At 33.9% G+C, this 267,130-nt stretch overlaps 1 protein-coding gene across 8 annotated transcripts; it reads right to left on the bottom strand.

Annotated features, from left to right (window-relative positions):
- Positions 1–40,049: 40,049 nt before the first annotated feature.
- UBE3A (ubiquitin protein ligase E3A) lies at positions 40,050–152,196 on the bottom strand. 8 transcript variants are annotated; one of them, XM_051984654.1, is made up of 11 exons: positions 152,162–152,196; positions 113,661–113,705; positions 94,841–95,151; positions 67,124–68,373; positions 58,414–58,558; positions 53,934–54,139; positions 53,359–53,523; positions 51,849–52,004; positions 51,674–51,747; positions 46,881–47,024; positions 40,050–46,081 (listed from the first exon to the last, which is right to left on the bottom strand). In XM_051984654.1, coding segments are annotated over exons 2-11 (2,574 nt in total). In that variant the 5' UTR covers positions 113,663–113,705; positions 152,162–152,196; the 3' UTR covers positions 40,050–45,960. The 8 variants fall into 8 exon arrangements, with proteins under 8 accessions (XP_051840614.1, XP_051840615.1, XP_051840612.1 ...); XM_051984655.1 differs by lacking the exon at positions 152,162–152,196 and adding an exon at positions 119,915–119,947; XM_051984652.1 differs by lacking the exon at positions 152,162–152,196 and adding an exon at positions 116,952–117,065.
- Between the last annotated feature and the right edge of the window lie 114,934 nt (positions 152,197–267,130).

Genomic DNA, 267,130 nt, shown 5'->3' with positions numbered 1-267,130 from the left:
CCGAACATGTGGGCTTTGCACTGTGCATGCACTAACACTGACAGTAACACCTCAGCTCAGATTTAAGATGGGGATCATAAAAAAGGGTCACAAGTGGAAAAAGTTTAAGAAACCGGGGTTAGATGATGTCTAAGATCCTTTCCAACACTAACATCGTATAATTCTGTAATTCTAAAAGTCTATGTCATTCATGGGGAGCAAAAATGGGTTAAATTTCAATTACTTGATGCAGAAATGATTATTTCTGCAATAAAATATAGCAAAATTTGAAATTTATATGGTCTGACATACTAACTCTACAGATCACTTAATGTTAGTCCTTAACATGGGTTTTACCAGGCAATAGTGTCTATGAAGAGCCAATATTTGGAGTGGTGGGAAATGTTTGGGGATTATATGGACCTCATATCTGGGCATGCTATTGATAATTTGGACATGTGTGACTTCATTTTATTCTTTCCCTGCCCCCAATATTAAAAGGTCTGCAAAAAGTAGCAAAAATGGAAGCCACTCTATTTTCTCAGAAATGTACATTTAAAAAACCTTGAAATGTTAGTTCTGCCTGAGCTAATATTTGTTTAATAAAAATATGGACTGAAAAATAAAATAAGGAGTAATTCTTTTCCCTAGATGTTATTCTGTGTGAAGGTTCAGGCACCAAATATGTTTCTATGGCAACGAGCTTGACTTTCCTAGAAAGAACAGGTGCTGAGTTACAGAGAATACAGACAGGGCCTCAGCCTCAGATAAACCACACATGCATGCACACACACACACACACACACACACACACACAAACACACACAATCTGAGAACATATGCTAATACAGAGGAAGCTGGAGTTTTTATTTTTTTAAGCAAGTGAGAAAAGTAATAAATGTGGCAAAAATTTTCAATGTAAATAATTTAAAGCATCCAAATGTGTTAGGAAAAAGTCTAGTAACTCTAAAAAGAGGGGGTTTCACTGAGTACTCAAAATATGGCCTAGTTTTTCTGAATCCCTTTCTTCCCAGAGGTGAGTGAAAATTCCTGCTTTTTATGATGGGGCTCTTCAAAAGTAACCAAAGAGGGGAGAGGAATTGGGGTGCATTGGGGTAAGCCCTATATAAAAAAATATTGGTTTCCTGGTTATTTTAATTTTTAAAACTATTATTGCATTGGGCAATCAATTTCTACCAATGAGGAGAGCCATGTGCAAAAGGCCTTTATACTAATCAAACCAATCTCATTTACTTTAAGATTTACAAAATACTTTCTCTTACAACAACAGCTCTATGAGATCAGTACTACAAGTGTTGTGTTTTGTTGTGTGTTTTGAATGGGAAGCAGTCTAGATCTGCCATTTCATTATGTAAGGAACTTATGGTGTGGGAAATTTACTCCATAATGTCAATCAGTAGCTCTTCAATAACTTGCAATGTTAGAGAGTTACAGCTAATAATACCCTTTATCAAGATAAGGTCTAAATGGGCTCATGATTTAGACATAAAGAGTGATACTGTAAATCAATTAGGAAAACAAGGGATAGTCTACCTCTGTGAAGAAAGGAGGAATTTATGGCCAATGAAGAATTAAAGAACATTATGAAATGCAAAATGGGTCATTTAAATTATGTTAAATTAAAAAGGTTTGTGCATACAAAATCAATACAGCCAAAATTAGAAGGGAAGCAGAAAGTTGGGAAGGAATTTTTATATCCAATATTTCTGACAAAAGCCACATTTCTAAAATGGTGGGATTTGTGCTAAATCTTGAAGGAAGCTGGGGAAACCTGAGGTAGATATGAGAGAGGAGATGATCTTAAGCATGTCAATAGGTGTCAAAAGGAAATAAGGAATGTGGTGGATGAGGACCATAGCTAGATCAGTGTGGCTGTATTGTTTCATAAAGAGTTCTAGCTACCATCATTAGGAGTATTTGCACCTGGATAAGGAGTGCAGCCTAAACTTAGGGCAAATAACAATAAAAGTATTGTCATTTGGGGGTGGAGTTGTTTGGTAGGAAGACAGAGACCCTTGGACACTGGGCATATGGTCACTACTTAGGAAAGAAGAGAGAAATAATGGGGGAGAAGAGGCAGCCTTAGCATGGTATCTGATAGCATCCTATTTTAATTTTTTTTTCTTTTTAATTCTAGGGAAGCTGATGGTATAGCTAGACATGGAGCCAGGAAGATCTAAGTCTAATCTGGCCTCAGATACTTACTAGTTGTGAGACTCCAGACTATGTGACCCCAATTTATCTGCTTTAGTTTTCTTACTTATAAAATGGAGATAATAATCATACTTAACTCCTAGAGTTATTATGAGATGAAATAATGTAACATGTTAAAAAAACATTTGCCACAATTTTTGGTATATAGTAAGTGCTTAATAAATGCTTATTCCCTTCCCCCTTGCTAAATTAGTGTTAAACTCTATTTTGTGCTGTGAAAGAACCACAAATGTTGTCAGTTCTTTTTAAATTGGGCAGACTACAGAAGGCCTCAGTTATACTTCCCATACTTGGATTATGCTCTCTTAGATCAATCAAAGTAACACAGCTTATTGGGAAAAATCTTAGATCGATTCAGAGGACTTGTGTCAAATACATGGCTCTGTCACCTATTATCTGGGTCCCTTCAGCTAAGTCACTGAGTTTCTGCTTCTTAAGGGTTCTGTCTTCTCATCTGTAAGAAATGGGGGTGGGTTTTTAAGGTCTCTTCTAGCTCTAAATCCTAGCTGTATTAGTGTTGAAAAATCACTTATCAAATTTTTTGCAAAGATATCAGCATCACTAGGGTAATAGTTGTTGGGGTTGTTCAGTCGTGTCTGATTGTGTCTGACCTCATTTGGGGTTTTATTGGCAAAAAATATTGCAGTGGTTTGTTGTTTTCTTCTCCAGCTCATTTTACAGATGAGATAAAGTATTGTAATAGTAAGTATTGAGACTGTATTTCAAATCATGCAGATGAGCCTCCCTCATTCCAATCTGGGTACTCACTGTGTCACCTAGCTGTCCCGAGGATGAATAGGGTGGACAGCTAGCTGAGTATGGATGAGTTTGTTCTTTTAAATGTGGAAACAAATGGAAAACCTGAAGATATTAAGATATAAAAAAGGTTTGGAGTTGGAAAATAACACTGAAAAGGGATCATTAGAGACTGGATTTGAGATTTTAATTAAGAATTTTTCACTTGTAATACTATTGTACTATAAGAAATGATGAAAAGGAGAATTATAGAAAACCTGGGAAGACTTAAATGAGTTGATGCAGAGTAAAATGAGCAGAAAAACAATGACAACAACATTGTACATAGAAATAACTTTAAAAGACTTCTGACACAATGACTAATCATAATTCCAGAAAGCTCATGATGAAACATGATACCTCCTGACAGAAAGGGGATAGATAAATAGACAGATAAGTAGGTAGGTAGGTAGATAGACAGACAGACAGACAGATAGATAGATAGATAAATATAGTTATAGATACACACATGTGGGAACCTGATTATGTACATTTGTTAAAAGGGTTTCTTTTTCAATGAAGCTGAGGGAAAGTAGGAAGGAGAGAAGGTTGCTTTCAAATACTGAGACTTCTCTCAAGATCAGTGTTCCGTCACCACTCAGAAAAGGAAATTCAAAGTAAAAAAAGAAAAGTTCAGCCTTGAAATTGCTTAATTGGATCTCCTTGATTCAACTCCCTCTGAGGAGAGTGAAGGAAGGGGAGAACCAGGGTCCAAGTCACTCCCTTTTTAAAAACACTTAGCAGCTCTTCCTGTTAAGTGGCCAATAAAGTGTCTCAGTGATGAGCTGGCACATAGGGATTATTTGGAATCTGGAAAGGTGGTTTTGTGCCTGTGATATTCAACCCCCAATTATGGAAAAAAAAAAACAAATGACGAACAAACAAACCAAAAACAAAAAACAAACAACAACAACAAAAAAAAAAAAACACCACCAGTTCTAAGAAATAAAATGGATATGTGATCTTGGTGTGAGAATTCCTCTTATCAATACAGATAGCAATCCCTTCATGCTCCTTTATCTTGGGCAGTTCTTGGCCATAGCTTTTTGCAAAATATCTACAGAGTATCTACCAATGTCTTAAAGGTTTTTCTCTGGTTCTTTCAAGAGCTCTTTCCACACAAAAAAAGGTTACCTTCCTTCATCTGGGGCTGATGGGGTAAAATTACCTAGATCACTCGTAATTCCTGACTTTGTCCCCTAGGTGATGCTATTGCCCAGAAACAGTTAATGCAGATAGCCTAACTTGTTGCGAGGGCTTTGCTGGGGTCCTGTAGGGATGCCTGGGAAGGCTGAAGGCTGCGGGGCTCTGTTTCTGGCAGCCAATTCAGGAGGTCCTGCTGTCAAAACCATCCAGCCATCTGCTGGCATTTAGCTTCCTACAAAGCAGACCTGTTGGGATGTCATTCTTGTTCTGCACAGTTGAGCCTGGGAGTTTCTACAGCAATTAAACCATTACAGCTTTTCCACCCCCGAGGGAAATGCAGTGAAACTTCACTATTCTCATCTGCATTATTTGGACAGAACCTGGAATAAAATTCTGAGCCACTGCAAAATATCCAGGGAAACGAGTATTGGGGGGAAAAAATTCATAGCACTTAAAATAGATTTTCTAATTATTTACATATAAATGAGAGATTCTAAAACGATGTCATTTTTTTTTTCCAAGTTAAGCAGCAAAACCATGGATGGAAGGGATCATTCAGATTACCTGGTCCAGTCTGTGAATTTTAGAGCTGAGGAGAGAGGAAGCAAGCATTTAATAAATGCCTATTATGTGCTAGACATTGTGATAAGCAATTTGAAAATATTATCTCATGTGATTTTTAAAACAAAACTAAGGAGATAAGAGCTATTTTTAATTCCTATTTTATACAACTAGTCACACAAATAGCAACTTGAGTCTAGTTTTCAACTCAAGTCTTTCTGATTGCAGACCCAGGACCCCTTACTGCCTAGTTATCTCAAATGAAGTTAAACAACTTGGGCAAAGTCACAGAGTGGTCAGGCCTTCACAAGAGCTAAGGCCTTTTGGATCACTGTCTTCCTTAAGGGACAAGTCATCTTTCTGTTTCTTCTTTTTTTATAATATCTTTTTTTTTTCAAAATATATACAAAGACGAGTGTTTGTGGCAGCCCTGTTTGTAGTGGCCAGAAACTGGAAACTGAGTGGATGTCCATCAATTGGAGAATGGCTGAATAAATTGTGGTATATGAACGTTATGGAATATTATTGTTCTGTAAGAAATGACCAACAGGAGGATTTCAGAAAGGCCTGGAGAGACTTACATGAACTGATGCTGAGTGAAATGAACAGGGCCAGGAGATCCTTATATACTTCAACAATAATACTATATGATGGTCAATTCTGATGGACCTGGCCATCTTCATCAATGAGATGAACAAAATCAGTTTAAATGGAGCAGTAATGAACTGAACCAGCTACGCCCAGCAAAAGAATTCTGGGAGATGACTAAGAACCATTACATAGAATTCCCAATTCCTATATTTTTGCATACCTGCATTTTGGATTTCCTTCATAGTCTAATTGTACAATATTTCAGAGTCTGATTCTTTTTGTACAGCAAAATAATGGTTTGGTCTTGATACTTGATACTTTGATACTTGATACTTATTGTGTATCTAATTTATATTTTTAATATATTTAACATCTACTGGTCATCCTGCCATCTAGGGGAGGGGGTGGGGGAAAGAGGGGGAAAATTGGAATAAGAGGTTTGGCAATTGTCAATGCTGTAAAGTTACCCATACATATAACCTATAAATAAAAGACTATTTTAAAAATATGCAAAGATAATTTTTAACTTCACCCTTGCAAAATCTTGTATTCCAAATTTTTCTCCCCACCTCCTCACATTCCACTTCCTCTAGATAGCAAGTAATCCAATATAGGTTAAACAGGTGAAATTCTTCTATACATATTTTCACATTTATCATGCTGCATGAGAAAAATCAAATTAAAAAGAAAAAAAATAAGGAAAAAAAAAGCAAGCAAACAACTACAAAAAAAGGTGAAAATACTATGTTGTGATCCACATTCGGTCCCGACGGCACTTTTTCTGGATGCAGATGGCTCTCTCCATCACAAGTCTTTTAGAATTAGCCTGAATCACTTCATTTCTGTTTTAAAAGAACCACGTCCATCAGAATTGATCCTTATATAATCTTGTTGTTACCGTTTACAATGATTTCCTGGTTCTGCTCATTTCACTTAGCATCAGTTCATGGTAAGTCTCTCCAGGTCTTTCTGAAATCATCCCAGTACAATGTCTTTCTGCTTCTGAATGGAATCTTCTATTTGACGTTCCTCTTTCTTACCTTTCTTATTGAATGTTAACCAAGTGCTGGTGATATCTCCTCCATTTTAGCCCTCATTATCTATTCTTTTCTCTCTTCTGCCACTGTCACCAGCCCAGTATAGAGCCTCTTTCCCTCCCACCAGGACTATAGCCTTTTAACACATCCTAGAGTCCTCACTTTATTCTCTCCTATTCATTCTTCATATTTATAATCAAGAAAATCTTTCTTATGCATAAATATGATCATATCATTCTTCTGTTGAATTATTTTCCAGGGTTCTCCATTGTCTACAAAGCAAAACTCCTTTACTTGCCATTCAAGACCTACATAACTTGAGAACTCCCTTACTAGTTTTAGCTCATAGTTCCTCTCTTTTTGGTCTAATCATCCCTAAATTAGACTTCCCTCTGTCCCCCCAAAAACATCGCTAGTTTTCCTAGCTCTGGGTTTGGGGGAGGCAGAGCTCAGGTACACAATTAATAAGCCTTTGAGATTAGATTTGAACTCAGATACTCCTGACTTCGACTGGCACTCTATCCACAGCACCACCTATCTGCCTTCCCCAACCCCTCTGGTTCTGTTGATGTTATTTTCTATGCTATTCCTCCTTTGCTTCTTCATCTGTTGAATTCCTGTCTAACGCTTCAAATGGCACTTCCTTTATGAGGTTTTCTCTGATCTGTCTTGGCTATAATTACATACTGCCTCAGTCTTGTTTTGCTGAAATATATTTATTATTTCCTAACAAGAACAGCCCTTCCTAGGATTCTCGTTTTAAACAAGAAACATAATACTCTCACTCACTCTTACATGCATGTGCACTCACAGGCCCCATCTCCATGCCTTTGGACTACTATCCCCTATTCACTCCTTCTTAATGCCTCTTGGATTTCCTTCTAGACTCAGCTCAGCTTTCTGTAAGAAGTCTTTCATGATCTCAACTCCATCCCTGTTGCCCTTCCTCTCAAAACTACTTTATATTCAACTAGATGGCACAACAGATAGAATGCTAAACTTGGAGAAGTAGGAATATCTTCAGAATTCAAATCTAACCTTAAGCTTTCTGTGGACAAGTCTACAACCTCTGTCTGCCTCAGTTTCCTCATCTGTAAAATGGGGATAATAATAGCACCTACTTTCCAAGATTTTCGTGGGAATAAAATAAGGTAATATTCATAAAGCACTTTGCAAACCTTAAGGTAAATTCTACTATACATTTGAGTATGTATAATCATATACATATATACACACATACACATATGTAAAATATATATTACACACATACACATACATTCGCATCTTGTATTTTCTCATAGAATGTAAATTTTTACAGAGCTGGGATCATTTCATGTTTGCCCTGTATCTTCAGCATTTGACTTAGTGCACATTCTTAATAAGTATTTGATGATTGATTGATTGATAGTGCTCCAAAATTATTTTCCTAAAAGAAAATATTAGATGTAGAATTGCAACTTTAAAATTTTCTTTGACCTTGTTTAGGTGAGCAGGTTATGATTTAAAAAAAAACAAATATTTGCAGATCAAATTCACTAGCTGAATTGTAAGTGAGGGTTTCAGGTGAAACTTTCTCCCTTAGGAATGGAGAGCTCATTTAATCATCATTTATCTATGGCTTGCCATGTAAGGTTTACCTTTCTCTGGTTTTTAAAAGCTCCTGAAGGTTGTAAGGCAGATTTTCTTTCATCTTCACAAGAGTGTTGCCAGGATACATAAAAGTACACATATGCTCTGTTGACCTAAATCCAAGCACCTGTCCTGAATCAAACCTGCCACTCAAGCCTGGGCTTGAAGGGCATGGGCAGGTGGGGGCAGGATCACTGATCACTTTCAGCCTGATTTTGCATGGGCTGAATCTGGATCAACCTGAAGTAATTAGAGTCTTTCCTCTTTGGTCAAGGACTACCACTGGACAGAAAGAAGGAAGAGCTAATGGGCATTGGCAGCAGCCCAGAAATTGAGAATCATTCACAAAAGTGGCAAATCCCCAAAATCCCTCAGCTAGTCCCTTATTTGTCCTTGCCTAGCTATGTGACCTTGGCTATATCACTTAACCCAAGTCTCATCTTCCTCATGTCTAAAATGGCAGGGTCAGAGTATAGACCTCTGACTTCTAGCTCTAACGACTTATAATGGGAGATAAGATCAATGAAAATCTTAGCAATTTTTTGTGTCTTTATAATGTCAACTTACTTTATTTGTTTTTTAGAAATCTCCTTTTTTTGATTGTACCCTGATATTTTGGTTTGTTTTTTTTCTTGAAGGGAAAGGTTACCAGACTACATCCAAAAAAAGATTTCAATAAATTAGTTGTCAGTCTGAGCAAAATTTTGGAAACCCTACCTAGCATCCTTTTCTCTTCTTAAAGTGGCAGTGAGATGATGCAGTGCATGGAGTATTAGTCTTGGAGGCTAGAAGATCTGAATTCAAAATTGCTTTCAGACATGACTAGCTTTCAGACAAAATGGGGATTCTGGACAAACAATTTAACTTCTAATTGCCTCAATTTCCTCTTCTGTAAAAAGGAGATCCTATTAGTGGTAGCAAAGAATTGGAAAATAAGTAGATACCCATCAATTGAAGAATGATTGAATAAGTTGTATATGAAAGTAATAGAATATTATTGTTCTATGAAAAATTATGAACAAGCAGATTAAAAGGCTTGGAAAGATTTACATGAATTGATGCTGAGCAAAACAAGCAGAACCAAGAATACATTGGATACAGCAAGAATGTGCAATGATCAGCTATGACAGGCTTGCTTCTTCTCAGCAGTTCAATAATTCGAGGCAATCCCAATAAACTTTGGAAGGAAAAAGCTATGTACATCCAAAGAGAGAACTATGGAGATTTAATGAAAATCAGCACATACTATGTTCACTTTTTTTTTCTTTTTCTTCTGTCTTATTTTTCTCTCATGGTTTTTCCCTTTTGTTCTGATTTTTCTTCCTCAACATAATTCATAAGGAAATATATTTTTTAAAAAGAGAATATACATATATAACCAAAAAATTCATTTTTTACATGTAACTGGGGAAATAAAAATAAATTTTATAAAAAGAATACAGGACTTGGGGGAAAAAGTGGGGGAGAAGGAAGCCCAAGCTGCTTGTGAGAATCTATTGAGATAATAACTATAAGTGCTTAACACAGTACCTGTAAGAGCTATATAAATGTTGGCTATTATTATTATTAAATTCAGCCTCAGGCATTTATTAGCTATATGATCCTTGATAAGTCACTTACCCACTATAAGTTTCAGCATCTATAAAATTGGAAAAATAATAGCACCTACTTCCCAGAGTTGTCATAAGAATCAAATGAGATTATGTTTATAATGCTTACCACAGTGTCTGGCAAGTAATTAGTTCTTGTTTCCTTCTTCCTTTTAGAAAGGTAGCCAAAATTTCCACTTTTGCCTTATACAATATGTTTCCCAGTCTTTTTTAGTCCCCATCCCATTCTGAATCTCAGTAAAACCTTCTTGTATTCTATGTAAAGTATAAAAGAAAATAAATGTTAAATTCATTCAATATAAAATATAAATTAAAATAAATTCTAGAATTTATTTTGCATATAGAAAATAAAATCAAGAAATTATTTTTTCATAAAAAATGTATTTGCCATATAACATTTTTTCAATAGCATTATACATTCATACATAACATATGTACTATTCAAGAATATTATACATATATAGTTTTCAACATTCCCTTTTGCAAAACTTTGTTTTCCAAATTTTTCTCCTTCTCTCCCTCACTTTCCCTTCTCCTTAAGACAGCAAATAATCCAATATAGGTTAAACATGTACAATTCTTCTAAACCTATTTCCATATTCCTCATGCTGTGATGCTCAAAAGCTCAAAAGCTCAAAAGAAAAAATAAGAAAAAAAAACAAAAATGAAAATATTATGCTTTGATCCACATTCAGTCTCCATAGTTCTCTCTCTGAATGCAGGCAGCATTTTCTATCTGAGTTTATTGGAATTTCCTTGAATCACCACATTGTATAACAATTTTAGTTATCACAAAATTATTAGATATAATTCTTTTCACTAACACTACTATTTTGAGATTATTTCAGTAAGATGATAGAATCATTTATAAAATTTCCCCCATACTCCCTTAACAAAATCCTCATACTATCCAGTGATACATGTACTCTGAGTTGGGAATCCCTGTTTCATAGAATTGGTTTGAGAGAAACTTTACATACTATTTGATCTCACTTCTTTTTCTTATGGATGGTAGGCTTAAGATATACTGGTGGTCTAATCAGCAGAGCTATGACTACCGTAATAGCAGATAAGATCAATAAGATCTACTCACTGCCCCTCATCTTGCTCTCTGGTATATCTAGGCTTCCATACAGAAGGCAGGAGTCTCATGGTCAGAGAAGATATTTTTCTTCTCCCCAGTCTTCCCTACTCTTACAAATGTCAAGGACAAGGCTGGGTACACAGCAGGCTCACACAGCTTATTGAATTGAACTGCAAGTACATCTAAAACCGATGTACTATTCTGAATCCTGAAGCAGGTCTCCTAAAGAATTCTATTTAAGAAATATTTTGTTGCCCTAATTGGAATTATCTCATATAAGCAATAAAACTATATTTTATGGATTTCTATTAGCTGCCTCCACAACCGTTCTGATTTAGTAAAGGTTTATTGTATCAAACTGATCCTGAATGTTCAAGAGTGACACTGATAAGCCAGAATTTTGTACTAGATTTATCCATATTGGCTATATTTAAGAGTGACATAAGGTCTGGTGCTGGGGGTAGGGAGAAGGAAGAAGAGTCAATGAATCTTGTTAAAATGAATACAATATTCCCTCCTTTTTTTTTTGCTGACTTAAGGGACTGTGAATATGGGATATTTCTCTTTCTTTTTTAATCTTTATTACAAAGGAAGGCTCATTGTTTAGGGAAAATAGAAGAACTATATTAAAAATCAAATGATAAAGAAAATATCAGCAAAAACTAGTTAAAGAAACATACAAAAAAAGATTCATACAAAATCAAGAAAGAAGAAAAAAAAACAAATGGAAAAAAATCATGTAAAATAGCTGAAATAAAATCCTGATATCCAAGATATATGGGAATTTGATACAAATATGTAAAACAGACTGAAAATTCCTCAAAAGATAAAAGGTCAAACAATATAAACAGCTTTCAAAAGAAGTAGTACAAAATCATCTACACCCATATATAGTGTAGATTACAAGTCAGTAATTACAAATGAGATGCAAATTAAAACAATTTTGAGTATCCACCTCACATCTGACAAATTGGTAAAATTATTAAAAGATAGAAATAAGAAATGTAGGTAGTACTATGGAAAGAAAGGCCCAATAATATATTACTGATGGAGCTGTCAACAGATTCACCATTGTGGAGACCACTTTAGAATTTTGAGAAAAGTAATTCGGTTATTCCTACCTTTTCACTGTTGTGCCATAGTTCCCTTTTATTATCCTGATTCAGTTTCCCCTAATTTTCCTGACCCAGTTTACCTAAATTGTTCTGCCTCATTTCCCTCTTAATCATCAGAATGTTTGACAGAATAAAGATTTTCTATCTTAGAAATCATTAGAATATCAGGTGCCTGCCCCCATTATGTCACCATTCTTGTTACCCTATAAAAGAATCTTTGTATCCAACATTCAACGTTCGCTGCTGGATTCTTGAAGACGATAGTCTCATTCAATCCTGGGACCAAACCATGAATCCATTTGGTCCCAGTAAATCTCTCCCTTTCAAATAAAATATTAAAACTCTCTAATCTCTATCTTGCCTCAGTTTCTCCGGCATTACACTCATTCTAAAGATCTCTCTCCTGGATATATGCACCCAAAGGAGATCCAAGATATAAGAAATGGTCTTATATTTACCAAAATATTCATAGTATCACTTTTAATGGTTGCAAAACAAAACAAAACAAAACAATAAAACTAAGAACAAAATGGTTTCCTATTTATTTAGGAAAAGCTAAACAAAATATGGCAGGTAAATATAACGGAATATTATTGCACTCTAAGATACAATGAACATGAAGAATTTAGAGAATCATGAGATAATTGCTATGATCTGTTAGTAGAAAAGAAGAACACTATTAATGATGATTTCTTTTGTTATTGTTTACTTACATCTGACTCTTCATGATCCTATTTAGGGATTTTCTTGACAGAGATACTGGAGTGATTTGCCATTTCCTTTTTCTAATCATTTTACAGTAGAGGAAACTGAGGCAAACCAGAAAGTCACTTACTTGCCCTACCCTACCCTTGTGTAACCTTACACAGCTAAAAAGTATCTAAGGACAGATTTGAATTTAGAAAAATGAGTCTTCCTGACTTCAGGTCTGGCACTCTATCCATTGTACCATATAGCTACCCATTAAATGATGACTGTAATAGTGTAAATGAAAAGAATGTTAAAACAGAGCTGAATCGCTTCTGAGCCAATGACATGCCTAATCTTGACCTAATACTATAGATCAAAACTTCTTAAACTGTGGGTTGTAGTCCCATATATGGCAATACAATTGAATGCAATAGTTACAAAATTATGATTTATTATCAATAAATGTTTGATTTGTATGCCTATTTTATATACCTAATATCAGACCCAGGATCATGTAAAAAAAAAAATTTTGAGTGAAAAGGGGTTGTAAGTGGAAAAAGAAAAAGTTTATATAAACCCTGGGCTAGATGATGAAATGGCTCATCTTTTAGTAGAGACATGGGGGGCTTTGGGTATAGAAGCTTACATTTGCTATCAGATGTGGGATCACTGTGTCTTTAAATTGTTTTGAAGGTCTTTTTTTTGGTTTGTTTTTATAAGATGAGGACTTTGAATGTTTGGAGGTGGGAAGAGTAGGACTATGACCAAAAATGATTATAATTTAAAAACAAAAGATAACAATAAAACTTATTTTGAGTTGACTTCCGGTTAAGATGGCGGAGAGGAGGCTCACAGTTGCATAAGCTCCGCGCTTTCTCTCACTATCCACTTCATTACAAGCCTCTGAATCAATGCTTGACTGAAAAAAACCCACAAATAGTTACCAAGAGAAGCCATCCTTGAGATCCGCCAAGAAAGGTCTGTCTTTACTGGAGGGCTGGGGCGGTTTTAGATCGGGCGCAGGCTGAGGGCAGCGGCAGTGAGAGCACGGGAGCAGAGCTGAGAGGGGGTGGGGAGTGATCGTAGCCGTCTCTGCGGGGAGAGCTTCGCTACAGGTTTGGAACCTGCAGCAAGTCAACAGCCCAGCAGAGAAGCTAAAAACACCGGGGCTGAAGAACACAACCCCAAACAGCTGGAGTCTCTCAGGACCTGGCCCCCCCCCCTTCCCCCCCCTCAGTGACTCAGCACGCTTTGGGATCTCAGAGCGCAGGCGCAGCACAGTCCTGCTAGTGCCTCACTACTGCCACCTGCAGTCTGTAGAGGAAGCTCGATAACACACCCAGCCCCCCCCCCAAAGAAAGACTCCAGTTTTTTCTGTTTTTCTTTGGTAGGTTATCTCTGATTAATAGACAGAATGAGCAAGAAGCTGAAGAGGACTTTAACCCTTGACAGCTTCTATACAGATAGAGAGCAGACTCTAAATCCTGAGGAGACTAAAAACAGGCAGTCCCCAGGTGATTCCCCAAAGGAGGAAATCATCTGTTCCTCAGCACAGATGAACCTCATAGAAGTGATTAAAAAGGCTCTCACAAGGGAGCTAGAAGAAAAATGGGAAAAGAGTCTGGAGAAAGTTAAAGAGAGAGTGGATAAAGAAGTAAAATCCTTGAAAAATAGGATTAGTGAACTGGAAACAGAAAACAGCTCTCTAAAAAACAAAATTGGCGAAATGGAAAAAAATTCCACAGAACAAAAGAACTCAATTGGACAATTAGAGAAAGATTTTAAAAAAGTGAGTGAAGAGAATACTTCACTGAAAATCAGAATTGAACAAGTGGAATTGAATGACTCGAGGAGACAAGAAGAATCAGTCAAGCAAATCCAAAAAAATCAAACAATGGAGAAAAATGTGAAATACCTTCTGGGGAAGACAACAGACCTGGAAAACAGATCCAGGAGAGACAATCTGAGAATCATTGGACTCCCAGAAAAACATGATGAAAAAAAAAGCCTGGACACTGTCTTCCAGGAAATCATCAAAGAGAACTGCCCAGAAGTCATAGGAACAGAGGAAAAAATAAACATTGAAAGGATTCATCGATCACCCACTGAAAGGGATCCTAAAATCAAAACACCAAGGAATATAGTGGCCAAATGCCAGAACCCTCAGGTGAAAGAAAAAATATTGCAAGCGGCTAGAAAAACCCAATTCAAGTATCAAGGAGCCACAATAAGGATCACCCAGGATCTGGCAGCATCCACATTAAAAGATCGAAGGGCCTGGAATATGATATTCCGAAAGGCTAAGGAACTTGGTATGCAACCAAAAATAACTTACCCAGCGAGAATGAGCATCTTTTTCCAGGGAAGAAGATGGACATTCAACGAAGTAAGCGAATTTCATCTATTTCTGATGAAAAAACCAGAACTTAACAAAAAGTTTGATCTACAAATATAGAACTCAAGAGAAATCTAAAAAGGTAAAGATTAATCTTGGGAACTATATTTTGACTATATAGATGTATAAAGAATACATGTATACCTTGTTCTAGAAATTGATGTGGAAAGGACATTGTACCAGAAAAAGGGTAAAGTGGGGGTAGTACATCTCATGAAGAGGCATAGGAAACCTATTATATCTGAGAGAAAGAATGGAGGGGGATGAATATAGTGGGTATCTTACTGCCTTCAGAATTGGCTTTAAGTGAAAAATCTTAAGACATATTCAATCTATGGTGAAACTTCTCCCATCTCATTGAAAAGTGAGAAGGGAAAAGTGGAAAGGGAAGGAATAAGCTAAGCGGAAGGGAATACGGGAACTGGGAGGGAAAGGGGTAAGATAGGGGGAGGAACTCTAAGGCGGGGGGAGGGACACTAAAAAGGGAGGGCTGTGAGAAGCAAGGGGTGCTCACAAGCTTAATACTTGGAAGGGGGGGAAAGGGGAAAGAAGGGAGGAAAGCATAAACCGGGGTTAACAAGATGGCAAGTAATACAGAATTGGTCATTCTAACCATAAACGTGAACGGGGTAAACTCCCCCATAAAGAGGAAGCGGTTAGCAGAATGGATTAAAAGCCAGAATCTTACAATATGTTGTTTACAGGAAACACACCTGAAGCGGGGAGATACATGCAGGTTAAAGGTAAAAGGTTGGAGCAAAATCTACTATGCTTCAGGTGAAGTCAAAAAAGCAGGGGTAGCCATCCTGATCTCAGATCAAGCTAAAGCAAAAATTGACCTAATTAAAAGAGATAAGGAAGGACACTATATCTTGCTAAAGGGTAGCATGGATAATGAAGCACTATCTATATTAAACATATATGCACCAAGTGGGGTAGCATCTAAATTCTTAAAAGAGAAACTAAGAGAGCTGCAAGAAGAAATAGACAGTAAAACTATAATAGTGGGAGATCTTAACCTTGCACTCTCAGAATTAGATAAATCAAACCAGAAAATAAATAAGAAAGAAGTCAAAGAGGTAAACAGAATACTAGAAAAGCTAGATATGATAGATCTCTGGAGAAAATGTAATGGAGACAGAAAGGAATACACTTTCTTTTCAGCAGTTCATGGAACCTATACAAAAATTGACCATATATTAGGACATAAAAACCTCAAACTCAAATGTAGTAAGGCAGAAATAGTAAATGCATCCTTTTCAGACCACGATGCAATGAAAATTACATTCAACAAAAAAGCAGGGGGAAGTAGACCAAAAAATAATTGGAAACTAAATAATCTCATACTAAAGAATGATTGGGTAAAACAGCAAATCATAGACATAATTAATAACTTCACCCAAGAAAACGATAATAATGAGACATCATACCAAAATGTATGGGATGCAGCCAAAGCGGTAATAAGGGGAAATTTCATATCTCTAGAGGCCTATTTGTATAAAATAGAGAAAGAGAAGGTCAATGAATTGGGTTTGCAATTAAAAATGCTAGAAAAGGAACAAATTAAAAACCCCCAGTCAAATACTAAACTTGAAATTCTAAAAGTAAAAGGTGAGATCAATAAAATTGAAAGTAAAAAAACTATTGAATTGATTAATAAAACTAAGAGTTGGTTCTATGAAAAAACCAACAAAATAGACAAACCCTTAGTAAATCTGATTAAAAAAAGGAAAGAGGAAAATCAAATTGTTAGTCTTAAAAATGAAAAGGGAGAACTCACTACTAACGAAGAGGAAATTAGAGCAATAATTAGGAGTTACTTTGCCCAACTTTATGCCAATAAATTCGACAACTTAAATGAAATAGAAAAATACCTCCAAAAATACAGCTTGCCCAAACTAACAGAGGAAGAAGTAAATATCCTAAACAGTCCCATCTCAGAAAAAGAAATAGAACAAACTATCAATCAACTCCCTAAGAAAAAATCCCCAGGACCAGATGGATTTACATGTGAATTCTACCAAACATTTAAAGAACAATTAACTCCAATGTTATATAAACTATTTGAAAAAATAGGGATTGAAGGAGTCCTACCAAACTCCTTTTATGACACAGATATGGTACTGATACCTAAACCAGGTAGGCTGAAAACAGAGAAAGAAAATTATAGACCAATCTCCCTAATGAATATTGATGCTAAAATCTTAAATAAAATATTAGCAAAAAGATTACAGAAAATTGTCACCAGGATAATACACTATGACCAAGTAGGATTTATACCAGGAATGCAGGGCTGGTTCAATATTAGGAAAACTATTAACATAATTGACTATATCAATAACCAAACAAACAAAAACCACATGATCATCTCAATAGATGCAGAAAAAGCATTTGATAAAATCCAACATCCATTCCTAATAAAAACACTTGAGAGCATAGGAATAAATGGACTTTTCCTTAAAATAGTCAGGAGCATATATTTAAAACCATCAGTAAGCATCATATGCAATGGGGAAAAACTGGAACCTTTCCCAGTAAGATCTGGAGTGAAGCAAGGTTGCCCACTATCACCATTATTATTTAATATCGTATTAGAAACACTAGCCTCGGCAATAAGAGTCGAGAAAGATATAAAAGGAATTAGAGTAGGCAATGAGGAAACCAAACTATCACTCTTTGCAGATGATATGATGGTATACCTAGAGAACCCCAGAGATTCTACCAAAAAGCTATTGGAAATAATTCATAATTTTAGCAAAGTAGCTGGCTACAAAATAAATCCCCATAAATCCTCAGCATTCTTATACATCACCAACAAAACCCAACAGCAAGAGATACAAAGAGAAATTCCATTCAGAATAACTGTTGATACCATAAAATATTTGGGAATCTATCTACCAAAGGAAAGTCAGGAATTATATGAGCAAAATTATAAAAAAGTCTCCACACAAATAAAGTCAGACTTAAATAATTGGAAAAATATTAAGTGCTCTTGGATCGGCCGAGCGAACATAATAAAGATGACAATACTCCCTAAACTAATCTATTTATTTAGTGCTATACCAATCAGACTTCCAAGAAAATATTTTATTGATCTAGAAAAAATAACAACAAAATTCATATGGAACAATAAAAAGTCGAGAATCTCAAGGGAATTAATGAAAAAAAAATCAAATGAAGGTGGCCTAGCTGTACCTGATCTAAAATTATATTATAAAGCAGCAGTCACCAAAACCATTTGGTATTGGCTAAGAAATAGATTAGTGGATCAGTGGAAAAGGCTAGGCTCACAAGACAGAATAGTCAACTATAGCAATCTAGTGTTTGACAAACCCAAAGCCCCTAACTTCTGGGAAAAGAATTCAATATTTGATAAAAACTGCTGGGATAATTGGAAATTAGTATGGCAGAAATTAGGCATGGACCCACACTTAACACCATATACCAAGATAAGATCAAAATGGGTCTATGACCTAGGCATAAAGAACGAGACTATAAATAAATTAGAGGAACATAGAATAGTTTATCTCTCAGACTTGTGGAGGAGAAAGAAATTTGTGACCAAAGATGAACTAGAGACCATTACTGACCACAGAATAGAAAATTTCGATTACATCAAATTAAAAAGCCTTTGTACAAATAAAACTAATGCAAACAAGATTAGAAGGGAAGCAACAAACTGGGAAAACATTTTCACAGTTAAAGGTTCTGATAAAGGCCTCATTTCCAAAATATATAGAGAACTGACTCAAATTTATAAGAAATCAAGCCATTCTCCAATTGATAAATGGTCAAAGGATATGAACAGACAATTTTCAGAGGATGAGATTGAAACTATTACCACTCATATGAAAGAGTGTTCCAAATCATTATTGATCAGAGAAATGCAAATTAAGACAACTCTGAGATACCACTACACACCTGTCAGATTGGCTAAGATGACAGGAAAAAATAATGATGAATGTTGGAGGGGATGCGGGAAAACTGGGACACTAATGCATTGTTGGTGGAGTTGTGAACGAATCCAACCATTCTGGAGAGCAATCTGGAATTATGCCCAAAAAATTATCAAAATGTGCATATCCTTTGATCCAGCAGTGTTTCTATTGGGCTTATATCCCAAAGAAATACTAAAGAAGGGAAAGGGACCTGTATGTGCCAAAATGTTTGTAGCAGCCCTGTTTGTAGTGGCTAGAAACTGGAAAATGAATGGATGCCCATCAATTGGAGAATGGCTGGGTAAATTGTGGTATATGAATGTTATGGAATATTATTGTTCTGTAAGAAATGACCAGCAGGATGAATACAGAGAGGCTTGGAGAGACCTACATGAACTGATGCTAAGTGAAATGAGCAGAACCAGGAGATCATTATACACTTCGACAACGATATTGTATGAGGACATATTTTGATGGAAGTGGATTTCTTTGACAAAGAGACCTGAGTTTCAATTGATAAATGACGGACAAAAGCAGCTACACCCAAAGAAAGAACACTGGGAAACGAATGTGAACTATCTGCATTTTTGTTTCTCTTCCCGGATTATTTATACCTTCTGAATCCAATTCTCCCTACGCAACAAGAGAACTGTTCGGTTCTGCAAACATATATTGTATCTAGGATATACTGCAACATATCCAACATATAAAGGACTGCTTGCCATCTAGGGGAGGGGGTGGAGGGAGGGAGGGGAAAAAAAATCGGAACAGAAATGAGTGTAAATATAATGTAATTATTAAATAAAAAAATTAAAAATAAAAAAAAAAAAAAAAAAAAAAAACTTATTTTGAAAAAATAAATTAGGTATAAACCTCTATTTCAGAGCTTTTATTTCCCTTCTCAATATCATTATGATACACACAACAGATGCTGATGAAATATTGAGGTGGTCAATAATGTTTCTATTCTTTTCCAGATCTCAAAATGGTCCCTGGACCACAGTCTAAAATAACCCTGTCCTGGGGATATGGAATATAAAGCAGGTCTAAGACCACTGGTATCAGTTTATGAAATGCTAATGGCTTATCCAGCCAGGTTTACCACCTTTTGCTTGAGGCAATTTGGGAGCATTAAGCATCCATAGCCAGAAGCTTTAAATAGTACAGTATCAAATATTTACATGTGAAAGGATCTGTGTAGAAGACTGAGATAAAATTTCATTATCTGTTGAAAACTCACTCTCTTAAAATAGCTGATTCTCCACTTTTTTTTTTTTTTGCTCTAAAGGAGGATGAGTCAAAATGGCAAATCAATCAATCAAATAATCAGTAAATGTTTATTAAGTATTTATTATGTGCCAAGCACTGTGCTAAACACTGGGGACATAAAAAAAAGTAGAAGACAGGCCCTACCCTATTGAACTCAGAATTTTCTTTTGAGATAGTTTTCTCAGTGACTGTGACAAGTAAAAGCATTGAGCCTTCAGGTTCTGTTATGTTATGAATAAGAATCATTCATAATTCTATAGCCATGTATTTCTATAATATGATGTAAATTAATATTTTTAAATAATGTAAACTATTCCTGCTTAGTAATATGATATTATTATTATTATGGTTATTCACAAAATGACATTATAGATTTTTGTTGCTTTTCAGTCATTTCAATCATGTCCAATTCTTCCTTTCCTTATTTGGGGTTTTCTTGGCAAAAATAAGGGAGTGTCTTGCCATTTCCTTCTCCATATCATTTAACAGATAAGGAAATTGAGACAGAGTAAAATGACTAATAAATATCAGAGGCCAGAGTTGGACGCATGAGGATGAATCTTCCTGATTTCAAGTTCAGTGCTGTATCCACTGTGCCACCTAGGATGGTGGAGTGATGAAATTGAAGTAACAGGAAACATGATTTAATAGAGATGATACTAGCCCTGAAATCAGCAAAAATTGGGGTCAAATCTTACTTCTGACAATCATAAAGCTTTTCAGCAATGAATAAAGTCACTTATCAAGTTTTTGTTTCTTTTTTTTTTAAATGGGTATAATAATATTTATATAGTCATAGCCTCACAGGACTAATTCCAAGGTTCAAAAAAATTAATAACATTTGTAATATGTTCTGTTAATGTTAGTTTTTTTCACTGCTTTCAGTTTCTTCAACTCCAAAAGCCCATTCTTATATTAAGTTGAATGCATGTAAGGATGTGACTGCATTAACATATAACATGCTTGCTAGTTCCCAACCCTCAGACAGGAAACCCTGTGACTCAACACTTGTGGCTGGCAGTCACACAACACAATCTCTGTGACCACTGGAGACTTTCCCTTTTGTTTTCAGCACCTAGGATAGTGTTGGACACATAGTAGGCACTTGTTTGCTTCCTTAATTGGTTTGTTACATTGCATGAAGATGTGGTTGCATGTGTTGTTCTAGTCGTCCACAACTATTTACATGACAATTTTAACTCAGGAGAAGCTAAAAATCTATCCAGCTTTCCAGTCTTTAGCACATCCACCTCCACTCCAACATATACCCCTAAACTCTTCATCTTTTCTGCATTTTAGATAGCATCACTTCTCCCATTGGTGCATAGGTCAACCTGAATTCTCCCCTCTTTATATTTAATGCACTGGGGGGGGGGGGGTTCACATCTTCCCTGTAGTTAAGGAGAAAATGAAAATACAAAATTGAAGCACTTAGAAGGTATAGTGGATAGAGTACTGAGCTTGGAATCAGGAAAACTTGACTTCAAATTTAGCTTTAGAATCTAACTAGCTGTGTAATTCTAGGCAAGTCACCCACTGATGGTCTCAGTTTCACCATCTATAAAATGGAAATAATAAAAGCACCTACCTCCCAGATGATTGTGTGAATCAAATGAGGTAACATATGGAAAAACTTAGCAAACTCTACAACACTCAATAAAAGCCATTATCATTATCTATTCTGGTTTAAAAGGACATCTTTTAGGCTATATGTTGAAGTAAAAGTAAAGAGATAGTGAATACTATCTTGATTGATAAAATTGATTTAAAAAATTGATAAAACAACTTAATTCTTATCACTAGCCATAAATCTTCTCCCTTCTTCAGGCTAATAGATTTGTCAAAGCATTAACATTTGATCAAATCAACATTTACAGTTGAAAAAAATAAATAAATACAAGCATTTCTTTGGAGCAAAAAACTAGATGTGGCTTTTTTTTTTCTTTTTGCTTCTTTTCCTTTGGTTAAACCAAGGCCATTCTTCTGTCTGCTTTTAGGAATTTTTAAAATATTTTGGCTTTTACAATATGGTATCATGGTTTTTGTATATATATATATATATATATATATATATATATATATATATATATATATATATATATATCTGTTTGAATCTGCTCCTGTTTTTTCTTCCTCCCACAGAAGGTACAGTGAAGGCTTCCCCCCACCCCCAACATGCTGTGTATGTTTTTTTTTCCCTCACTCTTCCTCTGAATACTACAAGATCTTATATCTCCTTAGGTCATTTAATATTTTAGGTGCCCCTGCAAGCCCCAATTTCATACTTCTGGCATTTTGATGCATTTAAATTTACAGAACATCTAGACAGAAAATTGTTACTACCAAATATATTACTTGCCACTCCTTTAGATGATCTTTGCAATGTCAGAATTTCAATACTTTACCTTCCTGCTCTTAAGATATTTACTCTTGATTAGACTGACCTGGACCACATCCTAGGTCCCCACACACAGGGAATTTACCTTTTGGGAAGCCCAGTTCAAATGAGATCTCAGTTCTAGTGTCCTTGGTCCTTTCCTCTGGGATTCATGGCAAGAAGGGTAAAATGGACAGAATGAAAGAGCTTTCTTTGCCCAGATTGTCAAGAGTCTCTGGGATCTCCTGATCAATTCTTGCTATCTCATACTGCTTCTTCCCCCTCTCTTCCTGAAACTACAAAAAACTTTTCCATGGGTCAATTTGGTTGGAAAAACCAGGGTAGTAGGTTTCTTATCTCAGTTAGAAATGTTTTATTCCTAAACTCATAGTCTTGATTTATTTCAGGACCTGATTATCTCCACCCAGGGTCATTCTTTAGGAGTCCACTAACTAACTAACTGCCTACTAACAATTTCTACACCATATGACTGGAGTGAAGAGATTGGTATTCAAGAGCTGGCTCTGGCTCAGACAAATCATTGAATTATGAGCCTTGGTTACCTCATCTATAAAATATTGTGAGGAAAATGATGGTTGCTCAACTATAAAGCAACATATTAATTGATAACTAAGTTTGGCCCAGAGATGAGTTGAGAACATGCATGATCCTTTATGATAAAAAATGCTGTCTACTTCTACAGAAAGAACTAGTGGAGTCTAAATACAAATTGAAGCAATTTTTTAAAATTTTCTTTATTTTTCTTGTTTTTTTTTTCCCTAGGTCTGTGTTTTCTTTCATAACATGGCTAATGTGGAAATATGTTTTGTTTGACAGCATATATATAATCTATATCAAATTGCTTGTCTTTTCAAGGAAAGGAGAGAGGAAAAAAATTTGGAACTCAAAATTTTAAAATACAAATGTTAAAAATTATCTTTATATGTAATTAAGAATTTAAAAAAATACACATTCTTAACTTTTTTACAGAGGTGGAGGACTATAGTGTGTAATGTTACATATTCTGTCAGACTTGGTTAGTGTGTTTTATAATTTTGTTCAATTTTTTTCTTCTCTTTCTATTACATACTTTGTTATAAAGGATAGCTTTCTTCGTAGAGGAGGAAAAAAGATATCTGGAAATAGAGGTGATATGAAAAACAAAGGAAAGCAATAATATTTTCAAAAAAGAAAAAAAAAGCACTATATTGTCTATTATTTTTATGGAAGGAAAGAAATGTAGTCTTTCTGTGGTCATAGTTGGTCATGGTTTGTGTAATGTTAAGTGTCCTGACTGAATGAGCTTTAAGTCTATTTTAATATCTTTAGAAAAACAAGCTCCACCTTCCCCAGGCACTGCCCTGCTGTTTGCCAATGTTCAGGGCCAGGTCAGTTGTCAGAATTGGCCCTAAGGTAGAGATGGCTCTGTTTCTAGAACATCATATTTTTTTAAATAACTTTTTATTGATAGAACGCATGCCAGGGTAATTTTTTACCGTATTATCCCTTGCATTCACTTCTGTTGAACATCATATATTTTTAAAGAAACTTACTTTAACATGTTGATGCTCTAAAGATGTGTGATATCATTGACATCAGTGGAGATATTCCCTCCACTGATGGATACTGGCATCTACTGACCATTACCAGTTAAGACAAATGAGTCAACCTAACTGAAGCAATTAAATAAACTTATCAGGAAGTGACCTGAACCAGGAAAGTCTAATAACTTGTACCAACTTAACCATTATCTCCCTTCCAAACCCAGTGGAGATAGCCTAGGAGCCGGAGCCTGAGAGTCCTGGGAATAGCAATGACCTCTAGACTACTAATCCTGCTTGCAGCCCTGCCTCCCACAGTTTTCATACAGAGGATGTCTTCCTGGGCATTTATAGACATGTGAACCAAGAAATGTCCCTGAAGGTGCTCTAGTCACTGCATTGCCTAGGTGCCCCTGAGCTGTGTCCCTCCCCTCCATATGTGTTTATCTCCTCCTAACATCAATCTATTGCTTCCATAATGGAACACTATTGTGTTGTTAAAAATGATGAAGGGGATAGTTTCAGAAAAATCTAGGAAAACTTATATAAATTGATACAAAATGAAGTGAGCAGAACAAGGAGAACTCTGATCAACACACTGACCCATCATAGTTCCAAAGGATTTAAGATGAAAAATTCTATCTACCTTTAGATACAGAACTGATGATATCAGGCACAAAATGAAACATTTTTCCAACTTTCTTTTTCTTTCTTCCTTCTTCAACATTACAAATGAGGAAAATGATTTTACATGACTTCATATTTGTAATAGGTTTTGCATTTTTTGCTTTCTCAAGGAAAGAGGAGGAGTAAGCTGGAGAGAAAGTAAAACTAAAAACAAAATAAAATAGAATTAAAAAAAAAGTTTTTCTAAAAGTTCTTTAATTGTTCATCTTTTTGTCTGTAGAATTGATAGTAGTTGAGTGAGATTATGGTCTCTCAAGGACACAAAAAAAGAGATTATCTTTCTAATGGCTGGAATTACCATCTAAGGAGCCAACAGGAACCCAAGAGATTTATGGATACATATTATAGCTTTACTAAAGAAACCCATCCTTCCCCATTCACCAGAGATCAAAGAAAGGAAAAGGTGAAGTCAAAAAGGAGCAGGAAGAGAGTAGCTCTCTGCTATAGAGAAAGTAGTTAATGCTTTTTTTTTTTTTTTTTTTTCAGTCAGTTTGCAGTGTATCACCATTATTAAAGGGGTAGCTGGATGGCTCAGTAAATAGAGTACCAGCCCTGCAATGAGGAAGTTCTGAGTACAGATCTGTCCATAGACACAAGCTGTGTGGCCCTAGACAAGTCACTTAGCCCTATTTGCCTCAGTTTCCTTATCTGTAGAAAACTATAGAAGAAAATGGCAAAGTACTTCAGTATCTTCACCAAGAAAACCCAAATAGGAGCTAGAAGAGTAGGCACAACTTCTGCCTAAAATCTTAATATTCCTTAAGGATCAATGCTATCTCCTCAGTACATAAATCTAGACCTGGACCAGAAGTCATTTAGTATAAATCTCTTACTTTATAGAGTAGAACTAAGGAGATGACCCAAGGTCGCACAGGTGATAAGGATCAGAGATAGGATTTGAATTCAAGTCCCTTGTTCTAGATAAAGTATTCCTTCAATATTGCCATGCTTTGTCCTACACGAGGGTACCTGATTTCCCCAGCTCCTAAGGCTTTCTTTCCCCTCTTCAGCAGAACAAACCTTTTATTAATTCTGCATATAAATATTTGTGAATATATTACTTCCTCCTACAGAAATGTAAAGTTTATTAAGGGCAGATTTTTATTTTATTTTATATTTTTATTTTTCCTTTGTATCCCCAGCTTCAGTACATTGATTAAGCAACCATTACACCCTATTTGGGGTTTTTATTTGTTGTTTTTTTGGTTTTGTTTTTTGCTGAGGCAATTGGGGTTAAATGACTTGCCAGGGGTCACACAGATAGTAAATGTTAAATGTCTGAACTTGGGTCCTCCTGATTTCAGGGCCTGTACTTTATCCCCTATACTGCTCCATTTGAGTTTTCTTGGCAAACCACTTGACAACCACTGAAGTGATTGGTCATTTCCTTCTCTAGCACACTTTACAGATGAGAAAACTGAGGCAAATAGTGATAAGTGATTTTCCTAGTCACATAGTGTCTGAAGCCATATTTGAATTCTAGGCCCAGCTACCTAGTTGCTCTGATATACTAGGCAACTGTGTAAAAAGCACTGCATAAAAGCTTTCTCAACACAAAGATACTTTGCATGTGTGTGGTCAGTCAACAAGTCTTTATTAAGCACCTACATACCAAGTACAGTGTTAAGCACTGGGGATATAAAGATAAAAGATGTTCCCTGCCCTCAAGTAGCTTACAGTCTGTGGGGATGGAGATGGGGGTGGGGGTGAGGGTGGAAAGCAAGCAAACAACTATATACAAAAAAATAGAAAGAAGATAAATTAGTTGGTAGGCAGCTAGTGGAAGAACCAATGAAAGGAAATTCTATTCCAAATCTGATTCTCATATAGAGAGGACTTGATTGCTGGATGGAAGTGATGACAACTTTGGAAGCAAGTCCTTTCTCTTCAATGGAATGTAAGCTTCTAGAAGGCAGGGGCTGTTTTCAGTTTTTGTCTTGGAATTTCTAGTGTCTAAAACAAATGCTTGTTGAATGAATTTTAGATTCTCTCTTCTGGGCAAAAGGAAGGCTGGTCTTATGGGCCTGCACCCAAATCCTCTCCCTATCTAGCTGGTGGTCAGTCTGAAGATATAACTAGTGGTGGGAGAGCGGTTCTGAATGTGAAGAATTCACATCAGACATTATTGTCACAAGGACCCTTTATTGATGTGAAAAGGCTCATGGGTAAAATAAAAAAAATGATTTAGTAGTGGGCTTTTCAAAGATCAGAGGGTGAGAGAAAGTAAGGTAGGATCTTGATTGGTTGTTGTCACCCCTCCCCAAAGAAATCCCATTACAATATATCTGTCAAAAGATCTCAAATGAGAAGTAACTAACCCAATTCCTCTAAAAGAATTCATTCCACTTTGGAATAGTTCTGATCATTGCTCAAAAATTTTCCTGATATGAGCCCAAATTTGCCTCTTTTTACCTTCACCCATTGCCACTGTTTCTTCTGAGATCAACAGAGACCAACAGAATAGGTCAAATTTCTTTTCCAAATGATATCCTTTAAAATAATTAAACATAGATATTCTATCCTTCCTGAGCTTTCTCCTCTCTATTCTAAAGATCTTTAGTTTCATGTTGGCTACATGGAATGTTTAATTTTCCTCCAGGGTGAAAGTGTTTTTCTTGTTCAAATTAAATCAGATAAAATTATGTTCCACTCAGTGGAAATAATTTGTTCCAAAGGCACTAACCCCCTTAGCTCTAATCATAAACGGGGTTCACTCTAAAAGGGACACTTGGGGGTACCTTGGGGAGGAAGACATCATTGTCAGAGTGAGCAGTCAGTTGCCATGTCAAAATTCTCAGTGTGTGACCTCTCTATCTGTATTCTAAAATCAATAAATCATTGGCTTGAGCCTCCTAACATAGTCCCCTGTCTAGCAACCCCACAAAGTACTCCATGGTAAGTCTCAACAACAAACCCTGGGTTGCTTGAATAGAATGAACTGGGTGGTAGTATTGGCTACACAGGCAACTAACCACAATCACATGCATACTGCCAAGATCTGGACTGCCTTACTCTGTTTTGAGCAGAATTCTGCCAGGTATCTGGGAATAGAGCAGCAGAGCTTGAGGGATACTCAGCTACATGGAGAGACCCCCTAGGGTGGGGTTCTTTGGATATCTCCCACATAGAACCATCCAGATCTAGAGAGAACAAGTGTGATTTCTGAGCCAGGGCAAAAATGAAAATCAAATATTTGGAAAAATCGTATTCAACTCTTACTTTCAACTGGAAGGAAGAAAATCTGCTCAAGAAAAAACTCAGTCTTTTGGAATCCCTGAAAAAACATGAAGCCAGAACCTGGCTAGTGGAACAGAAAGCTTTATATGATCAATTCTGCAAGAAGCTTTGGAGGTCAGAATTGGCTTATGCCAGGTTGCTGGGCAACAAGGACTTGATCAGACAGCTCACCAAGAATGAGTTCTCTAGCTCCATGATGGCAGATGGTGAGCCAGCACTGCTGGCTTTAGTGCAGAACAGAAGAGAAATGAGGAGGACTCCAGGACCAGGCTATTGTGGTTCCACTAGGGATGACTTCTCACCTGCTACAAATAGTAGTTTGGTGAAGGAGAAGGAAAGCAAGAAAGACTTAAATGAGTTTTTGGAAGCTTCTAAGAGAAAGCTAAATCCATATCCAAAGCAAAACAGCTTGAAAATGAATTTGGAAAGGAGAAATTTATCAGCCCATCAGGAATGGGATAGTTTGGATAAGCAGGTCCAGTTTTATCTCCAGAGATCCCACAATGGTAAAGAACAGGAGAGACAGAAAAGAAAATCCATCTCTGCCAACTATAGATCTTATTTTAATCAAAAGCTTCCCAGTTCTCCAAATCAGCAGCACCCAGCTACTACCCACTCTGGGCGGGATGTGCGGGTAGATGACCAAGACCCAACCAGTGGCAGACCAAATGACAAGTTTCTAGGATGTCTACATTACAGTAATAGCAGAGAAAGCAGCTACTTAGCCAAATCAAGACCCAGCCCCAAAAGGGTCTTTTTGGGGGAGGAAGAAGCAACATCATTCATGCTCTTGAGGGCTGAAATTCAGTCCATGATGAGTCAAAAACCACATTTTAAAGAAAAAATCAAGCAGTATCTTCGGAAAGTGGCAATTCCACCACTAAGTGCTCCTCTTCCAAGAGATTATTATGCTAAAGGTGTCCAAGAGAGGGGTGGGCAAGACCTCTGTTATAGCTGGGATTCAGAAGCAGATACAGAGAAAGAGTGGATGAAATGGCTCCCAGTGGGACCAGAATCCAGTTCACGAAGTGTTACCTTAAAAAAGTTAGATTGGTGCTTTGTTCAAAAGACCATTTCCCCAGAGGTTCTTTTCCTGGAGAGTTACAATGCAATCCTCACCAAAGAAAACCAGGTGAAGAGAAATTGGTTACTGCTCAACCATTAAACTGCCCTAAAATTTCCCTAACTTGGTCATTTCCGTCTTTGGATGAAGAAATGGCTAGGAAGCTGGGCCCAATCATTTCTGAAAATTGGATCCCATAAACAGGCTATTTTCTTTCAGATTTGTGAGAAGCCACGACTACTCAGACCCAGGGAAGAGAAACTTTCTACCTTCAAAGGCATCACTTTGATAGGCTCTGGTTGTGAATGCTTTGCATTATCCAGACCTATCTTCATCTATGGATCCTGCAGCTCACTATAGTAAAATATTTTTATTAGGAAGGATTTCTGGGAATCCAATGATCTTGAGAAACTTTATTCTAGTAAACCAAAATGAAAAACAACAGCTTGTATAAAGTGAAGAAGTTTCAAGATTGAGTGTTAACTTGGGAAGGGAAAATGAACTATAGGAAGAGAAGCTAAGCCTTATTTCTAAACCTTTTTACAATGTACTAAACTGAACAATTGAACAAGGACTTTTGCTTAAAGTGCTGGAAGGAATGCAATGGAATGTCAAAGCTCTAATTAGTTCCTGAACAGAATTTCACTTTTCAAGAGAAATGTTTGAAGAAAAGAGTCAATACAGGTCACAGCCATCCCTCCCCACCCCTCCCTCTGCTTCCCACAATATTTACCTAGCTTTACTAGAGCCAGGGCCCTCATCTAGTAGATGTCTGTTCCCTTTACCCCTTACTTCATTCTCAATTGCACCCTATATCTAGATGCTCTGTTTCTTATATCATTAGCTTTTGGTTCACAGATTCAGAAGTCTTCTTGACTTTCTATAAACAGAATAAAAACATCTTCAAAGATCCAGGTGCTACAATAGAATGAGCACTGTAGCTAGAGTTGGAGGGCCTGGGTCTTTATTTCCTCATCTATGAAATGTGGGCTGAGGGGCAGGAGAAAATTGAAATTGATTGCTAGTCCCTGTAAGCTCTCTCTAATTCTCATCAGTCAAGCAAAATTAAAACTTTTTTTTTTCATTGTGGAATGAGGTTAGTAAAATCTCTTTGCTTCAGTGGTATATTATGTTATAGGAGAAAGATCATTAGACTTGGAACCAGAAGAAAAGTGGATCTGAGTTCTAGTTCTAAAACCAATAGAGAAATCATTTAATCTTAGGTTTTTCATCTGAAATATGGGGATAATAATGCAGGTACTAGATAAGAAAATATGTCTCTGCTTGTTACAATGTGTATAACATTAAATGAGACCTTTAACCTTTCCTGGTCTCAGTTTCTTTTTTTCTATAAAATAAAGGAGTTGAATTAAATGACTTCCATAATCCAAAATTCTCTAATTTCACAGACGAGAGATTTTCTTGACCATTATGTCACAAGTAGTGCGGTACAGCTAAGATTCATGATCAGGTCTCCTGACTCACTTTTCAGGAGTCTTTTTATTACATCTTACTGGTGCATGTGGCAACAACCAGTTTTGACATGTTTAAATGATAAGACAGGTTATTCCTGTCCTCTGAAACCAAAGATCCCTACATATCTGAGGTTGTCACAGGACTGGAAAGATCTTGTGGTCTGTTGATTTAATTGACTTCTTGGATGAATTATTTAGGAGGATTATATACATGTATGTTATATATTAAATAGAAAATATTCCATTAACAGATGTTGGGTCTCTTAAGTGTGATTGGTCTGTGTTGGGGGGAAGGAATAGGAAGGGTTGGCTGGATATTTAGGTTTGAGGGCCAACTTTTTTTTTTTTAAGGAACATACCACTGAAATATTAATGCCAATAGAAACAGGGTGATTCAATATACAATATTAAAATATATAATTCTATTTAATGCTATGCCATCATAATTGTGTTATGTCCATTATACATATATTTATTTAAAATAAATTTAATTTTAAATTTATTTAAATTTAAAATAAATAATGATCAAAACCTAAATTAAGTAGTTGCCCTTCCCTGTGTCATTGAGAAGATATACCTCCAAAGGCTATCCCTCATCCAAAAACCATCACTTTGTAAGTCCAATAAAAACAATCACAGAGGGCATAAATAATGATTTTTGAGATACAATATTCAATCTAGTTGTTGCATTTTCAGTTGCCAAGAAGCCTTTTTTCATAGATCTACCTCTTTGTTTGTAGGAGCAGCTAGGTGGCTCAGTGGATTGAACATCTGGACTCAGGAAGCCTCATCTCCCTGAGTTCAAATCTGGCTTCTGACACTTACTAGCTGCGTAACCTTGTGCAAGTCAAGTATCCCAGTTTGCCTCAGTTTCCTCATTTGTAAAATGAGCTGGAGAAGGAAATAGCAACCCACTTCAGTATCTTTGCCAAGACAATTCCAAATGTCATTGTGAATAGTTGGACACAACTGGACCACAATTTTGTGGTTTTGTAAGAATGGATACATTGTAAACTTCAGAAGCAGCACATCTCCTGCCCTAGTGTTTCTTTGATTACAGAGTCTTTGTGGAGTTTCTGGGACAAGATCAAATCTTTTGGAGGAATCACAAAATGTTTTTACTTGTAACTATTGATAGCTTTGGGAAGATAGTGTCTTCCTAAGGAAAGGAGAATTGGGTTATGTTCAGAAGACTTCAGTTTTAATCTAGGGTTTGCCCACTTGTTTAATCTCAGCAAATCATTTAATTTCTCTGGGACTCACCTCCCTCATCCATTAAAATTAAATTTAGGGTTTTAAATTAAAGGATTTAGACCAAATGATCTTTAATGGCCTTTGCAAATGGAAAGCTGATTGTGATCCTAGGAATTCCCCTTTGATTGGGCCCTATTTCTGATAACATCCTAAATCCAGAATTGGGATATTACTGTCCTTGGAAGACCCTCTTTCTATATTTTTATTTCTCCATAGACTGATTAGATAATGGATCACAAGCTTCTCAGTGAAGGAACTATATTTTGGAATTGAGCCTTCTAGGTGAAGGAGGAATCCTACAGCCTTAAAAATCGTCTGCATTTATTCATGGCATCTTTAGACAGAGGATTTACGATCATGATCAGTGTTTTCAGAAAAAACAATATTCATGAATTCTTGGATTCATGATAAATAAACGCAAGTCTTCTATGTACCTTACAAACTGTTTTCTTGGTTCTCTCATTCTTGAACTTAATTTTCCAAGATATTTTTCAGCATCCTTCCATAAGCTCATTTTTATCCTGAAGTCATTGAATATTAATGTATGTGTTAACCTAGTTGGGAGGATTTTATTGTATCCTTGCTAGGAGTTTCCTCCCTCTACAAGAGATTTTGGTGCACAAGTACAATTGTCTTCATGATGGTCTCTTCTAAGTTCCTTATGCGCATTCTAGGATGAGGTGGCCAAGTGTCATATTAAAGATTGTTTACTATTGCTTTTGAAATGCATGATGAAACCAATTCTGCTGAACTTTTGTTGAATTTCCAGAGAAATTTCATTTAGCTACAGCTTTCTTATATCTTTTGGTCTCTGTTATAGCAAGAATGTCCCTGTCTCTGGAATTCTTAGTGTACTACAAATTACTTGGGACAAAAGGTAATTTGTATAGGAGATAAAAGGTTTTACATGGGCTATATTGTATATATTCTACTGCCCCTATATTAAAATGACTTGGGGTAGAAGGAGGTAAGAGAGCTGAGGCAGCAGTGGGTTAATTTGATTCAGAACATCTGACCTTGACCAGATGAAACCAAATTGAGCTAGTTTCTCTACTTGTACTCAGTTCTGTAAGATGAGTGTTGGATTCCATGCCATTTGTGCATGGTTCATTGCTCTCTTGATGGTGTTTTTAATTGTGTGGTTTGTAAGGATGGATATTATTTCAAGGAATTGTGCAAAAGTAGTAACTCTTAAAGAGCACACTTCAATGACTATAAGAAATACTGCAGTGATTTTTTTGCTGTGGGGAAATCAAATTTTTCAAAGATCATTGAAGCTCACAATTTAATAAGATCAGATAAACAAAAGCACAATGGAGAATAGTTGAAAACTAAAAAAAAGGACTGAATAACTACTTTTACCAAACAGACTAATTTCAGAAAAAAGGCAAAAACTTGAGAAACCTAGGATTTGGAGTTTTTCTTGATTCTTCTATAATGCAATTTAGGTTTATCGACATTGAAAGAACAAGAGATAAACAAAAACAAAAATAAGACACAGTGACTAACTCTTGTTATTAAGTAAATAAAACCACATGGAAGAAACTACATGAAAACCACTGACAGCAGAGCTTTAAATGACCTAGTAAGATGAGTATCTTATCATACTATAAAACATCCACATAAAAATGTTTGGGGGATTTAAAAAAAATTCTTAGAAATCTTAATCCCATTAAGAGAATAATAAACATATTATTACTGTTTAGGAAATTTGTCAAAAAGATGAACATGCATATTTTCTCTTTCTTTTGTTTTTTTTTTTTTCACATTTGATGTGATTTTTCTTGTGTAGCATGACAAATATAGGAAATATATTTAGAAGAATTATATGTTTAACCTGCAGAAGATTGCTTGCTGTCTTGGAGGTGAGGAGAAAGAGAGAATAAATTTGAATAGGTTTTTACAAAAATCAATGTTGAAAACTATCTTGTTTGTATTTAGAAAAACAAAATGCTATTTAAAAAATAATAAGCTGGAAAAACAAACAAAAGATGAACATAAACTGGCCTGGGTGGTCTCGGACTTTGATTGATTTAAGCCATATTAAAAACCTATGTGCTACAATAAAATCTAGAATTGAAAAAAAAAAAACAGGCAGTTCGTCAAATCTCCATTTAACATCCAAATATTGTACAAGTTGTGTATATTAATATAATGGGATGGGATATGTCTTTTTTTTCCAGTTGTGTCCAACTTTTCCTGACTTCTTTTTAGATTTTCTTGACAAAGAAGCTGGAGTTGTTCACCATTTCTTTCTCCCACTCATTTTACAGATGCTACTGAGACACACAGGGTTAAGTGACTTGTCCAGGATTACACAGCTAGTAGATAAGTCTTCCTGACTCCTAATGATGCTCTACCTATTATGTCACTTATTATGTCTATGTAATAGGATACTATTATGCTATAAGAAATAATGAAAGGAATAATTTCAGAAAATTATAGAATTCCTTATGAACTAATATGAAATAAAAGAATCAGAACAATGGATACTATTAACATCATACAAATGAATGCTTTTGAAACATTCAAGGATCTCTAATCAACAGTGATAAACTATTATTCCAAAGGATAGATGATGAGACATGCTACCTGTTTTTTGACAGAGAGGCAATAATCTAAAAATGCAGAGTAAGAGGCATTTTTAGACATGATATCGACAATATGAGAATCTTTTTGCTTGATTATATTTGCAACAAAGGTTTTGTATTTTTCCTTTCAGATGTGGGGGAGTTGTAAGGTAAAGACGTTGAATTGATTATTGGAAAAAAATGTTGACTCCAGACACTATAGCTGTAAAATGAAGTTAATTGGCCACATTCAGTATGTATAATTGTTATTATGTGGAATGCTAATATATATATATATGTCTCATTATTCAGTAAGAATTTATTAAGCTGTATCTTCCATTATACTAAGCCTTGGGGAAAGAGAGAAAGGCAAAAGTAGGATCCTCAAGTAACTCACATTCTAACAGGGCAGACAGCATACAAATAACTATGCATATGCAGCCAGGCCAAGAGCTTCTGGGTTCAGCTAGGAGTAGGAAGATATGATCATCTTTCCATCTCTCCTTCAAGGGGCTGGGAATCACACATTTTCCACTGTCTTTCCAATCCCCAATCCCCATCCATCCTCTACTCTAAATCCTTTCTTCCCCACAAGCTAGGGTCTGATCTACAAGGTGGAATGTTCTGCAGGATCATAAGCCAAGGTACCCCTGGAATCCTGCTTCTAGAGATCCACTTTATTTTAAATTTAAAACTAAATACAAAATTAAGGGAAAAAATAGAAAAGGAAAGAAAAGGAAAATAAAAACAAAAAAATGCCTTATATATTTATTAGCTGTGTAATGCTGGGCAAATCACTTAGTTTGTTTGTTTTAATCCACCGTAGAAGGAAATGATAAAGTATTCCAGTATCTTTACAAAGGAAAATTGGACACGACTGGACAACTGAACCACAATGTACTAAAAACTGTGCTAAGTATTGGGGATAAAAAGAAAGACAAAAACATGGTCCCAGACCTCATGGATCTCGTATTCTTGCTGGGGAGAAAACATGCAAATGTGCAATGTCCATGCATATGTAACACATATACAGGGAAAATGGAAAATAATCTCAGAGAAAAGGTCCTGGCTGTGTGGAGGTGAGTGTGAAGAGGAGGGAGAAAACTGAGAAAAGTCTTCTAGAAGGTAGGATTTGATTTGAATCTTGGGGGAAAGTCAGATGGGAGTACTGTGTGAGAGTAATAGTAAAAAAGTCACCATAGCTAGATTGTAAAGTATGTGGAATATAGGAAGATTGGAAAAGTAAGAAATAGGATAGACTGCAAAATACTTTAAATGACAGAGCATACTATATTTGATTTTGCAAATCTAACAGGGAGCCACTGGAGTTTTTTAGAATAGGGATCAGCTTTGGATTTTAATAGTTTTGGCAGCTGAGGAGAGGATGGATTCGAGTGGGAACATACTTTTTAGTAGAAGATACTAGAAATCAACGATAAAACCATTTCAATAGTCCAGGATGGTAGTTATCTATGTGTGTTGAGAAAAGGGGAAATTTTATTGGGGGGGGGTGACGTTGTGTAGAGATGACAAATCTTGGCAACACATGATTGGATATGCACATGTGAGGAGTTAAAGATGACACCATAGTTACCAGCTAGAATAACCAGGGGAATGGTAGTACTTAGTCATAGGAAAGTTGGAAAGGGGAGGTTTAGGAGGAAATTATTTCTGTCCTGAATATGTTGAGTTTGAGATGCTTATGGAACATCCAACTTGAGATGTCCAGAAATCAATTCACAATGGAAGAGGTTCAGGAGATTTGTACTAGTTATACAGAGAACATTTTAAAAATGCACATTAAATTTGAGATTTTTTCCCTCTACCTGGAAATCTGGTTGTTAAATATTTACTATTTTATCACTTGTTATAAAAATTAACAAGACAAATTGAAAAAACAATCTACATCTGAGAATCTGAGTAGAAAGAGAAGAATTAAAGTTAGGGAATGAGGGAAGGAATCCAATCTGTTCAGGCATTAAAGATTTTGATTTCCTGTATTGCTCTCATATTCCTATCTCCTTCAATGCAATTTAATTTCCCCTTAATGTCACACTTCAGATCTACTCATTCCTCCAATGTGTCAATCACTTGCATAAAAATTATAATTGAATTTATGACAGCTGATGAGATTGACAAGCAATATGATAGAGAAAGAAGAGAAAATAGGGTAGGTCTAGAAGTACACCCATGGTTAGTGGATTAAGATCCAGCAAAGGACACATTGCAGAACTGTCATGAATAAATAATGAAGGAAGAGAGAATCACACCATAACCTAAGAGTATGAATATTGAGTAAGAGAATGATCCACAGTGAAAAGAAACAACAGAAAAGGTCAAGAAGATTGAGGATTGAGAAAAGCCCATTAAATTTGCAATTGAGAGGACTGATAACTTTACAAAAAATTGTTGAAGGATAAAATTGGAAGCCTTGTTGAAGAAGTTTTAGAAGTGTATGAAAGGAAAGAAAATGGAGGCACTTTCTCTGGGGCATTTTCCGAGGAGAGTAGGAAAGATAAAGTTTGCTAGCTGGGACAATATGATCAAATGTTGGCTTTTTTTTTTTTTTTTTTTTTTTTTTTTTTTGCCGTTAAGATAGGCATGTAGATCTCAGTGTTTCTGTATGTCTGTTAGATAAAAGAGATTAAAGATTAGAAAGTGTGGATAAGAATGGCAGCAATCTGCTAAAGAAGTCAGGAGAGGATGAAAAAAAGGCTGCACTTGAAAGACATAGGCAGTGAAGGTATTGGAGATCATGAAGAGAAAGAACAGGGGTAGGGGATCATAAGCATAGAAGATATAATAACAAAAGATGAAAGAAATTTTCAGGTTCATTAACAATGGGATACTTGGTTAAAAAAAAATCAAAGGGTTGATGACAACCTCAAAAGCTAGCTGAAGTGGGGAGGAAGAGGTGATCATGGAGGTTGAGACCAGAAAAATTTGGGTATTTAAGGTAGTGTAAATATGTTTAAATCCCTTATGAGAGGAGTTGAGGATGGAGATTGAGAGCCAGATGAGTATATTGAGGAAGGAGAATATGAGGGGCATCTACTTTAGTCAATAGATATCCTCAAAGGAAAGATTGCTGATTTATGATGAAAAAACCTGAAATTCAAAATGGAAGGTAAAGTATTCCGATCCCTCCATAATGGATGGGTATGCACGAACATGAAACCAGGTCTTGAAAAAGTAGCAGGGCATGCATTATTGTCAGGAAAGAATAAGGTCTTAAGTGAGTGTCAGAATGTGGAAGGTGTGAGAAAGAAAAAGATTTAAGACAACTATGGGGTAGGCATTCAATGGCATAGAATGGAAGAAATAGTAGACTTTTAAATGTGATATATGGGGAATATTAAAATTGGGTTGAAGGAAACAATAGTATGGAAACAACATAGGAAATAAGATTTTTCTATTTAACGCCTAAACACAGATTGGATCTCTTCCCTCATTTTCTAACTTTAATTCTTCCCCTCCCTGTACTCAGCTTCTGAGATGTAGGTTGTTTTCTCAACTTGTCCTGTTAATTTTTATAGCATAACCAATGCTATGATGACAAATATTAATAATCATCTGTACAGGAGGGAAAAAAAACTTTAATCTGCATTATTAAAATTTTCTCTAGTATCATTGAGATGGTCAACAAAAGAATGAATCAAATACAGATTTGTAGCATTTGCCCACTTCCAAGATGTAAATGCTCACACTGAACATAACAATTGGTTCTCCACTATGAATTGGCTCCAGCTCAAACATTCTGAAATGCATGCCTATGATGCTTCACTTCAGTTCTGGAATTGATATTCAATATATCCTCCACTTCTGTGCCCTGTTTGGGAGTCAAAGACTGCAGAACCTGTTCCAGTTTCAGAATTTTGGTCCTGTGCCCTCTCAAGAAATGATCTCTAAGATTTGAAACAATCACGTTCCTATAATAACACTTGTATTGCCCTGCTCTCATAGGCTTGTCCTGAGAAACCACTCAGGGCTTGGAAGTGATTGTGTTGTAATCCACCTTCTCACCCATGATTTATGTACATAAACTTTGCCTTCATTCTCCTCAAGAGAACTTCAAAGACTGGCAGGTAGATTACCCTTTCAGAACATAAAATAGTTGTTTCTCGGCACTCCTCTCTGGCCTGCTTTGTCTAGCTTTATTTCCTGGTTAGAGTCCTGTCAGGACATTTAAAATTCTGTTAACAGCATATTATTTATTGAGACAGCTAGTTTCATATGTACATTTTAGAGATATTTCCATAATGAAGTTTCAGACTTTGGTATGTATGGCTTTAAATATTTGGAAAACTCTTATGTAGAGTAACTTCTATGATGGAGGATAAATGAGATGGATATCCAGGTTCTTTGCAGATAATAATTTCAGAATTCTTGTTGCATTCTTCACTGCTCTCATTTTCCATTCACCAATGGTAAAACTCATAAATTTCAAAGGATGATTATGTAGGAAAATGCTGACATAATCTCAACCCACACCAAGGCTGCCTTTTCAGCATGTATCTGGAAATAGGCACCATTCAAAAATGAATTCTCTCCAACTAATCTCATTGATTTTTTTGCTCTTGAGGACAGTTTAGGATATAATGTAATGTTTAGAAAATATTGGGGAACATCAACATCTTATGAAGATTACACATACCAAGAATATAGTAACTGTTTTGAAATAAAAAATTATCAAAATAGGAATGAACCAGGGGAATCTATTCCAAGCACGATTTTTAACCGGAATACTTCAAGTAATGGGCCATCCCATTCTAATCTCAGACAGCTCTAATTGTCAACATGTTTCTCAAATTTATTTATAACTAATTTCAACGCAATTACTCTATAACTTACAATAAATTTAATTGTCCTTGTTGCCAGCTCCTGGTCTCTAGGCTAAATAGTCCAACTTCAACAGATTTGCACAGCATAAATTATAGTCTTGTGGTCACCCAAAATCACATATGTTAAAGATGCAAGGCAGCTTACAAAGTGTCCTCTTATCTTAGTTCACCTTCAGAAAAGATACTTATTTGGATTTTTATCAGAGCTCTTGTAAACCCCTTTGTCCAATTTTGCCTATCAAATATTCTCATAGTTTTAGGTACAGCCCTAAAATAGTTTTAATTCCAAAATGAAGATACCATATTCAACATGCTGTAATTCTTTCTTAAATTATACCCAATTGTTAAAGGAGCAAAGTACGCACAATTATATCCTATTCTACATAGGTTCATAAACCTAGAAAGGATTTTGAAGATCTTTTAGTCCAAACATATTGTGGAAAGGATTTTTAATGAGAAACTGGCCCAAATAGATTGTATTTTGCCCAAGGCACCTCAGCTACTAAGTAACAGGGTGCAGATTTGAATTCAGGTCCTTTATCTAAACATTTTCTATTGAGCCAAACTATTGTCAGTCCTTTCTAAAGCAATCTTGAAAAAACAGATCAGTTCTGGGGCATTCAAGTTCACCATAATATAGGTTTGAGAGTTTACTTGGGCATTCTAGGAACAACTTAAGAGTTGAACTGGCTTTTATATATGACATGATAAGAATAGGAAGATTTGGGACTATGCAAAGAGACTCTATGCCATGCAGGGAAGAAAATAGCATTTCCTTAGGCTGGCACAGAATTAAATTGAGTTTTAGTATAAGATGTGATCCAGATTAGGGAATTTGTCTCCAGAGAAATCAGCAGCTTTAATTCCAAATATCTTAAACTTATCAAAAGTTAGTAGTCATGAAAATCTCATACATACACACACACAGAGTCAGAGTGCCTCAGATATTTATTAGCTGTGTGACCCTAAGTGGTCACTTAAGCAGTTTGCCTTCGTTTCTTCACCTGTAAAATGGAGATAATAGCAACTATTCCCAGGGTTGGTGTGAGGATAACATGAAATATTTATAAAGTGCTTTGCAAACCTTAAAGTGCTACATATAAATTCTGTTATACATATATATATATACACCAAACATCAGATCATAATCCCCATAGAGAAAAATCCAACAGATGCGCCCACGTCCATCCATTGAGAGTGGATGGGTTTCAGATGTCATCTTGCACTGTGGACTTCAAGCTGTTTTCAAGGCTACTTCCGTGAAAATAATGCTGGGGTGAAGGGAGAACTTGCACTAAAAGCAAAAAAACAAATGAATAATCTACCTTGTACTAAAATGTATTTATGATTTCACCAGAGTGGATATTTTTTTACATGATGCAGACCACAAGCTAGCCACGTGTGCTTAGCTTGTGTGGGTCTTATTCATATCCTCCCATAAGATGGCCACCACAGGGAGTAAAAGAACAATTTTGCCCAGAACTGGCAGCCTTCCTTGCTTTCATGTGATATCACAAGGGTAACAATGGATTTTGCTATGCAGTTATTTCTTAATTTTACCATTAGACCAGCTTTTCTAAAACGACTATCCCTCTTTAGCAGATTCTTCTAAGGTATTGGGGATGAATATACCCACTGTTGCCCTTTGGATCATCCCCCTAAGGATCCATCCAAGACACGTGTCCAATATAAGAAATGGAACCTATAAGAAAATCTGTATGATGGCACCCCCAGATTCATGAGCAGCTCTGAAGATTGGACTAATCATACAAGACCATGCTGTAAGAGCTGAGCTCTCTCCTAAGAGATATGAAGAGTCAACATGTCACTGAGTTTAACATAACACACATCCTTCTCCAAAGAATCACATAGGAGCTGTATAAAAGTTCAAAAAAATTTCAACCTTATTGGCTATAATTTTTTTCATGCTTCTTGGAGAATGTACTTAATAAACATTAATTTCTGAGGCAAACATGATAGTGTTCCTTAGGAATTTCAGAGCCATTTCTTTTTGCTTAAAATAAGAATCTCCCACTTACTTTCTACAATATAAAATAGAATTGGTCAGGCCTCAGTGAGTAAACTACTCTAGGTCTTTTAAGTATAACTAATAATTGACTGACTTAAAGTACTTTAGGAGAAAACACTATCTCATTTGATCTTCCTTGTAAGATATCAAATGAAATTATCCATATCCCCTTTACAGATACAGAAATTGAAGCTCTACAAAAATCAAGGGCCTCGTCTAGGGTTACACAGCTAGTAACAGGGATAGAATGCAAACCCAGAACATCTTTAAACGTCAATTCCAGGGCTTCTGTAACTAAACCTCTGCTCTTGCCTTTCTTCCAATTCAACCCTCTTATCACTACAAGAATAATGTTCTTAGACATAGAACTTGATCATGTTGTTTAATTTTTTAAAAACCTCCGTTGTTCCCTATTGCACATTCAAATGTCCCTAGTATCACTCCTAGTCCCACAACCCTGTGCACAACTCGGGTCCTTCATCCCACACAACATTCATCTCTAAGGTTTTTCTTGAGTCGTCCCCCAGTCCTAGAATCATCTTCCTCTCCCTTTGTCAATAAATTCCTACCTGCTCTTTAAATCTCAAATCCGTACAATCTCTTCTTGAAAGCCTTTCTAGACTTCTCCAAAATTCATCTTAAACTTTCCAAGGCATCAATTAGATCAGATTGTAGACTGTTGCTATTGACCTTTATATCTTATTCTTCTATCAGACTCTACTCTTTGAAGGCAGATTTCTTAAATTTAGTTCTCCCCTAGCATAGTTCTTAATAGAGGCTTAATAGATGGCTTATTATATATTAATATTCTCTTGTACAGATTGTATTTATTTGAGATACTAGACATACTTTATGTAAATCGACTTTTTTTTCCAGTCCTAAAATTCTCTTTCAGTGGGTGACGAGTGTATTCCTTATAGAATGATTTCTTATGACAAGCCAAGTCTGAATGATGCTTTTTAAAGGTGACTCATCTAGCTCTAACAAGGGCATAAAGAAGAGAGGTAATGTACAACTAATTTACAGTTTAAAACATACTGTATAATCTGTCATTTTATTGGTGGGTTTTTTTTTCTTTCAACTGACCAAGTATCAACTTCTAGATTTAAAAAAGACTTTATTTTAAAATATGATTGCAAAGACAGAGAGGTCTTTGCATTGCATGGACAGTCTTAGATCTTTAAATTAATTTAAAAAGAGTAGTCTTTGTGAAAAAAAAAAATCTGTTAGTATACAAAAGTTACTAAAGCACAGTTCAATTCAACAGAAATTCTTGGGTGTTTCAATATCAGATTGTTCCATATCATACTTGTTTGAAACTAATGAAAGTATTATCAAAGTGATTGAAAACAAGGGATTCCTTCATATAAGGGAACGTATATCTGTCAATTATAAAATAGTTCTTTACCATTATGGGGGGAGGGGGAGGGGCAGAGAAGAGTGAAAATAAAATTTTCCAATCATGTTGTAAGGTGGGGGGAAGCATACTGTTGCATATTAAGCTGCTACAGTTTATAAGGAAGAGTTTAGTAAGTATATATATTTTTTTCACCTTTTTTGGGGAGCTAATATAAGAAATTATAATATTGAGTAAATAGAATAATAAAAATAAAACATTAACTTTTTTATTTAAAATTAATTTGTTACTTTTACTAAAAGGTGATAAAAATGTCATTATGGCATAGTGTCTGGACATATTTAAAACCCATTCTTAAAGATATACATGTCATTTATCTTGCATTGTCAGTGTAGTTATCAGCAGCTCCTGTATGAATTCTAAATCTGTCTCTCAAAAAACCCAGAAGTATAAAAATGGAAAAAAAAAATGTTGTCTAACATCTCAATTTCCAGATGAGGAAAGTGAAGCCAAGAGAAGTTAAATGAACTGCCCCAAAGAAAGACACCTAATTAATGAAATTACAGAAATTATAACCAAAATTTAAAAGGTCTGGATATAGTCTTACAAGAAGCAAACCACCTTTTTAGAATAGAAGACAAAAATTTCTAATTATATTGAAGCAAAAGCCTTCTTTCCTAAGGTTACTATGTAATACTAAGCCACTTTAAAAAATAACAGACATAAAACAATGATGAACTACTAAGAAATTAGTATTAGAGAACAAAAATCTCAAGTAATATCCCCTTCAAAATGAGAAATTCTAAATTCAATTTAGGAAAAAAATATTTTTTTAAGGTAAGTTAATCTGTGGCTTCATAAAGTAATAAACTTTGGAAAATAAAAAATGCTAAAATCAGAATTGGGCATTTTTTTTGTTATCTTCATTTCATTTAAGAAGCCAATTCCTTCTGTCAGTATTACAATTAGAAATGTTAAATTCTGGGAAGAAAGTTTCGAATGAAGATATTTTCTTCCTGAGCTTTACTGATGCCACAACCTAGTTTTTCAGACTGAGATACAAAAACTATTTTTGAGGAAAACTAAATTTAAGTAAGACCACCAGTTTTTAAGAAAGAATATTTCAGCCTTTTTTTTTTTTTTTTTTTAAGGACATGTCAAGAAACAGAGGCTAAGAATTCAGGGAAATATAGTCCCAATTAAATCATTGCTTTCACCCAAGCCCTTGAGAACCAAACCAAGAGCTAATATATAGAGAGCAAATAACTTTTGAATTTTATTCCATTATGAACTGTCTGGTCTTTACTAATAACTGCCAATACTAATTAGCAATGGAAAATCACAGGCATGCAGAAAGAAGTTATAACACAAATGAAAATAAACTCCTGAAGAGATCATCTGACATACCTTTTTTCTTTCCTTAATATAGATTTTTTCTTTTTAAATTTCTAATATTCTAAAATAGTACACCTATTTTAAATCTTTAAATCTGCTCAATTCATAAATCAAAAATTTGTCAGAGAAACATATCATTAAAATGGCAGGATTTCAGTAGTGGAGTGATCATAGAATTTAAGAGAATAACTGAATATTCAGCTTCAAATTATATCACCCATTTATTATAAGATGCCTAATGGCATTTGGGGTTTCCTTTGCTCTCACTTTTTACTGTACATGAAGAAAAAAAAAAAAAAGATGGGTATGTCCTTTAGAAAAATGTATGATCTTGAATGTTCATTGTCATGCAGTATATATACCTTAACAATGTTCTAAAAATGGGTAAGCCCAATTACACCCAATTTAACTTATCAAAGGAAGTAAATCACTGTCTTATTTTTCCACTAGATCATGGTGAAAAAGGTCACTGTTTTATTCGGCATTATAGTTACATAACAGTTCTGTTTCTATTACTAGAAAGAATTTATTAAAATAATCCTGAAAGACATTTTTCCCCCCTCCAATGATTTCAAGACTTGTCCTTTTCCTTCCAATTTCACACAAATCATTAAGCTGATTTGACTTGTATAAGTCAGTTAAAACAATTGTCAAGGCACAAGCTCAGCTCTGTACAACAGCTATAGCTTGTTTTTGAAAAATTTACCAATTATGTCCCCTTAGTTAAAAATATACAATCCCTTTATTGTATATTGCAATGGGAGAAATTAACATTACAGACATAGACGACTAGGAAATGGGAAAACTATTTCTGAACTGTCAAAAGTTGAAAACCTACTGTTTATTTTCTGTAACACAAAGTAATTTTTAGCATTTACTTTTTTAAATAATTAAAATAATATTGAATAGTTGGGGACATACAATAGAAATGGGTTTTAAGATCAATAGTTTCATTCATTTCCAGGTTTGCTTAATGTTAGATTCTATAAACAAGGAATAGTAGCCATCTTTTTTGATTATGTCGCAACACTGATCATGTGCCTTGATAAGGAGGAACAATTCATTAAATAGGATGATGACATCATGTAGGGAAGACTTTGGATTGTCTATTTTAAAATCAATGTAATAGGCAATTAATAAAACTTAATTTTAAGTGCACTTCCACATGCTTTGTCTATAATATAACAAATTTCCCAGCTTTCTTGCAATACACTTGACTCACTATCATTTGGCTGAATATGCACTTCCCCCCAAGTAAATATTTAGTTCAAAACAAAACAAAACAAACTCAGAAAAACAAAAACAAAAAATTCCCACCAACCTAAAATCTCTACCCTTTCATATACTGACAAACAGGATTGGCTACTGAAACAGTATATTGCAAGACACGTGAAGACAACATACAGTGGCATGAGTTTTGTTTTTTAATTTGTTGTGCTGTGACTAAAGTAAAGTTCTCAGGGCTGCAGTTAAAACATTCCAAGTTCTCCCTTCCATCTTTATTGATTCTCAAGATTTTGCACAGAAAACTCTTTGGGGGCTAGAACAGCAGTAATTGCATCACACTGTTTCCAGGACTTCAAGTTTTAAAAGCAAACTGTTCAAAAAAGTACAGTTCCTGATTTGAGTAGATACAGGGACAAAAAAAAGCACATACTTGAAGGTTACACGGGCTACAAATGATGGCAATATTTTTCCTTGGGAAAGTACAGTTTGTTGGTATTTTTTTTTAAATACTCAAAAAGGCTCAACTTCAAGCAGTAATAAACACAAGCAAAAGTGATTTAACCCTTAAAATAAATATTCAGGAAAACCTCTCTGTACATATAAGTGAAAGAATATGTAACACTTTCACGTGAAAAGAAAAAAAAATAAAGAATTTGTTCATACAAGCAGCTGAAATCTGCTGTTCCAGCCCTAATGTCCCCAGGAAAGAAGGGAGGCACAAACACGGATGACTACTGTAGCTCACTATCTTATGGCCTTTTTTGTATAGGGACATCATCACCACCAATTGTTATCCCTTTTGTTATATTTATTAATTATTATTATTTTTTTTTTTACAGCATGCCAAATCCTTTGGCATATGTGATGGCCTTCAACAATCTTTCTTTAAGTTTTTCTTTGCTGGAGTATTCCGGAAGCAAAAGGACATTAAAGCAAGTGTGAGATGTAGGCAACCTAAATGAGAAAAAAAGGGAAAAAATGGAAAAGTAGTAAGTCATGGGAAAATATAGTGTATAAACTTGTTAAAAACCTGTGAAAGATGTATATTACATCAAGTTGATTTACCAGCAATAATGTCACATTAAATCAAAACTTACCAATAAATTTCTGCTTTTGGATTTAAATTATAAACATGAAATCTTCTGGCCTGAAAATAGGCAATCTTGAAAGGAAATTTTTTTGTGTGTTCAATTACTTGTAAATTATACAATGCTATAATCTTAATACCAATTTTAAATGAAGCATACAATAGTATATTTGGAAAGAAATGTTATTTAGAGGCCAATAATCACATATGAGAGCATAGTAATTCCATTTCCCTATTAGAAACTTAAGATGTAATGACAAATGGCCAATCTCTATGCCTGTGTTTAACTATTTCTGAAACAATTATTACCTAACCAGTGATTTGAACAGAACTAAGGTATATATTAAAAAAAAAAAAAAAAAAGTGAATGAACCACAATAATTTGCTGAGGCAAAAAGTTAATATTTTACTGAGCTGAAAGATGAACCAAAATTTTAATGAATAACAATAATGAAGCTATACACTTATTATAAACTGGTACAAATTATAACTTAAAAATATTTTTTGAAAAATACTTAAACTGAACCAAAATCATAATTGGTTCAAACAAATCCTTGAATAAAAATAAAAAGTACAACTGTTCTGGCACATTATGTTTATACTTGAATAGGATAAATTTTTGGAACATGATAAAAGGTACTATATATTCATGAATTCCATAATTACCTTTCTGTGTCTGGGCCATTTTTGGCTATAATCATCTTTAATTTTCCCAGTCCTCCCACGGGTGCTCTGTCTGTACCTGTTGTAAACTGCAAGAAGAGTCTTTTCTGCTCATCTGTAAACGAATGGACGATTTCCCAGAACTCTCTAAGTAGGGAGAAAATGTAACGGTAAATTCAATTTTTAAATTGTGTCAATGACTATAGCACTACATTTATGAGCTTAGCATTATATGAGTTTTCTATTAAAAAAAAACTATTGCATTAAAAAAAAACCTATACATTGAACATACTCTACCTGCCAAGAGATAGGGGATATGGAGTTATGAGTCAAGCTAGTTTAGAAAAAACTAATTTGTAAAAACTTACAGAAGATAGTGAGAAGTTATAAGCAATAATGTCTTATAAAACAATTATGTAACAGCAAATTTATGAAATGCTTTCTAGGCAGAAGCAAAATCATTCTCAGGGTATTTAAGGATGAGGCAGGAAGGAGAATGGAAAAAAAAAAAAAGAAGAAGAAAAGAAAAGAAAAGATTTGTCCAAAATTTTATGATAAACTCTTCTTTAGTAATGACAGTGTAGGTACCACATTTATATTTGAGCACCACAATCTAGGGTTCTGGAGAAGGAAGCTGAAACAATATTAAAGAAAACAAAAATGGGATTATCAGCTGGCTTAGATCAACTAGACATAGCAAAATCCAATTGAAATTGACAATTTTTTAAGGGACTGATGAATAGAGAAGAATGAACAAAATTCAGATCATCCTTTTGCCAGATAAAAGCCATGTTTCTACAAAATTTTTATGACAATAATATTCACATCCATTGAAAACACTTCCAAAGAATAAACAGAGGAGAGGACTTCTACAGCAGCACAAACAGAAAATACAACTGTGCCCTGTTTACTGACTATATATATTTTAAAAGCATTTACCATGATATAATTGAATACCACCTTAAAAGCCAAATTGTCTCATGTGTATGGTGATATATATATATTTGTTAAAGGAGAAAGTCACCTTCATAAAATAGAGTTTAAATAAAATGAGGTCAAGTTCTCCAGATATTCCTACATATAGTTGACAATGTGCTGAATATTTAAGCCTCAGAATACTAAACAATTTTTAAAATGAAATTGATAATCACTCAAAGGAATTCAGTTTAGATATTCAAAATGAAAAAACAAAAACAAACCTATTGTCCACACTATTTGCATGAAAAATCCACAGATGGATGAATGCTCCAACAGTATAAGTTGAAAAGTATATAAATATAACTTGAACAGAAACTGTATATGGAAAATGAACCTGATCAAGAATTGAATAGGAGGATAAAACTGAATTCTCTTTGAAAAACTACTGTATTTAGAAGATCTAAAATTTTTATTTGAAACAAAGGTCTACCTTGTTAACATCAATATTTTTCTGATGCTTGAGCAAGTTCATTCCAGGCACAGAGCATGGCCAGTACAAAGACATGGAAGATGGAGGGTCATGTGAAAAGTACAGATGTACAGAAGTACAGATCTTCAAAGAGTAGGGAGAGAAAGCAATATATAATGAGATGGGAAAGACAGACCAGACTAGGGTGAGGAGTGGGAGAAGGGAAGAAGGGATAAATAGTAAAGAGCTTTAAAAACTAAAGAGTTTTTATTTTATTCTGGAGGCAACATGGAATCACTGAATACTGAGTATAAGTGACATGGAAATATCTGTACTTAAAGAAAAGTACTTCAGCAGCAAAATGGACTACAATGGTGAACTTAGGGTGGGGAGAACAATAAGAAAGCTGCTATAATAATATAGGTGAAAGATAATAAGTGCTTGAATTAAGGTATATAACTATATGAACAGAGAGTAAGGGAAATATATACAAAAGAAATTGTGGAGGTGAAAATAGCAAGATTTGGCAAATGATTCGATGTACGGGGTAAAGAACAAAGTGAATTTGAGGATAATGCCAAGATTATAAGATTGAATGATAGTGCCTTCAAGAGATACGAGAAAGTCTGAAAGTGTGGGTGCGAGTGAAAGTGAGTTCAGTTTTGTACATCCTATATTTGAGATGTTTCTAAAACTCCCTCTTTGAAATATCTAATAGGTAAGTCTTGATGTGAGACAAGCTGAGAAAGAAGATTGCTGCAATATAACATATCTGTAAGTTGTTTCCATAGAGATGAAAGTGAAACACCTAAAGGATAGTATGAGGTAAAGTGGGATGAAAGGAGAAGTGGGATGGGGGTGACAAAGAGATGAGACAAGTAAGGAGGAACAGGGGAAAGGAAAGAAAGCAGGGAAAGAGGAAGAGAATGGAATCTTGGAGCATATCCCTATTTTTTAAAAAATATTTTTTCAATTATTTTATTTTTCTATTAATTACTTTTATTTTTCCAAATATATAGTTTTCAGCATTCATTTTTATAAAACTTTGTGTTCTAAATTTTTCTTCCACCCTTCCTTACTTTTCCTTCCCCAGGCAGCAAACAATTTGATATAGGTTAAATATGTGCTATCCTTTTAAACATTATTTCCATATTTGCCAGAAAAAAATCTATATTTAGGGTCATGAATATGTTGAATCAATAAAGGAGATTGCAACACAACAAAACCAAGAAAGGAATACTTATTTAAGAAGAAAGGGTCGTCAACACTGTAAAATAAAATGGGAAGAAGGAAGATCATCAGATGTGGCAATTAAGATTACTGGTAACTTCAGAGATCGGTTTCCAAAGGGTTGAGGAATGAAAAGAGAGGAAATGAAGGAGTTTTCCAAGGAGTTTCACTGAAGACTAGAAGGAGGTGGGAAGGTGATCACATGATGAGACTGAAGGATGACTCATGAACTAACCGCCTGTATTTTCTAATGGTATCCATAGAACATCAAGATATACAGAACAAAGTCCGATACCCTCTATGGAAAATTTCTGGGACAACATGGAAAAGAACTGCACAGGATGACAAGGTACATAGGCTCCAATCACTGTTGATGATGATGTACATCAATGAGATCACAAATCTAAGGATCAATGTATCAAGACAAAATGCAAATATAGCACACTGTAAAAACATTCTTGAAAAAGTTTCATGCATAAAATGTCCTCAAAATAAAGATATTAAAATTGTAAATAGAGTAGAATCCCCTTTATGATGTTGGTATTGGCTTGAGGAGAAAAGTGCAACTTGTTTCAGACTTGTGAAATTTGTATTAGTTATATTTGAAAGGTATTATTTGAATGATAATATATTTGAGTCCTTGTAATAAGAAAGTCAATATATAAGGCGAATACAACATATCAAAGTAACTTTCCATTACCCATGCAAGAATAAGTAAGCAGCGGTAATGTTTGAGTAAAATGATGATATTTCAGGAGAGAAAAATCGTTTTTAGTTGACTTTGGGATATACATATATACAGATGTATGTATGTATGTCTATATGCTTATCTTCTATGAAAATTCATACTATTTAAATACCAAATTATGATAGACAGGATGATATAACAGAAAGAGCACTGGATTTGGAATTAAGACAGGTTTCCTGACTGCTCTTCATTGCCTGTGTGACCTAGTTACTTAATCTCTCAGTTTCAGTTTCCTTAATTTAAAATAAGGAGGCTGAAGCACAAGATGTCTATGATTACTCTAAGCAAGAGGTCACACTGAATGCTAGTTAGGATGGCAGTAGAATGTTCCATACTCGACTCCCCAAATCTGTTTCTTATCTGCTCTTTTTTGTTTGAAAAGCTCTTACTGAGAACCCTCAGTCATATTCCTCTACTCTGTGCTATACTGCTATGAAACAAAAGCAACTAATAGAGATTGAGATCCCTATTTGGCAGTATCTGCTGGAAATAAGGCCCAGACACTGAATTCTCTTGGATGAATGAAATCTCAAATGGATGAGTTCTATCCTAGAGAAAGTATTTACACAGCAGATTTAGTTACTTGAATAAAAGCAAAATCTAAATTAAGTAGTGAAAATAGTATCTCATTTACTTATAAGAAAGTAGACTATCCTGTTAATGAGCAACAAAACAAAAACAACCCAACTCCAAACTTATAGTCTCTTGAAAACATGAGGACTCTTAAGTTTCCAAATTCTTTCTGTTAAGAAACTTTGTCCTTGAGAATCCTGTGATGAGTGAAAAAGCAGAGATGCTGATTGGAAAATTTTCCTAGAGAGTAAGCAGGAACGGGGATCACACTAAAAACTATTGATAACTTTAAGTCATCTGATCATGGCTTCATATCCTCACTAACATGCTCATTTGGCAGAGAGAGGACGCTAATAATTTTTTAACTTCATTGCATTCCTTGAAATTTGTATTACCTATAATTTCTGATGGTACTGGGCAGCAATGATAGGGAAATGGCCTGAGGCCATGGTCCTAGAAATTAGCCAAATTGGAGGCCATGGATCTACTAGTGATAACAACTGAATAATCAATTACCATGGCCTTAAGTCAAGTTTTGCTAACTTCTCAGCATGGAAACAAATTATAGAACTAATGTCAAAACTTTTTCCACTCTCAGTTGGCAGTGTCACTAAAAATAGTAGAAAATGCATGCTCTAAACATAGACAAAAATAGTCAGCTTACACATGATGTATTTGACATAATAAATCAAAGCCCTGACTTTTTTGGTTTTATGAAAAATAAATTTTCATGACTAATTTTAAAGGTTAGATCATTTACTATTTAAGAATACATAAAGGGACCTAAAACATGAAATAATACCTCTCAAGCTCCCACTGAATGGACAAAATGGTACCATTCTACACAGAGCATCTTACCTAATAATAAGAGAGTCCCTGGTATAGCCACCATCATATTCTGTGGTTTCTTCTAATGCTTGGAAGTCTAGATTCTGAAAACAAAAGAGTATCTCTTAGCATCTTCTGGCCCACCTTCTTTGGAATAAATAAATGAGTTTTATTAAAAAAAAAAAATAAGTGCCTATTTTCTTACCCGACTTCCACAGATAAGCAATTCAATTTCCTCTGGTCTGAATAAGTACTTCAAGGGAGACTCATTGGTTACCATATGAAAACCTCTCCGAAAGGCTTTGAACTGCTTTTCTACTGATTTGTTGAGAATATAGTCAGCATAGAGACTGACAAATTCCTGAAGGAAAACATTAATCAGAGGAATTTATTGTGGCAGTGAATATAAAAGGCAAAACATTTGGTTGGGTAATATAAGTTTTTCGAAAGATTATCAGGTTCAAGAATATTTTAAAAACCCAATACAATGTTCGTAGATATAAAAAGAAATAAATTTCATAATTCACAGATGTTTCTGAAAGATAGTGATAAATGCTATCCATACCACCTCATTACCTCATAGAAATTCAACATACAGAATTTAAAACAATTTACAAATCTGGAAGCTAACAATTTAAAGCACTTGAAAGTCTTGGTTTACAAAATATTGAAGTCTCTTCAGCTGTCTGTTAACATGCTAAACCACTGTCCCTATCTTATCTTCAAATCAGAATATTTACTTTAAAAAATTAGTGACTTCCACAAAATGATATTCATAGGTTCTAAGCAATCAGAAAATTATATTCTCTTTCCTGTAAAGTACTTAGGAAACTAGTGCATTTTTTTTTAATACTCTCATATTTATAGGATTATATGTATCCAAAAGTGGAAGAGATCTCTAAGGCCATCTAGTCTAATCTTCTTAATTTTATTCCTGAAGAAACTGAGGTACCCAGAGGTTAACTGACCTGCCCAAGGTCATCTAGGTCTTCTGATTCCAGAGCCAGTGCTCTCTTTACTATATACCATACCACCTCCTTGTCATGAGTTCTTCTATAAGATTATATAAGATGGTACTAAAATATCAAATTAACTAGACAAAATTTATTATCATATGATTTATTTTGGATGTTGATATTCCATTACAAATATATTTTCTGTCTATGTTCTTGAAAAAATACTGAACTGTGATTTTTATTCCATTTTGGTAGATTTACCCCAACAGAACAGCTTTCTTTTGATGGAAATCGGATTTACAGAAAACTTTACATAAATTAATTACTCTATAAAAGAGACATGTATGAAGATAAAGTACACAGGTTGCTGATGTGAACATGCAGTAAATAAAGCTTCACAACACCTCTTTCAGAAATCGTCTCTCTCTCTCTCTCTTTCTCTCTCTCACACACACACATACACAATATAAGGATATATAAAATTCTGAAGTGTTTTTGTAAATCTAAAAATGGTGATTCACTGTTCATAAAGAAACAGACCATGTTGCTTATTATAAAGTTCTTTGAAAGATGGTATTACAAATTCCTTTGAATTACTCAAAGGATTAGAAAATGTTGACTTTAAGATTTAAATGAAATTATGTGATCACTTAGCTTTTAAATGTAGTATTTAGACAGTAATCTAAACCTATTCATGATACATAACACTTTGCAATGCACAGAAATGGAGAGCAATGAAGAACTCAAAACATGGATTACCTTCCTGTTTTCATTTGTAATGGGAATCTTATCGCCATTTTCCTTTAGATCATACATCATTGGATTACCAAAGAGATCTGTCTGAGATATTTGAAAAGTGATCATCATGTCATCTTCCACACTTCCCTCATACTCCAGCAAATCTTTTAAACTCTGATAGAGAACCTACAAATTTAAGAAGGAAGAAAAAAAAAACCAAACTGACAAATGAACCTACTGGTAAATTTTAAAACGTAACAAAGAGCAAAACTATTTCTCTTGAAAATAGTATTATACCAAGTCATAATGAGCAGTAAAGGTCAATATTGCACACCTGCTCTGAAGAAGCAGGAAGAGGGCTATCACTACAGGAAAGTATCACTGTCTTGTTTCCTTTTGTCATCTTTCAGCTACTCTAAAAGTTTCAAGCAACTAAAACAATTTTACAAAATCAATAACACTACCATTGCAATTATTTAAATAAGCAGCCAATACTTTAGAAATGTTAAGCACAAATATTTAAATATCAAGTGAATTCTTATATTTGTACATCAAATATAAGGGATAAAAATAGAAAAACAAAACAAAATACTTACTGGGTGAGAGTCTGCCAGATCACGGAAAGTTCCTTTTTTCCCCATTAGTTTCCTGTAGACAACCATGGGAAAATGCACATCCAGTATACAGTTATTGTAAATAGCCAGACCCAGTACTATGCCAATCAGGGTAAACTGACCCTCAGTTTCAAAAGAGGATGGATTAAACCAAAACAGTTTTGTAGATTCATCATATGTGAACATACCTATAAGAAATGATTTTAAACAAAAAATATTTTCTTTAAGATCATGACTGAAAAAAGTATAAATGTAATTATTTACTTTATATCAAACTGATTTGTACATGAGTAGGAAAATTCATGTTTACATATTTTAAAAATCAGCATTTAAAAAACCAAAGGGCAAATTTTAGATTATATTGCAAACATACAATTAAAAAAGTGGAAGCATATAATTTCAGGAAGCTAATGAAACATGCAAGAATAAAGAGTACCCAGTGGACCTTGCTATGATTGTAGGTGGATTTTCCCCAAATTTGTAATTTATAATATTCCATTTATAGAGAGGTAAAGAGATCTCATATTCCTGCTATAGTGATTAAACATGAAAAATAACACATTTCCAGAAAAAAATGAAAATGCAAAATATTTTATTTTCTTAAAAATCTCACTAAAAATTCTAAGCAATATTTAGTTAGTGTTATTTTAAATCTCATAATTATAAAATAGAATTTGAGAGTTTCAATCTGTAATGTAAATACAAGCATAAATGCATCCTAAGCTAAAGCTCCTAAATGTATTCAAAATATAATGTATATAAATGTATTCTCCACCTAGGACAAGTAAGTGGAGAAGGGGATCTTGTCAGAAAGATCTAAATTCAATTTAGATTCTGACACTTAATAAATGTGTAGCCCTGAAGCAAACCCCTTAAACCTCTGTTGTCTCATTTGTAAAATGGGGATAATAATAATATATACTTGGCAGGGTTGTTATGTGGATCAAATGATATAATAATGATCACTATGATCATTATTATTAAATTTAGATAATTGATAAGTTTAGTTATACTATCTTTAATATAAGGATATTGTAAACTGAGTATGACTCAATAAGAGAAGCAAATATGAATCTATATAAGCCTATTTTTTTTTTGCTTCAACTATTTCTCTTCTCTTAACTCTTGTAGAACTACAAGAGAATTTGTAGAACTCTATTAGATCTTACAAACTAACCATTTTCTACTTCATAGTATATTTGTTTGCATGTATTTCTTATCACCACCTATTATTTTAAGATCCATGATTTCTTTCTGTCAGAGCCTGTTCCCATGCCATATTCTCAATATATTTTGGCAAGATGATCAAATTTCCATTCTAAATTGTGTATGGTGTCTCCTATGAATATATTATTATTCGAAACTTCAAGAACAATTTCAAATTTAGAATTTTAGAACAATTTACAAGGATTACAAGTCTTTAGTTTTCAAATTTTATTATTACACTGAATACCACTCATGCCTTCCTTATAATATCTGAAAGTTAAACATTATTTAATTATATGGTAACTACATTGTAAAGGTTTTCAATTCACCAAAATGATTTTTTAAAAAAGGTTCTTACTAATGTGAAAGGGAACAAAAAATCAAAATTTTCAAAAAATCCAACATGATATACAAATAACTAATTTCAAAAATGCCTGTCATTGTTATTTATAATAGATATCAGAGAGATGAAGTCTAATATGAATTTTCAAGACTAAAATGATTCTTAATTCTTGTAGCCATTATGTAGAAAAAACTAGTAGATATTCTCCTATGTTTCTTCGTGTAAGGTAATGTAAAGTAATAAATAATAATCACTTAAATCACAAGTAATATAGTATATAATTTATGTTAAAATTAAACAGTTTGTATTTTAGAGGAAAAAATTTTGAAAGGATACTTCAGAGTAAATAAGAGAAGGAAAAAAGGCATCTACCTTGACAATCTAAGCTATTATCATCATTTGTTTTTTAATGAATTTTGTTAAATAACTTGGTTAGTTAGAGGGCTAAGATTCAGTCATTAAATTCAATCAGAAACAAAGTAAATGAAAGAACTCAATTCTAGAACCATATTTCAAACAAAAGCACTGCTTCTAGCCTGAAAGACAATAGAAGTATGTGCAAATCCCCTACTATTGAAAAAATAACTAAAAAAAAAAAAAAAAAAAGCTAATCTTATTGATAGTTGTCCAGCAGTGTGCTCTTTCTACATGGAAAGAAAAGAGGTTTTCAACATCCTTGGCATAATTTGTTTGTTATTTTAGGAATATCTTGTAATTTCACTTAAGAGATCTACTTTCACTATAAGATTTTCATGGCATTTAACATGATATTTCAATAATCAAATTTTAAGTAATTATTTATGTTAGCACACAAAATGCCAACTTAAATGCAAACTTCTACCATGATATAATTTCTAAAAGTACATATTTTCAATATGCAGTGTATGTATCCATATAGATGTTCACATTCAATAACAGCTGGTAACTTAAGAGGGTCTTTCAACTATCGGTAAACCAATATGATTGCAATCGAAATAAAAGGAAATCTCAAATTCAAAGAGCAAAAATACTTGGAATTGCCATGATTGTATCTTTCCTAAGTGATTATATAAAACACAATGCTGTTGCCTTAAAAGACAAGGAAGAACATTTAAAAATGTATGTTTGGTTTAAACTAGCATTCCACATAAACCAGAAACCACACTGACTGAATTCACTGCAGTCATTCTATCTTGGATCATCACTTTGCAGACTGGCTATTTTTTATTCATCATCTCTTAATGATTCTTTATTAATTCAGTGACTATTTCCAGACAAACTCTTGTCCCAAGAACTCAATTCCATTCTCCCTCACTCCCAATCTTTTATTAGAGAAGTCAGAAGCTTCCTTAACATCTTGTCATTCCCAATTTCCTTTTTTCCCAATTCCCCTTTGCCTAGTTAACCTTTTCACATATGTCTGGATACTATCCCCTTCTCTCTACTTTGGTATCCTGCTCCAGTGATCATTCTGGCTCTCCAACTGATCTTCAATAGCTCTTTCTACTTGTATCTCCCTCTCATCAAGGAAAATGCTTAACTCTCATTTAGTCTAAAAATAAAAACCTTCTCTTTGATCCTGTTACCCTTAAACTACTGTCTCATGTTTCTCCTTCCCTTAACTAATTTCTGGAAAGAATTGTCACTATCCCTTCACTTCTCAAAAACTCATCAAGCAGGTTACCAGACTACAACTTTATTGAAAATATCCTCGGCAGTAAAGTTTACTGATGAAATCAATCAAATGGCCCAATTCAATATCTTTTTCTTAATTCCCCAACCTTGTGGTAGTACTGAATACTACTGACTAACCTCTTCTTGATTCTCTTTTCTTTCTTGGCCTTCAGGAAATTGGAAGGGGCCTGAGAGACCTTCTACTGTACTCTATAATTGAACATTTATGACATACTCATACAGTGGTTGACCGGCCTCTGCTTAAAGAATCCCCAAAGAAGATGACACAATTTTCAAAGTTTTCATTTTGAAAAAATTCCTTTCCATAAACCTGGGGCACATCCCTTTTTATCTTCTATTCATTATTCTACTTTTACTTGTGTAATAATATGTCTTGTCTTATCTTCACACTGGATTCCAAAGTTCTTGAGGGAATTATGCTATGACATTTCTCATTTTTAAATTCCAGGTACAGAGCACGATATTTTATACACAATGTTGATGCAGAAGCAACTGTTTTGGAGTCAGAAAATCTAGTTTAAATCCCAGTTTTGATGTTTTAATATTATATTTGATCATGGATAAGTTGCTTTTCTTCTGAGCCTCAACCTACTGACATCACAGGAAAACTGAGATTTCTACAAGTTATTTAATATGGTTTTCTAATTGAATGTTCACTTTTTTTCTTTTCCTTATAATAAACTCAAAACTTGGCTACTTTTGAACTTAGTCCAAACTATTAAACCACACCAAATCAAAATTTAGTATGAAGTAATAAGAAAAGCTCTTTAGTTTTCAGATACAATATGGCATATACTAGTATCCTAAGAGGTTCAATGCAGTTTTAAGTCATTAAAGTGTGATTAAGAGTTATTTTAAATTGTTCAACCCTAAAACTTCATTAAGAATTTTGGGACTTGCCATATAATATATTATCTCCTCAACTCTCAAAATTAATGGAAAAATCTACTTTATTTTGGGTTACATAGCTAGTAAAATGCCCTTTCTATATTCACAGATCATCTAATCATTTAAAGATTTAAATATTTTACATCAATGCCTAGCTCACAATTAACAGATAAAATGTGTAAAATAAACACAGTTCTACTCAATTTTTCTGAATCAGGAATAAATTATAGGAATAAATTGCGGATCCTCAAGTTAAGTCAAACGATCAATTCTAAAGAAAGGATAAAATCGGGAAAAATCTAGCACATAAATAATGATCCAAGAAAATGAACATATTATCAAAATATATACCAATATCTGGATTGAAGATTTCTTCCACAACTAGCTGAAAAAATTCTTTGGAAACACCTCCTTCATCAACTCCTTGTTCTCCTTCAAATTCCACATATAACTGCTTCTTCAAGTCTGCAGGATTCTCCATGGCAATCATCTCTAGCTAGTAGTAGAAAAACATAAGGATATAACATAATTTTAACTGAAAGTATTAGGATAGAAATCAAGCAAAACAAAAGTAGAAGCAACAAGGGAAAAATAGGAATTGGGAGGAAAAAGAAGATACAAAAAAAGCAAATTTATAATGAACTTGCTAGATGCTACTGATGTATGACAGAGAAATCTGGTAATTAAGATACTTAAGATCTAAGTCATTTTTTCCAACATAAATACAGTCTACTTTGATTGCTTGTTTTTGCCTTCTAAAAGAAGGTTAAAAAAAAAAATGGAAAAAGAGTCCAAAACGGTGTCTAGAATAATACAATGATTAACTTTTTAAACTATGAAACTAACAAGTAATGGAAAGACAAAATTAGATTCTGTTAATCCTAAATTATGGATTGGATATTAGAGAAAAAAGAAAAGAAGACAGCAAAAAAGTGAATGTTAAAATCATGTATAATCTCGGTGCATGCAATGAAGTACAAACATATTTGCAAACTTTTTTTACAGACTATAAAACAAGTTAATTCCCAATAAGATAAATATGTCACATGAGAGCAGTTTATGCTCTCACATTAGCCTTTCAGTTCTTCAACTCCTTTATAACAAGTGAAACTGGTGAAATCCATTCCCTTGCTCTGAATTTATTCATAGACATCAGTTCGTAGTAGACTTGAGTGACCTGGTACTTAGCATCTGAGGCGATTCAATGGAGAGTGTGGTGGGATTGGAGTCACAAAGTCTAAGATCATATCATGCCTCAGAAACTTATTAGCTGAATGATTTGGAGCAAATCACAACTTCTTTCTTACCCTCAGTTTCCTCATCTATAAAAAGTGGGAGGTTGGACCCAATGACTTCTAATGTATCTTAAAGCTTTAAATCTATGATTTTATAATTCTCACATTTAGCACTCCTACAAACCTGAATACAAGAAAAATCAATACCCACAAGGATGACCCTTGTAAACTGAAAGACACTGAAACATTCCCTGCATTGTTGAAAGTATTGTGTTCATAATAGTTTTAATTAGGCCCATTATATAGCTGATTAATTAAAACTGGTAAACCATATAGTTCTTTACTAGACATATAACAATTTTCTCATATAACTTTTATCTCAGTAAAACATTTATGAATTTACAAGTCTTAAGTCCATTAAAATTGGCTTTACTCTAGAATTAAAAGATATAGTGGAGCTAATGCTTCTTATTTCTTATCTAAGCTGATAGCAAAGACATTGTTCAATGCTTTCAAACTCTTGTTACCACTATTTCAATATTAGAGATAATTTCATCCTTATAGGGCACTGAATAAATGCTTAATGACAGATTGAGTAAAGAGCCCATTAGTACTGACTATTCCTTCAAGTTACATGCAGCACAACTTCTTTTATTCTTCAGGTGCATGAAGATAACAGTGCATCTTTTCTCTGCATTTTGCATATCAGGTTATTACATAAAACAAATTCATGTTTTCCTTCTGAGTTACATATTCTGATAATTTTTTTTTACCAAGTTGCATGTGATTTATATCATGACAACTTTTATTTTTATAAAAGAGCTAATAAATTTTATAATAAAATGCACAGTAATACAATAATAGTTTTCTTTACTCAAAAGAACTCTGAATACATACTAGTCAGAAATGAGTATTTTGGAAAGTCTGGTCTCACTAAAATACACAAAATATGTCAAACAGATGTTGTTGCTTTGACTCTAATCTAAACACAGGATTCTGAGAAGTTTAAGTTCCTTTCTATGTCCCCTTTTAATAGTTATTTCTCTCTTATACACATATGTACATACATGTGTATATGTGCATACATTTATAGAAATATATTTCTTCCAATTAGGGGAAATTTTAAACAAAGAGTAAAGGTAAAATACTATGTGATATATTTAGAAACTGTCTAAAATAATATGTAATTATACAATATCATACTTTTCAGAAGACTTCAATGCAACCTTCAATTTAATTTTTTACATATACATGTATGTGATTTTTGCATGCAGTTAAATGTTTTTGAATCTTTGGAATTTTAATTATCCAGGAAATTCTAAAAAGAGCATTTTTTTTCTTCAAAAAACATATATGCAAATAAATTGTAATAACCCATATCACTTACGTGTTGAGTGACAGCCAAATCTTAAATCACAACTGTCACAAAGATGCCAGATTTACAGGTACCTAAAGAAAATGCTACAACAACTTAGAAATCTTTGGATTCTATAATAATTGTGTGCGTGTATCTGATATACTATTTATTCTTATCTGCCTATGACAGGTAATTTCTTTAGTCTGTGGGAGAACATGGATATTTATGAAGCTCCATGAAATATAAAATAGAATTTTTGAAATCTTAATTTATAACTATTCTCACACCAAAATACAAAGTATCTTTAAAGCTATGTGGCTGCTCTAATCATATTAAAGTTAACTTGTTAGGTAATAAGAAAAACATTTCTAATGAAGTGGCTGAAAAAGTTGTTCTGGGGTTATCTATGAACCTAGTCCTAGTCCTAGTGATTTTGCTATTCCAGTTTAATGAAATAATGGGAATGTATGACAAACCATTCAGTACTGACTAAATCTGAACACCACTAAATATAAACGAGAAGAGCAGCAACCAAAAATGGCACAATGAACAAGGTATTGGATTTGGAGGAAGGAAGATTCTGGGTTCAATTTCCCTTTTTGACATTTTAAAGGATAAGTAACTTTGCTAAAGTCTCTTCTGAGACAAACCTATCTTAAACTCCACTATAAAAAGGGACAATAATACTTGTAGTTCCTACCTCAAAATGATTATTTTGCCCTTTGCAAATTTTGAAGCACCATATAAATGCCAGAAATTAATACTGATGTTATTATGGTACCTAAGGCAAATTAATATACTTTTAAACATACACAGGATTTATAAAACATGTTCTGCTACAATTCACATATATGCAGATAAAGTTCCAAGTTTAAACTATAGTATAGGGCTCATATTGTCACATCTTTTCTAGGAAGAATCTCTAAAGAAAGGTGGGGTAAGAGATGGTGGTGTGGCAAGTGAGAAGGAAAACATGTGTCATTGCAGAAGGAATGATTATCAGGGAATTAGAGCTCCTGTTGCAGGTTTTCTTTAGAGACTGACAGCTGAATACTACCTTATTATCTCCATCTTATTTCATTTCTAGTTTATTTAGGCACTGCTAAACCAAATCTCACACTATGATTTCTCTCTATACTCTAAATATTTCTTCTTCATCCTCCTATACCTACCTGGCAGTTAGCCAAATCTAACATTTTTCTGTAAATAAGTATATAATTCTTCTCAACGTTCATCTATGCCTCATACTCCCTACTTGTGATTCAACTCCATAAAGACAAAAATATTTTCTATTACATGCTCTGTACCTAGAGTGCACTAAACATAGTTCAATACATTTTTTTAAAATGAAAGAACCATTATCTGCAACTAATAAATTGTCTCTACACTAAATGCTTATATTATAGAGAAAGATTTTTGATATGAATGTGGCAAGATTTGCCCATATTTTAAAAGGACAAAAAATTATGATAATAGAAATGAAGATAAATTAAGAAGTCAGGAAAATATAGTCAAGATTTATTTGGAACTCATGCTAGTTCAGATAGGCTGTGTCATCTTCAAAGGTGTGCTAGGCAAAAATAAAGATTATACATAACATCTAAATGTGAATAGTTTTCAATACTTTAAGAGACAACCTTTTTGATATACTAATTATGTTTATTCTTTCTACAACAATAAAGACAATATTCTTTATCTGCTAATAAACTAAGTTATGAAGATGATTTTTTTTTAAACCTAAAAGATATATCTATCTATATAAAAATATTCAGAACTGCTTTAATGTATTGGGCAAAAATAGGAAACAACTTAGAAAGCCAATAATTAGAAAATCAATTTGGGAAATCAATATAATAAAATACTCCTAAGATTAAAAAAATGATAAATGTGAATATAAATACAGAAACATCTACAAAAAGACTTGGGTATAAAATGAAGAAAGTAAATTTAGCATAGGACAAGAATACAAAAAAATGAACAAAAACAGTATCTTATATGTGTATCAAGAGAATAAATCAGATGGGGCCAGGGAACAAGTAATCTACTAACTACTTTGGTTAAAATTTCCTTTGAGTTAGACCTAAGTTATAATGTTAAAGTTCTATCTTTTAGCCTAGTAATTATACCTATTCCTACTAAAGCTATGGTAATTAGTCGTTCAGGATATTTTCAATGGCACAGAATTATCTGGTTCCTCAACCTTTTATCTTCAACTGTGACTTCAACACATGTTATATACTCTCAAAATCCAACTTCCAATCTTTTCCTCAGAATACACTGTAAGATTATAGATATTTCTATCATCCCTATTTACAATACCTGTATCTCAAAAGATTTTTGTGAGAAATAAATTTTAAAGTGCTGTAAAAATATTGTTATTATAATGTGACTATAACAACTCCTCTTCCCAAAAGTAATCAATTATCCATAACTGGAAGGTAGAATCCAGACAGTTTAACCTATCCCTAATAAAATGCAATATCCTGGACACAAGTGCTTTCCTAACTAACTCTGCCAATAACCAAAGCTCTGGCTTTATAATGTATAAAATAAAAATGTTTGATGAAATAATTTTTAAGGGTATTTCAAACTCTCAATATTTTTGATTCTGTGGCTTCCTTTTTCATTTAATATAAATATTATTTTCATTTTTTATAAATATTATTAATAGGCTACAAATTTGGCATCTTTATCTATTTCAAAGCAAAAATTTTCTAAAACTTTTTCTGAATTGTATATCCATTAAAAAATTAATTCCTAACTATTCCCAAAGGGTTTTAAAACTGTGCATACTCTGATTCAGCAATACTACTGCTAGTTCCGTATCCCAAAGAGATTGGGACAACAAGAAAAATGGGGCAAGGAGGAGTACAAAAATATTTATAGCAGCTCTTTTTGTGATGACTAAGAATCTGAAAGAAATTGAGGGGATGATCATTAATTGAGGAATGGCTGAAAAAGCTATGGCATATAATTGTGACAGAATACTATAATACTATAAGAAATGACTTACAGGATGATTTCAGAAAACCCAGGAAAGACTTATATGAACTGATGCAATGTGAAACAAGCAGATAGGAGAAAATTGTAATAGCAATATTTTATGGTAAAAAACTGTGAATGACTTAGCTATTATTAGCAACACAATGATACAAGACAATCTCAAAGGATTCATGACGAATCATGCTGTCTGACTGCAGAGAAAGAACTGATATCGTCTAAATAAAAACCAAAGCATTTTTTTAAAACTTTCTTTTTGTTCTGTTTGTTTCTTTTTCTACAAAATGACTGATGGAACTCAAAACTTAAAAAAAATATATTAAAATATTATTGTTTAAAAAATTTTAAGTAATTCCTAATATCCTATAATGTTTATATTTCTTTATACAAATGGAATCATTTTAATAGAGATTATAAAAACCTGCCTAAATATCTCACCTACAATTGTGCAAAGAAAGTGGTCATTTGAGAAGTGACTTTGAATACTATTCTCAAAAAATTTTAGATAACTGATTTATATGGGTAAATCTTAATTTATGGTCTTGTTTACAAATGCTTAGAAGTTATTTGTCAATATAGTTAACTCTCCTGTATTTAAATTCACTTTACTAATTTTAATTCTTTCTTGACTAAAATAATAAATCTTATTTCTCAAATCTCTGAAGGTATGAAAAACAAAGGGCAAAACCAACATGTTAAGCTTATCAGGAGTACGATCTTAAATAGGTTTTGACCTTGTTCCTCTAGAACTGAATGTAGATCAGAAAATGGAGGAGGATATGCTTTACATATATATCACTACCTGGGATCATGGCCAACTCTAATAATATAAGTAAGGTTGGAGGAACTGGTGATATTCAGTCTTGAGAGAGGACCTTCCAGGGGGCTGGCATTCAAACTCATGGCAGCAGTTTTCAAGTATCTAATGGCCCAAGATGGAATAGATCTAAGACTGCAGAGTTATAACTGGACTCTTCACTTTTCTGATGGGGAAGATATGAAAGAGATAAAGTGAGGACCTTGCCCAAGGACCTACAAGAAATTAATAACAAGGGGTCTAAGCTAAATCTTTCTGATTCTAAACACAATACTACTCTACTTAGCCCTGGGAGAGTGAAACAAGGTAGTGGCCCCAGAAAAATTTCAGCTTAATGTTTAAAAAAAAAAGTTCCAATTATTAGAAATATGTATAAGTGGGATTTTATGCTTTGGGAGGTATGTGACCCTCACTGGAAGATAGATTACCACTTGTAGAGTCTAAGTGTAAATTGTACTAGTTCTTTTCTCTAAATCTTTAGCCCTTTCTTATTTGAAGGACAGGCATAATCACCGCACAAAGACCAGCCTCCACAAAGCTCAAAGGAGTGAACCAAGAAGTCACAGTATTTAGTTTTGTGCTCTGGCACCTCCATATACCCTGAAAACCCCACAATACTACATGTATGTATAATATCTATACTTCGGCCAAAGTGGCTAAATTTGTAGAAGTCTGCAGATTAAGATTAGTTATTTAAATGATTAAGTATTAGTGGGCTTCTGAATCACACGGTTAAAATGAAAAAGACCAAGCAAGCCTTTGAAAGGGACATGTTACTGCCACCTGCCTCCTCTGGGGTTTTTTGTCACTAGTCAACAATTTTTGCATTCCAAGAAGGACTGGGGATCTTGGGTTTTGCAAAATTAAAAGTCCTTTAGTATTAAGACACTTGGTTATTTTGCTATCAGTAAGATGGAAAGATCTAAAACTAATTAACCTGTACACCCAGAGCTTAAATGCAGATTATCATGGTCTCAGAAATTATAAATATAGTCTATATGAGATTTAACTAGAGCACTAAGAAGTTGGGTAACTTAAATTGGGGTCCCAAAGTCACTAAGCATCAAGAAGCAGGTTTTCCTGGCTTCAAGCCAGTTATTTTTCCCACCAGGTCAAGCTACAAAAATTTGGTCTAATATAACTTTTAAGAATTAACTTTGCCACACCCCAATTCTACACCAGTGTAGAATACTGAAAGTTAATTATACTTTTATCCATGAGCAGATAAGCTATTTAATTTGTTCAAAATCAGAATAAAATCAGTATTTTTGTTTCCATATTGAAAATTAAAGATGAATAAGTTGTTTTTTATTACTCTAATAAATAACACAGGTTAAATATGGATTTTTAAATGTTATGATATGATATTACTTTTCAATTGTTCCAGATCTGGAGCTTTCCCCCCTCTTCTTCCTGATATTTATATTTATGTCACTTAAACTACTGTATCCATACTTCTATGTAAGGGTTTGTAGAAGATGGTAAAAGGCCTTTTTTCCCCCTTAGTTAATAGGGATAATTTGGCAATTATTTATACTTTTCATTCATCTTTATTAGCCCTGTCCTCCATTAGCATAAATAGTTGAAAGTAAAGCTATAAAAATTTGTAGAGATGTTTACAGGAATATGTAACTTTTATTTTAGGGATTCTAGTGTGGTGGAGAGAATACAATCGCTCAGTCAATAAGCATTTATTAAACACTAATTCTGTGCCAAGCCCTAGGTTAAATACTAGGGATACAAGGAAAGGCAAAAATATGGTCCCACTGTCAAGGAGCCCACAGTCTAATGAGAATAAACATGTAAACAATTCAGTATATACCACAAACACACACACAATAAATGGAAAACAATCTCAGAAAGCAGGGGCCAGCAGAGTAAGATGGAAGACAGGAGATGGCATTCTGTAGAAAAAGGAAGTTCAAGTTGCATAGTATGACATTGGATAGCAGAAAACTTGGGTTCAAATCCAAGCTTTTTATGTTTATTATTTTTATGACTTTGGGCAAGGATTATTCCGTCTGGGCCACAATTTCCTTAACTGTAAACTGAGTAAGTTTGACTAGGTCTGAGGTCTTCTTTCAGCTCTAATGCTTATGGCTCACAGGTCATATTTGAAAAAAATTACTAAAAATGCCACATAAGTGATGCCAACTAACTGCCTGTACTGAGGCTACTACTCTTTCTTCTCTTATATAAGTCTGTCTTTACATTTGTGGCCTTTGCTAGTGATCCCAATTTCCTCTGTGTTTTTTGTATCTTCTATGTCCTTAATTTATATTTAAAAAATAAACTTGCAGCTGGCTGGCAAATCATTTATTTTGCCCTTGCAGAAATGAAAAATCCTACTCTCTTCTAATCAAAGGGGCAACTATTAATATAATTGCATATATTTAATCTTTAGTTTATCAAGAATATTGAATTGATAATTCTGAATCTGATGGGCAAAAGTCACAATACTATCACATTATTCAAGAGAAGAAAATTCAACTGTGCTTATGGTTTCTACAAACACTCACCATAACTTCTAGATTACAAAATGCTGTCATCGTGTCATACAATTCCCCCCAAATAGTTAATGGCTTTTCCATCTTTCTTAAGGCTAAACTTGCTAATATTCTACTGTGTATTTCAAATTACCACATAACTTACCCGGACAAGTGCATCATCTATGATATGATCACGTCTGACTTTGAGTCGTAAGTATGGATTCAACTGTTGTCCTTGAACTAAGCTGTAGAGCACAGTTATGCGTCGTTCACTGTACATGCGGATTCTATTATCATAATACAATCCCAGGTTCTTGGTGACAGCATTCAATATAAAGGGACAAGTCATAAAAGAGAATTTGTTTTCTGTTTCTACCTTGAAAAAAGTGTAATCTTTGTCCATTTCTAGAACATCATTCAGTGGTTCATTAATAAACTCTTCAAAAGGGATAAGTGGTTTTCTGCAATCTATAGTTTTAACACCAAGTTCAGTTTCTAGTGGGTCTACTCGTGGACCCTTCTTGTTTCTTCTCTCCTCTCCCAAAAGCTCCTGAAGTGTCAATTCACTGGATTCTGGGATGGGCTCTTCATCCTCCTCTTCGTTATGATCTGTATCTACCTCTCCTCCTACTACATTTGCATAGTAAACCATTTTCAAGCACTTTGAAGCAGCAACAATGGCATCATCATCGTTCACTAGATTACGACTATTGAATTCATTGCTTATGACTTTGTAAGTAATAAGCTGTTGAAACGTTTCCATCATTCTCCGAATCTGATCTGCACTGTATTTAGACCACAGTCTGACCATTTTTGCTTGGGCTGCAAGGGGTAATTTGCTCATTGCTTTGCAAAACAATGGCAGAGCCATTTCCAGATATTCTGGGCTATGAAGATTACCATTCTCCATGACAATAATGAACAAATTCAGATAATTAGGATCCCGAGAGTACACATTGTGATAAGTCAAGTCACACTCCACATTAGGTGACAAGTACACAAGTGCATTAAGAAAGGCAGTTTCTATTTTTTCATTAGAAAGCAATCTGTTGTAGACTCTTCTGATTGCTTCAATATCTACAGATACTTCATCAGGACCTAATTTCTGTAAGTTGTTATCTCCTTGAGAGTTGCTATCACCTATCCTTGAGGATGATGCTTCCGAATCTTCCTCCATAGCAGCAGCAGAACATGCAGCTTTTTCCTTTTCATCTTCATCCTTGTCTTCATCCTTTCCTTGAAGAGATTTCAATTCTTCCTTCGTATGTTGTTTAGCTTTACGGAAACTCTGTACCAAGGCCTCAGCACTAGAAAATACTCTTCCAATAACTCGTATTAAAGGGGAATAATCCTCTTTCTCTCTACATAATTCAAGAATTTCGTATACCTTTTCTTCTGTTAAGTAAGTCACATCTATAAAGTTTAGGGAAGAAAAAGAAAGACATTTTTATAAGTCAAATAGATTTTTTTAAAGTTTAATAAAAAAAAAACAAGACAAACACTTTGCACTCAACACCATTACTGCTTAACAAATCTTTTAAAAGTAAATGGGTATTCCTAGGATATATTTTAGCCACTTGGAATATAGTTTACTCTATTTGCACTATGCAATGTTATAATTACGCAGAATTAGAACATTGGCTCCAGCCCAATGAAAATACTCAGTGTGATTGAGAATATGCGTTTACCTCATGGGGTTTAATAGTTCTACTAATTGGAATGTGGCTGTGTAATCAGAAATACAAATAAAATTTATGATTATTTGCTACTTTTACTCCTGCTTAATAAATAAATTAAATTATATCTGAATGAATGAATGAAGCTAGCTTGCTCTGAACATCCTTTCCACATCTTCTCATTGAAACCTAGACATTAGCCCTGAGAGTGACTCTACGGTTTCATATACTTACTACCATTTGTAGCTCACCTTTATGAATAGTCTTATGCCATTAGATTACATAAACTCCATAAATACACAGACTGTCTTATTTACTTGTATTTATGTTTCAGTGTCATTCATTCATTTCTTTAACAATATAGATAATGAAGAACTTGAAAGTATATTACCCAAAGTTGTTGTTTTTTTTAATATAGAGATAATAATTAGTGTGTTAGTATGCTCCAGTTTGTAATCAAATATATTAAGATAGTTTTATTTTTAATGAGTCAACATTTTATATTTATATTTTATTTTATACCCCAAATAGCCCAGTTCGTCAAGTCTTTTTTTTTTTTTTTTTGGGGGGGGAGGATCTCCTCTCTCCACCCCCAACATTTTCTTGAATCATTACCCATGTAAGGAGGAAGTAGAAAAAAGATCTAAAAGATACCTACTTCCCAACCTGGAAACAAGGCCCTATGTTTTATTACTCTTCCACATAAAAACACAATACTATATTTGGGTTTTTTCTAGTTTATTCCAGATCTTTTTCAAAAAAATGGTGCTTTAATAAACAGTCATTTGAAAAGGACCCTAACATAGAAAAGTCAAACACTTTCAGAAGCGTTATCTGGAAGTATGGTTAGTGCTCTTTCAACTATATCATGCTACTTCATGGGTCTTCAGTTTCAAGTCAAAAGATCACACTATCATAAGAGCATTAGATTTAGAGCTAGAAGGGAACAAATATCTCATTAAAATCCTTTTACAGTTGAGGGAACTGAAGTGAAAGGTTAAATGATTTGTCCAAGGCCACTCTGCTAAAAGTACAGAGCCTTGATGTAGAATTCACTTCCTATTGCACAATTAATGGGAGCAGGGATGGAAGGATTCTTAGCTTAGCCCAAGGTATAAAAATGGAAGATTAATAATTCTTTAGATGATTTTTTCAAATACAGTTGTTCTCACTGAAAGAATATCTTATGAATAATAGTCTGGGACTAGTATGGATTCTAAGCAAAGGGATAGGGAAGGAAAGAGCTGATCAAGTCTGAAAGATAGAAAGCAAGTAAAACATAATCAAGCTATAAGGTATGGCCTAAAGGTGGGTAAAAGTCATTGTAATGGGCCTTGAATGTCAGACAAAAGGCATTTTGATTTTATTCCAAAGACTACAGAGGAGAGCAGAGGAGTAAAACGATGAGAACTGTATATATAAAGAAGTTTAAATATATATTAGAAGGGAATACTGATTAGAGTGAAGACAGCAAGACTGAGCCACTTAGCAGTTATGTTACTTCAGATGAGTCACTTAATATCTCAAGACCTCAATTTACTCACCTGTGAAACGAGTTGATCTCTAAGGTTCCTTCTGCTTTTATATTTTTATTACTAGTTTGAAGGCTATTACAAGGTAGGCAAGTAGTATTGGGGCCTTATAGTAGTAGGTATAGTAGTAGTAGGAGTAGGAGTAGCAGTAGTAGTAGTGGTAGTGGTAGTGGTAGTGGTAGTAGTAGTAGTAGTAGTAGTGGTAGTAGTAGTAGTAGTAGTAGCAGCAGCAGCAGGAGCAGGTGCAGCAGGAACAGGAGCAGCAGGAGTAATTCACATTTACATCGCAAATCAAGATTTATAAATCTTTGCACATACATTTTTTCATTTGATAGGAGGATGAAGCCAACAAGAATACTAAAGAAGATGTAAGGAATATTGTTGTTCAGTCATGTCCAACTTTTTGTTGACCCCATTTGGGATAGACTATGTAGTTAAACTGACAAGTCCACTATTACTTCATACATAGATTAATTGAAATAAAGTGACAAGGGAAAAGATACTCTATAGCTTCCACCATCTCTGAAGTAAATAGAAGAGATCTCACCCTTTCTTCCTTCTCCAAACTTCTCCCAAAGTATCTGACAGATCAGAGAATGACAGGCCTGATGAACATCAAGTGTTCAGTAAAGAGATCTGTAGTGGCTGCTTTTAATAGCAAAAGTTCCCCAACAAAGACAGAATCTCATTCTCCCCATTCCAGCTCCAAATGCTACTGTGGTTTATCAGATATCTGGGCCCACATTTAGGAGAAATCGCAGTGATGTCCTGGTGTTAAGAGGCCGGGGATGGGATGAAGCACCCTAACTTGTTACTCATCCACTATGGAGTTCAAAAGTGTGCTGGGCAAAGTCAGCCTCTAGTTCCCATTTCTGACTAGGCTTTGTCTCTGGCTTCAGTATGGAGGAGGCACCAAATTATCTAAGAGGCAGAAGCCAAGCCTAGAAATAAACTTGGAAATGTTTATAAAAGAAAGATTAAATTCTCTCCCCTAAAAAAATCCATTTAAATATTTTAATATCCATATATTGAGTGTGGCAATAAGATATGCAATAATAGTAATTCCTATCAGGAATGGCTTATTGGGGATGTTCAGCCTGAAGAAGAGAAGCTAGGGGAAAAGAATGGATTCTGAGGGAATGTAGCTATTCCTAAGTATTTGAAAAACTGGCTTATAGAAGGATTATAGCTTTTCTGCTTGGTTCCAGAAGCCACTCTAAGATTCAAAATAAATAAATAAATTTATTATAAGAAAACGGCTTTATCCTTGATTTAGAGAAAAATTTCCTAATTACTGTAAACTGTCTCAAAATAAATATAAATTGCCTCTAGAAAATATTGAGTTCCCAGTCTCTAGAGGTCTTCAAAGACCAAAGAACAATTATGTCAGGAAAATTATAAATGGAATTCATAATTTAGATAAGAGCTGAACTGAATGAACTCTGAGGATCATTCAACATTTTAAAATCTTTAGTTCTAATACAATATTATAGTTAAAATAAAGCAATGTTTCCAACATTAAAATATATTTAAGAAAAAAACAATTATGTGAAATTTATCAGAAATTTATCATTTTATGATGAAAATACTGTGTGTATATGTGCATATTTATAACTTAAGAAAATATATAGTTCAAAACTGCTAAGATTGAGGGTGCCTGTTAGCAAACAAAACAGGAAAGGCACACTTAGAACTAGTTTAACATGACATTCATATTATTTACTCATATATTTGGGAACAATCTTTTTTTTAAATTTAAATTCTTAAGTCCCCAAAAAAATGGGAACTTAAAACATGTAAAGACATCAACTTTAGGATCATTTTCCTAGAAAGTTTAACTAAAGCAAAATAGTAACAAGGAAGTCTAGGAATTGACTAATAAAACAATTCCCTTGCCAAACAGGGACATGACAACAGTACTGCTACCCCATGAAACAGCAAGTATAGTGAACCAAAAGTTGCGAATAAATTTCATCAAAGCAAAATTCCTCCACAAGACTAGGAGGGGAAAGAGATGTGACCTTCATTTTAACCTATGTGGGCCTCAGTTTCCTTATGTGTAAAACTCAGGGGCTGCCCTAGATGATTTCCTTTTTGGACTTTTGGCTCAACATCCTAGGATTCTCTTTCACATGATGAGACCTCAAGCTGGAAGAATCCTTCAAGATCATCTCTATCCCTTACCCTTATTTTACTGATGAAGGAGCTGAAGCTCAAGGGGGTTAAATGCTTTGTCCAGGACTATGACAGGAAATAAGTATCAGAAGAAGGAGATGAATTCAGGTCTCCAGATTTGAGAATCCTTGCTCACTTTACATGAGTCACTCTTATTCTCTTTCCCTGATTTTGGCTTTCTTAGTCTTTTTCAGATTTATCTTTGATAGCATCAATTTTCATTTTAAAGATTTCAGAGATAAAATATGTAAAGTCTCATGATCTAATACTTTATTAATAAACAGCTCAAAAGTGACAGAGCATTTGTTTATTGTTAATAATAAAAAGAGTAGTGAAGGGATTGGAAGCAAGAGGATGAGTATAAAAGAGCAATTAAAATCCTACAAGAATAAGAATGCCAGTCCAAATCTGAAGTGAGGTTTTTTGAAAATTTCTGAACGTAAGAATGAGAGGCTTTTTTTTTTTTTTTTTTTTAAGTAATACTGGATTTAAGAAAAATTCTGGTGAAGGAGCTGATACCTGAAGGCAGAAAAATACTAGATCAATTTTTAAAAAGAAGGAAAAAGCAAATTCTTCAAATTTAACTTCAATTCCTAGAAAAATTGTAAAATAAATTATGAAAGGTATTGAGCACCACTTAAGAAAGGAATAGGTAAAGGAATTGTGAGAATTAGGATTGCAAGGAGTTGGCTGTGGGAAATGGGATAAACCATACTGATGCCATCTTGTTATTCAACTCTAGAGGTAGCTCAGCTATTCAATTATGGATCTAGTCAAATTTCTCTCCAGTAAGAAAACTTTATTCAATTATGGGAAGAAAGAAAACTTTTATTGCACTGTTTGAACCTTGCCCTCCATGGCTAGGAAAATGGACCACACCTCTACCTGCTGCTTAGATACCTTTAACCAAGGACCTAGGTTATGCTGGCTGGAAATCTGGTCAGATCCTAAGATTGAAGCAAGGAATTTTCTTATAACACGACATCTCAAGCAACCCTTGTTTCATCTGAAAACTGACCCCATACTGATCAATCATTTATTGTTTCCATGATTCATTGCATATTCACAGAACATTGATGAGAAGTGGGATACTTCTTTTTTTGATTTCAAAGAACTGAACCTGGCTCATTCATTTCCACTCCCACCCTCAAACCTGGAAAGTTCCAAATCTTTCCTCCAATTATATTGTATTGTTTCCTATTAATCAACTGGCTTTATTCAACTGTTTTTAACATATGTAGTTTATCAACTCTGTATTCAGTGTCCAAGTCTAAGGTCTGGAGTAGGTCTGGTCCTGGTTTGTTGAGCAATGGCCATGAACCACTTAACAAATCAATATGCTTGAAAGACTGAATCTTTCCTCAGACATTTCATCTTTTAACCTCCATATAGGTAATCATGACTCAGAACAGACTTTTTTAAAAATGGCAAAAGCACGTTCATTACACCTAGTTTTGTTCTTTAACATAGTAGACAGATTATAGTTGGTAACTGTGCATCAAGATTTCAACAAATCATTGAAAAAGCCTCTCATAATACTCTTGTGAACACTACTGAAAGATGTGAACCAGTAGGTTTGAAGAACTGGTTCATTGACTAGATTCAGAGTATTGATTAATAGGCTAAGTTCTAAGAAGGTAGGGACTTTTTTTTTTTAAATGTAAACTTTTTGAATCTTCCCAGGTTGGTTGATAAATTAAATTGACATTAAGCATTCTCTTATACAAGTTTGGTTAAGTCATTCAATAATGCCTGAAAGCTAAAGCTAAATAAAGCTCATAGTCATCTATTTTGCATTCAGGGCCCTTCACAAAATCTTACTATTTTACTTTTCCAGCTGTGCCTTTTTTTTTTCCTGGGGATTTGGATAGTAGGGGGAACTGATAAGTTTTTTTTAACAGTTCCCTGAAAAGAAATATGCATGCAATACACACTTTTAAATTTAATCTACATTACTAACATTTCCTTCATGACAAGCCTAAAAAAATCAACAAAACAATAAATCCAGCTCCAATATGTAGTTTGCTGTTTTCCAAGGGGTAAATAAATGCAGCTCACAGTAAAAATTTAACAACTTGCTCTTATTAGGCAGCTACTATGAGCTGACTCCACTGTACTATAACTTTGTTCCTATACTTCCTGATACAAATGCTATCAACATCATCATCTATTGAATTCGTACTTATTCTTTGAAACTCAATTAAAAAAAAAAAAATCATTTCCATGAAATTTTTCCTTATACTTCCTCCTATTAGTAATAACCTTCACTTTGAAATATTAACACTTAGATTTTGTTTTTGTTTTGTGGCACAATGGACAGAGCACCAGGCCTAGAGTTAGAAAGACTTGAGTTCAAATATGGTTTCAAACATTTACTAGTTTTATGACCTTTTATGAGTCACTTCACCTGTTTGCCTCCATTTCCTCATCTTCAACATGAACTCTAGAAGAAAATGGCAAAAGACTCCAATATCTTTGCCAACAAAACCTCAAATGGGGCCAGACTAAAATGGCTAAAAAAAATAAAAATGCATTTTTATGCAATTCAGGATATTTGGTGGTGGTTAGGTGGCACACACTAAATACAGGACTGTCTTTGTAATCAGGAAGACGAGTTCAAGTCTGGCTTCAGATTTTTCCTAGCTGTGTGACTTTGGACAAAGTGATTTAACATATGTTTGCCTCAATTTTCTCAACTGTAAAATAGGAATAATAATAGCATCTGCTTCCCAAAGTTGTATAATTATCAAATGAGATAATATTTGTAAAGTGCTTAGTATACATGAAGCTTGATATAAAATAGGCAAGATACTAGACAAATGCTATCAGTATTATCTTAATTCTCTATATATCTGCATTAACATTAGAAGGATTGCCCTATTTATTTTCCCCCTTTCATCTTTTTACCTAATAAAAGTGCTCTGCAGACAGAAGGAGCTTAATTGAATAAATGAACCTGAAAAAAGGTAGAGCGCCCTAAGGCTTTGTCCTTGGACCACTTCTGTACAACAGTTTTATCAATAAACTCCATAAAACAGAGATTATATATTTATTAATTTATAGATTATGTGAAACTAGGAAGCGCAGCTAATACATTGTTTAAAAATTTCTAATTACCAGAAAAAAATTAACAGGGATAAATATGAAGTCCTATACTTCGTTAAAAAAAAATCATTTGTACACGTGCATGAGTAGAATATGATTCTATGTGGATAGAAAAGTTTTTATGGAATAGTGGTCTTTAACTTGGCTCACTGAAAGTATAAGAAATCAGCACTGTATTGTGGCAAGTTAACAAAAATTAACATGTTCTCTGAGACAGCATTAATAAAAAATGTCCACAATATTGAAGTTAGCTGTATCACTATATTATCTTGTGAAGATTATATCTGGAATTCTATACCCACTTCTGAATATCCAATTTTAGAAGAGCTATTGATAAAATGAAGTACCTCCAAGAGGCAAGGACTAGCATAGTGAGAGAGGAACTAATACAAATTCAAGGAATATATTATTTTATGTAGCAAGAAGTTTTTTTTTTTTTTAACAGAAATCTTTATTAACAGAACAGATATAAGTTAAGAAATATTTAAATGAGGTCAGGTAAATCTATAAATTACAGGATCATAGTACTTTTTTTGAGAAGCCAGGACTTCTCCTTAATCTCATACATGGAAAATAAAGATGTTCTCCCACAAATACTGCCAGTGTTAAAAATAAAAAAATTCCAATGTAACAATCTTATATTCTTATTTACACAGAGCCTCATAAAAATACATTAGTATATTATTTTTTTCTAAAAGGCTTATTATGGTAATATTTTATAAATAATAAAAATGGACAATGAGATATTTTTCATTGCAAGTTCCTTATTTAATCAGCAAGACATAAGAAACAAAATCACTGAAGATACCAAGTCCATAATGACAATCTCTCAAAATTCCCCATATCTACCTAATCATAATACTACATAAAATTAATTCTTTGATATTGGTGAAATTATCACAGAAAGGTCAGTGGTCATATGTACCCCTAAAATATATCTCTATCAACAGGTTTCCAAGAATAGGAAGGTGAAGTGTGCTGAAAATGTAGTTTAAATTTCTTTTTGCTGGCGTAGACAGTTGCCCTCAGCACAAAATCAGAAAAGCTATGGAACTGAATTTATTGGTTTGGTGGACCATTTTAGGCCAGTTTTTTTAAATTTGAAAAATGGAAGTAGTACATGCCAACTATCTACCTCCAAGAATTGTATACAAAATAAATCTATTAAGCTGAAATGAAAAACAAAAACAAAAACAAAAAAACAAGAATTGTGAGGAAAACAATTTTAATCTTAAAGCATTATATAAATATATTCTAAGCTTGGTCAACCTCTGTCCCAAACAATAATTTAAGGACTTGCTATTTCAGTGACTTGCTATTACCTCCAGGATTGAATATAAAATTCTCAGACATTTTCTAGCCTTTTCTTCTTGTTCAGGCTGCTGATGTCTTCCTCCTTTTCATATATTTGAGGATTTAGTTCTGCTGGTCTCCCAGGTCCATGCTCCCCAAATGACCCAATGCAAAGGCCTTAGGGCTTCATCCTCTAGCTCATACACCTTCTGTAGCTTCCAAACCCAATTACATATAAACCTTGAAGCCTGACATCAGAGACTTTTCACATCTTGGCTTAGACCCTAATTACCTGTGAACATGAAGATCTTCTTCCCTTTAAACTGACGTAGCTCTTCACATGGCACTAACTTTCCCACATACTCAAAGCCTCTGTCTCAGTTTCAGAATGGACTTCCTTTTTTCAATCTTCTGCCTGTTTGTAACTTTTCCCTTTTAGGATCAATCCAGGTGCCAACTTTTTCATGACATTTTCACTACTCTCTATGACATTTCCCCCTACCTAAACCCAACCAAAATACAGTCCTCTTTGCCTTCTATTTCTCATATCGCTATTTGACCTTTTGTATGCACATAATTAGCATTATACTTATTTGTGGAAATATCTCATACCCGTAAATTTTGTTTTTTATTTTTGAATTCCCAGTTTCTGGTATAATAGGTACTTAATATTTCACTGAATTAATTTCCTTAAAATTTCAGTTTATTTTCTCTTGGAAAAAGCTGATTTTGCCTACCTCTTAGAAGGTACAGTACTTATAGTATGGGGCTTGTAATCAGAAGACCAGAGTTAAAACCTTTCCCCACAGAAAATTTATAGTTTTAAGATCCCTGGGCAGGTCAAGTAAAGGCTGCCAGCCTTAATTTCTTCATATGTAAAAGGCCATTAATTATAACCTCTTTCCTCAAAAGTTTGTAAGGATCAAATGAGATAACACATAAAGCACTTTATGAATCATAAAGTACTACATAAATGTCATTATTAGCTAATATTATTTAAGGATAAAATAACAAAATATATAAAAGTCTTTAGAAAACTATGAAATGCTACAAAGATTTATTTATAAATGCGAAAAAAATTTTTAAACTAATGGTTAAAAAGAGTCTATGACAAATTTTCTTTGAAAACAATGCCTATCCCAGAAACTGGAAACTGAGTCCCATCAACTGGAGAATGGTTGAATAAATTGTGGTATATGAATATTATGGAATATTATTTTTCGGTAAGAAATGACCAACAACAAGATGATTTCAGAAAGGTCTGGAGAGACTTACATGAACTGATGTTGAGTGAAATGAGCAGGACCAGGAGATCATTATATACTTCAACAACAACACTATATGATGATTAATTCTGATGAATCTGGCCATCTTCAGCAATGAGATGAACCAAATCAGTTCCAATGGAGCAATAATGAATTGAACCAGCTATACCTAGGTCAAAGAACTTTGGGAGATGACTAAGACTATTTTTGTCTGCCTGCATTTTTTATTTCCTTCACGAGCTAATTGTACACTATTTCAGAGTCCGATTCCTTTTGTACAGCAAAATAACTGTTTGGACATGTATACTTATTTTGTATTTAATTTATACTTTAACATATTTAACATGTATTGGTCAACCTGCCATTTAGGGGTAGGGGTGGAAGGAAGAAGGGGAAAAATTGGAACAAAAGGTTTGGCAATTGTCAATGCTGTAAAATTACCCATGCATATAATTTGTAAATAAAAAGCTATAATAAAAAAAAAAAAGAAAGAAAGAAAAAGAAAACAATGCCTATCAACCAAGACTTAACAAAGTCTTGATAGGACCTGAATAAAACATGTACATAAATAACTGCTTCTCCACAGTCCTCCATTCTTCTGTCACAATTACTGTGAAAAGGAGAAATCGCTTTGGGGAGTACAGAGACAGACACTTAAGCAGGTCTCTCTTATAATCCCTATTTTCCTAAAATGAATACCTTCCCCTATATTACTTAACTTTTTGTAATTCATTTCTTGTAAAATGTCAGCTACTTCAGAGGATAAGTCAACATGGATTCACAATAATGTTCCTTTACAGGTCCATCAACTTTTAAATTAATTTTTAAAGTAACTATGTTTCACTACAATTGATTAATTTTTAAATCCTTTGTGTTTGTTTTATGCATTTTAAAAACATTATTTTGAAAAAAAATGTCCAGGTATCACAAGGCTGTCAGTTGGGTTCATGACATTAAAAAAAAAAAAAAAAAAGTGTTCTAGTTGGATGAAAGGGGCTTTGATTCACCGCCTCATCAATGCAAGGAACTCCTTCAATGGGATTGTTTACTTAGCCTTCATTTCCTCATATATATAATGAGGGAGGACTAAATGACCTCTAAGTTCTCCCTTTAAGCTCTAGATTCATGTTGATATCAGTTTTGTATCCTTACAAATAACCCAAACTTAGCTAAGAAATAATTAGCTGAGAAAGTTGCCTACTATGAAAGGGTATTGGTAGGTAATTAATATTTCAATGTGGGAAATTTTTGGAGAATGAGGAGGATCACTGAGAAACAGACTTATAAACTTAGGTACCTAGTTCCCTCATGCCTAGAAAGAATGCTTAAAAAAAAATTCCTTATTTCAGAATTTCAACTAAGATTAGCCTTGCACAGACAAGATTAAGAAAAGATGCTTTTGTTCCCTCGTTTACTATATAAACCTTGGTTCTAGAACAAAAATTAATTATATACACAATTACACTGGAATGTAATCCATTACTAAATTGCAAACTATCTACATTTAAGAACATAACCTTATTTCATAAGAACTTTCATTGTCCATTTTCAGTCCAAAGCCTGACCTTTAATGACTATCAAGAAAGTGACAGCCAAAATACTCATCTTCAATATAAAGAAGAAACTAGAAAGAGAAAATAATATGTTCTTACATTGTTAATCCTGAGTGGACTTTTTACAGTATTAGTAACCACACAAGACAACTCTAAATAGAGTTAGAAGTTACTAATCCCACAAAAGTTTCTATTAAGAAAACCCAAGTCTTTGTTCAATTTCCTTTCTTTTAGACTGTACTCTTAAAATGAAATGTGAATGTGCCATGAAGGTTTTTTATTGGTGTCCTAACCATAAAGATATGCAAACTTCAATGTCTGGAAAATTTTGCTTTGAAACTATAGTTTCCCCTTATATACCTTGGCTCAGCCATGGTAGTTTAATACCAAAAAAGAGATGAAAGAGTAATTAAAAACAACTGAGCTAATAATTTATTGTTTGACTTGTTTTCTTATCTATACTGATTTTAACAGTGGTTTAAAAATAAGATGATATATATGAAAATGCCTTGAAAAAGTATATGTATAGCAAATAAAACCAAGATAATCAGACCATATTATTATTTTGCTCAATAATGGATTCCTTTCTTTAAAAAAAAAAAAAATAACATCTAATTCAAAGAGGGAGAAGTCTTCATTGGACTGTGTTATAAACACATCCATTTTAGACAAAATTGACATTTAAAATGGTACTAAACTTCATTTTCTTAAGATGTCTTTGGAAAATCCTTGCTCACATTCAACTACACTTCCAAGATTCATTTTCATGATGCTTTTATTGTAGAACAAGAATTCATGAAACTAGTTTCAAAATATGTTTCATATAACATGTAGCCTAAAATTTCCATTAAATCTTGGCTAATCAACATTCTAAAAGCATATTTACATTTCAATTTTCCATGAAAGACAACTTGCTGATTAAAAACTTCAAAACTATTAGCTGACTAGGAAAGACATTAAAAAAAAAAAGCAACACACACACACACACACACACACACACACACACACACACACACACACACACACAAACTACTTTTTAAGTCACCAGCTGATACTTAACTTTAAAGATTTCAATGAGGTTCATGTTTTCTGTTCAACAGTAATGCCCCCAAAATTCTAAATATATGAAACTAGATGGTATAGTGAATAGAGAATCAGCCCTTACATCAGAAGGACATGAATTTAAATCCAGCCTCAGACACTTAATATTTCTTACATGTGTGATTCTGAGCAAGTCACTTAACCTCAATTACCTTAGCAAACACACACACACACACACACACACACACACACACCCCTCTAAATGCATGGAATGGAAAAATATGGCTATGACATCCTTCAGTTCTTTCTATTACATTTAGAACATTTCATTTGCTAATTTCCTAACAAGAATATAAAAAAAAAAAAAAAACTCTTTTATTTTATTTTAGTAATGCTCAGCTCCACATCACAGGTTTATAGAGTAAAAAGAGCTATGAGAGATGATCTATTGCAATCTCTTCATTTTAAACATTTGACAATAAGAGATTCAGAAAGAATATGTAACTTGTGCAATGAATACTTAAGGTTGTGACAAAACTGAAGGTAAGAGTATGTGCTGTTCTGAGACCAAAAGTTCAAAATTTCTGAATCCACCTATCAAAGTTCTACTATTAAGTTATAAGGCAATCCCTTCAGTTTACTTGAGAATACATGTAGCTTTAGAAGAAAGGAAGCAAAGCATGCTAGAGCTAAACACACTTATACTGAGCAAAGATTAAGAAAAGATTTTTATATTACTCATTTCCTATATTTCTAAAGTCAGTATAAGGAAAATATGTTACTATGTTATAAAAGCCTTTCAATAAAAAAATTCAGATTTCTAAATCCATTTTTGAAAAGGTTTTTGACACAAATAAAAAAAAAATTAACTACTGTGGGGGAATGATGTTAAGTTTTCACCTGCTTGAAAAGAGGACTTGATCAGATGATCTTAAAGTCCCTTTCAGTTTTCTCCAAACTCAATACTTGCAGAGGTAGGTAGGAGTTTAAGTAATTGGGGTTTTCTGGTGGAGAACTAGGACTAGTTGCTCTTCCTAATGAGGAAGCACAATAATAAAGTATAGGACATGTTCGAAAATAACGGAGGGGCTATCGAGGCTTTTCAACTCTAAAATGATAAGACCTAAAAGGTTAAAATGAACTTTACAGATAATATTGTTTTTGATAAGGTACAAAGGGTTAAAAGCACTCAGTAATCTTTATAATTAGATATACTTAGCAAATATTTCCATCAATAACATCCTCAAATTACTAAATGAGAAACTTCAAATAACTACAGCTATGAAAACAAATTTAGACTTAACAATTTAAAACAATGTTCTAATATTTACCTATCTGAAACAGTGATTGTATATTCATTTAGAAACTCTTCCTCATGAAGGCTGTACACAGGGCAGTAGAAACATTTTTATTGAGGATGATGAATTTTGATTATAAACTTTTCAGGTCCATTTTTCTTTCTCCTGCAGCTTTTTTTTTTTTTTTTTTTTTTTTTTGAAGACAGCTCTCCATTAAACTATGACAAAGAGCTTAAAGTTCTTTTGGTTAAAGTGGAGTCTGCTTCTAGAATCACTTTTTCCAAGAATCTCTTGAGTCTTTTCTTGGAGGACTTGAAGAGGTCTTCATTAAGTGTTCACAGCTTATAAATCTATCTTCCAGGTTCATAGACACAGGTAGAAATTGAATAATGAGCCAATATTCTTTTTCTCTGTGATCATAAATATAACTTCATGATAAAAATAGGCTTCCTGTAAGAAATAGTACTTAATTGGACAAATCTTTTTTTCTATACACTATAGTAGTGAGAGAAGGTACCCTGGTCTGTTTATCTTATTATTAAACTTAGAAACTTGTCAAGTTTTAAAAGCACATGTATATACTTAAATGCTTTACAAATACGTGTTAATAATATTATAAAAATTTTACAATGAAGAGTTAAGATTATAAGAGTTTCACATCTAGTTCAGAATTTGACCATACACCCCACATTGCCATGCAAGAATAAGCTGTTATAAAAACAAGTTTTTATTTCTTTATCTTATATTCTTTCTGTGCAATCACTCTTTATGGTTTCCATTTCCTCTGCTTCCCTCCATTTCTCTTCACCATATATACTGTGGTGAAGACAGACAAATTCCTTTACAGACTCACTTGTTCCTCTTCAGGATACTGACTTTAAGATATGTGAAAAGATCCTCTGATTCCAGAGAATAGTTAGTTTGTACTTTAATTCCATGGGCTATAATGGGAAATGGAAGACTAAATACATTATAGAATCAGCCACTTTCCCTCCTAACTTCCTCTTCCATCCAAGCATAGAGGCCCAGAAATATGCCTGTGACAAAAATGAAAACAGTCATCAGACTTGTTATAGCACTCAATAGGATACAAGCAACTATTTTCTCCTTTATGCTGGTGAATCCTGGTTTTTCTACTATACTCACTACTCTTCCTACCTTTCTCTATTTTTGTCAAGAACACAATTATCCTTCCTAATTCCTAATTCTGAAATTAGACTCAACTCCTCATTCTTCCTTCCTTCCAATATCTATTACCAAGTCTTAACAATTTTACTTGCATATCATGTTTGTGATATTTCTTTCTTTTCTGTTTCTGCCCACTCACATGGCCAAGCACACTGGTTCAGGCTTTCATCACCTCACTCCTAGATTTTGATACTACCCTCCCCTCCTAGTGACAGTATCTCCCTGCATCCAAGTCTCTTTCCTTTCCAATCTATCTTGAAAACAGCTACAGTGATTCCTAAAACACAGCTGACCACATCAGTTCTTTACCAAGAACTTTTGATGTTTCGCTATAGCTCCTGGTTAGGATTTGAAATCTTTCACAATCTGCTCCCAATCTATCTTTCCAAACTTATTGCACATTACATACCTTCATTCACTCTATAGTTCCACTAAAGTGCTCTATTTGCTCTTTTCCCTATATAACTCTCTATCTCCAATCCCCATGCCTCCATACAACACGATGAATCCCAGGCTGAGACTGCATGTGTTTGCTAAGTCCCTACAAAGTTCATCTCATTCTATGAGATCTCTCTTGATCCCTCTAGTGATTAATTCCAACCTCTAGAAGTTACATTGCATATATTGAGATTGATTTGATTACAAAATAGTTGTTTTATTTTTATTTTTATTTTAAATTTGGTAGAATGTAAACTCCTTTGAGGACAGAAACATTTTTTTCTTGTTTTTGTATACCTAGTACATACTACAATGCTATGAACTGAGTTTCATTAATGTTTTATCATTGAGTAGTCTTTGCAGTATCAATGTTTTTTAAAATAAAGAATATTTCTTTATTGTTTTATGAAAACATGCCTTATCTTACCTATAAAGTAAGAAAGGAAGCAAGAAAAATCTGCTTCCTCTTTTCTTGTATATTGTTTTCCTTTTAGAAAAAATATTAATGACTTCTGGATTAAAGGAACAACTCATATTGTATGAAAGGAAAAAAGCTTTTTCAAGCTTTCTCTTGATATTCAAATATTCAATAAATGATATTCAAATTTTCAATAAAAAGTTAATAAAAAAGAGAGAGAACATAACAAAAGGAAAGATTTATTGAAATGTAAAACAAGTGTAAGATTAAACCTAATCATAAATGAAATGAGGCAACTAGGTAATACAGAGGACAGTGATTGTATCTACAGTCAGAACGACTCTTCTTCCTGAGTTCCTGAGCTGCAAACATTACTAATTGTGTGACCCTGGACAAGTCATTTAAATATGTGCTTCAGTTTCCTCATCTGTAAAATGAGCTGAAGAAGGAAATGGCAAACCTTTTCAGTTTCTTTGTCAAGGAAACTCCAAATAGCCATAAAGAGTTGGACAAGACTGAAAAAGGAGTAATAACAACAATCATAGATGAAAAAGTTATCCAAATTTTTTATCTCATGCTTGAACTTTCTTTGGTAGAGAAAAATAAATTAATAAAATACGTCAAGAACGAGAACTTCCAAGTCTCAAACACATCTTAAAGACTAGTAGCCATGGTTTGTGATTAAAACTGCTTTGAAATCAAAATATATCTGTTCCTGGGCTGTTATATTTTATAACAAAGAGTATGACTAAAGCAGCATGGCAGGGGCATCGTGAACTGAGTTTCATTAATGTTTTATCACTGAGTAGTTTTTGCAGTATCAATGTTTTTTAAAATAAAGAATATTTCTTGATATTATAATGCAAAATAAGTATTTTACTTTAAAAGAGAACAAATGGCATTTTAAGGATTTAGTTCAAGTTGTCTTCATTAACGATTATTAAGACTTAACTGCAAATTATACAAAAACAATAATTTTCCCAACAATAATGTGAGGATATTACAAAATGCTACTTAAAAGGAGCCAACCTGCTAATTTAATCTCCCTCACAACCTGATCATTACCAATACTGCTTAAGTATACTGAGAATGACAGAAGTGGTGAATAAATTTATATCATATATCAATGATTCCTAGTTGTTTTTTAGAATCCCTTAACAAGAGCCTAAAAAATTATTTAAAGTTACTTATTTTACCAACAAAATTGCCTGAATTTAGTATATTTGGCTTTAATGAAATTATATGTTCAAAGATAGGCTTAAAAAAAAAAAAAGGCAAGCAGTCCTTTAGACTTATCTCCTAAAACTTAATATAAAATATCAGAGTTTGTTTCAAATTTTAGACTTTCAAAGTATAGTAAAAAGAATCCAGAAATATCATCAGTCACAAGAGAATCAATAGGTTCAGAATTTAAAATGTAAATGTAAATACCTACATTAAACAAGCTTTACATGAGTTGGCTTTAAAATATGGCTAAACTTCTTTAATTTAGATCAACTAAAAAAAAGAAGGAATTTCAGAATATTTGAAATGCTTATCATCATGTGGAAGTGACTGGTTATCAGTGTAATCAATTAGATTCTCTAAGGCTAAGCTTGTGGAATGGAATACAAGTTCTAGCAGGTCTGACATGAAGCTGGAAAGATAAGGGAACTAAACAAAAGCTTGTGAATCTGTAGTCAGAGGACCAAAAGTGTCCTCTGGAAAGTGTGCATGGAAGATAGGGAAGGGAGGGGGAAATAATTACTAGAAGGTCAGTATGTGGGTATACTCAGCTAAATAGAATCCCATTCACTACGTTAAATAACTTCCAACACTTGAAAATTAAAAAAATAAAAATACCCAAGTGAAATTAAATACATAACTGAGGAACAGGGACATCCCTAGCTAACGTAGAGGTAATCCAGCTACTTGGGGCAAATTCGTCCTTGATTATGCAAAAATATGTAATTCTGATGTAGAATTATATTGGCTGACCTCGTAGTAAGGACAAGGCAATGTGAACCTCCCAAAAAATATTTTATTATATTCACTGACTTATCCAATACCATTCATTTCCAAAGACTTGTGATAGATACTGAAGTTGATGCAAATTTTAAATTAGACATAGTCCTTCATTAAGTCCCACTGGTGGAATTTACACTTCATCAGTGGAACAGGACTTATGTATATACATGAAGACAATATATGATATGAAAAGTTTAGAGAGTTATGTGAGGTTTGCTAGATTAGATGAATTAAAAGCTGGAATTAAGGTTGCAGGGAGAAATATCAACAATCTCAGACATGCAGATGATACCATTTTGACGATAGAAAGTAAAGAGGAATTAAGAAATTTCTTGATGAGGGTGTAAGCTTATAAAAGCTAGAGACAGCTTGAAATGACATCAAAATAAACAAACAAAAACACAACTAAGATTTTGGCAACTGATTCCATTATTTTCAGAGAAATAGAGGGATAAGAAATGGAAGCATCAGATTTTATATTCTTTGGCTCAAAAATCACTGCAGACAGCAACTGGAGCCATGAAATTATGACTCTTGTTCCTTGGAAGGAAAGCTTTGAGAAATTTGGATAACTTACTAAAATGCATCACCTTGTCAACAAAGAGGGCATGGCATGCTGGATGTCTCTTGTCAGTGTACCAGTGCATGGCTGTGAGAGTTGCTCTGAGGAAAGCAAAGAAAGCACTACAGAATTGACACTTTTAAATTGTGGTGTTGAAAATCCCTTCCTTGGACAGCAAGGAGATCAAATCAATCAATTTATTCAACCTATTTACTAAAATATCAAATACCATAACTATATATACTTTGGTCAAATGATGATAAAATGACTCATTGGCAAAAACCCTCTTGTTAAGAAAGACCGAAGATAAAATAAAAAGGGATGACAGAGGATCATGGAAACAATGAAGTGAATTTGTAAAACCCCCAAGAGATAGTGGAAGATAAAAGGTCCTGGTGTGCTATGGTCCATGGACTCACAAATAGTCAGGAATGACTGAATGACTGAACAACAAAAACATGTGGAAACGAGAAAGCGGGAAATATGAGAACTGTTTTCAAATATGTGAGGGCTGGAAGAGCCAACAGACTTGCTCTACTTGGCCTCAGGAGTTGATGCTGGAGGAAGCCGAGAGGAAAAAACCTCTCAACAATGAAAGCTTTCTAAATGTAGAATGCGCTTCACTTGGAGATTGAAGACGTTCTCTCTCATTGGAGGCCTTCAAGTAGACAAATATTATTGGGCATATTGTAGAGAGGATTGTAGAGAGGATTCTTATCTGGCTAAGGGTTACATGGACAAGATAGTCAATGAGTGATCTTTTTAAAGGAAGATAATATTCCAAAAGATAAACGTCAAGGATATATAACTTGGGAAACACCTACTTTAAGAAGATCAGGAAAGGAAAAGATGTCAATGAAAGAAAAAGAGAAGGAAATGTTAGAGAGGCAGCAAAACTAAGAAAGCAATTATCTCTGAAGCTAAGGAAAGCAAGGAAAGCATGATCAGTAATGTCAAAGGCTATTATTTAAAAAAAAAATCAGGATAAATATAAACAAAAACAAAAGCCTTGTTAATCTTTAGGACCTCAGCTTTAGAATGTAAACTCCTTAAGGAGAAGAGTAGTAAGTAGCTTTTTTCTTGTATTCTCAACATTTACAATTGCATAAAGAACAAAATCAGTGCCTAACATGCTAATTGCCTGCTTTAAAAGAGCAAAAGATCTGTAACAAGTTAAAAAGAAAGTAGGTTATGAAGAAATAGGACTTAGTGAAGCAGGCCACACAGAGAAACTTCCTCCATTCTCCCTGCCCCATGCCCAATCCTGCCAAGACACCACTGGGCCCCAAAGGGTCAAATGGAGCAAACTGTGGGAACACTTGCTTTTTGCCCCATTCTGGTTCCTACTCAAACCCACTGAGATTTCTTATTCCCCAACAATCTTTTTGACAATGCACTTTCCCCTTTTCTGCTTCAGGCTAACCAACTCCCAGACCTACTTACACCCTTATCAACATTTGTGAACTAGGCCCCACCAAAGCCATCCCCCAACCATGGATGTGAGATGAACATGATTGGTAACACTGATTCTATGTGCAGGAAGTCAACAATTATAATCTTCCCAGTAATAACTGTGTACCATCATGCTTTCCCATTTTTCCTATTGCTGTACACTATTAAACATCATGACCATCTTAGCTGGTTGGTTGCTGTCTGTTCCTGAAGATAACCAAAGGGACATCACTGTGGTAGAGTCAAGTTACTGTGGGTCTGACTGTGGCGAATCAGACCAATATGAGCTCAGAGTGCTCTGCCACTGGTCAAACACAAATAGTCTCTATGAACATCTGGGGTAACTTCTCTAACTGTGCATCTCTCATTTCTTCGAGGCTAATGCAATTCTGCTTTGCTCATAGAGCACAGCAACTTCTCTGAAGAAGGCATGGCATGCTGGATGTCTCTGTCAGTGTCCCCCATGTCATACAATCGATTCTAAAGTTCTTGAGAGACCATCTGCACTGTTACTATTTTCCTTCCTCTTTCCTCCCCTCCAAGAATCATAGGATCTTTCCATTCTCCCTGCAGCTGAACCCTCCTATGTGTTGTCTTCCTCAATTAAAATGTGAGCTCTTTGAAAAGAGGCCTTTTGGTTTTTCATTTGTATCCCCAGCAGGTAGCACAATGTTTGTCACATGGTAAGTACTTAATAAATGCTTTTAAAATTCATTTATTCATACCAGAAATAGAAAAAATTTCAAAAATCATTGGCATAAACCAAAAAGGAAAAACAACATATAGTTGTAAAAGATAAAGGTTAAAGGATGATATTAGGTTGATGGAGAGAGATAAGTAAATTATAGATACAAAAAAGAAAAGAAATGATTGACAGAGCAATATTCTGGAGAGTTCAGGCTCAAAAATACAAAAGAATTAATTTTAACAGGGAATAAACTTATCATTTAACTGAGCCAAAAGCAAAGGACAAAGGAATGAGTGAAAATACTGAAAAGTTTTGAGCAGTGAAGGAAAAAAATTGAGGGAAATCTCTTCTGTAAGACAATATTCTCAGTAAACTAGAAGGTTAATTGAGGAAGACCTATTAGTGAGTTTAGCATTTATACATAGTAAAATTTACCTTGAGTAGAAGAACTGCTGAAAAGTATCCAAAGCCTTCTCTCTCCATCAATGGAGAGATTTGTGGGTAACAAAATTTTTCCATCAGTGGAAATTAATATTAGAGTTACTTGTGACAATGACAGTTTAAATTACTTGTCTAGAATCACAAAGAGGTATCTGAGGCAAGATTATCCACTCTGACCTCAAGGAAAACTTTCTATCCATTAAGCTATATTGCTTCTCTTCTTCACCAAGTTATATTTATTAACATCTTTATTAACATCTTCTACTTTAAAAGATTTTACCTCCAGGATAGGAGGGAAAGGCAGAAAGACAGATAAGGAAAAAAGGATGAAAAATACAGGTTCATTTATTTACACTGCTAGTAATAAGATGAAACAAATTGTCTTCTTGCCAGTTCACATCTCTTTAAATATATCTCTTTTGAATTTTTTCTAAAAGCAAACATGAGAATTCTAATCCCTTCAATTACTCTAATCATTTCTTAACAAATCTAACCAATTACAAGCAAAGAAACAAACTGCTTCTAGGAAGCAATACAATGGAATTAAAATTAAACATTTTTCCTACTGCTACATAAAGTACAACTCCAATGTCTTGTGTTATAGAATGAAGATAATGTGGGATTCCTGAAGATTATGTCAGTAAAAGAAAAGTCCTAGAAGGTTCCAGGAAGTGCTTGCTGGGCAGGCTGGTCATTTGTTAATATATTGGTTGGTGATGGCACCTCATAAAATAAAAACAAATAGAGAATTCTATTTCTGTAATGACAGCAACAGTATAACAGAAATGAAGGAAGAGAATAATAAGAATCCCAATGTTTTAGTCCCTCTATAAATACCAACTTAGCTACTGGAACTTTACATATGAACTTCTCAACCAGTGGTCAAAAAGAAGACACACTTTGAAAAGAACTGAGCAGAATGAATCATGACATTCTTGCTATAGATAAAATCACCTAAAAGGAAGTTGAAACTAAGTGGAAGAATGCTCACAGATTCTCTCTGGAAGGGAAAATAATGAAGTTGGCAGAGTTGGTTCTATCCTAAGTTCAGAAGCAACTAGAAAGATCATTTCATGATGCATCTGGTCATCTCTTATCACAGGATTCCTAAGTGTTTGCCAAAAAACTACCAATTGCAGCTAATGTACAACATCTATTGAAGAAGCAATAAAGAAATTCGATAAAGTGTTTCATAAGATGCTCTAAATTAAATAAACATATGCTTCCAAGATTCAATAATTTCAATGTTATGGCACCAAAGTTAAGATAGTAAAATCAGACAAAAAGATAGTAAAGTCAGAACTAAGGAAAGAAAGAGACAGTAAAGTGATGATTACCCAGAATCCTAACAACTCTCTACCACACATACCGGGGGGAAAAAAAGGAGTTTTGAAGATCAGGAAGGCACTGGATATCATGAGTATCTAATTTTTAAAAAATGAAACTGATTTTAATGGGCATTGACTACCTCAAAACTGTCTTAAGAATCAAAGTCAGGAGTATCTGAAGAATCAAGATTACTGACTTACTTGGGGAAAAAAGTCAAAATGAATACAGAATTAGAAGGATAAAAGTGACCAAAAAAATATGGTATGCAATCAGAACTCTAACTTGATCAATGTAAATAAGCCATTGATCTGAGAGGAAAACAGTGGAGAACAGGAGAATGGCTAGAAGAAAATGACACTGAAATCAATTACATCAATTTCATATAAAAATTTAACTGATGTATATCAAATTCTATAAGTAAATAAAGAGCTTAAAAGCCACTTTACTCAATAACACTTGATCTACTTGTTAGGTAGAAAAAGAGAACAGAAAAACTCAGCTCATAAAACAACAAAAGAAGTGAAAGGAAAAACAAATCTGAAAGCTGGCAAGAGAACCATTTAAACAAAATCATTCTAAAGGTTTAATGATGAAATTGTAAGAGTAACAAAGAGAAAAATGATTTTAAAAACCCCACCTCTTTTTACTATAATGGTACATCCTATTATTTGCTAATTATATAAAAACATTATATTTGATGGAGGGAAATATGACTTTAAAGTTTTTTCTCTAACAAGTTGTCTCCCATGGACCCACCAAATTTATACAAGATTTCCTGAAAAACTTCTTCTTGTTCAAAACCCTGGCGATTATTAATACCAAGGAAGGCAAAAAACTAGAGACATATATTTGATATTGACATGTTTGCTATCCTAAGGCAAGAGATGTAGTCCTTAAGTTTAAATCCCACAGTTTAAGCTAAAGAGGTTTCCTCTTTATATGGTGAGGCCCCCCCCAATTTGAGAATGATAAAGTACTGATTATATCAAGTCCTAGAACAAATATGTAAAGTTTCTGGGATGGATCAAATTAAAATTTGAGAAATATTTAACAAAATACAGAGAAGTCCAATACAAAATAAATACTGCTAATTTGGAGTTTTCTAAGTCAAGATGTTGGAAAAGTGCTGGTAAAGGATGCCATTAAAGTGATATTTGGGAAAAGCTGGACAGTCAATGGACAGTCTGTGTGAGTACTGCTTGACCTATATACTTCCCCACTCCATACTTATATAGACAAGACATGAACAGATGGGCAAAAAATAAAAAAGTTATGTGTTTTTATTGGAAGGATTTGCCAAAATGTTAAGATCACAGATTCACTGGACTATTGTGGGGAAGGGGGGGGGGGCAAGGAAAGGAGGAGGAAAGGGGTAATAGGAGAGATAGAAAGGAAGAAGAGAGAGAAAATGAGTATAAAAGGAAAACTCAACTTGAACTAACTATATTAAAAGAGTAAATTGAGTAAAACCAGTATGAATTAGCAAAATTTTGCCTTGCACAAGCAACTCAAGTGCTTATACGAACAAAGCAACCAATAATATTTTTAGGAAGACCTTTTTCCACGATCAAAAAAAAAAAAAATGAAAATGAAAATGTTTTTACAGAAGCATTCTTATTTCTTCAACTTAAATAGTTAATATTTCAAAGCAAGTTTAGCACTTTGTAATCTTAAAACAGCAAATAAAGATGTTAGGAAACATCGCTATTCAATAGCACGGCTGAAGCATAATACATTTTGCCCTACTTTCCAGTAACTTCTTTCTCAAAACTGGCAAGCTAAGATGTTTAAAAATATTAACTAACTTAAAATACATAAACAGAACTAATGTGATAATTGTTCTTTCTACTGATCTGGAGAAATTTTGTGGACATCTACTCACAATCTACTAACTGAAAAACAAAACCCTTTTTTTTTAACCCAATTTGTCTTTTTAAATCAAGTATTAAAATTTTAAAAAATTTACAACATAATTTTTTAAAGAAATTATTTTTAAATGTCTTCTTATCTCTTGTTAAACTTTACCATTTATTATAAGCCTATCTTAGGAACTTCTGAGTATAGATTGATTTCTCCCCGGCATTATCATTATGATTTTAATGATTTTCTTATTTATTTAAGAGTTTACAGTTTAGCTTCATCTTAAGTACTTTCATATATCTAGATCATGATTAGATGATTATTTATTATAATCTATGAATCACAAGCATATAATTTCCCCCCACAGCATTCTCTGTCTTATTCTCACATTATCATGGACTATTTTATTTCATTAATATCACTGCTCCTTTTCCCTACTTTAGTGAAAAATGGGAAGCACAAAAACACTTTGAAGATCAAGGGGTTTAATGGACCTACATATACTTAATTGCTATATTACTATACAATAAGGAAACCCTTCTGTTAAATATGGAATGGAAAAAGAAAATTTTAACTTCAGTTGTTATATAGATCTGGGAAGAAAATTAACTGAAAAAATCTGAAAAAAAAACAAACAAAAAAAAAAATCAAGGAATAAAATAAAAATACAAACAACTCAATTCCAAAGGACAAAGACATCAAACTAGTCAAATGTCAAATTTCTCTGTCATTAAAGAAAATCTTTTAAACAGAATCCTAGTACAACACCGCCTGAATATAACACTGTTTTTAGGATTAAATGCAAGAATATTTAGATTTTTGTCTCATTGCACTCATAGGTGTTATACAATAAGCCTATATTAATAAAATTCCTGGAAATGATTTTGCAGCTTGACATCTAGCAAATTATTTTTTCAAAAATATTTTAAAACTGGAATTTGAAAGTTTAATCCTACAAACTAAACTTCATTTTTTAATAACCATGTGAAAATGGGACATAGCTTAAAAAGATTATCTTAGACTGCTCAAAATAGGTATTTAATATGGGGTTGTTGAACTGAAATAAGTTTTTTTCCTAGTTTAGAGAAATTGATAGCCAATTGAAATTTCTTGAAAATTTTTGTAATTATAGTGAACTGAATTCTAAAAGAAATGGCTATTCAACTTTGCATATGTTAGCATACATTTTTTCTAAGAGGTAAGTATTTAAATTTAACTTGATATTAAATTGAAAGAATTTAATCTCTTACCTGAAACCTAAAATTTTCTATTTTATCCTATCAATTTGAAATTCATTTATATTAGCAATTTAGCTAATGAGCTATGTGTTCTTTGGTAAATAATCTAAATTCTGTCTGTAAAATAAGAAGTCTGAACAAGACATTCCATGATACCAACTTTCAGCACTTTTCAAGCTTTTGTCAAGCCAGCAAATATTAATCCAAAGTAAAGTAGCAAGAATTCTTTGAGTAATTAGGGTAGAAAAAACCAGGGAGAAGAACAAAGGAGTTACAAAGTATTTGTGTTAAATTTGTGGAAAATGTTATATAAAATTTTCATTCTTTTTAAATCATGGAAATTCTCGGTGCTTCAACTATTACAAAGATTTGGATACATGAGGGGAAAAAATGACTGAACAAATATATAGTCATCTTATTAACACTATTATTATGAATTTTTTCTGCTTGAAAATGGTTTTAACTATCATAAGAACAATTATTTAAAAAAACTTGGACATAATAGATAATAATAAGTATTTTATAGATACAAAAGTCAAAAAGAAAAAGCAATGAAAATCAGGGATAAGTCAACTTCTAGGAAGGGATGATTTGCCTTTAGGAAAGACTACTCTACATGTTTGTTTGTTTGTTTTTTAATCTCTTACCTGAAACCTAAAATTTTCTATTTTATCCTATCAATTTGAAATTCATTTATATTAACAAGCATTCTTTAATGAAAATCAAATACTTCTAGGAGAATTAACTCTTTAAAATTGGCAAAAATTTTACCCAGAGGTAACCCAAAGTTTAGAGATTTGGGTATAAAATAGATAATTCTAGAGAAGAGAGCATTCTTGTGAAGTAGGATCTGTGCTCTTAGGAGAAAGTTCATAAAACTATGTGGGAAAAGGAGATATAGAAAGGCAAAGGGGAGAATGCTAAATTTCACTTCATTGAAATTTTGCTTAAGGGAACCCAAGGAAGGAGGAAGAATACATCTTCTTGTACCCATGTGGCCCTCTGCTCATAGGATTATAACTTCAAAATTTATGTACAATATGAGTTAAATAAATTCATGTGGACCTGTCTGGTAACCTACCATTTATAATATTGATTTCATGAGAAACGTGTTATTTATTGACAAATTCATGGAATAATAATAATATTAAAAGCTTGAAACAACACAGCTAGCTTGTACCATGGATGCTTGTGCTATCCATCAAAACCAAAATGTTATAAACCAAAAATGTTACAAAGAAGGGTTTACATTATGCCATAATTTCTTAATAATTTAACAACACATCAAAAAACAAATGTGAATTAAAATAAAAATTCTTACCTTTAAAGTCATCTCTAGGGCCTTGTACTTCCTTCTTGTTCATTTTCCTATCAGTGCAGGAGTTGTTATGGGCACCTTTAGAGTTGTTTTCAAGGTAAGCTGAGCTGGTTCCTTTCTTGGAGGGATGAGGATCACAGAGTTTTGCATTAATCTTATAAAGCTCGAGGGCCTTAATAGCTGCTGCATTGTTATCCATACGAAGAAAAGTTGGACAGGAAGCACAAAACTCATTCGTGCAGACCTCATTTCCACAGCCCTCAGTTAACTGGTGGTAGTAGCGTTCTATTAGATGCTTTGCAGCTGCTCGCTTCCTGTACCAAACATTCAAACAGTAAGCATAAAGATTAGTATGGCGTTCATATACAAAGCTCATTCAGATTTTCAGCAAAGCAATAATTAGTCAAGCACAATCTGTGTAATATTTTAAAAGAAATTAAGAATATGTAAGGTTTCTATTTTTAATCAAAATTTTGATTATCATTGACAAAACATTTGATCTGTCATCAGTAAGGTTAAATTAAAATTTAGTAGCTTTTAAGATATTTCATTTAAATAAAACATTTTATATTTTATTTCATTCTTATATAAAAAGGTTTGGAGAAATATAAATTGCTAAGAATAAGGAATATTTAATGAAAATTACATGGATCTTACCTTCCAAAGAATGCTTTCATATTTTAAAAATGGGTCTATAATTAAAATTGTTTAGATTGCACAATAACCACTTTCTAAAATTTTAAAAGTACAGTTCTGCTTTCCCTTTATCTAAAGACTATCTTTTGACTGCAACTGTGTGTAAATACCATATGTAACAGGCTAAAATTTTGTAAAATTTAAAAACAATTAAAAATAATTTTTAAAAATAAAATAAATTTAAATCTAAATTTAATTTTTCATATTTATTTACTACCCTATATACATGAAAATATCATGATACATAACTGTCTATACTAATTCTATTCTTAAAGAATTGGTTGAGTTTCAAAATCCAAACTATAAAATACAATTATGAAGCCTATTACTTAATAGTTTAATAAATTCATCTCATATTGTATTCAGAGTTTATGAATGTGTTATGATGAGCTGAAAAAAAAAAAGAGGGACTATATATTCTACATACTTCATAACCTTCAAAGGAAAGTAAGCATTTACCACTAGTGTTTGTAACAATAAAGATTGGATGGCCATCTAACCTAACCTAAAGGGTTATAGAAGAGATTCCTGAATGGGAGAGTTATTTGGTCTACATGAAGTCTAAATCTAAAAATCTAGATTTCTAAATCTAAAATTCTGTGATCATATGATCCTGGCAGAATAAGGCTGTAGAGACTACTGAATAAAGAAAAATATTTTATTATAGCCTACAGACTCTCCACATTTATGGGAAAAAACAGGGTACAACATCCTAGGAGGTATACAGAGACAAAACTAAATATAAAACATGTATAGTGGTGTGCTGGTCCTCCAAGATTCAGCTTTTTTTATTTGTTTTGGTTTCTTCCTCAGGAGGGGGCGAGAAGCAGTAAAGTTTCAATGTCTGAGCCCACACAAAACAGGAGAGGTATAACAATAGTGAATTATATATTAAATAAAAAATATATGAAGAAAACCATGCATTTCAAAGCAGGATTTTATTGTAAAGCTTACAAGACATCCTATCTCACAGATAGGTAATATAACATTCAAAATCAAATCAAATCAAATTTATTCTTCTGTTCTATCATGAAAGAAACATGCAGATTTGTAACCTATGACTCATGCCAAAACAGTTAACAAAAAACAAGGGCAATGCACAATAAAATGAGGTCAACAAATGCTCTTACTCTCTGCAGATAAAAAACCAGATGTATAGCCATACACATTTTACTGATGTCATTTTAATAAAAAATAAAAGTTAAATTGAAAAAAAAAATCCTATCTATATCTCTCCACTAACATTCATTATAAAAGTTGAAGGAGAAACACAATAATAACAATTTTTTCCCCTATGTTCACCAAAATATCCTTTGAATAAATAGTAGTACCAAATGTAATTTTATACAATATCAATCATTCCTAAATCAGTTAAATAGTGCCAAGAAAATTTTTTGAAAAACTCAAGAGCTATTTTCAAGTATTAATGGTTCCTCAGTGTCAGATTGGCTATGACGGACAAGGAAAAACAATGATAAATGTTGGGAAGGATGTGGGAAAACTAGGACACTAATGTATTGTTGGTAGAATTGTGAACTGATCCAGCCATTTTGGAGAGCAATCTGGAACCATGCTCAAGGGCCTATCAAACTGTGTATACCTTTTGACCCAGGAGTGTCATTACTGGGTCTGTATCCCAAGGAAATCATGAAGGAAAGAAAAGTACTCACATGTATAAAAATATTTGCAGAAGCTCTTTTTGTTGTAGCAAAGAATTGGGAAAATAAATAAATACCCTTCAATTGGGAAATCACTGAATAAGTTATGGTATAAGAAAGAAATGGAATATTAATATTCTATTAAAAATTACGAATAGTCTGATTTTAGAAAGGCTTGGAAAGATTTACATAAATATGCTAAGCAAAACAAGCAGAACAAAGAATACATTGTATACAATAACAGCAAAATTGTGCGATGATTAAGTATGAAGACTTGGTTCTTTCCAGTAGTTCAGTGATCCAAGGTAATCCCAATAAACTTTGTATAAGAAAAGACCATCTGCATCCAGAAAGAGAACTATGAAGACTGAATGTAAATCAACACATGCTAGGCTCACTTCTTTTTTTCTCTCTCTCATGGCTTTTCCCTTTTTGTTCTGATTTTTTTCTCCCAGCATAATTCGTAAAGAAATGTATATATTTTTTTTTAAATTAATGAGCGTGTAAAATAAAACAATAAAAAAGTAAATAAAATAGTCTTCCTCAGAAGACTTTTCAATTTTATACAGGCAAAATTTAATCAGATGCCATAGTGATCATTTTGGGAATCCTCTTTATGTAGAGCAGCACAAACAAATTAAGTATCTGATAGGTAGAATAGAACTCTCTGGAAAGCAAAGCTTTAGAGTATTTATGTAGATGTGTTATGTACCAATAATCTTTCAAAAGAAATCTAGAAATAATCTACCCTAGTAGTTCCTAAATCATGAACCAATATCATCTCATTAATACATTAGCTTTCAAGTATTGTGGAGCCAGTCAGGATAATACATAATAAGCTTTCTTTTTTTTTCCTTTCCAATAATAGTCCCTGATTTCATAAGCAGTGTGGCATAGTGGAAAGAAAAGTTAAATAAGGAGTGTGTGGTTCTGGGTCGATGATTAATCACTGAGTCTCAGCTTCCTCATCCTTAAAAAAGGAAAAAAAGCACCTGTAGTGCTGACCTCAGAGGATATCTCTAAAGAAAAAGGATAATGTATGAGAAGTACTTTGTAATCTTTAAACATTAATTTGAAGCTAATTTAAAATTTATAATAATTTGGATTGTGTAAAGAGTAAAACTAAAACCTGAGTTTCACTAATACTATATTGTATCCAATCTGCTTAATTAGCCAAAAACCTGTAAGACATTAAATTATTATTTTTCATTAAAATTTCAAGTATAAATCCTAGTATTCTTCTTGGACAAAATACATTTAAAATTACATAATATTTCTCAGCACTAAAGTATATTAAAAATTATAAAGTTCTCCAAAATGACTCTCAAACATTAATACAAAATTTCCTTTGTTAGAATCTTCTTTAATATAGTCATCTTATATGAAATTTTAAATAAAAGTTGCTTATGTAGAAGTTATTAAAAAATATAAAATCATTCAGTTTTGAGCATTCCTACATATTCTCCAAAATACACATGATTTTAATACAGAGTACCTGCTTTACTTTTAATAATTTATAATAAACAAAACTATCCATTTATGTACTTGGATACAATTGATATTGTAGCACCATGAAGAAGGAAAAATGAAAAAGAATTATGGGATCACAGAATCAGATCTGGGTAATATATGTATTCCCTTATTACGGTTTCACATAAGTTTGGTAGTGAAGTGATTTGTCTGTTGACAATCTTCAGGGCAGCTAAGTGGAGACGGCTAGATGTGCATAGAGTCTTTCTGAGTTCAAATCCAGCCTTATATGCTTACTTACTGTGTAACCTAGACAAGTCACTTAACACTGCTTCTTACTCTGAAAATGAATTGGAGAAGGGAATGGCAAACCAACCAGCACCTTTGCCAAAGTCAGACATCACTGAAATGACTGAACAATGACTACTAGGAAAATTTCTTTTTGAATGATTAGGGAAGTCACTGGCAAGTTTCCAAAGTATTCTACACCTTAACATAACCAGCATAAGATTATTTGCAAACAGGAGCATTCGAGAACTTTAAGTAGACAAAAGAAATCACATTTTTGTTTGAAAATTTCCCAATATGAAAGGGACCTGTATGTGCAAAATGTTTGTGGTAGCCCTGTTTGTAGTGGCTAGAAACTGGAAAATGAATGGATGCCCATCAATTGGAGAATGGCTAGGTAAATTGTGGTATATGAATATTATGGAATATTATTGTTCTGTAAGGAATGACCAGCAGGATGAATACAGAGAGGCTTGGAGAGACTTACATGAACTGATGCTAAGTGAAATGAGCAGAACCAGGAGATCATTATACACTTTGACAACGATATTATATGAGGATGTATTCTGATGGAAGTGGATTTCTTTGACAAAGAGACCTAACTGAGTTTCAATGGATAAATGATGGACACAAGCAGCTACACCCAAAGAAAGAACACTGGGAAACGAATATGAACTATTTGCATTTTTGATTTTCTTCCCGGGTTATTTTTACCTTCTGAATCCAATTCTCCCCTGTGCAACAAGAGAACTGTTCGGTTCTGCAAACATATATTGTATCTAGGATATACTGCAACGTAATCTAACATATATAGGATCTAGGGGAGGGGGTAGAGGGAGGGAGGGAGGGGAAAAATCGAAACAGAAGCGAATGCAAGGGATAATGTTATAAAAAAATTACCCTGGCATGGATTCTGTCAATATAAAGTTATTATAAAATAAAATAAAATTAAAAAAAAAAAGAAAAGAAAATTTCCCAATATAACTTCCATGAATACCTTCAGTAAATGTCTTTGTATTTTATGTTTTGTTTGATATTGATAATCAAAGGAATAATTGATTTTTTTTTTAATCTCTCCATTTATCAGGAATTCTTTCATGATCTCAATACCTTGTTAAAGTAAATCCTGAAATTTGCCAAGTCAGGTGCTTTTTATAATCAACAAACAATAAACAGTGGTATGCTGTGTCCTCTACCCATCAGTCAGCTGATGCTCCACAGAAAAGCATTTATAAGAAAGAAGGTAGGGAAAGGAAAAGGGAAAGGGAAAGGAAAAGGCATGTTACTAAGTGCTTACTATGTTCCAGTCACTTTAAGTATTTTACAAATATTATCTCATACAATACTTACAATGACCTTGTAAGGTAAGTACTATTATTATCCCTTTTTTACAGTTAAGGATAGTCAGAAGTTAGACAGTCAGTAATTAAGGAACTTGCCAAGGGTTTCACGGCTAGTTAAGTGTCTGAAGATAGATCTGAACCTAGATGTTCCTGATATGTAATCTAATATTCTATTTACTGTACTACCTAGATCCTCATTTATAAAAGCTAACAGTTCTCTCTGTTACCAATGACATCCTGAATATGTGCAGATAATTCTTATCAAGACATAACAATAATGATAATAGTAAGTGACATTTATATACAGCTTACTTTGTGCCAGGAATGTATTTAAGTGCTTTATAATTATTATCTCATTTAGGTCAGAATTTGGTGATAGTTCAGGATCACAAATCTGAAATATAAAACTGCATTAATCTTTCCCCTTCTTTTGGAATCTATTCCTTACTGAAATATTTTAAAATTGATTCTAAATGTCTTAAATAATATGTTGCTGCCAGCACAAATTGTTTTTCCTGTACTTTTGGTTAGATCTAAGTTCTCTTCTTGCCAATTGGTATTGGCAAACTACATTGGTGCTTGACAATTATTATTAGTATATGATAGATGGTAGCTTTATTATCATGGAGTGAAAAAAAGAAATCAAAATAGAATCAGTAGACAATCTATTTAATTTTGAACTCTGTTGCCCTCTTTCATTAAAGTCTCACTTTTTCCTCCTTTTTTCTTGAATGATACTGTAACTGATCTTCCAATATTCTAATACTTTTTATTTATTAATCAAGTACCTAGCACAGAAAACAGTGCTAAATGCTGAGGACAGGTCTTTGCCCTAAATAAAGGACATTATTTCCTAATGGGTTTATTGGCTAAATTTATTGCTGAGCTCTTCTGACATCATTATGAAGGTTACTTTTTTCATCGTTCCTCTAAGAAGTGGAGATGAATATAGCTGATACTATACATGCTGCTAAACATCAATGGAGAAAGCCACACAACCATTCTGTCTGGGTTCATTAAAAGTTTACAATAATTAATCTTAACTGAGCCTTCATTGCTTATTACTCTTCAGTGATTGATCTTCTATCTCACTTTCCAAAATATAAGTTCTAAATCTGCTTTTCTCTCCTCAAGGCACTGGCTTCACAAACCACAAAGTCTACCTTCATGCCTCCCTGAAAAAGTTGAAGTCATCCACTGAAGGAGGTGTATGTGTGATTGTTATTTACAGAGGATCCATCACCAGCTCCTTCTTCTTCCCAATTCTACACTTAGAACTACCTCCTCAACCTTACCATCCCACTTCAGTTCCATTCACAGAGGAAAAGGTGAACTTTTATTTTTCAAATATAATATCTGCTGGCCAATTTCCTGTCTCCTCTAGAAATTTCCCTTTCAATCATCATCCTTTTTTCTCTTTTATTTTCAGTTTCTCCTTTCTTTGACTTCTGTTCTGTTTCCAAAAGTGATTTAAAAATTTTCAACTGATTCTATAATATCCCCTTCCCTATACCTCTCTACTTCTCCCAGACAAACTCCTGGAAAAAGCTCTCTATGGATTGCATCAAAATCACTTAACAGAAACTGATTTCTCCAAGGTTAACAATGATTTCTTAATTGTTTAATACCAGCTGCCTTATTTTTTTTCCTTTCATTCTTCTTGAACCCTTTATAACATCTGATATTGTTCACTTTTCTAGACATCAGTGCCCTCCCTGGGTTTTAGTGATACTTTTATCCCTTGATTCTCTCCATAGCTTTCTGGGCATTCTTATTAATTTTCTTTGCTGGAAACAGCATAAATTTCTTTTCTATATTTTTGGTTAAGTCCAAGTACTTTTCTTGCCAACTAGCATTGGCAAACTCCATTATGACATCAGTTTATGATATCTAACTATCTAATTATGTATATGTATACAAATGCATTTGGAGGCATGAATATGCATAATGTGTTTAGTATCTGGAGAACTAAGGATAATTTTATATTTTTAGCTACAAAAGTTGCCACAAATGAAATTTTATGCAGTTGGCCCTTGCTGGCAATGAGATGCTCAGGATTTAAGTAGGCTAGGCCCTATATATTTTAGTTAGACTAGGACAGACTTTCTAATTTTATATAACCTACCAGAAAGCATTGCTGGGATAGCCTTCAAGAACCTAGGAGTTATGTCCAAGTCACAATGTGGCAAAAGAATTTGGGAAGAGAATTTAGTAACCATCAACTAATAAATGAATTCTTTATTGGACTACAATAATAATGCCAAAAATAGAGGACAAATGAAACATTTAAAGAATCACAGGAGAAAATTCAGAAGAGGATACAGACAAGCAAGGTTAGTACTAGACTGCCACATAAACTTAATATGTATGGTGTCCCAAAATCTTAGTGCAGTCTTAATCTTTAATAACTTAAAACAGTAGTAAGAACTGAGCGGAGATTCACAAGATAATCCAGCCCCAGCAAACTAGAATAGGCCTTGGGGCAAAGTGAATCAGTGACAGCAGTGGCAGGGGCTGTTTCCAGAGCTCTCGGCCCAAAGATAGTAAGCAGGTCACACAACTGGCCAGAAGGCACTGACAGGGGTACAGGGGTCTCTCCAACTAACACTGAGGCTGGCCTCTGTTGCTTTGCCCATCCTTGCACCCAGGCCTGGGCAAAAAGGAGCCTTAGCATACCAGAACGGTTACCCTCCTCATAGTTCCAGGGCAGAAGAGTGCTTGTGGTCACTCACAAACCAGGAGAGGACTAAATACACCTCTTCTTAGATCACATCATCTCAGAGGAACTGAAAATTTACAGATCCCTAAAAGTACCTCTAAAAAAAATAAAATGGTCTCAGGCTATAGAAGAGCACAAAAAAAAAAAAAAAAAATCGAAGAAAACTAATAACTTAAAAAAAAATAGACTAGGCTAAATGATAAAGAAAATACAAAAAAACAATTAGAAGAAGAAGACTTTAAAAAGTAGAATTGGCCAAAAGGAAAGAGAGGCACAAATGTTCCATGAAGGGGAAAAAAAAATCCTTAAAAAGTAGAATTATCAAATGGAAGCTAATGAACATAACGAGAATTCAAGAAACAATAAAACAAAATCAAAAGAATAAAAAAATAGAAGACATGAAATATGTCATGATCCCAGGGGAAAAACTGGCTTAAAAAATAGATCCAAGAGAGAGAAGGTAAAAATTGTTGGACTATACTGAAAGCCATGATCAAAAAGAGAGCCTGGATATAATCTTTCAGAAAATTATCAAGAAAAACTGCTCTGATATTCCAGAAAGAGAGGGTAAAATAGATATTGAAGGATATCCTCTCCTCTCAATCACCTCTCAAGAGAGATTCCAAAATGAAAATTTCCAAGATTATTATATCCAGAATCCCAGATGAAAGAAAGAATTCAAGTATTGTGGAGACAGGATAATGCAAGATTTAGCAGCTTCTATATTAAAAGATCAAAAGGTTTGGAATATGACATTCTAGAGAGCAAAGGAGTTAGATTACAACCAAAATCCTCTACCAACAAAACAGTATAATCCTTCAGGAGATAAAAATTGGCATTCAATGAATTAGAGGACTTTCAACTATTGTTGATGAAAAGATAAGAGCTGAAAAGAAAATTTGATTTTTAAATACAACACTCAAGAGAAACATAAAAAGGTAAACAAGAAAAAGAAATCATAAGGGACCTAAAGCTTAAACAGTTTTACACCCTACATGGGAAGATGATATTTGAAACACCTAAAAACTTTTTAGGGCAGTTAAAAAGAAAATATATAGAGTTAAAAATAAATTAGAGTTGAATATGAAGGGGTGGTATCAAAAAAAAAAAATTAAGGGATAGCAGAGGAATGTAATAGGAGAAAAGAAAAGGGAGAAGCAGTATGGGATAAATTATCTTAAATAAAAATGGCAAGAAAAAGCTTAGTGGAGGGGAAAAGAAGGAGGAGAGGAGAGTGAGTTGTTGTGCCACAGTTATTTCTCTTTTATTGTCCTGACTCAGTTTCCCTAATTGTTCTGCCTCAGTTTCCCTAAATTGTTTGTCTCGGTTTCCCTAAATTGTTCTGTCTCAGTTTCTAATTGTTCTGCTCAACCACCGCTCCCTCTCAATCATCAGAATATTTGATAAGGATAAAAGATCTTATATTTTAGAATATCAGCATGCTTCCCCCCATCCCAATCTATCAGAATATCAGATACTGTTTTATCAAGATACCTCTCCCCATGTCTGGTGCCTCCCCCCATTATGTTATCCCCATCTGCAGTGCCTCTCCCCACCCTGTCAGACTGCTCTTAGCACTCTGACTCTGTCCCTGCCTCTGTCTACCCACTGTATCTGAACCATGTGTATATATGTCATTGAGAACTCAAATTTTTTGCTGGATTCTTAGAGACTATAGTCTCATTTAGCCCTGGGACCAAACCATGGATCCATTTGGTCCCAGTAAATCTCTCCCTTTCAAATAGAATATTAAAAACTCTCTAATCTCTATCTTGCCTCAGTTTCTCCGGCATTACATAGTGAACCTTATTCTCATCAGAACTGGCTCAAAGAGAGAATAACATACATACTTAATTGGATACAAAAATCTACCTTACCATACAGGAAAAAAAAAAGGAGGGGAAGGGAATAAGAAAGGTATGGACCTGGGGGTGATAGAAGGGCAGTCAAATTGGGGAAGGGGTAGGTTTTCTTTCACAACATGACTATTATGGAAATGTTTTGTTTGACTAGACACGTATAAGCTATAACAAATTACTTGCCTTTTCAATAAGGGAGAATGGGGAGGGAAGAAAGGAGAGAATTTGGAACTCAAAAGTTTTAAAAGTAAATGTTTAAAATTGTTTTTGCATGTAACTGGGGAAAAATAAAACGATAAATAAATTTATTAAATATTTTTAAAAGGAGCAAAGTTGATCAATACAAGAGAAAGGTCAAACTGCAGAAGTAATCAAACATAATGGGTAAAGTATTTGAAAACAAAACAAAACAAAACAAAAGACACCAGTGGTATAAGGGATTTCTAATCAACAAAAACTTCTTGGAAAACAGGAAAAGTGGTCTGGCAGAATTTAAGTTTAGACCAACATGTTATACTGCACACTATAAAAAATCTTAAATGAATATATGATCTAACAATATCATATTATAAACTATTTAGAGGACAAGGATACCTTTTGTGACTATGGTTAGGGAAAATTCTTATCTTGTCAAGAAAGAGAGATATTCATCAAAGATAAAATGAATAATTTGGCTACAAAAAACTGAAAAGCTTCTGGTCATACTAAGTGAATGTAGTTAGAACCAAAAGGGATATAACCATGCAAACTTTTTGATCCAAAACTACCACAATTAGGTTTGTAACTCAAAGGGAGGAAAGCAAGAAGGAAGGGAGGGAGGGAGAGAGGGAGGAAGAGATAAGGGAGAAAAGGAAGTAGGAAGGGAGAGAAGAAAGAAGGGAAGGAGGGAGGGAGGAAAGGAGAGAGGAAGGAAGAAAGAAAGGGAGGGAGAGAGGAAGGGACAGAGGAAGGAAGAAACTACACAAAAATATTTATTTTTTGTGGTGACTATGAATTAGAAATTAGAGGGATGCCCATCAACTGGTGAATGGCTGAACAAACTTATGTAATTGTGATGGAATTCTATTGTGCTATAAAAAAATGGCAAGCAGGATGATTTCAGAAAAACCTGAAAAGACTTATGAAGTAAGCAAAACCAATAAGACATTATGCAAAGTAAGAATACTGGACTATCAACAACTGTGAATGATTTAATTATTCTTAGCAATACAATCTCAAAGGACTCATGATAAAAAATCACTTATGGAGAAAAAACTGATGCTGTCTGACCAAAGCATACTATTTTTCACTTTCCTTTTTGTTTGAGATTTTTTTGTAGAAAATGACTAATATGGAAATTTTTATAGGATTACACATGAATAATCTCTATCAGACTGCTTACCATTTCAGGGAAAAAGGGAAGAGGAAGGAGGGATAGAATTTAGAACTCAAATAAACAAGCAAAAAAACCAACAACTATTTTAAATTTGTTTTTACGTGTAGCTGGGGAAAATAATTTTTAAAAAATCTGAAGAAAAACAAATGGGGGAAAATATTGAGAGAAAACTTATTGGATTATGGTATACTAAGATATATGAAGAAATTTATACAAATATATGTATGTACCGTGCCTCTAGTAGATAAATGGTCTAAGTTAATAACACGCAATTTTCAAATGATGAAATACAAGCTATCAATTTTGAGGGGAGAAAATGGTTCAAGTCACAAATAAGGGAACTATAAATTTAAAAAAATTCAGAAGTTACACCTTATACCTCTCAGCTTGGCTAAAAATGACAAAAGAATAAATTAATAATAACTACTGGGGAGGTTGTGGATGGACAGGAATACTGCTTGTAGAACTGTGCATAAACTGGATTAACCAGTAAGGAAAACAATTTGGAATTTCAAAACCCATTACAATGTAAACACCCTATGAGCCAACAGTAATACCACTACTAGGCATTTTTTTTCCTTCTGTAGTGGCAAAGATCTGATCCACTTCATCATCACCTTCTGCCTCTTTGATTGAACCCATGAACTTAATACCTCCATTGAAGGAGTGTACTACTCAACTCGGATATCTTATTTCTCACCTAGCTGAACTACTATGAGACTTCTCTATCATGGACATGAATTAAATACTAGATTGCCTTAGTATATTTATCTTTCCCCATTAGACTGTAAGCTTAGGGCAGCTAGATAGTGTAGAGGATACAACACAGGTTTTAGAGTTCAAATCCAGTCTCAGATACTTAGTAGCTGTATGACCCTAGCAAGTCACTTAATACTGACTGCCTCAAATTGAAAAAAAAAAAAAAAATTGTAAGCTCCTTGATGGTACTGTCCATTTTTCTACATATGTATTATTCCTAGTGCTTAGCACAATGATAGCACACATTGGGAGCTTAACAAATATTTACTGACGAAAACTTAATTCGTTTATCTTGATCTATGAAATAAAACACCAATAGCCTATAATTTCTTATATAATGCTTTTTCTTGTTCTTTTATCTCAATTATTTGTATTTTAGTTGTTAAAAAAAGAAAATAAAAATTTTAAAGAAAGTCAACACAAGTTGATAGAAAAAAATTACTTCTCACTGTTCCCTTTATGTAATAATTAAACTACTAAACATGAAAAGATTTCATCAGGTAAAAAATCTTAAAACTGTATTATTTGCTATTAGTTTTGTTTAAAAGAAAACCATGCAAAATGACTAGGTATAAAATTATACCACACCTGCATATTCAAAACTCTGAATATGTTAATATCAGAAATCTCTTCCTGCTCACTTAGCATTGCTACAAATGTACACTTCTTCATATTTATCCCATCTTTTACTATTTATTCTTTAATTTAAACTTGTATTACCTGTTAGAAACATTAACATAAAAGTATTATAAGATGGGATTATAATTATTAAACCTTGCAAATATGGCATAACCTAAAGCTAATTATAATTTTATAGAAACTAACAACTTCTCTTTGTAATATGTCTCTACTATTCTCTATTGGAGAAGAAAGGTATCATTACTCCTGTTTTCTAGGACTTTTGCTTGGATCACTTTTGTATTTCTGTTACTTTCCTTTCTATATTCTGTTAAATGTAGAAAGCTTTTATAACATGGAGAGTCATATTGATAATTATGTTAATTAAGAATACTGACATTCATGCAACATGGAAAAACCACACATGTATGTCATTCTGCACAGGAATGTGTTTTTGTAGTGCGATCCAATCAATTTATAGGCATTTACTGTGTACTGTGGGCCAGGTATTGTACAAGGTGCCAGAAATTCAAAGAAAAAAATGGAATGGTCCCTGACTTCAAGAAACTTTCATTATATATAACCTCTTAGAAATGCTCAATACTTTAAACAAGCCAATGAAGCCATACTACTTACACTGATAAAGGATTAAAAACAATTAGGTTAATTTTCTTCCATATTATAGAAATCTTCCCCTTGGGCTACAGATATAATAAAAAAAGAAAATGTTATCAAAAAAGAATTTATGCAATACTATATCAATAAAAAGGTGGACCTTGTATTAGGTACCTTCTTGTCCACAAGCATTAACTTTTCCCTAGATTAAGGGAATTCCTTTCATGAAGCAAAATAAATATGCAGATTCTTATGTTACCAAAATACAGACAGTTATGAAACTCATTAAGCCAAGTTACTTTGGATTAACAACTCAAAAACTGAAGTTTAAAAAAATTTACCAGAAGCTTAAAAACAGCTCGATTGAAGTTCTTCTAGTCAGTCCCTCCTAACCCACTCTGCACTTCACGTTTAGAATGCCCTCCTTTGAATCTTCCCATCTTTAGCCAAGAGTCATATCTCTGTGAAGCCTTTATAGATCACCCTAGATGTTTATTTCTGCTGGGCCCTCTTCAAATCACCTTGTATTAATACACACACACACACACACACACACACACACACACACACACACACACACACACGTATTCTCCAGTGGCGCTAGGTGGCACAAGAATGTTTAATCTGAAGAGGAAGGCCTGAGCTCAATGTAGCATCAGATCCTACTAGATGTGACCCAGAACAAATCATTAAATTGCTTCCAACCTCCGTTTCCTCATCTGTAAAATGGCACTCATCTCCAAGGATGGTTGGAGGATAAATGAGATATTTGTAAAGCACACTCCAAACCTTAAAAGCTCTATGGATATTCTAGCTATGAGGACGATGATAATGACGAAAATCTCAGCTTTTTTGTCTTTGTAAATTTAGTACATATTTCCGAAGGATGTTGCAACAGCAGGTGCTCAATAATGTTTGTTGAGTTGAAATCAATTATTAAGCATGGGATACTTCTCACGCTTTTCATAAAAATGTTAGTTTTGGAGTGATAAAATATTTCAAAGAATCTTCAAATAACTAACAAAGTTATAAATTTAAATGTTCATATTTAGCAAAGTTATAAAAATGTTACGTATCAAGATTTCACAAAAGAGTAATATCTTAACATTTATTTCTTTTTAGCTAAAGGCATGACTCTTAATAGCTTGAGTTTTCTATGATATTTAGAAGAGAATCATTTACATAGCAAATATTAAGAAATCTCAATGTCTATTATAGCAAAAACCTGGTTTCCTTGATGCACTTTAAATCTGACACCTATATAATATATATATATATATGTATATATACACATATATATGTGTATATATACATATATATATATATATAGACACACACACACATGCATATACATACATATATATCTCATTTTTCCTAAGCTACATAAATGACATAAAGTAATGATGCACATGAATACCCTAGAGCAAGTAAATATTTGTGGGGAAGGTTACCTTTTAAAAACATATAGGGTCATCACTACATATCCATAATTATAGAAAGAAGAAATACTGTGATTTCATTGACTAAGACTGCTGAAATCTCTAATAAATGAAACTCTGAATGAATGACTCAGGGATTCTAAGTAGGAGTTTCTAAGTTATAGTCTAATAACAACTCTGACAGTGATGTGCTATATTATTCCCCACCATTACTAGACTTTGCTCTCACCTCCAATTTTAGAAATTGATTTAAGAAACTTGAAAAGTATGTATTTTGCCCACCAGCCCCACTGAACAGCTGTCTGAATCTCTCGAATATGCCCATCCCCTTCAATTTCAACATCACAATGGCAGAAACTTTCATTACCAAATTCCTGCTCTACTGAGATTCCTGAAAAGTCTGCCTCTTTCCAAGCTAAAGAGCATTACTGTCCATTTAACCTAAACTCACAGATTTCTATGAATTCAAATGAAACTTTAAAAATCAAATGTCCCCAGGTGACATATGCATTCCATTGAAAGCAGTCCTAGTAAGTAACCATTCAATTTGTTAGATTAATATTAGTTACACCAAGCCCTGATCATTTCATTTTTTTGATCAAAATACTTCAATAAATCCTTACTGACTGGTTAAGTTTCACTGCATATTAAGAATATCCTCTATATCACTTTAAGAATCTCATCCTGTTTTCCTTCATCCATCTTCATGTGTCAAGATTCTCCCTCGCTCCAATCTATCTTTGAATAACTGGCAGCATAATACTGCTAAAACACAAACTCAGACCATGTCATTCCATCACTCAAACCCAAGTAACTTACTAACATCTTTAGGATCAAATAAAAACTTCTCCACTTAGCATTTAATGCACTTCACTACTGGGCTCCAACTTCTTTTTTTCCACTCTCCTTTACATAATCTAAGATCTACTCATAGCACGCTTATTGGTGTTCTTCAAAATACTCTCATCTCCGTGACTTTTGGCATGATGCCCCTCCTCAAGGGTGCATTCTTTTTTATCTCTATCTCTGACTCTTTCCAAACTTAGGTCAACATCTCCTTTTCTGATCCTGATCCTTCCCTCTATTAACTAACTTGCAACTATGTATTTTTTTTTAATACATGTCATCTCCCATGATGAAAAGCAAGCTTTCTGAAGACAAAAATTTCTTTGGTCTTTTTATCTGTAGAACCTCACAGTAGCTATAATATTCTTGACATGGTGCCAAATATATAACTGAGTGATTGATATATGCTATAGTACAAACAAACCAGGGTACTTCTTATTCCTTTACAAATCCATCCTTCATGCTTTTGTTCATGTTAATCCCTACCTCTATTAAGATCATACCTATCTTTCAAATCCTTTCTTAAATGCCTTTTCCCTCATTAAACTTTCACTAATCACCCCAACAAGAAATATTTTCTTCAACCTCAAATCCATTTTACCTGCCTTATAGTATGTTTTATTATATATTACCATTATTACATAATATTATATATTTAAGTAAAATGCTATAACCCTCTTTCCAGATATAATGTTACATCAAAGCCAGAATCATGCTGTATTTCAATCTATCTCAGCACTTAGTCAATACCTTGTACAAAATAAACATGTAATAAATAAGATGCTTATTAAACATTTCCTCAGTTTTCAAAGTAAAGAGCTTTATTATAATTTAATTCTAGAATTACAGATTCCTAGAATTCAAATGGAATTTTAGAAATCAAATGGCTCAGGCCTCAGATGATGCAGACATCTCATTTAATATTTCCTGGCTGTGTGGCCAGGCCAAATCACTTAACCCCAATTGCCTAACCATCCCCCAATTTTTTTTTCAATTGTGATGTTAGCCAGTTTTTTTTTCTTCTTACTAAAACAAAATCTGCAATTTTATACATCATACACAATGATCCTAATTTTGCAAAGACCAAGCATGGGTTTCTCTTCTCTATTTAGATTAATAGATAATAGCAGCTAGAAATATCCTGAAATTATCTAGTTTATCATCTTCATTTTACAAATATGGTAACTGTATGTATCTCTCATCCTCTATTTGACACAAGATTAGTTTTTATTTTCACCTAAAAGGGTCAGCTAACCAGCTCTACTAGGAGGTGGCAACACTGATAGAAAGGATATGAAAAAAAACTAGCTAAAGTTCAGAATATGATATTAGGAAGCACTGGAAAGGTCTTAGAAAACATGTAGTACTCCTTTTTGTTTCAGGAAACTGGTAATCTAAGAATGTTCTTTGATTTATAATAACCACTGAATGTATGAGATAAAATCACAGATGAAAAATAATGGCACCCAAAACTTTATAATGCCTACATGGACCGAAGGGAGCAGCCTCCTAATTGCAAAACTATTTATGTTCACCCAGCACTTACATAATTTGATCTTGGAAATTTTTTCTTCCTACATTTTTTAATAGGATTGAAAATATGAGAGAGGCTAAAAAATGTTTTGAACAAATGTAATAACTAAGAAAAGCAATGTATGAGAAAAATAAAGCACATATTCAAATAGCCATGCTAAGCATTCAAATGAAACATTAAGTAAATTGCTTAATATCAAAATTGGAGGGACCTTAGAAATCATCTAGTCCAACACCTACCTGAAGCACGATTCTCCCAGTTTCAAGGCACATTTTACATGTGCTCATATAGTTTTCAGGATATATTTAAAGCTATGTTGCCAGAAGAAAGCTTGTTTAAGCTTATGAGGAAGAAAAGAATAAGCAAAAAACTCTTAAACTTACTGCAGACACCAAACAAAAAAATTTTATTTGACAAAGTTTTTTTTTAAAGTTAAACAATTTGATGACGTTTAGATTTTCCATACTTATTTTTTAAAAAATGTGTATCTCCTGCTGTGTTTAAAGCCAATTCTGTCATAAAGAAAATGAAAATGTATTGAACACAGGACCAGAAATCAGACAAGCTCAATTTTAGTCCCGGACTGAGTACTTCAGCAGCTGGGGCTTTATAGAAATTTTACTTAACTTTAGTAGACCTCATTTTTCTTGATGATAAAATGAGGAGGTATAGAAATGGGGGTTAAGGGGAAGAGGAGTTAGATTAAATGATCTCTAAGGTCCCATCTAGATTTCAAATTCTATATTCGATGGTTTTGACGATTTTCTCCTCCAAGAAATAAACAATATTACATACTACTATAACAGTAATTATCTCACTTTACACAGTAGTTGCGTTCCTAGAAAAGGGATATAAGTCAAATCATATTAGATATACTCAAGAAGCGCACTACTTGAAAGCTACGATATAAGTCAAAGTGCTTTGAGTACTATAAAACACTATTCAAATGCAAGATGGCACAATCACTGTTGTTAGTTATAATAATTGAACTCTGTGATAAATTATTTTATATAGTCAAGAATTTGTTTTCTGATATGATTATTCCCCCTTTAATTATTTATTTTATGAGTTTAGATTTTCATATACAGGTATTTGGTTCTGGTAGAACATAGTACACCTGTATTGAATAAAAAAAATTTGCCTCCCTACCCCACTGAATAGCTGTCAGATTCCAGTCTCTCCAATGGAAGTGGGCCTGAAAAGTTGGAAGAGAGATGTGACGAGCTAGAACTATATTTCCACATTTCTGCATCTCTCTCTTCCATCATAAACGTAGAAGGCAGAAGAGACAATGAAATGTTCAGGCCATAGAGGAATTAAATGTTATCAAACCTGCTACTATCTCTAAGTATGAAAAAGTGGAAAGCGCTAGGAATACGCTAACATCTAGAAGAAGACTTGAAGAAACTTAATGACTAGCAGTTGGAGCTAAGAAGTACAAGTAGGTAAGCATGTTTCTACTTATGGCTCTTTTAAGATCTCATTTAAAGTCAATTCTGAAAATATGAATTTTATTTCTGTTTTTAAAATCTGATAGTCATTTGATATGGTCTGTATAAAAATAATTATAAGTTTCCCAAATAATTTCCACCAATTTTACTTACATTCGGCTAGCTTCAATGTCGTCAGAGTGAGGTTCTCCTGGTGATCTATAAGATGTAAGTGAAAAACATTAAATAAAACATACTACTTTAGATAATAGCTACATGTTATTACATTGGAAGATATTTCTCTAAAATAAGTTTGATAATACATTAAATACTTTAGGGCACAACATATTACTAGCCAAAATTTTCAAATTTCTAATACATACTGAAAAAACTCAAGACATATGGGAAAAATAAATAAAAGGTTGCATCCTATAGATTTTGTAAAATGTACTTTACTTAATAAAAGCTAGTATATTATCTTCCTGAAAAGAGTATACAGACTCCTATGTTGGCAGTATAAGGAATCAAAATCTGAGTAAGAAATCAAGATTGTGCAGGAGGAATAAAAATTTTCACCAAAAAAATACTCAACTGCAGTTTGCTATGGTCAAACCTTCACTACTAACTCCTATAGAATGATTTACTTATGCATAATCCAAAAATGCAAATCAGTCTAAAAGGAATTCCAGCTAACATGGTAAGTTATCAGCCAATAACAGTTTGACCATTTTTATTTTTATTGACCATTCAATATTGACATTACTTTGGTTTCCTTGTACACATACTAACTAGTGGTACTGCAGATACTATTGGTCAGAAATAAACTTGAATGGGAAAGAAAAACTAAACCTTATATTAAACCTTTGCTGCAGAAAACTGAGAATTGCCCATTGATATAAAAATTGCCAACCAGTGGTTTTGTGGTATTTTGTTTATCCAATAGAAGCTATATATCTTTATTTTATATAAATATACTCAGAAAGTCAAGTCTACTAATCCAATCTTTTCTACTTCATTTCTGGGGTGCATGAATCTCTTACCCTATATGTGGCTGTTAGAAACCAGACTGAGTTACAGTAAGTGTATTCATTTTATTAGCAGTTTTAAACCATGTTATAATAGGTATAATCTAAACATTATTTTCAATACTTGCAAACTCAAAAAAATTTTTTTCTTAAAGACTAAGTTTTCAAAAGGACATCAAGTCTTGACCTAGGAATTAACCAGAAAATGAGGATTTGAACTTCAAAATTTTAAAGACATCAGAAGAATCTTAAAATCAGAGCCACCAGAAAAAAAAAGGATAATTCTGTTTTCCACTGTTCTTAAAACTACTTTAAAAATGTAAATCTTTAATGTAAAGATGTAAATCTTTAGTTGACTTTCAAAATTTTTGTTTTCCCTTGTTTGTTCATACCATTGCTAAGAGCAAGAACGCATAAATAAGGTCCCTGCTCACATTCCTGAATCTCTACATACAGCAATATTAAAATTGTAAGTTTCATTGAAAATCACTTTGAGAAATACACTGATAGCCTGCTGGAGGTGGCAGTGACTTAGCTGTGACACATATGAGAAAATTTCACTCCACCCTCTCCCCCAGGGAGCAAGCAAATCACCTTCGTGACACACCTGGTCTCCACCAGCCTTGTGGGTAAGAACCCCAAGATTGCTTCCAAACTTGTATCTCCCAGACAGAAGTGCTAAAAACTGATGATAACCCCATGTACCAGCTGACTCATTTTTGAAAGTGCGACCCTCCAGCATCAGATGTCATATTGTAAGGAGGCAGAGCAGGCTTGCAAAACAAAAAATAAACCTGCTGGCACTAAGGGAAGAGAGGCAGATTAGAAGCTTTCAAACACTTAGGCAGCAAAACTTTCAAAATTAACAGGAAAGATAAAGGAATAAAGGAAAAGGGGAGGACCCAGAGAGAACATAGAAAGGGGGAGGGAGGGAGACTGCAAAGGTATAAAGATAAGACACAAGCAAGGAGGGGAACAAATCCAAGTCTTAGAAGCAAAGATATATAAGTGCTGCAGAGATGTGAGACTCTTCCAGAAGAGGATGGAAGCTATGTCAATTACCATATAACAAAAACATTCCAATCTAGCTTTAATGTATAGCTTTTCCCATTTCTGTTGGCTCCACAGAGGAAAAGGGTGACTAATATTTAAATAAAACTACCAGGTTTAACTTGGTTTTGGAAACTGATCACTTGACTATAAAATCAAAGTCAATTACTCAAAACCATTTACAAGTGATGAATAATTTAAAATCAATCTGGACAGGGGAAATGATAAAAGATGACTAAGGATGAAGGACAGATTAATGAGTTTAATTTAAATCTTCAATCTAAATGGTTATCCTATATATCTTTCTAGTCAATTTTATTGATATGATTGTTTTTAACTAAAAGATAACAGTATCTATAGAACAAATACAAAAATTTTCCTTGTAGAAATTTAAACAAATGGTTTGAGTCAATTATGTATCAAGTTTCTAGTAGCCCTGCTTAAATTGCATTTTATAAATTACTTTTCTAACCCAATAGTGAGAGGACAGTAAACAAAACTAGCAAGATTCCAAGTCAGGTCCTTTCAACTTTCAAAAACTAGAGTATCAAGTACTTTGCAATGATATTAAATAATTTTCAATCATTTGTTCAATAGAAGCTAGTTATCCTTTCATGTCAAGTATTTATGATTTTTAAGGAGTACAACAAGGAAATTATTTGTTTAAGCAAACTTAGAAAACATAACTAAAGGAAAAAATTATTTTGGGGGCACTCTCATTAAGACTTTCATTTTTAAAATTTAACAAAAAGTAAATTATTTTAGAAATAAAAAAAATCTCAGAACAAATGCTCATATAACTTTCAGTCTTGATTTGGATTGCAGAAAATGTGATCATAAGACACTCATTAATCTGAAAACTGCAGCATGAGCTAGCAAATTCATATGGTGGCTCACTTCCAGTAGTACTGGGTACAGCTTCTCCATTCTGCAAACCACTCCTTTTCCCTCCACTGTAACTCTCTCTAGGACAGAAAAGTACACTGATTTTACTAAAGCTGTAAAATCTGCTAAGATAATGTTTTAATAAAAAGTTTACCAAGGAAAAGGCATATTTAAAGTTTAAACTTTTAATAAATCTTCTGATTATTTTCTATAAAGTTCAAAAATAAATGTTTACACAGACATAAACCTGGAATCATTTCCCTACCAAAATACTCTGCTCTGTCATTTATCCATATAGACTTACGGTAATGACTATTACTGACATTTTTAAAAGGGGAAAAAGGTAATGATAATTTTTGGAGAGACATGAAAAAGTATGCCCAACATTCTTGATTATATCTCTACCAATTTTACATTTTATTTGTATAACTACAATAGTCACTGCATAATCTTATTTCATAAGATGATAGCCCACCAAAGACCATGAAATAACATTCAAAGTTACCTTTTACAAGCTGTGGCCATTCGGTGACATCGAGGTGATCACAGCTTTGAGTCACTGATTAAAAACAGGTTGTCACACCAGTCTAGTTGCTAACTTGAGCTGAGCGTAGGCTTAATAACTCTAATAAAAACAAACTTTCAGTTAGAATTCCTCAAAGTTAGCATTTCAGTCCAATGTTCAGAGCACTCCTCTTTAAAACTTTTGTCAACTTCTAAATGTAAGAGCATACCATTATAATCTTCATTAAAAAAAAGAAAAAACAATGATTTATTACATCTCTATTAAGTAAGGCACTGTAATAGACACGAAGATAGAAGGTTGTTCTTAACAACAAAAATCCTTCTTTCAAAAACAATCCACTTGAGTGGAAGGGAGAAGGGAAGCCAAGGATATTGGTGTTAGGGTTAGGAGTTATGTTGGTAGAAGTAAATAAAAAACTATAAAAAAATCAGCATTGTAAGCTGACAAGTGGAAGGGAGAGAGGTTCAGGTAGAATATGTGAGGATAGAAAGAACATTTTCAGCTCAAGAAAATTGGAGATAAAATTTACTGGAAGAGTTAGCATCTGAGCAGGGCTTCAAAGAAAGGGAGATAGAATGCTTTTGAGGAGAGGGGGAATCCATTCTAGTGGGAAAAGCCATATGCATAGGTATACAGATCAGAGAAAGTAGGAACTGAATAGGAAACAGGAGAACAATTTAGTTTGTTTAAAATAATGTACATAAAGGAAGAATAATATAAGATATAGTTGGGAAAAGTGTACTGAAGCCATACTAACAGGTCTTGAATGTAAAGAAAGGAAGGTTCAAGTTCTCAATACTCAATGAAAGGTTTTTTTTTTTTTTTTTTTTTTTTAGTACAGAAATTGAAAAGAATAATATTATTAGATGAAGGACAGACAGAAGGGAAGGACTGCTGAGAGGGATAGATAATAGTTCAGGTAAGAAAAAATGAGGGCTTGAATTTACTTATCCTCAGTAGGATGGGAAATAAAGTAAAGAATGTGGGAGAGACTGCAGAAGTAGAACTGATAAGACTTAGCAACTAACTAGTATGGATATTCAGAGGTAAAAGAGAAGCAATGTTTAATAATGACTCCAGTGATTCTGGTTATTTGCCTATAACTAGAAGAACAATGGTACTGCCAACAAAAAGAGGCAAATTAGAAGAAATGGCAAGTTGTAGGGAAAAGATACCGAGTTAAGTTTGGAACATGTTGAGTGAAGTGGGGTGGGATATATATGAAAGGCAGTTGAAAATATGAGCCTAGAATTTTGGGGAGGTGAGAAATAGAGATAGATTCAGAAAATAAATGTATAAAGGTGATAATTCAAGCTATGGTTTTTAAAACTTTAAGTTTATACTTAGCTTATAACCCACATTTATGAATACGAACAGAGGTTAAGAGTTTGAGAGATAAGATATAAACAAAACTTATAATAGGAGCTTAATGAGACCATCATGAACATTGAAATTTTGAAAAAAGTCAATAATTGGGCACATATTTGATAGAACAGTATAAAAATATAAATGAATACTGAAGAAACACTCTGTAGGGCCATTAAAGACTATGTTGGATTACTTTACATGAGTTGAACAAACATTAGCAAAATTCCTTAGGAGGGCACAGCTAGATGGCAGAAGTCAAATCCAGCCTCAGAAATATAACACTTACTAGCTCTGTGACCCTGGGCAAATCATTTAACCCCAATTGATTCACAAAAACCAAACAAAAATTAAAAAAAAAAAGTTCCTTAAGATACTGCAAAAGGATACCTAATTCTTTATTAAACTATGAAACTTATTGTCCAAAAGCTAAAAAATTTTCCCAAAAGAGACATCAAGATAAACCTATATGTACACATACCCATGCCTAAAGACACATCTCCCAAAAGTGTTCACTGTTTCTACCACAGCTGGTCCTACTAGTAATCTTTCAGTGATGTCACATGAGAACTCACAACTACCAGGAATCCTCATACTAGTTCAGCCAGTATACGCAAGTCCAAAATAATAACGTTCCTTAACGGTTTTGCTAGTTTCACTTTGTCTACAATTACAGCAGGCCTATGAGAAATAGTTCTAGAAAGAGCCAACACTTCTAGCCAACTGGAACTGATACCTAGTAGTTTGACAGAAGTTTAAGGTATGGGCCTCAAGGTAAAATAACACAATACCTTGCTCACAAAATATAATGAAAAAAATGGTACCATTAATATTTCAAGAAAGTTCTGAATTCTGAATGTAAAACTTGTAGACTACAATTACCTAAGAAGACAAAAGATCATTCCTAGGCCTCCAAGAAATCTAAGAATTATTACAGATTTACAGCTAGAAGGAAATTTCCAATCAAATTTAATGTTATCTACTCAGGTGAAAAATAGATATTTATAAACAGAAAAAAGGTTTGTAAGTTTCTTATCATTGCTGGTCTCAAAGTTGCATTAGGGTTTTTAACAACAGCAGTTGAAGACTAAAGAAATTCTCTCAATCAAAACCATAAGGATTTTTAAGGACTCCTTGTAGTCTGACATTTTCTAGGGACATGAACACGTGAGTATTATACTCCTTTCTAGTCTTTACTCATGTACATATCAAGAGCTACTGAGTGGTACCAAAAAGACAACATTTTAGATTTATAAGTTTCAAGTATTACTCTGTCTGAATTATCTTATACATTAAAATGACAGATAAAAATAATTTGCTAAAGCGTAAATATTTGGACATTACTGACAATTACCTATTACATTTCCCTCCTCATATTATAGATATTTATGTTTTAATTAAGAAACAGCTTTCTTCCTATCCCTTATGGATTTGAGCACTATATCCAAATAGGTTTAATAAATATTATTCTATGTCCCATTATGATTGTGACAATATTCAAATTCTGATGCAAGTGCAGTCAAGAGCTGATATTAAGACATTATTTTTATGTGAATATATAAAAAATACAAACATACCATATTTCTCTAGTACTTCAGGTGATCTTGTGAACTCTAAAATCAGGCTTTTACAGAATCCTGACCTATAATACAAAAACATGCCTTATTTAAGTTTTTGAACCAATAAATCATGAACTTTATCTTCACTATATGTTTTAAAATAAAATTATCACTACACATTTATTGTACACAATATGCAGTAAGAGGAATACTATATGTCCTATTATTGCTTAAGTTGCCTAATCAGGACAGTAACAAAGCCGAAGTTGTAATTCTGGCTGTTGCTGCTACTGAATGAAAATCTACAAAGCCTTAAATATGCTACCTAAATCATCATTATGAATTATTTTTAAAATTTATGGTTAACAGGAGAACATTGTACACAGTAACAAAGCAAGATTATCTGATGATCAGCTGTAATGAACTTGTCTTATCAATGCAGTAATCTAAAATAATTCCAAAAGACATGGATTGAAAAATGCCATCCACATCTAGAGAATACTATGGAGACTAAATGTGGATTGAAGCATAGTATTTTTCACTTTGCTTTTTTCTTTTTCATGCTTTTTTCCCCTTTAGGTCTGATTTTTCTTGTACAACATAACAAAATGAAAATATATTTAAAAGACTGCACATGTTTTAACTTATATCAGAATACTTTCTATTTTGGGGAGAGAAGGAAGAAAAATCAGGAACACTAAGTCCTTATAAAAATGAAAGTTGAAAAAAATTATCTTTATAGGTATTTGGAAAAATAAAATACTATTGAGGGAAAAAATATGGTTAAACTATTCAAAGATTCCACAAATTCTAATAGTTCAAATTTGGTTGTTTCAAATATGTTCTAAATTTCCTCTATTCTCAATTTCTTATATTGGTTAGGATTCATAAAAAAATAAATAAATAAACTTGTCCATTTGCAATAGTTTATCTTTGTGGCCAGATGTACCACAAAAACAATTATTTATAGACATTAGCTTATGTGTCACTTGAAGAAAAAAAGTTCAGGTATGAATGGAAACTGTATTTCTTGCCTTTAAAAATGAATGCTATTGTTTCTTAAGTTCATTAAGGCAAAGTTCTCTGAATTTAAATATCTCACAAGTTCACTGATTGGGGTTAAGGTTTTTTCTTTCCTCGACATTTATTTTCATCACGGAGTATTTTATTCTTCTATGGTGACATTTTGCTTTTTGAATGCTAGTGGAGCAGGGATTATCTGGCCCTTAAGAAATAATTCTTGATGAAGAAATCACCTATAAATAGGGAATAATTCTTGACTAAACATTAGAAATTCACAGACGGTAAAATGGACAATGTTCATTATGTAAAATAAAAAGGTTTTGCATAAACAGTACCAAATGTAGCTAAAACTAGAAGAAAAACAGCTAACTTTTGAAAAAGTTTTTCTGTTAAATGTTTCATTTCCAAGATATAGATACAAAGTAATCAAATTTATAAGAATGAAAGTCACTTCCCAATTGAGAAATGATCAAAAGATATGAATTGGCATTTTTCAGAGAAAGAAATCCATGTTTTATTAATAGCAATAGAAATTTTCAATTCTTACAGAAATGTAAATTGAAACATTGACAAGTTACTATCTCAAACCCAAAAGAATGGCCAAAAAAAAAAAAAAAAGAAGAAGAAGAAGAAGAAAAAGGGCTGTGACACATTGATGATGGGGCTGTGAACTGATCCAGCCATCACATATACCCTTTGACCCAGCAATACTGCTAACTAGGTTTATACCCTTAAGATCAAAGAAAGAGAAAAAGGATCTAAATATAAAAAATATTTATAGCAGCTATTTGTGGTGTCAAAGAATTGCAATCTGAGAAGGTATCTATCAATTTGAGAATAGCTGAACAATTTATGAGACATGAATGTGATGGAATATGATCATGCTATAAAAGGTTTCAGAGAAATCTGGTAAGGACTTGTATGAACTGATATAATATGAATTAAGCAGAAACAGAAGAACAATTTATACAGTAACAGTAAGATTACAAAGACAACTCTGGAAGATTTAGGAACTTTAAGCAATATAATAACCAAACAGAATTCCAGAGGACATATGATGGAACATGCAATCCATCTTTAGAAAGAAAAATAATGGACAGTGCAGATTGAGACATTTTTGACATGTCTAATAGAGGAGTTTGCTTTCCCTGACTATATATTTGTAGTGGCTTTTCTTTTTCTTATCTTCTCAGTGGGTGTGGAAAATGAAGGTGAGAAAGGGAAAATACATATTTAAAAAAAAAATTTAAGGAGGATTCTTGGAAGGATACTGGGAAGTATGTTGGTAAATTTCAAGCTCTCCCCGTTGTCCTCAGGGAGAACACTGACTGTTGAAAAATCAAGACCTGAGGCAGAACAGGGTCCTCCTAATACAACCTGAGAAGATCAGAAGATAGACCTGAGCAGGGGATTAGCCAGGTTAGCTGGGCTGAAACACTAAGTGGGGACCTTTCTAATTAACTGGGTGTGGCTTCAGCCTCAGCAGGAACCAGGAACCTGGGCTGATTGGGAAGGCCAGACCCAGTGGTGCTGCTGAGACACAACGCCCAGCAAAAAGGAACCAGCACCCGAGTGAGTGCAGAAACAGTAGGACATTCACTGGCAGTAATTGTGGTCTGGGGTTCGGAAAGCTGAAAGAAAGCTTCAGGCACCATCTCCCTACCCCACAATTAGGGGAAAAAAAGCTTTTACCCCAAAGAGTAACATGAAATGGCTCCCTACTAAAAAATAAATAAATAAATAACCATTTAAGAAAAACAAGAGGATGGTTATAAAAACCAACTAGAAAAGGAGGTATACAGAATCTCAAAGATGAAAACATTTGAAAATTAGAATTGGGCAGGGGAAGCCAGTGAAGCTATGAGATTAAGAAATAACAAAACATTATAAAGAATGAGGAAACAGAACAGAATGAGAAGCATCTTATAAGAAAAATGATAGATCTGGAGCACTGATCAAGAAGAGAAAGTTACATGAACTGATGCTGAGTGAAATGAGCAGGACCAGGAGATCATTACATACTTCAACAACAATACTATATCATGATCAATTCTGATGGACATGGCCCTATTCAGCAATGAGATGAACCAAATCAGTTCTAATAGAGCAGTAATGAATTGAACCAGCTACACCCAGCGAAAAAACTGGGGGATGACTGAGAACCACTACATAGAATTCCCAATACCTCTATTTTTGTCCACCTGAATTTTTGATTTTGTTCACAGGTTAATTGTACTCTATTTCAAAGTCCGATTCTTTTTGTACAGCAAAATAACTGTTTGGACATGTATACTTATATTGTATTTAATGTATACTTTAATATATTTAACATGTATTGGTACCTGCCATCTGCGGGAGGGGGTGGGAACAAAAGGTTTGGCAATTGTCAATGCTGTAAAATTACCCAGGCATATAACTTGTAAATAAAAAGCAATTTTAAAAAAAAGTTTAAAAAAAAAAAAGATAAAGTATATTGGACCACCAGAAAGTTGTGACCAAAAAAGAGAACTTTTACAGTAATGCAGGAAATAATCTAAGAAAATTGTCCTGGACATGAGGAAAGTAGAAATAGAAAAAAATTCCACAATCACACCACCTCAAAAAGATCCTCTGTGGAAAACATACAGGAATATTATTGCCAAATTTTGAAACTCCCAGATTAAAGAGAAAAATTTGCAAGAAACGAGAAAATAAATTCAAATATGCTGGAGCTACACTTAAAATTATGCAAGATTTATCAGCAGTTACAAAAAAAGACTGCAGGTCCTGGAATCATATCTATTGACAATCAAAAGAACTAGCCTGAGGCAAAAAATATTATGTATAGCAAATTATATGTAATCCTGAATGAGAAAAAAAAGGAACTTCAATGAATTTACAGATTTTCAGGACTTTCTATCAACCAAATTAGAATTTTACAGAAAATGTACATTTACAGAAAATCAAAGATCAATTTTAAGGAAATCAACATGGACAAATTGGGTCTTTTTAAGGGAAGTGTACACTATATGCTTAAGATTCACATCAACAATAGATCTAGTAAGCTCAAAAGAAAGAGTGAGGGCAGAGAGTTAAGGTAAAAATAGTAATCATGTCATACAAATGAAGTGCAGAGGGACACAGAGGCATCAGAGCGGGGAAGAGAGCTCATAGTTCTGAAAACCTGCTCACATTGGGAATGGGTATTATAGGCAATGCTACATATATATCATGAAGGGTATTGCTCCCTCCAAAATCTATTAAAAAATGAAGAAGAAGCAATGGGCAGATGGGGAAGTAAAGAGTGAAGGAAGAAGACAAGGGAGGGATCTTTGGGTGGGGGAGATTAAGTAATAACAAGGTAAGTTATGGAGAAGAATTTAAGTGTCAGCAGGGATAGAAAAGATATGTGTGTATGTGGAATGTGTGTATATATATATGTATGTATGTATATATATATATCTATATATATATATATATCTATATATATCTATATATATATATATATATATATATATATATATATATATATCTTTTCTTAACTACTGCTTGCTTAGAGTGGGGAGGAGGAGGATGAAAGGGGGGAAAAATAAAGTAAATAAGGTGTGCAGCAGAGAACCAAAGAACAATTTACATGGAAGTAAAGAAAAAAAAAAAAAAATGAACATCCGTGAATATAATTTCTTCTACTGATATATATACTTTCTTGATCTGGTAATTTGTTGTTATATATTTTGAATCCTCCCTGATGTTCTGCTGGGCACATGACAATGTTCTCTTTTGTTTTGATTTATTTTTTTTAGTATTCCTTTTCTGTTTTTCCAAATAAAATAAAATTAAAAAAAATCTAACCAGAAATAATGCTTGTCTATTTGCAAACAGACATGATTTTAAAATAGGACTGTACTAATTGCAAATTAAAATAATGACAATTTGAAAAGTACAGAGTATACCTGGCCAGCAAAGACTTTCATTCAGAAAGAAAAAAACTGCACCTTATTTTGTAAGTAAAGTGATAGCTAATAGTAACAAATTAATGTAAATTTCATTTCATATAACTCCCAAAATAAAGTATTCAGAAGGGAGAAAGAAGCTTTAAATAAGTAAAAGGGTTGAAAAAAATCATCTAAGGAAAAGATAATTAGGAAGTTTCTTACAAACAAATCTTTTAACTTGCTCAACAAAATTTCTCAAAGCAGTAACTGTATAGAGAAAACACTAAAAATACAAAAGAATTTGTCTCTATCCTCATTTGTTGACTTCTTCCTCATATAACTAGTAAAATGTGGAAAGAGCAAGTCTTGATTCTGCAAAAACAAAATAATGCCTACCTTTCTGATCTTCTAATAAGAAAAGTAAAAGCTCTGAACCACAGAATTTAGCCTAACCCTTTATTTTGCAGATGGGTAAAATTAAGACTCAGAGAGGCTGCTAGTCACTTGTCTAAGGTAGGCTCTGTAGGGATTCTAGGAGAGGCCCTCAGACAAGAGACAACACCACAAATTAATTATACTGCATCATTCAAAGTATACTCAGTATAAATTAAAGTATCCTGCTTAAAGCAGGAAAAAATGCAAGAATAACTTAAATAATGAATGAAAACAATCAGGATTAAGGGAAAAGTTGGTATTTTGTTTTTTATCTAGCAGTTTTTCTCTTAAGACTATATATATCATTATCTAATAGATAATAAATTTTAAATAAAGTTTTAATCCTCATTTTTAAAATGCAAAATTGATTAGGAAAAATATTCCTAACATTCCTTTCAATTAACCACATCTACAGGAGATCTAAAGCCTAAGACTACAAACAATTCTTATTTGGTAAAGCTTAGCCAAACTACAGATAAAGTATATAATGGCTTCTGTGCTCTGCAAGCACAGATTTATGATATTCTATGATTTAATATATACACATCTGCAAAATGGCATATGCAAATGAGTGTTACCCACACCAAGCTATGCCAAAAAACACCTACTTTTTTCTGTGCCTCACAGTGCACAGTCCAAAATACTTTATAGTTTTATTATAAATAGATTTTTACTAATTAACATATGAAAGCAAATTGATGTTTTTTGCCACAATTTAAATTAATTTTATAACATAGATAGGCCTCATAAAACTATCTTACCCAGGAAATGGGATAAAAATACGGGAATTAGGTTTCTTTTTATATTCTAGTTAAGGGCACCCAGAAAAATGAGCACTCTGGTAAGATGGCAAGAGCAAGGGATGACTAATGGACAATCCCTAGTGGTTTCCCAATTTTTTTGTTCATACCCCGCCAGTAAAAAAAAAATTTAGGGTACACAACCCCCAACATACATATATTTACAATTATTTATAAATCACATAATGTAATACTATAGTAAATAATAATGTATGTTTTAAAGTTTATAACAAAACAAATTATAAAAGGATGAGACAAAGATTAAAGAACATTTTATCCTAGACTCAGCAGGAAACAACTAGACTTTACTGAGTTAGGGGAGTGGCATGATCAAAAAGACCATTTTAGAAAAATCATTTTGGTAATTAGGTAGAGGATGGACTGGAGAACTTTGAGGCAGGATGACAAATGAGGAAACTTCTAGTCCAAACCATAAATAAAATGGGAGGTTGTGGAAGCAGAAACCTCAAGATTTCCTAAGTGATTGTGTGGGATCAGGGAAAATATAAGATATTAGATTGCTGAGTTTGAGATACCATTAATGTGAGATCCAAATGTGAGGAGATTAAAGGTGGATATATATAAATCAAAGAATTCTCTACATAAGGATGAGATAAACTTTTGAGATAAGTTCAGAGAGGAAAGGACCCCAGATAGGACAGTATTCACATTGTTAAAAGGAAGGATTTGAATGATAAGCCAACAAAAAAGATTTGAAGAAAGACTATGTCAAAAGGCAGAAGGACTAAGAAGTATACCAGAAGAGTACCAAAAGTCTTACCCCCCCCCCCCCAAAAAAAAAGAGATTTTTTTTCCAGAAAATGAACGTGATCAAGAATGTCAAATACCTGAACATCAGATTTGGCAATAAAGAGATCATTAAGAACTTTGAAGAGTAATTCTTGTTGAGAAACAAGGCTACTGTAAAAGGAGAAAATATAAAAGACTGAAAAGGACAATAGTGCCCTAGGAAAATAAAGTTCAGAAGAGGGATGAGTTTTGAGAGAAAGAAAATGTAACCCCAACCTATTCATGCCTGTATATCTTGTGCTATATCATCAGAAAAAGACCACCACTTGGGGGGAAGTGAAGGGTAAAAAACTGCCAATTACTTACCAGTACAAATTCAAAATAATAAGCCCATAGATTGGACTTTGCATAGCCAGAGGAAGACAGGGAAATACAAAGGGTGTGGGTAGAATTTTGTTTGTAAGGTCAAGTGTTAATTGCCCTGAGGGCCCACACCTAAGACAACCACATAGGATAGACAGTAAGGGAGTAAAGGGAGGAGTAAAGAGGAATCTGCTAGTATCTACTTGTATAAAATAAGGTGGTACATTGGATAAAGAGGAATCAGGGCCTAGAGTAAAGAAGACATCTTCCTGAGTTCAAATTCAGCCTGAGACCTGTAACCCTGAGCAAGTCACTTAATCCTCATGCCTCAGTTTCCTTATCTGTAAAATGAACTAGAGAAGAAAATGGCAGACCATTCCAGTATCTTTGCCAAGAAAATTCCAAATGGGGTCATAAAGAAGAGTCAGATACAACTGAAAAATTTTACCATCAACCCTTTCATAGAAAAACCCCAGCTTCCCATTCAGATCGCATAGCTCTTGGAGGTTAAGCTATGGCACCCTTGAAATTATTCAACAACCCTCTGGAGCCCAGCTTCTTAATCCATGGGTCACAAGCCCACATGGGGCCTCATAACAATGTGAGAGTTGTAAAATTGAGATTTATTATCAGATAATGTTTGATTTGTAGATACTTATTTTATATACCTATATACAATGGTAGGTCATGTAAAACACTTTCCCAGGAAAAAAGGGGTTGTAAGTAGAAAAAGTTTAAGAAGTCCTACTCTAGGGGAACTGGTATCCACTATGGAGACTACTGACAGATACAATGTCAGAAGGCTCCAAGCACATTAGTAGGGCCCACCTTTCTCCTGAGAACTTGAAAATAGATAAACTATATAGGACAAAATAGTGGATTTGCAATCCAAAGAAATTTATAGCTAAAAGCCTGACAAAAAATTTAACGGCTTTTATCAGGATATGAAATGCTGTGACAGCAGGGCTTAAGTGGAAAAATTAATGAACTTGGAGTCAAAAGATAGTCAAATCTCTAACTGAGGTTAGGGACTCTTCTAACTGAACAGAACATTTGTGTTCTTAATCCTATCCTGATCATTTTCAGAATGTCCTTCTAAAAAGTTCTTTCCCTTCTCTAATAAAAGATCCCCTCCCTATCTTAGATAGTGTTTGGGGGAGGGAAATCTTCAATTTTACTCCCCTCCCCAGTCTTCTTTCACTATTATCTTATTTCTGCCGTCCTTATTTATTTTGCCCATTTTGCAAAGGAAGAAACTAAAATTCAGAAATTCTATAAAATATATTTATATGCTAGAATCACATAACTAATACTTTGGCAATATCCAAAGAGAGGCATGAAGACTATAGTATTCTGAAACATCAACTCTTCAGTCCAGTGTTACATCCACTATGCTAAATGCCTCTCAGTATCCAGCAACTGTACACTGGGGAGATTAAAAAAAAAAAAAAAAAAAAAATCAGAAGACTTTCCCATGTCTTCAAGGAGCTTATACTGTAAGAGTAGAAGACCAGATAAAACAACATAGAGAAATAGCATCCAAAGAAGAATTTGGTTCCAAGGATGACAAATTATTAACATACAGTTTCCACAAGTAATACTACTGACGAGATTATTATGCCTGAGCAAGAGGTTTGAAAAGGGGAAAAAGAACAGGTAGAGAGATGGTCAAGATAGAATAATAAATGGTATGTGAAGGTAAAGTATGGCTATGGCTAGAGTTCTTATTTTCCTTTTCTATTATGAATTTAACAACATCAATTAACCTTTCAGTATATGAGGAAAAACAAAAGAGAAATCTATGAAATTATTGCCATATGTTTATGTTGTGCAAAACATTTTTTAAAAAGTATATATTAAACTTAATTACTGTATTCCTTTCTGAATTTGCCTTCTGTATATTTCCAAAATATTTTAATATTCAACTCCCTTCCCCTTCTCCCTATCTTTAATCCTACAGTGCTGATCCCACTTAGCCCTCTAAGTCTCCCTTGACAAATAAGTATAGTCAAGCAAAACACATCAAAACATTATCTATTCTGAATTCCTAATGACTTGATGTGAAAATGGCATTTTAGGATAACTGATATAGCTGTACTGTGAAATATAGGTTGGAGTAAATAAAAATAAGGAAACCATGACTAAGTGATTACAGAAAACCAAAAACTAACTTCAATTTTTTAAATCTGGATGTGATCTCATTGGTGTGGGGAACTCAATGTACTTCCATCCACAAAACTGATCAGAAATTATCTGCCATTTGTAGTCTTACAGACTTAGTTTGGGCACAAGAAGTTAAGTGTACTGTCCAGTATATGTAAGAAGTAGGATTTGAATTCAAGTTGGTCTGACTCATAGGCCGGTTTTCTATTATCTTATGATGATTCATCAATAAGTACTTATAAATAAATAAAACCCTGAATGAGCTAGGCTAAGTCCTTTAACCACCTTGGCACTTGGTCTAATTTTTCAATATGAGGAAGTTAGACTATAAGTTTCTTCTTGCTCTTTGATTTAGGATTCTGTAACCTTCTGACCTATAGAAGTTCTCACTATTTTAATCCTTCTCCATTCAAAAATATGCTCATTTATAAGTTACTTTTTGTTTCCTTCCCATGACAAAACATCTGTCTGGTCAAGGCAATCCAAGAAAACAATTGGAAACTTGTCAAAGGTCTTCTGGAAGTATAAATAAATCAAATTCATGGATTTTTCCCCCCTTATTCACGCTTTCATTTATATCCTTCAAGGCATTTAGCAAATTGACATGACTACTATTCATGTTATAGTATATACTATATACTTCTTCATTATAACAAGGCTGCCTTATAGCCATAGGTTAATCCTGGTTTAAGTGTTTCGGGTTAGTCTTTATTATAAAAGCTTTTTTTATAGGGTAATATGCTTTGAGGTCTTAGGGGTTAAGTTTTTTCCCATCAGAAATGGGGATCATTTTGGTAATATGACAATTTTCTGGTACAGTGACAGTGTGCAATGACAAGTTATATGTTTTGGCCAGCAAGTTCTACAATTTCATCCTTCGGTGCTTTCAAAATTATTGTGTGAATGCCATCTGGTCACAATGATGAATGATTTTTTGAGAAAATCCTCTGGGCATTTTAGTGTTAGAATTCAAATTAGTTTAGGCTCTCTCTTTTTTTTTAACCAACCCTTATACCACAAAATATATAAAAATTAAATTTACTGCAAAATATCTGTGAAAATGTCTTCAATGAATAAAAAAGATCTTCTACAGCTACACCCAGAGAAGAAACACTGGAAAATGAATGTGGACTACTGGCATTTTTGTTTTTTTTCCCAGGTTATTTTTACCTTCTGAATCCAATTTTTCTTGTGCAACAAGAGAACTGTACAGATCTGCACACATATATTGTATCTAGAATATACTTTAACATGTTTAACATGTATGAGACTGCCTATCATCTAGGGGAGGGGGTGGAAGGAGGGAAGGAAAAAGTTGGAACATATATGAGTGCAAGAGACAATGTTGTAAAAATTACCCATGCATATTTTGTCAATAAAAAGCTCTAATAAAAAAAATAAAAGATCTTCTAGTGATCACAATCCATTTAAACTCTTCATCAAGCAGATTCCCTTTGAAAATATTATTTTGGAAAGTACATTTACTCATCAGTAACATCAATCTCCAAGACATTTAAGATAATGGTTTAAAATAAATAAGTGAATTTTTATTATTTCTGCTAAAAGATTAGAAAAAGTTTTATCAAAAAATTACAGGTATTTGTGAACATTTGGTTTTTTCCTAACATTTAGTTTTAGTTAATCTGTTAAGTGGTTATATGTGATTATACAAAAATGTTTTAAATTATTCGGATCACACTTATTCAATCCTTAATTTAAACAGAGATAATGCAAGGGAAAAAAAAAGAAAAAGGGTAAAGAATGCCACACAAGGAAAAATTTTCTAGAAATGTTCACATAGTGCTATTAATTCCTATTTTGTGGATTTTTATTTAATTCTTCACTCATTTTTCCAGAATCTTGCAAGTGTTTCATGTTCACGTCCTCAAACTCTACAGTTTCTGCTAGATCCTATATGAAATAAACTATGATACGTTTAGAACATAATTTTTAAGACTATTGTCTTCCTGCTCCAACTGGAAGCAATCACAAAAATAAAAATAAACAAACAAAACATTATTGTTGTTGCTATTGTTGTTAATATTATTATATCTAAGTTAAGTGGTGAGAAACAGTCTCCTTAATTAGGATAGCTTCAATACAACAAATGCAGTTAACCACCCAGCTTCCAATTTTAATAAATCTATTTTCTATCAATATTCTGGCATGTATTGATCTAAGTGTCATAGACTAGGTCAGCATGGATTAATTCAGCTGTACGAGCAGGCTGACCCTCTTATACCAAGATAAGATGAAATAAATCAAAATCTCACAGCCATCTCTACTTAACCTTTTATGTAACTAAACTTAATTTATCATTTATTACGTATGGTAACCTTTGGGAAAATACTTAACTTCACTAGGTCTCAATTTCATCATCTGTTAAATGAGGGACTTGAACAAAATGATCTGTAAATTCTGTCAATACAGCTAAAATTCTATGATCATTCCAATGAGTATTCATTTAGTCTTTTGAAACAAAACCTTGAGTAATGGAAAATCCAGCTACTCTTGAGGCAGTTCATTCCACTTTTGAATAGCTTTACTTATAAGGATTTTTTTTTGGGAGGGGGTCTTAAATGTTAAAATATTATGTGAACTATTACTATTATATTTGCCCTCAAATGCATGCTTGGTAAAACATCATATAAATACACATGGTTTAATTATTTAAGAAAAATACTTTTAAGCAATGAGTTTCTTATTCAGTTTTGTTAATGCTTTTCTTTTAACATTATCATCATTTCTGGAAGGACATTACATAAGTCTCCATCACCTCCACTCCTACACACATTCTGAAGAGCTTGAAGCCCCTAGTAAAAAGGAATTATTGTTAAGAAAAAACAACCACCTGGTGACAACTGACCATCATAGGCAACATGCTTCATGCACAGTCATCTGGCTTCTATACTGAAAAGAGACACATCATCATTGTTCTCAAAATAAAACATTATAAAGTGTTAAGCTTTAATAACATTTGATTTTATTTGACATTATGGTCAAATACATATCAATCTTCTTTGGGGAAGGGTAGGTCTCCTCCACAAAATTACCTTAATAAATACTAAAGCAAGATATGTATGCTGATTCAGTTTGGATGATTCTTTAAATTCTTCATAGAATTTCTATTTCTTTATTGTCTACAACAACTCTTCTAACTGAACAGAACATTTGTGTTCTCAATCCTATCCTGAGCACATTAAGATACAACTATCTTCAATGCCGATTGTCTCCTTGCCTGTGATCATTATTAACAATGCAATTAGAGATGATATTATTATGGAATTCTGTTTCTTGTTACCTTTAGAAATAAAATGAAATTTTATTTTTCTTTACCTTTTCTCTTTTTTTTGCAATTGTGAGAATATATGAGCCATTCTTCCATTTAGCTGTAACTTCTCTGATCTTTTTTCATGGTAGTAAGCTGGCACATAGTGGGTGCTTAATTGTTTTCCATCACATTAAGATGAGAAAAGCAGTAGTGAATCAACTTAATAGGGCACTAGACAAGGAGCTGATTATTTGATGTATCAGCAGTACTTTCAATGATGTAAATGTGTGTAATTCTTAGCATCCTATAAATCCTCTTCTACCTTATGTCACTGAAGAAGCAGAAGACTAGAAAGGGAACTAAATAGGATTTTCATGTTTCATAACATAGTACTACAGCTGAAGGACTCATTTTCTACTGGTCAATTTGTTGATGCTTAAGTCTTTCTATGCTAAGGTAGGCTGGTCCTTGGAGTTCAGACACAGTCTATTTCTGGGACTGTACTTAAAATGCCTTTCTAGCTAGGTACAACTTGCCAGAATTTGTAATCTGTTATTACAGCCTTTGAAAACTCGGGGTCATTTCAAGGCTATGATGAAGCATTAGAATAGGACTTTGCTAGAGGTTTACGTATACTTTCTGTGAAAAGTAAACTTACACATTACAAGATATGATCATTTTTACATGGCAATTTTACATGACAATATTTTATTGTCATATTCCTTACCAAATGAGGAAAAGAACGAATACGGTAGTTTTAATACACATATATGTTTTATTTTGGATCAAATATCCTAAGTACCCTTTTATATCACTTTGTGGTGCAGACTGTGGATAAGAAACTGAAGTTTAAAAAGTTTAAATAACTTAGCCAAGGTCACAAGACTACAAAGTGGCAAAACCAGCCCTAAAAATCAGGTCATGAGATTTCAGAGCCTTTTCTACCACAACATACTGGCCACCCTATTCTTACAGGAGTTAATAGCTTATATGCAAACTTAAGAAATATCTTAAGTCTGTAAAATAAATTGCATCTTTTTTTAGCTGACAGCAAAAAAAAAAAAAAAAAAAAAAAAAAAAGAACCATCATTTCAACTTTTCTTTTTTCTTTTTTTATCTCCTCAGTCTAATTACAAGGAACTATCAAATGAGTTAATATTTATAAAGCACCCAGCAGCACTTTATTTCCCTCATATTCCTTTATTTATCTGATAAGGGCATTTTCTTATGTTATTAAAAACAAAACAAAACACTGCAAGTTAAAAGTATATGCTACTTATGACACAGTTGAGATGTTTCATAAAAGTTGTATATAAATCAAGTATTTGTCAAATGAATTAAAAAACGATTATTACATAAAAAATTCATAGGGTAATCTCTTTGCAAAACAAAGAATTCATTAATAGTATGAATCACTCCCATTTTTTCAATATTATCATGGTTCCATAAATAGAAATTACTTATAACCCATGAATATTTTAATTTTAAATTATGAATTTCTAGGATTCATCATATTATGTTGCTACAAGCCTAAATTATTATCTGCTCTCTTCAGGGATTCAGAATAAAAGATTAAATGAATGGATTCTATGTGTGACAGTATTTATTATATATAAAAAGTAAAGATAGAGGCTAATGTATAAAAGGTAAATATTTAATTTATTTTTAGGCCCAGAGGAATCCTTAGAGATCATTTGTAGAACCTTTTCATTTTATAAAGAAACTGAGGCCTAAATAATGCATATGTTTCTATGTTTCTCTCTCTCTCTCTCTTTCAATCTCTGTCTTTCTCTCTTCTTCCTCCTCCTCTTCCTCCTCCTCCCCCCTCGGAAAAGTGGTAAATCATTTCCCCTAAAATTCCTATGGTATGATAAGTCATTCAGTAAAGTAAAAGTATACTTATTAATTTCCAAAAACTTGTTCCCAAAGAAATCTATACCCACAATTCTCACAAAATAAAATGATAATATCCTGGACTTCAGTTAAGTGCAAAAGCAAACTAATAACTTGTTTTCTCATATGGCTCGGAAACTAAATATTAAAGCTGCAGTTTCAAAAGAATTCCAACAAAATATTGAATATTGGCAGCACTGTGGTAAACCATGCTAGTATTTTGTTGATTTCAGAACAAGTTTTTGAACCTAGTTTTCAACTCAAGCATCTCAAATGGGAGAGACTTCAGCAGCCATCTAAATAATTTGTATTGAAATTAAAAGAAAACAAAACAAAAATACTAAACTATAACATAAGAAACAGCCTTTGTGAGAAATGTTTCAGTAACTCTAATCATTATGCTTTCCTCTACTATATTTTAGTTCACAGGATCCAACCTATCTCTATCTTTTTTCCTGTACCCTTTGAAAACCACATGTCAAGTTATGATCAACTTTCTTTTCTGCTACCACAAACTTTAAGATGGAGTGATTATTTCTACCCCAATGTTGCCGTCACTTCTACTTCAACAATCAATGATTGCTTGTACATAAAAATAAGAGCCAAAAAATGCAACTTGAATTGTTGGTTTTTCTACTTTTAGAAGGATGAAACTATCAGTAAGACAAACTAAGCCATTTTTAGTTCTTCTCTTTCTGACAAAGAGAGCTCTAGCAGATGTCCAGATAATTGAAATTTTAAAAATCCTGACTGTTATCATTCCTCAGGGTCAGGTCAGCAACCCATCTTGACTTTATCTCTCCATCCAAGGTGTCTACAGCACACACAAATAATGACACTGCTTGTTTGTACCACCATCATTTTCACCCAAATGGTCTTTCTTTCTGGTTTTCCTATCTCAGTATACATGATTATAGAAAGGAATTGTGACGTGTGTCAGCACAAAGAACTCCTGATCAATAAAACTATATATATACAAGTATAAACAACTATGGCTCGTATAAATAAATCCTAGGGAATTGCCTGAATTCCAAAAAGGTTATAAGGGTTGCTCAAAGTCATATACATCAAGTAAGTATCTGAGATAATTCCTAAACCCAAATCTTTCTAATATTAACCCCAGTACCCTGCTCATTATTACATCTTAGTACTTAAAAATAATTTTCCTAATTGTTTTTGTAATATATACAATATTGACTCATCCACTCTACCCCTATTTTACCTATTTGGTTCCTTTTGAATATTCTTTCTGAACAATACTAAAACCACAGGTCCCACCCCATTCCCCAAGTTTCAGTGATAGCTTTGAGGAAAAATTGGCCTTCTTACGCTACAATATAGAGTTCTTCAAGTATCATCAATCTTAAAAAAATTTTTTTGATTTAATTGTAAGGTGTCAGGTCTTGTACTAATCACTGGGGATATAAAGATACAAACAGTTCCCAAATTCAAGGAGTTGATATAACAAAATGTACATATACATATATATACAGATGCATACAAAATGACAGGGAATGGGGGGGAGGGGGAGGAGGGAGAGATAAGACACTTGGAGATTAGTAAAGGCTTTATTAAAAAAGCACTTTAGCACAATCTTGAAGGAAACCAAAAATTTTAACAACTTAAAATGAAGGGGGAATGCATTCTAGGCATAGACAAGGGTAAAGAAATGGGAAAGGGTACCATGTACAAGAAACAATAAGAAAGCCAGACTGAATGGGCTATAAATAATCTGACAGGGAGTGATGTACATGGCTGGAAACAGGTTGGAGGGTGCTAGTAAAGGGCTTCAAAACTTCCAAGTACACAAACCATAGACCTAGTCAGAAGGTCAAATCCATCTTAACCTGTTTCTGAAGGCTGTGCAAGCGAAAGATGGTTTTTACATCTTTTTAAAATAAAACTTTAAATAAAATGCAAACCTTTTAATTAAAACAAAATAGCAAACTTTTAAAAATTCTGTAAGATTTAGCAATAAGAAGTGCTAACTTAGAAAGCAATTAGCAAAAGATAAGCAGAAAGGTGATAAGACCAAAGGTTCTAGAATAAGATACTTTTTCAAACATGGCTTTTGTGTTGATTTTTTTGCTTACTTACCTATATGTTATGACATATTTATGTCTCCATAAATGACTCCCGGCGAGTCACACCCTTCTTCAGTCCCAATTTTCTTATTTCCAATAAAAGGAGGATAATAATACCATCATCTACCTTACAGGTTTGTTATGAGGATCAAGATTTTAAGATTTTCTGTCTGCGAACCTTAAAGCACTATAAAAACCTATAGCACAATAAAAATACTAAAATCAAGACAAAACTAGCTATTTAGGAAACTTTTTATGTTAAACTATGGACACCAGGAAGCCACTGAAGCATTTGTCAGAGGACCATTAATAAGAATTCTTAAATTTTTCAAAGTTGTTTTTTCTTTAAAAGTTGTCTTTGTGTAAACTACCCTCCTAGTTCAGCTCAATTCATTCTGAATGAATTACTAAGAATTCTGAAATTTCCTTTAATTTGGCATAACATACCATTACATTCATTAACACCACAATTTTTCAGCCATTCTCCAACCTAAAGCAATCTCTTAGATTAGACGAATGACTTTGAGTTTGTGTTTGAGTTTGTGTATGTGCTCGCGTGTGTGTATTTCAAGTCAAAAATAAGACTCTTCTGACAACCACTCCTCATATTCCTTCATGTTTGTATCCTCTTCTTATGAACCCCAATAATTAGAAAGATCAAGCTACAACCCCTTTCTCCCTCTTTTCTATATCAATATATCCTTTTACCAATTCATTCTCTTCCTTCACTTTCTAACTTCCCTCTTAATAAATACTCTTGGAACAGAAAAAAAACTGGGTGCTAAGATATGTTTCTTATTTAATGCCTTCAATTATAAAAATATTAAGGTTTTTGAAGAGACATTTATTTCTTCTTCCCCCATCAGAATGTTCATCATACAACCCTTCCAATGACCAGAATAAATTTACCTTTCTAGGTTTCTTCAGATTTTTATGTTTGCATTTCAAAGTCCCTATTCAGCTCACTTCTTTTCAAAATTTTGCTTTGAATGGGCCATGAGAGGGATGGAACTTTTCCTTTTGGGGTTTCTTTCAAGAGTTGATCAGTGTATTCTATCTTTACCTGGCCCTCAGATTTTAATAATTAGGGACTGTTTTCATTCGTGATTTCTAGAAATACAGTGTCTGTACTTTTTTATTATCATGGTTTGCAGAGGTTCCAAAGATTTTTTAAATTAAGTCTTATTAAGGTGGTTTCCACTTCAGTTTTTTATATCAGTTATCTTGCTTTTTAAAATCTATTTTTCAGTCTTTTAATTTTTCAGGGAATCCTTACTTGGGTAAGGTTTACTACTTTCTTTTCCAATTTATTTTCTTCTCAATCATTTCCTTCATTATTATTACTTTTTTTTTTTTTTAATCTCCTACTTCCTTTATTCTAAGAATTCATGAAGTTCTTATGGAAATTTTTTTCTCTTTGAGTCTTTCTACTTGCAATTGTTAATAGTTACTTTTCCCTCCTAGACATTATTTTGGGGACATCTCTAGTTCTACAATAACTTTTATGAATTATCTTCTTTGCTTTAAGCATCCCTCCAACTATAGTTCCTCAACATGGGCTTTGAGGTGGCAAGAGGTTTTACCACCTGCTGTGGTTTTAGATGGCTTAGCTTGAATTTCTGAACACTACTTCTTGAAGTTAGGACTCCCTCATCCCAGGAATCTTTGAAGTTCAGAAAACTGCATCTTCAGAGCCTTCTATTATGTCTTATTATTATGTATTTATGTTGTAAAGGACCTCTTCAATCCTAGGAACCTAGACTTTCCCAGTCTGAGTGCTGGGGCTTTCTGGAAGACTGTATTTTTGCTGCCTACAGAGACCTTTAGGATATATGCGTGTTTTTCACTGGCTACATGCTAGATAAAGCTACGGGCTTGCTTGCCTATGCTGGCACTAACTTTGCTGACCACCCCTCTTTTCTACTAATAGTTGAGTGACTTTGGGCCAATTCTGAGGTAGAAGTCATTTATTGGATTTACTATTCATTACTCAGTGTGGTTGACATTTTAAGTTTTGTTGGAGTTTGTATATGGGAACTGGGTGGTCTGTTCTTTTCCTAAAGACTATAGTCTTTAGTGCTAATAGTATCAATAGAAATAATTCTTAAAGTGTTATCTAATGAGCTAAGGGTGTTATATACTATGAGGGAATAGCAGGAGAAGGGGAGATTAACAAATAATATAGGTATTGCTGTGTGACCCCAGGCAAATCATTTAATTCTGACTGTCTCAATTTTTTTTTTTAAAGTATACATATTACTCTACTATGATATGACCTAGATTTACAAAGTTCATGTTAGTGGAATGTCTATCTTGAAAGACTTTTAAGTATAAGCCCAGTGAAATAATACATCTACCAGCCTTCCAAGTACAAACCTTGCCAAGTTCAAAGAAGTTTACTCGCCATTAGGTTGATAAAATCTTCAATCACAAAAACAAAAAAATTATGATAAAGGAAACAACTTAAATGAAAAAGAAACTAAATACTGTAATTATAACTATTAAGTTTGCCTCTGGAGAGATTGAGAAAATATGCTTTCCTCTTTTCACTGATATGGAATTTATAGATACAGAACTATATGTAGATATGGAACTTTAATTTTGCATATGCAAAGACTAAGACATGATTTTTATTGAACTTCTTTTCTTTAAAAGGTAAATGTCACAAAGGGAGTTGAGGTGAGAGGTTATAGAGTATATAAAAGGAAATAATAAATTATTATCACATTTTTTAAAAAGGTCAATTATAAAGAACCATACAGTAGAATTAGGACAACTAGGTATTACAATGGATAGAGTGATGAATCTGGAATTAAAAAGACTCATTTTTATGAGTTCAGATCTGGCCTCAGACACTTAGTTGTGTCACCATAAGGAATTCATTTAACCCAGTTTGCCTCAATTTCCTCATCTATAACATGAGCTGGAGAAGGAAATGGCAAAACACTCCAGTATTTTTGCCAAGAAAACTTCAAATGGAGTTCAAAGAGAGTTGGACACAACTCAAATGATTCAACAACAAAAAGGTGGAATTTGCCGTGAACCCAGTAAAAAAATAATGTCTAGGAGGGAAAAGTTTGCAGGGACCACTTTATAAGACAGAGAATGCTGATGTCAGATGGAAATGCCATGGCTGGCAGCTGATGATTTAAGGACCCCATCTAGTGGAAAAAAGCAGCAGGTTCATCAATTTCAAAGGAATTAAACTGAATTGGTAAAGTTTTGGCAAGAATGAGCTGTATTTAAGATGTTTAGAACCAACTGCCTGTTTAGTCCCAAAAAGAATAATGTCTTTTGGGAGAGTGAAGAAAGTGTACAGTCATTCTGGAGTTTCTTCCAGAAAAGGAACTTGGACCTGTACCCTACAGAGAGTCAGTTCAATGAAGCACCTACTAATTTATAATGCTCTCTAATTTGCTGAATTACTAGGAGAAATTCTGTATCAGAGATATTTAAAGAGTAGAAGTTGAATTATAACAACTTTGAAATATACTAAGCTGTTAGAAATACTAACAGGCTTCAAAATGGATATTTTCACTAGGAAAACAAATAAGCAGCTAAAAAAAGTAACTCATATTTCCCAACATTATTTCATTTTTCACATTTTCTCAAAACCTAATTCAAAGTATTGACTCTATAAGCAATTTTATAACAAAATTCAAAATATTGACTCTAAACAATAAAGTCATACACAGCCTTCTTCCCAAATAGCATTGGAGATATAATAAATTCCTCTTCAAAAGTCCTAGAAATGAATTCTGGAAATGGAACCACTGCCTTTTTTATGATGGGCTCTATGTCCCTTTAAGTATATATCAGTTCAATAAAGTATTCACTTGCCATTTTTTTCTAAAATATGAGGGGCCAAGGAGGGCAAATTATAAATAGGATGAACAAAGCTCATATTAAACAGTTCAAGTGACTCTGAAAAAAAGAGGCATATTGCAAATCAGGAAAAATATGCGTTATTTGTTCATTAGTTAAGGCTAAATCTTTCAAATGATCCCACATTTAGGTGGAAGGTTAATATATAAAATCAATGTTTTAAGAAGTCAAATTCCTATAAATGTTAATTAAAGACCAACCTATACATATAACCTAGCTTTTGAATATCAGTTCTAGTTCACACTTACTAGATGTGTGACTAGACAAGCCATTTATGATTTACCATTTCCTCATATCACATAAAATAAGAGAGTTCTAGCTTAACCTTAATTTTATGTCATATGTATATTTGCATTGGAAGATTAGGTAAATCTGCCAAAAGCAACCAAATATCTACTTAATATACACATATAACAAAAATAGTGTCTTTAAGAAAAGTGGAAACAATCACATTTGTTTCAAGGGAAAAGGAGTTTCAATTCAAGATAACTTTTTAAATATTTTTGTTCACTATAAGGAAGTAAATAATGAAAACTAGATTGTGAAACATTGTTTTATAGCCACAAGTACAAATGTTTAATATTTATCAACAAGTATGAATAAGTCGTATTTTAAGCAAATTGTCCTTAAGTTTTACAAGATATTTTTTCTATTAAAAAGTCACTCTTAGTGGATAGAGCACCAGCCCTGAAGTCAGGAGGACCTGAGTTCAAATCTGGTCTCAGACACTTAACACTTCCTAGCTGTGTGACCCTGGACAAGTCACTCAACCCTAATTGCCTCAGGGTGGGGAAGTCACTCTTAAATTTTATTTTATTTTTTTGTAGAACTAATATATATTTTTTATCTTTAACCAATCCATCAATGTGCCAGGAACTGGGAAGATGAAAATAAAAATCAAAGTCTCTGTGTTCAAGAAACTTACATTATGCTAAGAAAACAAGTATTTACAAACATTTGACAAAACAAGGGTTTTCCTCACTGTAAAATGGACAACATAAATTTAATTTTCATTATAACTGAAAAAAACATAATGTATCATGGATTCCCTTATTCCCTCCAGTTGTTAACACTCCTCTTTTCCCAAGTGCCCCAAATTATATATCTTTTTGTATTTGCTCATCCTTTTGCGAATTGTATTTCTCTCCTCTAAATCAGTAACCTGTTGAAAGCTGGGACTGATTTCTTCTGGGAACACTTAGCAGTATACCTGGTATACATTAGGGACCTAATAAATGCTAGCAGCATTGAATATTCCAAATCCTATCATGAATAGGAAAGATAGGAAGCAGTGTGGTCTAGCAAGAATAACAATACATTTGGAGGCAGAGGACTTCATTTCAAAACCTGGCTCTATTATTTGCTATTTGTATGAGTTTGAGTAAATCAATCCCTTTATCTGTCTTGACCTTCCATTTTTTCCACATTTGCAAAATAAAGGGGATGTTCTTTCAGATCTAAGGTTAATCCTATAATTTGTGAACCTATGTATGCTGAACCCGTATAAACCCATGAAATATAACAATTAGGAACAATTGTCAAAGAACAATTCCCAAAAATAAATTGAACTGTCATAATTTAGTCCCATTAAGTTATACCCGACTCTTCATGACCTCACTTGTAGTTTTCTTGGCAGAGATACTGGAGTGGTTTTGCCATTTCCTTCTCCAGCTCATTTTACAAATGAGGAAACTGAGGCAAACAATGTGAAGTGACTTGCCCAGGGTCACACAGCTAATGAGGGTCTGAGGTCAAACTCACAAAGATGAGTCTTCCTAACTCCAGGCCCAAAACTCTTATCCACTGCTGTCCTGCAGATAAATGAACAGGAATATTGAAAAGCAATGAATCAGTTAAAAGTACATAAGGAAAGAAGGAAAAAACAATTAGTCTAATCATTTAAGAAACTCCCCACCCCAAATAATAGTCTAATTCGAAATGTGTGGTTGTAAAAGATATACATTCACATATGTCCTCAAAGTGAGAGAAAACAAAAGCTGCAGATATACTAACTAAACTAGTAAGAAAAAATAACAAAAGTCATATGGTGGTACAAAAGTCAAGAATTTGAAGGGAAGGGAACCAAACAATTTTAAAAAGGAAAAATGGTGATAGGGATGTAGCACCACTGAACATCGTACTATACTGATGAAACACTGTTGAAACACTTTTCAAAAACTTTTTTGTTTAAAAAAAAAAAAGTTTAAATCTGATCAGTGGAACAGATTAGGAGAGTAAGGCACAGAAACCCTGGAACATCATGGACTACCATTTGATAAACCCCAAGGACACCACTGGATATTCACTGTTCAATTCTTAGCTAAAGTCAAAAATAGATAGATGGATGGACAGACAGATGGACAGATAGATAGATGGTGCTTCTAAGGACTACCTACATAAGCAAAAGCTAATGGAAAAATGGGGGGAAATTTTTGTAAAGCCAAAAGATATAACATTAAGAAAAGAGGAAAACAGAAGGCAGTACCTTGCACAAGCTAAGAAGGAAAAAGTATTAACTGAACAAGACACAAAAAAAAATCATAAAAAGTAAAATACAATTTTAACTATATAAAATTGAAAAGGTTTTTGCATGAACAAAAACATGGCCACTAGAATTGAAAGGGAAATTTGACTGGAAAAAATCTTTATGGCAACTAATTCTGATGAAGGTCATATGTAAAGAGAGAGTACAAAAATAAAGTGTCCAAAGAAGATGAAGTTTCCAAAGGAAAAAAAAAAAGCAAGCTATCAACAAGCATATGAAAGAATGTATCACTAATAAGAAAATGCAAATTAAAATACCAATGAGGTTTCATTATTCATTAGACTGACAAAAATTACAAAGAATTAAAATGGTGAAATGTTTAATGAGATATGGGAAGATTAAGACACACTCTTTGTAGTGGTATCATCAAATTAGTCACCTAGAATTTATTAAGCACCTAATATGAGCTGGGCACTGTGCTAAACACTGAGAAGACAAAGAAAAGGAAAAAAAAATAACCTGCTCTCAAAAAACTAGCTCATAATCTAATGGAGGATGCAACTTGCAAACAAATATGTACCAACAAAATACATAAAGACTAATTGGAGATAATCACAGAGGAAAAGGACTGGAATTAAAGAGAACCTTCTTGTAGAAGGTGGGATGTTAGCTGAGACTTGAAGAAAGCCAGGAAAGTCCGGAAGATGAGGATGGAAAGCATTCTAGGAATGATAAACAGCCAGTAAAAATGTCTCCAAATAGGAAGATGGGAATGAAGAACAGCAAGGAGGACCATTTCATTGAATTGCTGGGGGAAAGGGGAGAAGAAGGAGAGGAGGCAGATTATGAAGCACTAAGTATTCTGAGAAATTATTTGGAATTACTTAAGAAATCAGAAGTAGCATGACAGAATGGATAGAGAGTCAATCTAGAAACTACGAAAATATGGGTTCAACCCTGGGTCACCTGACACATACTAGCTGTATTGACCACTGGTCGGTGACCAGTCACTTAATCTCATTAGAAGAGGAAACTTTCTCATCTGGTAGCAATTGCATTTATATATGAAATCATGAGTCCAGTTTCTACTTTAAAGTCACTAAACGATGTTCCTAAAATGGATGAAGAAAAACAAAGTACTCTCATACACTAAAATACAGCAGCATTTTTTGCAAGCACCAAGAACTAAAAAGTGGGTACCCATTCAATTGAGGTTTTAAAGTAAATGATAGCATACAACGTAATGAAATATTATAAGAAATGATTCAGAGGGAAGTAAAACAAAAAGAACAATGAATATGACAATCACACTAATATAAAGAAAATTATATTCAAAGACTTCAAAAATCTGATTACTATAGTAACAAACTATGTCTTCAGGGACATAGATAAAGCACACCTTCCTCCAGACTGCACAGAGGTGGTATAATTTTTTCCCCTCATTTATTGATAAAGGATGATAAAGAGGAGTGGAAGACCACCTCCCAAGGTGTGTGAGAGGAAAATCACTAGGATTATCAGTAAAATATTTAAAGAGGAAAAAATCCAAAATATGAGCATGTTATTTTCTGATTATTTTACCACAAAAAATTTATCAATTGCATCAAGAAAATATTAGACTATTGCTGCTGCCAGAACTGTTAGTTAATAAACTGGTAGCACAGATTTTGCTTCTGTAGGATCTCATGGTTCCTCTCTAATCCTACACCTCTGTAGCCCCAGTGGATTGCCCCTTATCACTATTCAACAAGTCTAATACAATCGTTTTCTAATAATTCTTGCCTCCTATCATTTCTTATTCCAATCTGTTCTTCATATTGTGCTTAGACTTATCTTCCTAATGCATAAAACTAATCATGTTACTCCTTTGCTATAAGATTTAGAGTTAAAAGAAAAATTTGTTTAGTTATCTAGTCTTCATTTTAATAGTAGCACGCACACACACACACACACACACACACACACACACACACACACACACACAGAGTGTGTGTTAAGGTATAAAAAGTACTTTACATCTCATTCAATCTGTACAATTAGATTCCTCTATTTTACAGATGAAGAAATTAAGGCCCTGAGAGATTACAAGATTATACATGTCATTGTTACCTACAATTCCTACATAGTGTATTGTGGGATGGATCAATTACATCAACTGTGAATGACTTTTATATTCTCAGCAACATCCAAGACTATTCTGAAGAACAGGATGAAAAATGCTATCTATACCCCCAAAAAAAGAACTGATTGTATCTGAATACAGATTGAAGTGTATTTTTTTTTCTACTTCACTTTTTCTTGAGGATTTTTTTTTTGGGGGGAGGCAGATCTAGGATTTCTTTCACAATGATTTTATGGAAATGTTTTACATACTTCCACACTGACAAGCTTTTAAAACACAAGTTTTAAAAAACAAATGTAAAAAATTGTTTTATATGTAACTGGGAAAAATAAAAATATTAAATAAAAGATATATCTACACATTACATATTACACAAAGAACAATTCTTTCAAGTATCTCCTTTACCTGGCCCTCAAGGGCCTCTACAATGAGGTGTCACCCTACTTTTTCAACCTAATCTCACATTATTAGTACTCATTCAGTACTTTACATTTTACAAATTGTACTATTCGATTTCTAGAACACATTGTACTTTTTCGCCTAATGCTTTTGCTTATGCCGGTTCCTTTGCCTCCTCTTAAATGCATGTTCAACTCAAATATTAGTTCCTCCACTAAATTTTCCTTTATCAATCTCCAGGTCAACTCAAATATTAGTTTCTTCATTAAATTTTCCTTGATCAATCTCCAGGAAAGTACTATTTCCCTCTCAGACACCACAAAGGACTTTGTTTTGAATTTTTGTATTTGGTGGATGTGTTATTCTTCTACAGTATGCAATAAGCCAAATAAAGGTAGATATTACACTTTCTAAATTCAGAGTACTTTGCACACAGTAGGTGTATGATATATTTAATTGAAATGAACTAACCAAACCGTTTTTAAAAACTCTTTGATTAGGAGTAAGTTTTGGAAAGATCTAATGTTAGTGAGAAAATTATTAAAAATCTTTTTCTAAGACAGGACTAAGAGCCCCCAAATCTAATCTCTACCTCTGAGGACTCTTCTTCCACTGGGCAAATGATAAGGATCATGTGACTATCCTTAGAGTTAAATCAACATATGCTGGCTACCTTTAAATAATTTTATTTTTAATAGTAGCAAGCAAGTTAGATAAGTAATCTAAATGTAAACTTTGTAGGCAGGGGCTAGCTTTCTTTTTGTTTTATGTTTCGAGTACTTAGTACAATTCCTTGTAAATATGGCAAATAAGCAATTCAAAATTGAAAAGATCTCAAAGATCCCTAAGTCCCAACACCATCTTTTGACAGATTAAGAAAGTGAGGCACAGAAGTGACAGGTTCATAACTTAACCAACATCACAGAACTAATGAGAATCTGAACCCAGGTTTTGCTACCTTCAATTAATCCAGTACTTCAATTAATACTTCAAATTGAAATCTGAAAAGTACTAGTTCAAATCTAACTAATTGTGACCATATTAAGTAGATAGGATTGATTAGAACTGAACTATTTCTAATAGAATTATCAGACTTATCGCTAATATTAATATTTCTATCACAGAAAAAAACTTATTTCTAGATCTTCTAGTTCCCAGAAAATATATGACATTTTAAATAAAATTGCAGGCTTACATAGTGCCAAGCATGACAGGCTATTGTTTTTCCAACTAGTCTTCCAGCTCCTTGTAGGCGGAGCTCCTTTTTATGCTTCCTATTCCTTTTAGTATCACTATGTCCTGCAGATAATAGTAGACAATCAATAAATTTAATGATTGAAAATTGCATATGTGTAATATTCTAAAGAACGGGAAAAAAAGGAAGATTCTACAACTATAAAGACAAGAGAGGCAACATGTACAAAGGGCTAGCTAATTTTCTATCAAGAAGACCTGCATTCAAATTTGCATTCAAATTAATTAACACACTAACCACATGACATTAAATAAATTGTTTTTCCTTTCAATGTCCATAAAGGACATAAATTTAACGTGGGCTTTCCCTACAGGAATATATAGTTGCTAAACTGAATTTAAAAGATTTGCTCACACATGGAATTCCTCATACTGATCTACCTTTTCCCCTAAAAGACAACTAAACAAAATAGAAGGAAGAAAAAACTTAACTTTTAAGCATAGTGAAGTATAATGAGCCTTGGGTAGAAATTAAAGAAGAAGATCTGGCATGACTCAAGAAGTTTCAAATATTTCTCCATTGTATATATGGGTATAGCATGAAGAGGACAAAATTTTTCTTTAAGGTTTGCACAGAGCTTTGAAAACATCTCATTTTAACCTTGTAATAACACAGGGAGGCAAGTGATATCTCATTTTACAGATGAAGAATCTGAGGCAGACAGGTTAAGAGATACACAGTAAGTGTTAGAAGTTGAATTTGTAAAAAGGAACAGCACTAGATTTGAAGTCAAGATTATATCTAAATTCAAATCTAGTCTCGCACATACTAGCTATGTGACCCTGGGCAAGTCATTAAATCCATTGACTGCCTCAGTTTCCCCAACTGTAAAATAAAGATAATAATAATACCAACACCAAGCTGTTGTGATGATCAAGTGAGATATTATTTGTCTAAGTCCTTAGTGAAGATTTGTGATGGAAAGAGCATCCACATTCAGAGAGAACTATGGAGACTGAATGTAGATCAAAAGCATTGCATTTTCATCTTTTTATTCGTTTGTTTTTTCTTTCTTGAGTTTTTTTTTTCTTTTTGATCTGCTTTTCTTGCACAGCATGAAGAATATGGGAAATACATTTCGAAGAACTGCACATGTTTTAACTTATATTAGATTGCTTGCTGTTTATAGAAGGGGTGAGAAAAATTTGGAACACAAAATGTTGCATAGGTGAATGCTGGAATCTAGCTTTGCCTGAATTTGGAAAAATAAAAAGCTACTTTAAAAAGTCCTTATTGGGACAAGTAGGTAGACATAGTGAATATAGCACAGGCTCTGGAGTCACGAAGACCAGGGTTCAAATCAGAACTCAAATCCTGATGTTTTTGTTAAACAAGTGGGGTTTTTAATTGCCAAGTTCCTTTTATTCTTTTTACTATTTTAGCTGTTGTATGATCCTGGGCAAGCTGCTTAATCCTGATTAAAAAAAAAAAAAAAAAAAAAAGCACTTAGCATAGGACCTGGCACACACTAGGTACCAAATAAATGCTTATTCCCTCCCCTCCAGCAATCTAAGCCGCCTAATTGCCTCTTAAAATGTTAAAAGAATTTGAAAAATAAAAAGCACTATGGAAAAAAAAGATACAAATCTGCACTATGAGACTATATTATGGTTTTATGATTTTACCCAAAAACTTTAACTCAAAAATCATTTCTATATATTTTTTATACCTGAAAAACAGAGAATTGCTCATTTACACAAGAAACTGCTTGTGTACATAGTTAATGTTAATGGTTCTGTTTGGAAAGCTGCTAGAGAACACATCCAACAACTTTTTTTTTTAAAGTAAACATCTGGAAATACTATTGTTTCAAGCTAAAATTTTAGACATGACTAGAAGTTTTGGAAACTTCCACTGCCTACAAAATGAGTAAAAGTAGAAAAATTCTCCAAATTTTCAAGGAAAAAAATGGCATGATCTCAAAAAGTCAAGATAACAGAACTGTCACAATGTCATACAACTAAAAAAGTGCCACAAGTTTTTAACAAGACTTCATGAATGCTCTACTAAAGTGCTATTCCCAAGAAACAAAGGTGATCCTGAGGTTCCTTGCGGAGGGCAACAATGTTCAGGGGCAGGTAGAGCATGAAGTTTTGATAAAGCCTACCCCAGGGGAAGCTTAGAGAAGTTTATCGACAGAGATGTTGCTACCACATCTACCAAGGGACTAGTTGGGCTGCACCCAAGTCACAGAGAAGTTTCCCAAAATATCAACAGAGACGGTAACCAATATCAATGAAATCAAAGTTCTTTTGAAGTAGCTACATAGTACCTTACTCTGATACTTTGAAAGATCTGTAATTTTATCAGTTAGGGTACTCCCTCCATAGACAAAGATCTCAACCCTTACATGTTTCATGAGCTCGTAGTACTGAAAAATTCATCACCTACTGGCCAACATTCTGTTAATGAGCCTCTCTACACTAAACTAAACTGGTACTCCAACCACAGGGCCAGTTTGTCACACAATCCATATCTAAAACTCTTTGAATTTAGTAGGATCTAAGAGAGTTTGCTATAGAGAATCTGAAGCCACTTAGAGTAGGACTTTAATGTTAGGGCTATATATTCATTTAATATTCTTGTGTTTATTTTACCTTATCTTACAATTCATTCGATTCTCCTGACACACTGCTTCAACATTAATTAAAAGTCAGTAATAATGACAAGTAATGCAGAGAATAATAACTCACATTTATAACACACCTTAAAGTTTATGAAGTGTGTGATACTTATTGAGATGAAGGAGAGAAGGGGAAAATTTTGAGGAAGGGAGCTTGAGTAGAGAGTTAATCAGCAATGAGAAAAGCTCTTATTGATATTTGAAAATGTTCAAGTGGGATAAAGATGAGTAACAAATGATTGCTGGGCAAATAAAAATTTTCAAGTAATTAACTAACTGGTAAAAGATGTACAGTATTCTATGTGGGTGTTAACTAATCGATATATTTAATTAAAATGGAAAAATTGCTACTGTGAACATTTATTCTACAACTAAAATTATAACAAGGAATCACTGTGCTGTAACCAGTTAGAAATTGGATCATGATCATCAATATGTTTTATATCCTATTAAAAGGTATGATAATTTTAGTTCTATCAGAATAGAGTTCAAAGTGCACTTCTTGCTGAGGGTTTATTCAACCTCTGATAGACTCAACAAGTAGCATCAAAAGAGTAAATCTGTATTGAAGCAGTAAAGCAGAACTACTTGCCTGCTATTAATCCCAGGAGAACCACAGAAGTCAATCAAAAAATTTTTTTATCCACTAAGGATTTCACAGGGTTGCATGTCAGATACAGGGCATCCCAAAAGTCTTCATAAGTTTCAAGCTTTAGGTTTTTTTTTTTTTTTTAAGCTTTAATTTATGTTAATTAACATAAAACTGCCCAAAGACTTGGGATATCCTATACATAACCAGCATCATGACTATATGATTACTCTTCAGGCTTTACTTAAAATCACCTTTAATATTTCCTTCTATAATAGCTGACTGAATTTCTACTATAGTCCTACTTTGATGCCTCCTTCTGGCATGGAACTACATCTGCATTTTTGAAGACTAGGCTAGTGCAGTACAAGCCTTCCAATATTCCTCTCTAATCATTAATGGACTGTATACCTGTTGTTTGAAGATTAATCAAATTCTTTGGAGAAACATCATTTTAATAATGAAATATCTAAACTACAATATCAGATGAGAAATACAACTCTTATGAAAAGTTTGGATTCTGTGCTGCATAAGAGTATCCACACTAATGAAAAATTAATTTAAATCCCGACATGTAATTTGCTGCTCACTTCAACTATTTTATATTATTTTCATGTTTATGTTATTTCCCTAAAATCATTTCAGTTTCCTGAGGAAAAACTTCTCTTTTATAACCCCATAAAACCTCACAAAATGATTATCACACAGTAGGCTGGATAAATGTGTAAAATTCAACTGAAGCAGGATTAACTGGGTCTGATTTGTTCTCAATCCAAGACTATTATTTTTGCCCATGAAATTCTTTTTGTCTATTAAGAAAACTTTAACATGTGATCAAAATATACTTACTTTTTTTTCATGTCAAACCTGATAAAAGAGTTGCTCTTTAACACTGTAGTTGTTCTATATAATATCTACAATCACTAATGGATAATAAAATGCTAACTTGAAATTTTTATTTTATAAAAGTTTGCATTTTAAAAGTTAAATTGCTACTTCCCCTCCCAAGCCGGTTTTGTTTTTTAATGATCAAGGTTTTAGAATGTCTAGTTGCAACCACTTATTGCCTATAAGTGTTTTTATTAACACTTGTGTCACCAAAGCTATCACTGGAGAAGTTGCCTGAACTTCTGTTGCTAAAGAAGCATTTCCTATCCTAAACACAACTTTAGATTCCCATTCAACAAGGGACTAAGTGTTACTATTTTAAATTTTTGCTTGCTGGCCACCTAATAAATGTGATCCTGATACGGTTCTACACCTCTTCTATTTTTGTCCTCCCATAGGATGTCATAAAAAGCAAACAAAATGAGACCATGAATCATCTTTCTAGGATTCTGTTTTTTTTTTTTTTTTTTTTTGGGGGGGGGGAGGAGGAAGGAGAGAGGTGGAAAGACACCACCTGTCTCTCTTGGACTAAAAAATAAATAAATAAATCCATAGGAAAGAATGCTATTTGGCAGCTTTTCGTCTATACCTATTTCATTTAGGGAAGAGCAGCTTCTTCCACACGAACTTAGCATTAAAGCACAGGCCAAAGGCCTGGCGTTGGTCTGTACGTGAATCTGTTTTCTTCCCTCTTTCATTCACTTCGTTGGGGGAGGGAGAAGCAGCAGAACTATTTCCAGGTGTATGTTTTCGTATATGTGTGCATTTTCGTGTGCGTGTGTATGCTCTCTCAGTTGGGAGGAGGAGGGTGATCAGAACTATTTCCCGGCTAAATTTGACACACATCGCCCGCTAGCAAAAGCCAGGAACTCCAGCGCCACTTGGGGTGGGGGTAGGGGAGCCTAAAAAACACTTTCTCCAAAAGCAAGGTTTGGACCCCGATCCCATCAAATCTAACAGCTCTTCTCCAGTCCTCCCACCCAGAAACAAACTAGAACTCCCCAGCAGATAGTATACGCTAAAAACACGGCGGAGGATGAAGGGAGGAAGCCAGCGCCTGACAGTTTGGAAGGAAGAGGATTCGCTCCTCTCGGGGTGGGCACTAGGTCGTCCCCAGCCCCGCGAACACAAGCTGGGGGGGTGCGCCTCCCGCCCCCTGCCCCTGGCTCCCCGCCTGAGGTTGTTAAAACCCCGCAGGTGATGGTGGAAGGGACGCCTCCCAAACTGACAGTTAGGGCCCGGGCCTGTTTGGGGGCCCCGGCCCTGGGCCCAGCTCCCCGCCTGTCCGCCCAGAGAAGAGGCCCCGGTCTCGCCAACACCAACCTGTGGTGGAGCCCCCGGCTGGGCCGCGGCCCTCGCAGCAGCAGCAGCAGCAGAAGCAGCAGCGGTAGTGGTGGTGGGAGCAGCAGCAGGCGCCGCCGCCGCCCCGCTTCTCCTCCTCCTCCTCCCGCCGCCGCCGCCTCCTCTTTCCCCTTCGCTGCCGCCACCGCCGGGGCTCATGCGGGACCCACGCTTCCTTCTCCGGGACCCGGGGGAAGGAAAGGAGTCCGCGGGGCCGCCGGGGACCCCTCGCTCTTTTCCAGCCGCAGCCGCCGCCGCCGCCGCCGCTCCCCCACCCCGGGGGGCTCAGGGGCCCGCTCGGCCGGTGCTGGGCAGCGGGCGGACGGGCGGCTCCGCGCGGGGCCCGGAGCAGGAGCCGGAGCAGGAGGAAGCGCCGCCGCCGCCCGAGGGGGGCTCTGGGCCGGGGCGCGGGCGCACCGTGAAGCCGGCCTTGGGGGAGGTGGAAGTGGAGGAGGCAGCAGCGGCGGCGGAAGAGGCGGCGGCGCGAAGGGGACGGAAGGCTGGAGAAGAGAGGAGAGCAGTGTGTGTCGGGGAGGGGGGAGGTCGGGGCGGGCAAGGGGCCCTGTAGTCTCCTATAGTCACCCCGAACCCAGCGCCACCATCTTGGGAGAAACACGGATATCACGGCCGCGGCGCAAGCTGGGAGGACTGGCTGGGCGGGCGGAGTATCCCGGCAAGCAATGCGTGCGCCACCCGGGCCTGGCTGGGCGCAGGGGTTCAGGCCTGGGAAAGCTGAGGGGTGGGGATAGTGTTGGGGAAGCCCGGAGGAAAGGGAGGAGGCGGGGCGGCAGCGGCTGCCAGGGACCGAGGGAGGGGGACCGGGGAGAGGAGGAGGAGGAAAGGAGTCGCGGAGGGGGCGGGACGGACCATAGAGTCTCCAAGTTCCTCCCCTTTTCTCTTTCTCTCTCACGGCCGGTTGCCCTGCGGCTTGCCGTCGTCACCGCCGGGTGCAGAGGCGGCTGGGAAGGGGTACCCACTTCGGGGCCGCCCTGAGCCCCTCCGCGCCCCGCAGCCATCTTGGAGTCGGGCAGAGAGGGGGCTGCGGTAAAACGGGGGCCTCAGGCCGGCGCTCTGGGTCTGGGGAGCCCCGTCTTGTGTTAGGCCTGGGAGGTCCCCCTAGAACTGTGAGGGGAGTCGATCCCCTTCTCCCCAAACAGGGATTCTTAACCCGGGATAGATTCCAGAGGATCCTTGAACTTGGACTGGGGAGGGTGGGGGGGAAATGACATCATGATTTTCACCGACCTCTAATTGAAAGTTTGCGTTTGGCTTCAAATATGAATATAGACTACACGTTATTAAGCCCCAGCTACAAACCCACTTTCTGCAAGAAGCCTTTCCGGATTCTCTTTAATGCTAATGTCTTTTCTCTATTATGTCTCATTCGTCCTGTGAAAAGCTAGTTCATATATAGCTGTTTACATAGGGTCTCCCCATTGTAGACTATAAGCTCCTGAGAGAAGGGATTGTTTCTTGCCTTTCATTTACCTAGTGCTTAGCCCAGTACCTGCCCTCAAGAATCTGGCCATCTAATGGTAGGAGACAATTTAGGAGACAACTGGGTACAAATGAGATCTATATAGAGAATAAACATTAAGCACCTGCTATGACGTGCTATATGAGAACTAACACAGATCCACAGCTTCCTTGCCATTCAAGATTCTTTACTCTAATCCCACCAAACCAATCAATTGCCAAATCTTGCCATTTCTGACTCTACAATAATTTTATTCTATTTATTATTCTCTTTACCCTTACAATCTCCACCCTAATTCAAGCAATCTTCACCTATGCTATTGCAGAGGTTTCTAGTTGGTCTTCCCCATTCGAGTCTTCACACAGCTAATAAAGTGATTTTCCTAGAGGTCTGAGCAAGCCATCCTTAAGAACTCAATAAGCATCAATGTTTCTCTATTACTTGTGGGAACAAATATGTTCTCCTTTGCCTGCATTTTCACAACCTGTCCCCTTCTTACATTTAGAATCTTGTTTAAAGTATTAAAGGATAAAGAAAGCCGTTCTGAAAGAACAATATACACGACTCCAACAGTGTAAATAAAAGACAAAATTTAGGTCAAATACAATAAATTATGTTGGTTCTGTACTATCAAAATTAAAGCACAGATCCTTCCTATCTGTTAATTATCAGTAAGTTACAAAAGTACATTGTAGAAAATGACACACGATATCAGTCATAAACATGTTTTGCTTATCTGTTTTGAAAAAAATATGTTTTGTTTGACAAGTTTGGGTGTTTATTGGGAAATGCCCAATGTGAAAACAAAATATTTAAATAAGAATATTTTCTTAAATGACTATATGAAAAACTGGGGGAAAATGGCATAGGAAAGGAAATCACCATGAAGACAGTTACATTTTTTTGGACCAATATCTGTGGCAGAGAACAAAAAATAAATAAAATCTATGAAGAACTTGACAAGATTCCACCAAACAAAATGACCAAAAAAAAGGAAAACAAAAGTTTTTTTTTAATATTCTTTTGACTTGCATTGAGACTTCTTTCTCGGAGATGAATAGTATTTTTCATCATAAAATCTTCAGAATTATCTTGTACCATTACATTACTGAAAATAGCTAAGTCATTCACAATTGATCATCATACAATATTACTGTTACTCTAAAATGCTTTTCTGGCTCACTATATCAGTTTATAGTCTTTCCAGGTTTTTCTGAAAGCATCTTGTTTGTCATTTTTATAACACAATAATGTTCCATCACAATCATATACCACTCTATGGGAAATGATGAGTAGGATGCTCTCAGAAAAATCTGTAAAGTCCTCCATGAACTCAAACAAAATAGAATGTACTGTGTACAAAGAACTAGCAATATTCTGGGATGATCCACTATGAATGACTTGGCAATTTTTAGCAACACAATGATCCACAAGTACTCTGAAAAACTTATGATGAAAAGTCCTATTTATACCCAAAGAAAGAACTTATTTTGCATCTGAATATAGACTAAAGCATACGCTTTCTTACTATATTTTTCTTAAGCTTTTTTTTTATGTGTATGTCTGTGAAGATTAATGTTTTCTTTCATAACACTTGTGGAAATGTTTTGCATAATTTCACATGTACCTTCTTAATGGGAATTAGGAGTGGGGATAATGAAGAAAATCTGGAACTCAAAAATTTAAAAACATGTAAAAATTGTTTTAAATGTAGCTGGAGAAAAATAAAAAAAAAAATTTAAAGAAAAAAAACCACATACTACAATTTCTTCAGCCATTCTCCAATTAATGAGCATACCTTAAATTTCCAATTCTAAAAAACTGTATTTTTGTACAAATAGGACCCTTTATTATCTCTTTGAGATATAGGAATGGTGGTAGTATTGCTAGGTCAAAGGGTTTGTACAGTTTATAGATATTTGTGCATAGTTCCAAATTGTTTTCCACAATGCAAACAAATCATTTCATAACTCCATCAACAATGCATTATAGTATTCCAATTTTTCCATATGATCTCCAATATCTATTGCCTTCTTCTCTATCCTTTTACCCAATCTAATAGTTATAAGGTGATACCTCAGAGTTATTTTCATTTGTCTTTCTCTAATAATAGTGATTTAGAACATTTGGTCATCTGACTAGAGATAACTTTAATTTCTTCTTCTGCAAACTGCCTGGTCACTCCTTTGGCCATTTATCAATTGGGGAATAACTTATATTCTTAAAATTTGACTAAGTTTTCTATAATAAAGTGATGAGGATTTTATTAAAGTTGCTATAAATTTTCTTCTAGTTTCCTGTTTTCTTCTAATCTTGGCTGCATAGCTTTTGTTTGTGCAGAACCCTTTTAATTTAATGTAATCAAATGTATCTATTTAAATTCCTGTGATCTTTTCTATGTCTTGTATCATCTTAAATTCTTCTTTTATACATAGATCTTACAGGTAAAGTATTTCAAGCTTCTCTAATTTGCTTATGATGTCACCCTTTGTTTCTAAATCATGTACCCATTTTGACCTTATCTCACTATACAGTTGGAGATATCAGTCTATACCTACTAATTGCTAAAGTGCTTTCTAGTTTTTCCAGCAGTTTTAGTCAAATAGTGAGCTCTTGTCCCAAAAGCTTAGTTCTTTGGGTTTATCAAATATACTGTGATCATTTACTATTATGTATTGTGTATCTAATCTATTCCACCAATCCACTATTCTATTTCTTAACCAGTACCAGATTAAAAAAAAAAATGATTACTGCTTTAATATTTTGAGATCTTGTACTGCTGGGCCACCACTCTTCACTATTTTTCTTGCTCTATCTCCTCTACATTCTGTTTTGCTTCTGACTTCTGCTTCCTTTAATTTTTCTTTCCTTCCATCAGCCCTCTCTACCCTTCTTTTTTCTTTCCCCCTTCCTATTTTTTTTTCAAGGTAAGTTATGCTCCCATCTTTCTTCCACTGTAAAAGCTTGCTTGTTTTTGCCTCTTTTACATGAGGTAATTTTTCCCATTCTTCCATTTCCTTTCCCCTTCTCCCAATACATCCCTCTTACCCTTTAATATTTTTAAAAAATCATCCTATCATAGTCAACTCATTTCCATGTCCTTTATGTATGCTCTTTTTAACTCCTAGTAATAATGATCAAATTCTCAGAAGTTACAAATATTATATTCTCATAAAGGTTTGTAAACAATTTAACCTTACGAATTCCTTATGATTTCTCTTTCATGTTTATTTTTCTATGCTTCCCTTGAGTCTTGTATTTGAAAGTGAAATTTTCTATTTAATTCTGGTCTTTTTATCAAGAATGCTTAGAAGTCTATTTCATTAAATATCCATTTTTCTCTCTGAAGAATTATACTCAGTTTTGTTGGATACCTTGTTTTTGTTTATAATTTTAACTTTTTTGCCTTTTGGAATACCATATTGTAAGCTTTCCTTTCTTTTAAAGTAGAAGCTGATAAATCTTGTGTGTTCCTGACTGTGGCTCTATGATATTTGAATTGTTTGTTTCTGTTTACTTGCAACATTTTCTCATTGACCTGAGAGCTCTGGAAGATGGCTATGATATTCTTGAGAGTTTTCATTTTGGGGTCTTTTTTCCAGGGTTTATCAGTGGATTCTTTCAATTTCTACCTTGTCCTTTGATTCTAGGATGTTAGGGGCAGTTTTCCTTGATAATTTATTGAAATAAGATATCTAGGCTCTTTTTTTAAAAATCATTTTCAGTAGTCCAAATTTCTTAAATTCTCTTTTCTCTTATTTTTATAAATTTGGCCCCTTATAAACTTATAAACTTGGTAAATAAGGCCTTTATCACAAAAACGTGCTGTAAAAATTGTTTTCCAGTTTCCTGCTTTTGGTTTTGTTTGCTGTGGCACTCCTTTAGTAAGAACCTTTCTATGTGGTCCTATTTGTATTATCCATGTAATACAACATTCAGCCTCCATATTTATAATGTATGCATTAATACAAAAAATATTACTCTAATGCAATTATTGTATTAGAATAATAAAATTGCATTCTAATACAATCAGTACTTACACATTCAACCTCATAAAAGTTATTTCAAAGGAATTCCTCTTCTGACTTATAAAGGAAATATCAGAAAAAAAGATGCTAATTTTCTCTAGTTGATCTCTTAAATTAGGCATCCAAAAAGAGTAGCCCCGAATAGAAAATGCCTTCAGTAGATCCCTGAAAATCACTTAGGATATATTTGGATATCTTTTATGTCACTTATATGAAGCCTCTACATGTAGCATCTCCTCAGGACAGAGTTTCCTCACTAGTGGACTTTGTCCCTGTAGGACAAATGATAACTTTTCTCCTTAGAAGTCTATGCCAGGTAATCCAATAGTACTGGGATTAGTATTAGTTAACATCATAGCTCATGAGCTTCTATGTGGTTTATCCCTCTCCTATATCAATTTTAACTAGTTGATATCAATTAGCTTTCCAAAGGGATTTTTTTTTTTTTTAACTAAGAAGATACAGTAAGGAAATGATTAAACAAAATTTCCTAAATAAGTCCCTGGGGAGAACAGGGTCAAATCAAAGCACAAATATATTGAAAGTATAGAAAGTGTAGAGAACTTGTGGGCACAAGAGATACCTCACAATTCCTATCCTGTGGAGTCTTTTTTCTCCCCACCAAGTATATTCCTGCTTGTGGTGTCCCAGACAGCAAATTGCTCAGCGTAGCTGGCCTAGCTCCTTGCAAGTGTGTCTCAGCTAACAGGTCAGTCTTCCTGTTGCTATGAGTCAAGATCTTCCTAGTAACCAGAAAAGATCTTCACCAGACTCAACTACTGGCTCTATGGCTCTACTTATTGTGGCTCCTGGAATGGCTTTGATCTCATAGTTGATACTCATTTACCTATAATCAAGAAGGAAGTAACAAGAATAAGAGATTCTACATGTTCATAGACACATGGTTAGGTGGGAGATAGGACCTGATACCTCATCCCTCCCCAGTAGTTCACACAAAACTCCTCACAAGCTGATAGGTAGCGGGCGCACACACACACACACACACACACACACACACACACACACACACACACACCATAAAGGCAAAGGGAAGAAGATAATGCCAGTCTTTTTTTAATCAAACATACTTCCAGCTCCATCATCAGTCCTTCCAGGTCTGAAGCCAACTGAAAAATTGCAGACTAGCCCCTTAGTATTCATGATTGAAAGGAAATTCCTCAGTTATGTTAGATTACAATCAGGTAGGAATTTTGGGCATTAAGAACCAAGACTTTTTTTTGGCTATTCCTCCATTTTAACAAATCACAGAGCTATAGTTTAAAGAACCCATAAGTCTGATTTTTAAAAAATTAAAAAACATCATTCTATTTCAATTTGTTTGGAATCTTCCCCATATATATAGCTTTTTAAAAGAGATAACTTGAAAAATAAAGCCCTGGAGGCCTTTAAAATTAAAATTAAATAAAATTTTCAGATGTCATGTAGTCCTTCCCTCTCATTTTTTACAGATGAGAAAACTGAGGCTTAGAGAAATGAAAAGACTTTTTCTATGATCTCTTTTATGTTATAACTTTGATAAAATTCATTATTGATAGTATACTGTTTTTAATTTTTTCATAATATATCTTTCCATTGCATTTTGGGTAACCTGCAATTTTTGTTTTTTGGTAATCGTGATAGTACATGATTTGTATACATGTGATGTCACCAAAAGAATACAAGAACTAAAAAGATTATTTCATTTTGTAGAGTAATTTGAGAAATAATTTAAAATGTTTCAAATTCCCTATTGCAGTCCAGCCTAGCTTATTATCCATCTGCAATAAAGGTAATATATTGAGGGACTGTTTCAATTAGTTGTCTACCCAATTGCAAATCATAGTCAATAATGTTCTTCTCAATAAGCATACATATGCTTCTATCTTAATTTTCTGTGTGAATTGTGAGGCCATAAATCTAAGAACTTGAAATTTGTTCATTAAAAATTGACCATAAATGACTTCAGTTCAACCATATAATAACTACAGATGGATAGTACAAGTATTTTTTTAATACTCATGGAGAATTTAAGCTGGAACAATCTCCAGGGTGTTGAATAGTTTAATCTGAAAGATTTATAAGGAGGCTTGGACAAGAATGGAAGAAAAAAATACACTGGATGAGAAAGCATGGATTAGATTAATCATTTCACTTGAAGGAAATCCTCCCATTAGAGGGATCTATTGAAGTTTTGAAATATAGTTTATAGTTGCATAGTTCTCTACAAAATATCTCAACAATCTATAAAATAGGTAGTGCAAGTTTTAAGATATTGTCTGCATCCTAATCAAGTCAATCAACAAAGTGGACATTAATGAATTTTTCTATAACCTCAAGTAATGTGTGGACAAGTTCTTAACCAGTCCTCTAACCTTGTATTCTATTTTCATCACTGAATACAGTAGGGAAGCATAGATATAGATGTAGATATAGACCTCCATTGTACTGTGTAAGGAAAAGAAATCTCAAGGCAACATAGTTATGGAAGCCCACAAGAATTGATTTTTCAAGATAACTAAGCTAGGCAAAGATGCCATAAGAATGAGGAGGAAATGTAATTTTTTAAAATTAGCCCTCTAATTTCATTGGTATAGGAAATTTTTAGTGAGGAAATTCTCTTCACCAATGCAGATCACAAATTATGCTGCAATTTATACTCTGAATTTCCAGGAATATTGTGAACTTAGGTGACTTATCCAGGACCATGTGTCAGATATGAGTTGATCAGATAGATAGGAAGCCCAAACTTCTCCCTGCCTAACAAACCTCTATTTTCTATGTTAGTCTTCTCCTAGTGATATTCTGTGGCTAGAAATCATGTAACAATATAATCTAAGAATCAAAATTGCAGATGGTTTACATAGCAATGATGAGATTGCAGTGGGCACAACAGAGTGCATCATCATATGAATAATTTTATATAAATTATAAAAAGACATGGGTTTCAAGATATAACCAAAAACATGCATGACTAAGTTGTATATGTTAGATAAAGAAGCACTAAATAATCCAAATATTCCACTTGTTGAAAAAAATTAAATCATACAAAAAGCTCTTGGTGAAGAGAAGAATAATTTGGGGCTTGGAACACTTCCTCTCTTGATTATCTTCAATTTATCCTGTCCATAGCTTGTTTGTATATAGTTGCTTGAATGCTGTCTCCCCTTGGGAATATGAGCTCTTTGAGATCAGGGGCTATCTTTTACCGTTTTTTGTATCCTCACTACTAAGCATATCTTATGCTTATCTACCGTATAGTAGATACTTAATATATGCTTATTAATTGAGTCTTGTACTTATTCCTGAAGTCTTTAGATTAAAGATTGAGAGGAATGATTCAAGAGAGAATGTTCCCTTCTCCCAAATGATCATGTTATTTCCCAACGGCAAAAAAAAAATATCCATCCAGGAGTGGGGGAAGACATACTGAGGGAGGACACACGTGGATATGGAAAAATCATGTGGGCTAGAGACTCTACAAGGACATTGAGCCCGTTAGCCCAGCAAAGTGCTGTATTTGGGGAGAATCAATCAGCATACATTTATTAAGTACCATATGTGTCAGACACTGAGGATACAAAACGAGGCAAAAGACAGTTCTTGCCTCCAATGAGTTTACAATCTAATGCAAACAAATTTATACAAATAAGCTATGTACAGGATAAATAGGAAATAACAGAGGGAAGTCACTATAATTCATAGGGATTGGGGAAGATTTCCAGACAAAAATAGGATTTTAGCTGGGACTTAAAGTTACTCTTTTACCAATGTGTCCTCTGCATATAAGCCTTATCTTTATATCTGAATTCATTCTTTCTCCAGACTTTGTGTGTATAAAGAGAGAATATACCACTGGTTTTGGAATATTTTGTATCAATTGTTCTTCCCATATTAATAGAAGCCTTGCTAAAAGTAAATTGAGGCTATGGGCTGATAATTAATGGGTTATCAATGAATGAATAAAAAAATTTATTAAGCACTTATATCCCACGCACAATACTTTATGCACATGACAAAAACAAAGACAATCTTTGCCCTTAAGGATTTTAAATTCTAATGAGGAAGACTGTTCATTGGGAAGCAGAGGCTTGGGAGAGACACTTTGGATAGCACCAAGGGAATAGATTGACACAACCCATCCAGGATCTGACAAAAATTGATTAAGTCATTGTTCATGCTTCCAGAACTGGAGATTGTGATTGGGGGATGGGAGGTAGAAGACGATATGCACAGTTGATTAGGCAATTGATGAGATGAGTGGAAGGCGTTGCAAAGGAGGAGGGAATGAAATAAAATGAAAAGTAACCTCTTATTATTAACCTTAAAGTCAGGACTATGCTGGTAAATGTTTAAGGAAAGACTGGGATGGAAGAGAAAGGATGGAGTGGAGCACTGGGAAAGCCATAGGTATTGGGAGAGTCTTTTAAGTTTAATCTGCATTATTAAGTCTAGACAATCAACAAAACAAATCAAACCCTTATGTACAGAATTAGCCAATTTTTGAGTTGTAAATGCTCACCCTAAAAATTCATCAGCCAGCTCTCTTGAAATAAGATGAACTGGCTCCAGATATCCCTACTATAAGGGCACAGGGAATCCATTTGCCCGTGGAAGTAAGATTTGGGGGAGTAGCCTCAGAGAGAATGCTACAAATGTCCCCATTTCACAGGTGAGAAAATGAGTTCAGAAGCTTGTTTGCTCAGGACCAAACAACCAGAAAGAGGAATCTCAGTGCAAACTCTACTAACTAGCTTTGTCACCTCAAATGAATCACTTAACTTCAGTTTGCTCATATCTAAAAATGAAAGGATTGTACTGGTTTATCTCTAAGATCCTTTCAGTCATAAAATTCTCTAATTTAATTAACTGATAATTATTGATGTTATACTAATAGCTACAACATATTACAGCAATTCAGAAAAACCAAACAAAACCCAGACTCCATTTTAGATAAGCCAGTGTCATATTTTTTGACCTCAGTCATTTCAATTTCTTTGTGCCTCCTTTACCCCAGCTGGGAAGTAGGTGAAAAAAGAAGGGTCTCATTGAACACCAGCTGCTACTGCTAATCTGAGCTCCTCTGAATAAAACAGTTCCACTCAAAATCAATGAAGCAATTCTTCCAAAGCCAGTTTTCCAACATGAGCACTATTCCAGACTTTTGAAATCATTCACACTGCATCTGTATTTCTAACATACATTTCACATGCCATACACATTTTGAAAAGGAGCTGATCCTACTCATTTAAAAAATTCTAAGAACACATCTTTGTTATTTGAAAACTGAATATTAAGAACTTGGGGGTTGTGTGTATATAGCTATATTTATTGTTTTTCTCAAATTATTTGTATTTGAATAAGGAAGAATTATGAATATAATTTGAAATATATTAACTATGGTGTTATAACTAAGTATACTTTTATCATAAGACTAACACATGTAATAGGATTTTATTACTAGATGATTACTTTTAATGAAATTGGTTCAAATACATTATTTAACCCCACCCTACCCCCAAGCTTTGCTTTCTTTGACAGTAAAATAAATTAATATCATAGAAATAAAAGAAGTATGGCTACATAATACATTTATAGTAAAGAGTATTTAATTTGTATAGGTGTTAAAATATCTATGTAAGTGTGTGATTATCTCCTGGAGTAGCTGTATTTACACTTAAATAATATATGAAGTGACTTGATTTGTATGTTTGTACTAACTGTAATTTTATTCTACGAGCTCAAGAGATACTTTGTTCATCTATGGTAGAAAACAATAAACAAAAGATTTCTACTATGGGCAGGCCAACAAGCATACCAATGTCAACATTTGTTTTTGTTTGTTTTCCTTTTGTTATTGTTCCTGCAGCTAAAGAATTTATCTGGTTGGGTTGCTTGCTCTCTTCCCATTTTATAAGAACATGTTCAATGACAACATTTGTTGTTCTCTGTATGGTTAAGCAAAAATAAGAAATGTAAAAGTTATATGTAACAGTGACTTCTCTAGCCCCATGAAGATCAGCAATGTTACATTTCCAAGCCTCTTGAGGGATTTGGGAAGTACCTACTCTGCCTTTGGGTCAAGCCATTGTGTAACCTCAATTTTAAAGGTCCCCAACACCTTTGTAAATTAGTTTTTTACAAAGAAATATTGATTTCAAAGTCACAGCAAGAGCATACATACAACCCCATGTTCCTGCCCCATTACCCAGAGGATCATAATCCCCCCTGCACTTCCTTAATTTTTAGTTAGGGAAGGGAGATTAGATTCACAATTTAGTTTAGTTCCTATACAAATAACAGTTCCATCTACCTCCAAATCCAAGACCCTCTCTCCTAACTTTTATCAGAGCACACTAGCTTCTAAGAGCTTTACTACTAGGCTGGTAGCAATATCTGGCCTAAAATTATGCTTCCATTCTCTTAAAACTCCTGCACTCAGGACTCTACTACTTTCACCTAGAACTGAAGAGGACAAAACAAATCCAAAAACCCAAGCTTCTTTCTTAAGGCTCCAAAGCCTAAAACGAGGGACTGTAGTCCTTTCCTCTTCAAGTTTAGTACACAGTGTCCCTGTTGAGGGTGAACTAGACTCTCACACCTGGATGTGACCTGAAAGAAAATGTTCAACTGTTCCTCCAAAAAATAGATTGGCTATGCAGCCAATGGAAAAAAGCAGAATTTTTTCTCTTAGAATTGCTGCTTGGTGTCTCATACTTTCCCATATGGGTGCTTCTTTTGTCTTCTGGATATGTGTCAGAAAGCCCTCTAACATATTTGCTACTATAAGTTTATATTCAGATGTTCTTTTTTAAGGCTTAAAGTCTTGAGCCTTGGTTTAAACTAGGAAAATATCTTAGCTTTCTTAACTACAGAACTGTGAAATGTGACTTTATTTGGAATAGAATGGTACAACTGTTAGACTAACTTCAGCAGGGTTAAAGTTAGGAAATAAAGTATAGTTAATGGAAATATTAAGGAGAATGTAGGTTGGGGGAAATAATCATTCTTTTAATAATTGGCATGAAATCTAGGCCTAGATTTCTCTGGTGAAAAATATCTTTTTTCAAGACTTTAGGAGTTTGGGGTTTTTTTTAATATCATCATTTAGCTGAACTTTAGGATTCAGAATCCCAAACATCCTTTGAGTTAGTGTATTTATTATTTCCATTACACAGCAAAAAGAATAAGAAAATTTTTGAAAGATTTTGGAAGTCTCATTGAAACTCTTATCTTCCCTGAACCTACTATTAGCTTTAGTTTATTTTATTTTATTTTTTGGTCTTAATTCATTGTATTCACTTTTGGGCAAAAGACAATGGTCCAAAGGAGAAACAGTTTCCTTATCTTTACATTTTATTCAGTATCTTTTGTTTTCATTCTTCACAATAGAAAGTGGATTTTCTCTCCTAAGTGAGCACTATGTACTTTATTGTCAAAAGTACCTTTTATTCTTAGGATAAGCACATTGTCTTTGCTCAGTCTGAACTGTTCTCCATTGCTCCCTATAGAAGCTATGTACTTTCTAATATAATTCAGGAACAGTGGGCAGCACTGTGTTTCAGATTCTATTTTGAATGTCTTTGGAGCCTTTTTCCCTTGCCTGTCCCATGATCAGGACTGAGTGCCTCCACAAAGTGGTGATGTGAATTTTCACAATGCCAGGAGACTAAAACGAGTACCCAGAGATTATAGCTCATGGTTACCTCCCCTGCCCTCTCATCTCTTCTATTTCATTAAGATGAAATCTGGAGAGTCTACCAGTGACATACCAGGAAACTGAATTGTCTTAGGAAGATCTGAAGGTCATCTGGCAAGATAAGGTACTAGACACTGAGGTCCTATCTGGAGCTAAATTGACAAGCTCAAACTCTACTGCAGAAAGCACAACTCCAGTGGGCTAGCCAACTTGCTCTAGTAACAAATGTGCATTTGCCAAAAAATGATATTTTTTAATTTAATCAATTAATTTTTATGTAAGAAGAACTCATACAAGGCAAGTACTCACATGGAAGTCAGAAAAAATGATTGAAGGACCCTCTCAAGGACTCTCTGAAGAACTCTAAATCAATTCTGTGACATGAAGATACTAGCACAAGACCACCCAGCACAGTATATCCACATCAAAGAAAGTTCCATGCTCTATGAGCAGAACAGAATTTCAGTAGCTCAAATGAAACATGAACTGCACAGATTTAGAGACATTTCCACCCCAAATGTTCATGTTCACTATTTGTACTCCATCTGTGGTAGAGCCTTCCAAGCTCACATTTGTCTGATTGCTCATAGTCAGTCAGATACATTGTACCTTGAACCTAACAAAGTTATGTCTTTTTGTTCCTCTTTGAGAAGGAAGGACAACAACCAGCCAGATTGTCCTCAAACAACTGAGGAAATACTTTATTGTCCCTGGAGTCCTAGCTTCTATTTGACTTCCTTTTGTTGATATTACCTGGTTAATTGATACAACTTCTGGGGTGTTTGGATGTTGAGGAAATTCTTGACATAAGCCCAAATTCTCCAATAGCTTCTGTATTATGTGACAAGTTCAGAGAGAAAGGGATAAGGACTTCTACTAGGCTTAAAGACAAAAGATTCTGAATGTGAAAACTGAAGAAAAAAAAACCTTAAAAACCAGAATTGGTCAAATGGTAAAAAGAGGCACAAAATTCACTAAATCAGAGAGAGATTTTAAAAGATTTTAAAAATCAAGAGAGGAAAACAAAATTAGGAAAAGAAATGAGAGTGATATAAGAAAATTATGAAAAGAATTGGTCAAATGAATGGTAAAAGAGGCCCAAAAATTCACTGTGAAGAAATCATAGATTTAAAAGGATTTTAAAAATCAAATAAAAGAAAAAATTGGAAAAGAAATTAGTGTGATGCAAGAAAATTATGAAAAGAGAGTCAATAATTTAGTAAAAGAGGCATAACAAATGAAAAAAAAAATGATTGCTAAAAATCAAGAACTGACCAACTTGTAAAAGAGGCACAAAAACCCAGTGAAGAGAAGAATTCCTCAAAAGCAGAGTTGGCCAGTAAAAAAGAGATACAAAAATTAATTGAAGAAAATTTCTTTAAAATTTGTAGTAGGTAAGTGGAAGATAATGACTTTATTGATACCAATGAAGTATCAAGAAACAGTAAATAAATGAAAAGAATGAAAATTAAAAGAAAATGTGAAATATCTCAGAAGAAAAACAACTAACCTGGAAAAATAGAGTAAGAAGAGATAAATTAGGAAATTTGGATTACTTGAAAGCAATGATCAAAAAAAAAAAAAAAAAAAAAGAGAGAGAGCCTAAATAGCATATTCCAAGAAATTATCAAGGAAAATTGCCCCAATACCCTAGAATCAGAAGGAAGATAGAAATTGAAAGAATCTATGGATCACTTCCTGAAAGATATTCTAAAATGAAAATCCAGAGGAATATTATAGATACATTTCAGAATTCTCAGCTAAAGAAGAAAATATTGCAAATAGCCAGAAAGAAACAATTTAAATATTATAGAGACACAGTCAAAATCACACAAAATTTATCAGCTTCTACATTAAAGGAGTAGAAAACTTAGAATATGATTCCAGAGGGCAAAAGAGTTAGGATTACAACCAAGAATAATTTATCCATCTATATTGAATGTAATCTCTCAAGGGAAAAATGGATATTTAACAAAATAAAGGACTTCTAAGCATTCTTGAAAAAAGCATACTGAATAGAAAATTTGACATTAAAAGACTCAAGAAAAGCATTAAAAAGATAATGATTATCTTAATGTATAAAAATACAACACTCATTTCTATTCAAAATACTAGAATTCGGATAAGCAGTATCTAAAACCAAAAACAAGCATTATCTTAATATATTAAGATCAGGACAAGGATGTCCATTATCACCATTCTTTTTCAATATTGCACTAAAAATTCTAGCTATAGCAATAAGACAAGAAAAAGAAATTGAAGAAATTAAAATAGGCAATGTGGAAACAATGTGCAGCTGATGTAATAGTATACTCACTAAACAAAAACTGCTGGAAAAACTGGAAAACAGTTTAGCAAAAACTAGTTATAGATCATTATCTCCAATCAAGATAAGGTCAAAATGGTCACATAATTTAGACATAAAATATGATAACATAAGCAAATTAGGGGGAGTAATAGAAAATTTTGCCTATCAAATCAATGAATAAGAGAACAATTTATAATCAAACAAGAGATGGGGATCTTTATAGGATGCAGAATGGATAATTGATCACATCAAATTAAAAAGGTTTTTGCAAACAAAACCAATGCAGCCAAGATTGGAAGGCAAACTGGAAACTGAGGAAAAGTTTTATAGAAATTCTTCTCTGATAAAGGCCTCATCTCTCAAATATATAGAGAACTAAGTCAAATTTGTAAAAATACAAATTATTTCCCAATTAATAGTCAAAGGATATGAACAGACAGTTTTTAGAAGAAAAAATCAAAACTATCTTTACTCCTATGACACAATGTTCTAAATCATTATTAGAGAAATGAAAAGGAAAACAACTCTGAAGTACTACCTTCCACCTATCAGATTGGCTAATGAGACAGAAATGAAAAATGACAAATGTTGGAGGGAATGTAGAAGAAGTGGGATACTAATTTACCATTGGTAGAGTTCTAAACTTATCCAACCATTCTGGAGAGCAATACTAGCTATCTCTACCCCAGACACAGAAAAAGAAAAGATCCTGTATGTGCACAAATATTTATAGCATCTCTTTTTATGATGGTAAAGAATTGGAAATTGAGGGAATGTCTCTCACTTGAGAAGTGGCTGAAACAAATTGTGGTGTATGATTGTGATGGCATACTATTGTATAGTAAGAAATGACAAACAGGATGTTTTCAGAAAAAAAAAAAAAAAAAAACTCTGAGAAGACTTATATGAACCGATACAAAGTGAAATGATCATAGCCAGAAGAAAATGGTACAAACTAATGCCAATATTGTATAATGATCAACTGTGAGTGACTTAGTGATTTTGATCATAACAATGATACAAGGCAATTCCAAAGGACTTATGATGAAAAATGTTATTCACCTCTGGAGAAAGAACTAATGAAATATGAGTGCAAAATGAAACATACTTTTTTCACTTCATTTTTCTTGCTTTTTAAAAACAACATGGCTAATATAAAAATGTGTTTAACATGATTTCATATGCATAATTGATATCACATTTCTTGTTCTTTTCAATGGATGAGGGATTAGCAGGTGGAAACGAAAAAATTTGAACTCAAAATTTGTGTAAAAATTGAATATTAAAAATAGCTAAATGGATCACCACTAACAACAAAAAAGAGAAATAAAAGAAATTCTTCTTTGGACTCAAATTGCCTATGTCAGTACACTTTGGTGTGTGTATGGGGGGAGGGGTTGACTGTTATACAACATAGATGTGTTTCATTTTCCTAAACTTGTTTTATTTTTTAAAAATCTTTTAAAGAACAAAAGGCTTATTAAGTAGAGAAATGGATGGGGAATACATTAAAAGATGAATGATTTTTTTTGGGGGGGTGCTGAGGCAATTGGGGTTAAGTGACTTGCCCAGGGTCACACAGCTAGGAAGTGTTAAGTGTCTGAGGTCAAATTTGAACTCAGATCCTCTGAACTTCAGAGCTGGTGCTCTATCTGCACCACTTAGGCACCCAAATACAAATGATTAAAAAAAAAAAACCAATCTACTCCATGAAGCAGCCCATTCCATTTAATTTATATATATATATATATATATATATATATGCATATATATATGTATGTATGTATATATGTATATATGTATATATGTATATGTATTTATTTAAAACTTAAATGCAAGATAAGAAAAAGCAAATTAGAAAAGAAAAACAAAAGAAAAAAAAAAGATTGTCATTTGCCCAGCAGAATATCAGGGAGGATTCCTGTAAAAATGAATTTTCTTTTGTTCTTTGCTGTGCACTTTTTACTTTGTTCTTTTTTCCCCCTTTCACCCCCACCCCCCACCCTGCCATCCTCTTTCAAACAGGCTACAGTTAAGCACAGATATATTTATGTGTGTATGTGTATGTATGCATGCATGTATATGTATGTTTATACATGTATATCTGCAGCTATACAATGACAATACACATACACTCATATATAGATCCATATATACATACATATACATCTAAGACAATTTTAATTTGGCTGATCTAAAATATAGATTTCTCTTTTGATTGATGATTATTTTTTGTTTGACTTTGTCTAAGATTAATGATTCCTACCCCTATTTTTTTCTAATAAACTCTACTCTTGATCATTGGTAATATGTTTGTGTATATCTCTTATTTCTTATCCTTGCTAATTCTTTTACTTTATTTCTACCTGTTAACTTGCCTTGTTGTTTTTTAACTCCCTGTCACATGGGAGGAATTCCTATTAATCTACACATCTTATCCCAATCCCATTAATCTGAACATCCTTCTATATGCTATCTCATTTTATTCCCTTCTCTTATTTCTTTATAAATTTTGGAGGTACTACTTCATGGTGTATATATATATATATATACACATTTATGTATATATACATACTTATATATAGACACATGGGTGTGTATTCCTTATTTAACTCATCCCTGATGTGAAGTTTTCAGAACTCCCAGCCTTCCTCCTTCATCTAATTTCTCTGTATTGGTTCTTCCTCTGTACCTCATTTATATACCATAATTATTACTTTTACCTTTTTCTAAATGGTTTTGTTTTTTTAGAGTCAGATCATACTTAGCTCTATCCCAATCTTTCTTTTGAACTATCCAGTAACTGGTATAAATCGTAGACACCAATGGTTTATATTCCCCATATAAAACATAAACAATAAGGACTAAGTCCTTTGAAATTAATCTTTGACATTGGCTCTTACATATTAAATTTTCAGGTTTGTTTCAGACAAAATCCTGAAAATCTGAGAGTTCACTGAATGTCCTTTTGCTGTATATACAGGCCTAATTTTGTGGTCAAAATTCAAAGTTCCTTTTACAATTACTATTGCTAATTGTATTTACCCCCATTTACTCTCTCTCTTCTTTCACTCTGTCCTCAAGTGTTTTATTACATACTACTCCCTTTCCCAATATGCCCTCTCTTTTATCATCCCTCCCTTTTTCTGTATCCCATTCCCCTCTTATTTTCCTGAAGGTTAAGATACATTTCCATACCCATGTTGAATGTGTGTTATTTCCTCTTTGAGCCAATTCTGATGAGAGTAAGATTCACTTACTCTCTCTCCCTTTCCCCCTCCACTGTAAAAGCTTTTTCTTTCCTCTTTTTCTATGACAGTTAATTTACACCATTCTGCTTCTCCTTTTCCTTTTCCTTGTACATTCTTTTTTCACTCTTTAATTTCATCATTTTTAAAATAGTAGCTCTTTGCATTCAACTCTTACCTATGTCCTCTTATATATACTTCTTCAAATTGCCAAAATAATGAGAAAGTTCTTAGTTATAAGTATCATTCTCCCATGTAGGAATGTAAACAGCTAAACTTTATTAGGCCCTTATGATATTGCTTTCCTGATTACCTTCTTATACTTCTCTTGAGTCCTGTATTTCAAAATCAAGTTTTTCATTCAGCTCTGGTCTTTTCATATGAAAATCCTCTATTTCATTGAATAGCCACCTTTTCCCTTGTAGAATTATACTCAGTTTTGCTGGGTAAGTTATAGTCCTAATTCCATAGCTCTCTGAAATATCATATTCCAAGCCCTTTGGTCCTTTAATATAGAAGCTGCTAAATCTTGTGTTATCCTGACTGTGGTTGCAATATATTTCAATTATTTCTTTCTGGATGCTTGCAATATTTTCTCCTTGACCTGGGAGTTCCAAAATTTGGCTATAATATTCCTGGGAGTTTTTATTTGGGGATTTCTTTAAGGAAGTGGAATAGGAGTTCTCCCCCAAGTCTTAATTGTTTTACACCCATCTATGTTCACTCTGAGGCAAAAATTTGATTTGTGGGAGAAATTTGGAGAGCTTGGAATTTTCTGACCTAATCTGCCATCTTTCCAGAATCCTCCCCATATCCCACCCTCCATTCTACTTTAGATGGCTCTTGAATTGTTAAGACAGTTAATCTTAGATGAAGCCTAAAAGTGCTTCTTGATAATGTCTAACCTTTATATTGGATTTAACAGAATATATTTAAAGCTTCATAGATATTTAAGTCCTTCAAATATTTAAAGAAAGCTATTATATCCCCTCCTTCAAGAGCTCCATCTTTTTTTCCTCTCCAGGCTAATTACACCCTTATCCTTTAAGTAATCTTCATATGATCATATTTCAGATGTTTTCCAATTTACTAATGTCCTTCCTAATAATTTTAAATACTCCAGATGTTATTTGAAGAGGTCAGAGCACAGGGGGACCTTCTTCAATCCCTGTTTCCTTCCTGTCATTTCCCTGGTTCTGAACACTTTATATTTCTTTAATATCAACAATTGCATTGATTTGGAATTCAGAACAGGCAGGTACGGGGAGGGCTGAGAGAAGATAGCCAAAGGGATTAGTAGTAAAGCATAAATGGAAGTCTGCCTAAAATAATGTATTCACCAGGGGGAGGTGGGTTTGTGGAATGGATTGGGTGAGATGTCTTTAGCATATCACATTTGTCTGATCATAACAACATCTACTTAACAGGTTGTTTTGAAGGTCAAATTAAATATATGTAAAGGATTTTGAAAGCCTTAAAGCAATATATAAACTAGAACTATTATTATTACTGCTATTAAATTTTCTCTGGTTGTTTCTTTGTGGGATGATTTCTCATCATTATGCTCAAGCAAATAATAAAGTAGTTTAAATTTGTTTTCATCTGAATCATTAATAAATGATTCTTCAGTCATAGAAAAGGCATGCCAACTTCTTCAGGTCTCCTCATCCTGTCATAGCTCTATTTTGTGTCTTCTGATTATATTTCATGAGCTTCCTTTATACCATAAACAACGAGTTTCCTTTCCTGCATTGTTCTTGTCAATACTTCTTTATATCTTGGAGATTGATAGAATTTAAGTTTTGCAGCTACTTAGAAGAAATGTACAATAGCATTCCTATCTTCTATCATTGGTATATAGATTATATGTATAATTGAGATCAACAGGTGAAAGTTTTTTTAAAGTGCTTTTTTGCAAGCAATTTTTCTTTACATTTAATTTTTTCTCAATTACATATAAATAAAACCATTTTTAACCATTTTCTGTATCCCAAAGATATCATAATAGAGGGAAAAGGATCCACATGTGCAAAAATCTTTGTAGCAGCCCTTTTTGTAGTGGCAAGAAATTGGAAACTGAGTAGATGCCCATCTGCTGGAGAATGGCTGAATAAGTTATGGTATATGAATGTTATGGGATATTATTGTTCTGTAAGAAACAATCAGGAAGATAATTTTAGAGAGGCCTGGAGAGACTTAAATGAATTGATGCTAAGTGAAATGAGCTGAACCAGGAGATCATTGTACATGGCAACAACAATATTATACGATGATCAATTCTGATGGGCATGACTCTTTCCACAAAGAGTTGATTGATGCCAGTTCCAGTGATCTTGTGATGAAGAAAGCCATCTATACCCAGAAAGAGGAGTGTAGGAACTGAGTATGGATGACAATATAACATTATCATTCTTTTTTGTTGTTATTTGCTTGCATTTGTTTTCTTACTCATTTACTTTCTTTTTTTGATCTGATTTCTCTTGTGCAGCAAAAGAATTATATAAATATATTTATAAATATTGGATTTAATATATATTTTAATATGTTTAACAAAAAAGAATATATTTTTAAAGTTCCAGAAAGAAATTACTAGTAAAAATCCAACAACAATAATTGTATCATTCTCCATCTCTAATTTTAAATCTTTCCATTTCTACTAATTCTTTGCTACCCACAAACACTCTATATGCTTCTCTTATCTTTAAAAAACAAAACATTTTTTTGAAAAAATTAAAAAAAACAACTTTGCACAGGCTCCTCTTATGGCTTATCATGCACTCCTTTCTTATTTCTATCTCAGAATGCCTAGTTTTCTTCAGAGCTCACCTTAAAGGGCAACTCCTATCAAAACTTTTCCTGATAACTTCAATTACTACTATCCTCCCCAAATACCTTCTTATTACTATGCATAAATTTTAATGTTTTATGTGTATGTGTTGTTTCTCCCTTTAGATTGTAATATCTCTGAGGACAGAGACAGATTCATTTTTATTTTTGCACACCCAGATTCTAGCACAGTGCCAAGCATAGAATAGGCTTTGAATGATGACTTAGTCACCTTACAGTCTCTTTTAAATCTGTTTTATGACCTCATGTCATAGTACTCCTCTGTTAAGCACTTAACTTCTTCCTGAACTGCCATTCTCCAAATATGCTTTCAATATTCCCTCTTTTGATCCTTTGTTTAAACCATTCCCTTTCTCCAGAATGCGTTCTACTTTTCTAACCCCATCCCACTTCCTCCTTTTGAAATAATCATATAATCATAGATTTGGAGCTGGAAGAGACCCTGAAATATATCAGTTCCTTTTTCCTCATTTTACAAATGTAAAAAAAAAAAAAAAAATCTAAGGTCCATAGAGGCTTTTACTTAGTTAAAATCACCTACAGAGGTAGAGCTCGGATTTCACCTCAGGCTCTCCTAGTCAAAAATCCAGAATTGCTCCTACTGCACCAGACTGTCTCTACTTCCTAAATGAAAACTTCCTTTAATCTTCTTCTCACCCCACTCCCAGCTGGCAGTCATTTCTCTCTCCTCTGATTACATATCACTTTCTGCCTAATAGTGATTTGTTTAAATGTGTAATTGTTCTTACTAGATTATGATCTCTTTGAAGATGGAAATTTAGTTATCTTTGTATCCATCACAGTGTTTAGGACAATGCCTTGCACATAAATTATATTCAATTAACATTATTTAAGCAAATGAATGAAGTGTTAAATTGTATTTTATGGGCTATAATTATTATAGCATTTTGGGTTGCTGACTGACAAGAAAACACTATGTAAAGTGCTTTAACAGTAAGCAGTCCCTCCAATCTTTGTTTAAAAAAAAAAAATCTAAGTTTCTTAATTAGAAAACATTTATCTTTTTATTGTTCCAAGTTCCCTATCCCCATTGCCCTTACACCACACTGGGAAAGATCACATGCATTTACCCCTAACAAAATCTTTGTAACAAATACAGTCAAGTAAAACAAGTCTCCATATTGGCCATATCCAAAAACATCTCATTCTGCATATTTAGTCTACAACCTTTCTGTCAACAATTGGTTCTCCACAATAATGGTTAATTCTTAAAGTCTTTCAACATAGTCCATTTTTACAGTGTTGTTGCTTTAGTATTAGACATTATGATCCTGGTTCTGCTCACTTCACTCCGAATCAATTTATGTAAGTTTTTTCCAGGTTTTTCTCACACCATCCCTTTCATCATTTATAATAGCCTAATAACATTCCTTTACATTCATATATCATAATTTCTTCTGCTATTCCCCAATTGATGGGCATTCCCTTAGTTTTCAATTCTTTGTCATCACAAAGATATCTGCTGTACATATTTTAGCACATATAGAACTTTTCCCTCTCCCTTTGATCTCATTGGAGTACAGCTATATTGTTGGGTCAAAGGTTTATTTTTCTAAATAAATAATTATTGATATCTTTTGTTTTTTATTTCACCAGAGCTTCTCTTAATATTTCTCTCCTCTCAGAGAGCCAAATCATAGGATAAATTATATTTTTAGAGAGAAAAAAAAAGGAAAAGAAAAAAAATAGATTTAAAAAATTAGCAAAATCAATTAAAAACACAGAAAAGTCCAGAAATATGTGCAATAGGCCACACCCATGGACCTTTGCAAAGAGGTAAGGTTATTGTATGTTTTCAAATCTCTTCTTTGGAGCCAGATTTGTTCTTTGTAATTTCACAGCATTTAATTTAGTTGTTTTATCTTTGCTCTTTTTACTTACATTGTTGTAGTCATTGTGTATTCCCTTGCCTCAATTTACTTCACTCTATATAAAATTCTATAAATCTTTCCATTTTTAAAATTTATTATCTCTTGTTTCTTCTAGCACACTGATATTCCATTAAATTCCTGAACAATTTGTTTATCTATTCCCCAATCAATGCATATTGACTTGTGCTGCAATAAATATTTTTATATATATGGGGATTTTCTTTTTATCAATGACCTATATCTCATAATAAAATCTTGGGGGTCATTTAAAATGTATGGACATTTTGGTAACTTTATTTGCACAATTCTAAATTGCTTTTCAAAATGATTGTACCAACTCACAATTCCACCAACAATATACTAGTTTACCTATTTTCCCATAAGCCCTCTAACATTACTATTCCCATTTTGCCAATTGGCTAGGTATGAGGTAAAACCTCAGAGTTAAATTTATTATTAGTTATTAGGTATGAATCGTTTATTAACTTTTGGAGCATAGTTCCAAATAATTTTCCATAATGCAGTACCAATTCATAACCATGTCAACAATATATCAGTGACCATGCTTTCATACAAAAACATTTGTCATATAGTTTTGTCAGCTTTCCAGATCTGATGCAATCTTTCCTATCTTCAAGATCTGCTGTACAATGTTGAAACTACCATATTAAATCTGACATGGAATTCCCCTCCCATCTCCCTAACTTTATATAGTAGGAAAAACATGAACAACTGGACATCAACAGAAGTGAACAGTTTCACATACAATTCTTCTATACTCCTTTGTTATTTTTGACTTTTTTTTTTTTACTGTTGAAATGTTCATGTTTGTTAATGTTAAGTTCATAGTAAAAGAACATACTTTAATAAATAATTTAAAATTAAAAAACAATATTTTAAATAAACTTTAACATTAAATTAAATTAGAATATCTTTAAATTTGTTGAAACAAAACTTTAAAATAATATTTAAACTAATTTTCTCAGTGGCAAATTATTGTGCTCTCTTTATGACACTACAACAAGTTTATTGGAATTGTCTTGAATCACTGCATTTTAAGAAAAACCACGTCCATCACAATTGATCCTCACATAATATTGTTATTATGTACAATAGTCTCTTGGTTCTGCTCATTTTACTTAGCATGGGTTCATGTAAGTCTCTCTAGGCCTCTCTGAAATCATCCTGCTCATCATTTCTTACAGAACAATAATATTCCATAATATTCATATATCATAATTTATTCACAAACATTTTTGCACATGTGGATTCCTTTCCCTTCTTTATAATCTCTTTGAGATACAGGCCCAGTAGAGACACTGCTGGATCAAAGGGTATGCACAGTTTGATTGCCCTTTGGGTTTAGTTCCAGATTGCTCTCCAGATTGGCTGAATCAATTCACAACTCTACCAGTAATGCATTATTGTCCGTTTTCCTACATTCCTCCAATATTTACAATTATCTTTTTCTGTTTTCTTAGCCAGTCTGAGAGGTGTGAAGTGGCACCTCAGAGTTTTAATATACATTTCTCTAATCAATAGTGATTTAGAGCATTAAATGTAAGTTTTAAATCAAGAAACTACTCTCCACATTTTTAGCTCAAATTCTATTTAAATACATTTCTCTTTCTCTAGTTTTCATTGGAATGAGATATTAGCCTTTTACTGCTCTTCCCCATCTGTATAAGGCTCTATTCTACACTTGAATTTTTGAACACTACTTTTTCTCCAGTTTTCTATTCCTTCAAGTCACCTATAACATACAAATTATCCTTCTTAATTGTCATCTTTTAACTTCTTTTTAATACATTCCTCATTTCTGACCTCTTTAGCCTCTAACCACTTTTTTTTTAAGCTTTCTGATGCACCTCTAATCCATCTTACATTTACTACTAGGCTAATTTTCCTTAAATATTGCTCTTATTGTGTTGTTTCTCTAGTGTCCAACCTTGTGTGGCTTCCATTTACCATTTGTTAAATTTACACATTATCCCTGATTGACCCATGAAAACTGCATACAAGAAGCCTTCAGCTCCTTTCACTTCTACAACTGGGATGTAGTTGTTCCTCCGATTTTCCCTAGCTAGAGACATACTTGTGAGACCGTTAGCATAAAACCAAGAGAGAAAGCAACCTAAAATCAGAGATCAGAGTCTTATTTGCTAACTCCTATCTCTGACCTACTTTGTGACATCTATTCATTCATTCATTTATTCAGTCATTCATTCAACAAAAATGTCCTGAGTGTCTACTGAATACCAAGTACTGGGCTGGAGACTTCCTTTGCTAATTTTCCTTGACTATTACCTGTAGGTATACCCTGCCTCCTCAGAGCTATCCTTTGAATTCTTTTCTATCTTAGATCTCCTAGGCTCTAAGTTCTGCTTGCATCAAACTGAGAGCTATTGAAAATGTTAGCTTAAAAAGGCCCAGGTCTCCCCCTGCCTCCAGAGCCATCTCCAGTCCTCCTGATGTATATCTGGCGACTGACCCAGACGGCTCCGGAGGAGAAGGGGATGACTTTACACAGCCGTCCCCCACTCACATCCAATTCACTTGCATGGCGTAGCCTCACCTCCCTGATGATTGTCTCCAAGACTGCAGCACATAGGACAACCACAGCAGGATCTGATTAGGCCTATCTGGACTGAATGGCTCTGGGGCCTGTTGGGTATCTGCCAGAATCCTCCTCCTCCCCTCCTTCCTTATCTCTTCTGTCCGAGGCTGCTGCACAGCCAACCAGACCCAAAGTTACCGATGATCTCTTAATGGCCAAATCTGCTGGCTTTTTCTCAGTTCTTGCTTCCTGATCTCTTTTGAGTTTCTGACACTGCTAACCACTCTTCCCCCTCCCCCCCCCAAGATTTCTGTAACACTGTTTTCTCTGACCTCCTCCTATCTATCTGAATATTCTTTTCTCATTTTCTTTTGCTGGATCATTAATATGCCATCCTGCTAACTGAGGGTAGAGCTTAACACTCTATCCTGGGCCTTTCTCCTTATATAGCCATGCTGAGATCATCAGTTACCATGGATTCAGTTATTATCTCTATGCAGATGACTACAAGATCTATGTATTCAGTTTTCTGCTCTCATTTGGGCTTCAGTCAAATGTTATCAGCTGCTTACTGAACATTTGGAATTGGATGCCTCATAGGCATCTCAGAATCCACAAATTCAGAATAAAACTTATATCCTTTTCCCCTCCAAAATTCAGTCCTCTGCCAAACTTTCCTATTTCTTTTGAGAATACCATCAACCTTTTAGTCATCTCAATTTGTAATCTCAGTATCATCTTGACTCCTTACTCCCCCCCCCATATCTAATCAATTTCCAAGTCTTATTTTTTGACTTAATAGTACCTTATTTTTTCCCAATTACATGTAAAGATTATTTTCCAACCTTTATTTTTCTCCTTCCTTCTCTCTTCCCCCTCCCCAAGGCAGAAAGCTATCTGATATAGGTTATACATGTACAATTATATTAGACATATTTCCACATTGGTCGTGATGTGAAAGACTCAAAACAAAAAGGTAAAAATGACAAGAAAGAAAAAAAAAGCAAAAATGAAAATAACATGCTTTGATTGGTATTCAGAGTTCAAAGTTTTTTCTCTGGATGTGGATAGCATTTTTCCATCGTGAGTCCCTTGGAATTGTCTTGGGTCATTGTATTGCTGAGAAAGCCAAGTTTTATTAATTCTGCTCCCATAATCTCTCTCTTTCTCATTACTGACATGGCTATCACATCTCCTCTCAACTGCACTATTGTCCTAGTCTCCTAACTAGTGATCCTGTGTTATCTTTGCCCTCTCTAATCCATCTTTCATATAGTTTGACCAGATCACTTCTCCATAAGCTACAATGGAGCTTTATTACCTCTAGAATCAGATATGGATCATCTATTTGGCATTTAAAGCCTTCCCAGATTTCTTAATTTCTCTTTAATCAAATTGGCCATAATGCTATTTCTTACACTGAATATTACACTTTTATTTGCCTCCATCCATTTCATATTCTCCCTCCTTACTTTTGCCTCTTAGGATCTCTGGTTTTCATGAAAATTTTGCTAAAACACCACTTCCTAGAATATTCTTCCCAAATAAACTTCTATTTATTTCATTCTTGTATATGTTTTTTCTTTTTCTTTTTATTAAAGCTTTTTATTTTCAAAACATATGCATGGATAATTTTTCAACATTAACCCTTGCAAAATCTTGTGTTCCAATTCCCCACCCCCTTCTCCTATCCCCTGCCCTAAATGGCAAGTAGTCCAATATATGTTAAACATGGTAGAAATATATGTTAAATCCAATATATACATACATATTTATCTTGCTGTACAAGAAAACTCAACTCAAATAGGAAAAAATGAAAAGGAAAATAAAATGCAAGGAAGCAAACAACAAAAAGTGAAAATGCTATGTTATGAACCAATGTATATTTTTTAATATACTTAAATGTGCACTTGTTGGAATATTTCATTTTTTCTCTGTATTCCCAATGTCCAAAAGAGTTGCTATTAGGTAGTAGGCACTTAATAAATGCTTATTGTTTGATTAATGTCCTAGAATCACAATTCTCAATGAGGATTATTCTCATTACCGCCCAAAAGTTACTGATTACTCCAATCAGGCTAGTCTTTTTAAATGTTAAGGAATTTTCTTCAGGAGGATAGGGTATGAAAGGGTAAAAAGATGAATGTGAATGGTTTAGACTCACTGGAAAAAAAATTGCAGATTGGATTTTAAAGCAAAACCTAACATATTATTTATAACAAACATATCTGAAATACAACAATTCACTGAGAGTTAAAATAAGAGAATGGAGAAGAAATTTTTATGCCTAAGATAACTGAAAAAAAAAAAATCAAAGTGTCAGTAATAATTCTAGAGAAAGCAGTAGTAAAAACTGACATGATAAAAAAAAAAAAAAAACCCAACAACACCACTTTTTTTTTTAAGGTACTATTTTGTGGTTCAGTGGTTTCAGGCACATCTGAATCATTGTGACCCCATTTGGGTTTTCTTGGAGAAGTTTAGAATAGTTTGCCATTTTCTACTCCAGTTTACTTTTCAGATAAGGAAATGAGGCAAATAGAATTAAGTGATTTGCCAGAGACTCACAGCCAGTAAATATCTATGACTAGATTTGAACTCAGGAAGATGAATCTTCCTGACTTTAGATTCTGTACTTTATTCACTGCACCCACCTAGCTATCCCCTGAAAGTATGGTAGATAATGAGATAATATCTATTTAAGTTATATACAGTAAATTCATAGAATTAATGTAGTTAAATGAAATTTGTAATTGAATTACTTTTAGAAATAGATAGCAAAACTCCAACATTTGGGGACTCAGTATACTCTAAATTTCTAATATCAAAAATAAAAAAGAATTCACAATAAACTAAAAAAATTAAAACTTATTTTAATCTCATTATATGCCAGTACATCTTATAATTTAGGTGAAATAGAAAATATAAAATACTAATTTTCATTTTAACTAAACTATACATAAGGTATTTAAATAATACAATCCCAGAAAAATAAATTGATAAGATATAGAGGAACACTTTTTAAAAATCCAAGACCAAATCAATTATAAGTATATTCTATGAAACATTCAAAGAATAATATAAAACATTCAAAGAACAATTAATTCCTATATTATATATACTGTTTATAAAAATAGGAAAAAAGGAATTCTTCAAAATTCCATCTGTGTACATATATCATATACAAATATGGCCTTGACACCTAAGTCAAGGAGAGACAAAGCAGAAAAAGATTATATACTAACATCACTAATGAATATCGACAAAAAATTTAGTAAAATATTAATAGAGACTAAGTGATATATAGGAAAGGCTATTAATTATGATCAGGTTGGGTTTATACTAGGACTTACCAATATTAATAAAACTAAAAATAGTATATTTAGATAAAACAATAAATAATACATAAAATAAACAAAAATAAAATAAAATTCACCTGATCACTGTACAATAGATGCAGCATTTTTTTAAAAAGTCACACACTCATTTCTATTTAAAATATTGAAAGTTATAGGAATAAATGGACTTTTCCTTCAATCTAGTAAATATTATATCCAAAACCAATTACATGTAATGGAGAAATACTAAAGCACTTTCCCCAAAAAAGAAATACTCTAGTGTCTACTTCTTACCTCCAGGATCAAACATTGAATCAATCCTCTAGTTTTTAAAGCCCTTCACAATCTGCCCCTTCCTACCTTTCCAGTCTTCTTAAACTTTACTCCCCTTCAATGACGCTGCCTCCTTGTTCTGCCTCCCACAAGACACTCCTTTTCCTAATAGCAGCATTTGCATGGCTGGCTCTAAAGCCTACTATACTCAATGCCTCTTGTTTACTTTGTATGTATTTTGTATGCACTTTGTGGTGTGCATGTTTTTGCACATGTGAATATGAATTTCTTAACATGTGGAGCAGGTTTTTAAGCCTTTCTTTGTATCTATAACACTTAACACTATACCTAGGTGTCTAATCAATGCTTGTTGAATAAAAAAGGAAATGAATTGGATGGAACAGTAATTTGCATTTCCTAATCAATCCTTCCACCCATCCCTTTAATTTTTTTCTTTGCATAGTAATCTTCATGTTCACTAGTATTCAGCATAATAGCAACAACAATTTTTTTTTTCAGAAGAAATAAAACTAACAGAAGACAGTAATATATTTCACTAAATTAAAAATTTGATCAGAAAAGGGGTTGAGCTGATAGGCAGAATGAGAGGTAACAGATACTTTTGGTATTTCCCTGGTATTGACAGTATATGAAACATGAATCTAGTGAAAATTCTTCAACACACTTAATAGATATTTGAACAATTTATATGAGGTTATGGATAACTGAGAGGAAGATCTGAGTTAAAATATAGTCTCAGACACTTACTAGCTATGTGACTCTGGGCAAGTCACTTTGCCTCAGTTTCCATACCTATAAAATGAACGGGAGAAGGAAATGGCAAAAAATTGGTAATGTTTTTGCCAGGAAAATCTCAGATAGATTCACTCACAATCATGCAACTGAAAAACACCTAAACAGCAACAGATATGTTAGGCAATGTGGTAGTGCTGGCAACACTAATGAGAAACGAGATAGTCCTTTCCCTCAAGGACATATTTTTTTGGGTGGGAGAAATTCAACATGTATGCAGACAAATAATAATAATAATAATGGTGATAATTAACATTTACACATATATAAATTTATTTAGTGTTTATTTTGTGCCAAGCACTATGCTAAGGACTTTATAATTATTTCCTTTGATTTCTTACCATCACAACAACTCTAGGAGGTAGATACTATTCATCGGTCCTTTTTTACAGAAGAGGTAAACATAATTAAGGGACTTGACCACGATCACACTGCTAGTAAGTATCTGAGGTCACATTTGAACTTATAAAGTGAGTCTCCCTGACTCCAGGCCCAATGGTCTATCCACTATGCTATCCAAGTTGAAGAAAAGAGAGATAAGAAGTTTAAAAGATAGATATAGAAGCGGGGGGAGCGGGAAGAGAAAGGCAAAGGGGAAGCATTTATAATGGACTCTATGCCGGATCCTATGCGAACTGCCTTACAAATATTTTCATATTTGAAATATTATGAAATTGAAATATGGAAATGATATGAAAATTTCTTTGGATCCTCACAACAATCCCACAAGGTAAACACTATTATTATCTTCATTTTACCATTGAGGAAAGAAGGGTGAAGTGAGAATATTTTAGCTATGGGGCATATCATGGTAAAGTTAAGATAATAGGAGAGGAATATTACTAATGGAGAACTGTAATTAATTACAGTTATTATTATTGTCACAATAATTATTAATTAATGTAATAAAATTAAGTTGAAATGTACAGAGCATAAAATACTATAAGCCTAGAGATTTTTGAGCCAGACTGCAAAGAGCTTTAAGTGCCAGAAGAATTTGTATTTAATCCTAGGAACAGTAAGGGCCATTAAAGTTTCTTAAGCAAAGGAGGGACACAATCATACCTGTTTTTGAAGAATATTACTTTTAACATCTGTATGGAAAGTATCTTGGAGAGAGGAGATGCCAGCATAAAGAGAGATCAGTTAGGAGGCTTTTTTATCCATGCATTGAAAGTGAACTTTTTTTTTTTTTTTTTTTTTTTTTAGCATGGAGCAGAATACTTTGTACCTTTTGTATTGTTGTTGTTTTCAGTCATGACTGACTCTCTGTGATACATTTGGGGTTTTTTTGGCAAAGAGACTGAAGTGGTTTGCCATTTCCTTCTTCAGATCATTTTACAAACAAGGAAACTGAGGCAAACTTGCTCTATGCCAAGTAAAAGTTAAATAAATATTTATTGAAGGTAAAGCCTATGAAAATATCACCCTGTCTCTATTATATTTTCAGTAAGTTAATATTTTTAAAGAATGTTGAAAATAGCTTTTTGACTCAAATAGCTTAATGTCCTTCCATTTATTTAGAAAACCCATTTTTCATAGGGTGCATATATATAGCCTCTGTCAAATTTTACTTAATTTAAAATTAACATGGTTTATTTAATGAGGTTTCTACTGTTTCTACAAATGGTTGGGGTCACTAGAGGGTCAAATGTTTGTTCCTCACAAAGTTGAATTTTTAGTAGCAATCCACACATTCCTTCTATCAGCTTGTTATCTCTCATGTTTCAACATCCATAAGCAAAGTACGGGGCAAACAAGGCTAGATTCTGACCAGTGCTGTGTGAGTGAGCCGGCGAGGGATACACAAGCCACCCTTGACCTGTGATTTGTCTGGGTGTGTATACACTCAGTCTAGTGAGACAGTCGTGAAACTTTCCTAAACTATCTTCAGTAAACAAAATAAAACAAAAGAGAAGTATTTTGCTTTTGCTCCCACAGAGATTCTTAATCCAAAGAAGATGAACTTGTTTTTAAAACTTTATTAACAGTATTTCAATGTAATTGGTTGCTTTTATAATCCTACATATTTTATTTTATGCATTTATTTATTTATTTTGGGGCGGTAATTGAGGTTAAGTGACTTGTTCAGGATCACCCAGCTAGCAAGCGCCAAGTGTCTGAGGCTGCTGAACTTGAATCCAGTGCTCTATCTAATGCACCATCCAGCTGCCCCCTATTTTATGTATTTTAAAACATTATTCTGAGAAATTGTCCATAGGTTTCATTAGACTGCCAAAGGAGACCCATACCACAGAAACAATTAAGTGGAATTAAGAAACAATTTAGTGGACAATTGAAAGGATATTTATAATAATAGTTATATGGGGATAAGAAAGCAATGTATAATTTCTTATCTCCAAATAACTATCATTATGTTTCTTGGAGTTTTCTTTCAATTCCAATAATTATGATTGAAAAAATGTGAATAGAGCATTTATTTAAATTTTTTTTTAGTTGACAGTATTAATAATAAAGGGTTATATAACAAACTTAAAGGGATGGGCTGAATTCTATCCTGTGCTGTGGTAATATCATACTTGGTTTTGTTGTTTTTTTAGTCCTTTTTCAGCCGCATCTGATTCTTCTTGAACGCTTTTGGAATTTTCCTGGCAAAGATATAGGAGTGGTTTGCCATTTCTTTCTCCAGCCCATTTACATCTATATAAACAGGGTGAAGTGACTTGCCCAGGGTCACCCAGCTAGTAAGTGTCTGAGGTCACATTTGAACTCACCTCCAGGCCTGGTATTCCAACCATTACATATCCTTTTCCCTGCCCCTGGCTAGATGATTCATTATCATCATTTTTAAAAAATCTGCCCTGGAATCTGTCTTATCAACTGAATTTTTTCTTACATTTGTAATTTACTTCTTGATGTTTTTGTTTGATTGTTTTGCTAAATTTTATTTTCATGATAACATTTACCACAAACATTTGATTTGACTTGACTTAACTGGGCTATTAACTAGGATTCTTTCTATTATACAGGAATTCTCTTTGTAACAGGATTTGATCAATATTGAGAATAGGGTCATCGACCTCCAACATGTACTTTGGATATATCATGTGTCATATTCCGTCTCAGTGTGTTGTTGCAATCAGCTCCAGGGCAATATACTCCATGAATGTCAGACTGGCACATTCAACTCTTAATAAGTTGGATGCAGAAGCTTTTGGTTTGCTGCCAAGAAACATTGCCAGTTCCTGACATATAAACCAGAAAAGAGGACTCTTGTTTAGTGTGCTTCCATACCTACTCACTTAGAAACAACTCAAAAAGGAGAAAACACCATTGATTTTTATTGATTTAGTATTCTCTATACCTCCTGGGGGAGAAGAAGGGGGAGGAGGGGAAGGCCACTCTGTTTGGTATGTTCCCTGAGTGTTTACATCATAATTCTGATGGCCATCCATTGCCTGAGCTTTTACATCTGTATAGCAGTTTGATTATACACTGATATTTAGACCTGGCTAATTGACATAATTCCCCATACCTTTTTTTTTTTTTTAATAAAACTTGATTCATTGGAATGATTATATATAAAGCTATCAGTCCAACTGATATATTACTGAATACTATATCTAGCACATAAACTCAGAAACATAAAGGTCATTTAGTATAAATTCCTCATTTTAAGATGAGGAAATAGAGGCTTTAGAAAGCTGAGATATTCCCAAGTAAGATCAAACAAGAAAGAATCCAGGTGGAATGTGAACCCCATTATTTCTAAAAATCAGCTTTACTGATTTTTTCCCATTGGTAGTTGTTTTATTCCAGTATATTGAATAACCAAGAATAGATGGCATGAGCATGAAATGTTAGTCCCCAGAGTTAATCAAATCTTGATGGTTTTTGTAACTTTTATTTTTTAAATTTTTATTTCTATAACATTGTATAAAAATGATTGCACATAAAACTGTAAATTTATTTGTGTACCACTTGCTAGTCCTCTTAAAGATATAATAAAAATTTAAATAAATTATATTATTTATATAAATATTAAATATATTTAAAATTTACATGATAATAAACATGTAAATTTATTCTTTTTTCTTTTTTTTTGTCCTCTCCTTGCCCTGCCCTAGAAGTTAGGTATCTATTGGTTACACAAAATGTATGTGTATACACATATATAATATGTGTTTATGTATACATTATGTATATATACATATAGATATGTATGTCCATAAGATATATATAATAAATACAATAATTGATTTATGCTGAGTGAAAATAATACAACTTCCTCAGACATCAAAATACAACATAGATACTAAATTACATAAACTTGGAGCATTGAACTATTTCCAGAATGAGATCTAGAGTTGAGTGATTTATTGAGAATTATTCATACAATAATATAGACTGAACCTAATACAAAAATCTTTTGTATAGTGAAAAGAATACTGGATTTAAACTCAAAAGACCTGTATTTAAAATCCACATCTTCAATCAACTACTTATGACTTTGTATAACTCATTCACCTCTCTAGGATTGTTTCTTCATCTATAAAATGAGAGATTTAGATAAGATGATCCCCAAGGTCCTTTCCAATGATCCTTTGAGATAGTAGATGATTGTAATTCAGCAAGAAATTTAACTTTTGGGGGCTCTAAATCACTGCCAGTTTCAAGTAGCGCTAGAAATTAACTGGTGGCCAAAGGAGCTGAGACATTAGTTCTGCCTTCTAATGCCATGCTGACCCAAAGATGGATCTTGGAGCAATAGTTTTTGGCAGGCTAGCTCTGGGCTTATGTCATAGCTGTTAAAATAGCACATCTGTCAATGACTTAAATATCATTGCTCTTTAGTTGTTGGCCTTAAGTAGAACAGAACATTTGTCTTTCTCATCAGAAGCCACTTCAAAGTAAGCTGAGTGTCTCTTTGCAACCTAAAGGAAGATTCTAATAGAAAATGTCAGAAGAACATGTCAAGACAGTATAAAAAACATTCTGAAAACGTAATGGAGCAGCCAGATACTGGGCAAAATGTGGTTCTTTTGTCAGCCAAATTCATTCCCCTTTTGAGCTCTTTTTAAAAAGGCACCAGAACATTCCTTGTTGAAAAGTATGATCCAGAAAGCATTACAAGAGGTAATTACAGGAAGGTAAGAATCAATGAAGACAGTTGTTCTAAGAGAGTTCTGAGAGGAGATGATCTTTATCATCCATTAAAGCCATTGGAGAGAATATTTTTGATCCAAAGGATCTAGAGTGGTTTCTTTTCTTTTTTTTTTTTTTTTTTTTTTTTGGCAGCAACAATTCAAAAAAACCCCAAACATTTGCAAACGTCAAATCAGATAGTTCAGGAATTAGGATACAGCTCATTAATATATCATAGATAAATAGATTCATAAATCCACCAGATTAAAAATATATAGCTGGAAGGAATCTAAGAGATCATTTAGTCTAACAACCTCATTTTTTGGGGGGTGAAGAAATGCCCCAAAATGTCACACAAGGAGGAGACAGCAAAGCTAGAATTGAAAATGAATGTTGTGACTAAGGTGAATTATGTTTAATATGATTGTACATGCATAACCTATATCAGGTTGTTGTCATCTTGAGGTGGGGGTTAGAGAGAAAGAGAGAGGGAAAAAACCAAAGAACTCAAAATCTTATAAAAGTAAAGGCTGAAAACTAGCTTGGATTTTTTTTTTTTTTTTGCAAGTCAAATAGGGTTAAGTGACTTACCCACGATCACCTAGCGAGTAAGTATTAGGATCTGAGTCTGGATTTAAGCTCAAGTCTTTCTGACTTTAGGTCTAGCACTTTATGTAACTTGCAATCTAATGCTGACAGGGACCTATGCAAAGAAGAACAGTATCAATTTTCCTATCTCTAGCTCTTTCCTAAGGAGAACTATGAAAGCATTTACTTCAGGTTTTTAGAAAACTTTTATTAGTAGAGTTAACTTTATTCAGCTCAACTCATAAGAACCTGAATTACAAAGTATAAAACAGGGGATGTTTAGTTTTACAAAGATTTTTTGTTTTTTATTTTATTCAATTCCCTAAGACATTTAAAAATATGATTTAAATAGTTTTAAAACTATATTTTAATGTATTTTTGCAGTTCTATATCTTTCCTTGGAATCTTTACTTTAGCAACCCAAAAACATCATTCACAGAGATAAACCAGGTTCTTAAAGCCAAGATCTGGATTTCTTTGTTTTTGTTCTCTCTGGGAAGATGTGTGTCTATGCCAGGGTGTTATAAAGCCTTTTATTCTATGTAGGGTTGTTTGTTAAGCAGATAGTATTTATCTCTCATCTTCCTCTAAGGTATTATGAAATTTAACTCTTTTCAACATTTATAAAAGCTCTCCAGGGGTTAGAAAGTTACAAAACAAAATGGGTAATTTATAAATGCTTTGCAAACAGGAGGATTGTGGAATCAGACTCATTGAGAGATGGATTTTGCACATACATAGTAAAATTTTAGAGATGGGAGGAATTTAAGATCATATCAAGAAATACAATTTTATGTTGTTACCAACCAGAACTTCCCTCAAAAGCTTATATGTAAGAGAAGGAAGGTGGAGGGAAAGGAGTTATATTATATAATTATAGAACTTATTGTGTGAAGAGCCCACATAATCATTGTACATAGTACATACCATCACAAAGAAGTCAACAAGCAATTAGTAAGCTCCTCTTTATTATGTGAACTATATTATATAATTATAATTATAGCACTTATTGTGTGAAGAACTCATATAATCATTGTACATGATATATATCCTACAAAGAAGTCAAGAAGCATTTAGTAAACTCTTACTTATTATGTGAATTATATTATATAATTATAATTATAAAACTTTTTGTGTGAAGAGCCCAGATAATCATTGTACATGATACATACTCCACAAAGAAGTCAGATCAACAAGCATTTAGTAATCTCCTACTATATATGCTAGGCATTGTACTAAGTGTTAGATATACAAAAGATGAAAAACAGTTCCTGTTCTCAAGAAAGTTAAAAACTGAATGGGAGAATACAATGTAAAAACAATAGTACAAACAATATTTTACGTACACACATGCAGAATCATATACAACATAATATATTAAAATAGAAAATTATAATGTAATACATAAAATAAACTTACACATAATATGATATAGATAAAACAAAATATATTTATACATTATATGTACTATGTACCATATTATGTAATATACTGCATGATCATATTATATATTCTATATATAATTGGAGATAATCAACAAAGGTAAGACACTTTTCATTAAGGCAGTTCTGATAAAACCACAGTGAAAGCAAAATAATGAGCATAACAAGGTGATAAAATGACCAAAGTAATGCGCTTATTTTCTGTTAAATGTGAAAAAATTAAATCTGGTAGAGGTTTTATTGTTAATGCTTTCTTTTTGTCTATCTCACTTAAACTTTTTTTCAGTCTCAGTTTTCTTATCTGTAAAATGGGGATAATAATAGCACCAACCTCACAGAATTGCTATGGGGATGAAACGGAGAAGCTTTTAAATATTTAACAGTTAAACTTTTAAATTCATTAAACTTTTAAATTTAATCTTCATTGTTAACATTTTCATCACTTTTCTTAAGTCTAGACAATCCACAAAATAATAAATCAAGTTCTGGTTTGCAGCATTTGCAGATTCCCAAGCTATATGCTCATGATGAAAATGAACCTTTTGGAGCTGACACTAGCAAATCCTTGGGATCTTGTCAACAAGATCCTAGATGAGGGTAACTAGGTGGCACAGTAGACAAAACACTGCTTCTGGAGTCCGGAAGATCTGAGTTCAAATTTGATCTTACACACTTACTGGCTGTGTGAGCCAGGGAAAATCTTATGTACTGTTGCCAGTCATACTTACCATAACCATAAAGGTCATCTAAGATGAAGAGCTATGTATCCTTTTTGGTGTAAGGGGGGGGAAATGAAAAAGCACAATTTAACTACTCTAAAGATTGGAAGCCCTGACAGAAAAGAGTATAGCACCACCTTAGGAACTTATTCTCCCAAACTCAACATTTACTTGCAAATGGGTCTTATATCTATATCTATATTTATAGATATAGATAGATAGATATATTATAGGGTAACTGAGTAGCTGATTGTCCAGATGTTGCCAGTGCTATGCTAAAACCCTGACTATAGTCAGCCACCTATCTAATGCATGTTTGTGACATTTTTTGATAAATATAAACTTAATAAGGGCAGAGACTGTCTTATTCAAACTTAAAAAAAATTTCTTTAGCACATAGCATATTCTGCACACCATAGGCATTTCAACTATGCTTGTTGATGTTCTAGACTGAACTTGACCTAAACTATTTCCATAGTAATTTCTTTGATCTTGAAATAAAATGAGCCACTTGTAGGTCATTCAACAGTTAACAAAAGGAGATTGATTTATTTAGCCATAGCAGGAGAAGGACATTTTACAAGAGAATGCACTGAGAACATTTCAAATTGGTTCAGCTGAGTAAAACTCCAATGCCTGAGTTGTCCACCATGATCTGCTAGTAAGATGAAGATTGTTCCCAGACCTCTTGCTTTGTATTTTGGAGATCTGGAAGTGATATAAATGGCCTGAGGCTTTAGTTCCCTGAGCCATTCAAGTCTTGAAAATAGTTTCAATTATTTCAGTACATTTTAAGGAAAAACTAGCTTAACTCACCTGGTGGAAAAGAATAGTAGTGATAATATAGGACATTGTCCCCATTGCAGTTGAATTTTAATTTACATATTCTGGGAATCAGAGGAGTAGATGTTGATGAATAAACAAGTCCATCATTATTGATGAAAAAATATCATAACATATCCTTGATGTACTCTCAGTCACATCATTTTCATTTATATAAAGTTTAATACTGGTATCTTTAAAAGCTAGGCACAGAGAAAGCCAGGGTTTGGTATTATCCTTAGAGGGTTTTTTTAACTTTATTTTTTGAACGTCAAACTAGTTCTTGGGATAAACCAAGATATTAATCAGGGGTGATATTAGAAAATCTTCCTCTATGGTTGAAAGAAAGGGATTTGAAATGGTGGTCCCATCTGGAGAAAAAATGACTAACAAGTCTGAGACCCCTGTCCCTTTTGTTTCTGTTCCTCTCCCTTCAAAAGGTAAAGTTTATAAGCACCCTTATTCTAATTCCCACTCTTACAGACAAGCTAGACTCTGAAGCCAGGCTACATCTCCCTGTCATTGCTTAAGGAATACATCTAAGAGCTCATCTAGAATGCTTTTTTCTAACACTATAGGTTTTCTGGAGTAATATTTCTGCAGTCTTCTGCCTAATATTTATAATCACTGATGTTTGTCTCAATTTCATTTAACCAATTACCACCAATTATCTATTTTCAAATGTTATTTTCTGAGAAGATTTAGCAAGAACAGAAGTTTTAAACCATTTCCCCATGAACTAGAGGGGAAGATTGGGAGCTCAAGCTCTCCCATGTATCTCACAAATCCCTGGGAAAAGTGAGTCTCACACTTAAAGCAATTGCTAAAAAGAATTTTCTCCACAAGTTCACTTTCAAATGCATCATAGCCTCAGGATGAGTTAAATTTTAGCTCTCCCTGGGATGAGTCAAGCAGGTCACTCTGCAGGGCCCCTCTGCCGCAGTCTCACTCATTCTTGCCCTCCAGCAAATTCATCATAGACTTCAGTTCCCTTACTTCGAGTGCTCATTATTCTGACCTTTTGAAGCTTACAAGACTGTCCAATATTTCTTCATCTAAAATGCAATGACTCAAGGAACAGAAACATATAGTCACCAGCCCCTTGCTGGCAGGCACAGGGAGACAGGCTACCACAGTTACTCTTTCTCAGCAACAGTAGTTTCATGAACATTTACTAAATCCTACATCTGGATGAAAAGGGGCTTTTGATCTATGCCCCTCAGAAGCACACAGCAGCTCATCTTCCTTAGTGGAATAGCCAGGAAAAGGAAAAAAAAATTCTGGTTGGTTCATGACTTTTGACTCAGTTCTAGAGCTGTCTAGTTCATCATCTCTAAACTTTGCTATCTCCATCTTTCCCTTTCCACTATTACAGTTCCTTTTAATGTGTCATATCCCTAGTAATTGGAATATAGTAAGCTTATAATAAATGCTTGAACACTTTTTCTTTCTCCATCTATCTTTAAATTGTTAGTTCCTAAAAATTTTATATTTTAAAAAAAAGTTGTTAGCTTCTTGAGAGTTGGGATTATTTTTTGCTTCTTTTTGTATCCTCAGCATTTAGCATAATATCTAGCACATAGTAGGTACTTAATAAATGTTTATTGCCTTTTTGTCTCTCTGTCTCCATCTCTCTCTCTCTCTCTCTCTCTCTCTCTCGCTCTCTCTCGCTCTCGCTCTCGCTCTCTCTCTCTCTCCTTTTCTCTTCTCTCTCCCTCCTTTTCTCTCTATTTATCCTCTATCTATCAATTTGTCTTTTGTCTTACCTATCTAAAAAATCCAATGTGAACTTGAGAAACTGAGAATATATAAAGTACTACCCAGCGTCAGACTATGGTCAGAAGCCACAGAAAGGCTTCTCTCCCAGAGGAATGGTACAGAAACCAGCTTGCCCACACATGCCCCCCTTTAACTAAGTAACTCAGATGTCTGGGAGCAGCCTCAGCCTGGCAAGGAGCAACACGTTCCAGCTTAAAGGGCCCAGGATTTGAGGAGAGGAGCTTGTTTCTTGGAGGTCATTGTGCTGGCACAGCGAAGCAACCTAAGAATCTAGAAGAAATGTTACATTCTTGGGGTGGGCAGGGCACCCCAGGAATGTGTGGAGAGGCCCCAAATTCTTAGTGAGTCTTGTAGCTCAGGATTCAGGATAGCAGGTCAGGGCAGTATCAGGAAACATGAGCTAAGAAATCAAATGATTGTGTCTACAGGCAATTCTTCCAGGACCTTTAGGAAAGTAATACACAGGGCTCCTCACTATTCTATTCAAACCTGCCCTTTTCCTCCCCTCTTACCTTCATTTCACATCTCCTAGTTTGGGATTCACTCCACTTTGATATACCATCTTATTTGGATCCTAATGGCTGCTATTTCTCAGTCATTCTCCCTCTTGTGTCAGAGAGTTCTAAGGCTCCTCTTAATTTAATTTTTCAATTAATAAAATTTAATTTTCTTCTCCTCCTGCATCCTCTCACCCCATTGAAAAAGAAAAACCAAACCTCACAGATATTCATGGTCAAATAAAATAAATTCTCACTTTGGTATGTAAAAATATAAATTTCGTGTGAGTCCATCATTTTTCTATTGGGAGGTGTATAACATCTTTCATTGTTGGGCCTCTGGAATTATGATTGGTCATTGAATTGACAGGAGTACTTAAATCTTTCAAAGAAGTCTATCTTTACAATATTGTTATTGTATAAATTGTTTTCCTGGTTCTGCTCATTTCACTCCATATCAATGCATAAAAGACTTCCCAGGTTTTTAAAAAATATTCCCTCTTATCATTTTTTTTAACAGAACAATAGTATTTCAGGTTCATTTGAATGGAGGACAGGGAGAGAAGATGGTAGATAAGAAGGACATATTATAAGCAAACAGGAACTTTTAGGGAAAAATGGGAAACGAGGAAGAGGAAGAGCTTCTGAAAAAAATGGGAAGAATGGGAATAAGTAGGAGAGTTGTCATTGGTAAAGAGAAGGGTCACCTCTTCCTCAGAAATTGGTAGATCCTGAGGTGATTTAACATGTGGGATTGGGTAGTTGTTATTATTCAGTCATTTCAGTAACGTCGCTGTGATCCCATTTGATATTTTCTTGACAAAGATACTGGAATGGTTTGCCATTTCTTTCTCCAACTCATTTTATAGATGAAGAATTGAAGCAAGCAGGATAGAGTGATTTGTCCAATAACTGAGGTTATATTTGAATTCAGGAAGATAAAATTCCCTGACTTCAGGCCTGCTACTCTGTCCACTGAGGACCGCATAGAAGAAGGTACAAAATGTGAATGTCTTCATTTCCCCCCTAGTGAATTAAAAGAAGAGTTCCTCTGCTAAAAGGAGTGTAGATGACTTGAGAAAAGGACAAGAGGCAGCCATTCAGAACTACGTTTTAAGTTCCTGCTATGAGCAAAATTCCATTCTATGTGTCTGGATGCCCACAAACTAATGCTGGTCTCAATCTTATAAATCTTAGTCTGGGATTTTACAGGCAGAACTGGTCTCAGGATTATAAAAGCTTCACATGTTCAATCAATTCAGTCTTGGCAAGGAATAATCTCCCACAAGAAGTATCTTGTGGAGCAAAAAGAAAAATGTGAAATGGCAGGATGGGAGGAGAAGACAGCCCAAAGGCTGAACATTAACAGTATCTGCTCCTGGTTTCAAAAACTGTGTGCCATCTGGAAAGAAACTGCCATGCAAGAGACCTTCAGGGAATAAGCAGGAGGAGATGGTGTTGGGGGAAGGGGACAGAAAATGCAGCCTCAATGAAGGGAGAAGGTATAATCCAAAGAGTAAAAAAATCTGATGGAGCCATTAACTTTAAAAGGTGGAAAGTTGCTGGATGGTTCAGTGGACAGAGCACTGTGCTTAATGTCAGGAAGATTTGAGTTCAAAGATGACCTCAAAAACTCACCAGCTGAGTGATCCTGGGCAAGTCACTTAACTCTGCCTCAGTTTCCTAAATGAGCTGGAGAAGGAAATGGCAAACCACTCCAGTATCTTTGCCAAGAAAACCCAAAATGAGGTCACAGAGAATTAGTCACAACTGAACAATAAAATCAACTATGCTAGATTAAGAGCCAGATTTAGTACTAGAACCCCTAGGTTCAAATCAAAGCTGTGTGACCTGGGCAAAACACTTAAATCTCAATTTCCTCATCTATAAACAGATTGTACCAGAAGTCTTTTAATGCCCTTTTGGCTCTAAATTTATGATCTAATAAGTTATTAGCAGAGAGAGGAATTCCTGAATATTTTTCCCAAATTTTAAGCTGAAATAGTTGATCATTTTTTTGATTGATTGAAAAGTATGCTGAAATCTATAAGAGTTTTATAGGTTTCAGCTATTTCAGCTATTTCAGTCAAGTCAATAAGCCTTTAGTAAGCATCTGTAATGTGCTAGCCACTGTAAAGCACACTAAAGTGATGGTAACATGCAAACATATTATTTAACTAAAGTAAATTACTGGAGAATTCTCTCTCTCTCTTTCTCTCTCTTTTTCTTCTTTCCTTCCTTCTTCTCTCATCCCTTTCTCTCTCATCCCCTTCTCTTTCTTCTTCTTCTTCTTCTTCTTCTTCTTCTTCTTCTTCTTCTTCTTTCTTCTTCTTCTTCTTCTTCTTTCTTCTCCTTCCTCCCTTCCTCTCTTTTTCTTTCTCTCTTTGAAGATATATGATAATAGAATAATAATAACAACAATAACTAGAATTTATATATAACAGTTTAAGGTTTGCAAAATGCTTTGTAAATTTTATCTCATTTAATCTTCACAACAATCCTGCCATATAGGTGTGTTATCTCCAGTTTATGGGCAGCTGAGTGGCAGAATAGGCATAATGCTGGACCTGGAATAAGGAAGACCTGAGTTCAGATACTAGCTGTGTGACTCTGAGAAAGTCTTCTTCTCAGTACTCTAGACTAAATTACGAAGGAGTTTCTGAACTTCCTCAGGGTAAGGATTTTCCTCCAAGGGAGAGCTCCAGTAAACATCATTGTTCTAAAAAGAAATAATCTACCAAGCTGATAACTTCTACAATTAACAACTGAAGGTGCAGTGGGTATAGAGCAGAAATTTTGTCACTCACTGAGTTCTATATCATCACATCTGGCTATATTTAATATTTCAAGGAAGATATGCTGATCTAGGGACATATGGCCTTTCTGAGATAGCACTCTCCCATTAAAGTAAAGGGCAATTTCCATGTATAGTATTTTACTCAAAATAAATGAACTTATTTTAAATTGAACTAAAATTTGACTGACTTTTCATAACATTTTGACTTCAGAAGCATTTTGATGTTTCTAGGGAAAGTCATGGTTGCTTTCAATGTGGATCAAGACAAGGAGTACATATTGTTCCCTGGGGGTTATATCATAACTCTGAAAGTTGACAGCATGTTTTCACCCTGGTAGCTTTCTTCAAATTGGCAAGGGATTTAGAAGCTACCTCATTGGGAGGAAACTTCATTTGGGAACAGATGCTAAACATCATTGATAGCATCCACAGCCCTGGAGAAGTATATAGCTGAGAGATTATATATCTCTGAGATATCATATCTCTAGGACTTTTTTTTTTTTAGCAAAAGCATAAGAAAAAAAGAGACAAGGCAAGTTAACCAGAGATCTTACATTTATAGATCACATTCTGCTGTTTATTTAAATGTAATTTAGAAAAATAAGCATTATTTCTTAGAGGATTGGTTTCAATAGATCAAGGGGAATTTTGAATTTCAGATTGAGGGAACACATCTCTCTGAGATGTTTTATAGTATTTTATTCCTAGATCAGTAAAAAAAAAAAACAAAAAACAGTTCTATACTCCCGCTACCTCACGAGATTGGGGGTAAAAGAATGAATGAAAAAAAGCATTTATTAAAATACTTAGTATATACAGATAGGAAATGAGACCATTCTATCACTTTCCAATAGGGAAGACAATATTGATGGAAGGTTTCAGCTGTAAGTCAGAGGGAAAGTTCCATGATTTTTAGATTGCTGATGCAAAGGAGATGCTAATACTGAGAGGAGGCAGAGATCAAGGTGGTGATGGTAGGGGTAGTGATGGTGGTTTAACTTGTCTAGCACATGCTGTCTCTCCCTCAGGATGGCTTGCTGCCTCAGCCTAAGTGAGTTGGTAAGGATGACTATCCTCTTCCCAATGTGATTGCTTTCTGGATGCTGCTTCTGGAGGATGATGCTTTCTAGGTGGAACTGGAGCAAGAAAAGGGAGCAAGCAAAAGCACATTCTTCTCAAAATTAGCTGACTATCTGAGCATGGTCTCTGTTCAACTCTGTGCTTCATTGATCTGGGGTGTGGTGGTATAGTTATTTACTTAGACATTTAAAATATGTAAAATTAGATTTCTTTGCTGGCTGTCAGAGAAGAAGGTATTTGGTTCCTGTTGGTATCTTTCTCAGGTCTTTCTCAGTTGTGCTAAAATATAGGAAAAAACATAGATGAAAATAATGTGGGATTTTCTTTTCCCTGAGAATATATTGCATCAGAAACACTGTTAGAGTGTGATGAATAAAGAATTATAGGATTTAAAACAAAAATAGACCTTTGAGATCTTCTAGCCTGAAAGTCTAGTCTGGCAAGAAAGTCAAGATGACTGGCAATGAGCCAGGATGTCTGACCAAGCTCTAAGTACTTCACAGTGCCTGTTTCAGCTATCTTCATAGTTGTTGGAACAAATTGTTCTCATCCACCCATCCCACCTGGGGAAATATTCACATGCTTGGCTTAGACATCTCTTCACTCACAGTCAGGTTTGAGGTCGGTGGGTTGCTCTTTTGCAGAGGTTTGCCAGGAGTGGCTGCTACTCACTTTTTGGAGCCCCAGATGAGAGCTGGGTGGACACCAAAGATGGAGATGAGCGAGCCCTGAAAAACCCCTGGAGATGCTCGTTCTCTTTGAACACAATACATCTTGGGGCTCTTTAAGAATTTTAAGAATGAAGGATGAACAACAATAGGTTTTTCATAAAGTCTCTAGATGCAGAGAAGGATTTCCATAGCAGGGGTTGTGAGATGTAAGTTATGACCATAGTTTAATTTGAAATTTACTCCTCCCATAGCACAGTTAGTATTTGAGAGAAGGAGTTAGGCTTTTTGGAGAATGTTTATATTAATCTTCATTTGGGGGCTAGATTTTTTAAATTTTAATTTATTATTATTATTATATATTTTAAAGCTGGGGCAATTTTTTTGACCAGTGCAATTTTCATTTATGATTTCCTGAATTATATCTGTGAAAAAACAGGCTTTAAAGATACCATTTTGATTCCAATGGAGCTACCTGAATAAACCTGAATAAACCACTCTGGCTTTTATTAATAGCTAATAAGAGCCCCTAGTCTAAGCCTCTGGGGCTCATTGTGGTTTAGAAATGAAAATAGTGATTGTTTTCTGTTCTGCCCAAAAATTTGTTTTCCCTTCCCAGATTGCTATTTTTGTGATAGTAAATTGAGCTATCTTTTGTCTCAATTCTTACCTGTGTATGTACATATGTACATACATACATATTCTATGGAGAACTCACCCATGGCAAGTGCTCACAAGGTAGTCAGAAGAAGCAATACAAGGACACTCTCAAGGTCTCTGAAGAGCTTACCAATTTGTATGACATGGGGGACCCTGGCACAGGATTGCCCAGAGTGGTCTGCCTTCATCAGAAAAGGTGCTGTTTTCTGAGCAAGGCAAAACTGAATTAGCCCAGAAGAAACACAAGATGTGCAAAGTTAGAGGTCTACCCCAAATGTTCAGAGGGACTTTTTGTGTCTGACCTGTGGCAGAGCATTCCAAGTTTCTACCGGTCTGATCAGCCACAGTTGGACACACTAACTTGGCTCTAATACAGTGATTTAATTTTGGCCCACTTCAAGAATGAAGAACAGCAACTAACCAACCAACTAGCTCTTAGTCATTGAAGGGGCACTGCCTCAGACTAAATGAGAACCTGGAAAGACCTTAATTTAGAAATTCTAAGGTCACCTGCTGCATCTCAGGACATCCCCAGTGGTTTTAACATTAACCTTCAATGACTTTGGAGGAACTTCTACCTCACTTAAATCCAATTCATAAGCAATTCAAGGCATCATTGTTCCTCTTAGAGACAAGAGAGAATTATTTCAGGATCACATAGCAAATGGCAGAGCAATCATTTGAACTAAAATTATCTTATTCCAAATCCAACTTGTCCTTCCTTTTTCTATTCCTTCCTTTCACTTCTAACCAGGACCATCCTTTATTCTCATTTTAATCTGACTTTCCCTTTTAGGAACTGTTGAAGGAAGGAAACAATATTATTTCCTCCTACATCTTCCTTTGAGACAGATCTATCTATAATCCCCTTGGATGGATGAATAGGAAGAAAATCTATTGCTTCTCTAGATGCATTGTAATATTTTCAAACATTATTTTACTTTGATCAAGTTATAAATTTTATACTGAAAGTTCCAAGTACAAAATTGTATTTGAAGATAAGAGATATTGTCTCACATTATTTAGTTAGTATGTAAGGCATTTATTAGCAAAAATTATCATCTTATTAAGAATTGTTGCCCTCATGTTGGAGGGAATGTGGGAAAACAGGGACACTGATACATTGTTGGTGGAATTGTGAACACATCCAGCCATTCTGGAGAGCAATTTGGAACTATGCTCAAAAAGTTATCAAGCTGTGTATACCCTTTGATCCAGCAGTGTTTTTACTGGGCTTATACCCCAAAGAGATACTAAAGAAAGGAAAGGGACCTGTATGGACCAAAATGTTTGTGGCAGCCCTGTTTGTAGTGGCTAGAAGCTGGAAAATGAAAGGATGCCCATCAATTGGAGAATGGTTGAGTAAATTGTGGTATATGAATGTTATGGAATATTATTGTTCTGTAAGGAATGACCAGCAGGATGAATACAGAGAGGACTGGCGAGACTTACATGAACTGATGCTGAGTGAAATGAGCAGAACCAGGAGATCATTATATACCTCAACAACGATACTGTTTGAGGATGTATTCTGATGGAAGTGGACCTCTTTGATAAAGAGAGCCTTAATTGATCAAAGATGGACAACAGCAGCTACACCCAGAAAAGAACACTGGGAAATGAATATAAACTGCTTGCATTTTTGTTTTTCTTCCCGGGTTATTTATACCTTCTGAATTCAATTCTCCCTGTGCAACAAGAAAACTGTTTGGTTCTGCACACACATATTGTATCTAGGATATACTGCAACCCATTCAACATGTAAAGGACTCTTGCCATCTGGGGGAAGGGGTGGAGGGAGGGAGGGGAAAAATCGGAACAGAAGTGAATGCAAGGGATAATGCTGTAAAAAATTACCCTGGTATGCGTTCTATCAATAAAAAGTTATTTAAAAAAAAGAATTGTTGCCCTCTTTGGCTAAGTGGGATTGGCATTTTTAAATTATTACAATGATCCATAACATGTGCAAATGGAAATACTAGGAAATTACACCATTAGCAGAAATAAACATTTGTTTTAAAAAGCCCATTTCTTAGTTAAAAGTTATAGTTAAATAACTTCCTAAGAAATTCAGAAAATCCTTTTGCATGGTAGCCAAGGGTTCTACTTGCCAAAGCTTCTAATTCCTAAGAACACAATTTCATGTGTAAAAAAAAAATTTAGCTTGTTTGACAAAACTACTAATGATCTCAATACACAGTTGTATTTTTTTTTCTTTTTGGTTAATGTTTACACTATGTCCTTCTTGTGTTCATTGATGAACTGGACAATGAATTTGCTCTTTAGGAAACAATCCTACTGAATTATATATGTTAAAATACCTAAATATCTCATCAATATGACTTATCCCTCGACTGATGCAAGTCACAATCCAACCAAGCCTGTTTATCCTGTTCAACTCTTATTCATGTCTTCCCATAAATCCTCTGTGGAACCTGAGTTGGGGGTTGGTAAAGTTGCTGTTTCAACATGTAGAAACCTTTTTTTTAGGCAAGTAAGTGGCACAGGTGGGATAGGTAGGTTGCACAGTGAATAAAGCATCAGGTTTAGATTCAGGAAGATCTTAGTTCAAATATGGTCTCAGAATTTACCACTGACATTGGACAAGTCACTTAACTCTGTTTGCCTCAGTTTCCTCATCTGTAAAATGAGCTGGAGAAGGAAATGACAAACTCCTTCAATATCCTTGCCAGGAAAACCCCAAATGGGGTATGAAGAATCACACACAACTGAAAATAATTCAATAGCAACAATAACAAATAGTATGACACAATGGGTAAAATGCTGGATTTGGATTTAGAAAGACCCAAATTTGAATGCTACCTCATACACTTACTTGGCTTTGATATACTTTTTTTTTCTTTTTTGAGGCAGTTGGGGTTAAGTAATTTGCCCAGGATCACACAGTTTGTGTCTGAGAATCTGAATTTGAACTCAGGTCCTCCTGACTTGGGGGCCAAAGGTATTTGAAAAAAATACTTTGATAGACTTGGGATAGAAAATGGCATCTTCATCCAGAGAGAAAGAGCTATGGAGACTGAACACAGATACTATTTTCACATTTTTGTTGTTGTTTGCTTTTTTTCCCTCTCATAATTTTTCCCTTTTGTTCTGATTTTTCTTTCACAACACAACTAATATGAAAAATAAGGATTATAATAGCATCTACTTCACAGGGTTTTAGTGAAGATGATATGAGATAACATGCAAAAGCACTTTGCAAATCTTACAGCACAAATGTTTGACATCTTGAAGGTACAAGGGGAGCACATAGACTGTCCATTAGTTTATTTCTAGCTCTGTTTTTTAATATGCAGCATCTTATTCATAACCATAATGCAAGCCCTCATTATTCTCTGGGTGGTACTGATGTTTGATACTTCAGAGATTATAGTGTTCTATATCTCAGTCACATAATAACACTGATTCTGCAAGGATGGTAGCCAAGTAACAACAAAGGAAGGTAGAAGGTTAAGAATTTATATCTAACATCTCTCTCTCTTTCTCTTTCTTTTTCTTTTTCTTTTTGTCTCTTTTTTAAACTCTGTTTCTCTCTCTTTCTAATGTATGCATGTATGAATCATGCACACATGTTTTCATATATGTGGAGTGTATTTATTTTTATAAAGAGTCCTATCTCCTATCTAGATTTTTCTTCAGAAAAAGTCTTTTTGAAAATCTGAAACACAAAATATGGTTCCTCTTATGTAAAAAGTAATGGGAAAATAGTACAAACATTAGATGGGGAATTAAGAAAATGATTTTATGTTTTTTTCCTTAAGAATGTTTTGGGCATTCTTTGGTATCTTTTAAATGTTTATTTTTAAATATTGGCATGTAAGTGGATGACCACTCATTAGGGTATTGTACTTAGCTCTGGGCTGGACTGTGACCCTTAAGATCCCTTCAACCTCTGAGATTCTTTGAGGTAGAAAGAAAGGAAATGTTTTTCAAATTCTTCATCAGAAGAAATCCTCATAAAAAATAGTTGTGAGCATTGTCCATGTAAGTGATAGTAAAAGTTACAGCATCAGATCTTTTCACAAACATTGCATTTAGTTTTGTTGAAAAACAGTTGGAAACAAAAAATCCAAGATTTATGCATACTACATTATTCTCCTATATTTTATTAATTAATAGAGAATTGCAGGCAGCTAGATAGCAAAGTGGAAAGATTACTCCCTATATCAGGAGGATCTGAGTTCAAATGTGACCTCAGATAATTTAATAGCCGAGTAACCCTGGGCAAGTCACTTACTCCTGTTTACCTCAGTTCCTCATCTGTAAAATGAGCAGAAGGAAATGACAAATCACTCTAATATTTTTGGCTAAGAAAATCCCAAAAAGGGGCACAAAGAGTTGGACATAACAGCAGAGAACTAATATTTTAACAATTTGTTTTGGATAAAGGACATATGTCCTTGGACATAGCCTAAAGATCTTAATTGAAAATGCAAGAATATGGTTACATTTCAGGGCTGTTAAAAAAAGCTGATCTGTTAGCCCTAGTTTTATAATCTTAATTGAAAATGCAAGAATATGGTTACATTTCAGTGTTGTCAAAAAGGCTGATCTGTTAGCCCTAGTTTTATAGCTGGGTTAAAAAAAATCAATACTTATCTTGATTTTCGTACATGTTTCTATTTTACTGGTACAAACTGACCTTAGTGATGACAGCAACAGTCAGTGATGATAGAAGGAACATCAGATTGCTTGGAGCAAGCAATCCTAGTTTTACAATCCCAGACAAAGTCCTAGCTGGTATGGTCATCTTTCCCATGAGCATATATACACACACAACATTTTATTTTATACTTTAAAATGTTCAATTACCATAGTCTGCTCTATTGCTAGCATAGCACTTAGACACATTCATTTACAAACATCAAATTGACCAACTCATAAATGGCATAATGGTTAGAGTCTGGAGTCAGGAAAAATGTCTCAAGATACTAATTAGTTGTGCAACCCTGAGTGCAAGTCATATAAATCTATTTGCCTCAGTTTCCCCATCTGTAAAATGAGCTGGAGAAATAAATGGCAAACTACTTCAGTGTCTTTGCCCAAAAAAAACCCCAAATATAAAATGGGGTCATAAAGGTTCTTACTGAACTGAAACCTGAAAACTGAAATGACACTGATGGAAAACAACTTGACAATTATAACATAATTGAACAATTAATTCATTCATTTCTAGGATGGGTAGGGCTTCCCCACACTTTTTTGAAACTGAATATCCTATCTAAGTAGCCTGTGACAATGCTCTCCTGAAAAGATGGATGGAGTTTAAAGTTGTTATGGTATGGACAAATCAACTGAGAGGCCGGATGTGTAACAAACCAAATGGGAAGAGAGTAGCAGTAAGATATTGCTGGCTGGCTGGCTGCCAGACCACCCGCAGATAGTGTTCCCAGAAACCCAGCCTGCTGCAGGGAGAGGGAAGGGTACATTGGGGCAGCAGTGTTCCTAGGGACTGTTCAGAGGAAGGCAAGAACTTAGCCTCAAAATAATATGACCATTACTTCTCTTAAACTACTTAAAAATGACTAGTTGTTTCTTTCAAATATATTAAGAGGAATCAAAATGAATCTACCTTTTTTTTTTTTTCAGGCTGTCAGGTTCATGATTAAAAAAGCTCAGAGAAAATTTAGTATAATAATTACAAGCCTTTTATTGTACAAGTTATTATGGGTGTTTAATGATTGGGACCAGTGCCATTGCCAGGTCTGTATCCCAAAGAGATCATAAAAAAGGGAAAAGGACCCACATATGCAAAAATGTTTGTAGTAGCCCTTTGTGTAGGAGCAAGGAATTGGAAACTGAGTGGATGCCCATCAGTTGGAGAATGGCTGAGTAAGTTATGGTATGTGAATGTTATGGAATATTATTGTTTTATAAGAAATAATCAGGAGGATGAATTCAGAAAAGCCTGGAAAGACCAATGAGTAGATGCTGAATGAAGTGAGCAGAAGCAAAAGAATACTGTACACAGTAACGGAAAGATTATATGATAATCAACTATAATAGACTTAGTTCTTCTCAGCAGTAGTGATCCAAGACAATTCCAAGGGACTCCTGATGGAAAGTGCTATTCACATCCAGAGAAAGAAATATGAAGACTGAATGCAGATCAAAATGTATTATTTTCTTTTTTTAATTTATTTTTATTTTTTTAATAGCTTTTAAAATTTACAAGTTATATGCATGGGTAATTTTACAGCATTGACAATTGCCAAACCTTTTGTTCCAATTTTTCTCCTCCTTCCCCCTACCCTCTCCCCTAAAGCATATTATTTTCATATTTTTTTTCTTGTGATTTTTCCCCTTTTGTTCTGATTTTTCTTTTATAACATGATGAATTTTGAAATTTGTTTTAAATGATTGTACTTGTATAATCTCTATCAGATCCTTTGCTGTCTTGGGGGGGAAGGGAAAGGAAGGAGAGAAAAAAATTGAAACTCAAAATCTTATAAATATGAATGTTTAAAGCTATTTTATATATAATTATATAATTTATGTATCATTAACTTAATAAAATATTAAGTAAAAAAAAGAAAGAGGAAGAAATTTATATGGAATACCTTTTCTTTATTTGAAAACTGAGACAATTTACTTTTGATTGTTTTTGCATTGTCTATCTACAAATAGAGGAATGATACTTTCTGAAAAAAAAATGTCTGGGACATGCTCTGACTTTAAATTTGCCATTCTTTCTATGGTACTACACCCAATCCCTGTAACTAGTAATTGACAGTTTTATCTTTTAGATGTTTCAGATTTCACATTGTCCTGATAGAGTTTTCTCTATGACTCGGCAATACTGTGTTATGATTACATTATGGAACCTTAGTGCTTAGTTTTCTCTACAGTTATAAATGGAGGATAACAGACATTTTTTATTATAATAGCTTTTTATATTTCAAAATACATGCAAATATAGTTTTCAACATTCACATTTGCAAAACCTTATGTTCCAATTTTTTCCCCTCTTTTCCTCTTTTTCTTCTCCCTTAGGTAGCAAGTAATTTGGATTACTTACATGTGCAATTATTATAAACATATTTCCACATTTATCATTCTGTACAAGAAAAACCAGATAAAAAGGGAAAAAATGAGAAAGAAAAAACCAAGCAAATAAACAACAAAAGGTGAAAATACTATGTTGTGATCCACATTCAATCCCCGTAGTCCTCTCTCTGGATGGTTTTCTCCATCACAACTCTAGTAGAATTGGCCTGAATCACCTCAGTTGGTCATCACACAGTTTTGCTGTTACTGTGTGCAATGTTTTCTTGGTTTTACTCACTTCATTCAGAATCAGTTCCTGTAAGTCTCTCCAGGCCTTTCTGAAATCATCTTGCTGATCATTTCTTATACAGTAATAATATTCCATAACATTCATATACCATAACTTATTCAGCCATTCCCCAACTAAGGGGCATCTACTCAATTTCCAGTTCCTTGCTACTTCAAAAAGGGCTGCCACAAACATTTTTGTACATGTGAGAACTTTTCCTTTTATTATGATTACTTTGGATACAAATCCAGTAAAGACATTCTTAGATCAAAGGCTATGAACAGATTTATAGCCCTTTGGGCATAGTGTCAAATTGTTCTTCAGAATGGTTGGATTAGTTAACAATTCTACCAACAATGGAATAACAAACATATTAAAATGAACTGATAATGTACATTTTAACAGTCTTGGAGCTATTCTAGTTTGTTGAAGTAATTACTTTCTTCTTGTGATTTTTTTTTTTTGAAGGGAGCATGGTTTTAGAATTACATCCAACACTGACATAGAGAAAAGTGATATGATTTAAGATATTAATTGGCTTTTCTTCTTAAAAGCATGCCACTTTACATTGAAGTGTCCCCCAATTTAACAAGAGCTGAATTAACAAAATAGATAAATTGAGTAATAATTATTCATATTAGGGAAAGAAATGTTAATTTATAATACTTAATAGCTTTTTAATATAACTTTATATATAGCTTCTCTCTTTAGTTCTTTAAAGTTTGTGGGCTGCTTTACAAATATTATCTCATTTGATCTATTTTGTATATTTGTGTATATCTATACAAATGATCCCCATTTAGAGATGAGAAAACAGAAACAAATAGAAGTTAATGACTAGTTCAGGGTCATGTGACTAGTGAGTATTGAGACAACATGAACTCAATTACTCTAAGTGTAATGTTGTATCCATTATAACACATTTTACCACATAGCTGCCTTTCAAAAAAGAATCCCTTTAAAAGTGTAAGTCTAGATCTAAATGCATTATGTCATAGAATACTAAAGGACCTATTTATCAATGTTTGATGATTCAACTGACAACTTTCCAGAAACACATCAATTTTCTTTTCAATTTTTTGGTATTTTTTGTTTTTAAATCTCTCTATTTCCCATTACATCCTTCCTCTCTCCTTCCCTCCATAGAGTCAACCCTTGAACAGATAATTTTAAAAAACCCAATACAAAAATAACCAACATATCCACCAAATTCTATAGTACAGTGGTACTCAAACTTTGCTTTTCAGTATCTTTGTATTACTACAAATTAATGGGGATCTTTCTGAAGAGTTTTTGTTTATGTGAATTATATTCATAGATATTTACCATATTAGAAAAAAACTAATTTTGAATTTGTAGACCCTCTGAAAGGGTTTCAGAAACCCCAAGGATTCTCTGAACCACTCTTTAAGAACCACTGCTGGAGCAGAGTCAGGAACACATCTGTTTTGTAAAACCAGTTACATGTTTCCATTGGTAACATTTTTGGATGAGACCATTTTTGGGTAGGACCTCCATTGTTGCCAATTTTTTTCCCTACTTTTTTTTTCAGGAAGTGAAATATTCCTTCCTATTAGGTAAAAGGCAGAGGAGAAAAGGTCTAAAATTCATCATCTATTATCCAGGAGCTCAAAGATCCTGCAGAGATCAATTGAGAGTAGACTTGTAAACTCAGATGTATGTCAGTCTAAAGACTGAAGTTTAGATCTCACTCAGGCAAGAAAGGGATTCATTAGGACTGGTCCAAAAGCAAAAGGATATGTCTCTCCATTGCAGATGATCTACAGATGTGGGAGGATATTGCCTGTACTATCATCTGCTTTTTCTTTTAAAATCTTTGTTACAAGAGATTGCTTCCTGGATATGGGAGTGTTGTGTGTGTGGGGGGGGAAGTTATAGATTAAAAAAAATGAAAGTATTGTAAAAAAAAATGCATCAATTGAAAAAAAAATCCAAAAGCAAGGTAATAGGATACAATGTGGTTTTGCATTAGATTCATTATAGTACAAGATCCAAGGATATGGTCAGCTCCTCTCAATGCAAGGCAAAGATTAAATGACTCAACACTTTTTATTTGATTGCTTGCCTCAGAGGCCAGGTGTCTCCAATCAGCCAACTGACAGTTGCTGATACTGTTTATGCAGAATCTGGGATCCTGTTTGCCCAATTCTGTTTAGACATGAAGCAAAAAGTCTGCTCAGATCCACAGTGTATACACATGATTTGGAAGATATCACATTATTAATGTTCATTTACATATGTGAGAATTTCTGTGAAAAATTGTGATGGAAGCTTATTGTGATCTAGTTTCAGAATCCATTTCCACACATACAAATAGTATATTTTTTAGATTTCATCAGAAATCTCAGTATCACTAGTGTCTACTCACATTGCTCCTGAAAGCATCCCCTATCATTTTATTTTCTTTGTGATATCTTATTACTTTGCTTCCTTTCAAGTTTATACATTCATTTGTTAGGGAAGAACTAGACCATTATATTTTATATTAACTTTATTTCTTTAATATATTTATATTATTTGTATTGTTCATAATTACTAAATCATCATGGAACTTAATGGGTATTTTTTTCTTATAAATTCCAAATAGCTCCTTTTTCTTTTGTATCTGGCATCTGTGTAAATTGCTGAAACTAAAATTTTAATCTCACTAAACATAACTTGTGCCTTCTAAGTGACAAAAGTGGATAGAGAACTGCACTTGAAGTCAGGAAGATTTGAATTCAAATGCTACTTCAAAAAATTAGTAGCTGGGTGATTCTGGCTAAGTAGCTGAATCTCATTTTCCTCAGTTTTCTTATTTGCAAAATGAAGATAACAATAGCATTTACCTCACAGAGTTGTTACAAGGATCAAATGAGATAAAATATATAAAACACCATATAAACATTAGTTGTTATTGTGATTAGAAATCCAATAAATCACCAGTGAGGAAATATCAAGAAACTTTCTTGGAAGATACTTGAGAATAAACTAGGAGAGATATATATGGAAATGATGGTTTGAATTGCACCAAAAGTGATGGCCACATTCTAGGCTTTAGCTGGTAATTCCAAAATATTGGCCCATGGCATGGTAGCTATGAAATCCTTCAGTTTTAACTTCAGATTTAGCATGACAAATTATTTGTTATTGTCCAGGGTTGGCAAACTGAAGTGTGTTAGATCCTGGGCACAAAGCCAAGGGTTTTCTTAAATCAATCATAGGATATAGCTATTCCATAATAAAACAAAAGCCTTATCATGTCATGTTGTAAGTATAAAACGGTTGTTAGGTAACTCTTGAAAAGATAAATTGCAAATGCATGGAGTAAAAGGCTTTCATTAAAAAGATTTTATGATGAAAAACAGTTTATAGTGGAAGGAAGCTCCTACATGCTTGGCATTCAGAAAGTACTTAATAAATACTTTTAATTTGATTTAAATGCTGTCTTAATTAACTCCTATTTATTACTGGCTTTTGAAGGATCTACTAAAAAGAAAATACTTTGTAGTTCATAATTTAATTTTATATATACATACATATATAAGCATATACCTACATATTTGTGCATGTATAGCTATATGTCTATGTGTTTGTAAATACACACACATGTAATATGCATATATGTTTATATCTGTTTATTTGTATATATCTATACACATACATATATATATATATATACATACACACACACACATATATATATACATATATAAAATGATAAGACAGAAGAAAGTAACATTAAAGTTATTGGGGACATAAATTTCAGTGGCTTTAGACATACCGCCTAGGATGTCTAAGCAGCTGGGCATAAGGTTTTATGATCTCCATTCTTGGAATGTCTAATGTCATCCAAATGTAAAACCTGGAGAAATGACCTTTATATTTATGTAAATCTTATGTCAGAAACTCTCACATGACACTAAAGACTCCAATAAGCTTATTTCTCAGGTTCATTTCCCCCATATAGATAATCAGTGCCCAGGACTCCTATTTCCAGAGTATTTTCACAAACTCCCCTTGCTAGCATACAGCCTCATAAAAATAAAAGAATGAAGGTTTGTGGGTGAATAGAACTCACATTTATAGTCAAAAGAAAATAACAATATTCACCAGTGAGCAATCTCATTCAGTTACTATTCACTTTACCTAGTCATTCTTGGAAAAAGCTTTTAGCAGGTATAGTTTAGTGTTTCTCCTCATATTTGGGGCTCTTTTCATTTCTGGAAAAATGCCTGTGGGGCTTGCTAACCTTTTTCTGACTGCAGATGGTATTAGTCTTCTCTCCCTGTGTATGTATCTCCTTCCACATTTTTTCCAATGTTCTTTCCCACTGTTGACCTGGCTTAGGCTCTCATGAGCAAAGCTTTTTTCTCTAGATATAGGGAAATTTTTGTTTTGACTAGGGACTAAACTGTGCAAACTTTTTTAGGGCTGGTAAATGAATGTACCCAGGACACTTATTTTTCTTTTGTTTTATTTATTTATTTACTATTTTCCCTAGCTACATTCAAAGCAACAACAAAAAATTTTACATTTGTTTCTAAAATTTTTGAGTTTTTAGATCCTTTCCTTTATCCCCACCTATGATTAAGAAACCACTTGTGAAGTTATGCAAAACATTTCCATAAAAATCAAGTTGTGAAAAAAAACCACATACATTTCTCATCCAAATGAAAATAAAAACCCCAAGAAAAATTGAGTTTTAAAAAAGAGAGAGAGGGAGAAGAAGAGAGAATGGCTCAGTCTGTCTTCAGACACCATCAGTTCCTTCTCTGGGTATAGATAGGATTTTTCATTATAAATCCTTCAAAATAATTGTGGATGATTTGTACTACTGAGAATAGCAAGATCTGTGACATTTGTCTGGTCATTCAACATTCTGGTCATCTCAGAACATTACTATTACTTTGTATATATTTCACTTTGCTTTAGTTCATGGAGGACTTTCCAGGGTTTTTTTTTTTTTTCTTCCTAAGAGCATCCTGCTCATCATTTCCCATCGAACAATAATATTCCATCATAAACACATGCCATAAATACACATATTATTGAGCCATTACTCAATTGATTGGCATCTCTTCAATTTCCTTTTTTTATTTTGCCCTGAGAAGACAGTTACTGTAAATGTTTTTTGTACATATAGATCATTTTCATTTTTTAAAATCTCTTTTGGTATTCATATCAAGTAGTGATGTTGTTAGGATAAATGATATGCATGAAGTCATAGTCCTTTGGGCACAGATCATATCTTTTGATCATTTATCGATTGGGGCATGGCTTTTATTTCTTTTTTTTTTTTTTTATAAATTTGACTCAGGCCTTATCAGAGAAAATTCTTTTTCAATTCCTATTGCCAACTGTATTTCCCCCTCTCCCCATTTATTCTCTCCTTTCATTCTGTCCTCCTCAAAAGTGTTTTGGTCTGACCACTCCCTCCCCCAATATTCCCTCTTTTTTTCACTCTCCCACCCTTCCCATATCCCATCCCCTCCTTTTTTTTCCCAGGACACTTTTTTAAAAGTTTAATTCACATTATTAACATTTTCTCCTTTGCTATCTTAATTCTAGAAAATCAACAAAATAATAAATCAAATTTAGATTTGTAGCATTTATTGATTTCTGATGTATAAATGCTCACATGGAAGATTGAGAAGGTTCAAGTTAGTTCCATCACATCCTTGCCTTTGACTCAAAGATACAACTTGTGTTGTTTAATAGTTTCAGTCATATCTGATTCTCTGTGATCCCATTTGGAGTTTTCTTGGAAAAGATACTGGAGTGATTTGCCTTTTCCTTTTTCAGCTCATTTTACAGAGGAGGAAACTAAGACAAATAATTAAGTGCCTTGTCTAGAGACATACAGTTAGGTAAGTGAGGTCAAATTTGAATTCAGATTTTCCTAACTCCAGGCCTGGTATTCTATCCACTGCTCCTTCTAACTGCCCCCTAATAATAAATAGCTAGCATTTATATAAAACGTTAAAACAATTGTCTCATTTAACCCTAACTACATCCCTTTAAAAATAAGTTCTCTTATTATCACCCTATTTTATGGAAGATCAAAGCGAGATTGAAAAGTTAAATGATTTGCCCACATTGCCCCTCAACTAGTAAATATTGAGAAGCATTTGAACTCAGATCTAAAATCACTATTCTATCCACTGAACTCCTCAGCTATAGCTGTCCAGGCCTGGGATAGATTCCATGAGAACTGGTATGATTCCAAGGGAGGTGAATTCCATCTTCCCAGTGTTACTGTCAGGGTGCAGTGACATCAGATTCATGCAGAATTTGCCAAATGTCACAGATCTTGTAAAATTTATCATTCCCCAGCCCTTTGGTCTGTTCTCTATTCAAAACTTGAGCACTTATTGGACAACCAGATGTACAAGCCTTTTTCTAGGAAGACATGACATTCAGGGAAACACAAATCTAGGCATACAGAGAAAGCCACCTAGATTACCAGATTCCCCAGATCATCACCACAAACTGCAGTGCAAATTACTTTGCTGCCTTTTTGTTTTTCTCAGTATCCAGGAGATAAGGGTTAGTACAAGGCAAAGCTTCTTAAACATGAGACTCAGCCTCATAGGTCATTTAATTGAATATGGTGGTCATAAATTGATTTATCAGTAAATGTTGGATTTTTTAAAATTTTCAATAGTATTTTATTTTTCCAATACATATAAAAACAGTTTTCAACATTCATTTTTGTAAGACTTTATGTTCCAAATTTTTCTCGCTCCTTCTCTCCTCTCTTTCCAAAACAGCAAGCAATCTGATATAGGTTAAATATGTGCAATTCTTTAAAAACTTAAATGTCTGATTTATATATCTAGTTCATATATCTATACAGCTGGGGTCATGTAAAAATTTTTTGGATGAAAAGGTAGAAAAATAGAAAAAGTCTAAGAAGCCATGGTATTGAGACATGTATTAGGCACATTGTCCTAAATGTCTAGACCATACCTGCTTTCATGTGCTTTCTATAAACAGATTGGATTGAGAAAGAGATTTTTTTCTCTCTCATTAGTGCTTTCAGATACAGTTCCCACTACTCAATTATCCTGTCTCTCTGAGTTGGAGAGAATAATCCCTTAAAATTCAAATGCAAACTAAACTCGAATGGGCCTTGTATTAGTGATATTTTATCCAGCTGTTATATGCAATTGTGAATCAGGAAATAAATGAGGTTCTTGTGCAGATAAAATAGGGGTCACATGGATTCAACCTCCTCCTTTTTTCTCCTGGGAGGGCTTGTGGACTATTATTTTGTTTTCCTTAAAACAATCCTAGGAGGTAGCTACTAATCCCTATTTTATAATTGGGGAAACTGAGGCAAAAAGTATGAGCTGATTAGCCCAGGGGTCATACAGTTACTATATATCTGAGGCTGCATTTGCACTTGAAAAGCCCAGTGGATAGAGTGCAAGACCTGGAGTCAGAAAGAATCATATTCCTAAATTCAAATTCAGCCTCAGACACTTAGCTGTGTGACCCTCAGCAAGTCATGTAATACTTTTTGCCTTAGTTTCTTCATCTGCAAAATGATCTGGAGAAAGAAAAGGCAAATTATTCCGATATATGTGCTAAGAAAAACCCAAAATGGAGAGCAACTAAGTGGTGTAATGGATAGAGACCAGTCCTAGAGTCAGGAAAATCTGTGTTCAAATTTAGCTTCAAACACTTACCAGGTGTGTGACTCTGGGCAAGTCATTTAACTCTCATTGCCTCCAAAAGAAAGAAAGAAAAAAGGAACAAAAGGAGGAATGGAGGAAAGAAAGAAAGAAAGAAAGGAAGAAAGAGAGGGAGGAAGAAAGGAAGAAGGAACAAATGAAGAAGCAAGCAAGCAAGAAAGAACCAAGGGAAGAAGAAAAAAAGACAGGGAGGAAGAAAGGAAGAAGGAAAAACCAAAACCCCAAATAGGGTCCAAAAGACTCAGATCTGACTGAAAGGGTTGAACAACCATTTCCTGACTCCAGGTCCAACACTCTCCCTATCACAGAACACAGCTAACTGTATTAATAAGTCTTACTTGATCTTCATTTTATTTTATTTTTAAGTAATAGCTTTTTATTTTCCAGATACATGCAAAGATAGTTTTCAACATTTACCCTTGAAAAACCTTATGTTCCAAAATTTTCTGTCTCCCTTTCTCTCACTTCCTTCCCCTAGACTGCAAGTAATCCAATATATGTTAAACATGTGCAGTTCTTCTATACATATTTCCACATTTATCATGCTGCACAAGAAAAATCAGATCAATAAGAAAAAAAATGAGAACAAAAATGGTGAAAATGCTATGTTGTGATCCATATTTAATCCTCATAGTCCTCTCTCTGAAAGACTTTCTACAATAAAAGTCTATTGGAATTGTCGTGAATCACTTCATTGTTAAAAAAAAAAAAAAAAAGCCAAGTCCATCATAATTGTTGATCTTCATTTTAGAAAGTTTAGTTATCTGGTTGCTGAGCCTATGAAAGAATAATAACCATAGGAATTGGGGGAGAAGAAAGGTTAGGCAATGGGAAATGTGGAGTGTCCCCAGAGATAAACACAAGGATACAGATAAACAACAAGGAAAAAAAAGTCAACTGACTACTTAACATTGCTGGTGGAGACAGATAACACTCATACAAAATCTAAAAACTCTGGGGCCATTTAGGTATTGTTTTTTTGTCAATTAGATTTTTTTCCATCTATGTGTAAAAATAATTTTCAACTTTCATTTTTGTAAGATTTTGTGTTCCAAGTATTTCTCACTCCTATTTTTTATCTTTGTCAAGAAAACCCCTTATGAGGTAATGTGAATTCACTCTCTTCCCTTGTCAGGAAGAAGCCCAAACTATATTAGCCGGCATAACCAAGTCCAGACTATCCTTGTACAGAGTGATTGTAAAGATGGAACTCTTTATCAGCTTCCATGGTCTATCCCTCAAACCTCTGGGCATCTCTAAACAACCTTGATTAGCATATCTTTAGACAGGTCTGGGACCTGCTCTGCCAGGTATTTTTTCTGCGCCCTCCTTGTTCCCTCCCTCTGAATTCCCTGGCACTTCCCTTCCTCCCCTAAGAAACCTCAAAGCTATATTACCCCTATAAAAGATATGTTTATGTATTGTCCAACACCTAACATCCTATACCAAGATAAGGTTGAAATAAATTCATGATTTAGACATAAAAGATGATACAATAAGCAAATTAGGAGAACAAGAGATAGTCTTAACTCTCAGATCTGTGAAGAAAAAAGGAATTTATGGCCAAAGAAGAACTAGAGAACATTATGAAATGTAAAGTGGACAATTTTGATTATATTAAATTTAAAGGTTTTTATACAAATAAAACCAATACAGGCAAGATACAGGAATACAGGAAAGTAGAAAATTGGGGAAAAAATTTTAACATCAAATGTTTCTGATAAAGGCCTCATTTCTAAAATAGAGAACTGATTCAAATTTATAAGACTACAAGCCATTTCCCAATTGATAAAATAGTCAAAGAATATGAATGGACAATTTTCAGATGAAGAAATTAAAACCATTTCTAGTCATATGAAAAACTACTCTAAATCACTATTGATTATAGAAAGGCAAATTAAGACAACTCTGAGACACCAATGAATAGTTCTCGGATTTGCTAATATGAAAGGAAAAGGTAATGATAAATGTTAGAGGGAATGTGGGAAAACTGGGACACTAATACATTGTTGGTGGAGTTGTGAACTGATCCAACTGTTCTGGACAGCAATTTGGAACTATGCCTAAAGAGCTATCAAATTGTGCATACCCTTTGATCCAGCAGTGTCTCTATTGGGTCTCTATCCCAAAGAGATCTTAAAGGAGGGAAAGGGAACTGTGTGTGCAAGAATGTTTGTGGCAGCCCTTTTTGTAGTAGCTAGAAACTGGAAACAATAGATGCTCATTAATTGGAGAATAGCTGAATAAGTTATGGTATATGAATGCTTTGGAATATTATTGTTCTATAAGAATTTTCAGCAGTACAGTTTCAGAAAGGCCTAGAGAAACTTACCTGAACTGAAATTGAGTGAAGTGAATAGGGACAAGAGAACATTGTACACAGCAACAAGAAGATTATGTGATGCACTGGGAAAATATCTTCACAGTTAAAGGTTCTGATAAGGGCCTCATTTCCAAAATATATAGAGAACTGACTCAAATTTATAAGAAATCAAGCCATTCTCCAATTGATAAATGGTCAAAGGATATGAACAGACAATTTTCAGAGGATGAAATTGGAAATATTACCACTCATATGAAAGAGTGTTCCAAATCATTATTGATCAGGGAAATGCAAATTAAGACAACTCTGAGATACCACTACACACCTGTCAGATTGGCTAAGATGACAGGAAAAAATAATGATGAATGTTGGAGGGGATGCGGGAAAACTGGGACACTAATGCATTATTGGTGGAGTTGTGAACGAATCCAACCATTCTGGAGAGCAATCTGGAATTATGCCCCAAAAATTATCAAATTGTGCATACCCTTTGATCCAGCAGTGTTTCTATTGGGCTTCTATCCCAAAGAAATACTAAAGAAGGGAAAGGGACCTGTATGTGCCAAAATGTTTGTAGCAGCCCTGTTTGTAGTGGCTAGAAACTGGAAAATGAATGGATGCCCATCAATTGGAGAATGGCTGGGTAAATTGTGGTATATGAATGTTATGGAATATTATTGTTCTGTAAGAAATGACCAGCAGGATGAATACAGAGAGGCTTGGAGAGACTTACATGAATTGATGCTAAGTGAAATGAGCAGAACCAAGAGATCATTATACACTTCGACAACAATATTGTATGAGGACATATTTTGATGGAAGTGGATTTCTTTGACAAAGAGACCTAACTGAGTTTCAATTGATAAATGACGGACAAAAGCAGCTACACCCAAAGAAAGAACACTGGGAAACGAATGTGAACTATCTGCATTTTTGTTTTTCTTCCCGGGTTATTTATACCTTCTGAATCCAATTTTCCCTATGCAACAAGAGAACTGTTCAGTTCTGCAAACATATATTGTATCTAGGATATACTGCAACATATCCAACATATAAAGGACTGCTTGCCATCTAGGGGAGGGGGTGGAAGGAGGGAGGGGAAAAAAATTGGAACAGAAACAAGTGCAAAGGATAATGTTGTAAAAAAAAAAATTACCCTGGCATGGATCTGTCAATATAAAGTAATTATTAAATAAAAATTTAAAAAAAAAAGAAGAAGAAGATTATGTGATGAACAACCATGATGGGGATGGCTCCATTCAACTTTGAGGTGATTCAAAGAAATTCCAAAAGACTTGTGATGGAAAGAACCATCTGCATACAGAGAGAGCACTGTGGGAATTGAATATGAATAACAACATAGTATTTTCACCTTTGAGGTTATTTGCTTTTTTTTTATTTTTTCATTTTTTCCCTTTTTATCTGATTTTTATCACACAGCATGATATATGTGAAAATATGTTTGGAATAATTGCACATGTATAACCTATGTTGGGTCATTTGCTGTTTAGGGGAAGATGGGAGGGAGGGAGAAAAATTTGGGATACAGGGTTTTGCAAGAATAGATCTTTGCATGTATTTTGAAAATTAAAAGGCTAGGGGTATGCTTAGAAGCTATAAGAATAATTTGACTTTATTGTGATGATATAAGAAAGAAACTAGGGGTAGAAAAGGAATTATACTGGAAGAAGAAGAAAGGAGAGGTGAAATGGGTAAATTATATCACATGAAGAAGAAAAAAAGACCTATTACATTTGAGAGAAAGAAGGGATGAAGAGGAGGAGCATTGTTTAAACCTAATCTCATTAGATTTGGCTCAAAGAGGGAATATCAAATATATTTAGTTTGGTATAGAAATTTGTCTCACGCTATAAAAAACTAGGAAGGAAAAAGAGAAAGGAAAGAGGGAGGCTAATAGAAGGGAAAACAGAAGCAGAAGGGGAAATAAATAAGAAAGAGTTAGGGGCTATAAAAGGGGAGGCTTGTATGAGTGAGGGGATGGTCAGAAGCAAAACACTAGTGAGGAGGGAAAGGAGGAAAGGAGAGAGAAAAGTATAACTTGGGAAAAATAAGATGGTGGGAAATACAGAGTTAGTAATTTTAAGTGTGAATATGAATCAGATGAACTCTTCCATAAAACAGAAGCAGATAGCAGAGTGGATTAAAAGCCAGAATCCTACAATACAGAATTTGTTTACAAGAAACACATTTGAAGCAGAGAGATACATACAGAGTAAAGGTAAAAGGCTGGAGCAGAATCTATTCTGTTTCAGCTGAAGTAAAAAAAAAATGAGTAGGGGTAGCGATCCTAACCCCAGATCAAGCAAAAGCAAAAATAGATCTAATTAAAAGAGACAAGGAAGGAAAACTACATCTTGCTGAAGGGTAGCATAGATAACGAAATAATATCAATCCTAAAATGTAAGCATCAAGTGGTATAGCATCCAAATTTCTGGAGGAGAAATTAAGAGAATTGCAAGAAGAAATAGACGGAAAAGCTATAATACCTGGGAATCTCAACCTCCCGCTATCAGAACTAGATAAATTGATTCACAAAATAAACAAGAAAGAAGTTAAGGAGTAAAATGGAATTTTAGAAAAGTTAGATATGATAGACCTTTGTAGAAAGGGGATAGAAAGGAATACATTTTTTTCTCAGTGTTACATGGAAACTACACAAAAATTTAACATGTATGAGGGCATAAAAACCTCAAAATCAAATGCAGAAAGGCAGAAATAGTAAATGTATGTTTTTCAGATAAGGATGCAATAAAAATTACGTGTAATAAAGGGCTGGGGAAAAATAGACCAAAGATTAATTGGAAACTAAATAATCTAATCCTAAAGAATGAGTGGAAATCATAGAAACAATTGATAATTTCATCTAAAAAAATTATTATTTATTCGTTTATTATTAAAGCTTTTTCTTTTCAAAACATATGCCTGGATAATTTTTCAACATTGACCTTTGCATAGCTTTGTGTTCCAAATTTTCTTCTCCTTCCCTTCACTCCTTCCCTAGATGGCAAGCAATCCAATATATGATATACATGTTAAAATATATGTTAATGTATAGGACTGCTTGCCATCTGGGGGAGGGGGTGGAGAGAGGAAGGGGAAAAATCAGAACAGAAGTGAGTGCAAGGGATAATGTTGTAAAAAATTACCCTGGCATGGGTTCTGTCAATAAAAAGTTATTTAAAAAAATAAAATATATGTTAAATCCAATATATGTAAATATATTTATACAATTATCTTGCTGCACAAGAAAAATCAGATCAAAAAGAAAAGAAAATGAGTAAGAAAACAAAATGCAAGTGAATAACATCAAAAAGAGTGAGAATGTTATATTGTGATCCACACTCAGTTCCCATAGTTCTCTTGGGTGGAGATGGCTCTCTTCATTACAAGATCATTGGAATTGGCATCAATCATCTCATTGTTGAAAAGAGTCATGTTCATCAGAATTGATCATCAGATAGTCTTGTTTTTGCCATGTATAATGATCTGGTTCTGCTCATTTCACTTGCATCAGTTCATGTAAGTCTCTCCAAGCCTCTCTGTATTCATCCTGCTGATCATTTCTTACAGAATAATAATATTCCATAATATTCATATACCACAATTTATTCAGCCATTCTCCAACTGATGAGCATCCACTCAGTTTCCAGTTTCTTGCTGCTACAAAGAGGGCTGCCACAAACATTTTTGTACATGTGGGTCCCTTTCCCTCCTTTAAGATCTCTTTGGGATATAAACCCAGTAGAAACACTGCTGGATCAAAGGGCATGCACAGTTTGATAACCTTTTGGACATAGTGCCAAATTGCTCTCCAGAATGATTGAATCACTTCACAACTCCATCAACAGTGTATTAATGTCCCAGTTTTCCTATATCCCCTCCAATGTTCGTCATGATCTTTTGCTGTCATCTTTAGCCAATCTAAGAGGTGTGTAGTGGTATCTTAGAGTTGTCTTAATTTGCATTTCTCTGATCAATAGTGAGTGCTTCAGAGCACCTTTTCATATGACTATAAATAGTTTTAATTTCTTCATCTGAAAATTGTCCATTCATATTCTTTGACCATTTATCAATTGGAGAATGGCCTGAATTCTTATAAATTTGAGTCAATTCTCTATATATTTCAGAAATGAGGCCTTTATCAAAACCCTTAAATATAAAAATGTTTCCCCAATTTATTGCTTCCCTTCTAATCTTATCTGCATTAGTTTTGTTTGTACAAAAACTTTTTAACTTAATATAATCAAAATTATTTATTTGGTGTTCAGTTATGAGTTTCAGTTCTTCTTTGGTCACAGATTCATTCTCCACAGATCTGAGAGGCAAACTATCCTCTGTTATTTTTTAAAAGAGAAAAAAAAAATGAAGATCTTTGCTAAATCATTTTCAGAACTAAGTGCCCTCCAATTGATAAATGGTCAAAGGATATGAACAGACAAATTTCAGATGATGAAATTGAAACTATTTCTAGTCATATGAAAGAGTGTTCCAAATCACTATTGATCAGAGAAATGCAAATTAAGACAACTCTGAGATACCACTACACACCTGTCAGATTGGCTAAGATGACAGGAAAAAATAATGATGAATGTTGGAGGGGATGCGGGAAAACTGGGACACTAATGCATTGTTGGTGGAGTTGTGAACGAATCCAACCATTCTGGAGAGCAATCTGGAATTATGCCCCCAAAGTTATCAAACTGTGCATACCCTTTGATCCAGCAGTGTTTCTATTGGGCTTATATCCCAAAGAGATACTAAAGAAGGGAAAGGAACCTGTATGTGCCAAAATATTTGTGGCAGCCCTGTTTGTAGTGGCTAGAAACTGGAAATTGAATGGATGCCCATGAATTGGAGAATGGTTGGGTAAATTGTGGCATATGAATGTTATGGAATATTATTGTTCTGTAAGAAATGACCAACAGGATGAATACAGAGAGGACTGGAGAGGCTTACATGAACTGATGCTAAGAGAAATGAGCAGACCAGATCATTATATACTTCAACAACAATACTATATGAAGATGTATTTCGATGGAAGTGGATTTCTTTGACAAAGAGACCTAATTCAGTTTCAATTGATTAAGGATGGACCAGAAGCAGCTACACCCAAAGAAAGAACACTGCGAAATGAATGCAAACTGTTTGCATTTTTGTTTTTCTTCCCGGGTTATTTCTACCTTCTGAATCCAGTTCTCCCTGTGCAACAAGAGATCTGTTCGGTTCTGCAAACATATATTGTATCTAGGATATATACAGTGACATATTTAATATATATAGTACTGCTTGCCATCTAGGGGAGGGGATGGAGGAAGAGAGGGGAAAAATCAGAACAGAAGTGAGTGCAAGAGATAATGTTGTAAAAAATTACCCTGGCATGGGTTCTGTCAATAAAAAGTTATTATTCAAAAAAAAAAAAAAAAAGAACTAAGGGCTTCCCCACTAGTGCCTTTCCTTTAATGGCATCTTTTTTCTTTACTATAGCTTAACTCTGGTTAGTCTGTTAAATTCCTCTATGAATCTAACCTGCCAGTCAATGGCATATTCAAGATACATGGGATATTCCTTTAATGGATTCTTCAAAAATTCCTTTCCTTGATAATGATAATTCTATTGCTTTCTCATTTGTTTTTCATTTTTGACACTCCTGGTACTTATTTTGCCTTTTCATTCTGTTTGTAACTTCTAAATAAACTTGCTTTTTGGCAAAGAAAATGGACATTGTGAATTTGTCTTATGTTTATTTCGAACTAGGAATTGTTACCCAGACTTCATCATGGCGTCAGGAAGAGTCATACAATACTGAATACCTCCACTACCACTACTGACCACTCATTTTTTTGATGAGAAATTTTAAAGACTTAGTACCATCATATAGCAAGAGGGAGTGGCAAGATTGACAGTAAAAAAGAGAACTTGCATTAACATAGCGTCTTAAGATTTGAAAAATACTTTACATTCATTTAATTATTTATGTATGTGTGCTTTATATTTAGATCTCATTTGAACCACCCCCAAGTCCCTTGACTCCAAATCCAATGTTCTTTCAGCTTTGTATAGCCTTTCTATTTTGCTTAAATAAAAAGGAGTCATTCTGAGATATTTTCTTTTGCTTCCAGAATTTAAAATTCTGCCACAGGTGGTACAAAGTATATGACTCACTCTGATTCTGGGGAGTCAGTGGGCTGTTATTAATACTGACTTTATCCAGACACTCTCAGGAAGTAGGAAGGAACTCTCTGGAACACTTTGTCTCACAGAAATATGACTAGACTTAGGGAGTTAGTTGCTCATATATATCTTCTCCACTAATGTCTGGGGTAAACTCTAAAAAGCAGGCTTTTAATGTGAATTACTGCTTTTGGAAGGGACTTAAAAAGGCCATGTCTAGTCCAACTTCTCATTTTACAGCTGAGGAAACTGAGGTAAAGGGATGTGATACACTTTGTCAAAATTCCTACAAGTCATCTTTAATAGCAGAGTCTGGATTTGAATCCAGGTTTTCTGACTTCCAATTTAGCATTTTTCCCATTGTATTTCACTTATACTTATTCCCATGTGAGGAACTAAGAAATTCCAATTAATTTAATTTGATTTCTCAATTGACATCTGCATATGAAAAACAGATGGTGCTCATTAAATAGAATTGAACCTGCTACATATTATTACTCATCTTTGAATATGCTTTTTCTACATGCAAAATTAAAAGAAAAATCATTCTTTTATATCTTATTTTCTCCTATGTTACATGTTTTCACTTCCCTCCCCATAACCCTACAGTTCAGAAGAGATAAAGTTTTTTTCCTATGAATAATTTCCTCCCAAACTGCCTATCATTGTCAGCACAGCAGTATTCCTGAAGCACAGAAAGCTTTGACGAGTACAATTGATGATTAATTTTTTAAAATTACATTATCTGTTGTAAAAAATTACTCTGGCATGGATTCTGTCAATATAAAGTTATTATTAAATAAAATAAAATATTAAAAAAATAAATAAATAAAAATTACATTATCAAAAGCATATCCTTTTTTAAATTAAAATTTATTTTTTTATTTCAAATTTTATTTCTTTTTCTTCCCCCACCCATTAAGAAAGCAAGAAAAACAAGACCTGTCATATAGATCTATAATTGTGAAAGCAAATTCTCAGTTTGTCCATATCCAAAAAATAGAAAGGAAAAAGGAGAAAGAGAAGAAAATATGTTTCTATTTGCATTTCTGGAATGGATAGCATATTTTATTATGACCCCTTTGGAATTGTGGTTGGTCATTTTACTGATTGCAGTTGCTAAGTTTTTTAGAATTTATTGTCTTTATGATATTATTATTGTATAAGGTTTTTTGGGGGATTCTGTTGATTTCATTTTGCATGAGTTTATACAAATCTCCTAGGTATTTTTAAACAGTCTGCTTCATCATTTCTTACAGCACAATAGTCTCCCATCATGTTCACAATTTGTTCAGCTGTTCCCTAATTGATGGGCATCCCTGCAATTTTCAATTCTTTGCCACCCACTAAAAGAGCTGTGATATATATTGTCTTTTAAAAATATGGCTAATATTATTTTTTCCCAATTACATGTAAAGATAGTTTTTTAGCATTCATTTCTGTAAGAGTTTCAATTCCAAATTTTTCTTCCTTTTTCTCCTCCCCTGTCCCCAATACAGGAAGCAATCTGATGTAACCTGATATAGGTTATGTAGGCATAATAATCTCAAACATATTTTTATATTAGTCTGTTGTGAAGAAACAAAAGGGAAAAACTATGAGAAAGAAAAAAAAACAAAATAAAGTGAAAATAGTAAAAGCATATTCTTTTTAAAAAGTAATTTTCCTGTAGTTCAGATGTGACCATGTTAACCACTTCTCCTCTACTTAATAACTACTGTGTATCCCTGTTATTACTAATATCAAATATAAACATCTTTGGACATTTTAAAGTCTTCACAATTTGACTCTTTTCTTTTTTTTCTAGTTTTTTTATGCGTATTCCCTTTTATATATTTTAAACTTTCAACTACACTGGGCAACTTACTGGATCTTGATTCCTGATTCTTTGAACACCCCTATTCCTGGACTCTGTCCCTTAGCTTCCCTGGCTTTCTACAAAACTTAGTTCAATAGCATAGTTTCAGAAAAACCTGGGAAGACTTAAATGAACTGATGTAAAAAGAAGTGAGCAGAACCAGGAAAACATTATATATAGTGATAGGGAGATTGTAATGATGATTAACTGTGGAAAAACTTGGTTACTCTGATCAAGACAATGATCTAAGATGATATTAAAGTACTCATGATGAAAAATGCTATTTACCTCCCAAGAGAGAATAGATGAACTGAGTGTACATTGAAGCATATTAAAAAAAAACTTTCTTAATAATTTATTAGATTTTTTTGGGGGGAGAGAGGAATTTGTATTTTTTTTGGTAATGTGACTAATATGGAAATAGGTTTTATATGACTTTATATGTATAAGTGATATAGTAATTGATTTTCAATGAATGGGGAAAGAGCAAGAAGGAGAGAGACAATTTTGAACTCAAAATTTTTTAAAGGTTAAAAAAATTACATATAATTGAGAAATACTTAACAAAATAAATAACAAAATTATTTTTTTTAAGTTCAAATTCCAACACCTGGAGGAAGCCTTTCCCAGTCTTATACTCTCCATCCCTCTTTCCATTTCTGTTTACACTATTCCATTTACATCTTTCCTCCTTGCTATTTATAATACCTGTCTAGTATGTACATGGTTATTTTACAAAGTATCTCCTCCATTAGAATATAAGTTTGTTGAAGATAGGGACTATGTTTTTGCTTTTTTATTCCCAGTACTTGGCCCAATTCTTAGCTTAGCCATTAAAATGTTGGGTGACTGATTAAGGCATCACCAGGTATATCTCAAACTAAAAGACCTATTTGGTTCAATCTAGGTCTATCTCTATTCTGTTGAGCCCCCTCCAAATTCCTGGTTCTGGATTTATTTTCATTTTTAAAGAAAAAACAAAACCAATACCCATTTTAACAATGCCATAATAAGGTTGCATAGAAGAATAATTCAGCTACTGACAGAAATTACCCATGAATACTGATCATCTGGAGCCTTTCAGGCTATAATGTTTTGTGAAAGATTAATATAGGTGCTCATTCCATAAGCACCTATCCCACAGTGTTTTATTACTGGTATTGTTAGCTAGCTATGCTGCAGAGGCCTACACACAGCAAGGTTCCCATTCTAAGGTTACAGCCACCAAGTGGCCTTAAAGGTTTCAGGGATTCCCACAGAGTTTCTTTTTCCAAATTCTATTTTCTGAGGCTGCTGCTTGATTCAAGTGCTCAAGTTGCCTTAGCAAACTGCAACTGCTATCTTTAAAAAATAAGCACCAAAAAAAAAAATCTTTATAGTCATGCTACCATAAACTGTCAGTAGAATAAATTTCTCTGCAGTTTAGTTACTTCAGCCTCTCTAGTGAGGGACTACAATATCTTTAGTGAATGTTAATGTGGGAAACAGACCGGTCATATTTTATTATGTTTTTTTGTTATTCATCATTGAGCACTGGGGATATGCTGGAGAGAATTCTCATCCTGATTGCAACATCAGACAATAGAATTTTCATCATCTCATTTGAGCCGAGTCTGGGGTGGGGTTGGAGACCAGTATTAAAATGTCAGGATTTTTTTTTTTTTTTTTTTGTGGGGAAGTGTCATCACTAATTTGTTGAGTAGAGCCAGATGACATGGTTAGGCTCGGCCATTTAGAAAATGACTATGGCAGCAAAGTGGAAGATGGACAAGAATGGGGAAAGGTTTGAGGACAGGGAGAACAATTATAAAAACATTGCTATAGTCCAGGTTCCCTCCTCCCAGAGTGGTGTTTATTTATTTCTTTTATATATATATATATATATATAAAAGAAATAGGTACCCATAGATATTGATATAGTTAGAAAATACATATAATGTGTTTTTGTTTCTATTTTTATATATTCTATTAAAGCTTTATTTATTAGATATGTAATATAGATAAGATAAAGTAGATACACTAGATAGATTATATATATATATATGAAGACAGATGTTATATCTATCAAAGCTTTATTTATTATGTACATAATATAGATAAGATAGATTATACATAAAGATATTATATCTATCAAATCTTTATTTCAGACTGGAAGATTTCCAATATTCATTATATTTAAAGAATTTCTTTTTAGTGTGAATCAATTCATGGTCTTTAATGTTTTGTTTTCAGTTTTTAAAAAGTGTTATTGATGTTTTGTTTTTACATTTAATACATTTATAGATATTTGGTGAATCCAAAGTCTCTTGTAACACAGTAAAACAATTTAAGAAAACTAATAATAATAATGAGTGACCTCATCTGAAATTGAATATTGATTATTTCTTCAGTAGGAAGTTAATTCTTCCTTTTCCTCTCATAGATTATTTGCCTTGCACAGCCCTTGATAATGCAGCAGCTTGGTTGGAATGGGATGGGGATGGCCAAGGTCACCTCCAAACTTATAGTCAGTCAACTACATACCTGATATTGATTAGTCAACTATGTACCTGATATCGACTAGTCAACATACCTGTTATTGACTAGTCAACTATGTAACTGATATCGACTAGTCAACATACCTGATATTGACTAGTCAAGGATGTACCTGATATTGACTAGTCAACACACCTGATATTGACTAATCAAGTACCAGAAGAGCTAGAAGTCTAGGAGTCCATCATTCTAAAAAAGCCTTTGCCAGGTATCCTGATCCTTTATTTTGGGATCTCACAGTACTTTCAGAGAAACTAAAGTTCAGAAATGAGAGATAAGAGCAGTAGGAAATGGGGCAGAAGGTAGTTAGCTTTCATTTTAATGAAACAACAGAAACATATATAAGTATATATGTAATATAGTATACAAAATGGAAACAAGGTAGTTTGCAGGGGAAAGGAACAAAGAGGTAAAGAAAGGAGAATTAATGTAAAAAGTGATGCTTTAGAGAGATTTGGAAAAAGACAAGGTGGAGGTGATGATGGAGTGGATTGTAGACATGAGGGTAGCCAGTACAAAAGAATGGAGACTGACTAAAGATGTGTGCAAAACCTCTAGCAGGCAGGTGTTTCTATAAGATACTATTTAGGAGAAGAGTATGTAGGAAGGTTGGAAAGATAATAGGGTCCAGATTATGAAGAGAAAAAAGTACTCTGACTCAGACCATTACCAAGTACAATAGTCTAAGTACAATAATGGAACAAAATAAAACACTCATAAGTCATGCATCAGTTAATAAAAAGACATCTACTTAGCCAAAGCAGAAGGATATTCAGCAGTTGAGAACCTTTTGAGTTGATTCAGCTGAGTGAATCACAAGTCAAACATCTCAGAGGCCCACCAATTATTCTGTTATCTTTTATTTGGGTGATGGAGTAGTGAAGTTAATATTGTTAATAATATTGACCCTTTTGTTCCTTGTCTCGAGGAATGTCTGAATATATTTTAAGGAAAGACCTGAAGGGGAAGAGGGGCTAGCATATTTTCCCATGAGGTTATGGGGAAATCACTGAAATTTATTGAATATCAAGGTTCAGACTTGTATTTTAGGAAAATTTCTTTAGCAGTTTAGTGGAGAATGGAAGGAGTGGGAGAAAGAATTCAGTCTGGGAGACTAAATAGGAAGTAATTGTAATAGCTCAGACAAAAAGTGATGAAGACGTGATTAGAGTCGTGGCAATATGTGTGGAAAAAGGGGACATATTCCAGAAGATGTAGAGATAGAAATGACAATATTTGGCACCTGAATAATAGTGGTGCCTTCCACAGTAATAAGGAAGTTTTGAATAGGAGTGTATGTGGGATGGAACAAAAATGGACACATTAGTTTGAGGTGTGTAGGGATCAGTCTGTTCAAAATGTATCAAAAGAAATTTTGAATAGGAATGCATGTGGGATAGAACAATAATGGACACATTAGTTTGAGATGTGAAGGGGACATTCTGTTCAAAATGTATCAGAGGCAGTTGATGCAAAACTGGAAATTAGGAAAGAGGACAGGCCTGGATAATAGATCTGTGAAGCTTTTACATAGAGATTATAAGTGAACCCTAGGGAGCTGATGAGATCATCAAGAAAGGATAGAGTGAAAGAGAAGTTAGCCCAGGAATAAGCTCTGGAGGAAATCATCATTAATGGATGTGATATGAATGAAGATTCTGCAAAGAAACCTGAAAAGGAGCAATTAAAACAAAAGAAAGATCAAGACAACAAAGTCACTAAAATCTGAGAGAGTATGGAGGAGAAGAAAGTAGTCAATAGCATAAAATGTTATAGAAAGTTCAAGGAAGATGAGAATGAGAAAAAGCTGTGAGAACTGGGAATTAAAAAATCATTGGTAACTTTGGAAAAGGAAGTTTCAGTTGGAGGATGAGATTAGAAGCCGCATAGCTGAGTTCTCAGAAAAGAATGAGAGGAAAGAGATAAATATCAAGATAATAAGTGTAAGTGACTTTGTCAAGGAGTTGAGTTCATATGAGAAAAGAAATAAGGTAATACTTTTTAGGTATGGTAGGATTTAATGCGGGTTTTTTTTTTTCATTATTCATTTTGAATTTAAATACATAAAGACACAAAAAAAGGAGAACGTTTCATGTTTACAGCACAACCTAAAAAGAAGATTCAATACAAAACCATAAATTTACATTTCTATGCTTCCTTCTACATTTTCTTTTATTCTTTGCTGTGTACTTTTTTACATTTCTTTCTCTTCCCATCACTCTACCACTCTAGAGATGGCTACCATTAGAAACAAATATGTGTGTGTGGGGGTGTGTGTGTGTGTGTGTGTGTATAGACACACACACACCTGTAGCATCATACCATATATATGTCAATTTATCAGTTCTTTCTCTAGAGGCAGATAATATCTTCCTTCATACTTCCTCATAGGTTAATTTGGATATTTATAATATTTAAAATAACTTAGCTGCTCAAAGTTGTTCTTAAAACAATATTCCTGTAACTTTATATCAAAGCTTCTTAAACTTTGGGGTCATAACTCCATATTGGGTTTTGTAACTCAAATATGGGGCTATGAAATTATGATTTTTATCAGTAAATATTTTATTTGCATACCTATTTTATATACCTATAAACCTGGGGTCACATAACAATTTCTCTGGTGAAAGGGAATCATGAGTGGAAAAAGTTTAAGGAGCCCTTATATAGTATTCTCTTGATTAAATTAATTTCTCTCTTCATTATTTCATGTATTTCCAAGTTTTTCTAAAATCATTGAGCTCATCATTTGTTATAGCACAGTAATATTTCATCATTATCATATATTAGAACTTGTTTAGCCATTTCCCAATTGATGAACATCCCCAATTTCTAATTCTTTCACAAAAAGAGCTTTTAAAACATATAAGTTCTTTTCCTTTTCCCCTAATCATCTTTGAAAATAGACCTAATAGTGGTATTGCTGGTCAAAGAGTATACAAGTAGTTTAATAACTCTTTGAACAAAAGAAGGTTTTAAAAATTTTTTTAAATAAGAGATTTTTATTTTCAAAATATATGCAAAGATAGTTTTAAACATTCGCCCTTGCAAAATCTTGTGTTCCAAATTTTTCTCACTCCCTTTCCCCAACCCCTCCCCTAGAAAGCAAGTAGCCCACTATATGTTAAATATGTACTATTCTTCTATATGTATTTCCACATTTATCATGCTGCATTTTTTTTTTGACAGTGAGGAAGACTCATGCATGTTTGAAAATAACAGGGAAGAAAACCCTTTTCATTTCAGAAGAGGAAATGTAATCCTAGGATACAAGTGGGGTTAGCCTTGGCAAGTAGAATTTATCATCATACACTGGCATGAAAGAGAAGGGGGACATGATGTTTAGGGAATTTGAGATGAGGATAAGGGGAAGGGGAAGTGGAGAGGGAAGGGGAAGCTCTCAGCCAAAGGCCTTAGTTTTTTCAGTAAAGTATTCAGTGAATGAGAGTTTTTGATGTTTTTGATGTTTTGGATGAGAAGGTAGCAGAGGAAGTTTGAGAAGATTTGAAAAACTTCTATGGTGAGAAGGATAAGCAATCAATTAGTGAGGAGGGTTAGGATGCCTTTCCTGCAGTGATAGCCCAATTGAGATTAGTGAACATGAATTTAAAGTGTGTTTTTCATGATTTTTTTTAGTTCTATATGGGAGCATATGAGTAGGAATAAAGAAGGTAGATGATTCCAGTCATCCATAGTTGGATTGGGATTCAATTAATTCAAAGTGTATGATAGGACAAGGGAACAAGGTATTCAAGAGGGAAGTAGGAGCGGAATAAGGGAATAAGCATTTAAAAAACAACAACAACAACAACAAAAAAAAACTATTTGCCCTTGATGGAGAAACTAAATGGTGAAGTAGATAAGAATGCTAGGCTTTTAGTCACAAAGACTTATCTCCCTGAGTTCAAATCTGGTCTCAGGCACTTATTAGCTGTGTGACACCAGGCAAATCACTTAATCCTGTTTGCCTCAGTTTCTTTATCTATAAATGAACTGGAAAAGGAAATGGCAAACCATTTCGGTTTTTCTGCCAGGTCACAATAACAAATGCCTGATATTGCTCTAAATGTTTTGAAAATATTTTCTCATTTGATCCTCATAATCCATTGAATCTATTTTACAGTTGAGGAAACTAAGGCAGACAGTGGTTAAGTGACTTACTCCATATCACAGATATCTGAGGCTGGCTTTGAATTCTGATCTTCTAGACTGCAGGCTTAAATGCTTTCTCCATTGTGCCCCCTAGATGACCTGAGGAGAGATTAGTGGAAACTACAAAGAGATAAAAATCTTATCTCAACATGCAGAAAAACTAGGGACATTTATAAAGTATCTTAAACAGCTTGTGAAATACAAGTATTATGTCAGGATCTCACACAAGGTTTGAGATACTTCATAAAGATTTCTTGTCACTAGAGGTTTTAAGATTAAGTTTTTCAGTGATATTTTAGAAAGCAATCCTATCCATATATGGTTTAAACTAGATTCAAGGAATTTGACAGTAAAGGAAAATTTAGTTTTAAACAGTTCACTAAAAAAATTGAGATTGACAAAGAGGAATTGACAGATGGGAAAGTATAGCCAATGGTGTGGGCTTGGTAAAGTACTGAGGAATGAAGAGATTGTAGGTCGTGGTATGTCTAACAAATATGTGGGGAGGGGGGAGGAATAAAGCATAGGGAGATATAGAATGATAGAAGACTGTGAAAAGAATTTCAGAGTTATTAATCATGGAGATAGAACACCTGTAGGTGATGGCAAAATAAAAAATGAGACTATTTCTCTATAACTGAAGAAGAGTAAGATCATGAGAGTTTAGTAGATTGAGGAACTAGGAAGTTTGGGTTTTTTATGAAATATTAATTATTAACACATATGTTGGCATCTTCTAGTATAAGGACAGGAATTGGGATGGAGAGGTAGACTATGAACCAGACATTCTACAAATTGAGAAAGGAGAAACAAGGTCTTGGGGGAGAATGATAGATGATGGTCACTAGTGTCTAGATTGGGTATTATATTTGAGTAGAATGAACTTGGAATAATTGTTGCTAAGTGATAGGCACAAAATCTGGAAGAAGCAATGGCAAGCAATAAATATTCAAATTACCTCATCTAGATCACTGAGTTTCAAAGTATATAAGGAGCTACAACCAATTGGAAAGGTAGCCCTGGTATACAATATATCGTATATATTCTATATGAGAACTAGAAAATGGAAGGAACATAAGAGGAAAATGTCATTAAAAAGGAAACCAATAGAGGGAGTTTTATAGGCCATAGTAGAAAGGGACAGGAAGCTATGAAGTGATCATTATGGATATAGGCTGAAGATGGAGGGGGAGATAAGAGTAGACAGCAGTAGTTGGAGAATAGGGTTTGCTCTTAGATGACTTGGAATTTAGTATCACAAAGATAGGAAGAGTAAAACTATATATGTTTGCTAGCCATTGGGCAATGATTATTGTTTTTTAGTTATATCCAATTCTTTGTGACATTATGGACCACACTGTTCATGGGGTTTTCTTAGCAATGATATTGGAGTGTTTTTCAAGTTCATTCTCCATTGAGCAAAGCAAACAGAGACAGTTTGTTTCTGAGACTGGATTTGAATGCAGATGTTTCTGACTTCAAGCCCAGTGCTCTATTCATCTTGCTACCTACTTGGGGAATGACTATAGATACAATATCAGGGGATGGGGAAGATGAAGATAAGTAAGTAGTAAATTCTTGGCTTAAAGTTTCTATTCTTCACTTTAACAACTTCCATATCTGTCTCATGCCTGTCTAATGAAAACGTATCAGATAATGACAAAAATATAAATTCAGTCAACAAACATTTGCTAAGTTTTTACTACGTGCAAGATATTGGGCTAGTTGTTGGCTATACAAGGTTAAAATGAAAAATCAAATCTATTTATACATACATATATACATAGAATATATATATATACATATATGCATGTACACATATGTGTATATATACATAACATATATTTGTGTTTTGTATGTGTGTGTGTATAAATCAAGTCTAATTGTGATGTTGTACAGAGCTTGAACAGAACTTCCTGTGACTTTCAGCCATCCTTATATGACTCAATGTTTGAGTTCTCTGGGAAACAAAGCTATTCTATTATTGATCACTGAGCAGGCGGACTTGATGACTTAGTGGATCTTTAAATAGGCAGTGATTCTGTTCTTAGTTCTCTTCCTTTGACCCTCCTGGTAGAATCACATAGCTTTGAGACTTTTTATGAAAGATGGATTTTTAAGTCTTTAAATTGTTTTAAGTCTTTCTGTCAGTACATGCTGCTTGTAAGTGTCTAATATTTAGCATTTCTTCATATTTGTCCCATACCTGATTCACAGTGTGCGTGGATTATTTTACTAAAGTCTTGGGAAGACTTTAGATATAAGCTAAAACTTAAGCTTTAAATAAATTTCCCCCAAAAATACCAAGGCATAAATGTGAATAAAAGAAGCCTAGCTCCTTTCATTAAAGATTATGCTCCTCCAATATTGAACTACTCCTGTCATGAATTCTTGGGTCCACAGCTGATGGCTGTGTAGTAAGTGTGTAGTAGAAAGTGTACAGTAGAAAGAGTATGTTGTGATCCAGTTTTTTGATGCAAAAAGTGGTTTCTATTGTTGGAAAAGTAAAGCCAATAAATATGCTATTTGGATATCTTGTTAAAGAGGGCCAGAAAGCCACAGAGGCAGAGGAATCTTAAAAGATTCTTTAAAAAGTGAGATGTGGTGGGATGGTGGAGAAATTTGGAGAGTGCAGAGAAGAACTGGGAGAAGAATGAAGAAATGAAGTGGCTGACCTGGATACTTCCTCAACTTGGAGCTTTCAGAAAGAGCTCATCAGTCAGAGAAGGGGGCTCAAAGGGGAAGAGATCTTATGGAGAAAAGTGCTAGAAAACAGAGTGGCAAAGTCCTTATAGTGAAGCTGGGAGTGAAGGAGATTAGGTAAATACACAAACAACTATAATACAAGTTAGAACTTGATAAGTGTCTTTTAAAATTTTTATTTTGTCCTAACCTGTGACTCTCTCCATTAATACAAATTGTTATCTTTCCAACAATCTATAAAATGAGAATTTAGATAGCTTGTTTAAGCTCCTGGAGATGACTGTATGTGGTAGAGGTGTGTCTTCCCTTCCAGAGATTCTGTCTCTCAAGTATCCTTAGGGGAAAAATGTGACATGACAATTCAGAGAAAAAGACTTTGGCTCATCTGTTGGAATAAGAAAGGAGGAGATTTGATTAAATTTTAAAGTGTAGTCCTGATGGGAGAGTGTGGGCTACTGTAAAAATCAGTGCAGCTAAGTTTGAAAATCAGTCACTAGCTCTGCTAGTCATTAGGTGTTCAAATTTTCGTTCATAATAATTTGGGAACATTGGCTACTAAAGTATGGGGACCATGTTTTGTGATCTGTGTTAATGGAGAAAAGGAGCTCCCTTGTGGACAAAAATATGGATCTTTGAAGTATTAAAATACAAAATATGAGCTTTATAGAAGTGACTCTGAGAGGGAGATAGGAAAGGGTAGTAGTTAAAGAATTAACTTCTCCATCAGGAAGACCTAGACTCAAGCCTTGTCCATAACAATACTTCTTTGCAACCATGGGCAAGTCATTTAAATTCTCATTGTTTAATATTAAAAATTGCATAGCAGATGCAGATTTTCACTGATAGACAGAATTTCTCAATGGGAGGTTTTTTAATTATTATATCTTTTTATTTATAAGTTATATGCATGGGTAACTTTACAGCATTGACAATTGCCAAACCTTTTGTTCTTTCCCTCCACCCCATAGCAGGTTGGCCAATACATGTTAAATATGTTAAAGTATAAATTAAATACAAGTATATATGTCCAAACAGTTATTTTGCTGTACAAAAAGAATCGGACTTTGAAATAGTGTACAATTAGCCTGTGAAGGAAATCCAAAATTCAGGCAGACAAAAATATAGGGATTGGGAATTCTATGTAGTAGTTCATAGTCATCTCCCAGAGTTCTTTCACTGGGTGTAGTTGGTTCAATTCATTACTGCTCTTCAATGGGAGTTCTCTATTAACTTTGAAGTCATAGGTCCTGTCCGCAAAAAAGATAGTGATAAACTGACTTATCTTTTGAAAAATTACTGAGTGCTGAAACCAAATACCAAAAAAACTCAATTATAAAGATCATTCCAAAGGTTCAATTCATAGTTAAGTAACTGTACTTAATAATTACTATAATTATACTTAAAATCCACGGATTGGATTTTCTTTGTATTTCAATTATTCTTGTCAAGTCTACTCCTCATTACCAAGGGTAACAGCTACCAATATTTTCTACCCTTCAATTTAGAATTGAATAGAAGAATTAAAATAGAATAGAATTGAAAAGAAGAAATTTAGAAATTAAAAAAAAAAAGTAGTTCAAGAATTCATACTAATAACTGTTTGAATTGATTGAAAATTTATAATTTATATATCTATATATCTATAAGATATATGACATAATATAATATATTATATACAATATGTATGCTATATTTCTAATTTTTAATTTATAAAATTTTATAAAATGTGACTATACAAATAATAGTAATTGCTTCTTTTGAATATTATTAATGTTATTGATGAGGTTTCTAATTAGATGAGTTGGGTAGGAAGGTCTAGTGTGAAGGATATTCAACTAGGTGTCAGTCAGAAAGTCTAAAGTTTAGCTTTAGGTTAATTCAAGGTTACAAAGTTACAAAGAGGCTTGTAAAACTGAATAAGAAATTTAACCTCTCTTCTATTCATTTTCCCTATAGGTAAAGTGAGGGTAGGAATAAATAATCTCAAGTACTTTCTAGGACTAGATAGGAAGTTACAATGATATGATTGGATAAAGGGGAGTGAGAGACACAAGGGCTCAAAAATGATTCAAAGACTTGAGATAAGGATTATTAATTAAAAGCCTATCAAAACAAATAACAGGATTAGGGAAATTAGAAGGGGGTATTACCTTTGGAAAACAGAGAAAAAAAGACAGTAGGAAGGAAAGAAGAAAATAAAAAGGAATGAAAGAAGAAAGATAGGAAGAAGAAAACAAGTATTTATTAGATACTTACTATGTGACAGGTATTGTGCTAAGTTAAGGAAAATGATAGAGTCCCTTTCAGAAATGTTCCTTTGGAAGTGATGGTAGTTCTATGAAGCAGGAGAAAGTATCAATGACATAGTTCTAGTCACCAACAAATGGGACTGATAGCTGAGCCATTGATCATGATCTCTGAAAGACTGAAGGACCAGAGACTTGAAAAAGAGCATGATACCATTCCAGCTTTTAAAAATTTTTTTTGGCTGTTGGGTTAAATGACTTCCCAGAACTATAGCTAGAAAGTGTCTGAGGTCAGATTTGCACTCAGGAAAATAAATCTTCCTGACTCCAGGATGAACACTCTATCCATCATCCCATGAGCTCCTTATATCTTAAGCAGTCTTGTATTTCACAGATCTGTTAGAAGCACAGCAAGAGTTATTTCAAAATTCCCTTTACATACAAAGGACCCCTTTTGGTTTTGGCCATTCTGAATCCCCATATCATACTTTTAGAAATGAAACTGTCTTGAATACAGTGTGACATTCACTGTGATACAGGATGAATAGGAAATAACAAAACGAACGAGTTGGACTTGAGAAGTAAAACTTCCTGTAGGAGATGGGATTTAATTGGGGCTTTGAAGTCAGGGAGGTCAGTAGTTGAAACAGAGGAAAAATGTTCCCCAGGCATGGGGGGCCTAGCACTAAAGAACCAGAGTCTTATTTGTGGAGCAGTCAAGAGGCCAGTGTCATTCAATATACAAGAGCAATTAATAAAAACAACAACTAACAAAAATCCCAATAACAACAAAAAACCTCAACAATACTTGACTTAAGAGAGTCAACCTTTTGTTGCTTCATGTTATTAGGAAAGTTGCCAAGAATGCCTGTAAAAGGCAAATCCGTTTCGAGTAGTCGGAGCTTTATACAATCCCTCAGTGCTTAAATTTGTTTTTCCTTCTATAGTCTGTTGAATTTAGTCCTAGAGTTTGTGATTCTAATGCTGTGGAAAATAATGAGTCCACTGCAAAGGGATTAATTTGGAATTGCAGGGAAGCTGCAATGGAATTGACCATCATTGTAAGTGGAGTGGTGATTGTGAGGAGGTGGAAAACACTCATATCCAGTGAGTTTTTCAGGACCTCTCCCCTTTTCACTCCCTGTCCCCTTCAGGGGTCTAGCTTCAGGGCTACAGTTACTAGGACAATTAATTATTACAGTACCTAAGAAGGTCCTCAGTCCCAAGGGGGAAAAATTCTTCCCAGTGCTGGTATATTGAAGTATTATCATTTGATACTCATGAAACACTGGATTCAGGACAATTTCATTTCTAAAGGTATGATATGGGGATTCAGAATGGCCCAAAACGAAGGCATTCTGTGTACCTAAAGTATATTTTGAAATAACTCTGCAGTGCTTTTAACAGATCTTTGGGCGTTTAGTATAACTGCAGCCTATTGCCATTTTATTCCCTTAAATACTTATGTTGGGCACTGAGCCAGAGCCTTCCTATTTTATGTTCTTAAGTTTTAGTTGAGACGTATCAGAAATGAAATTAATTAATTTGGCTGAACCTTGGCATCAGGTCAGCAGATAATATAGGGAATATCACTGCTGGGATGTCTGATGATATGGAGGCAGTATATTTCATTGGAAAGAGCACTGCCTCTGGAGACAAAGGCCATGAATTTAAATTCTGTTTGACAATTCCCTATGTGACATAGTATAAGCCATTTAAACTTATTCCATCAGTGTTAAAATAAAATGAAGAGTTTGGACTAGAAGGTCTTTGAAATTAATTCTAGACTTATGATCCTATAGTTATAACAAAATTAATTCATTGGTATTAGTGTCATTCTGCTCCCAATGTTACTTAATGAAGAAATATCATAGTTGGCCCCAATAGAACAGTAATGTTCTTAGACCACAATGGAGTGATCTGATATTGAATCTTATAGATTTAAATAGGGCATATTAGTTGTAAATTATTTATACATACATACATACATACACACACATAAACACACACACACACACATATATATATATAGCTGTAAATTATATACATACATATACATAAATATATACTCCTTCCTTCCCCCTCCCCAATTCCCCCAGTATCCATTCTCCCAACTTGTATTAATACTTACTGGTTGGGTTTTCAGGTGACTACTACTACTACCAAGTACTAGATTAGTTTTGACTCCTTTTCCTAAAGAGCTCAAGCCCCCACCAGTGTGTTTTCCATTTTTAATCAGCTAGTAGATACAATTTGATCTTAGCAAGGACATTTATTAAGATGGAAGAGTGAAAACATTTAGTCAGTTCAGCTATAATGCTTGCTTTTAAAATAGAAATTTGTTCCAAAGTGATTGACATATTAGGGAATAATTTGAGCATAATGTATCACAATTTGAATTTTGTGTTTGTTCATACTCAGTGTCATTCTCTAGAAATGGTGAGAGAAGACAGAAAACTGTTATTTCACAATAAATCACATGCTCTAACCCTCCTGACACCTACTTTCACATGCAAACTTCAGGTCTTTTTTAAAATGATGCACCATATTTACTGTATCTCTTCTGGTGCAGTGGAATCTGTGATTGGAGAAGGACTGTTTTGCTCTACCTTCTTCCATCACCTTTTACTTATCTTGTCATCCATGCTTTGACCTCTCAACATTGGCAACTGAATTTAACCAGCCATTCAGGTTCAGGCAGAGCAGTAATCCAAGGTCATCATGGATACCCTCTCATTGTCACTTAAGATATATGTATGTCTTGAGAGAGAGAATTATATTTCTAAACTATGTAACATATAATTTGCTACTATTTTTAAAATTAGGTTCTTTTTTTAATGTGGCACTAATGAAGTTTTTGAGTATTGTACTCCTAACCTAATTTTCCATAAGCCCTGTGGTTCATTATTGTAAAATTTTGCATGTCAAGATGATTTTTAGGAAGGCATATATTGTGTTATAGAAGAACTGACTGTATAAAATATTATTCCTGTAAAACTGGGCATATTCTCCAATAAATATATAGTGTCCATTGGAAGATTGGGCTCAGACTTAGAAAATAATAGTTGTGAAATACATATGTAGGAAATATATACATCCAAGTTTATTCATTCATCTAATAATACTGTCCTTTCTGTCCTCTGAATTACTCAAAAAACTTCTTCTTACTTGACATTTTTCAATAATGAGGTGATTCTGGTTAATTCCAGTAGAGATGTGATGGAGAAAGCCATGATGCATCCAGAGAGAGGGCTATCAGGACTGAATGTGGATCACAATACAGTATTTTTCATCTTGTTGCTGTTGTGGTTGTTTGCTTGCTTTTTTTTCCCCCTCTCTTTTTTTTCCCCTTTTTGATCTTGTTTTTCTTCTGCAGCATGATAGATGTAGAAATATATTTAGAAAATTGCATATTTAATGTATATTGGATTACTTACTATCTAGAAGAGGAAGATCATGGGGAGGGAGAAACACAGTATGGGACACAAGGTTTTGCAAGAGTGAATGTTGAAAATTATCTTTGCATGTATTTTGAAAAATAAAAAGCTATCATATGTATATCTATGTATAAATATATACACACACATACATATACACGCATATATACACTTTCCTCCTAGTTAAAACATTGCTTTAGGTTAGGTTAGATTTAGTTTGGTTGACTTCCCAGGTTTTCCTGCTCTTTACAATTCAATTCTTTATAGCTAGGGCTAGCGTTCTCTTGAGTCTATAGCGTTCTTTTTTGCTGTCAAAGATTATACTGCCAGAAACTGCTTAGAATGATGGCCTGTTGTTTGTGTTTCTGTTTCCTAGTGGATATAGTATCTGCTATTAGTCAAGCAGTTCTGTTTCAGTGATAGCGACAGTGGGAGTGATCTTTCCAGCTTTCTTTAAGTCCCAACTAAAATCCTTAAATAGAAAGCTTTCCCAAATTCCTCTTTAATTCTAGTGCCTTCTCTTTTATAATTGTTTCCTATTAATTTTATATATAGCTTACTTTGTATATATTTGTTTGCATGTTGTCTCCCATATTAGATTATAAACTCCTTGAGGCAGATACTGTCTTTTCCCTCTTTTTGTATCCCCAATGCTTAGCACAGTGCCTGGCACATGGTAGGCACTTAATATATGTTTATTTATTGAGGAAAGAGAAATCCCTTAGTAATTTTTTTTCACAGTCTGAGTTCGTTATCTTCTTTTGGCTTAAAAGAATGAGATAATTGCAGAGCTAGCAACTAAATTTTATTTTAATTTTTAACATTTATTTAAAATTAACAATAATACATTTTAAATTATTTTAATATTTATTTAACATTTTCCCCCAGTTACAGTTAAAACAATTATTTTACATTTTTTTAATTCAAACCCTCAGCCCCCATTAAGAGAGCACATGTGAAGGTATACAAAATGTTGCCATAAAAGTCATGTTATGACAGAAAACATAGATTTCTTTCCCTTAAAAAAAAAAAAAAACTCAAGAAAAATAAAGTTTAAAAAAAAAAGGCAGCCCAATTTTTAAAAATGTACCATTGAATCTTGGCAAAAATTTCAATCCTCCTAATCCCAAGATATTTTCTCTAATTCAGTCAGATATAGGTTTAGCAGGTATTAATATTCTGATACTTCATTTTTTATTTTTATATATTTTTTATACTACATAGGGTGAACCCAAGTTAAAATTCTTACTCAGGAAAACATCTCTTAAGAATAAAATCAGTAGCTCAAATGAGATATAAAATAAGTTAATGCTTTTTTGTGGAGCTTTCAGTAATATATTTAAAATACAAATATTTTTATATGACTTTCATTTGAAATAATATTAATGAGGTCTTGGGTCAGTAGGTAGGGTGGACAGTGAAAGCCTGAAGTACTGATAAAATTATTTTCTGAGGGAAGCAGGGAAGGGCACTGATGGGGATTAGTTCAGTTTTGTAGTCCCATCCCTGTGGAAGTCTTGGGTAACTCCACATTACTGTATCCAATCAGAAAGCCAAATTATGATGTCAGACTCCTGAAGTTAAATTTCTCTGAATCTATCCATGACCTACACCATCTTTGTGGAAGCCCGTTGGGGTTAACTAGTGTTTTGCCTCCTGGTGTGTTTTTCCTTCTTATAGCTAACTAATTCTTTTTAGGGTGGGAAACTCCTCTCTGAATTTAGTCTGCCAGTTAATGGAACACTCCTACCTCATGGTGTATTCCTTTTCTCCTTGTTAATCATGAGTTCAGTTAGGGAACTTGTCTTTTCCATTGTTAATTGTTAAAACCACTTTCCTTGCTAACTCTATGTTCTCCCAACTCTATTTCATATTGACCATTCCTGGTGTCTATTTTACCTTTTCATTCATATTTCACAAATAAAAATATCTTTTGACAAAGAGAAAGGTCATAGTGAATTGGTCACATTATTGAACCCCTAGATTGAGTGCCTACACCAATCTCATCATTTGGTGCCAATTGCTGACATCAATCTTATCAATATTACACAATTAACGAATATGGGTAATTAGACATGGGCCTTCTGGATTAGGTTTGTATTCTGCATATTTTGCATTTTTTCATTGATGAAAAAACAAAAATATGTGAAGATTCTGCTTAGTCTAGTTTTGTAGAAGTTTGTGGAAACAGTGAAATTTTATTTCCACAGAGAAAGTGTTCTGAAATAATTGAAATAATAGTTTGCATAATTACAAAGATTATTAGCCTATGCTAAATTTTCTGGCAAAAGCAGAAATTTCTTCCTGATTATTATCTGATATTACTCAGATTTACTTTTGATTGGACAATTTTTTCTAGTTGCATTCTACTCAGTGGCAGATGACCAGATATGTGGCTACAAGGCCAAATCTATCGACTATATTGTTACACACTTAGATCCCTTCTCAGATGTAGTCTATGACTTGGCTATGGTGTTGGATGCCAGACACATAGGGAAACACTGACATAACATCACAACCAGCTGACTGCCATACCTAGAAATAACACTACACACATCATCCAGATAGGAAGGAAAAAACCTGGATGATATTGGTTAAGATTCTTGAATATTTTTGGTCTTACCTTTGCTTTCCCTCTCTCAAACATCTTATACTGTGTGTGACTTTTGGAAAGGATGGGCTAATTTGAACAAGGTAATTCTTTACCAGAATATTGCTGAAATACTTGTTCTTTCCCAAAACACAGTTGGAATCCCTAAAGTTCCTAAGTGTGTATTCTCAGCTTCTTTGCTTTTAAACAAACTGTTGCCACATTAGCTAATTTGAGTCTGCTTTGACCAAGTATGTGAAGGATGCTCTGAAATGTACTCTCAGCTATATTTTAGATGAGAAATGACAATGCATATTTGACTTTAATAAAGTATACAATTCTATGACACATAAATCCCCTGAAGGGCAAAGAATACAATGGCTTGTTGCCCTTGTAACATCTGAAGATTCAAACATAGGGCTTTTTGCTACTAGTAAACATTTATGTTGTTCAGTCATTTTTCAGTCATGTCTGACTTTTCATGACCCCATTTAAATATTTTTGGCAGATATTAAGTGAATGGTTTTAATAATTAAAATTAAGATGATTAAAATTAAGGAATTAAATAATTTCTTTTCTCTAGATTTTCTTTCTTCAGTTCATTTTACAGAAGGAACTGAGGCAAACAGCATGAACTCAGGTTTTCCTGATTTTACCTCCTTTGCCACCCAACCTTAATGCCTAGACATTTAGAAAATGCTAATGGTTGACTTCTGTTCCATTTGGCATACCTAGGTCTCCTTCTTCTGTTTAAAGCAATGGATAGGAAATTAAGACTTGAGGATTTTTATATTTGTTTGTTTTTTTCAAAGTAGTACTCTTGATCTAAAAATTTGGTTTTGAATTGTTTTATGGATTAAGGGTGAGCCTGTCTCAGGATGTGACAATCATCTTCGACAGAAACTTGTTTGTTCTTCCTGGCTAGATGTGCTAACTTTGTGATCTTCAGATAATTAAGTCTGAGGCTGTAGGACCCCACCCCAGTGGGAATGTTTTATGCTCTCAAGTAATCTGGAAACCACATCAACCCAGCTAGAGGCCCTCAGACAGCTATACTAAACCACGCACACCTCAGGCCTTGCCCCACCCTCAGGCCAGTCAAGTCTTGATTACTTGGCCTTTTCCTAACCTAGGTGGGAGGAGATGGTGGAGGAAGGTGGTAGAAATTAGTTTTATAACATATGCAATCTGTGGTAATTATTTAATTAGTTTTGAAAAGGAGTAGATTGCATAAGTCACAAAGCTTGATTATAAACTAACTGTGAGACCTGTGCTGTAGTTCAGCTGTGTCTCTCAGTTTCTACATGGACATAATCTAGGTTATCCCAAAAGACAGAGGTCTGCTAGAACCAACTCTAATTAAACCCATTATTAAATTTTGAATATGAACATTTACAGCTCTGAGATCAGCAAACAAATAAGAGCTTGATTTATTGTTTCATTGATTATCTGGGATTAAGAAAGTGATGAAGAAAATGTTAATAATGTTGATTAAATTTAATTTTTTTCCCCTGGGTATATTTCCCTCCAACTCTTTTTAAACTTTACTTTTGACCAAATACTTTTCTATAAATAGAAATTTTCTATATAAAATACCTTTCATGACCCTATATGCTCTGTTTGTCTCCCTACAAAATCTATGTTTATTTGGTCCCTGTTCTAAAGTCTTAAAAAATGCTACTTATATATGAATTCTTATGATACTCTTTAAAACTTGAAAACTAAAGATTTCTTTTAGATTTTAGATTTTCTCCACTGATGCCTTTCTCCTCTACTATGCTCTCCTCCCCCACTCCCCTACCCCCCCCCAAAAAAAAAAAAAAAGCAGTGGGATTAAGAGACTTGGACAGGATCACATAGCTAGTAAATTTCTAAGACTGAATTTGAACTTAGATTCTCCTGACTTCAGGGCTGGTATTCTGTCCATTATGTCACCTAGCTGCCCTTCTACTATACTTATGTGGATAATTTTTTGGAGGGTAGTGGATGTGAGATGTGGTGGTCTCCATTCCCAAAATGACAACTAAAAATCCTTGTGATCAGCTTTTTGGAAGTGAACCTCTCTAAATTTAATTAAATGGGTACTCAGATGGAGACATAACAATCCATTTCTGGGCCCATCATCAAAACCTTTGTATCTTAGTAAGAAACAGCTGGGCTTGCACTTGACTATCAGAGCTTTTCAAGAATCCTTTTATGATCCAGTGTGGTAGAATCCTTCCCTCTGGGAGGCTGAGGCTGATAGATTGAGTGAGTTTACATTAAAGATGTAAATATGATCATGTATCTATGGCAATTTGGAGCAGAGAGCCAGCAAGTTGCCTGAGGAGGGGTTGATCAGAAAAAGGAATTGGTTAAAGCTTCCATCCCAATTAGAATTAGGATTAAACCCATGAGTGCCCATTGTACTTCCAGTTTGGCAAGAAAGAAAGAGAGACCCAATCTCAAAAAAAATTTTTTTTTCTTATACTATAAACTAATGCTGTTAAATTCAAAGAAAAATGGAGCCCATGTACACAAAGATTTCTGCAGGCTTCATATTGACTCAATTTTTAAAAGTAATGTTATCTGTATTTTTATTTGCTTTGTTAAATATTTTCTGACACCAATGCATTTTTTTATAGAGTCATGAACTGAATCACGTAATGGTCCAGAACTCTGGAGAAATATACTTACGGCAAGGATTCTTACAACAAGGTGTGAACTCAGTGGAATTGATAAGACAATGGTTATCTAGTTTAGCATGGTGATTAATAGTTCTCTAATTCAGTATGACTGATTTAACCTTACAACAAATAATGGTTCCCTAGTGATATACTCAATATAATGAATTGATTTAATTGTAATAGAGTCTATAAACTGGGGACAAACTCAGCCACAGTAGAGAAGACTAGCCTCGTGGTGGCTCTCCTGCTTTCATCATTTCTCCACAAGACCAAGGACTCAGGCTGGTCCCAACATCTTCCAGAGAGCTAGTCTGACACCATATTTTAATCCACCTTGGTGTGGGGACTGTAGAAAGCAATGGTACATTTTGTCACCCCAACTTGGGGGCTCTAGAAAGCAGGGCATTACATTTGGATGTGCAGAATGCTGACTGGCTGACCGAAAGACAGGAAAGAGACAATAAAGATTTTGGACTTTATTCTTGACTATTCTTGTGCTGATTATTTTGCTGAAACCAAGGCCCATTTGAGGACCTCCAGAGAGCTAGCCAGAACATTACAGATTTACTCATTCTGGAGAGCAATTTGGAACTATGTCCAAAAGGCAATCAACTTTTGCATACTCTTTGATCTAGTCATAACACTACTAATTTTCTATCCCAAAGAGATCATAAAAGAGAGAAAAGGACCCACATATACAAAAATATTTATAGCAGTTCTTTTAGGGGTGACAAAGAATGGGAAATTGAGGGGATGCCCATCAATTGGGGAATGGCTGATAAATATAATGCACTACTCTTGTATTATAAAAAATGAGGAGCAAATGTATTTTAAAAAATAACCCCAACAACTTTGAAAGACTTACATGAATTGATGTTCAGTGAAGTGAACAGTACCAGGAGAACACTATGCACAGTAACAGCAAGATTGTTTGATGATCAGCTATGATAGCCTTAGCTCTTCTCAGCCATATAATTATCTGAGACAATTCTAAAGATTCATGATGGAAAATATTATCCACATCCAAAGAAAGAACTATGGAGCCTGATTGCAAATGGAAGCATACTATTTTCATTTTAGGGGGGAGTTTTTAGTGTTTTTTCCTTTTTGTTTTATTTCTTTCACAACATGACTAATGTGGAAATAGATTTAACATGATGGCAACATGTATAAATTATATCATATTATTTGTCATCTTGGAGAGAGAGGGAGAAAAATTTGAAACTCAAAATCTTAATAAAAATGAATGTTGAAAACTATCTTTACATGTAATTTTAAAATAAAATACTTATTTACTTTAAAAAGATACTTATGGGATATTTACTAAAAACAAGTAGATAAATATTTCCTAACTACATTCTAATCTGGTTCAGGTTGCTCTTGAAAGTGTTGCAGGTATTTGAACTATTGGTGTAAACCACAATAACCCTCCTTCCCCCAATTTATTTGGTGGAGCCTTATTACCTCCAGTATCAAACATAACAACCTCTGTCCAGTTAATAAAACCTTTCTTAGCATTCCATTCTTTTTATACTTTATTCATATCCATATATACTGCCATCCAGCTACAATATCCTATTTCTTATTGCTCATATATAATACCTCATCTCCTGTGTACATTTTCATTTTCTTGGAATCTCTCCCTCCTTACTTCTGTTTCCTCACTCTCTAACTTCCATTAAAATTTGGCTTAAATTCCAATTTCTATAGGATCCTTTTGCCTTCACCCCCAACTATTACTAGGACCTTTCCTCTGAAATTACTTTTCATTTACACTGCATATGTTGCATATACACATTTTTTTTAAATGATCTCTCCTGTTAGAATATAAGCTTCTTGAGGGCAGGGCCTATGTCTTTTTTTTTTTTTTTTTTTTTTGTATCCTCAATATTGAGCATAGGGCCTGGCATATAATGAATGAATGAAGAGATAAAATCTAGCAACAGGAGTGCTAAAAAAGCAACAGCAGTGGTAAATAGATTTGGTAGAGCAGTAGATTATAAAAGAACATTATATAAAAATAGTATAATAGAGATTCAGTTATAGTTCATTTAACCTGAAGAAATCAAGTCAGGTATCCATCATAAGTTATAATAGGATGCTATTTATTTCTGTAAAAATAGCTTCATGGACTCAAGCAGTAACAATGCAGAGCTAGAAATGAATGCGAGGTTTGCATTTTGGGGTGTACCACTTTTAAAGACTTGGGAGCAGGGGTAGGTAGGTGGGGCAGTGGATAAAGCACCAGCCTTGAAGTCAGGAGGAACTGAGTTTAAATCTGACCTCAGACACTTAACACTTTCTAGCTGTGTTACCCTGGGCAAGTCACTTAACCCCAATCGCCTCAGCAAAAACAAACAAACAAACAAAAAAACCCGAAACAATAGACTGAAACAACTGAACAGCAACTCCTTTACATAAAAGAAAATTGTTGAGGAGTTAGAAGAGATAAAGGTGGGATCTAGGAGAAGCCAAGTGGAATTCACCTGGCTGACCAAATCCCAGACCTGTCTAAAAAGATGCTAATCAAGATCTCAAAGGCTGTTTAAAGATGTCAATTAGACAGTCTGAGGTTTGGAGTTCTAGACAATAGTGATATAAACAGAACAGTCTGGGACTTGATTATGACTGATAATAACTGGATGGGCTCCTTCTTGATAAAGGAAGAGAAAAAGCTGATTTCAAAGTCCACATCAGTAAGAGTTTAATAAATATTTATTTACTCAAATGAGACCTCATTCAAGGAATATTGATAAAAGATTAAGTTCAATCCTTCCCAAAAGTCATTTATTCATTCTAAGACATTAATTCACTCCTAAACCCTCTAGGATTTGAGACATTATTTAATTCTCTTGAAGTGGTGATTTATTTTCAAAGATTTGGAGTTTTTCAAGAGGTATAAAGTAGATTCTGATTCCAGACTTTGCTCTTTAAAAGCTTAGGCTGCAAGTATGAGATTTCTATCTATTTCAGGGATATTAATATTTTCTCTCTTATTCTTTTAGACTTTTTCCTAATGAGCTGTATCATGACTGCAGTTGAGTGTGTATTATGTTCTAAGATGAAAGGCCAAAATCAGTTCTTACTCAGAGAGAAGTCAAAAGAATTAGATGAATTTTGCAGCAAACTGAAATTGGGAGTCAAGGTTGTGGAAGTAATGAACTGAATGTCCTGAGATGGAAAGAAGATTAGAAGGTCTTGTATTAGGAACAAATCAAAAGGTGAGTGCAGAGAGGTAAGCTGGGCGTCAGGCTTCCAGAATCAATATTGGGATAACCCTGAACACAGTTCAATAAGAGTTGATGGAATTGCTCTATTTCCTAATCATTTCCAAACTATGCTGCTTTCATTATGACCATCCTCCCAGAAGCCGACTCTGAGACATTGGACTCTGAGAGGTAAGCCTTTACTTTAAATTGCCCAGAACCTAGACTACAATTTTCCCCTGAAAGCCACATTAAGAAGACCTATGTGAACATATAAAATCCTGTGAACAGTGCAGGCATCCCACACAGTCGAAGTCAACATTTGTTTCAGCTATTACCAAGAAGAAGAAACACTGAGATCTTATAAACTTTGTTATATACATTTAATAAAAAATTAAACTTATTTTGTGAAACGATGACATAGGAGTCTCAATTTTAAAGCTGATACATTTCCCCTGAGCTCCCATCAAATAAACCAGTTATCCAAAGCTCATGGTTTGAACCTTGCAAAGATGGGGTTTAGGTGGTGGTTCAATTATTTCCAATTGTGTTTGACTCTTCATGATCCTTTTTTTTTTTTTTTTTTTGGCAAAGATAGTAGAGTGGCTAGTTATTTCCTTCTCCAACTCATTTTACAGAGGAAAGAAACTAAGGCAAATCAGTTAAATGACTTGCCCAGAGTCATATGACAAGTATCTGAGACTAAATTTGAACTCAGGGTACTTTCCTGCTACTTCCAATCCTGCCCTCAGCTTTCCAGTTCTACGTGTTGTTTGTTCCTATTAGAAGTAAAATTCTTGAAAATTGTGATTAAATTGCTTGTTTGTATTTATGGCCCTAGTGCTTATTATAACAGTGCCAGCTTTTAAAATGCTTTTTCCTTTTCATTTGTCATTCATTTATTTATGATCTGTGACTGACTCAGGTTCAGCCTTCCCTTATGGTTATATACCAGGTCAAGTTATATAAATGGTGTAGTGGATAGAACCCTGAATCTGGCATCAGGAAAACCAAGTTCAATTCCTGCCTCAGATGGCCAGGGTCACACAACTAGTAGGTAAGTCACTTAACCCTGTTTGCCTCAATTTCCTCATCTATAAAATGAGCTAGAGAAAGAGTAGCTATGCATTCTAGTATCTTTGCTAAGCAAAGGTCTTGGGTCTCAGTCAGGTTAGTTATAGAGACCTCTCACTAATAAGTGGGAAGGACCCCATGGCAGAAACTGAAGAACTCACTATTAAAAACTGTTACTTCAAAGTAAGAACAAATTCATATTGTGATTACTAAGAAGTAAATAATTACTTTGTTTTTAAATTTTATTGATGTCTTTTAAAAAAAATACTTCATTTACTTCCCAATTTGCCCCCACTCCCCACAAAAAATCCTTTCTTCTAATAAAGAAAAACAGGCAAAACTGAGAGCAAGACTTAGGTAGCAAGGCATGTTTGTAATATTTTGTACCTGGAGTCCCTACCCTAAAAAATTTTTTTATTAATTGTTTTATTTTTTCTGGTTATATATGTATTTTAATTTTTAAATGCATATTTCTTCATGAATCATATCAGGAGAGAAAAATCAGAAGAAAAGGGAAAATCCATAAAGAAAAAAAAAACAGAAAAAAGAAGTCAGCATAGCATGTATTGATTTACATTCAAACTCCATAGTTCTCATTTTGGATTCAGATTAGCCTCCATCTTTAAGAAAATAGAAATTCATTTAATCATTTAGTCATTGTAATTAATCCTAGTTTAGCTGTGCTTCAGTTGAACAATCTTTTAAAAATACAAGTTAACTTGGTATGGATGTTGTGGTCAGTCATTTCAGTCATGTCTGATGCTTTGAGACTCCCTTTGGGGTTATCTTGACAGAGATACTGAAATGGTTTCTATTTCCTTTTCCAGTTCCTTTTATAGATGATGAAATGGAGGCAAAAGGGTAAAGTGATTTCCCCAGCATCACACAGTTAGTAAAAGTGACCGAGGTTGGATTTGAATTTACTTAGGTCTTCCTGACTCTAGCCCTTGGAACTCTGTCCACTGTGCCATCCAGCACTATTATTTTAATAATGATTAACAACAAAGTCATAATATATATATGCATATATATATATAACAATATGTAATATATAATAACAATATATTATTTGATAATATGATATATTATTTGGTAATATATTATTTAATAATATATAATAATAATGATTAACAAAAATGTTTATATTTTGTGTGTAGCACATGTTCTGGGTTCATTCTCCCAAACTCTCTTTGTAATAGCAGGTTAGGGGCCTAGAACACAGTGGCTACATCTCTATTCTAGGTTTTAAGGGTAAATTCAGAAGGGTTGAAAGATATCTTTATAATACTATTGCTCATAAATCCTGCCCAGTGTGTTTCCTCTCATTCCCCATCTCACTCCTAAACCCTGATTCATGTTGATACCAGCCAAACTTGATTTGCTTCTAGAAATAGGTGTTTACTCTGGTAATGCAATTGGTACAAAATATTACCCCTTTTTCCTATTCCTCCAAAAAGAAAATTATGTGACATGTTTTTCCCCAAACACATACAAAGCCCATGAGAAAGTAGGCTCAAGTTTAGGGAACACATAGAAAAAGGGGTAACTTGCAGGTCCTGGAAATCTTTTTTACTGGTATCCTTGAGATGTTTTTCTTTTAGGTAGCTATTCTGCTGGACTCCTGGTAGAACCTTGAAAAATGGGTAACTTGTAGCTCCTGGAAATCTTTTTACTGGCATCCTTGAGATGTTTCCCTTTTATGTAGCTTTTCCGCTGGGCTTCTGGTAGACCTTGAATCTTCTTTTCCTTATCAAATCCAATATGTCCTTGACTCTTAATAAATTCGCTGTTCCATTAATGCTTCTAGAATGCTTATGGGAAATCTAAAATATTCCTTTTCTAGCCAAGATTGGGGGAGAGAAAGTAGGAACTAGAGAATGAGTCAGGGATTCTTCTTCCCTCTCAACTCCCAGCAATTTCTTTTTAGGGATTTGCGTTCAATGATTCTCCTCTATGCTGACAGATGCTCAAATTGTTGAGTCATTTTCACTCAGTCCTGTCCAACTCTTCATGGCCCAAAGTGGGTCATTTTCAGATGAGGAAACTGAGGCAAGCAGGATTAAGTGACTTGCCCAGGGTCACACAGCTAGTATTTGAGATCAGATTTTTGAGCTCATGAAGATGAATCTTCCTGACTCCAGATCTAGTACTTTCTCTACTGCACCAACTAGCTGCTCCAAATACTTGATTACAAATTTGTTTTTTGGATTCCCAAAGGGAATGACTAGGTCTTTCAACCAATTGGAACAGACTTTCAGTCATGCTTACTTGAAATGGCTTTATTAAAAGGTATTTAGATTTTGTTTTATACTTCTAATTGATTGATTCAATCAAGCTGTATTCTCATTTGGCAAGGGAATCAAGATGTGTCTTTTCAGGTTCTTTATGTGATGTGGGATGACTTGATTGATTGACTTGGTCAACTTCCATCTTTACTTGTCTGTCTATCTATCTACACATATATACACATATATGTGCAAAAACATATATATGTAAGGATTTTAATACTTAAATGTCTGTATTACATTAAAAAATGAAAAGTTAGTCGTTAATTTTTTTTCATTAATATAAAAACTTTCTTGAAACATTAAATACTGCAGTAATGTATTTCTACAAGCTGACTTTTTGAGAAACCTTCTAAAATTGTGAGACAATAGGAGAAATTAATCATATTTAGGCCTTTATTCAGAATGACAACAATTCTTTTGGGGAAAATGATGACTCAGTAGTTTAAACATTAGATAAATGAAAGGAAAAATTATTCATATTCCATTAATTTGGAACTTGTGATAATTTAGAGGGTGGCTGAGCTAAAATTAAAATTGGCCCCATGTAAGTAAGAATTTGCTTTAAAATATTAAAGAAATTAATTTAAATACATTTTCAAGGGGGAATGTTTAAACTATTTAAGAAAATGAACATTACTAACACTTAGAAAGTAACAATGCACTTCTCTATTATAATCATTATTATCTATTTACTAGAGCTAATTTTTTTAAAAAGCTCTTATTAAGGAACACTGTTAATTTAGTTTTTGTGAATTTGAAAGAAATAAAATTGCAAATCCTTAAAAAATCCATTGTGGAATATGTCATTATTTCTGTTTGGCTCTCCCCCAAATTATTCCACATTAGGTTTTATAATTATTAATATTCTAAAAACAATGACTTCACTATGGCAATATGAATTTAACTTTATTCTTTCTCCCAGCTAAATCCAATGTAGTTTGTTGTACGATTATTATTGTTTTGAGTCTGTCTTCCTGGAGACGAGTGACTATGAAGAGTCTGGTTGAAGAAGAGTCATTTTTTGCTTTTTCTGTAAAGCTTCTAGGAAGAGATTAAAGATCCTCCATATCTATAATACAGCAAGAGCATGGCAGCCTAAAAGATTCTTCATAATGTCTTTTATGTCACTTCCTTGTCACATCATTGTTTGCAAATACTCACAATGCATCTTTCCATTGTCCTTTGGATCATTTATCATTTTGATTCCTCTGAGATCATAGTGTTCTATGATTTATAGACAGAAAAGTCAGGAAGGAGGGGAAGCTAGATAGTGCAGTGAATAAAGCACTGAAGAGTCATCTTCATGAATTCAAATCTGGTCTCAGATACTAAAAGTTCGAATGTGAACAAGTAAATTAACTCTTGTTTGCCTCAGTTTTCCCAACTGCAATTTTATATATATATATGAAATAACACTGAACTCCAAGGGTTGTTGTGAGAATTATAGTTGTAAAGTGTTTAGCACAGTATTTGGCACATAGTAAATGCTATATATATGTTACTTATTTTTCCTCTTCCCTGTTCCTTCTTCTCTCTTTCCTCTTCTCTTCTTCTCCTCTGTCCTCAATCTGCACCACCTTTTGCTCCTTTTTCCTTTATTTTCACAATGTGAATAGACATGTTGATCTTTTCCAAATTATTATGATATATTTAACTGAGGCAACTTTCATAGGAACATAGATTTAGAGCTAGAAGCCACTCTAAAAGCCATCTGGTTTAAATCTTTTTTTTTCTGTAAATAAATTAACTGAGGTCTTCAAAGCAAGTGCTTTGTCTAAGGTTACACAATCATTGGCAGAGCCAGACTTAGAAGTAAGGAATTCTGACTTTCAATCTATTGCTCTTTCCACTAAACAATACCTTGTAGTGCTCTAGGCTCAAGGTAAATGAGACTTTATTGTCCATGAATAAGAACATGATGACAATATCACCATAAATAGGTTACTCTTCTTTTGTTTGAACCATCTGTGCAGATTATCTTCCCTAATATTAACACTCGACTTGATTTATGATACTGGTACTACTTTGTAGTAGAGATTCTCCAACCTGTTTGAGGAGAGAGCTTTGTGGTTCCAAGACTTGAGTAGAAAAACAAGAAATTCAGGGAGATGAGATCTGGAGAGAGTTCCTGAAGAAGATTAAGCTAGGATAGACCTGGACTGGAGCTTTATGCCCCATCCGTCCGGCCTTCATCCTCCTAAGAAGGATGGATATTAGTAGCCAATGGAGGAATTGAATTTTGTATAGTGCGTTCTCTCTAATTATTTTTTCCTTTCTTATCTTTGTCATTGTTCATACCATGTATCATGCCTGAAACAGACTTTATGCTTTCTACATTTTTCAATCATTTTTAGAGCTCATATTTCTGGTTATCTTGTGGGTCACATTTCTATTTGAGCCATTCTGATTTCTAAATTTCTAAACATCTTTCTCTGTTAAAGACCATTTCTTTTTTCTTTCTTTCTTTCTTTTTTTTTTTTTAATTAACCCTTTCCACAAAGTCTGACCTGACTTTCAAGGTAGAGATGATCTTTGCCTAGACACTTTTGTTGTCATCATACTTTTTCTTTCTTTTTTCTTTAATAGTATTTTATTTTTTCCAAATATATGCAAAGATAGTTTTAAACATTCACATTTGTAAAACCTTGTGTTCCAAATTATTCTTCCTCTTTCTTCTTCTCCCTCTTCCACTTTAGACAGCAAGCAATGAGATATGTAAACATATGCAGTTTTTCTAAACACATTTTCTTATTCATTATCCTATGCAAGAAAAAATCAGATCAAAAGAAAAAAAAACACGAGAGAAAAAAAAAACGAGTTGTTTATCACATAATCTTATTTTTTTTTTAATTTTTTATTTAATAATTACTTTATATTGACACTCGTTTCTGTTCCGATTTTTTTTCCCCTCCCTCCCTCCACCCCCTCCCCTAGATGGCAAGCAGTCCTTTATATGTTGGATATGTTGCAGTATATCCTAGATACAATATATGTTTGCAGAACCGAACAGTTCTCTTGTTGCATAGGGAGAATTGGATTCAGAAGGTATAAATAACCCGGGAAGAAAAACAAAAATAAAGATAGTTCACATTCGTTTCCCAGTGTTCTTTCTTTGGGTGTAGCTGCTTTTGTCCGTCATTTATCAATTGAAACTCAGGTCTCTTTGTCAAAGAAATCCACTTCCATCAAAATATGTCCTCATACAATATCGTTGTCGAAGTGTATAATGATCTCCTGGTTCTGCTCATTTCACTTAGCATCAGTTCATGTAAGTCTCGCCAGTCCTCTCTGTATTCATCCTGCTGGTCATTTCTTACAGAACAATAATATTCCATAACATTCATATACCACAATTTATCCAGCCATTCTCCAATTGATGGGCATCCATTCATTTTCCAGTTTCTGGCCACTACAAACAAGGCTGCTACAAACATTTTGGCACATACAGGTCCCTTTCCCTTCTTTAGTATTTCTTTGGGATATAAGCCCAATAGAAACACTGCTGGATCAAAGGGTATGCACAGTTTGATAACTTTTTGGGCATAATTCCAGATTGCTCTCCAGAATGGTTGGATTCGTTCACAACTCCACCAACAATGGTGTCCCAGTTTTCCCGCATCCCCTCCAACATTCATCATTATTTTTTCCTGTCATCTTAGCCAATCTGACAGGTGTGTAGTGGTATCTCAGAGTTGTCTTAATTTGCATTTCTCTGATCAATAATGATTTGGAACACTCTTTCATATGAGTGGTAATATTTCCAATTTCATCCTCTGAAAATTGTCTGTTCATATCCTTTGACCATTTATCAATTGGAGAATGGCTTGATTTCTTATAAATTTGAGTCAGTTCTCTATATATTTTGGAAATGAGGCCTTTATCAGAACCTTTAACTGTGAAAATGTTTTCCCAGTTTGTTGCTTCCCTTCTAATCTTGTTTGCATTAGTTTTATTTGTACAAAGGCTTTTTAATTTGATGTAATCGAAATTTTCTATTTTGTGATCAGTAATGGTCTCTAGTTCATCTTTGGTCACAAATTTCTTTCTCCTCCACAAGTCTGAGAGATAAACTATTCTATGTTCCTCTAATTTATTTATAATCTCGTTCTTTATGCCTAGGTCATAGACCCATTTTGATCTTATCTTGGTATATGGTGTTAAGTGTGGGTCCATGCCTAATTTCTGCCATACTAATTTCCAATTATCCCAGCAGTTTTTATCAAATAATGAATTCTTTTCCCAGAAGTTAGGGGCTTTGGGTTTGTCAAACACTAGATTGCTATAATTGACTATTCTGTCTTGTGAGCCTAGCCTTTTCCACTGATCCACTAATCTATTTCTTAGCCAATACCAAATGGTTTTGGTGACTGCTGCTTTATAATATAATTTTAGATCAGGTACAGCTAGGCCACCTTCATTTGATTTTTTTTTTTCATTAATTCCCTTGAGATTCTCGACTTTTTATTGTTCCATATGAATTTTGTTGTTATTTTTTCTAGATCAATAAAATATTTTCTTGGAAGTCTGATTGGTATAGCACTAAATAAATAGATTAGTTTAGGGAGTATTGTCATCTTTATTATGTTCGCTCGGCCGATCCAAGAGCACTTAATATTTTTCCAATTATTTAAGTCTGACTTTATTTGTGTGGAGACTTTTTTATAATTTTGCTCATATAATTCCTGACTTTCCTTTGGTAGATAGATTCCCAAATATTTTATGGTATCAACAGTTATTCTGAATGGAATTTCTCTTTGTATCTCTTGCTGTTGGGTTTTGTTGGTGATGTATAAAAATGCTGAGGATTCATGGGGATTTATTTTGTAGCCAGCTACTTTGCTAAAATTATGAATTATTTCCAATAGCTTTTTGGTAGAATCTCTGGGGTTCTCTAGGTATACCATCATATCATCTGCAAAGAGTGATAGTTTGGTTTCCTCATTGCCTACTCTAATTCCTTTAATATCTTTCTCGACTCTTATTGCCGAGGCTAGTGTTTCTAATACGATATTAAATAATAATGGTGATAGTGGGCAACCTTGCTTCACTCCAGATCTTACTGAGAAAGGTTCCAGTTTTTCCCCATTGCATATGATGCTTACTGATGGTTTTAAATATATGCTCCTGACTATTTTAAGGAAAAGTCCATTTATTCCTATGCTCTCAAGTGTTTTTATTAGGAATGGATGTTGGATTTTATCAAATGCTTTTTCTGCATCTATTGAGATGATCATGTGGTTTTTGTTTGTTTGGTTATTGATATAGTCAATTATACTAATAGTTTTCCTAATATTGAACCAGCCCTGCATTCCTGGTATAAATCCTACTTGGTCATAGTGTATTATCCTGGTGACAATTTTCTGTAATCTTTTTGCTAATATTTTATTTAAGATTTTAGCATCAATATTCATTAGGGAGATTGGTCTATAATTTTCTTTCTCTGTTTTCAGCCTACCTGGTTTAGGTATCAGTACCATGTCTGTGTCAGAACAGGAGTTTGGTAGGACTCCTTCAATCCCTATTTTTTCAAATAGTTTATATAATATTGGAGTTAATTGTTCTTTAAATGTTTGGTAGAATTCACATGTAAATCCATCTGGTCTTGGGGATTTTTTCTTAGGGAGTTGATTGATAGTTTGTTCTATTTCTTTTTCTGAGATGGGACTGTTTAGGATATTTACTTCTTCCTCTGTTAATTTGGGCAAGCTGTATTTTTGGAGGTATTTTTCTATTTCATTTAAGTTGTCGAATTTATTGGCATAAAGTTGGGCAAAGTAACTCCTAATTATTGCTCTAATTTCCTCTTCGTTAGTGGTGAGTTCTCCCTTTTCATTTTTAAGACTAACAATTTGATTTTCCTCTTTCCTTTTTTTAATCAGATTTACTAAGGGTTTGTCTATTTTGTTGGTTTTTTCATAGAACCAACTCTTAGTTTTATTAATCAATTCAATAGTTTTTTTACTTTCAATTTTATTGATCTCACCTTTTATTTTTAGAATTTCAAGTTTAGTGTTTGACTGGGGGTTTTTAATTTGTTCCTTTTCTAGCATTTTTAATTGCAAACCCAATTCATTGACCTTCTCTTTCTCTATTTTATACAAATAGGCCTCTAGAGATATGAAATTTCCCCTTATTACCGCTTTGGCTGCATCCCATACATTTTGGTATGATGTCTCATTATTATCGTTTTCTTGGGTGAAGTTATTAATTATGTCTATGATTTGCTGTTTCACCCAATCATTCTTTAGTATGAGATTATTTAGTTTCCAATTATTTTTTGGTCTACTTCCCCCTGGTTTTTTGTTGAATGTAATTTTCATTGCATCGTGGTCTGAAAAGGATGCATTTACTATTTCTGCCTTACTACATTTGAGTTTGAGGTTTTTATGTCCTAATATATGGTCAATTTTTGTATAGGTTCCATGAACTGCTGAAAAGAAAGTGTATTCCTTTCTGTCTCCATTACATTTTCTCCAGAGATCTATCATATCTAACTTTTCTAGTATTCTATTTACCTCTTTGACTTCTTTCTTATTTATTTTGTGGTTTGATTTATCTAATTCTGAGAGTGCAAGGTTAAGATCTCCCACTATTATAGTTTTACTGTCTATTTCTTCTTGCAGCTCTCTTAGTTTCTCTTTTAAGAATTTAGATGCTACCCCACTTGGTGCATATATGTTTAATATAGATAGTGCTTCATTATCCATGCTACCCTTTAGCAAGATATAGTGTCCTTCCTTATCTCTTTTAATTAGATCAATTTTTGCTTTAGCTTGATCTGAGATCAGGATGGCTACCCCTGCTTTTTTGACTTCACCTGAAGCATAGTAGATTTTGCTCCAACCTTTTACCTTTAACCTGCATGTATCTCCCCGCTTCAGGTGTGTTTCCTGTAAACAACATATTGTAGGATTCTGGCTTTTAATCCATTCTGCTAACTGCTTTCTCTTTATGGGGGAGTTTACCCTGTTCATGTTTATGGTTAGAATGACCAATTCTGTATTACTTGCCATCTTGTTAACCCCGGTTTATGCTTTTCTCCCTTCTTTCCCCTTCCCCCTCCCTTCCCAGTATTAAGCTTGTGTGCACTACTTGCTTCTCACAGCCCTCCCTTTTTAGTGTCCCTCCCCCCGCCTTAGAGTTCCTCCCCCTATCTTACCCCTTTCCCTCCCAGTTCCCGTATTCCCTTCGGCTTAGCTTATTCCTTCCCTTTTCACTTTTCCCTTCTCACTTTTCAATGAAATGGGAGAAGTTTCACCATAGATTGAATATGTCTTAAGATTTTTCACTTAAAGCCAATTCTGAAGGCAGTAAGATACCCACTATATTCATCCCCCTCCATTCTTTCTCTCAGATATAATAGGTTTCCTATGCCTCTTCATGAGATGTACTACCCCCACTTTACCCTTTTTCTGGTACAATGTCCTTTCCACATCAATTTCTAGATCAAGGTATACATGTATTCTTTATACATCTATATAGTCAAAATATAGTTCCCAAGATTAATCTTTACCTTTTTAGATTTCTCTTGAGTTCTATATTTGTAGATCAAACTTTTTGTTAAGTTCTGGTTTTTTCATCAGAAATAGATGAAATTCACTTACTTCGTTGAATGTCCTTCTTCTTCCCTGGAAAAAGATGCTCATTCTCGCTGGGTAAGTTATTTTTGGTTGCATACCAAGTTCCTTAGCCTTTCGGAATATCATATTCCAGGCCCTTCGATCTTTTAATGTGGATGCTGCCAGATCCTGGGTGATCCTTATTGTGGCTCCTTGATACTTGAATTGGGTTTTTCTAGCCGCTTGCAATATTTTTTCCTTCATCTGAGGGTTCTGGCATTTGGCCACTATATTCCTTGGTGTTTTGATTTTAGGATCCCTTTCAGTGGGTGATCGATGAATCCTTTCAATGTTTATTTTTTCCTCTGTTCCTATGACTTCTGGGCAGTTCTCTTTGATAATTTCCTGGAAAATAGTGTCCAGGCTCTTTTTTTCATCATGTTTTTCTGGAAGTCCAATGATTCTCAGATTGTCTCTCCTGGATCTGTTTTCCAGGTCTGTTGTCTTCCCCAGAAGGTATTTCACATTTTTCTCCATTGTTTGATTTTTTTTGGATTTGCTTGACTGATTCTTCTTGTCTCCTCGAGTCATTCAATTCCACTTGTTCAATTCTGATTTTCAGTGAAGTATTCTCTTCACTCACTTTTTAAAAATCTTTTTCTAATTGTCCAATTGAGTTCTTTTGTTCTGTGGAATTTTTTTCCATTGCGCCAATTTTGTTTTTTAGAAAGCTGTTTTCTGTTTCCAGTTCACTAATCCTATTTTTCAAGGATTTTACTTCTTTATCCACTCTCTCTTTAACTTTCTCCAGGCTCTTTTGCCAAGCCTCCCTCTCCTTTTCCCAAGCTTCCCTCTCCTTTTCCCAAGCCTCACTCTGCTTTCCCCATTTTTCTCCTAGCTCCCTTGTGAGAGCCTTTTTAATCACTTCTATGAGGTTCATCTGTGCTGAGGAACAGATGATCTCCTCCTTTGGGCATTCACCTGGGGACTGCCTGTTTTTAGTCTCCTCAGGATTTAGAGTCTGCTCTCTATCTGTATAGAAGCTGTCAAGGGTTAAAGTCCTCTTCAGCTTCTTGCTCATTCTGTCTAATAATCAAAGACAAACTAGCAAAGAAAAAAAGAAAAAACTGGAGTCTTTCTTTGGGGGAGGGGTTGGGTATGTTATCGAGCTTCCTCTACAGACTGCAGGGGGGCAGCAGTGAGGCACTAGCAGGACTGTGTACGCCTGCGCTCTGAGATCCCAGAGCATGCTGAGTCACTGTGGGGGAGGGGGGGGCGGCCAGGTCCCGAGAGACTCCAGCTGTTTGGGATTGTATTCTTCATCCCCGGTGTTTTTAGCTTCTCTGTTGGGCTGCTGACTTGCTGCCGGAGCAAAGTATCCAAACCTGTAGCGAAGCTCTCCCCGCAGAGATGGCTGCAATCACTCCCCACCCCCTCTCCAGTCTGCTCCCGTGCTCTCACTGCCGCTGCCCGCCGCCTGCTCCCGATCTAAAACTGCCCCAGCCCTCCAGTAAAGACAGACCTTTCTTGGCGGATCTCAAGGATGGCTTCTCTTGGTAACTATATGTGGGTTTTTTTCAGTCAAGCATTGATTCAGAGGCTTGTAATGAAATGGATAGTGAGAGAAAGCGTGGAGCTTATGCAGCTGTGAGCCTCCTCTCCGCCATCTTAACCGGAAGACCACATAATCTTATTTTTGCTGCATTACACTCTTTCATATTTTGGATTGTTGTGTATTCATTGAGCACCTGGTGGCTCAGTGGATACAGCATAGGACCTGGAGTCAGAAAGAACAAAATCCAAGTTTGAGTCTAGACATTTAACAATTGGGTAAGTTATTAAACTTCTGTTTTTCTTAGTTTTACTATCTGTAAAATAGTGATTAATAATAACATCTGAGAGAAAGTAGCTGGCACTGTGGCTAGAGAACAAGGCCCAAACTCAGGGAAACTCCTCTTAATTTAAATTAATTTTTTTTTAAAGGAAGATGCCTCTTTTTTATTTTAAAAAATTATTTATTTATTTTTTAATACACATTGCTTTATAGTCATATTAGGAGAGAAAAAAAAACAGAAAAAAGAAGTGAACATAGCATTTGTTGACTTACATTCAATCTCCATAGTTCTTTTTTTTTTTTTTTTTTTTTTTTTTCTGGATGCAAATAGCATTTTCTGTCCAAAGTCTATTGAAATTGCTTTGGATTTCTTTTGTGCTTTTGAACCACTGTGAAGAACCAAGTCTTTCATAATTGATCACTGTAAATTCTTGCTGTTATTGTGTACAGTGCTCTCTTGGTTCTACTTCTTTCACTAAGGATTAGTGAATTTCCAGTGAATAAATGAATAAGGATTTCCAGGCCTTTCTAAAATCAGCTTGTTCTTCATTTTTTTATAGAACATTAAAAAAATTATAGAATTTTTAGAAGAATTTTTATAGAACAATAATATTCCATAACATTCATATACCATAATTTATTCAGCCATTCTCTAACTGATGGGCATCTACTCAGTTTCTGGTTTCTTCTCACTACAAAAAGGGCTCTTATAAACATTTTTGCACATGTGGATCCTTTTCCCTGTATGATTTTTTTGGAATACAAACCCAGCAGTGGTACTGCTGGATTAAAGCATATGCAGTTCTATGCCCTTTGGGCATAGTTTCAAATTGTGCTCCAGAATGGTTGGATCAGTTCACAACTCCACCAACAATGCATTAGTGCTCCAGTTTTCCCATATCACCTCCAGTTATCTTTTCCTATCATCAACGAAGACACCTTTTAATGAGTTCAAGTCTGTCCTCAGATACTTCCTCACTTTATGACTCTGAGCAAGTCACTTCAGCCTGTTTGACTCAGTTCCCTCCTTTATAAAATGAGCTAGAGAAAAAATGGCAGAACAGTCCAGTATCTTTGCCAAGAAAACTCTAAAGGAGGACGCAACTGAAAAATGACTGAACGACAATAGCATCTACCTCCTAGAGTAGCTGTGAGGATAAAGTAAGATTATATTTGTAAAAATGCTTTGTGAACCTTTAAGTGCTCTATAGATGCTAATTATTAGTTTTTGTTATCCCTCTCTCCATGAGTTTGTAAGCTCCTTGAGAACAGACCATATCATATCTACCTTGATTTTAGCCCAATACCCTAGATAGAAAAACACATTATTTATGGAATTATTCTTTGGGAACCCAAAAGAAACCATTCTGTGTACTTTGTGAGGATTTTGAGTCTGTTTCCTACCTGGTAAAAGCAGAGAGGTTCACCTCAGTGCTCTCAGAGAAAGCTTTTTTTTGCTTCATTTTGTGACCCAATTTGGGGTTTCCTTGGCAAAGAAACTGGAGTGGTTTGCCATTTCCTTCTCTAGCTCATTTTATAAACAATGAAAAAGGACTTGCTCAGGATCACACAATAAGTATTTGAGGCCAGACAAACTTGAAAAAATGAGTTTTCAGCTCCAGCACTCTAACCATGTACCACCTAGATGCTTTTTTATTTATCTTCACCATCTTTCAGACTTCTAGGGTGGCCCAAGACATGGGTGATTTCTTTCTTAAATAATGAGGGATGTGGGCTTAACCAGAAAACAGAGGAGGAAATAAAGTTGGTAAAATTCTTCTTTCTAAAGTGTTAATGACATGGTTATAAATAATTTTTTCCCAAATTAATTTGATCTTTATACAGTAAGAAAGTATAGATATTGATCAAATATATCACATCCTTTGCTTGAGAGAAGAATGACTTGGCTATTTGACAGGAAATCTGTGGTGTTGACTAGTATTCAAATGAATCACAACAGTCTTAAAATATTCATCTCCTGTTGTTTGAATAATACCAGCTGCTGAGATGTGTTACTACCATGATTAGTTAGCTCCTATATTAAGAAAATTGATATATGAAAATCCAGATTGACATCATTAATGAATTAAAGAGTGACTAATCCTCTTATAGAAGATTTCTTTATAATGAATAGAAAAGCATTCAATTTTTCCATTCTTTCAAAGAATTAATTTCTTTATGGTACTTAAATGGGGTTCTAGTTTTTAAAAATCAGTTCATATGTAGGGTTGCTTTAGTTATTGTTGTTATTATTTTAGAAACAATAAATTTTTAAGACTAGAAATATACTATTTGGATCTCATTGGTTTCAGCTCCCTTCCAGACACCTATGCATGTTATTAATGATTCTGAATCTTTACCTACCTTGCAGAAAATGACAGAAAGGGGAGCCATATTCTACTGGCCTGGATTGACATTGTTCTGGTTGGATTTCTGATCCTGAGCAGATGGTCACAGGCAAAGTAAAGGAAACAGGAGAACAAAGCACTGACGTGGAGAGTCTGACAGGGATGGGGTCCTTTGTCCTATTGAGACAGGAAGAGCAGGAAAAGCTGAGACCCTCCTTCCCCTTCAACAGAAAAAAGACTGAGCAAAATGAACCAAGACAAGGTCTGGAATCAAGAAGTCAAAATCAGAATTAGAGTTGCCAGAGTTCATATAATTAAGATGAATTATCTACTATTAATTATAAAAATACATTTATATAGTGCTTACATGTTCCAAATATTGAGTTAAATGCTTTATAATTATCTCATTTGATCCTCATACCATCTTTGGAAAATGCGTACTATTATTATCATCCCCATTTTACAGATGAGTAAACTGAGGCAAAGAAGGGTTAGAGTGACACTCCTAGGATCACACAACTAGGAGTGTCTGAAGCTGGATTTGAATTCAATCTTTCCTGATTACAGGCTTTGCACTCTATTCACCGGAGCATCTAGTTGCCCAATAATACTTATTCTTTTATTTTTCTTTTTTTCCTTTTCTAAAAAAGTTGCAAATGTGGCGGTCATCATAGAGTAGCAGATTGGGAGCTATCCTGAGAAGCAAAAAGACCTCACTGCAACTTTTACTTTTAACTTTTGACTAATATGAACCCGAGAAGATCATTTCATCCTTAAATACTCTAGGCAGCACTCTAAATACTATTAAGGGTAGAGAGAGTACCATTCTTCCTTGGTAGAATTTCTTTACAGGAAAGCTACTTATATCAATAAAACTATAGTGCCAAAGAAATTTTATTGGTACTCCTTTTTCCCCCTATCTATTACTTTCTACTAACTTATCTCCTTCTTAATCACTCTTTCCTTAAAAACTGCCAGTTCATATGTTTTGACTATTTATCTCTTAGAGAATGTATTGATGAATACTTTCCTTGATGAATACTTTCCCTAATTATAATTCTAGGTTAATTGAAACCTAACATAATCTGGTTTGTTATTGTCTAATCTATTATACTGATCAATTTTTAAAATATTTTATAGTTTTGATAATAACTGCTGAAATTTTGTGCACAATGCCCACTACCTCTTATTCACAGCAACCCCTGATATTCTTTATCATTTGTTCTTGCATGTGAGTTTTAGTATAATTTTGTCTAATTTTTTAAAATATGCTATTGATAGTTTAGTTAGTATATTATAATCTATCCTCTATTAGCTCAATCTAATGGATAACCAAATCTCTCTCTAAATGTTTAGTCTGACCTTTAATTCTTTTTAAAGAAATATTTTTATAGTTGTATAAACCTTATATTGTTTTGCTTTCAGAAGTGAAAGCCAAAACAAAAGGGAAAGATGTTCTGTCCGGCCTTTGGACCCCACTGTTGAATGGGTTATTGTAAGATTAGTCTAGATACTTTTTTTCCTAACAAAACTACTCTTCCTACTTTTTAGACATTGCCCTCAACTCACCAGCCTTCTGGAGTACTAAGAAGGAAATGTGACCTAATAGCTGTGTCTCATAAATTGTATTACTATCTTTATTTTCTTTGATACAGATTAGCAGTAGTTTTATAAATAATTATTTTGACTCATGCTTTATTTTGTAAATCATTTTAGTTTCCATTTAGACCTTCATCTTTCATTCACATTTACCTTGTTGATTATTATTTTAATTCTGTGATGGCTTGTAAATCATTGTCTTTTGTGTTTCTTCTTCTTTTTTTTTTTTTTTAATGTGTTCTGTACACATTTGAAACACAATTAAAATATTTGATTAAACTCAGTTCTCCCCATATGGTGGTCAAATCTAATTTTTCAGCATTTATTTAGCTCCTTCACTTTTCTTATATATTTTTGTCTTACACTTAGAAAATGGAAGATTGAAACACTTTGCTATTCATATTTTTTTTTTTTCTATCCAAGATCCTCATTGTTGTTGTTGGTTTTTTTAATCTTGTATGACTTTTCATGGAATCCTCTTCTAATAATTTGGTGATTTAGAGATCTTCTTTATGTTCACCATTGATTTGCATATTAAATTTCTCAGACTAATATGGTTTCTCCAGTTGCTCTTATGCTGATTTGAATATGAAAGTCTCCAAACAGGTTTTCTTCTTCTTTTTCTTTCTCTCTTTCTTTCTTTTTCTCTCTCTTTCTTTCTTTCTTTTGTAAAAACACTAAGAAATGGTGGAATTGAAAAAAATGTATTTTTAAAAAATCTGTCATTCCTATTTTAACTGTGGAAAGCATATTGTGTGGTTTTCTAATTTTCCTTCACTATAAACTAAATTCCAGGTTTTCCTCTATTTTCTTATGAGAGATGAATAACTATTCAATTATTATGCAATTAGAATTGGGGTATCCTTATAGAGATAGATAGAAGATAACATCTTCTAAGATGTTATATTTACTAAAAAGTTCTTTAATTGGAGGAAAATGTATCTGGATGAGGTGAATTGGAGAATTTTTTCTCCAAGTATCTGGTAAATTCTATTCATCTGTAACTCAATTTTTTAAACTCAGTATATTTTTCTTTTTTTAATAATATTATGTATATATTTTCCAATTACATATAAAGACAGTTTCAACACTCAATTTTTTTGCATTTCAATAGTTTTATTGAAAGGTCACTTTCTTAGTAACAGAACATGATTGTACTTTGTTAGGTGACTCCAGCCAACTTGTTTGCATTGAGGAATTAGAAATTCTTCAACAAATCAGGTGTTTAGGAGTAATTGAAGAGTGAATCTGCAAAATATTTTACAAAATGAAGCATAAGCCACACAAGATGTACTGTGTTTCTTTGGTTTATCTTTAAAGGGAAATTGTTCAAAATTCCTTTTTAAAAAATAATATTTTGAATTCCAGATTTTTCTCCCTTCCTCCTCCCCAAGAAGGTAAGCAATTTGAAATAAATTATACATGAGCAATTATGTTAAACATATTTCTAGAAATTTTTCTTGAAGAATATCCTGCAAATGGTAGTTCTATTCTTTTGTTGTTATTATTGCATTGTTCTTAGATTATTTTTGTACTTAGTTCTATCTTTTCATAGAATTTTAAATTCTTTTCCCAGTAGAATTGTCCCTTCGTCTGGTTCTATATTTTCTGCTGTTTCTGCTAATTGGCCTTATAGTCTGATAATTTTATTTTCAATTGATTCCATTCTTTTATTCAAATTTTCTACACTTTCTTCATATATTGACTTTTGCTATTGATTTTTCCTGTTTTATTTCCCTGGATAGATTTCTTATTACAGATGTCAAATCACTTTTTACTAACATTATATCTTTCTTTACAGAGTGATAACAGAGTCTCCCTTTAAAAAAATGTTTCCCATCCAACTTATGTCTTATGTTGTTCGTAATAGGTTCATTTTTTGAGTTGCTGTTGAAGTGAATTTGTTATTTTTTTCTTCTGATGACTCCTTTTTGATATCTTTATTTTAAATAGAGTATTGTTTATAATATTAAGAATTTTTTTCTAATTTTCTCATTTATGCTTTTATCAGAGAGGTCATTTTTTAAAAGGTCTTTTAGTTACTTTTCTTCTTTATCTTTTATTTAGTTATTTATCTGGGGGAATTTTGAACTTTTTTCCTTTCTTTATCGCTTTCTAGAGATAGAAGAACTGAACTCTTTATACAATCTTGTTGATTATTCTTATGCTACTCTCATTATGCTATCTTGCTGGAACTCCACAACTGCCTTAAAGGAAGAGAAACATTGCCACCATCATAACTAAGATTATTGGTATCCAGAGTATTTCAGAATGTAAGATAAAATTTATTTTTTTCTGACATAGTTGATCAGCTCTCTTCCTTACCTTTGTTATCTTGGAATCCCTGTTTTCCTCAAGACTCAGCTTAAGATTCATTTTCTACAGAATACTTTTCTTGGTCCCCTCCATCTGCTTGTGCCTTTTTCTCTTTTATTTATTTTTTATTATTATTAAAGATTTTTATTCTCAAAACATATACGTACATAATTTTCAACATTCATCCTTGTAAAACCTTGTATTTTAATTTTTTTTCTATCTTCCTTCCCCTCCTCACCCCCTGTCCTAGATGACAAATAATTCAACATGTTAAACATGTGCAATTCTTCTATACATATTTCTACAGTTGTCATGCTGCACAAGAAAAATCAGATCAAAAAGGAAAAAAATGAAAAAGAAAACAAAAAGGAAGCAAACAACAACAAAAAGAGT

Source organism: Antechinus flavipes, chromosome 3 (assembly GCF_016432865.1).
Source record: "Antechinus flavipes isolate AdamAnt ecotype Samford, QLD, Australia chromosome 3, AdamAnt_v2, whole genome shotgun sequence".
Classification (NCBI taxonomy): domain Eukaryota; kingdom Metazoa; phylum Chordata; class Mammalia; order Dasyuromorphia; family Dasyuridae; genus Antechinus; species Antechinus flavipes.
This window is presented reverse-complemented; position numbering and strand designations above follow the sequence as displayed.

What these genes read in the sequence shown, in the direction of transcription:
- UBE3A (XM_051984652.1), bottom strand. Translation starts at nt 116,971, where the DNA reads ATGGCCACAGCTTGTAAAAG. An exon ending in AATCTTCAATCCAGATATTG is followed by an intron (nt 54,140 to 58,413) that starts GTATATATTTTG and finishes CATTTCTTATAG; the next exon opens with GTATGTTCACATATGATGAA. An exon ending in TGCTTATCTGTGGAAGTCGG is followed by an intron (nt 51,748 to 51,848) that starts GTAAGAAAATAG and finishes TTTTGTTTTCAG; the next exon opens with AATCTAGACTTCCAAGCATT.